The 288,358-nt window shown below is 43.2% G+C and overlaps 1 protein-coding gene and 1 pseudogene across 27 annotated transcripts; one reads left to right on the top strand and one right to left on the bottom strand.

Annotated features, from left to right (window-relative positions):
- The first annotated feature begins 15,485 nt into the window (after positions 1-15,485).
- LOC101418033 (survival of motor neuron-related-splicing factor 30 pseudogene) lies at positions 15,486-16,198 on the top strand (annotated as a pseudogene).
- A 75,168-nt stretch (positions 16,199-91,366) lies between these two features.
- On the bottom strand, positions 91,367-235,743 carry ZNF532 (zinc finger protein 532). 27 transcript variants are annotated; one of them, XR_011646003.1, is made up of 13 exons: positions 223,763-224,027; positions 222,122-222,203; positions 221,923-222,031; positions 174,978-177,340; positions 151,662-151,843; positions 147,382-147,558; positions 130,919-131,081; positions 126,929-127,210; positions 103,872-103,961; positions 99,548-99,615; positions 99,227-99,339; positions 97,050-97,197; positions 91,367-93,908 (listed from the first exon to the last, which is right to left on the bottom strand). XR_011646003.1 is itself a non-coding variant. In XM_058277817.2 (12 exons), the coding sequence occupies exons 5-12, from the start codon at positions 177,321-177,323 to the stop codon at positions 93,414-93,416; spliced, it is 3,906 nt and encodes a 1,301-aa protein (XP_058133800.1). In that variant the 5' UTR covers positions 177,324-177,340; positions 208,198-208,361; positions 221,923-222,031; positions 222,122-222,203; positions 223,763-224,022; the 3' UTR covers positions 91,367-93,413. The 27 variants fall into 27 exon arrangements, 23 of the variants coding, with proteins under 23 accessions (XP_058133800.1, XP_058133789.1, XP_058133804.1 ...); XR_011646004.1 differs by lacking the exon at positions 103,872-103,961; XR_011646005.1 differs by lacking the exons at positions 103,872-103,961; positions 223,763-224,027 and adding an exon at positions 222,976-223,279.
- Positions 235,744-288,358: the final 52,615 nt, after the last annotated feature.

Below are 288,358 nucleotides of genomic sequence, written 5' to 3'. Positions count from 1 at the left end.
GGTGCTGACTGTGCTTTAGGTTCTGTCAGACAGGCACTCGTGTGGGATGGATGGGAAGGCAGACATGAAATAGACGCAATACTTCTGTGGTTTCTGTTTTGCAGAAAACATCTTGGATGTTCCTCGGTGTCCTGTGGCAGCCTCTGAATCACAGCTGTTTCTAATTGTTTTGGCTTCCTGATCAAGGTGGATTCCTGATTATACTGTCTTCCCAACAAGGCAGTGGAAGCCTGTCTCTGAAGTTAGCAGCTGCAGCATTGACTTCCTGATTTGACAGTTGACTTCCTGACCATAGAAGAGGAAGTAGCTCCCATGGTTCTGAGATGTGGCTTTGAAAATTGTTCCTGAAAGTTCTGGATAAGAGAAGGCTGTCAAGCTATTCTAGTTTTGCCAATTGGCCCCATAACCAAGCAGATCCAATGGTGCTCCAAGAGGCTGTGGCAGCTCAGGATACTGTACAGAACCAATGACAAGCCCTGATAGTCCCCTGGGGTTAGGGGTCAAATCCAATCCCTCCTGGGCTATGAAAGTCCTTCTTGAGATAAACAGCTCCTAACCTGCCACTGGGCCTTGGCAAAGACAGAATACCAGGCCACAGGACATCAGTGGCCATGTGATTTAAGCTGCCCACCATGAATTTGCTATTATCTAATCCTGAAAGTCATAAATTTGGACATTGGATGTGTGCAGAGGCACTCCATCACCAAGGGAAATGGAACACACGAGCAGGTCCTCAAAGTACAGTCAAACTGCTGGAGCAGATGCCGTGCAATCTCCAGGCACCATGTCCCGCCATGCTGTCTCCTGCGCTCAACCCTCAGCCATAAATAACCTCATGGATGGTTACTTAAGACCTGTTGACTAAGAAGAAAAATTTGAGCCTGGTTTACAGAAGTTTCCACACAATAATCTGAAAGAAACCAGAAGAAGACTAAGGGTATCCGTACAAGACAGAAATCCCTGCAAATGGGCAAAAGTTTGAGTTGCTAGAAAGAGAGATGGCCAGGGAGACAGATCTTCACTAATTCCTGGGCAGCAACCAGCAATTTGGCTGGATGATTAGAGGCTTGGAAGAAGCAAGACTGGGTTCATTCTGAGAGGATCTTCTACATATCTTCCCCTCAGAACTTGTCAATAATCCCCCAGAGTGGGAAGATAATTGCCTCCCATTTGACTGTCACTGAAAAGCACCACTGTGTGTGAGGCGTGAAATAATCAGGTGAACAAGACGACCCATTCTCACACTGTAAGCCAGCCTCTCTCCTGGTGCAGCTACCGTGCTTCCTTGCTAACAAGGCCCCTGAGCAAGGACTGGAGAAAGAGAAGGAAGTGAGGCCAGCATCAAGCTTTTGCCACTTCTGCTGTTCTGGAAGCCGTGGTGGGGTCTGAATGTGCCAGCTCCCTTCTCCTCATCTCTCTCCACGTCTTGGGTACAGATTTAGTGTCCATCCTCTAGGGGGATATTTTAGGATATCTAGGTCATAATGTCCATATCAGTGTTTCTCAATGTGTGACCATCAGAATCACTGGCTTACACTTGTTAGTATGCAGGAATCTAATTCTTGCCTATACTAAACTTCGTGACAATCTAGTCTTTTAAAAAAAGAAAGTACTTGAAGAGAAAGAAAAAATAAAATCACTCATGCACTCAATCAATAAAATGTAAAGGAGGCACTCGACATCTGGCTCTCTTGCCTCACTCGCTCTCCTTCTCCACTCTCTTTCACCTGCCCACTTGGTCTTCCTTTTCCCTCATGACTACCACCAGGAATGACCTTCCCCTAGACACAGAAACTCCTCCCCCTGCAAGGTAGGGCCTTGGACCTCACAAACCTCTATGGGAAAACCCCACACCTCAATGTTCATATGAGAAACACTCACATACGAGAACAGAGTGGGTGGCACCCTCACAGCAGGTGCCTGCCCTTTTACCACCCCAGAAGGAGTCATCAATGAAGAACAGGAGGATGGCAATCACTGGCTTCTCAGTCCACTTGTCACCAAGGCGGGTGAGATTTAAAGAGATCCTAAAAAGAGACACAACTCCTCGACTGCAAGTTAGGGAGGCACAGTGGGAGAAAGAGAAGCTCCCAATAGCAAATCCACTTTCAAAGTGGAGGAAGCACCATCCAGGTTTTCTGCAACCCCTCAGGCAAACCCTTGCTGCTGGCAGCCCCATCTGTCGCACTCCCCATCACCACTCTCCCACCTAGTCTCCAATAAAAAGTCCTGCTGATGTTTGCTTAAGTACAGATTCATTCAACCTCTAGTATCCTTATTGTAGTCATTACAATCTGCTTATTTGCTTTGTACCAAATGACTGAAAAATCAATTATCTGCATCTGGAAACTTGGGTGAGCTTCACCATCCAAATATCTACATGTCAGGCCATGATGGAGTACAATATTTTGAATTTTTGAATTGTAATTACCAGCTAGATAATGTTTCTCCAACACTCCCAAAGAAAGACCCACCAGTAAGGACTGAAGTTAGAAGAGACCTTTACCTTACCAGATTCCTGCTGTTTCCCAAAGTTTTTTTTTTAAGCAAATCAACTTTCTTGTTACATATTAATAAGCATATGATTCATCCAAAGTGTACAATCAATGGTATTTGGTATAATCACATAGTTGTGTATTCATCTCTCCAATAATTTTTAGAGCATTTTCATTATTTAAATAATATTAATAATAAACAGGGAAGCAGATGTGGCTCAAGCGATTGGGCTCCCATATACCATATGGGAGTTCCAAGGTTCAATTCCCAGGGTTTCCTGGTGAAGGCAAGCTGGCCTGAAAGGTGAGCAGGTCCAAGCAGAAGGCTAGCCCAAGCAGAGAGCTGGTGCAACAAGATGATGCAACAAAAAGAGTCACAGAGGAGAGACATACAATATGTAGTATGTTGTGTCTGGTTTCTTTCACTTAGCATAATATGTGTGTGTGGGTTTTTTTTGGTTTTTTTTTTTGGTCTGATATTAATGTTTTGTAGTCTTAACATACATTTGGGGAAATGGATGTAACTCAAGTGATAGAGTTTCTGCCTACAATATGCGAGGACCTGGGTTCACTCCCTGGGGCCTCCTGGTGAAAAAGAAGAAGAGAAAGTGTGCCCATGCAGCAAGCCAGTTCCCACAGGAGTGCCGATACAGTGAGCTAGTGCCGCAAGTGCCTGCATGGTAAGCCAGTGCCCCATGCAAGTGAGTCACACAGCAAGATGATGACACATCAAAAGAGAAACAAAGGAAGAGTCAAGGTGAAACACAGCAGAAACCAGTAACTGAGGTGGTGCAATTGACAGGGAACCTTTCTTCCCATCAAAGGTCTCCAGAATCAAGTCCTGGTGAATCCTAGAGGAGAGAAAAGGAGAAGAGAAGACAACACAGCCAGCAAAAACAGCAGGGCAGGAGGAGGGGAAGGGGGAAAATAACTAAATAGATCTTTAAAAAAAAACCCATACAATTGTTCAGTTTCTACAAAAAATGGTCTTATATATGCAATTTTACCCATATTCATATTTTACATGTGGTTTAACTATGCTACACAGTTCCATTTTATATTTTTTAGCTCTCCTTTTAGTAATATACATGACCTTAGACTTTCTCTTTTTAAACCACTTTCATACACACATAATAGTACTGCTGGTTAAAAACATGATATTGGGCTTTCACCTTTTCCATTTATTTCCAAAGATTGACACACATCCTTTTTACCAAGTCTGCACAAGTGAGCCCTCAGCTTTCCATTCTCTAACTTCATTCTATTTTTTGGAGACCCATATTCAAGTTATTAACTCCATGGGGTTACACAATATAAGTAGTTCATAGTAGCACAATCACATGGTATTTGTCCTTTTGTGTCTGACTTGCTACATTCAACACAATGTCCTCCAGGTTCATTTATGTTGTCATATGCTTTGTGACTTCATTTCTTCTTACTGCTGTATAATATTCCATCATGTGAATACAACACGTTTGTTTATCCGTTCTGGGTTGTTTCCAACTTTTGGCAATTGTGAATAACACCACAATGAACATGGGTGTGCAGATGTCTGCTCGTGTCGAAGCTCTCAGTTCTTCTGCGTATATACCTAGTAGTGGTATTGCCTGGTCAAGGTAAATCTATATTCAGCTTCTTTAGGAATTGCCAAACAGTCCTCCACAGTGGCTGTACCATTCTACATCCTACCAACAGTGAATAAGTGTTCCTATCCCTCCACATCCTCTCCAGCACTTATAGTTCTCTTTTTCATAATGGTCATTCTAACAGTCATGAAATAATATCTCAGTGTAGCTTTGATTTGTATTTCCCTAACCATTAGTGCATTTTTTGCCATTTGTATTTCTTTTTTGATAAATGTCTATTCAAGTTTTTTACCCATTTTTTAACTGGGTTCTTTGTCTTTTTATTGTTGCGTTAAAGAATTTCTTTATATGCCATGGATATTAAACCCTTATCAGATATGTGATTTCCAAATGTTTTCTCCTATTCAGTTGGCTACCTTTTCATCCTTTTGACAAAGTCCTGCGAGATGCAAAAGTGTTTAATTTTGAGGAGGTCTCATTTATCTATTTTTTCTTTTGTTGTGCATGCTTTGGGTGTAAGATTCAAGCAGCTGTCACCTAACACAAGTTCTTTATGATGTTTCCTTGCATTTTTTTCTAGTAGTTTTATGATCCTGGCTTTTATATTTAGGTCGTTTTTCCATTTTGAGTTGATTCTTGTATAGGGAGTGAGATAGGGGTCCTCTTTCATTCTTTAGATTATGGCTTTCCAGTTCTCCCAATACCATTTGTTGAGAAGACTGTTATGTCCTGTTAACATGGCTTTGGTGGGTTTATCAAAAACCAGATACCTGGAGAGGTGAGGGTTTGTTTCAGGACTCTCAATTCTATTCCACTGATCAATGCATCTATCTTTATGCCAATACCATGCTGTTTTGACCACTATAGCTTTGTAATATGTTTCAAGTTCAGGCAGTGAAATTCCTCCCTCATCACCCTTCTTTTTAGGAATGCTTTGGCTATTTGTGTACCTTTCCCTTTTAAATGAATTTCACAATTGCCTTTTCTATTTCTGGAAAGTAAGCTGTTGGAATTTTGATTGGTATTGCATTGAATCTATAAATAAGTTTGGGTAGGATTGACATCTTTGTGATATTTAGTCTTCCAATCCATGAACACAGCATGTCTTTCCATTTCTTTAGGTCTTCACTGATTTCTTTTAGCATTGTTTTGTAATTTTCTACAAACAGGTCCTGTACTTCTTTGGTTAAATTGATTCCTAGGTATTTGAGTCTTTTTGTTGCTATTGTAAATGGAATTCTTTCCCTGATTTCCCCCTTAAATTGTTCAATACTAGTGTACTGAAAGAGTACTGATTTTTTGCATGTTAATCTTGTATCCTGCCACTTTGCAGAATTCATTTATTAGTTTAAGTAACTTTGTCATAGACATTTCAGAATTATTCTAAATATAGAATCATGTCATCTGCAAAGAGTGAGAGTTTTACTTCCTCTTTCCCTCTTTGGATGCCTTTTTTTCTTTCTTGTCTAATTACCCTAGCTAGAACTTCTAGCACAATGTTGAATAACAGTGGTGACAGTGGGTATCCTTATCTTGTACCTAATCTTAGAAGAAAGCTTTCAACCTTTCCCCATTGAGTATGATGTTTGCTGTGGGTTTTTCATATATGCCTTCCATCATATTGAGGAATTTTCCTTCTATTCCTATCTTTCAAAGTGTTTTTATCAAAAAAGAATGCTGGATTTTGTTGAATGCCTTTTCTGCATTGATTGAGATGATTATGTATTTTTCCCCTTTAATTTGCTAATGTGGTATGTTATGTTAATTGTTTTTCTTATGTTGAACCACCTTTGCACACCAGGAATTAATCCCACTTAATCATGATATATAAGTCTTTTGATATGCTGTTGGATTCTATTTGCAAGTATTCTGTTTAGAATTTTTGCAGCTATGTTCATTAGAGAAACTGGTCTGTAATTTTTTCTTGTAGTTTCTTTATCTGGCTTTGGTATTAGGGTGATGTTGGCATCATAAAAATGTATTGGGTAATTTGCCCAACTCTTCAATTTTTGGGGAGATTTTAAACAGGATTGGTGTTAATTCTTCTCGAAATGCTTGGAAGAATTAACCTGTGAAGCCATCTGGTTCTGGACTTTTCTTTTCTTTTTCTTTTTCTCTTTTTTTTTTTTTAACACACACAAACCAGCCTTTATTGATTACAGTGAGATTAAAGAGAGGAGGGGATACAACCACTCCTGGCCCTGGGGCATGGTCCAGAAACCCCGTAGCCACCCGTGAAAAGCCCTGGACTTTGTTGGGAGATTTTTGATGATGGATTCAATTTCTTTAAATGTGATTGATTTGTTAAATTCTTGTATTTCTTTTAGCATCAGCATAGGTTATTTGTGCATTTCTAGGCATTTGTCCATTTCATCTAAGTTGTCTAGTTTGTTGGCATACAGCTTCCCATACTATCCTCTTATGAACCTTTTTATTTCTGTGGGGTCAGTCGTAACTTCCTCCTTTTCATTTCTGATTGTATTTATTTACGTCTTCATTTTTTCTTTGTTAATCTAGCTAGGGGTTTGTCAATTTTATTGATCTTCTCAAAGAACCAGTTTTTGGTTTTGTTGATTTTCTCTATTTTTTTTTTGTCGTTGTTATTTTCAGTTTCATTTGTGTCTGCTCTAATCTTTTTTATTTCTTTCCTTCTGCTTGTTTTGGGAATGGTTTGCTGTTCTTTTCCTAGTTTCTCTAGTTGTTCAAGTAGATCTTTGATTTTAGCTCTTTCTTCTTTTTTAATATAGGTGTTTATGGCTATAAATTTCCCTCTCAGGACTGCTTTGCTATATCCTACAAGTTTTGATAAGCTGTGTTCTCATTTTCATTCATCTCAATATATTTACTGATTTCACTTGGAATTTCTTCTTTGACCCACTGATTATCTAGGAGTGTGTTGTTCAACTTCCACACATTTGCAAATTTACTCTTTTCCTATTATTGATTTCCAGTTTCATTCCATTATGATCTGCGAAGGTGCTTTGTATAATTTCAGTCTTTTTATATTTATTGAGAGCTGTATTGTGACCTAACATGCCATCTATCCTGGAGAAAGATCCATGAGTACTTGAGAAGAATGTATGGCCTGCTGAGTTTGGATGCAATGTTTTGTATATGTCTGTTAGGTCTAGCTCGTTTATCATATTTTTCAAGTTCTCTGTTTCCTTCTTGATCTTCTGTCTAGTTGTTCTATCTAATGATATGAGTAATGTGTTGAAGTCTCCAGCAATTATTTAGAGATGTCAATTTCTCCCTTCAGTTTTGCCAACATTTGCCTCATGTATTTTGGAGCACCTAGGTTAGGTTCACAGATATTTATGACTGTTATCTCTTCCTGGTGGATTGTCTCTTTTACTAATATATAATATATATTCTTCTGTAGCTTTTATAAGTATTCTGCATTGAAGTCCATTTTGTCTGATATTAGTATAGCTACCCCTACTCTTTTTTGGTTACCTTTCACTTTCAGCCAGTTTGTATCCCTGGGTCTAAGGTGAGTCTCTTGAAGGTAGCATATGGATGACTCATGTTTTTTTATCCATTCTGTCGGCCTATATCTTTTGATTTGGGAGTTTAATCCATTCACACTCAATGATATTTCTGTAAATGCGCTATTTACTTTCATCATTTTATTCCTTGGTGAATATTTTCATGTGTCATATCTTATTTTCATCTGTCTTTTTACTCTTTTGGTTAACCTTTCTACTATTCTTTTTTCTATACTCTCCTCCAAGCCTCTATCTCCTGTCCTTTTCATTCAGGTTGTAAGGCTTTCTTTAATATTTCCTGCAATGTGGATTCTTTTTTACAAACATTCTTAGTTTCTGTTTGTGAATATTTTAAACTCATCTTCATATTTGAAGGACTATTTTGCTGGATAAAGAATTCTTGATTGGCAGTTTTTCTCTTTCAGTATCCTAATTGTATCATACCACCGTCTCTCACTTCCATGTTTTCTGATAAGAAATCCATGCTAAGTCTTACTCGGCAGCCCTTGTATGTGATGGTTTGCTTCTCCCTTGCTGCTCTGAGAATTTTCTCTTTATCTTTGACGTTTGATATTCTGAGTAGCCTGTGTCTTACTTAGAGTACGTCTATTCACATTTATTCTGATTTGGTATGCTGTGCTTCATTTCTTTCATGAGAGTTGGGAAATTTTCAGTCCCTCTTCCCTTCTCTTCTTCTGGAACTCTCATGACACATATGTTGTTGTGTTTCGTGTTATCATCAACTCCCTGAGCTCCTGCTCAATTTTTTCCATTCTTTTCTCTCGGTGTTCTTTTCCCTCTTCAATTTCAGCTTTCCTATCTTCTGTATAACTTATTCTTTCTTCTGTCATTTCAAATCAGCTGTTATATGCCTGTAATGTGTTTTGTATCTCACCTATCATGTGTTTCATTCCCATGAGCTCTGTACTTTTCTATTCTGGTTTTCAAATTTTTCCTTGTATTCACTCAGTGTCTTCTTGATGTCCTTTATCTCTTCAGCCATATTGTCTTTCAACTCATTTAATTTGATTTTGGAATTTGTTTGCATCTCTATTAGTTGTCTCAAATCCTACATCTCTCTTGGGGCTTTGATATATCCCTTTTCTTGGGCCATTTCTTCCATTTTCTTAGTATGGCTTATAATTTTTTGCTAATGACTAGGCATTGGATTAGGATGGTGAGTTTACTCAGATGTTCAATTTCTCTTTCTTTCATAGGGATTTAGTGGTGGAGAGCTGTGTGTTACCACTGTTCTTTGATTCTTGGTTCAGTCTCTTCTGTGTTTTTAGGATTGTCCCTGTTAGTTGCTCAAATCTGGGCCCTGGACCCAATAATCGTTTGCACACCCGCTTCCCAGGGCTTTGGGGAGGGAGGCTGTAAAGGCTGTAAAAAGCTTCTTACTTACTTAAATTTCTTCACATGCACTTCCTTGGTCCACCAGCAGATGGCAATCTTTGGCAGCCTCTCAGTCCAATGCCTGGTAAGAGCGTGTTGGCTGCAACAGGTACCAAACCAATGTGACAGAGGATCCTGCCTGGAGGCTAAGAGCCTCATAATTCAAACTTTCTCAGAGGCAGTTCTCCAACCTTTGCTGGCAATCTGCTTCTTTTTCCCAGGTAGGAAATAATTCTACTCCCCTCTGCATCTCAACAACCAGTCCCGGTCAGTAGGGAGGGTGGCTGAGAGGGTTGGATCTTTAGTCCCTTGCCAGCTCCCAAGCTAAACAATGGCATGGCCCCACCCAGCCTGGAAGGGCTCCCGACAGCAGACCAAATGACTCAAAAAGCTGAGTCAGCCTTAGGCTGCGTCCCTCTCTCTCCCTTTTCCCAGGATCCCTGGAGCCCCCTTTGTCTGTAGTCGCTGGCCCCAAGGCCTGAGAATTCAAAAGCGTCTATAGGGTGTTGGGGTGGTTGCTGGCAGTTGCAGCTGCAGCTTTTAACGCACAGTTTTGCTGTCACGATTATTTTCCTTTGCCCCTTTCTTTTCTGGGAGGTGTCTAGCCTTCCCCCAGTGTCTTAAATCCTAGAAGATTTTTTCGAGGCTCTTTCAGCCTGTCCTCTAGCTATTTTTCTGGGAGAGAAGAGAGTCCTGTGTCTTTCTAGTCTGACATCTTCCCATAAGTTCAGAGAGGTTTTATAAAGTGAGATCATGGGCATGATTCCCCCTCCAGTTCAGAGATAGTAGTAGGAGACCTGTTTAGAAAAACAAAAATCCCTTTTGGGATCTGGGCTCAATTGATTATTGGACGCTGGTGTGCTATGTGACTTTTGTTAGCCACACTGTCTCAGGATCCTTCTCTGTAAAATAAGACCTTACCTAAGAAGAACTTTCTACACATCTGAGAAGGCGGTGAGCCTCATTTGATATTCGAGGAAGATAATAACATCTCACTCTCCACCGGTCCATCCCATTCCCAACATGGATCTGGAACCCACAGGCTTCAGCCTCTCCAAGGTCCTGGTTTCTGACCCAGATCCATGAAGACCCTCGGCAGGTTGGCAGAACCTGAGGAGCAAGGGGAGCCTCTGGAGAGTTATAGGAGACTCGGTGAGGCTGAGGCAGGTGAGTGTAGGAAACAGGGAAGGTCACTGGTCAGAACACAGCCCTGCGACCCAGCCCAGGAACCCCCGGGAAGGCCGGCGCTTGAGAACACAGCCGAAAAGCCCACCTAGACCCCGGCCACGAGGCCCCATTTGAAACTCCTGGGCTCAAAAGAAGCCCCAGAAACTCCAAACAGAAAGGCCTCCCCGTTGGTTCTCCAAAAGTTAACAGGTAAAGACAGAAAGGCAACCAATCAGGATAGCAAATAACTGGGGTCCCTCCTTAATATGGTGAAGGGGAGAAGGAAAGGCCTTCTGCCCCGGGGCCCCACGCATGTGTCTCACCTTGTAGCACACCCGCACCCATGTCTGGGGTATATATTATCTCTTTTCTTATTTCTTAATAAACTCTTTACTCCCTTGCCTACCCTACCGAAGCTGGCTTGTAAGATAGGGAATCAATAGATGGATCTGGAACCTGGCAAGAAGTCCAAGTGGACAGCAACAACCCCAAATGGCTGCTGGAAGACCCTCCCCAAGATTCTGCCATGCAGAAGAAGACTTCCTCCAGAAGCCAGGAGAAGCCCCGGATATTCCCGAAGGACTTTATCATTGGGCTGTCCTGGAAGATTGATGAGGGTAATAAGCAATCAAAACAGCAAACAGCTGCAACTCCTCCCCTGCCATTAGCAAAGGGGTGGGATAATCAAGAGCTCTAAAAGGCAGGCACAGGGCCTAAACTCGTTCTCTCGTGTGCTCTCTCACCTGTGGACCTGTCCTGCCCTCTGCGTGCCACTCTTGCCATTTTTCCTCTGCCATGTGGCCACGCAAGTAAAACTTGGGCATTTATAACCTATAACAGGGAATTGTAGTCTGTAAATTAGCCCTCTTTATCACTTTTCAACCCCTTCCTCTTCACCTGGGACCCATGGTCTGTTCTTTTCTCCCATTTCTCTTCCCTCCCTACCTCAATAAATTACTGGCCTAACTCACCCGATGTGCTCTTGAAATTCATTTCTGCAGCACAGTCAGGAACCTATATAACATCTGGTAACACTATAATGTGTCCTTAAATTCCTCAAGAATCTGGAAACCCAGACCACTCCACTAACAAAGCTGGGGAGAAAGCACATTTTGAGGAGCCCCAGGTTCCCCGGACTGGTTGGCAGGCTCTGTCTTCCGCTTCATTGGTCCTCATTTTCCTTCAAGAGCTGAGGAAATGTAAAACGAGTCTCAGAATCCTCAAGGAATGCAAATGTGTTAAGTCTTTCCCATTTTAAAAGTCCACCTCATATTCTAGCTCCCAGCTATCGCTCTTCTTTTCATTTCTGAAAGAAATTTTTCATAAGCTCCTTTCTTGGTAAACTCTAGTCATTCTCAAAGCCAGCAGGACGTGGTGGCTAAGAGTGTGGGTTTAGAGCCAGAGGGTTTGGTGTGTATCTCACCACTCCTCCCTGCCTGTGTGGCCCTGGACAAGTAACTTATCTCTGTGCCTCCCTTTCTTCATGTGTGAATGAGGATGAAAATAGTACTTACCTCACAGTGTTACTTTAGGATTAAAGGTGTTGGTTCCTGTAAAGTGTTTAGAATGTACTTGGCATGTAATGAGCCCTCAATAAAAAATTAGTTATTATCTTTCAAATCTCAATTTAGGTCAGTTTCTCAGATATTCTGTCTCTGACCTCCCAGTCAGGGCGAGGCTGTCATAATTTTCATCTTCATTTGTAATTAGGTATTTTGGGTATGATTATTAGCCTCGCCTAGGGCACTATAACCTCAAAGAGAGCAGAAATTGCACCCGTTTCTCAACACTGCATCCCCAGCACCTAGCACAGGGCCTGGCACGTAGCAAGAATAAAGAAACACTTTGTTGGGAAGTGGATGTGGCTCAAGGGACAGGGCTTCCGCCTACCCTAAGGGAGGACCTGGGTTCAATCCCTGGGGCCTCCTGGTGAATAGAAGAAGAGAAAGCGTGCCTGCACAGCGAGGCAGTGCCCACGTGGGGAGTCAATGCTGTGCGGTGAGCCAGTGCCCGTGCAAATGAGTCACGCAGCAAGGTGATGATGCAACAAAAGAGAGACGAAGGGGAGAGTCAAGGTGAAGTGCAGCAGAGACCAGGAACTGAGGTGGCACAGCTGACAGGGAACCTCTTTAAACATCAGAGGTCCCCAGGATCGGATCCTGGTGAATCCTAGAGGAAAAAAAATGAGAAGAGAAGACAAAAAGAGTAATCGATACGGAAGATCACACACTGAATAGACACAGACAGCAAAAACAGCAGGATGGAGGGGGGGGTGGGGATGTGTAAAATAAATAAATAAATAAATCTTTTTTTTTTTTTAAAGAAATACTTGTTGAACATTTGAGGGAGGGAGTGGATGAATGAAGGAGTGCCTGCCGGCATCCATAAATGAAGGGAGTCTGTTGTTAAAGAGCCAGTACCCCAAATTACCTAGGTGAAATCTCTATGGAAGAGAACTTTGGTCCCTGGTGGCTCAAAAGACTAAGGGCGAGCCTATCTGGGACCCCTTCAAGCATGAGAAAACTCACTCTGAGCCAGACCCTCACGTCTTTGAGAAGTTGTTATTTGCACATGAGTGTTATAAATGTAGACTCTGTGATGTGGAACAAATCCTATTGCTCATCAAGTCCAGTGCTTCGAAAACACAGTTGCTCAGTAGAAGCCCTTGGGAAGTGTTAGAGAAAACATCTGATTCCTGAGTCCTACCTTAGCGAACAAATCTCCAGGAGTGTATCTCAGGAACCTGTGCTTTTCTAAAGCTCCTCAGGGCAGGCTGCTGCAGCCAGCATGCATACACCAGCACCTGAGAACCTCTCATCTCATCAGATTCTTTCACCTTACAGATAGAGACAGAGGTATGCTGACTCCATAGCAGTTTCGATCACATGGATTTTTAAATAAGCAACTGTGATCATCTGCTTGGGACCAGAAAATATGGTGTGCTTTCAAAACAGCACATAATACAAATATGTTTGGGTTCACTGATGTGGAATTGAGACTTGATTAATAAGCCCTGACAGCACCGACTCCTTCTATTGTGATCAGAGCAAATATTAGATTGCTTGGTAGACTCAGCCAAGCTTCCTCCAGTAGACTCCAATAGACGCTTAGCCAGGTTGCCAAGTTCAACGCACCCCGACCCAGTACGGCTCATCTAAGTGCTGCCAGCCCCAGCGCAGTGCTGAGCCCCTCTCCCCGGGGGCTCTGCCCCGGAGGTTCCAGTTTGTCACCAGCAGTCAACGCCATCATCCTCTAACCCAAGCCTTCTCAACATGGCACTAGCAACATTTTTACCGGATAATTTGTTCTGTGGGGCTGTCCTGTACATTATAGAATATTTAGCAGCATCCCAGGCCCCTGCCCCGCAAAGGACAATCAAACATGTCTCCAGACATCGCCAAATCTTCCCAGGGGAGGCCAAATTGCCTCCAATTGGGAACTACTATAACCTTACTCATCTATCTTACAAAGAACTCAAAGGACCTGCAACACAATTTCAGGAATTTTCACTAGAGTCACACCCTCCTTGTCTTTGGTGATTAAAGGCTGCTACGTGGCTCTGCTAACCCGCGATCTGATCAGCCCCATTGTGTCTAGGACCCCAGTTAAGTGACAGGAGACCTACAGAGAAGAGGAACCAGAGTTCTTCAGGGAAGATGGAGCTGGTCTCACAGTTATTCCTCACAGTCCTGGTAAAGGTGTGGCCTCTGGACTTCCTAGGGTGGGTGAGCAGGTCTTACAGGATGAATCTATCCTAACATCTCAATCTCCCTAAGCCTTTAGATCCCCTGATCTATAGCATACCAGGGCAATTCTGGTATATCAGACTCAGGTAATGTTGGCCATCTTTTGGTCTACGTTTCAGCCAGTCACCTGAACAAACTGTTAAGAGTCCTTTTTGGGGGGGATGCGGACGTGGCTCAACTGATAAAGTCTACCATATGGGAGGGTCCAGGGTTCGATACCCAGGGCCTCCTGACCCTTGTGGTGAGCTGGCCCATGCACAGAGCTCCTGCGCACAAGGAGTGCCGTGCCACACAGGGGCGCCCCCGCGTGGGGGTGCCCCATGTGCAAGGAGAACTGCCCCATGTGAACAAAGCGCAGCCTAGCCAGGAGTGGCGCCACACACAAGGAGAGCTGACGCAGCAAGATGACGTAACAAAAAAGAGATGCAGTTTCCCGGTGCCACTGAGGGTGCTAGTGGACACGGAGAGCAGACGGGGGTGGGGAGGAAGGGGAGAGAAATAAATAAAATAAATTTTTAATTAAAAAAAAAAGTCCTTTTTAACCCCTCAGGCTATAAATTGAATCTAGAATCATCTCTGCTTAGTGGGTCCATATCAATAAAAATTCAGCCCAGTCCAACTTTATATCCCTTCCACTATTATCCCACCGCCTTATATCCATATTCCTCTGATTTCTATATAAATTGGAAAATTCATGCACTTTCTCATGGGTCACACTTTGTACTTCGCCTTTGGGGGCTTGTTGTGACTTTAGTTATAGGAATGGAAGGAAAGCAGGATGGTGAGGGTGGGTGATGAGAAGCTTTAGAAGTGTCTAATTACCTCAAGGCGTTCCATTGCAGTTTCATCTGAGAGACAGATTAATCTCTTCAGGTGGTGGTTGGATGGCAGAGTCCCCAGGCAGACTGGAGGTGGGGAGCTGCTACCTTAGGGCAGACTGAAGGTCAAGGAGTGTTTCCTTAGGGCAGACTGAAGGTCAAGGAGTGTTTCCTTAGGGCAGACTGGAGGTGGGGAAGCTGTTACCTCAGGGCAGACCATTACACGTTTATCTGGCAAAGACTCAGCAGAACCTAGGGTTTCAGTGCCCCCACTGCCATCATTATCAACCCATATGGTATTTGCTGGAGCAGCCTAGGAAACTAAAACATCATATAAAAGAATAAAATATCTAGGAATAAATTTAACCGAGGAGGCCAAATATGCATATAGGGAAAACTACAAAACACTGCTGTGACAAATCAAAGAAGTCCTACTGAATATTTTTAAGATGCCAGTACTACCCAAAACAACTGATAGATTCAACACAATCTTAATAAAATTTCCAGCAGTCTTTTTTTTTTCAGAAATGGAAAAGCCAATCATCCAATCCATACGAAATGGCAAATGGCCCCAAATAGTCAGACCGTCTTTATAAAGAACAAAGTTGGCTCCTTCTAGCACCCGGCCTGCCTTCCCTCCCTGTCCTCACCGCCGATTTCTTCTGTTTCAGACCGAGTCACCTTGTTGTCATTGCTGTGGAGATTCTCCCTGCAGTTGCTGCCGCGCGGCCACCACTGGGCTCAGTCGCCCTGACTCCTTCCCAGAGTCCCGTGTCTGATCCCACACAAGATGCCAGAGGATCTAGCAAAGCAGCTCGCAAGCTACAAAGCCCACCTCCTGCAAATTGAAGCTGCATTATCTGGAAATGGAGAAAATGAAGATTTGTAAAATTAAAAAAAAAAAATTTACAGGAAGTTACAGAACTCCCCAAAGACCTTCTTTCAATTCAATCTTCAGAAACTCTTGCAAGTTCAGACAGTTTTGCTTCTACTCAGCCCACTCATTAATGGCAAGTAGGAGACAAGCACATGGCAATCTGAAATGAAGATGGACAGTGTTACCAAGCCGAGATTGGGGTGATAGATGCAGACAAGGGCACCGCTGCAATCCCCTGGGCTGGCTGTGGGAGTGCTGAAGTGGCTCCACTATTGAACCTCAAGCCTGTAGAAGAAGGAAGCAAGGTCGAGGAGGACAGTGACAACGAACCCATGTCAAAAAAAGAAATGATTGTCCAGCAGTGCGAATATACAAAGAAGAAAGCTTTGAAAAGAGCCCAGAGAATAACAGACCTTGAGCAGGAGAGAGAGGAGCAGAAGGTAAAATGACAACTGTTCAACAACAGAGCCTATTCTAATAACAAAAAAGTCCAGGTGAAAAGGAGTATTTATGCTTCACCTGAAAGCGCAACTGGCAAAGTTGGAGTAGTAACTTGTGGGATTGTGGATAAACCTATACAGGCTCAAGATACCTCTAAATATGTCAGGCATTTGATACTTCAGTAATCAGAAAACCTGTTGGATTTCATCTCTGAAGGGCTTTACATTCACCTTTTTATCCTTATATTTTTCTAAAGGTAAATTGTTAGATGGATAAGGAAGATACCCTTGTCACGATTGTTTGACTTCAATAGACTGAAACTTGAAGAAATTGCTTTGAGAACTGCTATTCATTTACCTTTTTCCACTACAACCACCACAATTACCTCGAATTTTGTTAAATAAAGCAACTTTTCTAGATAGATGCTGCTTAAATACAGCACTTAGATGAATTGTTGATCTCCCTAGTATCAGGCCTCTATTTAACTGATAGTATATACTTTTTGTAAAGTCTTAGTGTGGAATTTTCAGATGCTTTGAACTTGTCACAAATTCTAGCAATTCACTGGAACATCAGGACAAAACATCAACTTGCTAACAAGATCATGTTTTTCTTACCTTCAACGTAAACCTAGCTGTTGTCCAATTAAGCCTAAATATAGGTGAATTTGTAAAAGCAGTTTGTTTTGCAGACTTTCCTTCAATAACTTGTTTCGTAAGCCTATTAGGCCATCTCTAAAATTGATCCAGCTCTTTTATTCTTTTCATTCAGGTTTAGTTTTGTGTAAGAAACCGTGTTTAAAAGTAGCTACCTTCTCCTTTTCCTTTTGGGATATTTATTTTCTTCTTGTGTTGATTTTTAATTTATGGTGGTGGTACCATTTTTTGGATGTGAAATGTTTATATGGGAAAACAAAAAGCTAATGTATAGGGAAGCAGATGTGGCTCAACTGATAGAGCATCCACCTACCATACAGGAGGATCAGGGTTTGAACCCAGGGCCTCCTGGCCTGTGTGGTGAGCTGGCCCACGTGCAGTGCTGCCGTGCTCAAGGAGTGCCAGGCCACACAGGGGTGTCCCCCACGTAGGGGAGTCCCACGCACAAGGAGTGTGCCCCACAAGGAGAGGTGGCTTGCACAAAAAAAGCACAGCCCACCCAGGAGTGGCATCACACACATGGAGAGCTGACACAGCAAGATGATGCAACAAAAAGAGATACAGATTCCCGGTGCCGCTGAGAATGCAAGCAGACACAGAGGAACACACAGTGAATGGACACAAGAGAGCCGACATGAGGGGGGAGGGTTGAAGGGCAGAGAAACAAGTTAAATCAATCTTAAAAAAAAAAAAAAGCTAATGTATAGCCCTGTATACAGTGTAGATACTAAGGAAGGCTAAATTAATGAACAAAATACTGAATGTTTTCGTTAAAAATTTCTTGTGCATTAATCTGACTATAATTTCCCTATATGTTATGTTCCTATAATTAAGTTTATAATTTTTGGTAATAGATCAAGTTGTTAGCATTTGTTGTTGTATGTGAATATCACCATTATCTTGAGTTGAGTTTAAACCAAATACATGCATAAAAAAGGATCTTCTGGGAAACAGATGTGGCTCAACCAATTGGGCTCCTGTCTACCATATCAGAGGTCCAGAGTTTGATGCTCGGGACCTCCTGGTGAGGGCAAGCTGGCCTACATGGAGTGCCGCCTTGTGTGGGAATGCTGCCCCATGTGGGAAAGCCACCCCACACTGGAGTGCCGGCTGACACAGAGAACTGGTGCAGCAAGATGACGCAACAAGAGACACAAAGGAGAAAAAATAAGAAGACATAGCAGAACAGGGAGCTGAGGTGGCGCAAGAGAGTAATTGCTTCTCTCCCACACTGCAAGGTCCCAGAATGGGTTCCCAGAGCTGCCTATGAGAATAGAAGCAGACACAGAGAATGGACACAGAGAGCTGACAACAGGGGAAGGGAAGGGGGAGAAATAAAATAAATCTTAAAAAAAAAAAAAGGATCTTCCTGTTAATAGAAGAAGGTGAGTTTTAGACTGTGTCTTAATTTCAGTTTTGTATGTTTAACTTTTATTAAATAAAGTGTTTTTAAAATCTAAAAAAAAAAGAGAACGGATTTGTAGGACTCACATTTCCTGTTTTCAAAACTTATTACACAGCTACAGTAATCAAAACAATTTGGGGGAGGCAGATTTGGCTCAACTGATAGAGCATCCACCTACCACATAGGAGGTCCATGGTTCAAACCCAGGGCCTCCTGGCCCATGTGGAGCTGGCCCATGTGCAGTGTTGATGCGCACAAGGAATGCCGTGCCACACAGGGGTGACCCCCATGTAGGGGAGCTCCACATGCAAGGAATGCTTCCCTCAAGGAGAGCTGCCTCACGCAAAAAAAGTGCAGCCCTCCCAGGAGTCACACCGCACACACAGAGAACTGATGCAGCAAGATGATGCAACAAAAAGAGTCTCAGATTCCCAGTGCCATTGACAAGAATGAAGGCAGACACAGAAGAACACACAGTGGATGGACACAGAGAGCAGACAATGGGGAGGAAGGGGAGAGAAATAAATAAAAATTTTAAAAAGTAAAAAGATAAAAAAAAAACAACAGTTTGGTACTGGTACAAAGACAAATAGACCTATGGAATAAAATTGAGAGTTCAGAAATAGACCATCACAGGTATGGTCAATTGATTTTTGACAAGGTTGCCACATCCACTTAATGGGGAAAGAACAGTTTCTTCAACAAATGATGCTGAAAAAACTGGATATCCATATGCAAAATAATTAAATTGTACCTCGACCTCACACCATATCCAAAATAAACAGAAATGGATCAACTACCTAAATATAATAGTTAAAACCATAAAACTCTTAAAGGAAAACACAGGGGGAATTCCACCCCAGCACCCACACATTCACACTGCTTCCAAGGGAGAAAGGCCTGTAGTAGAATGTGTAAAACCTTCATGTATATTAGACGATGAATTCTTAGACTCTATATCCAAAGCATGAGCAACAAAGGAAAAAATTGGATAAATTGGACATTATCAAAATTTTAAAAGTTTGTGCATCAAAGGACATTATCAAGAAAGTGCATCAAAAATTATCAAGAAAGATAAGATAGCCTATAAGAAAGGAAGAAAATAGTTGTAAATCATGTATCTGATAATGGTTTAATATCCAGAATATATAGAGAACCCCGACAACCCTACAACAAAAAGACAAATAACCCAATTTAAAAATGGGCAATGACTTGAATAGACATTTCTCAAAAGAAGATCTACAAATGGGACTCCCAGGACATGTGAAGTTCAGTGCTAAAACCAGGAAAGTCCCCGGCAGGCCGGGCTGAGTTGGTCACTTTACTCTAAGCCCATAGTTTGAGCCTGTCAACTTGAATTTCACTAGAAGGGATCTGTGTGGGCCATTTTGGGGAGAGCTTCTACATCAATATTTTTAGGGCTTTCATCTTGGGCCAGTCAGAATTCCCAAAGAAGCAACGTCCAGCCTCCTGCCTGGAAAGTAGAGACCTGTCTGTCAGTGTGTGGGAGCCTGAGCAAGGGGACTAGATATGGTGGTCACAGGGTCCCTTAACCTTTCTATTCTTAGTATAATGTCTGCATCATCAATGGTGCCTCACATCCCTCAGTCCAGAGGTCCTCGGTCTCCTCTGTCATCTCAGTGTGTCAGCCTTGCCCGCCCCCCTCATATTTACAAGGTGCTGCCACATGGCATCCTCTCACAAGGCTGAAGGTGGGGAAACAAGAGGACTTCCTCCTGGATGGCCCCTCCTCCCAGCATACTTCTCCTTACGCCTCCTCACGCCCACATAACTGGCTTATACCACATATGGCCCTTTCCCTAGGTTTGCACACATTGATACTGGAACTTCAGGGTCTATCAAGAGAAGGGACATGAATGTGGCACAGGCCAGCACAAGTGGCTGCCTCTCGGTGTTTAATAGCTCAGCAGTGATCTAAGCACCCCTGGACTTCTCAAGACTAAGGTTCTAAAGGCTTCTTACCCCTTCAAGCACCCAGGGCCTCTCACCTGTGAGCCTCCCTGGAGGGGAGACTCTACAACATGGAGCACAGCTGAGGCCTGGCTGAGAGTGGCCTGCCTATCTGTATGAAACCTCCTGGCAAGAACTTATCCAAAGGGAAAGGGGGGGAAGCGGACGTGCCTCAACTGATAGAGCGTCCGCCTACCACTTGGGAGGTCCAGGGTTCAAACCCAGGCCTCCTGACCCATGTGGTGAGCTTGCCCATGCGCAGTGCTGATGCGCTCAAGGAGTGCTGTGCCATGCAGGGGTGTCCCCCATGTAGGGGAGCTCCACATGTAAGGAGTGTGCCCCCAAAGAGAGCCGCCCCACACAAAAAAAGTGCAGCCTGCCCAGGAGTGGCGCCACACACACGGAGAGCTGACACAAGATGATGCAACAAAAAGACACAGATTCCTGGTGCCACTGACAAGAATGCAAGCAGACACAGAAGAACACACAGCAAATGGACACAGAGAGCAGACAATGGGGGGGGGGAATAAAAATAAATAAATAAATAAATCTTAAAAAAAACAAAACAAAGGGAAAGGGGCTTGATTGCATCACTGAATCAGCTAACATTCATTCAGTGGCTACCTACTGTGAACCAGTCACGGTGCTAAGGGCTGGAGACCCAGTGGTCAACCAGATAGATGTGAGGGGAAGCAATTGTCACTCAAGTCACTGTCCACAGATTCACACTGCTCCCAAGGGAGAAAGGCCTGTAGTAGAATGTGTAAAACCTTCATGGGCAGTCTCAGCTAAAGCATGATGAGCACCCAGCAGCACTGCTGCCAGCCTGAGTGAGAACGCACGGGTGCACGAGCAGGGGCAGAGGGAACTGACGTGCTTGAGGTGTTCGTGGAGGCCATTTGTGATCTGAATGGACACACTGGCCTGGACACATGGCCCAGAGACACTGCTGGACAAAGTGGCATGCTTAGGAGCCTGGAGTGGAGAGGCACTGGCGCCCACCGCGGCTCAGCAGTTCTGGCAATGGGGCCGGGGTGGGGGCAGATCTGAGCAGAGTCAGAGCCGTAGAGAGAAAAACAGCAGAAGCCAGGTATTTACCGGGCAAGTGAGGTGTCCCTGGAATCACCCCAAACAGTCAGGTGGCATTGAAGAGCAGCTCAAGTTCCTTTAGATCAGCGGGGGGTACTGGGACTTCTTTATCCCCACAGGTTAGGGTGTGTGGGAAACATGGATCTCAGAATTTAGAAGGAATTAGAAGAGGCTCCTGTTACTAGGTGCTTCATCTACTCTGAACCTGCTGCCTCTATCAATTAGTTTGATTCTATTATTAGAAGAAAACCAAAAACAAACAAGAAAACACAAAAAAGCAAAAACAAAAATAAAAAGCCCAAACCTATACAAAAGTAGAAAAGCAGTAAAGTGTGCTCCTGTGTACTCATTACCCAGTGCCCAAAATTAACACCACATGGCCTGTCTTAATTTTTGAGAGCAAATAACAGATTGACTATCATTCCATCCAGAAATATTTCATCATGCATCAAAAAGGTAAGTATAATGGTATAACCTCAATACCATTATCATATTAAAAAGTTAACAAGTCTTTGATATCATCAAATAGTCAGTGTTCAAATTTCCAATTGTCTCATAAATGTCATTTGTTTTTTTACACTTTGTTTCAGGATCCAGATAAGATCCACGCATTCTAGAAATTTGAAAGCTCTATGGAATTCTGGGTTGAAACAAAATTCAGAACAAAATTGGATTTCTCTATGATGACCTTGTGTTTTATGAAATTGCAGTAGTGTGAAGAGTATTTTTTTCCTTGCAAAGAAACTTTCCAAGGCTCTGTTAGTAACCGGAAAGCTATTTCCACGGGACCCAGACTTCTAGCCTCATAATAATGAAGCATTTGGCAAGTGAACTTGGAGCAATATCGGCAGGTGAGTAATTTCCCCCTGGGGCCCGTGCACATTGCCCTGTTAAGTCCTGTAAATGCCACCGGCCCTCAATAGCTCCTCTGAGGCCTAATTAGGTGAGAGGTTCAGGTGCCAAGTCAACCACCAGGGGGCGCCCAAGGAACTCGATGGGCCTACCTAGAAAGCCTAGTGGGTGCACTTAGGGCACCAGGGTGAGGCTGTACTCACCGCCAGCAGGGGGGCCAGACGTCAGGAAGCTGGGGCTGCAGCCCCAAGGCTGGCTGGAAAAGGACAAAGCTAGCTGGCAACTGCCCCATTAAGGATCTGAAGTTTGCAGATCTCTTCACCCCTGTGGTCTTCCTTGCGAAGGGCTCACAGAGGGGCTGCAGGCACACAGTGGGGTTGCGAGCACACAGTGGGGCTGCAGGCACACTGCAGCTCTGATCCCCAACGTGCACTTGAGGCCCAGCGGGCATCGCAGATTAGCATTATGCTAATAAGGACCTGGTGGCACCGTGACTGGTAATAAATGCTTCAGTTATTAAGTAAGCAAAGATGGCTTTGCTATCAGTGACATCAGAATGAGGAAGCGTGGGCGGTTAATGTGACATTATATACCACATCATAATACATTGTTATATGAAGACATGGGATTAAGAACAAGGATATCCAGATTCTCCCCTGGGCCTTGCAAGGAGCTCCCAGTCTCTAAGTTCTCTTCCTTCTCTCTTAGTGTTTGGCGGGGACCATGCTATAGAAATACGGTGTTTGAAAGACCTGCGATGACAAGCCTGCTAGCTTTCCCTTTCTCAGAAAGTGACAGCTTTCCTTAGTCATCGTAATAAGACAATTATGATGTGTTTTCTAGCTGCAATCTGTGATTTTATTGAGAAAAGTAAGCATTACAGTCCATCATAACCCGAATCATGTTAAATTCACTACATTTGAGTAGTTTCTATGATCACTGATACATGAAATCAAACACAAGACCAAAAAAATACAGATTTTTAAAATAAAAATGGTATAACAGAGGATGACTATTGTGTTATTAAAAAATAACCACAGAACTCTGTTAGACACTCAGAACTCTTTTATGTATTAAACACATAGAAATTGTATACATTAAACTTTCCTTTCACAAAATCCAATTTATATCCCTTTTCAGGAACACCCGCGTTCATTACACGAACGAGGTCAGCCCTGCGTTTGCTCAGCCGACTCATTCACGGCCCTGCACGCGTGGGCCCAGGAGGCCCTGTTTCAGCTCCTGGCGTGGTTTCTTAATGAACAGTGTCAGAGTCAGCCAGTGAGGAAGGTCAGGAGACGATGGCCAGAGAAAAGACAGAACTGGAAAGAAAGAAAGAGGGGCACAGTGGGCACAATTTTACTCCAAGATTTCTACTGTGTTTGAACCTTAAAGTCTACCATCCTGGCTACATGACATGGATCTGGCGCACAAACAGCCTCAAACATAAAAAATAAATGAAATAAAAGATGAAATGAAATCATAAAAAAATAAAATAATGAAATAAATTAAAATAAAATGAAATAAAATAGATGTTATCTTGTGCTAACGTCTTCCTTCCTTCCTTCCCCTCCCTCAGACGAAACAAAGAACAATAAGACTCTTTGGAGGAAAAAATAAAGGCTTCCGTCTGCTTGGTCTCCTAGGAGGAGAACAGATGACGGCGGCCTCGCGGCGCAGGAGCTGGGGCCAGCTCCCCATGCTGATGTCATGCAGTGACTCAGCGCTTCCTGCAGCCCATTGTAGAGCAGGGTGGACGCGGGTGCACCAAGCAGCACGCATCACTGATGCTGGCCAGGAAACCCCAAATATCACAAGCAAGCAGCTGGCTAACCAGACCTGGAGGAAACAGGCCCAGCTTCAGGCAGTCAGAAAGCCCTCTCTGCTCCCTTTGGATTCTGTGCTCAAGTCGGAGAACTTTTCCCCAGAAGGTCTTGATTGATAATGATTTTTAAAATATACAAAACAAAAATCCCACAAAAAAAGTCAACCTCTTCCCATTGCAGGAGTATGTTGAAATAAGAGAGATGCTAATGTTGAGCAGACAGCCAGGTTTACTTCCTCACCACGGTCTCTAGCCTGCATTCTGGTTGGAGAGGTGGCAATCACTGGCCATTGGCGCCGCAGAAGGGCAGTTAGCATTCCAGGCCTGACTCCCTGCACCCGTCCTGAAGCTGTGCTTGATCACCTTCCAGGTCCCCTGCAGGACCAACAGTCTGTAGCGTGGTTGATCTCCTAGAACTCCCAACACAATAGCCACTAATGGCAAATTCCCTTCCTCCGGGGCTCGAGCTACCTCTCAAGTGCTCAGCAGCACATCATTGTCTGCTCAGTGGCTCAGGACACAATCTTAGGAGGCTTCCTGGACTCCTTTACTACTCTCACAGCCCACAGCGTGGTCAACCAATCCTAAAAATACATCCCAAATTAGACCATTTCTCACCCCCTTAATGCTGACCCTGGCATCGAATCCTCCATTACTTCCTCCTTGGACCTCTCCAGCAGCTTCCAAACTGATCTACTGGCCTCTCTTCTCTTACTCCTAAAATCAGCAATCACATCATGTCACAGTAGCATTCAGAATAAAAATAAAATCCCGGTTCCTTCCCATGGCCTTGAAGGGCCCACAGGACCTGGCCCCTAGCCTCTGACCTCACTTCCCAGCTCTCTTTTTCTCCTTGCTCATTCCATTCCTATCTCCTTTAGTTTGCTAAAAGCTGCTGGGAGCAATATGCCAGAAATGGGCTGGCTTTTATTATGGGAATTTACCAGGTTAAAAGCGTACAGCTCTGAGGCTGTGGCAGTGTCCAGACCATGGCTTCATCAGAGATGCTGGCTCACCAAGTTGCAGCTGAGGGCAATGGGGCACATGGCAGGGCACGATGGCCGCTCTGCTGCATCTGCCTTCTCCTCCAGACCCACTTTCGCCCCGAGCTCAGCTGTGGGAGACCAGGTGAATGGCTCATCTCTCCCCTCTCCCCAGGGCCTCATCCCTTTCGGCCTCTTGGGGTCCTCTTTCCATGCCTCTGTGCTCCACTGATTCCAGCCTCCAGCCTCAGGACCTCTTGGTGTTTCTCCATCTACGCAGCTTTTTAGACCTCAGTTTATAAAGGACTCCAGTGAGAGGATGAAGACCCGCCCCTAATCAAAGGCATTTAACTGCAGAGATGCGAGCAAAACGATCTAATCGAACATTCCTTAACTGAATCTAATCAAACGTTTCTACATACAGTGGGTTTACAGGCACAGGAATGGGTTTAAGAACAGGATTTTCTGGGGTCCACAAAAGACACCAACCAGCACACTCTCCAGCTGGCCTTCTGTTGGTCCTCACCCACTGGACTCGTTCCAGTCTGGGCCTCTGCCTTAGCACTCCCTGCTGGCCGTGCTTTCACACAACCTCTTGGCAAATGTACCCAACTCCAGTTACCTCCAATCCCTGCTTGATATGCTCCCTGCACTTATTGACATCTGAAATCATGTTATAAATTTATTTACTTAATTACTGTGTCTCTGTATTAGTGTCCTATGGCTGCTGCAACAAACAGCCACCAACATGGCGGCTTAAAAAGCAGAAATGCATTCTCTCACAGTTCTGGAGGCCAGAGTCCAAAACCAGTGTCACAGGCCGAAATTAAAGTGTTGACAGGGCCGCAGTCCCTTCTAGGAGAGAATCTGTTTCTTGCCTCGTCCAGCTTCTGCCTGCTGCCAGCTCTCCTTGGTTTGTGGCCACATCACTCTTATCTGAAAGGCCAGCATCTTCACGTCTCTCTCTGCTGTGACTTCACATCACCTCCTCCTGTGTGTGGGTCAAATCTCCTTCTGCCTCACTCTAATGAGGTTTCACGTATTTGCATTTAGGGCCCATCCAGATAAGCCAGGATTAGCTCCTCACTCAAACTCCTTAATTTAAGCACACCTACAAATTCCCACGGATTAGGATTAAGACGTGATATCTTTGGGGACCATTATCCTCTGACTACAGAATTTTTGCTTCTCCCCTTCCCCAGCCCATTGTAATTTCCTTCAAAGCAAGGAATTTTTTTTCTTATCTATTGCTGTATCCCCAGCATCTAGTACAATGCCTGGCAATAGCAAGCATTCAGTAAGAATTTTATGTAGTTGAATGAATAAACAGAGCTGGACTCACAGACAAAAATGCATTTGCCCCAGGCGAATGCAAAATGATAGGGTGAGCAAAATTTCACGGAACAAACAGAATTGTCGTAGGAAAGTTATGCCAGCAAGAAGCCATGCTGGTACATGACACAAAAGAAACTGCGCTAAAGCAAACAATACCATATTCACATTGTAAGCTCCAGTCAACTAGTCATCACATTAAATGAAGGTTGTTAATTCAGATTTTATTGATTTTATGGCTACTTTATGAATTTGTTTTGGCTTATAAATGTTGTAAAGTGCTATAAATGAAAACAAAATTATATCTAGGTTATGTTTGTTCCTATTTAAGTAAAATTATAATAAAAATAATCTAGACCACTACTAAAGATCCAAAAGAATTCTTATTCCTTTAGAAGGGATCCACATAATATTTAAGTTTGAGAACCACTGCTGCAGGTGACAGAGCACCACTGAAAGGTTTTAGCTAAAGGTGTAACATGATGAGAAGATGACTCTGACAACTCAACTGAAGGCGACTCTGAGGGGACAAGGATAGCATGTTCTACACTGGTACCAACTCTAGATGACGGAAAAGGTTACTTGAGTCATCAAGATCCCTTCTAGTTCTGAGAGTCTCAATTAAACACTTCTTCAAATGTCCTTTTAGACACCTCCCATGCACTAGGGTGGCTAGTATTAAATAGGAAACTAATGCAGATCAAGCAGTTGGACCACACGGGAGGTCCTGGGTTCAGTTCCCGGTGTCTCCTAAAGAAGACAAGCAAGACAGCGAGCTGACGCAAGGGGCTGGTGCGACGAGCTGATGCAATGAGCTGTCGCAATGAAGGGACACAACAAGGAAACACAGTGACAGAGATAAGCCTGTAGCAGAGGCGGCTCAAGCCACTGGGCACCTCCCTCCCACATGAGAGGTCCCAGGTTGAGTTCCTGGTACCATCTAAAAAGAAGACAAGCACACAACAAACAAACACAGAGAGCAGACAGCCAGTGCAAACAAGGGGGTGGGGAATAAATAAATAAAAATCTTTTTAAAAAAACAGCAACACCTATACAGAAAATAACAAGTGTTGGTAAGGATATGGCAAAATTAGAAGTCTCATGCAGTGCTGATGGGAATGTAAAATGGTGCAACCACTGTGAAAAACAGTTTGACAGGGTCTCAAAAAATTAAACATAGAATTACTACATGACCCAGCAATTCCACTCCCAAGTATATATCCAAAGGAAATGAAAGCAGGGACTCAAACAGATACTTGTACACCAATGTTCACAGCAGCATTATTCACAATAGCCAAAAGGCAGAACAACCCAAGTGCCCATCGACAGATGAATGGATAAACAAAATGTGTTATATACATAACAGACCCTTCTTGAAATGAAGGGTCTTTTAAATATAATGATGAGGGATATGTTCTTTAATATTTTAACTTTGAAAACTTCCCCTCCTATGGAAAAATATAAGTTAGAGAGGAAACAGTCTCCTTCTCTCTGCCTAATGTCTTTGCTTTTATGAGAAACTCGGGACCATAACCCAATGGAATATTATTCAGCCACAGAAATGAACGAAATTCTGATACGTGCTACAACATGGATGAACCTTGAAAATATTAGGCTAAGTGAAAGAAGCCAGACGCAAAAGGACAAATATTGAATGATTCCACGTATATGAAATTATCTAGAATAAGCAAATTCAGAGTCAAAAAGTCGATTAGCAGTACCAGGTGGGGAAGGGGAATGAGGAGTTGCTGCTTAATGAGTACAGTTTCTGTCTGGGGTGATTTAAAAAAACCTTTGGTAATTGATGTTGCTAATGGTAGCACAACATTGTAAATGTAATTAATGTCAGTGAATTATACACTTAAATATGGTTAAAATAGTAAATTTTATATATATATTATGATTTTAAAAATGGTTTTTTTAATACATAATTTTGTAAAGGTCATGAAGGAGACACACATTTTGTAAAAATTTATCTAAACTATCACCTCTTTCATTCACCTAGTAATCAGTCCTGATGTCTTATAAATAGTGTTGGAGATAAAAACCTAGAGCATCAGTTACCCCTCTAATTGTAATTGGCCAGTGACCACACTTTGACTGATAAACTGCTCAAGAATGAATGAAAAGGGCTTTATCATCACCTGGATTAAGAGAGATACCAGCGGTCCTCGGATTAATGATTGCTATCATTGACTAGCTCCACTGAAATAATCCTGCATACTTGTTTAATCGTCTGACATCATTTACACTGTTCTCACATCACAGGACTTTTCCCATGAGGCGGGGATACTGCCACGTGGGCCCCCCATTATCGGTTGCCTGTGCCGGGCCAGGAAGGGGGGATGTCGCGGGATGTGTGGGGTGTTAGGGCTATGGCCCAGGGTTTCTCGCAAAAATTAGTCCAAGAGAAGGAGACTGTTTCCTCTCTAACTTACATTTTTCCATTAAGGGGAAGTTTTCAAAGTTAAAATATCAAAGAACATATCCCTCATCATGATATTTAAAATACCTTCATTTCAAGAACAACTGTCACACACAACATTGGAGAGGGCTACTCCTGCAGAGACATCAGGCTTCAGCCTCGCTGTGTGCCCTTAGGCAGGCTGCTTCATTTTCGGGCATCATTCTCCTCCTCTGAGAGACAGAGCTAATTATAGTCCCACACAGAGGGGGTCATGGGCACAGCTCCCACGGGCCCTCACACAGAGCGTGTGCTCCATCAGTGGTGGCTGCTGGGATCACTTCATTCTCTTCCTCTTTAAGCCATGATTTCCAGCCGTCTTTGCTGAAGCTAACAGCGTTGGTACAGAGGCCAGCCTTTGAGATCTTCCTGATCATTTTCCTGGAGTGTAAAATTGCCCTGCCTCGGCCAGCTCTGGACCCGGCTCTGCTTCCACCACTTCAGGGCTTCTGCCTCGACCTTTTCTGCATGCTTCCGACCAGCCTTTGTCCTGCCATGTGCTGACTCCTCAAGCATTCAGTTCCTATCTCATGACAGAAGAAAGGGAGGAAAATGACAGGGGGCTCGAAGACTTATTTCGGATCTGAAAAAGATCTTTCCACGCAAGGCCTTCCTCTGCTTGGCAGAAAGGCAGTTTCCCGGGTGATCCGCAGGCCGGACGAGATCCTGGCAACTGTCTCATCTAATACCTCGGGGGCGGCAGCGGAGGCCCAGGACGGGGGAGCAGAACTCTTGTCCCCAGCTGGTATTGTCTTCACCCCCCTACCCTGCCTGAGTGCTCTTCCATGAGTGGCTTCATGCAGACACTGTAACTTTTTCTTTCAGAATCTGCATTCCTACACAGACCAATGTAAACATCTAAAGCAAAACATGCAAGGATGTTGGCAAATTGTTGTTTTTGAGCCAATATGGTCATTCACCAACCACTCCTGCAAAAAAAAGACCTTCTATGTGCACTTTGTGTGTTACATTTGTCACCTTTAAAGAACAATGTTGATGCACAACAGCAACAACCCTCGTACCTCCATAGCCTTCCCGGCAGGAAAAAATGACCCAGGCCACGGCCCTGCCCACAGGGTCCGGAGCAGGGCCTGGTAGGCGGCGGCGGCCGCTGTCAGGGGCGTCATCCACTGCGTACACCAGGGCGGCCACTGTGAGCAGGGTGGAGAGCGAGCAAATCCAACCCCACAGGGCCTGCGCCTACGGTACAGAGACCGGAAAGCACGGGTCACAAGCTCTTTCAGCCGTTGTGCATTTACTGCCTTCCACACACACTGACTTTGATTTGGGTTATTAGAGTCACACCTCATCTTCCTGCCCAAATTTGACAACAACAGAAGGTTCAGATGAGAGGTTTCCAGGGAAGAGTGGGGAGGGTGCCACTGTGACAGGACAGGCCGTGGGAGATGCTTGTGGCGATGGACTAGTGGACTGTGGTGATGGTTACACAAATCTATAGGGGTGATGAAACTGTGCAGCCCAGAACTGCAAACACACACACTCCAAAGAGTGCCTGTGAAACTGGAGGAAGCGGAGTCAGGCCTGCGGATTGCACCCACGTCGCTTTCCTGGTAATTACCCACCATAGTTACGTAAGATGTGGCCAGTGGGGGAAACTGGGTGAAGGGTACATGAGCTCTCTATACTATTTCTGGAACTTCCTTTGAAACTATCATCATTTCCAAATGAAAAGTTAAAACAACCACGAAAAAGCTAATGCTCCACCCACTCCCACCACTCCTAGTCTCCCTGCTGGTTTGGTCTCTGAAGCAAGTAAGGGTCCCTGACTGGTTCCTGCTCCCACCACCAACAGGGGGCCCATAGCACACGGTCCCTGACCTGGGCTACACAGCAGCCTCTGGGGACAGAAAAGGGTGGAAGTAATGGGAGGATGGAGAAGTTTTCATCTCACAGAAGAGTCCTAGGAGCTAAACTCTTTTACTTAGAATTTTTTACTCAATTCTTAGATCTTAGGTCATCTTCTGGACATTTTTAGCCTCAGGCCTATCTTGCAAGGATCTCTTTTAGTCCTGGATCCCTTGTCCCTTTGCAAATTCCTCGGCCCAAACTCAGGATGCATTCTGGGTATTCTCTTTGCCTTCTGGCTTTTGTCTGCCTATCCTTACGCACAGTGCATGCTGTCTTAGCTCAGTCCTAGCACGGCTTCCTCCAGCTTGGACTCCATGTCCTTGTTATCTGGCTTCTAAATGTCTGAGTTTGGTTTCTCCCACCCTTCCATACAGGTCTCTGACTCAGCTTCGCTTGGTTTTGAGCTCTATGCTACCTGGTCCTGACCTGACCCTTGGAGTGGTCTTTGTCTTAGGTTTTCCCCTTTGCTGATGCCCATCTTCTCCCTGGGCACCCACATAACCTTGACTATGCTGGAGCGCCTCTTCAGTGGCACTTCACAACAGAAGTGTGCATTTTCAAAGGGACATCATAACTCACAACTACAGAAAAATCCTATAGCTCCTGGAGAGCCATTCCTTCCAGTAAAGCCCTATTTCTGATTCCTGCCTTGAGTGCCCCAGATTCTCCAAGGACCACGGCCTAATCTCAGGCATGTCTAGATGAGTTGTCCCCAAGACCTAGGACAATAGTAGGGCCTAGGAGAAGACTTTGGGCATGAGTCATATCTTAGTAGTGCAAGAGAATTCATGATCCTTCTTCCAATGAGATGCAGGTTATCTTTCATTCATTCATTTATTGAGTGCCTTCAGTGAGTCAGGAACTGAAAACCCAGTGCTGGGGCTTCAGAGGCCAGAGTGAGACACGTACAGCCCTCAAGGAGCTCAGTCTAATGGGATAGATAAATGTATTATCTTGTGATAAGAACCAGGGTCCAGGAATGCAGTGTGTCTAGAAACACAATGGAGGGACACGACCCCACCCTGGAGAGATAAGGGGAAACTTCCCAGAGGTGAAACTCTGGGGGAGCCCTCCAGGCTAACTAGGAGTTAAGCTAGAAGACTGGGAGGGGTGAGAAGGTGGAAAGGGACATTCCAGCAGAGAAGAAAGCAGGAGCAAAAGTCCTGGCCCCAGGAGGAGCTCGCTGTGTGTGAGTGGCGGTAGGAGAGTACTGTGAACAACTTGGCACTGAGCTGATGACACTGGAGAAACAGGGCCACATCATGGGGACCCTTGAGGGCCTTACTGAGCCCTCAGCTTTATCCTGGAGGTTGAAAGAAGCTCAAAAGGTTGTGCAGGGTTCAAGGACAAACCAAGGTGACATAGATGGCTCTCGGGGTGGATTTGAGATAAACAAGATTGGAGATAAGAAAACTAGTGAAGAAGTCAAGGCAAGGGATGAGAAGAGCTTCAACAAGGTCAGCTGGAGAGGCTAAGAGAGGACAGCAGAAGATACCATCAGCAGGGTTTGGTGGTGTTTGGCTGCAAGAGTGGCAAATGAGAAAGGAGATTCAAAATGCGAGCCCGGGTTTCTGGTTTGGGAAACCAGGTTGGATGGTGCACCAGTATGAGTGTCCACGAAGGATCCAGAGAAGTAAGTGGATGCTCTGAGCCCACCCAAAGGCAAAGCCTTCTTTGAAGACACCATCAGCTTCCAACGGCTTCTCTCCCTCTGGATACCCCACATCCTGATGCCAGATGGAAGGTCAAATCTGGCCAAGAATGCTATCTATAGAAATCAAAGAGCTTGTGCTTTTAAAAATCCAACCCAATAACTATCCCCTTCCAGAAGAGGGTCTTACTATTGTATCTCCCATAAGGGTGATTGCTCTGGGTCTGTACCAACGCTCACATGGGTGCAATCCACCAGGTTCCAGAGGGAGCTCAGTGGGAAAAGCAAGAAGAAAAACCCCTTCGGGTTCTTTCGCACGGAGAGATAGCAACAACATACCACAGCACAATATGGTACCCGGCAGTCGGACTCTTCCTGCCCATGACTTTGGGAAAGCCTGGTCAAATGGGCAACACCTGTCCCAAATAGACCCATGCCCCTACAAGTGCAGCACAGGGAAACCATACCTTGGTTTTGAGAATGTTTGCCTGGTGATTTTGGTGCATGAAAATGCTCAGAAAGAGGCCCACAAGGAAGGGCCCAAATCGGCAGTAGGGCTGGGTGTAGTACTCCAAGAAATACAACACGGTCACATTTTCACTGAAAAATACAAGGAAACAAGGCAAAAGGTTATATTTGGTCTGGACATGGAAACAGGAACCTCCGAGGTATCCATTGGGGCGATTGGGGGAGGGGAAGGTTCTTGAGGGCTAGGTGGGTGGTTCTTCAACCCTGGCTGCTCAAGAGAATACCCCCGGAGCTTTTACAAAACTCAGTTGCCTGCACCGCACCCCCAAGAGATTTGCATTCAATTGGTCTGGGGTGAGGCTGGAAACACTGGTGGGTTCTCAAAGCTCCCCAAGTGACCCTAAGGGGCACCCAGGTTGAGAACCACTGGGGTAGGCAGGCATGAGTGAGCCTCATGTTCACAAAGGCAAGTGATGAAGTGGAAGAGGTGTAGTCATGCATTGGTTCGTTCCACCGACTTGCTCACAAACACATGCTGAGCAACTTATGTGCCAGGCATTCTTTTTGGTGATTTTATATAGGGAGGTCAGAGAAGCCTGCTCTAAGTTGACATTTGAACAGATACCTGAAGGAAGTGAAGAAGCAAGCCCTGCCAAGATATTTGATTCTAAAGGAAGAATATTCCTGGTTGAGGGAACAGCAAGTTCAAGTGCCCTGAGGAGGGCAGGTGCTTGAGGAAGCCATTTTGGATTGACCAGAGTAAGCAGAGGGAGAATAATGGAAGAGGTCAGGCAGGGATTTTACCTTGAGAGCAATGAATAGCCACTGGGGGAATACGAGCAGGTAACTGGCATGATTTGATTTTTTATTTATTTCTCTCCCCTTCCCCACCTTCACACACACACACACACCTGCAGTTGTCTGCTCTCTCTGTCCATGCCTGTGTGTTCTTCTGTATCCGCTTATATTCTTGTCTGTGGCACCAGCAATCTGTGTCTCTTTTTGTTGTGTCATCTTGCTGCGTCAGCTCTCCATGGGTGTTGCGCCACTCCTGGGTAGGCTGTGCTTTTTTCACATGGGGCGGCTCTCCTTATGGGGCACACTCCTTGCGTGTGGGGCTCCCCTACGTGGGGGACACCCCTGTGTGGCATGGCACTCCTTGCATGCATCAGCACTGCATGTGGGCCAGCTCATGACATGGGTCTGAAGGCCCTGGGTTTGAACCCTGGACCTCCCATGTAGTAGGTGGACACTCTTTCCGTTGAGTCAAATCTGCTTCCTATGATTTGATTTTCATTTATATCATTCTGTTGCAGTACTGAGAACAGATAAGCAGGTAATCATACTGGTTTTCCCTCAATGAGTCATGGTGTGGTTGTAAGGAAGAAATGTTATACATGCCTTATCCGGGAGGCAAAACAACATTGCAGGTATGGCCCTGGGCTCAAATCACACCTATGCCACTTACTAGCTGCGTGGCCTAGAAGGGGTGACCCCAACTTCCGGTGAGAAGGAAAGAGTAGAGGGGAAGGTCAGTGAGGACCCAGGGAGGGAGAGAAGCCCATTTACAAGCAGAGGGAGGAGCGCCCAGCTGGAATTACAGAACCCAAGCAGTCATCTGGGGCCCGTGGTTGCTGCCACCGAGGAGAAGCCGGCCTTCGGGCTCACTCCTGAGACTCCCGTCCTAGTCCTCGTGGGCGCCAAGCTGTGTTTAGCCACTGGAAGAGACACACAATTCAGCCACGCGGGGGCGCTCCTTTCCTCTGAGAAGCATTTCCATGGGCAACGTGAGTTCCTTGCACTTTCAGGCAAGGCCCTGGTGCAAGAGGAAAGATTCAGACGTTTGGGAACAGAAATGCAATCAACGTTCCCACCCAGGCTGAAATTTTCCCACCCAGTCTTCCCGCCAGCTGGAGCTCTCAGTGCACAGGGCCTGGCATTCCCAGCCCTCCCGGGGAAGGCCTGGCCGTTCTCAGGGCAGGCCAGGCTCCGAGAGCGGCCTGGGGAGCCCCGGGTTCCCTGGCTTCTGATGGCGCCGCGACAGGAAGCTGAAAAGCCAGCGTGAGCAGAGCAGCGGCTGGTGAAGGACACGGAGCACAGCACGACCCCGAGGAGGATAAGAGCGGGTTTGCTTCTGCAAAGAAGAGAGGCCATTGGCAGGAGCGCCCTTCTGGTTCCTTCACCCCAAAATTGATGAACAGTAAAGGCTTGAAACTATGACAATGGAGGGAGCTTACAGCTAGTCCTGCTTGAGGGGTGGATGGCCGCTGTGGCAGAGGGAGAGAGATGGCTTGGGTTGGAGTGCCCAGTAAGCATTTATCTTGACCATTTACCAGCTGTGGGTGTGCAAGCCTGGATGAGGCCTTTAAGTTGAGTTTCTAGATGGAAACAGTATTGGAGCCCTCACCTCCATCTTGCTGAAGCTTACTGTGCAGCTCAAGTGCAATGCTTGGGAATGCCCTTTGTCACCTATGTAGCACTGCATGGACATAAGTGGTGGCGAATGTAAGAGAGAAATGACCTGCCAGAGGCAGGGGGGATGAAGGGTGGACACAGCCACTCACCACAGGCATAAGAGGGTGGGTGTCTCGCTCCACCCTCCCCCAGTGTATTAGTGGAAAGTCTGTTCCATCAGTCTCAGTCTGGGAACACCCAGAAGCAGAGCCTGAGATAAATGTTTGGGTGCAGGTAGTTCATGTGGGAGCAGGAATGAGGGAGGGGGTAGCAGGGCAGGGAAGGAGGGAAAGCCAGTACAAGGATGTGCTGTCAAAGTAGTCATCGAGCAGTTCTTCCAGATCATTCTGCAGTTCTGCAGGATGACAGAAGGAAACATTTTCCCACCGTCTTCTATATCCCATAGGTCAAAAATGGCCCCACACAAATTAATTCCTCCACACTTTGGGATTATGCATGTGTAAGAGCTAAAGAGGGTCCCTGAAGGAGACCCAGCTGTAGTGTTGAGGAAGTTATGGAGCAGGAAAGGAGAGGTTTGGAGGCACAGGCTCTGAGCAAGGAGCTGTCTGGTTGTACCTGCACAAAGCTGAATGAAGGCTACTTGGAATTGGTCACCACAGCAGTGGCTGGAGTGAGAGCTGGGAGCAAGAGGATCTGAAGCGATGCAGAAGAAACATCAAACACAGGTGCACCACTACCCAGGCACAAACTACCTGTCGGCCTTTGACAATCCTGTTCTAATGCTTAATGTTTTCTTGGTTCTTCATGAGGAAAGGATGAGATGGCATTTGGTTATCACCATAGTGATACAGGGAGCAAATAATCTTCATCCAGAACGCGAATCTTTCTTTAGTATTAATGCTGGGAAGGGAGAATGAGTACTAGGTCAGTGGTACCATGATTGATTAGTAGTGTCTGCCATGAGTGTGGGCAGAGGAGGTACAGTAACACTGTGTATTTACCATATCTTTTGCCAAACCATTCTATCTTTGTTCTCCTTGAATTACTGAGCTTAGAAAAGACCTGATTCCACTGGTATTCTATACCAGTGTTTTCTCTGAAGGAAAGAAGCCCTGCCTTCCACCGGTTCCTTCCTTTTAGAGGTTAAAGGTAGTTGAAAAAGCACAAGCCTTGAGAGTGCTGGCTTTTAGCCAAGAGACTGAACTCTGCCTTCCATGACAGCCTCTAGGAAAAATGCTGACATTAGGGCCAGGGTTCCTCAGTCACAGGGCATCGAGTAGGTTCCCAGACAGGTCTAGAGCCAGGAGGCACAAGGAACTCATTGTCCTGGCTGGGTGGTAAACCATCCAGTCAGGCCATCCAATAAAAAACCACATCCGCCCAAGTCAACATTTGTTTAACTCCCCGCAGAGCTTGAGACCAATGCCGGCACCTACTTGCAGACAAATTTCCACTAGCTAAGCCACCAGTCCAACACAACTACTAAAGCATCCTCCTGATGGAGAGGTACAAAAACCACCAGGGTTTGGAGCTGGTGGATGTGACGTGGACAGCCTCCCTCCCTCCCATCTTTCCCCCCTGTGGGCCCTGTGTCCCCCTGAGCCTCTGCGTCACTGGCAGGATCCGGTGCTAAGGCCAACTCTGGCTCTTTGGGGGAACTGTTCCCAGGACAGTGGGAGCCAGAAAAGCCCAGAGGGTCAAGCGCTGGCCACCACCCGCATTCTCTGAAGAGTGTTGGCCTCTGAGAAAAGCCACCAGGGGCCACAGCCCAAGAGGAGAAGGACTAGCAGAGAGTGCCTCCCCCTGCTCTTCAAAGACCCGGCTGCCTCTCAGGCCCCTCGCAGCCCCCAGGTCCTGGCCATGCTCTCCCAGGAGTTCTCCTGCTCTTTCTGGCCCTGCTGGCCCAGCTGCTCCCCCTTCCTCGTGGGAGCGCTGGGTGTTCCAGGGCTGTGCAACATGCTGCATGTTTATCATCCCTTTTGCCTTTGTTCTCCTTGAATTACTGAGCTGGAAGGGGAGAGCCAACCCCAAGGGGAGCCCCTGTGGGTGGGAGCCTCTCTCAGCTCTTGCTCAGGGAGCCCATCGCCTGGCAACAGCGGGGTCAGTGACCCAGGGGCACTCAGCCTACCCTGTCTACGGGGCTCTTCTGGGGAGAGCTTGCTCAGCCTCCCAAAGGACCTTTATTTACACTCAGCCTTCTTCTCCCTGCTGGGCTGTGAGGAGGAGGACACATTGATTCCAGCCACTCTCAAAGGCATCGTCCTGGCTTAAGGGAAAAAGGGAAAGTGTGGGTACATATAATGTGGACGTACGAGGAGTAGGGCTTTCTACAAGAGGGTGTTCAGAGTTGCGTTTATCTTTTTTAATTAATTATTTTTTTTAAAGATTTATTTTATTTCTCTCCTTCCCCCCGTTGCCTGCTCTCTGTGTCCATTTGCTGTGTGTTCTTCTGCATCCACTTGCATTATCTGGCGACACTGGGAAACCGTGTCTCTTGTTTGTTGTATCATCTTGCTGCGTCAGCTCTCCTTGTATGCAGTGCCACTCCTGGGCGGGCTGCGCTTTTTTCACACAGGACTTGCGTGTGGGGCATCCCTATGTGGGGGCACCCCTGCGTGGCATGGTGCTCCTTGCATGTGACAGCACTGCGCATGGGCCAGCTCACCACACGGGTCAGGAGGCCCTGGGGATCGAACCCTGGACCCTCCATATGGTAGACGGATGCTCTATCAGTTGAGGCATGTCCGCTTCCCCATTTTTTGATCTTGAGTCCTGGAATAAGTAGAACCATGATTATCAGATTTTATCATTTCCATAGACTATCTCACATGCTTTTATTAGCTTTATTATGTTATCACAATTTGCACCTTGCCCCCCCACTCTGAGAAAACAGGTCACTATATTAGGATGCTTTTGTTTTAGGGGAGGGGTAGAGGAATAACTTGGGCCTTGCCCCCTCCATAGGAGGCTGACAGGCCCAGGCGCCCCTCTCCGCAGCAGCCCCCCTCAGAGGAGAAGGAATTCAGAAACGGTGAAGCAGGGAGTCTGAGCAGAGGTGGGGCTGGACAAGGTGAACACAAAACACCTCCATTCCCGGTAACCTTCATAACAATTAGCTCTTCACTACACCTTATGGAAAGTATGTTCAGAGAGGAAATCAAGGAAAAGGGGCTGGTGGCACGCAGGAGGGGGCCCTTTGTGGAGCAGAGACTGTACAGAGAAGATGGTGAGATGCCCAAGCCCGGAACTAACTCAGCTAAGGGCAGACGCTCACGGCCAGTTGCCCATCACCCTTCCCCCAGCCCTGCAGAGACTGGGAGGGGCAGGGGCTTGGGGACTGGGTGCCCAGGGACCAGGCAATTGCATTTGAATCCCCAAGGACAGGATGGCTGAGTTGCCAGGTGGTCACACAAACAAGTCGTGCGCTAGTATCCCATATGTCTGATCTCATTTTATCCTTCAACACTAATGTGAAGTGAAATCTTCTCTACTTAACAGACATGAAAAATGAAGATGAGAATTTAGCAATGTACCCTGGGCCCCACAGCTAGTCATTTACCAGATTGAACTTCACTACATTGATATAAACCACCTCTGTGCTTCATGGAAGGGAAGCTGTGGGACAAATTTGGTCATGGTCATGGTCAGTCAAAAAATCTTTTACATTTGAATTTAGAAAGACCTTTTTTCTTCAGGTACAAGGGGCTGGGAGTTGAACCTGGGACCCCATATGTGGGAAGATGGTGCTCAACCACTGAGCCACATCCGCTCTCCTGAGTTGTTGTTTTTGTTTGTTTGGTTTATAGTTTGTTTTGTGTGTGTTTAGGAGGCACCGGGACAGAACCTGGGACCTCCCAAGTGGGAAGAAGGTGCTCAACTGCTGGAGCCACATCTGCTCCCAAATTTATAAAGTTTTGTGTGCTTAAGATAAGGATAGACTTGGTCCAGTGGTTAGGGCGTCCGTCTACCATATGGGAGGTCCTCGGTTCAAACCCCGGGCCTCCTTGATCCGTGTGGAGCTGGCCCATGCGCAGTGCTGATGTGCGCAAGGGGTGCCCTGCCACGCAGGGGTGTCCCCACGTAGGGGAGCCCCAGACGCAAGGAGTGCACCCGTAAGGAGAGCCGCCCAGCGCAAAAGTAAGTGCAGCCTGCCCAGGAATGACGCTGTACACACGGAGAGTGGACACAGCAAGATGAAACAACAAAAAGAAACACAGATTCCTGTGCCGCTGACATCAACAGAAGTGGTCAAAGAAGACGCAGCAAATAGACACAGAGAACAGAGAACCGGGGTGGGGGGGAAGGGGAGAGAAATAAATAAATAAATAAATCTTTAAAAAAAAAAAGATAAGGATGGAAAAAATCAGATTTAAGGCTTTTAATTTTTTCACTTCATAGATAAAACTTAAGTCAGGAGGCATTCACAGGCTTAAACGCGTGCCTGACCATGACTAGCAACATCACAGGTAAGCCTGAGATTTCAACATCTTCTTAAAAAGGGAACTACAAAGGGAGGTAGAGAGCTGTTAGGCACATATGCGGAACACACTCCACCTCCCAGTGATCAAAACCTTACAAATTAAAAACCACAGCCCTGTTTTTTCACATATCAAAGTAAGAAGGTTTGTTTTCTGTTTTGTTATTGGCATTGCAGATTGGCAGCGTTAGATTTTAGATAGTGCTGTGGGCTGAGCTGTGTGCACCGCCCGTTCCCCCTCCCCCCTCCACAAAAGCTATGTTCAAGTCCTAAGCCCTGTACCTGTGAATTTGGAAATAGGGTCTTTGCAAATGTAATAAAGTTAAAATGAGGTCATACTGGATTAGGGTGGACCCCAATGGCCGGTGTCTCTGTAAGAAGAGGAAAATCTCATACAAAGACACACAGACACACAGGGAGAATGCTGTGTGATGGTGGAACTGGAGAGTGAAGCGATGTGTCTACAAACCAAGAAATGCCAAGGATTGTCAGCAACTATCAGACGTCAGAGAAGCAAGGAAGAATCCTCCCCTAGAGCCTTCAGGGGGAGCACGGCCCTGCTGACACCTGGATTTTGCACTTTTAGACTCCAGAACTGTGAGAGAATAAGTTTCTGTTGTTTTAAGCCAACCCAGTTCGTGGTCATTTGTTATAGTAGCCCTAGGAAGCTAATACAGATGGCTGGAAGGCCTGAATATTGATAGAATCTTTAAGGAAAGCTATTTGTCATTGTGATTCAAGACCCCAGAAGACATTCATGCCCTTTGAATCAGTAATTTCCCTTAAAGATGTATATTCTAAAGAAATATCAGAGTTGGAGACAAAGGGTTGCTATGAAAATATTTATCAGACTATTATTTATAAAAGCATAATCTAAGCATTTAACAATAGGGAATGACATAAGTAAACTATAGTTCATTCATGGACTGGAATGTTATGAGACATTAAAATTATGTTTATTAAACAAATAAAATCACATAGGGAAATACACGTTATAAAACTATTAAAAGAAAGACACTAGAGGATATACACAGAATGCTCTCATGTCTGAAAACCTGTGACGAGAAAAGGTCAAAAGGATACGCTCCAAAACATTAGCAGTGATGACACCTCTCTCATCCCGAGTGTCAGAATGGGACTGGGGTGATTGTTTTACCCTCTCCCCACCTTAATACTTTCCAATGTTTCTTGTACTGGGCATGTATTTTAATACAAAAGAATAATACGTCTTTTTAAATATAGCATGGATAATCCACAAACTACAAGTCTATCCATGAATTATTGAAGCCGTTTAGCTTTTCTAAACCTAACAGAAATTAAAGTGATAAATATCCAACGCGGGAAAGCAGGTACGCTGATATATTGCTGGGGGCACTGTAAATTACTTTGCTCTTTCCAAGGAGCAATCTCACAGTATGTAACAAGCACCACAAAATTGTTACTACCCTTTGACCTGGTAATTCCACTTGGAAATATGCCCCAAGGAAATAACTAAAAGAGCACAGAGACGCTCATTGCAGTGCCATTTATAATCATGAAACATTGGAAACAATCTAGATGCCTGGCCAAAAAAATGCTATATAAATCCTAAAACCACAAGTAAGGAGGTTATGTCAATATGTGGAAATGTTTATAAGAACAGTTAAATGGAAGAACTGAGCACTTGAGAAGATATACACATGGCTTATAACTCTGCAAAAACACACATTTACTTGTGTAGGACAAAAATTGGAAGAAAACGTAGAACAAGGTAAACAGTAGAGGATACAATGTTTACTTTTCCGAAAGCTTAATTTCTTAAGTTTTAAAAGGTGCTCTGTACAGAACTGGAACATTTTCTAAGTGTTTCACAAAAGAGGCCACATGAGAAGAAAAATTTGTGCAAATTAGACTTTCTGTTCATGACAATTATCACCGGAGTCATGAGGTGGAACTGGAAGTCATTGGCAAGGTACCATGTCCAACCACTGCACTGAAAAGAGAGAAGTAAGGTCACTTCCTTCCCTCTAATGAGTCTGCACCACATTGTCTCACCTACCTTGACCAGGATGAAGAATCAAACATGCAGGTAAGGTGAATTTCCGTGGAAAGAAAAAGGAAGTTTGATTCTCTTGGTGTCAAATCCTTCAGGTATTTCCTCTCATTTAATCCTTACCACAAGCCTTATAACAATGGTAGATACTATCATTGTTTTATAAAATGAAGATTCAGACATGTGTTCTCTAATTTAAAAAGAAATGATAGCTAATCTCCTAGGGCAGTTGTGGGAACCAAACTACATCACATGATACCAACATAAAGGACTGATATTATCACCAAAGCTTATAAATCAGAGTGGTCAAAACTGTTCTTTTTCTCTTTCTTTGCTCACCCTCCCCCAACTCTAGGTGGAGAGAATGTGTTCTTTTAAATTTGAGGCCTGACTCCAGAAGAACTTTCGTATGAAATGCCAGGGTTCCTAGCATGAGTGACAGGGGATCTTCTTGCCAAAGCCACATCATTCCAAAGACTGCCCATGACTGTGCTCAACAAGGCAGTTACCTGTTCTACTGGGCTTACTTCATGCCCACCCAAAACCTCAGAATATGACACTATTTGGAAATAAGTCTTTACAAATGTAATTAGTTTATTCAAGAAGTGGCTATAATGGATGGGCCCTAAATCCAATACGACTGTTACCCTTATAAGAAAAGGAAAACTTGGACACAGAGACACAGACACACAGGAGAAGGCCATGTGAATACAGAGGCAGAGACTGGAATTATGCTGCTGTAAGGCAAGGAACACCCGGGCTATCAGATGTTGGGAGAAGCAAGGAAGGACCCTCTCCAAAAGGCTTTGGAGGGAGCATGCACCTGCCAACACCTTGATTTCTGATTTTTGGCCTCCAGAACTATGAGAGAATCGAGTTCTGTTTTAAGCCACCTAGTCTGCGGAAATTTGCTATGGCACCCTTAGGAAACTAATACACCTAGATTTTTTTCCTCCAAGTGCATGAAATTCTGGGGGAAACTCACTCCATGGCTTCAGTGATAAAAGGCACCCTGGTCTCTCTCCCCACCCCCTGTCTAAGGGAGACCAGACTTATCCAACAATAGGCACCGCTTTGTTCACAAAGAGAGACTCTCACAGGGAGGCGAAGTTGTATGAGTCCTGTGTTGGGGATTGAATCATGTCCTCACAGGGACGTGTATGTGTGCACCCATGTGTAAACAGGACTAGTTCAGGTGAGCCCAAACTGAGGGAGGGTGGGCCTTCATCCAGTGTGGCTGAAGTCCTCACAAGCAAAGGAAACTGGACACAGAAAGAGAAGCCACAGGGTGCAGCCAGAAGCTGGAAGGCAACAGAACCCGGAAGAGAAAAAGGAGAAGTTACCGCCACGTGCACTGCCATGTGGCAGAAAAGCCAAAGAACCCCAAAGATTGCCAGGCAGCCCGGAAGATACTGGCCCAGGATGAAGCAAGCATCTGGACTCTAAAACGGGGAGTCAGTAAATTCCTATTGTTAAGCACACCCCTTGGATAGTGCTTGTTTTAGCAGCCGAGAAATGAAAACACTGCTTCACCGCACAGGAGAGACACTGCTTTCAAGGATCTAAGGTAGGTTTTACATCAGAGAATAACTGGTTCATGTCCTCGCCACCCACTCCCACCACAGCCCGAGCTGTGCCCCTGCGGGTCTGCTTCTAGGAAAACAGCAGGCTCCCTGGTAGGGTCCTTGTCGCAAACAGGACCTCTGGGAGGCTGGTGCCCTAGGCCCTGTGGAAGCTGCTGGACACGTGTGAATGGAAGGCAGCCGCCTCGTTGGTTAAGTGGCCCAGTTATGTGCAATAGTCAGGAGTCCACCGCGCTCTGGCGAGTCTCTCCTCAGCAGGGCTTTTGAGGTAGAACCAGCTGATTTCCTTACAGCTATTTCACTTGGGTTCACTCCAAGTTCATCATGAGGGAACTGGGGCTTTTACTGATCGTGTTGTTCTGAACGAACTCTGTCAAGGTCTGGCCTGAAATTAGGTAGAGTTCATTGGGGTGAGGTGCGGTGCCACGTCCGCTCCCCCAGAGGCTTTCTGCGCAGTGATGAAGCCGTGTCCTTCCGCGGGGGCTGCCCTGGGCTGGAACAGGGACCACGAGGGCGCGGCGGTCAGCTGCATGTGGGACCCGCACCGAGCCCGCCGCCCCCGCTGGCCACCGCGTCCCCCCCGTGCCCACTGTGCCCGCTGTGCAGACTGGTGTGGAAAGCCACCCCCCCACAAGGGGCCCACAACCCCCATCCTATAGCATCACTGTTACCCCAAGAATATGCCGGAGGAAACCAGAACTCAGCTCGACCCTTGGAAAGGCCCCTGAGCCACGGGAGGTGAGACGCGGCGTTAGCGCCTGACGACCCCGCACGGCGGACACCCCGAGACTCACCGCGTTCCAGCCGAGAGGAAGCGATTTAGCAACAGCAGATTCAGCCACCCAGCTCGTCCGCGTTATCCAGGTGGAATTCGGCCACTTCCCGGACGGGTCCCCAAGGAACCAGAGAGAACAAGCCAACCAACAAGAGCGCAGAATACAAACGAGGAGGCTGCCGCCTGGCAGGAGAGAGCAGGAGAGGTGACTCTCCACGACGATCGCTCCCAATCCCGGGGCCAGCGCGTAGGAGGTGCGCGGTGAGGCTTCCAACACGGGTCGTGTTGAGCCGACAGCCTGCGGGTCACCTGCCCACCCCCTTCCCAAGCAGCCGTGCTTCATGGCTTCAAAATCGTCCACTGGCCCCTGTCGCACGGTGGCTCCAGTGCAGCTGATGCAAAAATAATGCTATTTACTGGGCAAGTCATACAGTGTCAGACTGCTGGGAGCATTTTTAGATATTTCTAAATCTCAAAACAATCCTCTTGGGTACCTGTTATTTCCATTTTACTGATGCAGAAAATTTAGCTCAGAGAGGTTGGAATGGCTTGCCTCAGTTCACACAGCCATCTGTACTAAGATCTGAAACCACTTCATGCTCTTTCTACTATCTGATGTGACCTAACTTATATTTATTTATATCAGCGTTTTTTTTTAAGATTTATTTTTTATTAATTCCCCCCCCACCCCCTTTGTCTGCTCGCTGTGTCCATTCCCTGTGTGTTCTTCTGTGACCGCTTCTATCCTTATCAGCAGCACCAGGAATCTGTGTTTCTTTTTGTTGCATTATCTTGCTGTGTTAGCTCTCCGTGTGTGGGGCTCCATTTTTGGGCAGGTTGCACTTGATTTCACACTGGGCAGCTCTCTTTACGGGGCGTACTCCTTGCGCGTGGGGCTCCCCTATGTAGGGGACACCCCTGCGTGGCACAGCACTCCTTGTGCACATCAGCACTGCAAGTGGGCCAGCTCCACACGGGTCAAGGAGGCCCGGGGTTTGAACCTTGGGCCTCCCATGTGGTAGGCGGACGCCCTATCCATTGGGCCAAATCTGCTTCCCTATATCAGGTGTTTTTAATAAGGAGTCCAGTGATTTTGAATTGAAATTTGAATGAAATTCGAAAACCATTATTCTTGTGGAGATGCCTTGGTGTGGGTGAGATATATGTATTAAATAATACACAGTAGAGAGTGGATTTAGTAAGGGGTCCATGGAACAAAAAAGGTTAAGAACCCTGACTAATATAGAGATGGAAATAAATTTTATTCAAATCATTTTTTGAATATTATTTTAATGTTAAAAATTTAAATGTCCTTCCTTTCTCCCTCCCTCCCTCACAGCAGGATTTAAAGGAGCTACAAAGATGATAATTAAGGCGTAAGACCAGCGCTGTTCCAATAGAGCTATAATGCAGCCACATATGCCATGTGTTTCCAGTTTTTAGTAGCCACCTTTTAAAAATTAGAAACAGGTAAAATTGATTTTAATAACATTTTATTTAGTCCAATATACCCAAAGTAGTATCATTTCAACATGTAACCAGTATAAAATTTATTGAAATATTTTACTTTTTTTTTTTTTCTTTTTACAAGGTTTTCAAAATCCAGCATGCATTTTACACAGAGGACATCTCAATCTGCTGCAGGCTGTCTGGTGGCCCCTACTGGGCAGCACGGGTCTAGAGTTGGAAGTGAGGTTGTGGCAGGGAGATGCCCACAGATCGGGCATGGATTCTGATGTGGACTGGGATCAAAGTCCTCTTTTAAAATGACGCACTTAAAAATTCAGGGTGAGGAGCTGGGTGTAGCTCAGTGGTCGAGCGCCTGCCTCTTGCGTATGTGAGGTCCCGGGTTTAAAAAGAAAAAAATTCAAGGGAGTGCAAAGAGGGCAGAGACGTTCCCCAGCAACACCTCCAACACCTCAAAATCTCCTGATGAGGAATGGGTCCGTGACAGGCGGGAGATAGCGGGACCAGGTATGTCCAGGTAGTGTTCCATCCCCCAGAACGTGGGTCAGAGGGAGTCTGCTGGGAAGGGCGGGGCGGGGGTGGGATTGCTGATCCCAGTTGGAAAAGGGTGGGTGGACTTCCCAGCTCTCCCAGCTGCTCAGGTGCACATTTGCTCACGCGACAGCCACAGAGCCCTCCCCGGGTGCTGCTTCCTGCCAGACTTACCCCCTAACCAGCGGCCCCCACGGACCTCTGGCTCTGCCTCCCTTCCCAGCTTCTGTGGCCTCCCACGTCCAGCTCCCGCAGAACCGCCAGAAGCCCTTGGGAAGGGCGGGCAGGGGACTGCCTCCCGCCCGCTGTCCCCACCCGCCCGCTGTCCACACTCGCCCGCTGTCCACACTCACCCGTGCTTGTGTCAGGGCCACTCTGGTTCTCCAGGCTTGAGTCGGGGCAGGACAGAGGCTGCCGGCAGGGTCCCTGCTTTGAGTAGCAAGGGTGTAGGAGAGAGAACAAGAAATGTGAATACTAGTCTCGTCTCAATTTTTCACCCTGATAAAATCATATAGCTTCTTTCTTTTCCCTTTTAGAAATGGGGAATAATTCCTGCCTCCTATGATTTTTTTTTTTAGAATAAAATGAGGTAAGTATGAAAACAGGTGGAAACACATCTAAAACATGAGTGTACATGAGCTTCATTTTTGTGGAAGCTTCCAGAAGATTTAAAGTCAAAGTGGGTTGTCATACATTAAAAATTGTGATTAAAAAATAATAATAAAGAGGGAAAAAAAATTTTTGACACTACAAATTTTAAAAAAATTTTTATTAAAAAAAATACAAAAATTGTGATACTAGCCATTATCCTGGTGGTGTGAGAAGTAGACCTTCTCATATCTCCTTCATGGGAAGGTAAATTGGAATATGTCTGTCAACATGTTAAATGCGCAAACTCTGTACGTGAAAGATAACAGTTTTCATGGTATTTTTCCTAATGGAATTTGTATCATATTAAACCAGTTTCTTTTTCTTGGGAAATTCTTTCAAAAGAGGGTTAAAGACAAAAATAATAAAATATTGCATTGCAATAATGAATTGAAAATTACACAAATAAACCTACCTTGTAAGGCGACTGAAAAATTATCTGAGGATGATCTTAGTAGTTGTTCCTTTGTCAGAATTCTGACACATCTTTAAAAATGACCTTGCCCTTAACCAGCCACTGACAGAAAGAAAACAGTTGCAGGAATTACATATCCATAATACAGTACATTGGTTGATTAATTCATTTGTCTCAGTGTAAGTTATGCTGCAGTAACAAAGCAATTCCAAGTCTTAAACCAACAGTCATTTTTTTCCTTGCTCACGCCACAGGTCACAACCAGGTTACACCCTATCAGAAACTTCACCTGTGTCCATAGCAGAGGATAAGAGAGTTCTGGAGGGCCTCAAACCAACAAATAAATGCTCTAGCCTGGAAGTGACACATGTCATTTCCATTTATCACTTGTTCAAACCTAGTGGTGATCTGCCCAACCACAGTGGGGCCAGGAAATGGATGTTGCCAAGTGCCTGGAAGGCAAGAGCGGGAAATATTTGGTGAACCACTCTAATGATTACCACATTGGTCTTCTGAAACAATCATCTCAAGATCTCCCATGTAAGTAACCACGTAGTTTTCAAAGCACTTTCACTAATGGAATTGCTTTTGCTTCCCCAGCCTTACCAAACTACTTTGCAATAAATTCTGTAAGTGAAGGATCAAGTAGAATAAATGGCTCTATTAGCTTTATTATTCCTGCTCACCTAATAGGAAAATTGAGAGTCTGAGAATGTTAAGTAGTTCACTCAAGATCACAATGAGTTCTTTTTTTTTAAATTATCTCTCTCTTTTTTCCCACAATTGATGAAAAAATATTCAGATATTACTATCCACTATAGTCCATAGTTTACTTTAGGTGCATTTGAGTTCAAATATCACCCTATTATTAACATCTTGTAAGATTCACATCCATTTGTTCTGATTTCATGGAAGACCCTTCTTATATTTTTACTATTGACCACACTCCTCATCTGCAACAGCGTTCACTGTGCTGTACAGTCCCATGTTTCATCCTTTACCTTTTCTTCTAGTGACATACACAACCCTAAACTTTCCCTTTCAACCACAATCATACCCCCATACAATCAGAATTCTTAACCAACATATGATATGGTGATGACAAATTCATTACCTAGAATATTCAGCCAAAGAAACCAGGGTTATGCCTTTTGGTTATAACTTCATGCTAAAGCAAGTTCGTGAGTTGGATACCCAATCTTGTGACAGTTATGCTTGTGTCTGCCAATGTTTCCCTAAAAATCAAATGTATTTCCTATTGCAAAAGAAGACCATGTGTGCTAGACCGGACTTGGAGAGGATGGGGGAGGGGTGGAGAATGCCTTTACTCTCTGCCTCCTAGCTTGTCCTTTGAAATGCAGCAAATTGGATTCACTGTCATTGGAACAAAGTTTGTTGAGATATCCAAAGGGCAGGCCTAAGATGCCAAAGTAGGACAACCAGTTCTGATTCCGTCCCCTTCCTAATTGCAGACAAGATCAATCAGGGGCCTGAGCCATCCTTTCTTTTCAGGGTGCCTGCCCCACCCCACTGCCTTCAGCCCCTGCGGTTGCTAAGCAAGGCTTGGGCTCACTGTGTTTGGGTAAGCAGCCATCCAGCCTTGAATTTCATAAAGAGGGTCCAAAGAGAAGGGCTGGAGGACAACAGACTCGGGGCAAGAAAAGTCTAAACAAGAAGGGAGACTAAGACCCAGAGACCTAAAGAGCCTGGGAAGGGAAAATCACAGCATAGAGGTGTATGAACTCAGCCTGAGAGGTGGAAAGAATTCCAAGAGACTTGCCGACTAGTTTTTTTCATAGATAATCAGCAGACTGCAGTTTTACTCTGTAAATGTATCGGGGACAGTGTGGTTAAGACATGGTTTGGGAGTGAAACAAACATTGTACATAGTTTTGATTCTAACCTTACCAGCTGTGTGGATTTGGGCCAGTTACTTCATCTCCTAAATATTAACTTTCTCATCAGTAAAAATGGGGATGATCTTGACACCAGTGTCAGAGGTTTATTGTAAGCATGGCAATGGGATAAAAGATAATAAGGCTCTTAACATTATGGCAATGCTAGGTACCACTATTATTAATATTTCTGCTGTTCAAAAGAAAATTTTAGGGAAGCGGATGTGGCTTAAGTAGTTGGGATCCTGCCTACCACATGGGAGGTCTGTGGTTCAGTTCCCAGTGCCTCCTAAAGAAGACAGCAAGCTGGCACAACAGGCAGGCATGGCAAGCTGACACAACAAGATGACACAACAAGAGACACAAGAAGGAAAACATAATGAGAGACAACAAAGCAGGGAGCAGAGGTTCCTGGTGCCTCTTAAAGAAGACGAGCAGGGCGGTGCAATGGGCAGGTGCGGTGAACTGACATGACAAGATGACACAACAAGAGACATGAGAAAAAACATAATGAGAGACACAAAAGTGCAAGGAATGGAGGTAGTTTAAGTGATTAGGAGCCTCCCTCTTACATTGGGGGACCTGGGTTTGGTTCCCGGTGCCTCCTAAAGAAACAAAGAAGATGAACAGACACAGCAAGTGCAAATGATGAGGGGGTGGGGAGAGATAAATAAATAAACCTTTTAATAAAGCAAATTTTAAATAAAAGAATATGTGTACCTTCTAAAGCAATAAAATAAAAACTGAAGGGGAAATAAAAATATAAAAAAAGAAAAACTAACACTGGAGGGAAACAAAAAAGATAGGCACTGAGACTGGCAATAAGAAATAGAAGCAAACAGGGATAGGGGAAAAGGACTGGTGTCTTTTCCTGTCTCCCCTCCACTCTCTGGAGTCCCCAGCTCTTTACAGCAGGGCTCGCCCTGTGGCTCTCAAGCTTTAGCTGGCCTCAGCCTCCCTGGAGGACCAGTTACAGCACAGATTGCCGGGCCCACCTCTACGGTGTCAGTCGGTCTGGGGTGGTCCCAAGAGTCTGCATTTCAAACAAGCTTGCCAACGACTAATATAAGGTATAGCTCTTCCAGGGCCACAGACCAGTCGGGTGGAAGGTTTGTGAGTCTTTAAAATAAAGGGAGCCTAGAGTTCGCCTGGACGTTTGGTATTTGATAAGCTCAGCCTGTATTCTGGATATGACAGGGCTGACCCCCTGGGCTCTGAGTTGCCGCAGATTCCCACGGCCCGGGGATGACCTGTTATGCCCCTTGCATTCCCCTCCTAGTGGCAGCTTTCCTACCCTCCCAACTGAGTTTCTGCTTTGGACCAGCCACCCTGACCTAGCCTTTCCAGCTCCCTCCCAGGGCTTGGAGCACTGCTCATCAGTGCCATCCTGGCATATGGGGGCCCTTTTGCCGGGCTCTCTTTGGTCCCCTTTGCCACGAACCAGAGCTCTGGTCTTTGCCGCCCCGTAGGCAGACGTCCTGCCGGCCAGGGGCCTGACCCGGGTCCCTGCTGTTGTGCATTGCCCACCTGGGTAAGCCCAGTGATGCCATCTACAAGGTCACTGGACCACTGCTGGGCTGGCTGCAGGCTTTGGACTTGAACCCTTGCCCATCCGAGCCCTGCTGCATTGTCACCTTGGCCACCTCCTAACTTCATCTGCTGCCCTCAGCTCCTCCTGCACCCCACTTCCTCGGCATTACCACAAGAAACCAGCACATGAGATAATGCAGTGAAGAACTCATTCACCTCAACAACTATTTATTGCACCACACTTCGTCCTGGCGCTGCTTTAGGCAGGGGCGATGCAGCATGTGGTAGACTGAATTGGGTGCCCCAACTGAGGCATGTACTTAACCTTAATCCACAGTCCCATGGCTATGAACCCACTGTAAATGGGACCCTTGAGGATGTTGTTTTGAATTAAGGGGTGGGCCTTAATCCATAGCACCGGCTCCTTTATAAGCCAAAGAAATTCAGATGCAGTCAGTCAGAGGAGGCCACACAGGAGAGGCTGGGAGTCAGCAGACCCCAGAAGAGCAGACACGAGGGCAGACCACCATGTGATGGGCGCAGAGACACAAGCCATGGAACCCCAGGATTGCAGCAACCCAGCCCCAGACAGCTACAGGCCGGGCTAATGCCTTGATTTTGGACTCCTAGCCCCCAAAACGGTGAACTAATACATGCCTGTTGTTTATCATGAGAGCTCTAGCAAAGAAAGCCACAGCATACAGCAAACAAAACATATTCTTATTCTTGTCTTACATTTAGCTGATGGAGATAGATAATAAACTAAATAAAACAACATATATGAGACGTTAGATGAGAAGAAAAATTGTCTGACAATTATTAAACACTTACAAGATCTTAAGTCTTAATAATCAATTTAAATAAACCTAGCTTTATGACACCTCACACCGTTTTCTTAATTTTTCATCTTGGAAAATTTATCATGGGCCTGTTCTGGTCCATTAGCCAGCACTGAAATAAACTATTTTCATAAATAAATTCATCGTTTATAAAAGGTCCATTTTATAAAGGCCCACTTTGTAAAGCCACTGCAACTCATTTAATAGACTTAAGCTATGGAGGACAGGAGATTGACACAGTGCTATCTAGAAATGGACAGAAGCAAAGGCCAGGTAAGGGCGTATGGGCCAGTCCCCTTTTCCCACTAGAGTGAGAATGGCAACACATGCATACACATCCCCCCAAAACAAACAGCCACACATCTTATTGCAGAGAAAAACGTAGTTTGACTTTGTTTGACTGATCAGGAAAAACTTATCAACCCAAGATAGAAGGGGCCACCCTGAGAACGAATGTGCGGTAGGTTTCTAAGCACTCGGGTTTTCCACTCACGCATGTTATCTTTAGCAAACAGAAAAAGCAGGGTCCTTTTCTTTAAGAGAAGAAAACCATGTGATTTGGTTTTTTTTTTTTTAATATTTATTTATTATTATTATTATTTTTTAATTACATTAAAAAAATATATATGAGGTCCCATTCAACCCCACCGCCCCTGCCCCCCACTCCCCCCACAGCAACACTCTCTCCCATCATCGTGATACATCCATTGCACCTGGTAAGTTCATCTCTGAGCATCACTGCACCCCATAGTCAATGGTCCACATCATAGCCCAGACTCTCTCACGTTCCATCCAGTGGGCCCTGGGGGGATCTACAGTGTCCCGTAATTGTCCGTGAAGCACTATCCAGGTGATTTGGTTTTTTTGTTTTGTTTTAGCTTTAGTTTTTCAGAAAAAGCCAGGGGAACACCCTGACCTTGCAGCTGTACTGGGAGGGTTTTATGAATTGCTGAGATTCACATAAGAGGAAAACTTAGGTTGGGAATAAATGGTGGTAACGGAGGTACCCGATGGTAACAAAGGCTTTGAGCTCCTTTGGGCTCTCTCGGTGGCCATGGCCCCCTTGGGACGCCTGGCATCTCTGTTTCTGGATGGGCACAGAGCACCTGGGAGGCTTTTTCTAACTACCCTGGGCTGCCCCTTGCCCACAATTCTGATATATGTGCCTGGCCCCCTGATTAAGAAAACTGGCCAGAGAGCACCATTGTTATTGATGGGAGTGTAGCAACTGGGAGAAGGTAGGGACGTGCTGATTTAGTGCTTGTGTGTAATGTTTAGTTATGCTTGACTGCTTTTCAGGGAGAGAGAAGAAAATGTTAGCTTCTGCATCGTTAATCATGAGGGGAGGGGACCAAAGTCTTTGGACTGTGAAACTACAATACCCAGGTATCCCTGGGCACCTGGTAACAAGGAACCTAATTGATGCCTAGGAGGAGTTAAAGCAGCCACTGGACACCAGCCTGGAGAACTCGCTTCTGGGAAGTCATGGTGTGTCTCTGAAAGAGAAGGTGGGCTGCTCGAGGGGAAGCCTGGGAGCCTCCCGCCATAGCGCCCAACACGGGTCCCACCACAGGCAGTTTCTCTCTTCCTTGACTGTTCATTGAGGAAAGGCTCATCCAGCCTCTGCACCCAAAGACAACCGTGCAGTCTTCTGACCGGTGTGTGCTGAGATGACCCAGAGGAGACTCAAGGTGTGGATGCCATTGAGTGCAGAGCAGGTGCTTCCCGGGCTCCTTGGAGTCTAGATGGCAGGCATGTTCTTGTGCCAGGACAAACATTTCAGGGCATGGTCCACGGCTCCTAGAAACCTTGAACAGGAACAGAGGTTACAGTCCATTCTGCCATCCAGACCATCCATGCACTGGCCCATAAACCAGAGCCAACATACCCATGGTGGAATGCCACTAGTCACCCAGAAGCACCTTCGTTCTGACCAGAGGCTGCCCAACTCTGGTCTCCACGTCCCATCTTGGTCTAGCTATGACCTCCCTCCCCTTCAAACCTTGACTTTGCCTAGCAGACTTGACCTGAGGTTGGTGCCCCCCAATGCCTTGCACACCATCTTCTGCCCAGCCTCAGGCCCCGGGGAGGCCACCCCCAGACTCCAGCCCTGTTTTCCAAGAGTTGGGGGAGAGGGGACGACGTGCTCCACAGAGCCAGCCTTTCACTTGGAATGGCATCCCTGGTGCTTTCCCCAGGAGGAACCGCTTTTGAACAGCAAGTCTGCCGTTGGTCAAGGTACAGGAAGGAAAACAGCTGGAGGGGACACCTAGCCCAAGGTGGGGCCTTGCAGTGACACGCTCCTGGACCTGACTCTAACTCTGTGGCCTCTGGCAAATGAATTAACTTCTCTATATCTAAGTTTCCACCTCTGCAACATGGGAATAAAAGTAGATGGTATAATCACAGGATTATTGTGAAGAACAAATGAGATAATGCTTATAAATCGCTTTGAATTGTGACCAAACCATAGCAAGCCCTCATGAAATCACAGCCGCAGCCGTGACTATTGCAAGCCCTAGCACTTTAAGAAAGGTTATTGCCTTCCACTTGATTTATGCTCTCTATTTTTGCAAATTTAATTTGACCTCTCCTGAGAGTCAATTTGTGGCTCAAATTATGAGAAAGGAGCCTCCAAACCTCAAGCCAGCTCCAAGAGACTCACATTTCTCCTGCACCAGCTCAGGGCCTTCCCCACTGCAAGCACGCACACATCCTTGCACAGTTGAAACTTATTCACTAACAAGACCTGGCTTATCAGCAAGCACTGGAAGTCTAAATCGATTTATTACTCTGAGCAATTTAATTGTCTAACGTCTTTAGGTTCCAGCTGTAAATATTAGTTTTCCATTCAGGTCGCTCAGTGTGATCCTGTCTCTGCCTTAAGGCAGATGTTCTTGCTTTCATTTAGAGGAATTTCCACTCACCAGGAATTGGCACTGAATCGAGCACAATCCGCGGTTTCCTTCGCCTGTTCTCACCTGGCTCCTCTTTGGGTTCCTGGGCTCCTCCAGGTTCAGTCCAGTGACTTAACCTCCCTGAGCCTCAGTTTCCTTGCTTTTAAAATGGGCATACTTTTTTGGCAGGATTGTTGTGAGGATTTGGAAACAGTGTTTGCCAGATGTCTGGCTCGATAGCTAACTTGGCAAACAAGCACTTGATAAAGTTTGCTATTAATTTTTTTTCCCATCTAAATTCTACTCATGGGCCAACTTAATGGCGAGTGGTTTATAAAATGTTATGATTATAACGGGCCCACAGGGAAGACATTTAGCCTGTCGGAGTCTCATTTTGCTCAATTGTAAATGGAAACTATTATAAACCACCCATCCCACAGGATCCCGGGAGGAGTGGATGAAACAAGCCACATGACACTGGTTCTCAAAGTAGGGTTCCTGGAACAGCAGCTCAGCACCGCTTTTTCAAAATGCAAATTTTCAGACTCCATTCCAGACCTACTGAATCTGCATCCCTGGGGTGGCCCCACAAACTGTGCTGGAACAAATGCCCCAGGTGATTCTGATACATGCCAAAGTTTGAAAATCACTGTGGGTGACAGGGCTTTAAAAAAAAAACTTGAGGCCCATTCAGAGTTTCAAATATTATTGCTGTGAGCCCAACTTCTAGGGGCTGAAATCCATAGCTATTTACTCCATGAAAACTTCCTCATCCTATTTTTCGCATCCAAATAGGAAAGGACAAGCTCATGTACCAGGAAATCACTCTAAACAAATGCAAGGATTATTTGGAGGCTCAAGAATAAGGAGTCCAAAATACCTAACTGGGCTCCAAACTTCTGGAGGATACGGTGTTCTTATGTTGATGTGACTCTCATCGGTGGATGCAAAAGTGGAGAGAGAAAGAATCCTGAATCTCAGTGTCTCTCCATCTCAGTTTTTTATTTCTAAACCTCAGGAATGTAATATTTCACCTGTGGTGTAGTAAGCACAGTAACCACAGTAAAATCGTGGCAGCCACGGAACCTGGAGCCCCTCCCCCCAGTTTGAGGACACAGTTACATGTGGCTATTGAAAAAGCTACAAGGGGACATGGCTCAACTGACAGAGCGTCCGCCTACCATATGGCGGGTCCAGGGTTCAATCCCCAGGGCCTCCTGACCCGTGTGGTGAGCTGGCCCACACACAGCACTGCCGCACACAAGGAGTGCCATCTCACGCAGGGGCACCCCCGCATTGGGGGTGCCCCACACACAAGGAGTGCGCCCTGCTAGGAGAGCCCCACATGAAAAAAGCACAGCCTGCCCAGGAGTGGCGCCGCACACACGGAGAGCTGACACAGCAAGATGACACAACAAAAAAGAGATGCAGTTTCCCAGTGCCACCGAAGGTACAAGTGAACACAGAGCACACAACGAGTGGACACAGAGAGCGGACAATGGGGGGGGGGGGAGGGGGAAGGGGAGAAAAATAAATAAAATGAATCTTAGAAGGAAAAAGGCACTGTAACCTCCATGTCCAGTTCATACACTGGCTAATTCCTGATACCATATGAGATTTGTGCATCCTAAATCCTGTGATCTGGCCTTAAAATGCAGAGCTTTGTGGGGCAGGTGAACACCCTATAATAGATGGCAGTGAATTCTGATGGCTGGGGGCCACCCTCAATCTGACCTGTAGAAGCCTGGGGCCCACACCTGGCATCCAGCTCTTGGATGTGACTCCCCTGCTGCTCACTTGGTGAGGTCAACGTAGCACAAGCAAGTTCACGGCAAATGAAAAGCCCTGGCCTTTGCCCTCCTGCCGGCTTTGACTGACGAGAGCGAGGCACAGAGGAATGGCTTTAGGAATAGGTGAGCACGTATCATCTCATTTAATCCCCCGAACAAATCTCATGTTACACGTGTGGAAACTGAGGTCCACAGAGGTCAAACCGACTGCCGAGGTCGGGGACGGAGGTGAAGGCAGGTGGGCCCGAGGATGGCGAAGCACGGGCTTTTCCGCCATGCCACGACCTGGAATCCCTCGTGAGGGAAATGCCCGAGGGGGTCCGAGACCTGGGGGCGGCCGTCGTGGCTGTCCTAGTACCTGAGAGGGCTGCACTAGAAACAAGAGAGTAGGTTTATTTTCTGTGGCCCTGGAAGGTGGGAGTCCCATGGGTGGGAATTCAGGGCAGCAGAATATGACTCCTCTACAGAAGCCTGCACAACCCTGAGCACGTCCCCCCACAGCGGGCTCAAGGGCCAGGTGGCCCAGCGCCATCTGATCTGGGAAGGAGGTGGGCTCGGGGAGCCGCAAAGCCTCCTCAGCTCGGAGATGACCTTGATCTTTACCCAAACAGGGTTTTTGTTTTGCTTGTTAGGGTTTTGGGTTGGTGCTGCTGCTGGTTTTTTTTGGGGGGTGGGGGGAGTGTTTTGTTTGTTTGCTTGTTTTAAAGATTTGTTTATTTTTATTTTATTTCTCTCCCCTCCCCATCCCCTACCCTGTTGTCTGCTCTCCGTGTGCATTTGCTGTGTGTCCGCTTACATTCTTGTCAGCGGTACCGGGTAATCTGTTGTCTCTTTTTGTTGTGCCATCTTGTTGCGTCAGCTCTCCGTGTGTGCGATGCCACTCCTGGGCAGGCTGTGCTTTTTTCGCACTAGGTGGCTCTCTGTATGGGGCACACTTTCTGCGCGTGGTGCTCCCCTACGCGGGGGACACCCCTGCGTGGCACGGCACTCCTTGTGCGCATCAGCACTGCACATGGGCCAGGTCACCACATGGGTTAAGAGGCATGGGGTTTTTGAACCCTGGACCTCCCATGTGGTAGGCGGATGCTCTATCTGTTGAGCCAAATCTGCTTCCCGCTGCTGTTTTTGTTTTTGTCTCACGATGGGTCCAGGATCTGAGAAAGTCATTGCCATGCTTTCCCTAATGGCCATATTCCCTGAAGCCACTTTATCACACAGTCTTCTGGAAGATCCACTGAAATTTTGTCTTATTTTTATCCCACTCGTTGGTGTAAGGAAAATGGTGTGGACCTGAGGGAGATCTGCCAAAAATTATTCCACATATTCTGAAGGTATGTGCATGATCAGGCTATTCTTGTTTGATAGAATGTACATAATATAAAAATTGGCGTTTAACCATTTTTAAGTGTTAGATATATAGATATACTATTCACTCTTATCATATCAGCAGGAGAAAATTAAGCTAACGTTCTAGATTTTTAACCAAAGCATGGACTGTGACTCATCGCAACCCCTAGCCTCCCCTGACAGGAGGCCGGGCTATCTATTTCTGGCTTGTTTTAATTAGCTGGGGCTGCACGCTCTCTTCTGGCCTTGGCTTACGTGCAAATCATTGACCTCCGGGATGCCTGGAAACTTCTAGGCACGCTCTGTGTGACTGTCAGGCTGGAAATAGACGTGATGTTCTTGGAATCGTTCCTTCCAGGCTGAGTATAGGGACACCCAAGCTCTGTTCTGACCCAGTCTTTGGTTAGCACAAAAACACATTGGGTAATTGTGTTCCAGAAAGAAAGCAGCTTTAGTGACCTCGCCTTAACCATCACGGTAAACAAGCCCTGACTGGGAAAGAGCAGGGCCGCAGCCTCCACGCTGACCTTTAAGGCTCTTGGGCCTCCCTAGAATCCGGCACGGGAGGGACTGTTCTCCAGCCTCGTCTAAGTCGCCTCTCATGGGGGACCTTAGTTTAACTGAAATGCCTACTTTTTCCTAAGCCCGAGGCTCGAGTCAGGCAGTCAATTGATTTCTTTTTAGCTTTTCCCCTCTCTGCGTCTCTCCCAAAGGCGGACTCCTGTAACTGGCCCAGGGTGCCCCGGGGGCCGCCGGCTCCCTGCGGCCTGACCCCCAGCCCCGGGCTTCCCCATAGACTGTCCCGGCCAGAGGGAAGGCCAGGCCCAGCGAGGAGGTGACCCTGCAGGGAGAAGTCCAGGGCGGACAAGACTCCCGTCCCATCAGACTGCAGAGAGAGGCGAGCCAGCAGCCCACAGGAGAGGAGAGGCGCAGAGCGCCCCCTAGAACCCGGGCAAAGGTGCAACGGTGGACGGGCAGGGCACGCCTTTCTAAGGTGAAAAAGAGTGAAGGAAACCACAAGGGAAAGGATTAATGCATTTGAATAAACTCCTTTTTATGATTGTTTAAAAAAAAAAAGTCATAAAAGAGCAAACAAAAAGGAGCCTGAACATTGAGGGAAAGATTTACAGCTGTTACGAACAAGGCTTAATATCCTCCATATGTATATATAACAGACTTAAATTTTTATATTTATTGTGGTAAAATATATATAACGTAAAATTTGCCTTTTTAACCATTTTTAAGTGCTTTTAGTGGCATTAATTACCTTTATGATGTGCAACCACCACCATCTCCTTCCAAAACCTTTTGATCACCCCAAGAAGAAACTCAGTACCTTTAAGTAATAACCGCATTCCCTCCACAGCCCTGCTGCCTCTAAGCTGCTGTCCGACTCCGTGGATTTGCTTATTCTAGATACTTGATGTATGTGGAGCCAACAATATTTGTCCTTTGGGGTCTGGTTTACTTCACTCAGAAAAATGTTTTCAAGGTTCTTCCATGTTTTTGCAGGATCAGAACTTCATTTCTTTTTATAGTGAGTAATATCCCTTTGTATGGATATACTGAATTTTATTCATTCATTCATTCATCTGTCAATGGACATGTGGGTTGTTAGGAGCAGTGGTGAAGAATACAGTTTCTGCCATTTGGGACCTCTTCAGCCTGGGTCCACACCTAACTTTGTGACCATGGACAAGTTACTTAATCTCTGTGCCTAAGGTTCCCCTTGGTAAAATGGGAAGAGTTATAGTACCTAACTCAGAGGGGTTTTGTGAGAACTAAACACAGCAATAATTATAGAGCACTAAGAACAGTATTGGCATATAGTAAGTTCTCAAAAAATGTTGGTGTATGTGATGGTTAAGGTCATTTGTCAACTTGGTTACATTTTAGTGTCCAGTCATTTGGACAAGCAAACACCGGCCTGGTTGTTACTGTGAGTATATTTTGTAGATGGATTTACATCATTAGTCAGTTAATTGCATCTACATTCAACAAAAGAATGTATGTTTCATCTACATTTTCCAATCAGTTGGAGAAGTCTTAAAGTGAGAACTGAGGATTTGAACAGTCAGAAGGAATTTCTGCCTCTACTTCAACCAGCTGGCTTCTCCTGCTGAATTCAACTTTACCTTCATTGAGTTTCCTTGCAGCCTGCCCCACATTATTCAAACTCACCAATCCCCACAGTCGTGTGAGTCCATTCCTATAATAAATTCCTTAATATCCTGTGAAGATGTATATAAACATATATCCTGTCAGTTCTGTTTCCCTGGGAAGTCCAGACTAATAGAGGCTTTTTTCTTTCTTCTTTTGTAATTGCAGGGAAGTGGTAGACTCAGGACTCACCCCAGGCCTGTACAAACTTGAAGGATGTGCCCTTTTTATTTCCTTATACCACCGCTTAGCACACCATATTGCCTAGACTTGGTTCAGAAGGTGTGGGTTTCAAATCTGACTCTTTGCCAGGATACTGTGCGGCCCTCGGCAAGTCACTTCACCTCTCTGGGTCTTGTTTCCTCGTCTGTGTAGTGGAGAGTGGGGGCCAGCGTGGACATGAGGTAGTCTAACATCCCTTCTACCTCCAACACTCTGTGCAGACGATCCTGTGCCCAGAGGTTTTCCAAAACGCCCAGATAGACTGCTGAAAGATTAATATTATTAGTAATACGATCAATTATGATTCTAAATTGTACTGTGTTGAGGGTGGGCATAGCAAGGAAGCGTCATCTGTGTCCCCAGCACTGGCCAAGAGTGTCAAAAGCAGGTCCCCACAGCTGCTTCCTGTTAGTATATGAATTTCCCAAATAAACGCTCCTACTGCAAATGAAGTGTACTGACCGGCCAACATGCCTGTTCTTCTTGACAATTCAATTTTTAACTTTAAATGAACCCACTGGCATTTCATTTTGTCATTCAACACCCATGAGCCTCTGAGCTGTGTAAATCAGGATCCCAGAACCTGCTGATCCCGGACTGAACCGAGAAAATCAGGCTCCTGAAAGTACAAAGCTGGGGTCCAGCGCATTCCTGTGCCAAACCTGTGCTGTGCAGACTTCCTGCGAAGCCTGGAATTAGCCAAACTGCAGAGCCAGCTGTCAAGTTCAGAAGGGCACTGCCCTCCACAAAACCATCCTCTCTTCTGACCCCAACTGCAAGTTTGGGGGTTCCCAGAACACGCTGAGCTTTGACGCTTTGCTAGAAAGATTCCAGTAATCCAGACAGCCTGTCATTCAGCAGGGCCACATCTTAACTAAAAATAACATCGAGAGATCCTGTTGACAATGGGATCACGCCCACAGGAATGCAGATTAAGACCAATAACATATCTAAATTTGGGGTACATAATTCAAGCCAGCACACCTCCTATCAGGTATGGCGTAGCTTACCTCCCAGAAGCCACTGGCAAAGACCAGACCTCTCTTTGGGCAAAGCTAAATTCTCTACCACTCACAGCCAGCACCTTCCTTTGTTACCTTTCAGTGGCACAGGGAAATCTAAAATCAAGTTTTAAAAGATTTATAATTTATCTTCACTGTTGAAAAATAAATTTTAAAAAAATTTAATTTAGGGACCTAAATGCAACAAAAATACAAGACAACAGAATTTGGAATAAAATGATAAGGTACGGGAAGCATATGTGACTCAACTGATAGAGCATCCGTCTACCGTATGGAGAGTCCAGGACTCAAACCCCAAGGGCTCCTGACCCATGCAACAGCACTGTGCCCACAGAGTGCCATATCATGCAGGGGTGCCCCCATGTAGGGGTACCCCATGAAAGGAGAGCTGCCCCGTATGAAAAAAGCACAGCTGCCCAGGAGTGGTGCCACACACACAGAGAGCTGACGCAAGATGATGCAACAAAAAAAGAGACGCAGTTTCCCAGTGCCACCTGATAATGTAAGCGAACGCAGAAGAACACACAGCGAATGGACACAGAGAGCAGACAAGGGGGGATAAGGGGAGAGAAATAAATAAAATAAATCTTTAAAAAAAAAAAGACAAGATACACCTCTGAGATCCCCTATTAAATTTCTTTTATCTCCCATTGTCTTTAAAAGTGTGCTTTTTCTTAAGTTGGAATCATCCCTTCCCAAGAAGCACAGGCTAACAGCAGCTTGAAAATGTATCCAAGTTGTCTTAAACAATAGTTGTTCTGCCTCTAAACCATGGAAGAGCTGCCCTCACAGGCACTGAAGCCAGGTGGGACAGCGAGTCACAGCAGCTGGAAATGCGATTGCCCTGGGGGAAACCTTCTCTTGAAGTGTGGAGAACCTGAAGGACAGAGGCCACCTGCTGCTCGACTTGGAAGTCGCTACCTCATCCAGACCATGGGGTTGACACCCTCCTTAACCCCAAAGATATTTCAGGCTGAGTACTTTTTAAATGACCCTTCTGGCTCAGCCCAGCTCCATAATTATATTCACTTGATAGTTGGGCAGTAACTTCTAGACCTCTAAGCAGCTCTGGCCCTACCATGAAGCCAGAAGCTGGTAACTTTACAAGAACTGCATGTGTGTGTTGGGGGAGATAATAGAAAGGGTGTAACTCGACTACCCTTAAGGTGTCCTCAGCTTTGGGTGCAGGTCCTGGGCCCATCTTTCCTTACATTTGCAGGGCCCAGGGCAAGAGTCGAACGGAGGCTCCCCAGGCCCACCCTCTTCTCTCCCCACATCCTTTGGGTGCCTTACAAGAGGGAATGTGGGCAACCTAAGCGCCTTTCCCACCCAGCTCCATCCCTGCCAGTCACTCCTTAAAAGTGGGCTGGGGAAGCGGATGTGGCTCAAGCAGCTGGGCTCCCGTCTACCATATAGAAGGTCCAGGGTTCAACGCCCAGGGCCTCCTGGCAAAGGCAAGCTGACCCATGTGGTGAGCTGGTCCACGTGGAGTGTTGGCCTGAGCAGAGTGCTGGTCCATGCAGAGTGCTGGCCCGCACAGGAGTGCTGGCCCACGCAGAGAGCTGGTGCAGCAAGATGACACAACAAAAAGAGACACGGAGGAGAGAGAATAAGAGACACAGCAGACCAAGGAGCTGAGGTGGCACAAGAGAATGATTGCTTCTCTCCCAGAAGGGCCCAGGATCGGTTCCCAGAGCTGCCTAATGAGAATACGAAGCAGACACAGAAGAACACACAGTGAATGGACACAGAGAGCAGACAATGGTGGTGGTGGTGGGAATAAATATCATTGGAAAAAAAAAAAGTGGCTGGGCACCAGCTTGGCAGGAACTCCTCGGGTGCTCGTCTCTTGGAGCATGTCCTGGAAGAGGGGGCAGGCTCTAGGTGGGCATGCCCCCTTGGGCCTACAGACAGCTCGTCCCCTGGGGAAGGGTCCAGGATGCCTTCCTGCCTAGGTCCAAGGGCAGGGCTGCAGTGCCACAGCCCTCTCCACCGAAGCGTCCACCCTAGGCACAGGCTGCTCACAAGAAGCCAGAGAACCCTTGGGGCAGAGAGGAAGAAAACGGGCAGGTCAGAATTGAGACTTAGGCCTCCAGAAGTAATTTCAAAGGAACTTTGAACAGAGAATCACTAAATGCTTGTACTCAACGGAAGGCAGCCCTCGGGCAGGTAACCAGGCCAAGAGGCTTGGAATGAGGCTGCCAGAAGATGGCTGGGTTTCCTGGGCCTGTACCATCTGGCCCAGGGACTTGAGTCAACGTTCTCAGGGTCCCAGAAAGACATGGTGCCAGCAGCACCCAGGAGAAGCACCCATGCCTGTCTCTAAATCCTGCCATCCTAAAGACCAGGGACAGCCCACATACATTCAGTCAATGCTGAGTGTCTACACTGTGCTGGGTCCTAGGGCTGAATTATATGAAATCTGTCTCTGAAACCCTTATTTGATCTGTTTTCCACCAACTCCTCGCCAGCCCCCACCACCACTTCACTATCATGACGTCAACGCCACCCTCTCCGATTGTCCACTTTTCACGCTCTCCGATGTGCTGCTCCCCTCCCATCTCCCATAGCCCCTCCCTGCATAGCCTCTCTGTGGTGCTAATTGTCCTTAGCACTCAGTGTGAGATTGAGCAGTGAGTTTCTGAAGGTGTGTCTTCCTAGCTTCAGGCACACATACTTTCCTTGCTGATTCAAGGATAGGTTTCCCCACAGGAGCGACTTCCAATTCTTTTGATGCTCACCCAGCACGTAACTGTGATGTCTCATCCAAAGGCTTGATGTAAAATTGCTCAATAAATATTTTCTGAATTGAGAACAGAAAATGGTATTCCCTGAAGAGTTTTGGATTTCTTTTGCGTGTCTAGCCACAAAGGCATTTCTGTGGGTAGTTTAAGGAGCACCTATTAAAATCCCTCTGTTTTCTCAGTCACTACTCAGGAACTCCATAACCGAGAGTAGTGGGGGTGGGGGTGGGGATCACCCTTTTCTCTACTTTGTAGGCCTAGTAATTCTAATCATTTAGGCAAGCCAAGATGAAATTAGCCTAGCGGAGCATGGGAAAGAGGAAAGGTTAAAGCTTGCTCTCAGGGCCTGTTAGACAGTGACCCTAAGCAGCTCATAACTCACAGCTTTTGGCCATTGCAAACTGGGATGGGGCGAGCATCATAAAATGTTCTAGAATTTAAGATGGGACAGACTTAGAGTGAGTCCCTGAGAATGGAAATATGAGCACTTCATGTTGAAACTGGAGAAAAACTGCTCTCTTTTCACAACTCCCCTTTCTCCCCAGCTCTTGTGCTGTCCCTGTGACCAAGGAGGTAGGTGGTTGGCTTCACAATCAGCCATCAGTGGATTCATTTGACGTTCCTCAAGTCTGTGCTAAGTGCAGGGCCCTGGACCCTGGTGGTGTTTAAGGGAACTCAGAAACTGACACGGAAATCCACGGATCTGAATTTTTAGGGAAACGGCTTCTAACTGGGTTGCGTGATCATCACATCCAAGTTTCACCTAGGCTCTTCTTACTTGGAGTTACCTGTGTTTATTCTCAGGAACTCTCGCAAAGTCTATTGGATGAAATTGGATACTGTATAACTGCATATAAAAACCATACTCTTTTTTTGCCCTAGCTTTTGGCCAAAAGCATTAAGTTCTGACCTGCTCAGGATCTATTTTCCTTCCCCTGCAATCCTAAACTAATTTCCTCTTGAGCTGACCATTACCATCTCAGTGCCTTTACTGCCTGCTCCCTCCCTTGGGGGAATAAAGGCTGTGCAAACAGTGTCTGCCTGGTATTGCTGAGCTGGTCGCCCCATATGTGTAGAGGAAGTTTTAGCAATTCTATCAACTTCAAACCCTTTCCACATGGGGACATTTACCCCCAGGCAGAGGCGCCACCACAGCTATCTGTTGCCTCAGTGCTGAAGCTGGAGACACGCCTGGACTATGAAGACTAACTTTCACCAACACATCCGTTCATGCCAGCTGTGCTCACACTAGCCAGGCACTTTCCTTTTTTGTTGCGGTGGTAAAATGTATCTAACATGAAAGTTGCCATTTTAACCCTTTTCAATTGTATAGCACAGTGACATTAATTACATTCACAGTGTCGTGTGACCATCCCCGCTGTTAAATTGCAAAAGTTTTCATCATCCCCAACCTTTCCTTTTTTCCAGTTAATCAAAAAGAAGCATCGTCCTGTTTTTTCCCTTGTGCTGCTTTCTCAGAATATCTTTGTGATATCTCGTTGACTTAGCCAACAAGAATTGAAATGTAGGGAAACGGACTTTGGCCCAGTGGTTAGGGCGTCCGTCTACCACATGGGAGGTCCGCGGTTCAAACCCCGGGCCTCCTTGACCCGAGTGGAGCTGGCCATGCGCAGTGCTGATGCGCGCAAGGAGTGCCGTGCCACGCAAGGGTGTCCCCCGCGTGGGGGAGCCCCACGCGCAAGGAGTGCGCCCGTGAGGAAAGCCGCCCAGCGTGAAAAGAAAGAGCAGCCTGCCCAGGAATGGCGCCGCCCACACTTCCCGTGCCGCTGACGACAACAGAAGCGGACAAAGAAACAAAAGCAGACAAAGAAACAAGACGCAGCAAATAGATACCAAGAATAGACAACCAGGGGAGGGGGGGAAATTAAATAAATAAATAAATCTTTAAAAAAAAAAAAAAAGAATTGAAATTTGAATTTAATTTATAACATTTTTTAAAGAGCACATAAAATATTTGACTAGATGGATGGATAATGTCCCTGAAGCTGTAGGGATAATCAAATATACAGAGGATCATTTAAAGTTATTGAAAACTAAGTGCAATAGCAACTCTTTAAAAGAGGGCTCAATAATGTGGCATGTTAATTCTTATTTGGATGACAAGAATAAATACAAAAGACACTAGAGGTACACTTTTAGGCTTTAAAGCTCTTGCTTTGAAAATGTTGCCTTAGAGGGAATTGAAACAGATTCCATGTCAGCTAGAATTTATTCATTCTGCCGTGCTAAAGATCATAAAGTCAGACAGAGGGAAGCGGATGTGGCTCAACTGATAGAGTATCCACCTACCACTTGGGAGGCCCAGGGTTCAAACCCAGGGCTTCCTGAACTGTGTGGTGAGCTGGCCCATGCACAATGCCGATGCGTGCAAGGAGTGCCATTCCATGCAGGGGCGTCCCCCACATAGGGGAGCCCCACGCTCAAGAACTGCACCCCATAAGGAGAGCTGTCCCTGCAAAAAAAGCACAGCCTGCCCAGGAGTGGCACTGCGCACATGGAGAGCTAACGCAGCAAGATGACACAGCTTTTAGAGACACAGATTCCTGGTGCCAATGACAAGGATACAAGCAGACACAGAAGAACACACAGCGAATGGACACAGAGAGCAGACAATTGGGGGGGGTGGGAATAAATAAATAAAATACATCTGTAAGAAATACTATAATAAAGCCATACGGAGTTAGCGCTAGACTGAACTCCCGAGGCCACCTCTCACTATACAGAGACAGACACCGAAGCTGGGGGAGATTAAGTGATTTGCCCAGGATCACAGAGCTGGGAGGTCACCACCAGACCAAAGGCCAGGCCCTAACCACCAATCCATTGCAACACCCTAACTTCACACAATTCCAGCTCAGAATGGCCTTCTGGACCTGGCAGCTGACAGGTTTCCCACCTGGGCCTCCGCAGAGAACGCCACACTACGCAAGCCTGGCCCTTCCTGTGTCCTTCCTTCAGGCCTGACCGTGCAGCGGTGTGGGAGCAGAGACTTTTGAAAATTTACCAAGTTATTACATAAAGATTCGGCTCCTCCTGCCTCTTCATTATCTTTGCCTCCTCTCTACCTGCTCCCTTCCTATCCACCACCTCTCTCCTAAGCCTCTCAAACTCTGTTATTCTCAGCTTTATTTCATGAGCATGAAAAATTAATTCAATCCTGAAGGTATTGCCTTTTTTGGCTCCAGGAGCTGGGGTTTTAAGCTTTATGCCAAAACAGTAGTTTCCCTGGGTTTTCATTTTGACCAACCCAGACGAGACATCATAGTCACATCCTCTTCTGCACACGAATCAGGGACACACACCCCACACTGTGGTCTGCTCCATCCTGTGAAACACAGTGCCACCCCGTTCCTTAATTTTAGTGTTAATCGTCCATATACATCATCATTTCTAAGTTAGGCAGTCCTTGTACTACCCATGAACTAAGCAGATTGGAAGAGTGGGAAAAAAGATGTTGAAAAAAGAAAAGTTTTGACTTCTTCAGAGATGGCTTTTCCATTACTGAGTGGTTCAAGTGAATTTCCAGAACATCCAATAGATCCATATTTAAATAAAACTATACTCCAAGGATTAATGTAGTTAATTATTTATTTATTTTTAAAATTTATTTCTCTCCCCTTCTCCCCCCACCCCCATTGTCTGCTGTGTCCATTCACTCTGTGTTCTTCTGTGTCCGCTTGCATTCTTATCAGCAGCACTGGGAATCTGTGCCTCTTTTTTGTTGCGTCATCTTGCTGCATCAGCTCTCCATGTGTGCAGTGCCATTCCTGGGCAGCCTGCACTTTTTTCACACGGGGTGGCTCTCCTTGAGGGGCGCACTTGTTGAGCGCGGGGCTCTTCTCCGTGGGGGCACCCCTGCATGGCACAGCACTCCTTGCACACATCAGCACTGCGTGAAGGCCAGCTCACCATACGGGCCAGAAGGCCCTGAGTTTGAACCCTGGACCCCCTGTATGGTAGGCAGACACTATCAGTTGAGCCAAATCTGCTTCTCTGTAGTTGATTATTTAAAGGTAGCTGTCATTATCAGAAAATCTGCCAAGTGTATCTCTCTCCCATATTAGAAGTTATTAAAAGTTGACTGCCCTACAATTTTCAGCAGAATTGCCAGGTTGTCATGTCTTGATAGCAGGACACAGGTATAAAGGAAAGTTTTTATTGCAAGTCAAGCCAATAATGAGAATGCCTTTCTCAATAAGCAAGAGATCAAATCATAAATAAAAATTTCTGGGATGCTTATTCTAAACACATAACTTACATCATTGTGTATGCCTGACCTTTTATTCTATCAAAACCATTAATCTCCTCTGAAAATAAGACATGAAATCTTCCACACCGATTAAACCCTTAGGCACTCATTATCATAACCTAGCCGGACAAATGGAGCTGGGGTGATAATCTCCCTGTCTCCAAGGGTTAACAATTGGAAGATCATTTTGTAATATGAATAGCAAAGCCACTGGATTTCTTATTGTTATTTTTATGCAATTGTTGTTAGCCAGCTAGTGATGTAGTTTTCTTTTCGTATTTGATGACATGCATAAAATCTATATTTGTGTTTAATAAGTGACTATGCTATCTCTTGTTTCTTCTAACAGCAAAAGGAGATGAACATGCTTTTAAAGATTTAGTGACGTATTCATAATAGTCAGGGCCTATCTGATAGGATCATCTGTTTCTGGGAAAGGAGTTACTGGAAGCCCATTCTCCCTCTGGTATTCCAAAAATGGAAGGGGAGTCAGGGGGAGTGAGTGCTCGCAGACAGCGGCTGGAGCGCCTTGGATTGATCCTCACAGTCCTAAGCAGTGATGTGTTCTTTGGTGGCATGGGTGCAGAGGAGGGATTGGGTTGTAAGAGCCCTCAACATCCCAAGCAGAAGTACACCGTAGGGGATCCAGTCAGGGGTAGAGCCTGAGAAGGGCAGAAGATAGCTACCGACAAACTCAGAGTGTGTAGAGGAGCCTGCAAATGAAGCTGCCAGCCAGGCTTGACCTTGGCTTGCCCAGGTAGGAGGAGCACCCCAAGGCCTTGGTGGTTGATAAACAATGTCCCACACGCAGGAGGAACTGAGCAGTTTCTGCCAACTGTTTAAAATTTAGTTTTAATTTTTTGCAAAACAGCTTAGTAGATTTTTTTTCTTAATTAAGAAAAGCCAGTAGAGGAGTTGTACTGTGTTCCAAAGCGTAACATTCACTTGACCTTGGAGGGTGTTGGCAGAGGTCCGCATGCTCCCCCGCAGCACGTGGAGCTGCAGTGCTGCCCGTGGAAGTGCCCGCTGGGAGCGTGGGTGGGGAGGCCCTCGCTGTAAGACCCCCGCCTGTCCACGTTGCCATCGAGAACATTGCTCCCACGCTTCCCCACGGAGCCGTACACTAAATTTCAAAGCAAAACACGTTTATAAACTTAGTTTCTTTGTTTACTCAAATGAGTCTATAAGCACTTCACACCACCTTCAAAATCTACCAAACTTAAGATGGACAGAAAAAGAAGAGAGTCACACAGCTGCTGCTCCTGAGCCTGCATTTTCCGTTCAGAGCTCCTCCCTCCAAGGGGAGCCTCTCCCTCCAGACTTAAAACTTAGATAAAGAATGGTATTCAGAACATATAAAGAACCCTTCCAAATCAATCATTTTTAAAAAGTCATAGAAACTGATTTAAAATCAGCAAAGGATATGAACAGGCAATTCTTGCAGAAGGAAATCCAAGTGGCTAATCAATACGTGAGATCTGCTCTGCTTCACCAGTAAACAGCTATTAGACATCATTTCTTTCTACCCATCTGACTGGTAAAAATTTGGAAGTTTGGGAAGCGAATGTGGCTCAAGTGATAGGGCTTCTGCCTACCACATGGGAGGTTCTAGGTTCAGTTTCCCGTGCCTCCTGGAGAAGGCAAGCTGGAGTGGCAGGCAGGTGCAGAGAGCTGAAGCAACAAGACTCAACAAAAGAGACACAAAGAGGAAAGACAATGAGAGATACAACAAACCAAGGAGCTGAGGTGGCTCAGGTGACTGAGTGCCTCTCTTCCACAGGGAATGTCCTGGGTTCACTTCCCAGTGCCTCCTAAAGAGAAGACACAGCACACAGCAAATGGACAGAGAGCAAACAGTGATCCCAAACAATGGGGCGTGGGGGTGGGTGGGATATGTAAATAAAATATATCTTCTTTAAAAATTTGGAAGTTTGTTAAGATTAACTGTTGGTAAGGATATGAGAGGCTGGTTCTCTCAGTTTGGCCACCTGGACTCTATCTTCCCTTCCTAAAATCTGCTAGATTTTCTTTTGGAGAATTACCCTTACCCAATTGTATGCAGCCTTGACAAAAAAATCAAGGTGACCTGTCCTCTTCTTACACAAGCTGCAGGGGTTCCTGGAGGTCCCTTGCACCCAACCCTCAGCCACACTGTGACATGAGGTCGACCCTCTGCCAGGACTTGAGTGGAGAGAGACAAGTCCAGGGGAAGCTTGGATTTCATTCATTCCCCTGGGAGCCCCTGAGAGGCTCCAGAATGGGTGCCACTGTTCACGCTGTTTGGACCTGATGGTCTAGAGTCCATTTCTGAGCCTAGTAGGTCTTCGGTCTGCCTCTCCATCCTATGAGCTGCCCCATTTGCTGACGTTTGACAGAGTTGGTGCCTGGTGTTTAAGTAAGGAATCCTTCCTAACTGATATACTCAGTGAGCTGGCACTTCAATGACTTAGAGTCTGTCCTAAGGAGATACTCAGCCCCAAGCACACATTGTAAGATGCTCACAGCTCTGACGCTCAGAATGGCCAAAAGTTGGCCACAAACTATTAGGTCAAACCAGAAGAAAATGCCATTTTTTAGGACAAAGACAATTGAATGTCATCAATTTCAAATAGTTCAGCTTCTATCAGTCAGAAAGTAATTAAGTGAGCTATTGCACTTTCATATTTTGTAATGCTATGCAGCAATTAAAAATCCAGAGATCACTTTTTGCTGTTGTGGAACATGCTACAAGACACTGTTATGGGGCAAAAAACAAGTTTAAGAAAATGAATGTATTTTTTAAATTTACAAAATAAAATTCTATCTTTCAAGTAGATATATGTGCAAAAATGTATGGAGAAAGTTCTGGAAAGTTCTGTAAGGATACACACCCCATGGTAACAATTGCTATCCAGGAAAGGGATTGGTTTTGAATGCCCCAACAAAAAAGATTTGAACTTGGTATTGTTTAGATGACTTTACAATGAGAATGGATTCATGTTTGTGTAATAAAATATCAACAAAAATTTTGAATCGGTATTTTAAAAAATTCTTCAGTGGCATCCCATCATCTAGAATACGAGTTGGCAAACTAGGGTCCTGCCTGTTTTTGTAAGTAAAGTTTTATTGGAATACAGCGTGCTCATTCGTTTACATATTATCAGAGCTGCTTTCACGCTGTAAGAGCAGAGGTAAATAGTTGAGGCAGAGGCTATGTGATGCACAAAGCCGAAAATACCTGCTATCCCGCCGTTTACTGAAAAGTTGGCACACCTCTTTTGTAGAATAGTATTCTCAGCCCTGGTCAGACATTAGAATCACCTTGGACGGTTTTGAAAAACGTGGATGCCCAGGCTCCACTCTCCCAGAGTATGACTTAATTGGTCAGGGGCAGGCATTGGTCTGGGCATCAAATGCTGTTCAGAATTTCCCCGGTGATTCTAAGGTATAGTCAGCCTTAACTGCTCTGACCTTTTAGGAGTAAATTCAGACTCCTGAGCATGGCCTCTCCTGACCTGCCTTGCCTCTCATCTTATCCCTCCCCCACTCAGACACATTTCCTCTGCTCCATTCACCCATTCATGGAAGGCACAAGCCTGCACTTGTCTTTCCTTCTGCTGGGATGTCCCTCCTTGTCTGCCTGGCAAATGCTGACTTATCCTTTAAGGCTAGGCTGAAGGTTCATCTCCCCCAGGAAACAATCCAGACTTCACTTAGTGCATCACACAAAAAAGGCACATCACTGTTTACCTGTCTGTCTCCCAGGTGAGAGCTGGGACCATGTCATAACTAACATATATCTCAGAGGAAGAGTTCAATAAACACTTGTCAAACTGAATTAAGTTTTGAAAAGGTTAATATTGAATGCCCGAAATACAGCTCCTCAAATGTATTTTGAGGTCCTCCCTGTGTTGAAAACAAACCAAACCAAACCAAATGCATTTACTATAAATAGAATAGATGATTTTCAAATTCCCTTCCCCATTGCTGCCCGGGACATTTAAGGTTAAGGGTCTGAAACTGTAAGAGTTGAAGACAACAAGGGCCTTGATACTGAACTTGTCTTCACCCTGAGGGACACAAGTGGTATGACACTCAATTCTTCATTTGAGAAGAGTCAATTCCAGTTTATTGCCCAGTTGGTGTTTTGCTCTGTAAACTAATTGGATATATGGTTTTCTAGCCGCAGTTATTTTGTGTGCTATGCAAATTTTCAAATTGCATTTGCTTCCCTTCTGATAATGAATGCAAATGGACAAGTTACCCTTTTCCAGCCTCATCATTAATTAGTTTCTGTCAAGAACCTAAGAATCGCTTGGGTCATGGGCGCCATTCAAGTCAAAATACGTCTTGCCTGTCATGAGAGAGAGGACTAGAATAATTAAATGATTAATAGCAGCTGCTACTGCAAGTCACATGGCAGTTGCTCCAAGTTTTTATTTTCAAAAGATTAGGAACAACTCATTTCAATTTGGCTGGTCTAATTGGCAGACAAATTTTCTTTCTCACATGGTGGCAATGACACATGGATATTAAAATGCAGAACATATTAGTTTCTGGGTTCAAATGCGGGGTTGGGGGAAGCATTGGTCAGTGGTATTAAATTTTAAGATATGTGCACTTAGATGCCATCAGCAGAAACTTCTGAAATGCAAGGTCAGAAACAGATCCTCACAAAAACAACCATCTTCAGGGTTAACAGTAAATATTTATTGAGCACCTACCAGATCGCTGTGTTACACTGAAGATTTTTAAAAGCAAGAAATAGATGGTTCTTGCCCTATAGATGTTGATACAGGATATATGTGTAAAATCTCCTCAAGACAGAAGATGACACAAAGTCATGAAATCATTATTCCTGCACATATAAGATGAAACCCAAAGGACTAATTCTTTAGAATTGAAGACAGCAAATATCCACATTTATAAGGGTAAGGATCATATAGTCACTGAATAAATTCACCGTTCTACATTGTGGTCAAATTTTTAAACCATAGCCAAGAAAAAAAGGAGTTGTGGGGAGTAGATCCAAAAACTATAATAGAGCAAACAAGTAGACAAAAGAGCAAGGAATATGGTCACCAAGCTCTGTGGTCAAACTAGTAAAATGAGCTTCCTCTAACTCTATTAGTTTCCAGTTGCTGCTGTGACAAATCTCTGTTGCCAGAGACATACTTGTGGCTATCCCTCCAGACATTCTAGGGGAGAAGCCATTCCTTGCCTCTTCTAGCTGCTGGCATCCCTTGGCTTGTGGCCACATCATTTCCAATCCCTGCCTCTGTAGTAACATCACCTTCTCTTCTGCCTGGGCCAGTTCTCTCTCTGTCTCTCCCTTAGGAGGATACATATGACTGCATTTAGGGTCTACCCAGAAACTCCAGGATAATCTCCCCTTCTCTAGGATCCTTAACTTAATCACATGTGCCAAGACCCAGTTTCCATATACGGTGACAGTCACAGGTTCTGGGGATCAGGAGAGAGTTAACTTTGGGGCAGCAGACATTTGAAATCCAGTTAATCCAGACATTCCATTAGCACCCACTGTATATCACCTTCTCTCTAATGATAAATTCTGTCCTGACCTCCAGTACCACCAGAAGGGCCGGTCCTGAGTAAAATGCCCTCCAGATCATCGGCCAGACAGGAAAAAAGGCAGTGTTCACAGACTAAAAGTCAAGTAAAGCCTCAGGACTCCACTGGCAACTGGAGAGCACAGGCTCAGCCAGGAGCCCGCAGCTGGGCCTAAACCAGTGAGTGCCTCCCGACTGCCAGTGATAACAGGTCTATAAACCAGGGGCCCTGCCCTGCCAGAGACAAGGGGAGATGCACAGACAAAAGACCTGAAATAATCATTCCAGGAGATGAACGGTGAAGCCAGAGGGAGGGCATGATCAGCGTGGGGAGCTCAGCAGCCCTCATCAGGGTGGACTAAGGTACATGGAGCAAGAACAAGAGAGAAGGGACTGGAAAGGTTAAGGGAAAGGTTTACAGCAAAGTAGCTGCTTGGGGGAGCTTTTAAGGATGTTATGAGATTAGGGGAAACAGGAAATTGAGCTCTGTAGGCTACTTGGGAACTGGAGGCCTCCTCTCCTCCCTCTGTCATTTTCTCCCAGAGGACTAAAGTACAGGAAATTATAAGGAATCATGAGGGCCATGATATGCTGTGCCAAGTTTTAATTCCATATAACTAGTTTCTCCTGCAAGGCCCCAGCTGGAGACAAAATGACTTGACTGAACTTTATGAAGTGTCTTGGGTGGGTCTGGTACATCTGGACAATTAGTCCCCAGGGTCTACCTGAGACTAATGGGTTTGTGAGCTTTGTTTTGTTTTGTTTTGTTTTGTTTTAATTCCAGATTAATCAATGCATGTCTTTTAAACCTAAAGGCTGTGCTTGAGAGGTACCATGGCTCACCGAGTGGGTATTCTAATCTGAACCAAGGCTACAGCTATTAGCTTGTTAGACCTGGTGCGGAGGCAGTGGGCCTGTAGAGAAGACCTTGTGTGGTAGGGATGGTATCACGAGTTAACAGAGAGATGGTACCCCAAGTTGGTGGAAGTCAGGGGACATTGTAGGTCCTGGCAAAAGAGCCACAGAAATAATGAACCAGGGGCCCAAGACAAAGAAACTTGACATGGTCTCAATGTCTCCTTTTGACAGAATTTATATTGTGTGTCCTGCTTATCCACTCTTTAAATTATGTCCAGATATACCAAGTACCTACAGAAAAGGGCATAAAGTTGACCCTTAGCTCCCAGGAGCCCTTCCTCAGGAAAGAAGATGAGCCATGGAGACAAGAGTCATGAAATCATTACTCCAGGGCACTTACAGTGAAGCCCGAGGAAGTAAGTCCTCAAAATACAATGACTGAAAATCTCCATAATCATATGGATAAGGATTATACTTAGAATCACTAACTAAATTTGTGATTCTACATCATGATCAAAATTTTAAAACAGTCAAAAAAAAAAAATTGGTGTGAGGAGTAGTGTAATAGAGCAAATGAGTAGAAAACAAGAACCAGGGGTATGATCACCAAGCTCTGTGGCCAAATAAATTTACTATCTCACAATTCTAGAGGTCAAAAGTCCGAAATGGGTCTTGGCTAAAATCCAGATGTCAGCAAGAGTGTATTCTTTTCTGGAGGCTCTAGGGGAGAATCTATTCCTTGCCTTTCCTAGCTTCCTTGGCTCATGAACCCCTTCCTCCATCTTCAAAGGTGACGGTTGCACCACTCCATCTGCTTCCACTGTCATGTCTTCTCTGACTGTCCTGCTTCCCTCTTTCATCTTTAAGACCCTTAGAATGACATTGGCGTATCCAGATAATCCAGGACCATCTCCCATCTCAAGATCCTTAACTTAATCACACCTGCCAAGTCCCTTTTCCCAAAGGTCTTAGTTTCCCGGGCTGCAATGACAATCACTACATAATGGGTTGGCTTAAATAACAAGCGTCAATTGGCTCACAGTTTCAGAGGCCAGAAGTCCACCATCAAGTCAGCGGCAAGGCTGGCCTCCTCCCTGGACAGTAGCACACTGTGCTGGCGAGCCTCGGAGTTCCTTGGCTTTATCTGCCTCCTGTCACGTGGCAGCATCCTCTTCTTTCTTGTGTCTGCTCTACCCGGTTCCCCTGACTTCCACCTCCTGGCTCTTTATAAGGACTCCAGTAATTCAGAGTAAGACCCAGCTTCATTCAATTGGGCCACACCTTCACTAAAAATAATATCTTCAAGAGGTCCTGTTTCCGATGTGTGAAAAAAGTTCACACTGCACCTTATAAATGTGGGGCAAGTGGCTGCTGGCGTTCTCCACCTCATGCCTTCCCTGCTCTTCCTCTGCCCTCTCCTCCCTCCTCTTGGAACTCCTCCTCCAGCTGATGTGAAGAGGGAGGGAAGGGTTGTGACCGTCAAGAGTGACCCTCTCATAATTTCTTGCTGGCAGTGGCTCAGGTCCCCTGGATGGCACACACTGGGCACACCCACCCGGTGGCACCAAGGGGTGATGCTCATAGGCAGGGGCACCTCCCACCTTGTACCAGCAGAGGATGAGGGCCCACTTGGCAGGCAGACTTTGAAGCGCTTGATGAAGGACAGTTTCTCAGGCACAGCATCAGTTCTGGAGTATCAGGAGCTCACAGGTGGAAGAGATCTCAGAGGTCAGCCTACCCAGGGCTGTGGCCAGTACAATCATCAGAATCATGTAAGAAGCTGTCAGGGAAGTTTATGTGGCTCAACTGATAGAGTGTCCGCCTACCATATGGGAGGTCCAGCGTTCAAACTCAGGGCCTCCTGGTCCACGTGGAGAGCTGGCCCACACACAGCACTGCCACACACAAGGAGTGCTGTGCCACGCAGTGATGTCCCCCATTTACGTGAGCCCCTCGTGAAAGGAGTGTGCCCTGTATTGAGCCACCTGGCGCTAGAAAAATGCAGCCCGCCCAGGAGTGGCACCGCACACACAGAGAGCTGACGCAGCAAGATGACACAACCAAAAAGAGACACAGATTCCTGGTGCCGCTGAGAACACAAGTGGACACAGAAAAACACACAACAACTGTGGGGAAGGGGAGAGAAATAAAATAAATCTTTAAAAAAAAAATAAAGAGAAGCTTTCATAAAATTCAAATTCCAAGACCTTGTCTTAGAGGTTCTGCCAGTCAGGTAAATGTTTAACAATGTGCTCTCCCTCCCCAACAAAAAGTATGCATATGTGTTATGAGATTATCAATTATACTGACATAAAGGATTGTAGCACACGATTACAAATAATAATGAAATCTATGACATTCTCTATTATAAATTCCACATAATTGATTCTCACAGGATGGATGCACAGATTTTTGCCAAATGCTTGTATCTGTAGCCAACCTATGGTTTCAGTCAACTAATGAGTGTAGTTCCAACATGAATGTTGGTTGGTATTTTTGTTCATGTTAATGAGTAATACAGATGTGAAACAAGACGGATGTCATAACTCTACTAGTTTGTGAATGACGTGAACAGCCTTTTGTTGAATCCAATGAGAGTTTTCAAATACTGAAGAATATTTCCTCATTTGCTGTGCTATTTGTAATTTATTGACTATAGACATTTTAAATTTAATCTGCATTATTAACATTTTCTCCATCTATTTCCTAAGTCTAGACGGTCAACAAATATCTCAAACCCTCATTTGTAACACATGCTGACTTCCATGGCGAAAGCACTCCCCGCCCTGGGGCTGACTTCAAGCTACCAATGTGAATTCCCTAAACATGAAGCTGGAAAGAGAGGTACAGTAGCCTGGCAATATATTTCTACCACTTAGGTACAATAGGTACAAATCACCTCAAGAGCACAGGCATTAGTAAGATGTAGTAAAATGATTAGGAAGTGACGAGTGTTGATAATTACTATTGTTTAAAGAAAAGATTTAATCGTAAATCTATATGATTTCATCCTTCATAATAGGTGTGTTTAACAACTGGCTTGAACAATCAGCAATTGGCTTTCACGTGCCAGCACAAACTGGCTCTAGCACACAGCTGAGCCTAGGGAATCTTAATTTTTAATTACTACTTCAGATTTGCAAAGTTTGGGAAACACAGTCTCTTCATTTCCCAGGTGAGGAAATCTCTGTGCAGCCAGCTGATGTAACTTGGCCATGGCCCAATGGCTAGTTATTGACATAAGCAGGACCAGACCCCAGGTCTCTGTCCCCCTGTCTAGCACCAATTCTATGGCTCAAAAGCCTGTCTCTGAGACTGGGTGAGTTTACAAGGAAAGTACAATGAGAAAAGGACAGAAGTACCTGGGAGAATGTTCTGGGTAGGTCAGGCAGAGAGAAAGGGGAGGAGAGATCAGGCCTGATCATCACCTTAGACATCCCAGGCAGGGGCTAACTATGAATTAGATATAGGTGAGTTTTAAGAAGGAAGAAGGCAGCAAATATTATGGAGGTCAAGGAGAAAGAAAATTGAGGGGGAAAAAAAAACTTACCAGGGGGAGCGGCTGTGGCTCACTCAGTTGGGCTCCTGTCTACCGTATGGGAGGCCCCGGGTTTATGTCCTGGGGCCTCCTTGTAAAGGCAGGCTCACCTGCACACCGTGGAGAGCCACTGGCCCACAAGCATCGCGGAGAGCCGGCTCAGCAATGGGATGCAAGAAAAAAGGGAGACGAGTAAAAACACAGAAGATTGTGCAGCAAATGGACACAGAGAGCAGACAGCAAGCAAGCCACAGAGGGGGCAGGAATAAATAAAAATAAAATACACACGGAAGAACAAATAGCAAATGGACACAGAGAGCAGACAGCAAGCAAGCCCAAGGCGGGGGAAATAAAAAAATTAAAAACTGATCAGGAGGGAGGCTGCCAGAGAGCTCTTTGAGCATGGGTTGTTTTTTTTTAAAGATTTATTTATTTATTTCTCTCCCCTTCCCCACCGCCCCAGTTGTCTGTTCTCTGTGTCTACTTGCTGAGTGTTCTTTGTCCACTTCTGTTGTTGTCAGCGGCATGGGAATCTGTGTTTCTTTTTGTTGCGTCATCTTGTTGTGTCAGCTCTCTGTGTGTGCGGTGCCATTCCCGGGCAGGCTGCACTTTCTTTCACGCTGGGCGGCTCTCCTTACAGGGCACAGTCCTTGCGCGTGGGGCTCCCCTACACGGGGGACACCCCTGCGTGGCAGGTCACTCCTTGCTCGCATCAGCACTGCGCATGGGCCAGCTCCACATGGGTCAAGGAGGCCCGGGGTTTGAACCGCGGACCTTCCATGTGGTAGGCAGACGCCCTAACCACTGGCCCAAGTCTGCTTCCCTGAGCATGGGTTTTGTTCATGATAAGAGATTGAATGTAGATTTATAAGGATTATGGAGTAAACAATTAACATAGATATGTATTTTTAAAATACCAAAGCAGAGGGGTCAGAGCACTCGTCCAAGGTCTATAGCAGTGAAAAGAGGGATAAAATAGGATGATGACGCAAGAGGGTGGCAAATTCAAAGTACACAGAAGCATCTGATGGATTTTGCTCCCTTTAAGATGGTGGAGCATGTGTCTGTCAGAAAGCCAATGGAAGGGAAAGATGGCATCCCCTTTTAAAGTCATCTACATTATGATGTCTGTACCCTTTATCCTACCCACCACCAGATTGAGTCTCTCTAAATCTCTCCCCTGTTCTAGAACAGTCACGACTCCAGTTCTGTGCTGCAAGACCAAGCTTCTCTGCCTGCATTTCAAGGACCTTCTCTCACCACCTTATTTCCCAGATCTTTACCTGTTACCCAAGGATTGTTATCATCTTGAGATTGTGCTTTGGATTGGGGGTGGTGTTTTTACTACACTATCAGATATTGTTTAATATATATTAAAGGTATGAAGGAAAAAATATCTATGTTCCCATCACCCAGCTTAAAAAATAAAACTTGACCAATAAGGTGAAACCTGGTATGGCCTGTGCCAAATTTCATCCCTGCCCTAACAACCCCTTCCAAGACAACCATGACACCCAGTTGAGAAGTTGTCATTTGCATGCATTTCTTTCTGTTTGTACTATATACATCTCCCTTCCTGTTAGAGGTTGAATTGTCCCCCCCCAGAAAGCTATGTTCAAGTCCTAAACCCCAGGGCCTCTGAACATGCCCTTATTTGGAAATAGGGTTTTGCAGGTGTACTTAGTTGAGATGAGGTCACACAGTCCAGTATGACTGGTGTCCCTACAAGAAGAGGAGAGACACAGAGGCAGAGACACACAAGGAGGAGGATGCCATGTGGAGACAGACACAGAGCTTGAAGCACTGCCAGAAAAATGCCAAGGCTGGAACATCACAGGATGCATAGTTAGAGTAATTTGTAAGGCAAATATAATGTTAAGGTGACCTTGACTAACAAAGACAACATATGCCACTGCCTCATCACCTAGAATCCAAGCCAGCCGTTGCACCTTCTGGATTTTCTTGGCCAGCTTATATGGCCCCGGGTGTGTCAGGATGTTCCCTGTCAATATCACCAAATGTTGTAGCAAAACATAATCAATTCCAAAATGGAACTTGAAGAAGAGGCTGGTGAGTGAAAGGATTGGCATTTTCCCATGTCTTCATTAAATACCAGGACCCCTAATCCAGTGTCGAATGGCAATTGCTTCAAATCATGTGCTGTTTTGAATTACCCAGTTCAAAACTTTTTCTTATCTTTATGATATCTGTTACGTTCCTAAATCTAAGTGCTTTTCAGCACAAAATGTAAGTGTCTCAAATGTAAATGAGAATTGCTCTGTTAATTTTTCTGGCTTCAGGAAGAGGGAGTTTTTACATTTTCCCTTGTTAGTGGTTTCCATAAGAATCAACGATTCATTCTCCCAAAAGAGAGGTTACCCCACTGAAAATGAATCACATTTCCTACCCCTTTTGGGAAAGAAGTTAGGGGTCCCTTTAGTTATGAGAATAACTGGGCAACAACAAAGAACAAATTACGACCTCCTGGAGTCCATCCCTATCATTTGCAAAGATGTTTGGCTACAGTCTTACTTCTTCCCCCTTGAGCCAGTGCATCTATTAACCCACTTGCATATAATGGCCAAGAATTACTCCCTGAATAATGAAGCAATTCAAAATGTCTAGGACAAGGAAAAAGCAAGCTATCTCCTACGACAGGGAAATGCCATCAACTTCAGTAGTGGTAAACAGCATCATACAATCTGGAAACAACACGCATCTTATTAAGAAGTTGTCCTCCTGCTAGATTTATACCACTTCCTACTCTATCCCTCCACGATAAAAATCCCTCCTCCTTCCTTGATTCCCGGCACAATTTATAAAACGAGGCTCATCTTCTCCATGTTTGGTTCTGTGTTTTTAATTCTCAAGAGTTTTTCTGGAATGAGAAACTGCACGAACCCCAGACTGCCCTGTGCCAGCGTCAGCCTCGGTTCCCCCACCCAGCCCGCCAGGAACATCAACTGACTTTTTGGAGCATATTCTTTGGGCACCACTGAACTCAGATCAGAATGGAATTCATCAGTGTCTTATATGCACGTGAGAGAAAGGTTTCTTGCAGGAAAAGCAAAAGGTAATTGAAATTGGAAAGAGAGCAGGCAAAGTAATAGCGTGGGGACCATCATTGTCCCTACACCTATCAGGGAAAGACTCCCCTCTCAGACAAAGCGCCTTATCTTTATGAAGCACAGTCTATAATGTGGTGGGAAAACGGGGACGTCGATCGCCCCTCAACACGTGGAGACAAGCTGTGTTTCCTCAGCACCTGCAAAGCGGCCAAGACTAACAAACCATGGAAACCAATTTATACAAAACTTACTAGTGTTGAATGAAATAGCGCTCTGGGTGAGGGCACCGCAGACCGCCTGGCTTCATTTAGTTCTGCAGATTAATTCTCCCAGCTAACACGGATAAGGCTAGATTTTCTTTAGGCAGATGGTCTTGTGTAGATCTCTGGGTTTAAGAAATACACCAGATATTATGTGGCAGTATTTGTTTTTTGGCCCCAAATGATTAGGAAATCAATCTTTAAAATATTTGGGTGAATGATACGAAAAGAAGGGCTTCTCTGTGCTCTTTTGGATCTTTTACGCACCTGTTAATATGTTTCCTGATTTTGAAAGTGACATATGTGTAGGAGCGATGAACGCAAAGAAGCTATTGCTGTAGGACAAATGTGCACCTGTGTCCTCTCCCGGGGACTTCAGACCCGCCTCCCGGGGAGGAACGGAGGCCGACAAAAGACCAAGCAATGATTTGTGTCTACTTTAAGAAAGCATGAAATGTGTTGATCTGGATTTCTTACGGTATAAATATTCTCCTCCCAGAACAGGGGTTCTTAACCTTTTTTGTTCTACAGGTCACTTTGCCAGTCAGGTGAAAACCACAGACCCCTTACTAAGTCCACGCTCTACTGTGTATTATTAAATAAATAGATCACACCCACTCCAACACGTCCCCACAAGAATAATGGTTCCTTGAATTGCAATTCAAGCTCATGGACCTCTTGTTAAGAACCCCTGTTTCAGAAAGACTTCAAAGAGCCACCTTCCTAACTACTTTTAAAATGGGATGCAATTTCTGCAATTCTTGTTTGCACTGCTTCCCAGGAGTGCCATCCTCCAGCATCCCAGGTGCTGCCCCTTCCCTTGCGTACGCCATGCAGTCTCGCCTCTGCTCCTTGTGCATATTGTGCCTTGTGTCCGGGAGGCCTGCTCCCAACTTCTTGGGCTCTACCCACCTAACTCCTAATTATTCTTTTAAGTAGGTGTCGGCTCTTCCAGGAAGCCCTTCTGGGTTTCTTCCCGGGCCAGATCAGGTCCTGTTCTCTGTGCTCCCTGAAAGTCAAGGGCAATCTCTTCACCTCTTGCACTGAAGACAGCAGTTTCTGCACCTGTCTCTCCTACAGACTAGACACTCCATGAAGGCAGCGACCAGGTCCTTTTCCTATTCCTGTACTTTTCCTAGAGGCAGTACCTGCAGTGGCTTAGAGCCACAGGGTCCCTGTCTAGCTGTGTGACCTGGGGCAAGTTACTCACTTTCATCTGGAAAATGATGGCAATAATAGTCTCCCCCTCTTAGATTTTTTGTGAGATTTAATGAGTAAGTGCCAGGAGAGTACCTGGCCCAGGGGAATTACTTGAGGACTATTTGCTCTTATTTTCTTTATATTCTAAACAGCTACTATGAACCTGGCAGATAATATATATACCAGACACCACAGCCACTTGCAGGGTCTGACCTATGGTAGACTCTTAATGAACAGCAGCTTATGAAAATATACACCAAATGTATGCTATGGGCTATAGTTAATGGTAATAGTCTGATGACATTCTTTCATAATCTATAACAAGTGTTCCACAACAATGTAAGGTGTTGGGGAGGAGTGATATATGGGAATTCTGTACATTATTCTGTACATTATGCATGATTGTTTTGTAAGCTCACAACTTCTTTAATTAAAAAATACATTAAAATAAATAGCAGCTTCGTGGTAGTTTATTATTTGTTATTGTTTTTGGTCTAAAGAAGAGACAGTTCAGGCCCACAAGCTGGTTTTCTCTGAATAATTAAAACACTGCTAGGTGAACAGTTCCTTGAGAAACCAATCAGGGAAGTGGACTTGGCTCCAGTGGTTAGGGCGTCCGTCTACCACATGGGAGGACTGCGGTTCAAACCCCGGGCCTCCTTGACCCGTGTGGAGCTGGCCCGTGCGCAGTGCTGATGCGCGCAAGGAGTGCCGTGCCACGCAGGAGTGTCCCCCACGTAGGGGAGCCCCACGCTCAAGGAGTGCGCCCCATAAGGAGAGCCGCCCAGCGCGAAAGAAAGTGCAGCCTGCCCAGGAATGGAGCCGCACACACGGAGAGCTGACCCAGCAAGATCACGCAACAAAAAGAAACACAGATTCCCAGTGCCGCTGATAAGGATAGAAGCGGTCACAGAAGAACACACAGCGAATGGACACAGAGAGCAGACAACTGGGGGGGGGGCGGCGGGGAAGGGAGATAAATAAATAAATAAATAAATCTTTAAAAAAAAGAGAAAAACCAATCAGTAGATTGAAGTTACAGAGGGACAATTTTTGGAACAATAAGAAATAACTTTCTAATAGCACTACCCAGGAGGAGTGGGCTCTTTGAAGTCGTGTAGAGGCCACTGACTTTGGAGGTACTCAACTATTGGTTAAGCACTGAACGAGAATGTTAAAGAAGAGATTCAAGCACCAGCTGGTCTTTGTGCTAAATTAACTTTAAGGTCTTCTCTAATCTTCAAATCCTCTCAGTCTGTCTTCAAGTTTATTTTAAATTTTTTTTTATCATTAATGCATTGGTTGTTATGATCCCTGTTTAAATGGAAGTAGAAATTGACATTTCAAGACAAAAAATGAACGCTAGCTTCCAGTCTGGAATTATATAGAGAAAGCAACAACTTTTAGCTAAAAGGGTACCTAGTTTTGTATTAGAAACCAGGATTTCAGGCCTATGTCAGAAGCTGGTTAGATTTGCCCATTTGTAAAATCATAAAACCAGCCTACCTCACAAGGTTGCTTGATTGCACTAAATTAGAGCTCATGACACAAAAACATTATATAGTCTCAAGTCATAAACAAATTAGTTAACATTATTAGAACTCTCAATTCCAAATAATCTCCTGTGCTTAACTACCTTTCTACATAAAAGGAGGGGAGAATTTTTTTTTTAATAAGAGGTTTAGATAATTTGAAGATTTAAGAATGATTAAACAGAAAACCCTCTGAACCAGGATTTAGTTCCAAGTCAGTTGCTAACATTATTAAGTCACTGAAAATAAGGATGATATTGTTTTTTTAATTAAGTGCTCATTATAACACTTAATTTTGTCAATTGAGTAAAAACTATAATGATCAGAACACAGACATTTTAATTATTAGTAATAAAAACCACCTAAATAAAATATACGTGTGTGTGTGTATATATATATATTTTTTAAAGATTTATTTATTTCTCTCCCCTTCCCCCCCACCCACCCCAGTTGTCTGTTCTCTGTGTCTATTTGCTGCGTCATCTCCTTTGTTCGCTTGTTGTTGTCAGCGGCGTGGGAATCTGTGTTTCTTTTTTTGTGTCATCTTGTGTCAGCTCTCCGTGTGTGCAGCACCATTCCTGGGCAGGCTGCACTTTCTTTAGCACTGGGCGGCTCTCCTTACAGGGCGCATTCCTTGCGCATGGGGGTCCCCTACATGGGGGACACCCCTGCATGGCATGACACTCCTTGCGCACATCAGCACTGCACATGGGCCAGCTGTACACGGGTCAAGATGGCCCGGGGTGTGAACCGCGGACCTCCCATGTGGTAGATGGACGCCCTAACCACTGGGCCAAGTCCACCGCCTATATATATATATATTTTTTTTTTTTTTAAGAAGGTGCCAGAGATTGAACCCAGGACCTTGTATATGGGAAGCAGGTGCTCAACTACTTGAGCTACATCCACTCCCTAATAATATATATATTTTTTGTTTTCTTTTATTCCCTGACCCCCCACCCCAGCTGTCTGTTCTCTGTGTCCACTTGCTGTGCATTCTTCTTTGTCCGCTTCCGCTGTTGTCAGCGGCACAGGAATCCGTGTTTCTCTTTTTGTTGCGTCATCTGCTGTGTCAATTCTCCGCATGTGCAGCGCCACCCCTGGGCAGGCTGAACTCTCCTTCGCACTGGGCGGCTATCCTTAGGGGGCGCACTCCCTGCACGTGGGGCTCCCCCACACAGGGATACCCCTGCATGGCACAGCACTCCTTGCGCGCATCAGCACTGCACGTAGGCCAACTCCACACGGGTCAAGGAGGCCCGGGGTTCGAACCGCGGACCTCCCATGTGGCAGATGGACACCCCAACCACTGGGCCAAGTCCGCTTCCCCCTAATAATATTTTAATATAATAATGCTTAAATAAAAAGGAAAAAGAGAATATCCCCCTCACACTCCCCCTCACCTCCCCTGCCCTGCTGTTTTGCTGTCTGTGTCCATTCACTTTGTGATCTTTTGTGTCTTTGTCTCTTTCTTTCTTCTCATTTTCTAGGATTCACTGGGATTTGATCCTGGGGACCTCTGATGTAGAGAGAGGTTTCAGTCATTTGAGCCACCTCAGTTCCTGGTTTCTGTTGCATCTTGCCTTGACTCCCTGCTTCATCTCTCTTTTTGTTGCGTCACCATCCTGCTGCGTGGCTCTCTGTGCGGGCACTGGCTCGCCACATGGGCACTGGCTCATCAGCGGGCACACCTTTACCAGGAGACCCCAGGGACCGAACCCGGGTCTTCCCATATGATAAATGGAAGCCCAATCACTTGGGCCACATCTGCTTCCCAGGAAAAAAAGAATTTTATTTTGGGTAATTAATAGCTAAAGACCCTTCGAATATTTGCCCCAACCCCCGAGAAATAAAATTGTGAATATTCAAAGTTCGAAGACACTCAGTCATCTTAATTTGGGGCACCTGTTTCATGCAAGGCAGCGTGTGAGGCATAAAAAATAGGATCTGAAAAATAATAATGCCTTCCTCCCCTGAACGCAGTCCTTTAGCATTACCCACGGCAGTAGAGTCAGTTACCTGATGCTGTTACCAATGCACACCAGTCATTTTATTCAGGGAACTAGCTCTATGGAAATGGAAAGGGCATTAGGCCTCTCATTATTTGGCAGTGGATTTCAGAAAACAAGAATTTATCTTCACTGACAAGGATAAAGAACAGCCTGATGGGAAACATGTAACTAATACCTGCTGCTCTCAGGCTCCAAAATGAAAAATGCCTCTTACAATGAGAGGAAATGGTGACTGCAGATTAGAAAGCTGGCAGAGAGTTCATGGAAAAGCCTTGGCGTTTGTTCAGGTATGGCAGACAGTTAACATATAAACATAGAGTCAGGCAATGAGAAGGGCTAGGAAAAAAACATGCCGTGGGAGGGCCTGGAGAGCGGAGGCAGGCGTGCACCACGGCTGGGGCGGGCTCGCTGGCTAAGGAGCTAGCAAGAGGCGCAGGGCAGTGACCGCTGAGCTGCAGGGGAACGACAAGCAGGCGCGCAAGCCAGGCAGAGGGACCAGCAAGCGCTGAGGCTCCGGGCTGGGAAAGGGAATCGAGGAATAAAGGGAAATAGGGGAAAGCGGATGTGGCCCAACGGATAGGGCGTCTGCTTACCACATGGGAGGTCCGCGGTTCAAACCCCGGGCCTCCTTTACCTGTGTGGAGCTGGCCCATGCGCAGTGCTGATGTGTGCAAGGAGTGCCCTGTCACGCAGGGGTGTCCCCCGCGTAGGGGAGCCCCACACGCAAGGAGTGTGCCCCGTAAGGAGAGCCGCCCAGCGCGAAAGAAAGTGCAGCCTGCCCAGGGATGGCGCCGCACACACGGAGAGCTGACACAACAAGATGATGCAACAAAAAGAAACAGATTCCCGCGCTGCTGACAAGAATACAAGCAGACACAAGAACACAGAGCGAATGGACACAGAGAGCAGACAACTGGGGAGGGTGGAAGGGGAGAGAAATAAATAAAAAATAAATCTGAAAAAAAGGGGGGCAGGGATAGGGAGGCAGTAAGGGCGACTGGCGAGGAGGTGGTCCGGGATGCAGTGGGTGAAGTGGCAGGATCTGGAGGAAGATGGATCTTCAGGGGCTCATGTCTATTGAAGGGCAGACACGTCTGTTTATCTGAGTGAGCCTCTTCTAAAATAACTGAAATTGTCATGTTGTTTGGATGCATCCTATTCAGAGGGAAACGAGAGTCTGAGCTTTGCAATGTCCCACTATGATGTTGGCATGGGCTGGGCTCAAGATGGTTCAGTGGTTCCTCAAAGCAGACTGAGCCCCCACTCCCAGTGGGCAGAGATGCTGAAAACTATTCCTTCTTCCCCCCTCCAGTATCTTGTTTCTTCCCTTTCCCTAATTGAACAGGTGGAAACCACCAAGTAAATCTCATCCGCCCATCACCACGACCATTGCCACCATGCCATCACCACTGCCAGCAGAATGAGTAAACTGTCCCTGCTTCTTTGTGCCTGCTCCAGAGTCAAAGCAGGAGCATCCTTTTGGCCAACCTTGGTCATCCCAGGCCTGAGGCTGGGCCGCTGGGGGGAGGATGAGTGGCTGTTCCTACCGTGGAAGCCAGGTCCATCTCTTGCTGAGAGTTATGGCGGATTCCCCAACACTGGAAAGAGATCAGATGCTGAACTGACAAAATAAAGGTCGACATTCCTTACTCCTGCTTACAGATACATCTTCCTTTTCCAAGATGAGGTCATTTCCTTTGACCGAAGCTGTTGTTTCTCTTGACTCTGGTCATCATCACATCATCCTAACCAACCAGCAGACCTATGCCTTCTTTGTTCTTGATCATTTGGGGAAAAAAAAAGCTTATTCTCCAGAAATAACCAATCCAATTAAGCCTGACTTGACCTAAAGATCAGAAAATTACTCCTGGGCTAAACCCACACTTTTCTAGAACTAAGCTGTAGACGTGAGATGGTCTAATTATGGAGTGCTCCTAGGTAAAAATAAGGTCTGTGTTTTGCAGCAGACCTGCCGTGGTAGTGTAATTTACAATTATAACTATAAGAAAAGCTCGAGGACAAGCAGTTTGCAAGAAAATAGCAAAGCAAATGGAATAGTCAGTTCCTTTAAATACCCTGAAACATTATGAGTCAGAACTAACCTCATAAACTGAATTTAGAAACTGGTAAAGAACTTTTTTTTCTTCTTCTTTTTTAGGAAAATGCTATTTTGTTTCCTTGAGTAAAAATACCCACTAAAGAAAGGTTATAATTCCAGAACCCTGGTGAGGTAATTAGAAAGAAAAGGTTTGTGTAGAATCCAAGGCATCCCCTCCAGCTAAAGCCCACATATAGGGGATAAATAAGCACGTTGACAATAAAACAGGTAGAAAAGATGTACTTCTGAAAGCACCTTTTAAATGTCCACGGCAATTGTTACGTTTGCCCCACCCTAGACCCCAAAGCCATCACCCACCTTTCTCTGTGCCAGGAAGCTGGCATCTACAGGCTGTGTGGTTGGGGTTTCCTTGCCACCTTGCTTCCACTTGTCTTGGCCAGTGGGAGGTGCAGGCAGGAAATCGGGGAGTAGAGGAGACCCCCTTTCTGTGAACCGCACCCCCTGCCAGACCCACACCCACACCTCATTGCTTCTCCACGGCTCTGGGCTCCGCTCTGGCTGTGGCCCTATTCTCCAGTTGCAGCTCCCACCCTTGCCCTTCCAGTGCTTAGGATGGTAATGGCTCCCCGGTCACTAGCCCCTGGGTGCTTCAATATCCTTTGTCCATCCACAGTCCTGAACAGCGTCCCTGCCTTCAATTCTTTAAAATTAAGCCTTTCCCAGTGTGCTGTTTTGGCCTGCTGGGACTCTAATGGTGAGCACCCCAGATTTCCCTCCCCCAGGAAGGCAGCAAAGACAAATGAGCAAACTTTCCAAAAATGTAGGCTAAGATTATTAAAGTTTCATTATTTTACATATTGAGTCTTTACTAAAATGTGCACCAAACTCCACTGGGGGGCAGGGAGGCAAATGAGTGGGAAGAGAGAAATGTTCTTACAAAGAAGATTGACAATGGCCAAACTCTCAGATTAAGTAAGCCTCGCTCCCAAACTAAGTTGGCAGAGGCCGAGCTATTCTCAATAAGTGATTTGGGAATAATGGTGACTACAGAATTCTGACTGTTTAGCCCAGAAGCTTCTATTAGCAGGAAGACAGGCTTTGCAGAAAAAAAATAAGTTTACATTGTCATATTCCGAAGGCTTACAGCTAATTTAGGGATGTGAGGTGCAGAATTGCAAAAAAATTAAAACAAGAATGTCCACAACTCCATATAAGCAGATTATTATGCATGAATAGGAGCCAACTTTTCATGGTAACTAAATCTACATCTCTTACTTAGAAGATATATGCTAAGGTTAAGATCCATAATCAGGGATCCTTACTGTATCTAAAGAGATTTGCAAAATGTCTATGTCAACCAAATGGCATAAATAGAATTCCACATTTGGCACACTCCTCTATATTCAGAAGAACCTTTGGGGTATATTTTATAAAGTCCTTCAAACATATTTTCCTTTCTTCCTCTTCCACGTAGGCATCTTTTTAAAAGTAGTGCTCACAGCATGATGAATATATAAATAGGAAATAATGTTTTATATTGACTGGCCAAAGGTTTTGTATTTTTTTTTACCAGAAACTTCAGTTGGTCAGGGATCCTGGAATGGAAAGACACTGAATCTCTGACCCTCTTTCTTCCCCCGCCACAGTTCAGGGTTGGAAGAGTTTCTTTGGAATCCTTACTGTAGTAGGAGTTTGGAATTTTCAGAAAATATGCTTGGGAGGAAGAAGCGGTCTCTGCAATACAATCGCAGCACACTTTTGCCCTTTTCTCATTTTATACATTTTTATTGCTTTGGTAGCATTCTTCCTGGGGCATTCAATTATAGAAAAACCAAACCAAACCAACCAATCACAATCTAACAAAAACCTGTCTTGAATGTGTATCTAAAACTCAGGCTCATCATCTTCTTTATAACAAGCTCTTAATTTTGACTCTCATATTTCTACTTAATGAAAATGTCCTAAAACTGATTGTGGTGATGAACGCACAATTCTGTGACTATACTCAAAGCCACTGATTGTACACTTTGGATGGATTGTAAAGTATGTGAATGTATCTCAATAAAACCGCAGGGAAAAAGGAACCTAAACCTTTAAAAACAATTGTTCTTTCCCTTTGCCACAGTAAACAGCAACTTTTGTGATAGCTGGGTAATGTAACAGAGACATGGGGCAAAGCCTCCAGTCAACTCACAATGGACATTGTATGTAAGTAAGAAATAAAGCCTTGTTATAAGCCATTAAGATTTAGGATTGTTATTATTGCATAAGCTGACCTATCCTGGTTGAGAGACTCCCCTACCATCCAACCTAGATACTGCCACCAATTTATCGAGTCCAGGTACTATCCAAAAAACTCACCTTTAACTATCAAAGGGTACAAATCCCTGTCATTCACAGTTCTTTAGAACTTGGCCTGAATCAACCCTTCCAGTCTCAGCTTCCACTCAACAGTAAATGGGCTTCCTAAGAATTCACAGGCCCTGAGCCTCAACAGACTTGCAACTCCTACAGTCTGGTTTATTGGATTACCCCACTCATCTAACATGGAAGTGAAGAAGGTCAACCACACCAGGAAGCCAAGAGTGCCTGCAACTGAAAGCAAGAGAATTGCATCCAGCATCCACGTGGAATCTAAGTCCCCTCTTGATATAGATGTGGAGTGGACACAACCATTCCAAGGTCCACAGGATGGAGGAATAGAGTATGAATTAGAGTGGACTTACTGATATTCTATTCATGAACTATTGTGATTAGTAATTGAAGAAAATGTGGCCTTGGTGTGGAGAAAGTGGCCATGGTGGCTGCTGGGGGTAGGGAGTGGGAGGAAGAGATGAGACGTGCGGGCGTTTTCGGGACTTGGAATTGTCCTGGGTGGTGCTGCAGGGACAGTTACCGAACATTGTATGTCCTCCCATGGCCCACTGGGTGGACTGTGGGAGAGTGTGGGCTATGGTGTGGACCATTGACCGTGAGGTGCAGCGGTGCTCAGAGATGTATCCACCAAATGCAATGAATGTCTCATGATGATGGAGGAGGTTGTTATGGGGGGAGGAGTAGGGTGAGGGGGGTGGGGGTATATGCAGACCTATTTTTTGAATGTAATATTAAAAAAATAAAGACAAAAAAAAAAAAAAAGAATTCCCTGTGCACACCCCCTTTCTGTTTGTTCTGACTGTATCTTCTTCCTCAAATGCCCCCGCCCAGTGGGGATTTATGCTCAATGTTCACTATGCTGAACCCAAGGATTTTAGTCTTTGATGGCTAAGAACTTCCACAGTGACCTTTACCAATTCTGTTCCCTCTTTTTAGAAACCTAAGTTGAATCTTTTCTTCTCTTGTGTATATTTCATCTTTGCGTTTTTATGCCACACTCTAGGAATTTCCTTGAGACGCATGTTTCAGTGCACCTGTTCCGTTCAGCCAAACCATTCAGGTTCCTGCCAGGGCTGCAACATCACATGATGTTTTTCTTACCCTGAATTTCAGTTTCTACTTCATTTTGAGCCCCTGGGCATTTTCCTATGCACTCAAGCAAGGTGTTTAATGGATGCTTATTTTATATTATCACGCACTTTTGGGTATTTAAAAGTAGACAGATTTACAGGTTATCTTATAAAGCCATATTGCCAGAAACAAAAAAAATTCTAGTATCGTGTTTTGCACATACTTTTTATTTGTTGAATAAATGAATATTTGTCAATATGTACATAAACACATACAGCAAGCACTAGACTTAGAGCAAGAATATCTGGGTTCTAATCCTCACAGCCACTTGCAGCTCTGAGGGTTTAGACAAAGAACTTCATCTGAGCTCAGCCTCCTCAACCATAAAACCCGGGTATTAAGACCTGTGCAGTCCACCACACAGGTTTATTGCAAGGTTCAAATTCAGAAACATATGAAAAGTGCTATGAATACAACTTAAGAGTAATACAAAGATAAATATAACAAGTAACAGCAATTGAATTTTTCAAGTTGAGGAATACTTAGTCACGCCCTTGGAGTATACCAACACACTGATGGAGTGAACAAGAAAGTAACGAACAGCTGATTGCTAATGAGAATGACTGTCCCACAGCTCTGTGTGGAAGAACTCTGCAATATCCCGTGGCTTGTTCCTGCAGTGAAACACTTCCTAGACTTCACGAAGGTGTCAGAGACCCGCCAGCAATAACTCTCTCACGAAAGCACAAGGGCCAAATGTCCCATGTTTATTTACATCTGAAATGTGTTTAATACAGTTAGGAGGGGTGTAGTGCATAACACCTGACAGCAGCAAGACCTTCTGAGGGACCGAACGTTGACTACAGTATATCATGCAAGTATCTATATATACACAAAAGAGTTTCTTTAAAAAAAAAAAAAGGAAAAAGAAAAAGTACAAAACATGTTTAGGGATAAATACAAGATATACGCTGCAAAAGAAAACACACGCACACACAAAAACGCAAAAAATATAACTCTCCCGGAGAACTATTAACGGAAGGGACATGAGAGTACCTTTGCTGCACTTCAATAAAGCGGAACTGCCTAGAGTGTAGTCACTGAAATGACTGAATAAGCCCGGCTGGCTCAGTGTGTAGCCTAAGGGCCGGCTGCGCCCGTAGGCTGCCGCACTGGTGTGCGGGGGGTTGAGGGTGGGCGTCCCACCTCTAAGTACCAGGACGTTTGGCAGTAGCACCCAGAACTGGAAACGCCAACGCTTTAGACAGCAAAGGGTTAAGTCAACTGATTTTTTTTTTCCTGTAAAGAGCCAGAGAAATACTTGATATTCTTAAAGTTGTGTCTCTGCAATATGTAATAAATTACACGACAAAAAACCTGACTGTATAAATCTAGTGACCTAATGGTGTATCTGTAACTTTTACAGTAGTCCAGCCCTTTCGTGACTTTCACCTCCTTGTGCTCTTTAAAACAGCCTTGCAAATTTGCCCAGAAGAAAACCAGCTCCCTTTCTTTCCCCCCTTTGTAACACCTTCCTTCTCCATTCCTCAAGATGGAAGGAACTTGAAATCCACATTCCTTACCGGACTCCTGGCCTAAGTTTTTAATCCCCCACCAGGAAAGAAGCTGCTTTCAAGGCTGCTTAAAACACCGCTTGGCATGGCCTGAAAAGGACTGCGACGTGCCGGCGTGCAGCTGGGTCTTGAATGTGCACACGCTGGCTTAGGGCAGGCACATTGAGGAGAGAGCTAAGACACTTAAAGTTCCTAGTGTTTGTGAGACCCACAATCACCTACAATTTATGTAGTGAATTCTAAAAATTAAAAACACTAAAAAAGGCATTATTGTAGCCTGTAATTAGTTAACCAATTCAAATCTGTAACATACAAAATGGTTTATTTGAATTCAGGAACTGCCCGTTACTAAGAACTCTGTTTTAAAGAAACAGTACAAAAAGAAAAATCCTAACCCAAAAAAAAACTCAAAACATTTCCACTAAATACTGATACAAACATGTAACAAAGAGTATAAAAAGTTATTCTTTTAAATATATACAAATTCTTTTAAACTCAAATAGCGTTTGAATACTTCTCGAGGATATATAGGACGAGGTGAAGAAGGTACATTGAAAGAGAATATATTGCAACAGCCTAGACAGTACTGGTAACTCGAATATACTGCAAACTTTCTGTAACAAAAATGTCTTTTTTAATTCCAATGTGGACAGGGATTTTCCTTATGGAACATCTGTGGCTACTTCTCAGCTGAACTCATTCTTTTGGATTTAATGAAGGCCATGCCATGTGTCCGCATATGAGTATTTAAGGCAGCTTCAGTTTCAAAAGTTTTTGCACACACTTTGCACTTTCTGTCTGACACGGCGCCGTCGGGTGCTTCGTCCTCGGGGCTGGGCTTGTTCTCCTGCTGGCTATCCTCCCCAGCCCCGTTCTGCTTGGACACTGGCTGCGGTTCCTTCAGCTTGTGCACAATGAAGAGATGCCTCGACAGCGAGACGTGAGACGTGTAGCAGAGGCCGCACTCCCGGCACTGGTAAGAGGAGCCGTCTGATTTGTGCTGCGGGATGTGTTCGTGGAACTGCAGGAGATTTTCGGTGGTGAAGCCACACACAGCACATTTGTGCACTTTAAAGACATTTATCTTTAGCTTTTTCAGTGGTTGAGTAATTGCTCCTCTGGGAGGTCTGAACTCTAACACTGGTTCTTCTAACTTCCGCTTTGGGCTGGGAACCTTTGAGAGAAAGCAAAATGAGAGACAATTCAAAATGGTTCTGCTGTAGTGTGGATAAAAGATCAGTTCTCCTGCCTTGAGAGCAGCTGTGAAAATGTAACCTGTAAGCTTCGGGTTTTGGGGTTTTTTAAAACAGCTATGTGTGTGTCTGCCGCCCCACCTGAGGGATGTGTCTCTTAAACACTCCACAAGTAATTGAGTTCCTGTATATACCAGGCACTGCTGAGCCCAGGGCACACAGCAGTGAACAAACACGTGCCTGCCTCCATGGAACTTATGTTCCAAAGGAGCCCGGAGCGGCAGAAAGAGACAAACTAGTAAATGCAGAGCACGTCAGACACAGAAAACCAAAGCAGGGCCTGTGCCTAGAGCCCCCAACCTTCAGGTCCACCCAGAACCACAGACTGTGCCCTTATTTGGAAATAGGTAATTAGTGAAGATGAGTCACACAGGAATAGGTGGACCCTAAATCCCATGACTGGTGTCCTTTTAAGAAGAGGAGAGGACAAACGGACACGCAGGGGAGAAGGCTGCATGAAGACAGAGGCAGAAATTAGGCGATGCGGCCACAAGCCAAGAAAAGCCAGCAGCCACCAGAAGCTGGAAGCGGCAATGCTGGGTTCTTCTGTACAGCCGACACCTTGATTTTGGACTTCTGGTCTCCAAAACTGAGAGAGAATAAATGTCTCTTGTCTGAAGCCACCCTGTTGGTGGTACTTTGTTACAGCAGCCCCAGCAGACTAATACAGCACGGGAGACGGGCAAGGAAGCAAGAGGGGTGGGTAAGGTCTGAGGTTACAGTGTGTGAGGGGTGACAGCTGACCAGTCCCAACGCAGTGAGGGTGGGAGCCATGCGGGGGCATGAAGGAAAGCTTTCCAGGGAGGAAGCCCTGAGTGCAAAGGCCAAGGTGGGAAGGCCTGCGTGCAGGGAGGCGAGGTGGAGGGAGGGGAAGGTGTGACCCGGGAGAGGGCAGGAGGCGCAGTCAGGGAGTTAGAGGGTGCCCTGGACAGAAACAGGTGGGAGAGAAAATATAAGGACTTCTGCTTTTACTGCAAGATGGGAAGCCCTTGGAAGAGTCACCTGTAGCTCTAGGAGTTGGTTATAAACCCAAATTCCCTCTGAAAAGGCCATAAGATGCAGAGGAAGAGAGCTCATCTAACTCCTTTAGAACCAAGTATTCAATTTCTTTGAACCACCTCACAGTAGTTATTCGGGTGCTAGACTCTGTGATAGGTGGGAGAGAGACTGGCTCCTGGACCTCAGCAGTGGCGGACCAGCAGATGGGGTCACTGTAGGGAGTGTGTGTGTGTGTTACAGAGTAACTGAAAGAGATGGGCTACTTTACAGAGGGTAATGAAAAAAGGCCTATCTGAGAATATGGAATTTAAGCTGAAACCAAAGGGAAAAAGAGGCAGGAGGCAGCCTGAGAAGATATGGGGAAAGGGAAGCCCAAGCAGAAGGAAGAGCAGGTGCAACGGTCCTGAGGGCAGCTACCCAGAACCTTTGTCCTCCTCCTTTCTTCCTATGTGGTTCAAGGAAGCTGACTCCACCTATAGCTTCAGGAGAGGCTCTGACTGGTCTAAGAACAATCTCATCTTCCTTTGCCAACGGCTGGTTCAGGAACAGAGATATAACCTAACTCAGGCCAACATGAAGCAAGAGGTTTGCAGGAGGCCCCTGGGAAAGCTAACCCTCGCTCGAGAGCCGTGATGCCATGTCCTCTCTAATGTTGGACATGAACCAGAAAGGAGGAAGTCTGCCAGTGGAAGCCACCGTTTCCAGGTCTGGCAGAGTAGGAAGCCAGAAAAGGAAAAGGAAAACCAGGAGTGTGTGTGAACACAGCACTTGAGAGGAGTGTTCTGCAGGTGCAATGGCCAATTACGCCAAATACCGCTGAGGAGCCCCACAAGACAAGGACCGGGCAATGGTTACCCCAACAACAGATTACACTGGCCTGCGAAGGGCAGCAGGGGTAAGAGTCAGGCTTTTGAGGCTCTGTTAAAAATTTAAATCAGCACCTTTACCAAGTGTACATTTTTCCACATTTAAACATCTATGAAACAGGAAGTTTCTAACAACTGATGGCCTTACAGTTTAATCAGCATTTTTTCTTTCTAGTGGCGCATAAAATAAGGACACATCTTACAATTAATGGCATCTTAAAATTCAACAAAATACACTTTTATATATATAAATATTCAGGATCTAGGAAGAAAAAAATCCTTATTTGAGAGGGCTTTTAAGTTATGTACTCAACAGACCCAGGAGCTATTACCTCCCACCATTATTCTCCAGACTCCGGAGTGGCTGTGTCGGTTAAGTAACTGCCTCCTATCAGGTAGCAGCTGCCCTTTCCTCACATTCTTTGCACTACTTCCCCTGCCTTGCTTCTTCCTTTCCAGCTTTCTAAATCTGACCCACATCAAATCCTTTCACTTCTACTTCTTCCAAAAATCCAAGCCAAAGTGGCCTCTCTCTCTCCAAACTCCAGGGCTCGTCTTCTCTGCCCTGTGCACGTGGCACCCCACACACCTTTGCATACATGTTCTTTAGCTCCCCACCTCCATCACTTGAGGGTAAGGCTGCATTTTAATGCCCCACCAGTCTGACTTGTGTTCTGGTTAGCTTTAACTCAATGAAAGCAAACACAGCATCTTACCTAGGTATATTCCAGACTTAGTAGAGTGCCAAAGACAGTGGAATCTTTTAAATGCTGGCTGAACTGTGGCTTTCTTTGACTCTAATAGCACCTAGCATATATGATGCCTTGCACACAGGTTAATATATATTTACTGTTGTCTAAAGTTCACTTTCCACTGATACTGTCAAATGAGAAAGAATCTACCTTATATATTCCTTCTGGTAAGAGACAATTTCTATAGGTCAACATAAAATTTAAAGCTTAGTATATATGTAAGTAGATTTCTAAAGCTTTTCCTAGAAAGATACAGATGAAAGTTAATAATGGTTAACACCCTTTAGAAGCAAGACGAGAGATCAGGACGGGTGCTGAGGGAGATTATTATTTTATACCTTTATGCACAGTCGGAATTTTAAAAACTGTGTAACTGTACAGGAATTTAAATGGAAAAGCAAGTCAACACAATTTCACTATAAAGAGAATGCCTGCAATGTTTGACCTTGGCATCTTCTTTTATTTCCGTTTCCTCCTCATTGGTGGCTTCCGTCATTTCTTTTAAGTCAGGGTCCTTAATGCCATGCATCAGCTGGATGTGTTTCTCCAGCATCAACCGCTTTGTAAACGTGCGTCTGGAGTCTGGGCAGTGTCTGTGGAGCAAAAGACAAACAGATAATCAACTGGCAAAACAACCACACACTGAAGAATACAGTTATTGCCTAAGATCTCCACCCATTGATAATCCACTTAGAGAGGTCTGTATGAGGACCAAAAGTTCAGAAGTAAGTGGCAATTGTGCTAAGACATAGCTTCTAATTTGTTTGGGGGGGGGGGGGGATATATAGCTTTTGTAAAAAAATTTCCTGTCCATTTTTGTGTTCTTATAGGACCAACCAAATTTGGTTCAGATTTGGTTCAGGAAAACTGAGGTTTGGTTAAAGTATTATTTAATTTGTAATTCTAGATAGCTTTAGTACTCTTGACAATGACTTAAAGGTTACTTCTCAGAATTTATATACTAAAGTCACTTTAGTAGGAAGGGAAAAAGCCCCCCCCAACTCCTGCATGCTGATGTGAATGATTCCTTTTGCTGTGCTGTAACAAGGAGAAAGCAGTGTCTACTACAGTCAAATTCTTCACCCAAGCATGCCTTCAATGTGCATATTTATAATCATAGTACTCTAACACATTTATTCCTCCAGCAGATTAAAATACAGAAAGCTGTGAGGAGATAACTGGAATGGGTCATTTTTTTTTCAGTTTTTATTTTATCTTGTGCAAAACAAACAAAACTTTAGACTACTGTAGATTAGCAAAATAGTTTTTCTTTGAAGATTTCTTAATAAAACAGGCCAGAAACAGGGATAAATGTTAGTGACCATGGTGAATGCATCAAGACAGCAAGAACACAACTGCAGTGAGGGCAGAAGAAAAATGTGGTTATTCAAAATCAAATCTCCCACCCCCAGAAAGGCTTCTGAGGATTTTCTAATGATTATTCCCTAAACACTGATGTTTCGGTTATGAGAGACACTCTGCAGGGAGGAGTTGGAATCAGCATGTACACCAGAGAACGGCTCCTCCCAAGTGGAGCACTTTTGCCTGCCGTAAGTTAGCTGGGCAATGCTCGCCTTCTACAGAGGCTTTGCAGGGAAATACCTACCACCTACGGGTGAAGCATTATGCCATGTCGGACTTTCTTCCTGCCTTCCAGGGCATCCTTCTCATTCTCTGATTCTTTTGATTCAGACTCAACATAGACTTTATTTATGGAATGTTCTTATTTCACCAAAATCACTCCCAGCTTCAATTTTAGTAAAGGAAAGTCAAGAAACCTTCCCTAACTAAGGGAAAGTTAGCCAAGACATATAAAATCTCACTCATCTGACAGCTTCCTTTCCTGACTCTCCTGTTCCACAACATACACTGGACCTTGGTTTTATCATGCTCAAATGCCTCTCTTCAGTGTCTCTTATAAAAGTACCTTAAAGTAATTGCATTATAACAACCCTCTTTAGGCAGTGACTAATATAGTTCTCAAGCTTGGGTTAAGGGGGTGATAAATATTTTTCATTACTAGTACAGCATGCTCTGATCTTTGTATACAAAGAAGTAGCTCATGACAGGGCACTGAGTGGTATAGGCTTGTGTCCATTCAGTCTCTGAGCCAAGAGTGCTACTGAAAAAGGCTGCTCTGCCTTGGATGGTAGACTGCAGCCAGGGGACAAATGGCCCACCCTAGGGCTGAATCCATGACCCAGCCCTGCCACGGTCTCCCCTGAACCACTAAGTAAATCAACCAGCCAAGGAGAACACGGACAAATCACTTTGGGTGTTAGGGCCGGAAGTCACCTCATTCAACCATGCAACAATCACTTGCCTTAAACTCTCAGTAATAAAATATATACCTCTAGATAACAAATAAGAATATACACTGTAATAAATAAATCTAAAAATACAGAGAGGGTATTCAAGGAAATGCTTCTTTTTATATTCGTATGTTCAAATGTTACAATCTGAGCAAAAATTTAATGCCCAGCAATAGACTATAACTAAGAAATTCAATATATAAACTACAGAGCAGAGGATATTTCTAGGATTCATGACAAAATATGAAAGCCCTTTAAGAAGTCTGGAAACCATTTCATTGCATTTCCCATGTGAGGAGTGGTAACTTACGAGCAGGTGTAAACTTTCCTGATGCCTTTGTGCTTGATTCGGTTATGACGACACAAGCTGTGTGACGAACTGAAGGATTTGTCACACTGGCGGCAAGGGTGTTTCTTCATTTGCTTTATTAGGAGAAAAGAGAGAAAATGAGAATGAAAACAGAAAACACTTAAAAAATTAAGAACTCTCTCTTAATGATTAAATTAAATAACAAACATCATAGCAATACAGTAACAAAACTAGATTATTTCAAAATGTGTAATAAAAATGAGGGGCGGGGGCTAAGGTTAGAATGAGGCGGCTCATTTCAGGAGGATGGGGTAACTTTACCATAAAAGTAAAAAATCAAATTTTTCTCTCAAAAGTATGTTTTTCATTCAATACAAACATCCAGGTATCTGAAATGAGAAAACATTACATAAGCCTCTTTTGCAAGAGACAAATGTCAGTTTCTTAAAAAGCAGATACTATTTGAAAACATACCACTTCAGTAAAATACTAAATAAAGCCATTATCTAATTTGTATTATCTAGAAAGAATATGCTACCTTATCCAATGTCCCATTTAAAAGTTAAAGGTCTGGCTAATTTTACAGTGTAAAAAATGTTTTCCCTTTAACAATTAAGTAATTATTCATTACACAAGGGAAAAGTTTTTCAGATGGCCCTTTGTTTTAAATAATACCATTTGTTATCTTAAGAAAACAAAGTATGAAATTCCTGTAAAGAGGCTGCATGTGGGTATGTGTAGGGTATGAGGGAGAAGAAAAACGAGACAGAGAGATGGGGGTGGGGGGTGGGGGGAGACAGTTATCAAGCAATACCTCAAAACTGAAGTAGGTAAGCCGAACTTTTTTTCTCATACTTTAAATGTTTCCCACATTAGCTAAGCCATAATTATGTCAACTTAAAAGTATTTCCACATGGAATCTTTGAACTTAAGTTAATGGCTTAACTTTAAAACAAATTCTTAGAGTATTACATGCAAAGCAATCTGAAACTAAACAAGGTCCTATGACAAGGAGATGAATTAAAGAAAGAACCGCTAACCTCACGAATGGAACAAAAGTTGGCTCCACCCTCATTAAAAATAAAGCTGAAAATAAGTTCTCATTTGAGATAACATTACTATTTTTGACAGAAAGAGAAGCAATACTAGGGCAATTCTTAGCTAAGTGATAAATGACAAACAAAATAAATTATTTTTACATTAATCCCTCACAAATTATGTCCTTATTCAAACTGGCAAATCAATCTGTGGAAGAGGGTGAAAGTCTGACTCCTAAGTCCCAGAGAGGTGGTTCCACCTCGTCTCCACCTGACCAACCTGTGACCTAGCGGTTTCTCTGCCTCTATGAGCATCCACGCCCTCAGCTGTACAGCAGGAACCACCACGGTCCTTCAACAGAGTGCTGGCTGGGTCAGCTGAGAGGACGATTAAAGGGTCCCACAGTGTTTGGGACACAGAAGAAGCACTCAATAAATGTTCCTTATAACCATAATAGTAAAGTTCCACATCAAAGTTTCTTTGTGAAAGAGTGAAAAACATCGTCTTTTACATAAAGCATGTCAATCTGGCAGGTGTTGAAGAGGGTCTTGAACTCAGAGCAAAGGAGAAATTTTCTTCCCAATATTAAAAAAAAATAAAAGTTGAGCCATTCCTTTTATTGTTTTACTACCATATTTCTCTGAAAAAGACACTGAACAAATTGAACCACCAGCTAGTACCTCTGTGAGATATAATGTCCCCTCTCCCAAAAGTATTTCTTTGTAAAATTTTGATCACACAAAATAGACCAGTGAGTGATCTATAGTCTCTTGAATTAGCACTTATGTAACCAGAGAATGAATAAGAGGCATACAGTCTGTGGCGGGCTCAATTGTGTACCCCAGTTTGGACATGTTCTTTTTAAAAAGATTTATTGTTTTATTTATTCCCCTCCCCTTGTATGCTCTCTGGTTTCCATTCACTGTGTGTTCTTCTGTGTCTGCTTACATTTTTGTCATGCAGCACTGGGAAACTGTGTCGCTTTTTTTGTTGCATCACCTTGCTGTGTGAGCTCTCTGTATGTGTGGTGCCACTCCTGGGTGGGCTGCACTTTTTTTGCGCAGAGCAGCTCTCCTTGCTCATGGGGTACCCCTACGCGGGACACACCCCTGCATGGCGTGGCACAGCACTCCTTGTGCGCGGCAGCACTGCACGTGGGCCAACTTACCACACGGGTCAGGAGGCCGTGGGTATCAAACCCTGAACCCTCCATATGGTAGGTGGACACCCTATCAGTTGAGCCACAACCGCTTCCCTGGACATGTTCTTGATCTCTGCATTCTGGTGGAGGTTTGCCCATTTGTAAATGGGATCTCTTGAAGATGTTACTTCAGTTAAGGTGTGGCCCAAGTGAATCAGGTGGGGCTTTAAGCAGGATTACTGGAGTCCTTAATAGGCAGAATGAAACAGAGACAGAAAAAAGCCACACGAAGGAGCCAGAAGTCCACCGGACCAAAAGGAGAAAGAAGACATCACTATGTGCATTCCATGTGACAGAAAAGCCACCAGCAAGCAGTCAGCTCAGAATGCCCTCATTTTGGGGAAGAAGTGCTGGCTTGCTGATGCCTCAATTTTGGGCTCCTCCTTGCCTCAAAACCATAAACCAGTAAGTCCCTGTTGTTTACGACAGCCACCGCAAGGTATCTGCTTTAGCGACAGCCAGGAAACTAAGACACAGTCTTTATTTTAGAATAAAGAACAGAGTACAATGTACCGACACGACAACAGTTTAACGTTATTCAGTACAGGCATTTGAATTAATATCTAATCCTTTTAGAGTTTTGTACATATAAGTTTGACAAAATGTTAAGATCAACTAGAAGAGTCACAGGAATCTTCTTAAAAGGGAGACTGTTGCAGCAAATAATAAAGGAAGTAGAGAACCCCAATACAAGTTTCTAACAATACAACAGGGCAAGAGGACTTAGAGAAATGCAAAGTGGTTTTTCTATTAAGGCGAACAGTTTAATATTCTACCTCTTATTAAATATAAGTATAAATATCAAATAAAAATTTTAATAGGGAAAAGCCAAGGAAGATATCTTGACTACATAATAAATTAAATGATGAACAGCTTTGGCTTGAATCCAGTTACTATTTTCAAAAGACTCAAAAATGTGTGACCTCTTTCTTAGCATTTTTATGGAAAAAAGTGTAGAAATGAACTGTGCGATCTCAAAACAATAAGGCAGGGTCTCAAAAGTCATTGGTGCCAAGAAAAATTAAGAGAGATTTAAACACAGTTGCCAGATTAAACCTGCAATGTCTACATTACCGAATGACTTTTCTTCTCTGTTAAATTTTAAATAATACTAAATTATTTAAAGGTACTCTACCTAATTTTAATAACATTATCTTCAATATTTTATTTGTTCATACTGCTACTTTATGACACAGAAAACACTCTATAAATCAAACAAAAAGGGAAAAACAATGTTAATAAAGTGTAAAGCCCATTATCATCATGTTCTCACAATTTTCAAGGCCATTTGTTCCCTCCTGGCGCCACTGTACATTAAGATGGTACTGAGGGAAGCTGGGTCTTGAGTGGACCTTTTAAAGCTAACTGAAATCAGAAAAGGAACCTAAGTCCCACTCAATTATTAGTTATCTTGTTTGTTATAGAAGAGAACTCTTTCTAAAGAAACAGTGAATTAATAAATTGGCAGGGTTCAAAAAATTTAAGTGTAAAACTTCACAAAGTAAAATATTAAATAAAACAAACACTTGGGTACACTTCATACACTTTTGCCCCTAATTTCTAATTTCTGAATTCTATCTTCAAAGCATTTTGAAAAGGAAGCATCAACTCCTTTTACCAAATCACACCGCTTGGAATGCTTCCCCTTATGGGCTACCTCTGGGCCCTGGGCTTTGACCTGCGCCTCCAGGCCTTTTCTGAGACTGCCACAGGCTCTCACACAGACACTGCCCATTCTGAGAGCCAGACCCTGCTTGTCTCTATGCTTGAACGCCTTTCTGTTTCAGGTGACTGCAGAAGTCAGAGGCAGAAAAGTCCAACCACACACCACACCTGGCTACAGACGTCTACTTCTCCACCCTGTTCTGAGAGTCTTACCATGCGGTATTCTGCCATTCACCTACGTGCAGAGAGATTTCTTAACAACTATCATATGTCCAGGAACACACCCAAATTTAAGATCAAAAGATGCAGAATTATTCCTAAAGCACAGTTAACACATATCCTGCTTTAGTGCTATCATAACATTTTTTAATAAAAAAGAACCAATTTTATAATTTAAACCCAACAGCATTAAGAATTCAAAATCGAAAAATCTGAACCCATCCACTTCTGAGAATTTATTCTACAGAATATTATACCCACACTTACAAAATAAAATAGTCAGTTTTGCAACAACGCAACATAGGTGTCCCTAAAAATTACTGTGCTATGCAAAATTGGGCAATAAAAAACACACTGCTTATGGGGAAAATGGAGTTATGGAGGAGTACGGCACTCAAAAACTTTGTCAGTGATACATAAAAAAGAAAGAGTTTGGAATCCCATTAAAAAAAACAGCACAGTTTTACAAATGTTAAACTGTAAAGATAATACATAAAGACTGCAAAAAATATAGCACTTTACCTTGAAAAAGACCTGCAGTTTGCTTGTGGAAGTGGGCGTCAGAAGGGTTGCAGCTTGTGAGTTATTATGAAGTGGTGGAAGGAGGGTTATCTGAAATTGGAGGGAAAGTTTTAACGCCAGGTGTGAATGGGTGTGACTCAACACATGGTGAAATGAGGTAGCTGGTAGAAATCCGAGGTGAGTATGAATGTGTTTTGTTTATTCCTTTAAAGCTCCATTCAGTAGTTTTCTGTGTACTGAGGGACAAAAATCACTCAAGCAAATGGGATATTCACCTTTGATGAAATTACTCCCTAATGAATCAATTGCAGAGGAAGAAATTTGCATTTTCAAAATAAGCATTACAGCAGAACTGACTGTATGTACAAAACTATTCACAGCGGCATAGTGTATAATGGGGAAAGACTGGAAAAAAAACTATGTTCATTCAAGGACAACTGGTTAAATAAACTTTAGGCACACATAAAACAGAATGCCATGTAGATGTAAAAACAATAAGGAAGATCTCAATATGCTAATACAAAAAGAATTATGAGTGGAGAAAGAACTGGTGCAGAAAATTATATTAGAAAGTTGTGCTCTATGTTAGAAAGGGCTAAAAAGGAGAATATATGTGTATATAAGCAGATTATTTGCATAAAGAAACTTGAAGATGCCTAAGAAGTGTAGTGATTATTGGTGGCAAGAGTAGGAATGAGACTTTTCACTGGATTCCCTTATATGGCTTGGATTTCTGAACATGTGAATATACAGCACATATCCCAAAAATATTTTTGCCTGCTGCCTCAAAGAATATTTTAAATCAGGTTTATTGAGGTATAATTTACAAAATGTAAAATTCACTTTTTTAGTGTATAGTTCCATGAGTTCTGACAAGTGTATGGTTGAGTAACTGTCACTGCAATCAAGATACGGATCAGTTGCAATCTCCCTAAAAAAAATTCCCACATGCTCCTGTTTAAAGTCAACCTTTCCCTCCACACCGAGCTCTCAGCAAACCACTAAATTGTCTTCTACTCCTCTAGTTTTGTTATTTCTATTTATAATATAAATGGAATCATACAGAATAGTATGTAGCTTTTTAAATCTGACTTCCTCTACTCGGTATAATATATTTGCAATCCATCTTTTCAGGGGATCAGCAGTCTATTAATTTTAATTGCTAAGCAGTATTCCATTATATGGATGTAACCCAGTTTGTTAATCCATTTACCAATTGAAGGACATCTAGGTTGTTTCCAAAGCCATCATAAACATTCACATACATTAAGTTTTTTATTTCTCTTGGGTAAAAAACCAGAAGTGGGATTACTGAGTCTTACAGTAAGTGTACATTTAACTGAACAAACTGTCAAGCTGTTTTCCATTGAAACTATGCTTTGTACTACTGCCAGGAATGCGCCTTTGTCAAGCCCCTGATATCGTCATTTTATCTCTGCCATTCTTAAGAGTGTGTAGTAGTATTTCATTTTGGTTTCAAGTTACATTTATCTAATGACTAATGATATAAGGAAATTTTTTCCATTAAAAGATAAGCTTAATGTATGAGAAGCTTTAATTAACTTGACTGTAAAAGTGAGGGAATGGATAGAGTTGAGGATAACACATTACAGTGAGTTGAACTAACACAGCTGGTTTATAAATAGGCTTGTGGCTGAAAAGGGAAGCCTAGGGATGTAAATGTCATTTGAAATAAAGCTAGAAAATAATCTAGGGACTGAATAACACCATGAACCCAGAGGGATGAGAATTGCAGTTAATAGTATAAATACAAGAATGTCCTTTATGAACTATAAAAAACGTACATCATTATTGCAAGATGGTAAGAATGTGGAGAGGCAAGGGAAAAGTACAATTAATGTAACCTATGGGCTACAGTCAACAGCAATACTGTAATAACCCTGCAAAAATGCCAAAGATGTACTGTTTTAATAATAGGAGGTCTGGAAAAAATATACCAAGTGTATGCTATAGACCATAGTTAGTGGTAATAGCCTAATATTATCTCATAATCTGTAACAAATGTTCCAAAACAATGTAGTATGCTGGTGGAGGGGTGCTGTATGGGAATTCCAGATATGTACATGACTGTTTTGGAAGTTCACACAACTTCTCTAATAAAAATATCTATTTTCTAAAAAAGATAATCAAACATGGATTTCCTAATTAAACTGTATATCTCTCCCTCTAAAGAAAAATCTTGAACGCCACAAGTTTTGAGGTTTTTACTTTTATTGAAGGGGGAATGTTTGGGGGTATTTACATCCTTATAAGCTCCTTGAGGAGCTGGGAAGTATTCATCTCTGTATCTCTGGAACCCAGAACCCAGAAAACACTCAGTAAATATTTGCTGTATGAATGAATGAATAAATAAAATAAAGGATAACAATATATAATTATCTACTGGGGGAAAATCAGTAGGTTCTACATGGCGTAATCAACTACTAGACACTATTTCTTGAAGATGGGTGAGACATGAGCATTTTGAAGGCACTGAGCACGCAGGAGAGAAATGAATGAAGAGGAGAGAGAGGGGGAAAGATCCAGACAGAAGAGACAACTCCTCCTGTGTGGCCAGAGGGAAGGCACAACTGGACAGATAGGTGCAATACATATTAAGGTCAGTGGTGTGGTGAGTGAGGAAGGGCCCAGGAAATTGAGGGAATTCCTGCCAGCAGCTTGGTGCAACTAGATATTGTGGCCTTCATTTTCTCTTTTTTTAGTATAAAATTAACTGCAAAATAAAAGAAGAGAGAAAATAAAGATTGCTTCTAATATCACCAATCACTGCCAATTTCTGGCTATATATAAATTTATTTTTTGAATATGCAGTCACGTGTATTTATATTTAGAAAAATGAGTATGTTACACATGTTGATTTGTAACATTTTTATTTGTGAAAAATACTCATCTACACACATAATAATGACATGTCTATAATTTTTAAAAAATGCACACATAGTATTTTTTTGTGTAAATACATCAAAATTTATTATAATATCATCTATTAATGATTTAGGCAATTTCTATTTTAGTAAATTATCAGATATAAATTTCTGTACTTGACCAATTATTTCCTTTGTATACATTTCTGAGAGTAGTCTTTCTAGCTTAAAAGTGGTGAAACATTTTAAGGCTCTTTGAAGCCAACTCCTTGCCAAAAGGCTCCCAAAAAGGCTCACCAGCTTACATGATATAAGCTGGTGCTCATTTATCAAGATAGCCTTCAATAACGGATCATCGCTCTTCAACTGTGATAGGCAAAATGGTGCATTTCATTTTATTTTGAATTTCTTCAGTTTTGAATAGATGTTGAACATCTATTCATACATCCCTCGGCCCATCTGTATGTCTATAGTGAGCTGCCCAATCATACACTTTATGGTATATGGACCGGGAGGGTGGGGGGAGGTCTGAAAGCAGGCCGTGGGGCTTTGGGGGCCACGGGGAGGGACCTGGAAGGCCCAGGAGGAGACGGGAAGACATCTGGGGCTTTGAGCAGAGGAGTAACACGACTGACACATTTTAGGCTGCCGGTGTGGATGAAGGGAAACCAACGAGAAGGCCAGGTGCCACCATCCCGGCAAGAGGTCAGCCTGGACTAGGAACGCAGACGTGGTCATAATAGAGGATGGATTTGGTATCTGTTAATATTTCAAAGATACAGCTAAAAGGATTTGTGGATGGACTAAATGGGGATGAAAAAGAAGAGTCAAAAAAAAAAAAAAAAAAAAAGAAAAAGAAGAGTCAAGATCTCTCCAAATTTTCTGGTCGGGGTAACTGGGAGAATAGAGTTGTCAGCTACAAAAATGAGAAAAGAGGGGAGAAGCAGGTTTAGGGGCGGGGAGGAACCAAGAGTTATATTTTAGATGTGTTGAGTTTGAGAGGCCCACAGGAGATCTAAGTGGGCAAGTTAAATAAAGAGGTAATTAAGACTCAAGCCGGGAACTCCGGGGAGAGGTCTGCAGCGCAGGCCAGCGAAGCAACTCTGGGTCATTAGGGAACCCGCAGCATTTAACATCGGGGCCTGGCTGAGAACCTTCCAAGAGTAAATGGAACATCAGCATTTATAGACTAGGGGGATGAGGAAGACTGAGAAGAGGCTATCAATGAGGACAAGAATCAAGAGAAATAGGATCCTGGAAGCCTAGTGAAGAAAGCATTTCAGGAAGGACCCAGAAGACAAGTGTGTCAGGCCAAGTGAGATTAGGATTGAGAAATGACCATGGGGTTTGGCAACATAGAAGCCACTGGGACCTTGACAAGAGTGGTTTTGATGGGGTGATAAGACAAAAACCTGAATGGGAGAAGAGTGGGAACTACATGAACAGAGAAGTATTTCTGCTATAAAGGGAGTCAGAAAAAGGGGCTGTAGGGAAATGTGAGGTCCAGAAAAGTTTCTTTGTTTGGCTTTGTTCTGTTGAGACAGCAGGCAAAAACTTGCTTTTATATTTAGAGAATAATCCTGAAAAGCTGAAGATGAAGGAGACCAGTATAGTTGTGATATCCTTTAGCACACAAGGATGGAGTGCACAGATGGAGGGGCTGTCCATACAGGAGGACAGAGAGAGTCCTCCTTTGAAAGGGGAGGGGAGAGAGTGGGTGCAGATGCAAAGGGGTTTTCACTGTATCCTGTCTCTCATTACACGTAAAGCAAAATTGAAATTCCTTGGCTTTTGAGACAGCCTCCCAATCTAGCCTCAACCTCTCATTCTGATCCCATCTCCTAGGACTTGATAAACTTTCCTTTCAAACCCAAATTCATGTCTTCTGCAGAAAATGAAAACTTCTGGCCCTTCTGAAACAGCCTTCTCTCTCCCCTGGGCTGACTCAAACCCCTCCTACTCCCCCAGGGCCCAGCCCACATCTCAGTCCCTTAATGGACCTTCTGGTCCCTCCCTCCTCCAGTCTCCTCCTCCCATCCTTATTCTACAAGCTACCAGAGCAATTCATTTCAAACACATGTCTTCCCGGCTTCCTTCTCTGTCGACACCGACCACTTGGTGTTCTCAGCAGCCTTAGAAAACGAAGACGCTGGACCTGCCCGCCTCCTCAACCCTACCCTCTCTTCGTTCCCCTTCTCCCCCATCATGCTCCACAATGACTCACTGGCAGTCATTTCACATGCACTGGTGTGCACCACGATCCACACTCTTCTCGCTGCTGTGTACACTGGGAAATTCCTATGATTCATCCTTCAGATACCTCTTTGGGTCTTATTTCCTCTAGGAAGCCTTCCCTGGCATTTTCCAACCCCTCTTACAACCTCTTTAAAGGCTGGGCTGTATTTTATTGCTTACTCTATTCATGGGGCAGCAAGAAGTCCTATGGTAAAACCTGAATTCAAAGCACCTTTTGTTTAGCACTTAATTATATATCACTTTGTGCTTCCTTGTAGACCCTTGTTTTACACACACCCTTAAACTGCCACTGGCTTCTAAAATATTTGCCTTCTTTTTAACCCAAACTGTAAGCAGGAATGTATGGCAGCAATTATATTTTATACTTCATTTGTATTTCCCCACAGCAAATGCTATACCATTTGATAAATGCTTATAGGCAAAGGAGTTATGTTAAAAGTCATTAAAGAGAAGTGGATGTGGCTTGAGCGGTTGAGTGCCTGCCTTCCTCATGAGAGGCCCAGGGTTTAGTTCCCAGTGCCTCCTGAAAAACTAAAACAAACAACAAGCAAACAAGTGAAAAAAAAACAACTCAGGGAAGCCCATGTGGCTCAGCGGTTGAGTGCTGGCTTCCCACACATGAGGTCCCAGGTTCAATCTCTGGCCCCGGGTACCCGCCTCCCCCCCAAAGTCATTAAACATTCCCCAAAGTATGAATAAATGGCCTTTTCTAATAGTTTCAGAATGGCACTATGTCTATGCAAGCACCTAGACAAACCAAAGAGACAGGAAAGGAAGGAAGGAGGGATGGAGGGAGAAAGGGAGAGTATAAATTAGTAACTTCAACAAGTTAAAAGAAAATTGGCCATCTAATATATCCTCTATAAGATAAATATCTTTCTGCAAAATAGAAATGCATTAAGATTACATATAAATTGTGCTCCAATGAAGCTGATTTTAAAAATAAATTTGCTTAAAAATATAAGGCAAACTATTCACTGAGAATTCTTCAAGCTTTTTACCAGGATAAACACTTTAGAGGACTTTAAGCTTCTTCATTTATTCTTATTAGACCTGGTTTTAATCAGTATATGTTCAAGAACTTGAAACCCACTCAGTGATATAAATACAAACGCCAGTTACATATGGTAAATTACAAGAAATAAACCTGCTCACCCAAATGACTGGGACACTCTTAGGAAACGGTCTTTACATAGACAAGAGCCTTTCCCTCAAGTCTGGAATACTGTGGTTCACAGATTCCAAAGTCCCTAATGAGAAAATTTAATATCTAGGGCACTAGCGAGATTCTTCAGTCAGTTTCACTGTGTCTAAGAACAGTCAAATAAATGGGATATTTTGAAGAGCACAGCACAGCAAACTCAAGCTGCACACATGTGGAAGTGCTGAGAAAAATAATACACAAATACTGAAATTAACCACACTATTCAGGCTTCTACCACTCAGAATGAATGGTTTGGGAAAAATATTTAAGCACAGAGTATAAATTTAGGCCAAGACAGACTTTTTCTATAAAGGGCCAGATAGTAAATACTTTAGATTTTGCAGGCAATATGGTCTTTGTAGTGAGAAAGCAACCACAGATAATATTACACAAATGAATGTGAATGTGTTCCAACAAAACTTTATTTTAAAAAACAGGCGGTCAGCCTGCGATTGTAGTTTGCTGAATCTTGATTCAGACCATGTTTCACATTCAAAAGAAAAAACAGTCTCAGTCACTCAAAACCAAATCTTTAACAAAGTGGACAATCAGTCCAGGTAAAAGGCTAATATAAAGTTGAGGAGGAGGCTGGTTTCTCATGTGACATGCTCTAAACCTGTGTGAGTGCCAGCAACATCATGGTAATGCATCGCGATTATTGAGGTGACAACTCTGAAATGAAGGGCTCATGAGGGCAAGTATGTGCTGGCTACTAGGCTTGTTCAAAACAACCACCAAACAAAACCAGCACCCTAACTTCATGGTTACGAGACCACCTGGTTTGCTGATGACATTATTCAACGGAAAAGGCAATAGCACGGAACAGTAATAAAAGCAGGGAAAGGCAAGGCCAAACCCAGAGCTCACAGGAAAGAAACGTGTCCTGCCACAGTCCAGGCGCAGAGCAACGTCAGACACTTGGGCAGGGGAAGAGGACAAGCAGGGGAAAGAAGGCCGACTGTCTAACCGAAACGCCAGAATCACGGCAATGACCCTCCAAACACCTGCCGAGCTGAGGCGTGTGTGCAGCAGAGGTCGGGGTTCCAGCTTCGGGGCCTCAGGACCCCTCGCCCCTGCCCTGCCAGCGACAGGAGGGCCTGAACCCTCCTGCCATCCACTTCAGTTTGCCTTCATCATCTAGTAACAGTTCATCTCTCCCCTTCACAAGCCACAATTAAGAGAACTGACGGGCACCCCGAGGCTGGTGTGGCCAGACTGCACTTAACAGGGAGACCACATGAACACGCACGGAATCTTTGCTGCCCAAATCCTCTGGGACAGGTTCAGGTTTTGTTTTTTTAAGATTTATTTATGCCCCCCTTGCAGCTTGTTCCATTCGCTGCGCTTTTTTTTTTTTAATCTGCTTATCTCCCTTTGCTGCATCATCTTGCTGCATCAGCTCTCCGTGGCTAACGGGCCATCAGCTCTCAGCGCACAGGCGAGCCTGCCTTCACAAGGAGGCCCTGGGACGCGAACCCAGGTTCTCCCATATGGTAGGCGGGAGCCCAACTGATTGAGCCACAGCCGCTTCCCCAAGTTCAGTTTTGTTCCTTCTCCTACTAATAGGGGTCTATCCCATCTTTTAAGTCTTCTTGGTTCCTAAAATGTTTGCCTACCAATTCCATTATTTCTGTTCTCAGAGAACCCACTCTTCAATGAAGAACCAAAAAAACAAGTAACAGGAATATTTTTCCTTCGAATGCAATGTTTAATACAATCTTCTCGCTCTTTTTAATTAAAAAGCAACCTAAATCGGAAAGATTTAAAGATCTTTTTTCCTGTAACCACTACTATTTCATTAAGAAAAAAAGCTGCAACAGAATAAAAAAGTATGTTGTCTGAAGACCTAAGTAGACTCTTTCTAATGTTATTCATTTCCACAAATCAAAATAGAAAGGAAACTAGTCATTCTTTTTAAAGATTATCATTGTTTCTATGAGATGTTTCATAATAAATCTGCTAATAACTTTAAAAAGTAAAATGGTAAGCACAATTAAATGTTAAAAAAGCTAACATTACAACAAACGGATGAAGTCTTACATTCTCATGTATTAATTTCCCAGCTCCCTAAACACACCGTACTAATGAAGCTTTGCTTGTAAGGTATAATCAACCATCAAATTTGGAGGCATAAGAATCTAGTGCTGGTACGCAGTGATCCATTCGTGTTCCCGGGAAGGCCTCACGAGCCTTGTTGGGGGAACAAGCTGTCAGCCAGCCATTAAAAGGCTCGTTGGCTTTTCCTGTCTTGGTGGTGTTGATGCAGCTTCGTGATCACTTGGCTGTTAATGTCTCTAAGAAGAGCTGTATCTTATGTCCTTGAAGGACCCCTCCCCCTCAGTCTGTGTGCAGCCCAGAGCCAAGCACAGGAGTGGGGACTCCGACTCACTGAACTTAATGACTCGGACAGAGCCTCCTCCCCGCTCAAGTCTCACCTTTGGCTCTGGCTCTTCTGCCCAACAAGAGTTTATTCTCAGCCGTAACTTGAGGGCACTGCTCAGAAACCTGCACAGCAACCCTGAGGAGGAGGTGGCATGTGGACTTTGCATGGGGATACCTGGGCTCTAAGGCAGACTTTGCCACAAAGGACTAATAGAAAAAGGCATGCCATCCTTCTGAGTCTGAGGTTTTCTCATCTATAAACTGAAGTGAGTGGCCATCGGTGTGACCGCTTGGTTATCTTACAGTTCTGCCTATGTTATGGTGGCTTATGAAGCAAACCTGGCCCCATATGGCCTTCTACTTCCTCTGAAATCTCCATCTGTGGTATTTTCTGGTTGTTGCCAGTTTCAAGGTAGTATCAACTTAGAGGCAGAACTGTGTGCTAAATTCTTAACCTGGACTCTAAAAACCTGGCCTGCCAGCTTGATTGTAGCACACACACAAATGATGGCTGCATTCCCGGGCAAGCACAGAGAAGCCACTCGCCGAATAGAGCAAACCCTCTATGCTGTACCAACACGACAATGTCTAACTGTGTTCTCAGCAGTTTCAGGGAAGAAAACTAACCTGGGGGCACATCTGAGTTCTCCAAGCTATAAAAGAAACCGCTCCCTGCCACCCTTCTCACAGTCCCAGCCCCATGGTATCTGCACCTACCCAGAACCCACTGGGGACTCCCGGGGTGGGAGGGGATCCTGGTCCCCGGGGGAGGAGGTGCTTTCTGCTGGGGGAGGAGGGAAGGGGCTGCGGGAGGCAGCAGTCGAGAGGCCAAGTGCCAAGTGCCCACGTGTGGTAAGCCCCTGGGAAGGGAGCGGAGCCAGACCTCAGGCGAGCTTAGAGGAGGCCTAAGAGCTGGATGCGCTGCAGGCACAAGGCAGGGCGGGAGGTGAACGGCTTGTCTGTGCAAGATATTTTTCCTAAGGAATGTTCTCAAGCCAGCAAGTCCTGGCACATTCATCCCCAAGCAGACGTACCACGTCTCCTGCTTTCCCCGCCACAGCAATAGCACCAGCCCGGCGTTCCAACCTTCTGAACCTCCTGAACCTCCGAGAGATAAACAGGAAAGCCAGTGGGAGAAAGTAACTTCCTCAGTCTCCAAAATAATAGCCAGCCTGGTAGGCAAGGCGCTTCGGCGTCTGGATGTCTATAAACAGCTTAGTCACTGCCCGGCTTTGAAGCACCGAGTTCTAACCATTTGTTCCTTGCGTGCCTCGCAGGGAACTGAATTTCCAGAAAAGGCTACCCCATGGGCTGTACCTCAGGGGCAAGGGCACAACTTGGTGCCTGCACCAGGAGTGTTTAAGTGGCCTGTTCCCCTTCTGGTTGCCAATACTGGCCAAAGGCATGCATCAGCAGGCGGCAAGGATGAGCTGAAGGGGCGATCTCTGGTTACGGAGTGGAGGGGGGCGGCTGTCCGTGGCCAGGGGGCCGCCCCACAGAAGCTCCCAGCCTGCCTCAGCGGCCAGCGGGGCCTTTGCGGACCACATGGCCCCGCGCCCCTACCACGTGCCCCTACCACATTCCGCAAGTCACCCGGCCCCTGTAATTACTGACCAAGATCTCCTGCCCCTGAGGAGATTACAGTCAGTTGAGTGAGACAGAAAAACAAGCAAAGGATAGCAGAAAACAGGCGTAATGAGAGAGGCAGGCACAGGTACGTGAAAAAGAAGGGGGTGGGGTGAGACGCCCTTGGGCCTTGACCAGCTGAATCCCTGCAGAAGTTACCCTGCACGTCCCAGTTCTCCAAGCTAAAAGGTGTTAACCAAGCAGGAGGCAGGGAAAGGGCGTTCCAGGCAGAGGGCACTGAAGCAGCAAAGGCGAGGAGGAGTGTGTGTGTAGAGCCACCACAAGCAGGTCTACACTGCTGCACCAAAAAAGGACAAGCACTGCAGAGGGGACAGTGGGGGCAGCAGGGTCAGACCACGGGGCCTTCAGTACTCGGTGCTAACACGCATGGAGACACCCCACGTTAAAACATGCATGGGAAGTGTCCATCCAATTCCTACAGACCTGTGCTTCTAAGAGCACCTCCAGCATCTGTGTGTCCATCATTGGCTAAAGCCAGTGGGTCAAAGCTACTGGCCTCTGAAACCCAGGGGGTTTGTTTCTAGCTGGGACCGTTCACCTGGACCACAGGTTGCTGGCTCTACCTCCAGGTCTAGTAGACAAGTCCACCAACACTGGAACTTTAATGAATTTATCTTACTACTTTGTGTTATTAATTGTATTGTACATCCTTGGATTTTGTGTTTTCCAAGGGAATGTACATTAACATACTCTCTCCTAAGTGTCACCAGAACATGTGCAAACCATGACAGTAAAAGGAGTAATAAAATGAGTAATGAAAGAAAGCCACGTCTTTTTCTCTAGACCACCACAACTGGTCAAACAGAAATATATATTTATAACCCTTCAATCTGGTGGCTATAGCAATTCTGGGTTAGTACACAGAAAAACACCTTCAAAAATGGTTTCAACAGACACCTGACCACATACAAACATTTTTCACACCCAAGAGTGAAACTCATAAAAATTTTTAAAAAAAATCTTCTTAGTCATAAACATAATCTGGAGTACTATTTTGCAGCCTTATTTAAGTCATGCTTTCAAAGTAACTTATTAATCCTTCGTGAAAAGTTTTCTTTTCTGCCCCTCATGGAAGAACAGTCATAAATTTTGGAAGTGGAAAATTGGTCACTGGCTTGTTGTTTCATTCCCTTTAGAGTGTTGGGTCTTATAATTTTCTCCTCAATCTTCTAATTTCATTTAGGTTCAGTGTAACAAGGAAGAACTGCCTCATACAGAGAAGCATGGGGGTTTCCAGATTCTTGTTCATGATTCAAAAACAAAAAGGTTTTAAAAAATCTTAACTGAATTGAGTTATAAACTAGTATCTGGGCAAGTGATTTTTAAGGTAAACTTTTAAATGCAAGGTAATGTTCAAGATAAAAACTTGCATTTTTCTAGCTATTTTTAAAAATACATCCACTCCTAAATTGAAGCTATTCTCCAATCTCAACTCTCTGGTAGGTAGTTTTTTATAAACCCTTCCATGTTAAGAGCTGAATACCTTAGATAGTTGATCTCTCGGCTGTCAAACTAATCCTTTAGAGTAGAACTTCTCAAAGGGGAAAGAGAAGGCGGGAGAGTAGGAGGGAAGGTGAGCAAAAGTGTGAAGGTATTGTAATTACCCGGAGAAATTTAAAAATACACCTTACTCACCCAAAATGGCTAGAGACACCAAACTGAAGAGCTGTAAATATATATTTCTATATGCCCAGCTGCTGCAGTCTAAAGAAAAACACAGCTTTCTTTCATTGCTCATTTTATGACCCCTTGTAGTGTCATGGAGCACATGGCAGGTCCCACACATTTCTCCACGCCCAACACTCCATAAGCCCGGCTCAGAAAACACCAATTCTGACTGTACTCTCTCCCTGGGAACCCCTGCTTCAAGACAACTCCTAGAGGCCCTAGGGGCCTTGGTGGTGCATTCCTCAGCTTTCTGAAACCCTCTTCCTCCAGGAAGGGGTTCTGTCTCCCGGGAGATATCCAAATATCCCACTCCCTGCCCCAGTCCACTCAGCCTCCAAGTACTTCCCACGCAATCGATAAGAAATGTAAGTCACTCCAAAACCTTCCACAACCCTCAAGGAAGATTTGTGCGATCAGTTACCACCAGCACAGCGTTCATGACCACACAACAAACGCCAGTAAAGCTGAGGAGGTATTACTATTACACGCAATCATCTTTCCAAAACTATGAACGCGTGCTCATTTAATGATGGCATAGTCAACCTGAATCAACGTCGAATCTCTAAATGAAAGTGACTATCATCACAAGCTAAAGCAAAAACTGGATGGAAAGCCATCTCTTTGTCACTGTTCCATTTCTACTAGAATTAAGCAGTTTTTGAAATGTCCACCCTAGACACTCTGCAAATAGCACCTTTTCAGCATTGTGCTTAAACTCTAGGATTCTGGACTGGAATCCTGGCTCAGCTACAAACTGCAGAACGCTGGGTAAATTATCTTTCCAAAGCCTGGTAACAGCGTCTACCTCACAAGCCTGTTCAAGAGATAAATGAGATAATATATAGTACACAGCACATGGCAAGCCCTCAGTGAGAGTTAGGAAGCCACTGTAATCGTCTCACCACCCCCAACTTCCATTTAGCCACAAGTTACTAGAGTCATCAGTAAACATGTATTTCAACATGTTTTGAACTAAAAACTTTGTACTTCATTTATACAAGGCAGGTATATCCTTACATTAAAATACAGCATTTCATTTAATGACAAAGGACTTCCATAAAACTAGATTTAGTAAACAAATCACTAATACAATATAAATTTCAGTGACCAAAATTAATTTCAAGTAAATCTCATGAATCAGCAGTGATGTATATTTCCACCACTAACATTAACAGAAAAAGTTTAATGTGCCTTTTAGCCCTTGGGTTTACACAGATGCAAGCAGAGAATCAAGTGAGAAGCCAAATGTCTCTCACAACTGAACAGCGGTAGAGCAAAAGATTCAAATGATTTAAATATACATCTCCCAAAACCTTGGGCAATCACAAATAAGTTCTAATCCAAAAAGACAGAAGAAACTGATTTAAACTTGTTGCTAGGGTAATATAATTTTGGCAGAAAATCATCACTGTGCCTAGAAGATGAATTTTAGAATATATATAAAGTTTAACTCAAAACGGACAAGCAACCTCAAAATAAGCACTGAAACCATAGAACTCTTCGAAGAAAGTCATTTCAGATTTAAGTAGCTATTGTAAACTATACTGGGTTTGGTAAATAGTATGCATCATTCCCTTCCTATAGCAGTTTGATATGGTTATGAATTCCAGAAATAGATATTGGATTATGTTTGTGATCTGGTCTATACCTGGGCGTGATTAAGTTATGATTAGGGTGTTGAGTCTCCACCCCTTGGTGGGTAGGGACTGACAGATAAAAGGCATGGCAAAGGACAGAGTTGAGGGTTTTTCATGTTGGAGTTTTTATGTTGGAGTTTGATGCTGAAGTCTTAAGCTGGAGCTCTAGGAAGTAAATACACGTAAGCCCCAGGAAGAGAGGAACCATGAACCCACAGAGAAGCAAGACCCTGGAAGGGAAGAACACAGGAAGCCTGAACCCTCACAGACATCAGCAGCCATCTTGCTCCAACAAGTGAAAGTAGACTTGGTAAGGGAAATAACTTATGCTTTATGGCCTGGTATTTGTAAGCTCCTACACCAAATAAACACCCTTTATAAAAACCAACTAATTTCTGGTATTTTGTATCAGTACCCTTTGGCTGACTAATACATTCCCCTTCAGGCATACACCAGAATGCATTTCTCAGCCCCTTCAACTGGGTCTGGTCATGAGATTAGTGCTGGCCAATGAAATGTACTGCGTAGTACTTCCAGGATCTTCTGTGAAGCACAGATGTGATTCTCCAACCTTTATAACCCCCACCACACACATACCCCCACTGCAGTTTATACCTATGCCTTGATTACTGAGCCACCAGTCAAAAGGACAGCTGCCCTGGAGAACTCCTGAAACCCACTACAAACTGTATGAGCAAGAAATAAACTTTCATTGTACCAATCAATGGGCTCTGGGCTCTGGGGGACTTTACTGCCTTGCCTATAGCAGTGGTTCTCAAAATGTGGTCCAAAGACCAGCAGCATCAGCATCACCTGGGTACTTATAAAAAATGCCAATTACCAGGTTCCACACCAGATGTACTGAACTAGAAAGTGCAGGGGTGGAGTCCAGCAATTAGTGTCTTAACAAGTCCTTCTATAATTCTGATACACCCTCATGTTTTGAAATCCATGAACTTGATTACTGTGCCAAGTGAAAGGGTACTGGCTTCCTTGATATGAATGCTATCTCATCAGCTGCTAAGATGGGATATACACATACACACACACACACACACATATATATATATATGAGAATCAAAACCAGAACATCTTCATATAAATTAGCTATACCATATCTGCCCCACATAGTATTTGTGTACTTGATTTTTTGAACCTAAATTAAAGACTCTGCATCTATTTGTGAAGATTAACCTTATAAAATCCCTGCTGCTCAATCAAGGCATTGAGAAAAATGTCAGATAAAAGCTGATTAAAACCAGAAGATTTCTCCTAGAGATGTTTCCAACATGGCAACAAGCCACAGGTTAGTTACCTTTGGAACAGAGATGCCCTACCCATAATAAATTCATCTTCAGGTCCTTTTCCACTATCCAACTCAAAATGGTATCAAGACAGGCTATTCCAAATGTTTTGCTGAAACCCAGTTACTCTCTGAGTTATTCTGCCTAACACTCAGTAACTCCATGTTACTTAAATGTAAGAAACTAAGATTTATCTGAAATCACCTGATGTTCAAGTTCTTTTTCCCAGTGCTCAGGACCCAGCTGTTCTCTGAAATGACCTATGCTTATCTGTCTGAAATCTTTAGAACCTAATTAATCATCTTCATTTAGAAATATTTGGCCACATCCCAAACTCTATGATTATGTGTATACATACATATATTAACATGGAGTGCCTTAAGCTCCATGCAAAAATGAGACCGTAAACTGGCTAGATTAGACCCTTTCTCTCAGGGCCTTGCTCTCTATCTTGGGCATCAATGATCTCTTAATGACATGGGTTCCATTTTCCTTGGAAAAACAAACCAGAAGTGGAGTCATTTTGCCTTTTCTTGGTCAACTGTAACAACACAGGATTTTCCAGAACAACAAGAGTCTGGGTGTACCCTAATCTTTCATGCTTTACTAAACATATCAATTAAATAGTCCATTCAATAATAGGATATATTTTACAAGCTCTGGGTCATTCTAATTTTAACTGAAAAGAGCCGATAAAAACCTATTAATTGCCAAATACATCATATTACCTCACACTAAATAACTGAGAAGCCACTTGGAGGTTGTTACTTTTTTCCACCCAAACTCTATTTTCCTAATTATGTTTTATATGCAAAGTGATAAACTACATTTAAAGACTGAAAAAAAATATATGTCATTCTCAATAAAAGGAACCAGGCTCCTTGGAGAAATGGATGATTGAAGAACTGGGGAAAGAAAAATTCAGGATGAACCTGGAATATATTGTAGCACAGAAAATAAGGAAGTGCTCCAAAATGATGGGGCATTTTGAGAGGACTCAGGAGTCAACTTAAAGGTACTCTTAATGGTCAAATCTAGGACAAACAGAGCAAATAACAAACGATAGTAATGGATTCTAACCCATCAAATAGAACACATATCCATGAGTCCATATAGATCTAAAAAAAAAAAACCAAAAAGCAAAACGAGCTCATCCTTGCAAAAGAGTTCCAATTAATAAATGTAAAGGAGATGATGGAAGCAGAAAATCACCATTAAACAAACATGGCAGTAATAATTGCTGCAGGCAAGAATAATGGATGGAGGCCCAAATTAGTAGGTAAAAATAGGATCAGAAACAGGATCTTTGCACAGTCTCAAAAACTCTCCCCACAAGACACTTTCAGTGACAAAGGAAAAACAGCAGTCTACAGCGGAAAAATGTGGAAGACAGTACCTTAGTAAGATGCTCAGTTATCCTCATGGGAAAGGACAGACACATGGCAACCTCATGACCCTCAGGAAATGAAGCACTGAATAGGGCATCACATTGCTTCTGTGATATCGTTAACCAAAACTGAATCATGTGAATCTAACCGTGAGGAAACACTAGACAAATCCAAGTTGTGGGACATCCTATCAAATAACCAGTTGTCTTCAAAAGCATCAAGGTCGTGAAAGACAAAGAAACTATCACAGACTGGAGGAGACTGAGGAGATGTGACAAGTGAGTGTCAAGTGGGACCCTAGACTGGATCATGGACTGTAAAAAGACATTAGTGGGACAACTAGTGAAATGAGAATGAAGTCTAAGGTTTAGTTAAGGGTATTTATCAAGGTTTACATCCTATTTTATTACTGTTTTATGGTCATATAAGATGGTAATGCTGGGGAGGCTGGGTGAAGGGTAGACAGGAACTCTGCACTGTTTCTGCAATTTTTCTGTAAGTCTACAATTACTTAAAAATTTTAAATAGGCATTTACATGTTGTCAACCTATAATGACAATGCTTACATAACAAGAACCTTCTATTTGGGTGAACTTCTTTCAAGCAATACTTAGGTTTTAGAAATCTAGTACAAAGAGGGGAAATATAAAAAAAGGTCTACCATGGATCGCGCTACATGCATGGTTCCATTTTATAACTTCATCTTCAAGGGACCCTCATGTGTTGAATACCACATTTCCATTTTATGCACAAGTAAAGCAAAGCTGGAAGGTTGTTTTTAATAAAGTCCCACTGCTATGAGGTGGTAGAGCAGAATTCAAACTCAAGTTTGTCAGACTCCAAAATTCCAGGCTTCTCATGACACTAAAACCCAAGTTCTACACACAGAACTGGACTGCAGCTACATGCCATCTCCAAAAGTCTGGTAAGGTTCATCTAAAGTAGAGGAAATGCTACTCTACTTTAGGCTCATTCTAGTAAAAGGTTTGCTAAGTTCTTGATGTATAAGGTGTATGAGTATCACAAAGTAATTGAGAAAATGACTACAAACAATTACTATAGACTGCCTTCTAATTTTCAGTATTTGAACAAGTACAGACAACTTTTGCTTTTATAATAAAATTTCCTGTTATATCAAAATGTAACTGCAGAATATTTGGTCTGTAAAAATGACCTGAAATATATCTCAGCCAGGGGTTTCTTAACTTGAGGTCCTTTAGAAGATCCCTAAGACCAAAAAAGAAAAAACTTCCAAAGTATGTTAATACCCTAAAATGGCAAACAAAATTTTTTTGTGCACTAATCTGAGAAAGGGCCCATGGCTTGAACAAACTCAGCGGGCTGACGATACTGACAAGCTCCTCCTCCACATTTTTATGGTTACGAATATGGAGACCAGGAAGGCGAAAGGGTTTCTGTGACCAAAAGACTATTTAATGTCAGAGGCTGGACTTCAATTCATGTGTGTAAGTGACTAAAAAGAGTGCTTCGTGTGTGAATGACAGACTTCAATAAAAAATTTTAAAAATGAAAAACAAAAACAAACAAAACACCACAGTGCTCCTTTTCATATGTGCATGTGATGATCCCAGGAGAAGGGCTTCAATTAGTGTCTCCAAAAACACAATTCACCGCACAATGCCACAAGCCTTGGGAGGTGTAACAATCAGCCCAATACAGCACTTGTCCTCAAAGAGCTTACAACTGAAAAGGATGACCTGGAACCTGACCATAACAAAACAACACTAACTTTAGAAAGCGATTCATTTTTTTGCTGGCTTCTCTCTATATAACTTCTTTACCAATCACCTTTAAAAGCTACTATTTTGTTTTGTGTTTTTCTAAGTGCTACAGTTTTAACTATTTTTCTTTTTAAATTGCTAAAATAATTATTTGAGCTGTGTTTTTAAGATGATTACATCTAGTATTTATCAGTCAAAATTAAAAAAAATATATTTCCCTTAAAATCAGAATTATGACCTATTACTAAAAAAAAAAAATATGTGCTTAAAATCACTGAAAGTAGATACTGAGTGAAAAAAAATCAATTATAAAAAGTAGCTAGCAACACTAGTATAGTTGAAGCTATGTTTTTCAATTTGAAAATAAGGCTACTGAATATCTTTGCAAAAAACTAGAAATCTATGCAAAATTTTTTTCTTTAGTAAAAGCTATTTTGGATAGGCACTAAAGAGAGGAAGAAAGGTCAACACAATTACTGAAACCAAAGGAAGTCATCTAAAAGGAGTAGCAGTAAATTCTCTTGAAAAAGTTTAAGTCCTGTGCTTAGGTTTACTCCTAACTTTGTTTCTCCAACCCTATAAAAATAATCATACTATTAACAACAACACTAAAATAATGTCTGTATTGTGACTGGCAGAATGTATTTAAATTATTCCCTAAATTATCTAACACATGCATTTACTTTTTTAGGACACTCAGCACTGTCACAGTCCACTGGTCTAGAGTGTCAGTGTATTTGTCATTAAGGCACAGCTGTCTTTCACTTGATCCAGTTAACACAGATTTTTCAAATAATTCCTAACCTGGTGGAAGTAAACAATTATGCTCACCTGAGAAACTTACCCAAATACAATTTTCAAACCCCTTATACAGAGATGGCATTTCACATTTTTATTTCACCTTAAACCTGGAAGGATTTGAGGTTGCTTACACCTTACATGCAGCTCTCTTTAGGGACCTGCAACACAGAACCCTGTGAGGGCACCAAAACATGTTATTGTACCCATTTTAAAGAAGAGACATTTACAACTAGAAGGGATTAGATGTCTGCTAAGTCTGCATTAATTCTTGATCCATTAATTCAAGAAAAACTTGTTGACTTGCTACAAGCTGATATGGAATCCCCCAAAGACTTTGTGGATGGAAACTGAAGAGAAGAAGAAAGCCTAGTGGCAGAAAACACCTGAGAGGGACCTGGGATATCGTGGTAGGTGTTATGATGAGGAGAGTAAATACTGCCTTGGAAACAGGCAGGGAAAGGACCCGATTCATTTCCAGGGGGCCAAGAAAGGCTTTCCAGATGAGGTGCCATCTGAGCTGAGACCCAAAGGATGAAGAGAAGTCACCAGAAAGCGCAGACTTTGAAGCTGCTGGCAAAGCCTCTGAGGAGAACGAGCATCAAGCATTTGAAGCACTCTGAGGGGGGAAGACTGCTAGAGATGTGGCCACAGGAAGATCACAGGAGACCCAGCCAGCCACATTACTGAGGCTAGAAAATTCTGAAGGCAACAAAACATAACATGTTGTGCAAAAGAGGAAAGCAATTGGATCTGTGCTGTAAAAAAATCTCTCTCGCTACAGGGAGAACAATAATCCAGGGAAGAACAGTGTTGTCCAAACAAAGGCAGTGGCCGTGACACAGGGATGGACTAAAGGGCATTAAAGGGATAGATGGAGCAAGGGGGTTGGATAGAAGGAAGAAATCATTGAGTCAAGTCTAACACCATGCTTCTGGCTGTAGAAGCATGGGGAGTAGTAGTTTGAGTGTTGGGCAGGCACAGGTTAAGTCTTCCATGAGCCAGCCAAGAAGGTGAAACATTTAATTAAGTGTTTGGATTTTCAAAACTGGAATTCAAGCAAGAAACCACAGCTGGAGACACAGATTTGGAAGTTATCTGCACAAACATATGATAAGTGAAGCTATGAGAGTGGCTGAAATTTCCCAGAGACAGTTTCCTGGCAATCATGAGAAAACCCAGGAGAGAGAGTATTCAACACTCAAGTAGAAAATGCTTTTAGAAATAACTGCCAATAGTGTGGGATACTGCAGTGAGGCCAGGCGAAAGAAGGGTTGGAAAACGAGAGGAGGACTGGAATACAAGCCAGAGGTCGTCAAATGAGGAGTAAATAGGATGTGAAGTGGAGGCAGCAAGATACTGGCTTGGTTGTCTGAAGGGAGGAGAGAGAAAAGAGAGTGTAGAAGATGTGAAGGTTAGGTTTTTAAACAGAAGCGGAGTTTTCTGAGGGGGAAGAAGCAAAGAATGGGAATAAGTGTATGTAAATCTGTAGTGGGCTGATGGAAGTAGAAGGGGTTGCAGGTGGAATAAGCAAGTGGTAGAACTCAAGCACTGGTGTTCTGATTGAAGCTCAACACTCTCCATTTCCCTAACTTATAAAGACATTTCCTTCCTGCCTGCCCCCTCCTTGGCCCCACCCCCATCCCACAGTTCTTTTAGGAAGCAGAGTGAGCAGACTGAAACTGTAATCTAATCTGATGTGCCTCATTCCAAAGGGCAGGGTCTCAACTGCTTCAAAGTTAATCCTAAAATTCTCCTTAGCCGAACATTTCCTCTACGATGAATGGTTCCAGCTAACCTTAGGGTACACGCCATGCACACACGTGCAGTGCAGGGGGGTCTCTGAGCCAGAATGTCAAAGCAAAGAGGTTTCTCCTCAGTGTCACACTTCACCCCACCAACCCCCTTTCACAGTCTCATCTTACAGTCTAGATCCAGTAATTGTCAGGTGTGCAAAATAAAGACAGTTTAAAAGAAAAAAGGGAAAAGAAAATATCTTCAAACATTCGGGATAGTTACAAAAATCTCACATGTTTAAGAAATGAAAAGGACTGAACTCCTAGATAATTAATAAGGCTTGCTCCTGTTTTAATATTTATGAAATCCACTTTGGGGATCAAGTAAAGAATTTTCCTAGAATCATCACATCAAATTATAGAGGAATTACCAGTATGTATTTATATAGTAAGTTTACAGTATTCACTTAAGAACTACCTAGTATTAACAACAAATACTCTAAGGTGCAAGGGAAGCCCAGAGTTGAGACGATTTAATAAGCAATGTGCTACCAACACCAAATATATTCTATAAGGAATGAATTTTTATATGAACACTGAATTAACTGTAATTAGGCCAAACACAATAAAAATGCTGAATAGAACAAACTTTTCAAGGATCCAGTATATACTAATTACAAACCAATGCTGATGCACTCCTCATACAGGTTTCCTCAGGATAACTATTTTGTTCTATTGGCTTAAGTTAAAGTAATAAATGTTTCTTTAAAAATACAATGTACCTGAACACACTAATTCATCTTAGTATAACAAAAAAGTGGAACAATCTGGTATTATGTGCTTCAAGATGTGAGAGAGGGAAGTGGACATGGCTCAACTGATAGAGCATCCGTCTTACCATATGGAGGGTCCAGGGTTTATTCCCAGGGCCTCCTGACCTACGTGGTGAGTTGGCCAGTACACAAGGAGTGCCATGCCATGCAGGGGTGCCCCCATGTAGGAGTGCCCCACGCACAAGGAGTGCGCCCCGCAAGGAGAGCCACCACATGTGAAAAAAAGTGCATCCTGCCCAGGAATGGCACCACACACATGAAGAGCTGATGCAGCAAGATGACAAAACGAAAAAAAGAGACACAATTTCCCAGTGCCACTGGATAATGCAAGTGGATGCAGAAGAACACATAGCAAATGGACACAGAAAGCAGACAATGAGGGGAGGGGGGGGAGAGAAATAAAAAATGAAACTTAAAAAAAAAAAAAGTGAGAGAAAAAGAACACAGCACCCACTTATGACACAGTCTTAACTAAAAAACAAACAAACTGAATCTACTTAAAATTCTAGGAATTCTCAGATAAAGAGGAACAAGCTTTTGACAATAGGAAGCATATACCAAATAGAGAAATGTGGGGACAATTTCTTTTAGCAAATCAAGAGCACATTGAAAAATATAATAAAAGGAAGGGGACTGCTATAGACTAAAAGAGATTTAAGTTACAAAGTGACTAAATTTAATACAAGGACTGTGGATACTAAGCAGAAAAAAATAACTTTGAGGCAATTGGAAAATCTGAAAACAATAATCTTAAAAATAATTTTGCTCATTTTATTAAGTCTAATAATTGGTATTGGGGGGAAAATCCTCATCAGTTGGAGATGTGTACTTAGTAATCAAGAGTGAAATATCATATTTCTGGGACTTGCTTTAAAAATACTACAGCCAGCATGACCTAGGGTGGGGGAACTAGATGAGGCAAGACTGGCATCATATTGATAACTATTGAAGCCAGATGATGGATATGTGGGGATTCATCACTATTTTGTTTTTATGTGTGTGTATTTGAAATTTTCCATAAAAAATAGTTTTAAAAAAGAGCAAGAATATATTTAATCCAACTCAAGATTTTTCAGTCATTTCAGACTGAGGGCTTTTTTTCCTATTTATCTCCCAAATAGGTTAAGGATAAAGTCCGCCCCTTTCTCACTACAACTCAAGAAAGAATCACAGAATTCACGCGCATATATCATTAGCACTCTTTAAAACATCCACCTCCTTTCTTTCCTCCCTTCTTTCTTAACGTCATAGGGCTAAGAGATAAACTCAATCATCTTTAACTTTCGTTTATTGTAGTTCTCATTTTCTTCAGCTATTCACATGAAATTGGTGCATAACTTACTGCCATAGCCTTGGGGCACACAAGTGAGGCAAACATTAGCAAAATCAAAGAACAAGACCCAAAGGATTTAGAAATAACACAACGCAATCTCTCATTTTATAGAAAAAGAAACTACAGCTCAGAGACTGAATGACTTTAGAGGTCACACAGCTAATGACCGACAGAGCCTCGTCTATGAGCCCGTAGGTCAAGGGCATTGCTCACGCCAACACAGTGGCTTGCACAGTTTTCTTACCTTCCCGTGCTCCTTCCTCACGTGGGATATGTAAACATCTCTCTGTGTGAACAGGCGGTCACACTCCCAACACGTCCACCCAGGACTTGCCACTTTCTTGGGTTCCACTGATTTTTTCACAGGAGATGGAGATTTCTTTTCCAATTTCTCTTTCCCATTCATGGATTTGGTGTCCTCTTTGTTTTGATTTGCTGAATTCTGCGTTGCAGGCTTAATGCTCAAAGGCAAGTTTATACCCAAGTTTGGAGGCCCTTCAATACTTTTCAATGTTCCATGCATAGACTATATTACAAAAAGAAAACAAATACCCGTCACGAGTCACACCACCAAAAGAAAGTACATGTAGACTATTTTAAAACCTTCAAGACTTTTTAGCAGGTTTTACATTCATTTAGAAATATTTCTTAATGCAAAAAAAAAAAAAACCTAAAAAAAAATACATTAAAAAAAGAGATAAAAGAGCAGTAACATTAACAACCACTTTAAGTTATATATTAAGTTATAAATAAGCTTTAAAGCTTATTTATTAAAAGTCTTTTTAAAATTCTTTAGACTCCACATTGAATCTAAATTAATCCTGGCACCCTATCCTCTCCCAATATCCCAGGAGGGAGTGCTCCCGACAACAGATCATTTCCACAGCAGAATAGTTTTACTCTCAAGTTTACCCAGAAATGTTTAAGTGAACAGGCTAACACACTGTGGTATTCGAAATCGTTAGCTAGCCAGCCTACTTTAACCAACACCTAACATCAATGTGTTAGTAGCAGATCCTCCTTCCTCCCTCTCATACCATTCTCATTCCTGAAATACTTTTAGCATTTTGGGGTTTTGTTTGTTTTTTGTTCCTTTTTTAATCTCCCAAACCCTAACCCAACCCATCCCTTCCTACAGATATGTGAACTACACATAGCCAACATTCCAAAAGACTTTGTAAAATGCTTCACTATTTATTCCTGTAAACATAATGCCATAATAGCCATTTTCACATTAAATTCACAGGATCTCAAATTCGACTGGGGTAAATGGTGCAGTTTGATTCTAAAGATGAGCTCACTTTTTGTTTACTTGTTTGAGAAGTACTGAGTCAAAAAAAAAATTTTTGTGCCTCAATTTAAAATGTATTTTTGAATTGGGCCAGCTTTTCTCATCAACATTCCCACTTGAATGTAGTACCCGTCAATTCCTGAACCTAAAGAAAAGCACAAAAGCTTTCCCCAACGTGCCTTTTAAGCACACCTAGGTTTAACCTAGGTTTCCCAGGGCAGAGGCTCCCGCACATAGATCTAGCTCCGCGTTCCTTCTGGAGCTTTCAAGGAAGAAGCTCGTCCTTTAGCAGATGCTTCATCACATCATCTCCAAGAATGGTCTTCTCTAAATGGTACCAAGAGCAGCCAACTTCCTTCTATACCATCTTTCCCCAGGAGGGAAAAGGGGTGCTATAACCTTCTCATTGCAAGACGGGTCGAGTGTACCCAAACAGATGGTCAGACTGGTTCCTAGCAGGGGCTTGAGGCTAAACATCTAACCACGCTCATTTGCAAAGAGAAAATATGAGGCAAGACGTGATCTCTTTATACCCAAACCTGTGCATGTGCTTCTTTTCCAAACGTGGGGCAGATTTTATGTTTGAATGGCCTTCTTGAAACAGAAGCCAAGGTTTTATTTATATTTTTAACCATAGAAAACCCAAAGAAAACAAAACTCAAAATCTTGTAATCGGGGTGGGGACGGTGGGGTTGAATGGGACCTCATATTTTTTTAATGTAATTTTTAAAAATAAATAAATAATTTTTTAAAAAATCTTGTAATCAACTTTTCGTAAGTGTCTAGGCAAATTCACGTTTACTAACTTTAAAACTTGATGAGAAAGTATTAAGAAGAAGTTTTAAAGGACTATAGAAATTACAGAAAAGAAGTAAAAAATTCTGCTATGGCAAAGGAGAGAAATAGTCTGTACGCTAAAATGAGAATTTCTAATTTATTCATTTTATTTACATATTGTAAATAAAAATAAGATTACTTATTAAAAAACGTTTTTACCAAAAAAACACAACTTAATTCTTATAAGTAATTTTTCCTTAGCTCCTGTAACAATAAAAGCTTGAACTATTGCTTGTAACTTGAAAGTTTATTTTAAATGTAAATGCCAACATGAAGTACAGGAGTCCTATCCAGGAAATAAACCTGTATTTTGGTAGAACAAGGAAATGAGACAAATTTGATTAAATTTGACAAAGATCTAAATGAACATGTATGTTGGAGAAACACTGTTCCTGTTCTCTTTCCTCGTAATTCCTTCCTAAGGAAAAACTGCACAAACATAGGTATTGGGCAACATAATTTACTAAGAGCTAGACACACATATTAAAATAAGTTAAAAAAAAAAAAAAGTGCCTCTAAAACTTTCTTACCCATTCCCAAACACATAAATGCAGGGTAATATTTAAAAATGTATAGAACATACTTGAAACGAGAATATAAGTGAATATTCCCACTCTCTTGTATCATGTAGTCTTGTAATGGTTCGGATGAATAAAAACAATTCTTCCCTTCTTGCGGCCACAGGATTTCTACCACTCCTCTTCAGTCTCTATTCTTGGAACCTTGTATTCCTCCAAATTCACTATTAACACAAGGAAGACCCTAACCACAAAGTAGATGACCCCAGTTGCAGATGTAAAGATGAGTTCCGGAAAGCAAATACCTTAAAAGCCTCTTAAGAAGCAATGTTTTTTTTTTTTGCCCATGTATAGTATGTTAAAGTATTTTGGTCTAATTCCAATATCCTGACATTTTTATTAGCAGTGTTTACTTGTTCCTAATCATTTATCAAATATTAACTTTTAAGATAATTTCATAATTTTAGCTAAAACTTTTAAAATATCTTAAGAGGATTTTACTGTACTTAAAAGTGATAAACTGATCTCCCATGCATGTTATCCACCCTAATAGGCTACACCATCACTATCTTCACCTTGGTTGTATGAGTAGAATCTCTGACTTTAGTTCACTGGAATGTGGCAATTATACCGTAAGAACTCAGGTAAGTTCAAGAAAGGAAACTTCAAGAATGAAAAATCTGTTCGTTTGACCAACATGAGACTAGAATAACTAGAGATTTTACCTGTTTTTTAAACTGACCTTTAAAGTTTAAACTGACCTGTAAAATGTAATAAAAAGAGAAAAAAAGGGAAATATTGGGTCTGTTGTTTCTCTTTTTAAAATGCAAACCATTTTCATGTCTGGGGGCCAATGGGTATTATCTCTTAATTACACAAGAAATAAAACCACTTAATCCATGACACTGATCAGCTAAAAGAATAGGACTAAGCACTGGCCTTAGTAAGCTTAAAAGGTTATAAACAGACTTAGATGGCCTTTTGAGGGTGAGTACATTTATTTTATTCATTTAAGTACATTAAAGTAACATTTACCAGGTGCCAGGCACTGTACTATATCCTGAACATTTAATAGTTAATTTACATACAACATTTATAGGGAAAAAGACAAAGAATTTCTAGGGACATCAATTTCAATGAAAATTTAAGTAATTCCAATGGAAACCCCTCCATTTTTATAAATACACTAATATTTATACTAATTAGCATAATTAATCAGGGCCTGTCTATTTCTAAATCCTATCATCGAGTTCTCGAAAAAATAAAATTCACAGTCATCCTTTTCACGTGTAGAAAAAAAAAGAACTCTAATATTTATTTTTCTTTTAAAATAGGGCATGCATTTGTTATTTTCCATTAATCCTTCATGCTGTGTGGATCAGGACTCCTGAATAATTAAAAAGCATCCCTCGTGTCAAGTGAACACATGCGGGTAGCATTTAAGTTGCTCCTTGACAACGAATGGCCTCCATCCATCCCTTCCCTCAAAAGCACAGCATGCTTTAGAGTATCTGTCAGCTCAGCCTCGATTCATGACCAATGAATGTATCTGCAATTCATTTAAAGGAGATGAGAGATGCACACACACCTTGATATGGTCCATCATAAGTTGCTTCTGTGCATATAAAAGAGAACAGTCTGGACACTTGAAAACAGACACCTTCTGGTTTTCAATGTGTTGGTCAAAGTGGCGATACAGCAAGGTTTGCAGGGTAAACACAGTGTCACACATGGAACATTTATATATTATTCTAAAATAGAAGAAGTTCAATAAAATAACGTCAGTCAGCCTGATCTCTTAAGTCAAAGGAACTGCTACTTTACATCTTAAGAATTCAGGAGGCAGAAGCACATTAAGAACACACAAACACAATAAAAAGAACAAAACAGTCTGGCTCTGAAACAGTCATCGTTTGGGGTAAGAAGGCATTCAGCTATATATGCTGAGGAGTCTAAATTAACACAACCACTTTACTATTCACAGTTACAACACATTTATTTCTACAAGGTCTTGACAAGTTAGTTACTTTAACACAAAGCAAAAGCACCTTGGTTTGGTTGTTTTTTGTTTTTTTAGGTTTGTTTTAAGATCACAAGAGGCTTTACAGGACTTCACAATACAGCTCAATAGTAACCTGAGAAACTTGAGAAAGATTGTGATTTCTTCCAAATATTGATACTGAACTAATTTGACCTACTTGACTCTAATGTCTGAATAAGGCAAATTTTCTTTGCGTTAACAGCAATTTTATATTTGCAATGTCAACATTTCTGTATCTTTTCTTAATACAAAGAGGTCTCCACCAGTGAGTAATTATACTGAAGAGACAGAAGAGAAAATCCACACTACTGTTACTTCAACACTTGAAGACTTACTGGGCTCCAAACAGTTTATAAAACTTGCTGCCCACTATAAAGCATGAGCCCTTGTAGCAGTGACTACCAGGTAGCCTCCTTAAAGTAACATAGGAGATCTGAACCTTGTGAATCTCACTCCTCCTCCCCATCAACACCCACCATCAAAGCGTTGGCAAGAAGTGTGTGGAGGAGTTAAAATCCCAAGGCTCCCCTGCCACCAGCCTCCGCCTCAAATGGATTGGATGAGTCACTTGTGAACAAATCTGCCCACTGTAGGTCCCTTTTCTTCAAAACTGTTCCAGAGGGGCCTGGTTCCAGAGGGGCCTGGTCCCCGAGGCAGGGCCTGTGGTAAGCTGTATCCCCTTTGAAGAACTCTGACAATAGGTACCAAGAATTCAAGAAAGCAGCTAGCTTAGGGAAATGTCAGAGAAAACTAACTGAATGTGAAGGTGAGAGATAAAAAAAGAAAAGTTGAGGTTTCACAGGATATTTCTAGAGCAGAGCTAAAGAGAGGGACACAACTCAAAAAACACTCTTACTCCTCTCTGGGTTTTCTTAAGACGGTTCTCAAATAACCTTTAACCCTCTCTATGTATTCTGTGTCAAATAGTTAAATTTGATTTTTCTTTCTTTTCCCACTTAAGATTCATAAATTGAATGGGAGTGAAAACCTCAACATTAACCGTTACAGGTGTGACCAAGATACTCATTTCATCAGGGTCTGCAATAGCTTAAAAAGTTGTAAACAACCCAAATGTCCAATATAAGTGATTACATAATGGCAATTATATAAAGTTCTTTTAAAAAGACACTGCAGGGGAGTGGGTACAGCTCAGTGGTTGAGCACCTGCTTCCCATGTACGAGATCCCAGGTACAATCTCCAGTACCTCCAAAAATAAAAACAAAAATAAAATAAAAAGATATTGTAAATATACACCAATGGCAAGAAAAGATTTCCAAGAAAATTAAAACAAAAGATAACAAGACAAATATATGATATGACTATATTTTAAGAACCTAGAAAAGAAACACAAGGTATTTAACAGTCATCATCTTGGCTAGATAATTTATGTGTTCTTTCTATTATGACTTATCTGTTATTTCCTGACATTTCTGTAATTAGCATATAATAATAAAAAGCCTCAAAAAAATGAACTGAAGTTTACCAGCTAAACTAAGAGTTTTCTCAGGGTTCTACTCTTAGAATAAAAAATAACTATTTCATTAAAAATGGCACAATTCATTTTATTCATGCTACATTCCCCTTTGGGAAAGTGCTATTTGATTTCTCTTATACTTAACAAAAATAAATTAAAATAAGAGATCATCTATTTACTTTAGCATTTTGGTAAAGTACTTTCTGCCCTGAAAAAACATCATGGTAACAAGAATTGAAGGAAAGCTTTCTGCAACGTCAAACATTTGACCTCTAGGACAAGAGGAGAAAGTATCTTTAAAAAGCTCAATTTCCTTTAACCATCTCTATACCTTAAAACACACACATACAAATGTAAATTATGTAATCTTTTGCTCTTTTTATCATAATGCATTCAATTGTGATAATATTTCTTCATCACACATTTCTCCATTAAAAAAGTAATCTCACAATTTAATAATGTGTCAATAGTTTAATTTTTAGAAAAATGTACTTCTATCAAATGCTATTTCCCCAACGCTTTATTAAAATAATCAGGTTACAAAATAACATGGTATTATCAACTACTGTTCTAGACACAAAAGAATCAATCTCAGGGAGTGAATGTAGCTCAAGTGATTGAGCACCTGCTTCCCATAAACAAGGTCCTGGGTTCGAAACAAACATGAAAAACCAACTCTCATTGGGGAGCAGATATAGCTCAGTGATTGAGCGCCTGCTTCCCACGTATGAGGGTCCTGGGTGCAATCCCCAGTACCTCCTAAAAAAAAAAGAGTATCTCAGGATGGGAAAGAAAGCAGCCATTTATCTTATCCCTTTAAGACAGGTATGCAAGTCATTCTTTGTATGAATGTTCAATATATACGTAAAAGAGGAAGGATATATTTTTAAAGCATTAAAAGAGATTCTTTATTTGGCTATTATAAGTTTAAAATTTTTATTTTAAAGAAATGCTAAGTGAAATAAACATGTCCTAAATAGTCTATTTTGGGTTTAATGTTTCTGAACATAATCAAATATTTTCCCATTAACCCAATTTACCAAAGCTGAGCAAAATTCCTTTCCTGAGAATAAGAGTAATAGTCCAATTGACTTGATTTTAGTTTCTAACATTTATGACAGAAAACAGGATTTAAGATAACACACTCAAATTCTAAACTTTTTTTGCAATAAAAGGCTGGCACGTGCTTTTCCTCAAAATGCGTTGTAGCTAATTTCATTGCTCTTTCTTCTTTCATAAGACAATAAAAACTGACCAAGGGGTCATCTGATGGGAAAACTTTCAAACTGACATAACAAGTCCCACAGAACCACAAGTCTTGCGGGAGAAGATAATTTAATCCTAAAGCGTCACTTTCTGACAGAATATCAAACGACAGTCCTTCATTCTTCACCAGGCTCTGGGTTCTTCCTGGGCTCCTGTGGTGACCTGAGGATTTCAGACCATCATTTCTTTATGTAAAAACTTAATGTAGGAATGGCTGAATCAGATGCTAGCAAAGAATCCGTACTTGAATTTCACTTGAGATTCAAGAAAAACCACAACATGTAGGACAACCCAGCATGTTGGTTTTATGCTATTTCACAACTGGCCTGTAAACCTTACCTGTGAAACAGAAGGGTTATCTGACAGAGACATGAAGATCAGCCACCATGAACCTCACTCTAAATGTGAGGATCTCACACAGATTTGCTTAACTCATGATCAGTAAGCAGCAGGTGGGGATTTGAACCTAAACCCTCAAGCTCCAAGCTCCTTATCTTGATGATGCCCAACCACTACTTACATACGCAAAATTATCTAAGAACCCAGCTTTTCCCCTTTGCTTTTGAACGTTACATTTCTAAGTACAAAAGTTAATGTGATCATTATTAGAAAACACAGAAATTAAGAAAAAGACTACCTATAATCTCAACACTCAGAAACAACCTCACTGTAATACATTTATGCTTCCTTACAATGTATTCTATGCTTATTAATAGCATAAGAATTGAGAATAGCACAATGCAATTTAGATTTGACAATCACCTTATATACACATATTTGTATACTATAAACTCTTATCTTAACATTTAAATATTTACTCTATCTTCAAGAAAGGAATACATACTTTATTTTTAAATGATAATCACATAGATATTTATATATAACTTACAGATATCTACTCATATATGTACGGAACCGTGAAATAGCCAAGAAACAACCAGGAGAAAACCTAGGGATACTGGTAAAATGAAGACTCATCTGTTCTATTTTTTGGTACCTTTTGATTTACCTCCAATAAATACTATTCAAAGGAATTGTATTTTTAAAAAGGGAAAGGTAATAAATAGTCATGAAGAAAATCATATGTGAAATGTATGGCCAAACCATTTTTCTTTGTAAGGTTTTATGTATTATACTACAAACCAAGTCAACAGTTAAAAAAAATAATTTGTACAATGTAGAGTAACGAAACTTTAATTACAATGAATACTATTTCCTTAAAGGTTTTTCTTAAGTAGTTATTAAGACTAAAAATCTCTTAAGAAGTTTGACTTTTTTGATATTTTCACTATCAACCAGATGAAGGAAATTCTTACCATCATTTAGCTATAATCTACACTCACGAGGATGGAAATCCTCCCACTCCTCTCTCCCTGAGCCTCTAGCTGACCTTTAAGGATGCACTGTGCCTGGAATCGAAGCACAGGACACTGCCACTCTGCTCAGAAGCCAAACTATGACGTCAGGGATGTTTTCAGTCAGCACTGAGAAAAAATATGTTTAGAAACCATAGACTTTGTTTTCTCTTAAACTCAATTCTTCATTTAATAACACCAACATTCTGTTCCACAAGCCTTGGTAGAGCTTAAAACTAATATATTAGAAGCAAAATCTAACTGTCTGTATGTTCACACTGTCACTCTGATGGCCTAGCCCGAACTCTTCCAAGCCCCAGGGCAGAAGGCAGACAACTGGTGTGTCACTCTTCATTAGGATGGGAAGGACAGCTAAGGACAGTGAGGCTGTTGAGGGGCAGCACAACACAAATGGGTGCCACTACTTCTGCCTCCAAGTTCTGTATTTCTTTCTCTTACAGGATTCTTTCTGTGGTTGGAAGAGGGGACAAATCCAGTGTTGAACAGTCACCTTCTTTCTTCCAAGCTGCCCAAGGAAAGGTAGGCTAGCAGAATGAAATATTAGCCCAATTAGGTGGCGCTGTTGGCTTTGACTACTGAGAATTTCAAATCGGAAATGCAATTCTGAGATAAAATTATGGAAGTCAATTGATTTCCATTTACTATTAAGTGCTTTTTCACTCAAACAGAAAATGTATTTATTTGAAAGCTTCTTTTAAAAACTGATCATAGTTGATTGACAATTCATTGACAAATTATTAGTATCTGAGGGAAGGGAACATGTCCCAACCTTTCTTTTATATTCACCCATATCACAACACTTAACACAAAACCCACTAAATTTAATTTTTCACTCAAAGTTCTTAATATTCTCCGTGGAAGAAAACATCTCACCCAATTTAATGAAAACTGAAATTGCCACAACTCTAAATTTCGGTAGCAAAAAATGAAACATAAGGGACAAACAGCAAGATGGCGACAGAGTAAGGAACTCCTGGAGTCAGCTCATGCTACAGGGCAGTTAGCAAACAGAGCTATCTAAAGAACCTGTTTGAGGGCTCCAGGACACTAGAAGAGCATCCTGCAATATCCTTGAAGGAATGGAAGGAAGAGACTGCCCATCTGCAGAGAAGACTCATAAGTAGAGCACTTCAGACAGGCCTTGGAGGCTGATGCCTATCCTCTACTGGAAGCACAAGCCAAATCAGGAGCTATTCCGTAGCTAGAACTGGAAGCTCCACTTCCTAAAAATGGGGCAGGAAAAGACGGTTGGCCATGGACTTTAGCTACTGATTAGTCAATTCAGCTGGCTAAAGTAAACCCTAAGAACAGCTGAAGTTTGAATGTGCTCAAGTAGGAAAGAGGCAGACACCATTTTTACTCTGACCCCAGCATGAGGGGAAGCCAGGCTGACAGAAAATCACAGTGACTGCAGACCAGCTAGGCCTGCAGCCCTAGCTTAGGCTTCAGCCCCACCTCCAGCAGGAACCTGGTGGGCCCTGAACCATCCTCTCTGGGTAACTGCAGATACATTCAGCTGACACAGACTGAACAACTGGAAGTCAACTGGGACAACTGTGGGCATTTTGGACCTGCATGGCATCGATTGCTGCCCACCCCAGACAGAGGAGAAGGGGACATGAAGCTTCATCAGTCTCTCTGGGCAACTACAGTCTAGGTCTGCACGACTTTAATTATTACACTCCGCTGTGGCTCTGTCCCTACCTTGGGCAAAGAAGAAAGCTGGGAGAAGCTTCATCAGTCCCTGGAGCAATGCAGGCACCTTGAACCTCTACAGCTTACAGCAAAACTACATCCTTGGCTCCCACTACATAACCAGCAAGGGAGAAAAGGGCAACAAAGCCCTAAATTAAAGAAACTGCACCCAGAATAAATATATCTGTTAAGCCAGATGCCAAGACACCAACAAAAAATTATAATCCACACCAAGAAAAAGGAAGATATGGCCCAGTTAAAGAAACAAAATAAGACTCCAGATGACAAAGGAATTGAGACAACTAATCATAAATGTTAAACAAATCTCCTTTATATATTCAATGAGATGGCTGAAGAGATTAAAGATATTAAGAAAACACTGGATGCGCACAAAGAAGAATTTGAAAGCATACAAAGAAAAAAAGCAGATCTTAGTGGAATGAAAGGTCCAATAAATGAACTTAAAAATACACTGGAATCATATAATACAGATTTGAGGAGGCAAAGGAAGGGATTGGTGAGCTTGAAGAAATGGCCTCTAAAAATAAATATATAAAAGAACAGAAGAAGAAATGAATAGGAAAAAAATTAACAAGTTCTCAGGGAATTAAACAACAAGAGGTCTGCAAACATATATGTCATGGTGTCCCAGAAGGAAGAAAGGGAAAGGGAGCAGATGGGAATATTTGAAGAAAATTTTCCCAACTCTATTGAAGGACATAGATATCCATGTCCAAGAAGCACAACATACTCCCATCCGAAAAAATCTGAACAGACCAACACTGAGACGCATATTAATCAGAATGTCAAATGCCAAGGACAAAGAAAGAATTCTGAAAGCAGCAAGAGAAAAGCAATGCATAACATATAAAGGATATCCAGTAAGATTAAGTACCGATTTCTCATCAGAAACCATGGAGGCAAGAAGACAGTGGTATGATATATTTAAGATACTGCAAGAGAAAAACTTCCAACTAAGAATGTTATATCTGGTAAGATGGTCTTTCAAAAATGAGGATGAGTTTACAATATTTTTAGATAAACAGAAACTGAGAGAGTTTGTAACCAAGAGACCACCTTTGCAGGCAATACTAAAGGGTATGCTACAGTCTGAAAAGAAAACACAGGAGAGAGAGGCTTGGAATAGAGTCTAGAAATGAAGATTTTATCAGTAAAAGTAACTAAAAGTATCAAAAGAGTGAAAATAAAATATGACAGATAAAAACCAAATAATTTGGAAGAAATTTAACCAATGATGTAAAGCACTTATATTCAGAGAACTACAACTCATTGTTAAAAAAAATTTAAAAAGACCTAAACAATTGGAAGAAACATTCCATGCTTACAGATTGGAAGATGAGATATCATTAAGATGTCAATTCTACTTAAACTGATATGTAGATTCAATGCAATCCCAATAAATTTCCATCAGCATTTTAAAAATAAATGGAAAACATGATTATCAAATTTATTTGGCTCAACTGACAGAGTGTCCACCTACCACATGGGAGGTCCAGGGTTCAAACCCAGGGCCTCCTGACCCATGTACTAAGCTCACCCACGTGCAGTTCCGATGCGTGCAAGGAGTGCCATGCCATGCAGGGATGTCCCCCACATAGGGGAGCCCCATATACAAGGAATGCACCCCGTAAGGAGAGCCACCCTGTGCAAAAAATCGCAGCCCTCCCAGGAGTGGCACTGCACACATGGAGAGCTGACGCAGCAAGATGACGCAACAAAGAGACACAGATTTCCAGTGCTACTGACAAAAATGCACACAGACACAGAAGAACACACAGCGAATGGACACAGACAGCAGACAACTTGGGGGGGAGAGATAAATAAATAAACCCATAAAATGGGAGGAAATTTTTTTTTTTTTTAATTTGGAAGGGTAAGGGCTCCTGAATAGTCAGAAATATCTTCAAAAGGAAAAGTTAGGTTGGAGGACTTCTACATCTGGATTTTAAATCATATTACTTAGTTATAGTGGTAAAAACAGCATGGTACTGGCATAAAGACAGACACATAGACCAATGGAACTGAACTGATGGTTCAAAAACAGACCCTCACATCTATTGTCAAGTGATTTTTTTTTTAAGATTTATTTATTTAGTTATTTCTCTCCCCCCTCCCCGCCCCGGTTGTCTGTTCTCTGTGTCTATTCTCTGCGTCGTCTTCTTTGTCCGCTTCTGCTGTTGTCAGTGGCACAGGAATCTGTGTTTCTTTTTGTTGTGTCATCTTGTGTCAGCTCTCCGTGTGTGCGGCACCATTCCTGAGCAGGCTGCACTTTCTTTCATGCTGGGTGGCTCTCCTTATGGGGCGCACTCCTTGCACGTGGGGCTCCCCTACGCAGGGGACACCCCTGCATGACACGGCACTCCTTGTATGCATCAGCACTGCACATGGGCCAGCTCCACACGGGTCAAGGAGGCCCAGGGTTTGAACCATGGACCTCCCATGTGGTAGACGAACGCCCTAACCACTGGGCCAAGTCCACTTCCCATCAAGTGATTTTTGATAAGCCTGTCAAACCAAGCCAGTCTGGACAGAACAGGCCATTCAACAAATGGTGCTAGAGAACTGGATATCCATTGCCAAAAGAAGGAAAGAGAATCACTATCTTAAATCTTATATAAAAATTAACTCAAAATGGATCAAATACCTAAATATAAAAGCAAGAATCATAAAGCTTCTAGGAGAAAATGTAGGAAAGTATCTTCAAGACCTTGTGGTAGGTGGTGGATTCTTAAAGGAGAAAAGACGTGGACTGAGATAGACTACTGATGTTTAAAGTATGCAGAAGTTTTAATTAACTTTACTGTAAAAGTGTGGAAATGTATAGAATTGATGGTACTACATTACAGTTGAGTTATAGCTTGTTTATAAATGAGAATGTGGCAGAAAAGTGTAGTCTAGGGATATAAATGTCAACTGAAAGAAAGCTAGAGATAATCTAGGGACTAACACAGTAAACCCAGAGGTGGATAAGAACTGTGCTTGATGTCACAGATGCAAGAGTGTCCTTTGTGAGCTAGAGCAGACATACATCACTATTGTAGGGTAGTGTGAATGTGGGGAAGCATGGGAAAAATATAACTGGAGTGACCTATGGACTATGGCTAACAGTAATAATATAATATTCACGCATCTATGCTCAAGATGTACTGTGTTGATAATGGGGGAGTATGGAAAAGCTGTGCCAAACATACACTATAGACCTGTTAATAGTCTAATGATATTATCTCTTAATCTATAGCAAATGTTCTACCATGGTGTGGTGTGTTGATAGAGGGGTGTTGTTTGGAAATTCTTCAAATGTGCATGATTGTTTTGTAAGTTTACAACTTCTATCATAAATATATTTTTAAAAAATAATAATAATATGGGTTGGGGGAAAATACACCAAATGTAAGATAAGGACTATAGTTAGTAGCAAGATTTTGACAATAGTCTTTCATAATTTTAACAAATGTCTCAAAACAACACAAGGTATTGGTGGTAGGTTGATGTATGTGAACCCTGTATGATGTTACTCATGTTTGCTTTTTAAGTTCACAACTTTTACTATACAGCTATTGTTTATGTATGTTCATGTATAAATGATACTATAATAACAACAACAACAATAATAATAGGCTGGATTGGGGAAAAATACACCAAATATTAAGATACTTTGGTTAGTATTATAGCAATATTTTGAGGATGCTCTTTAATCCTTAGTTTAAAATGTTTCACAACAATGCAAGGTATTGGTGGTAGGGTGAGTTATGAGAGTCCTATATGATGCTATATATGTTTGTTTTGTAAGTTCATAACTATTACTTATCACTTATTGTTTATGTATATTTATGTATGAGTGATATACTTCAATAAATTAAAAATACATTTAAAAAAAACCCTAAGGAATTTTCAAAATTATCTAGCTATTAAAAATCTTAATGCTTCCCAATATATAAGTAAGGCATTCAGGAAACTCAGAACTGTAAAACTAAAACCTACTAAGTAGTAAAAATCCATAAACGAAAACAGAAATGATAATTATTTATTCTTTCTGTTGGTGCTTATTTCTTTTGCTTCAAATGCCACTTGCAAATTTCTATGCAGTTAGGACAGATGCCAGTAACATGTACCTCCTCTGATGAAAAGAGCTGCTGATGGAGGATACATGTCTAGAAAGGAAGAGCCCACAGACAGTCCAAAGGAGAAGAGCTTTTGTAAAGGCAATGGAATCAAAAGAGAAGTTAGACTGGAACCAAGGTTGCCTGCTCTGGCAACTACCATAACATCAGACTACGTAAGTACCATTCACTGTTGTTTTTAAGATTTGGTGAGTGGCAGGGTCAATTTTGATAAGGAACTGAGACCCTGAGACATTTACAACTTAAAATATCTGAGAACAGGCTGAGAATCAGAGCAGTTATTACCGTCAAGTTAAGAAACACTACTTAACACTGGAGAATTTTCACTTTTATTCTACTTGTATTGTTTGACTCACTCAGTACTTTGACATCAAACATGCTTTGTTGGTATAAATATTTGTCCTTTTCCGCTCATTCTCAGTACAGTATTTCTTTAGAGATTTAAGTTTTCTAGGCTTCCAACAGCCCATGCCGCTTTCCGTCCCTCCTAGGAAAGAGTCATGTCAGTGCCAGTATCTGAGGAAGCTGGTGGGGAGCTGAGTACAGTGATGGTGGCGAGAAGGCCTAAGTGATTCAGACTGGAAGCAGTGATATGAACACATGAAGATTTTTAACACATGCAAGCAGACAAGTATAGAAATAGCAATAGAAAACTGTGTGTGTGTGTGTGTGTGTGTTATATGGCTACACGTAATATATTTCCTAAGTCTGTCTGCTAAGAGAATCTGGAAGCAATGAAACCCCAGGAACAATAAGCTTACCAAGCACCCAAATCTTGGCTTCTACTTATCTTCCACTAAAAGGAACTAGGACTCCCTAGAAAAACAACCAATTCTAGGGCCACAACAAGAAAAGCACAAGATGAGCCTGGAATATCTTGTGCTAGAATAAACAAAGTGCTCAAAGAACCATGTGGCCTCATCAAAAGAATACAGGAGCCAACCAAAAGAGGCTCTCAATGGCCAAATATAGAAAAATCAAATTGAACATCAAAATAAAAGAGGGGGGAGCGGATGTGGCTTAAGCAGTGAAGCCACTATCTCCCACATAGGTGGTCCTAGGTTCAGTTCCCAGTGCCTCCTGAAAAAAAAAAAAGCAAAATAGTAAGCAAAACAAACGGAAAAAAAAAAACAATTCAGGGAAGTCAATGTGCTTCAGTGAGTGAGGGCCACTTCCCACATATAAGGTCCCAGGTTCAATCCCTGGTACCTCAAAAAATGAAAAATAAAAAATATATGAGGAAATGCATGTGGCTCAAGCAACTGGGTTCCCGTTTACCATATACGAGGTCCAGGGTTCGCTGCCCAGGGCCTCCTGGTGAGGGCAAGCTGGTCTGTGTACCGAGCTGGACCACACAGAGTGCTGACCCACGCAAGAATGCCACCCCACACAGGAGTGCTGCCCTGTACATGAGTACCGGTTGATGCAAGTGAGCTGGAGCAGCAAGATGACGCAACAAGAGGCACAGAGGAGAGACAATAAGAAGACGTAGCAGAACAGGGAGCTGAGGTGGCACAAGAGAATGATCACCTCTCTCCCACTCCAGAAGGTTCCAGGATCGGTTCCTGGAGCCACCTAAATGAGAATACAAGTAGATACAGAAAGCACACACACAGCAAATGGACACAGAGCAGACAATGGGGGGTAAGGAGGTGGGGGTGGGGAGAGAAATAAATAAATAAATCTTTTAAAAGAATAAATAAATAAGAGGGGAGCAGGTGCAGCTCAGGGGTTGAGCTCCTTCTTCCTATGTACAAGGTGCTGGGTTCAATCCCCGGTACCTTCTAAAAATAAATAAGTAAAAAAAATGAGAATACCACATTACAAATCATTGAATACATAATTAAATGAAGGAAATCTGTTTCTTACAGTAGAACCCAACTAATAAGCATAAAAGAAGTGCTGGAAGCAGAAAATCCAATGCAACTATTGTCAAAACTGGAGTGGATTTGGTGGAGCCATCTTTGGAAACAAGGCTGGGGTGGAGGTTTTAGAAGAAATAAAGGTTGGTATAATACTGGAATATCTGAAGTGCCTCCCCACAAAATACTAACACATACTAAGAGGGAAATGATGATCTCACAGAGGTGAAACGTGGCACATGCCAACTGGACTAGATGATCAAGCTGTCCACGACCTCCAGCAGGACAGGTAAGCACTGTGTGCCTCCTGATGTCAGGCATGGCAAGAACATAGAATCATTTCTGCATCATTTCTTCCATGAGTTTAAGTCCTGAGTCTACTTATGGGAAAAAAATGATGGACCAGGCAGATGGTGTCAACCTGAAGAATGAAAGGCCTGAATCTTCTTTAAAGCTTCCAAACACGAGAAAGAGAGAAAGACTGGTCCATTGGAAGGAAACTGAAGGCACAGTATAATTAAATGTAAAAACTGCTCCTGGATAAAATCTTGGAATAGAAGGGAAAATAAAGATATTGTTGAGACAACTGGAGAAATTTCAATGGCATCTGTGAACTGGATGGTCACATAACATCCCACATTCATTTCCTAGGTAGAAGGCTGCATGGTGGTAATACAGACAAGTGTCCTTTGGGGGTGGGGGAGATGAAAAAGGAAATTTCGTATCATGATGACTCCACTGCTCCTAAATAATAAAAATAATACTCTCGATCTCTCTACACACGCAAACACACACACACACACAGACACTGACAACTGGGGAATCCAAGTGAATGGGATGCAAGAGCTCTCTGTAAAGTTCTTTAAACTGTTCTGCAGAACCAAACTAATAAAACACACAAGAAATTGGTGCTAATGTTCAAGAAAAGAAAAAAAATCCTAAATAGGTACCACAAACTTCAGAGGCACCTGGATAGAGTAAGAAGTTGGAAGAAACCCTCCAAGACCTATGCAGGAAAAATCCAGGGAGACAGACCATCAGGCAGAGAGGGAAAGCATTCGAGTCAGCAAGCAGCCAGTGTGCACACTGCCAAGAGTTCTAAACTGGCATGCTGAGGGAGCAGTGAGAAATTCAGTATGGCTTGATTCCCAGGGTGGTGGAAGCGGGAGGGGGAGGGCAGGGGGAGGAGTGGTACCGAGAGTGAAGGACTTTGAATGCCAAAACCCCAAGTTTGCACTGAATCCTACAGGCAAGATGAAAAAAATGTCAGGATAACTACAAGGAAAAAAAAAAAGGTGGGAGAGAGGTGGTGGGCGGGGGAGGGAAAAGAGAGAGGGAAGGAGAGAAAGTAAAAGAGCCAGAGGAGCAAGAGTGAAAGTAAGAGCAAAGGACCTAAAGAGAGAAAAGAAGAAACAGAAAGCTAAAATCAGGGAAACGGACTTGGCCCAGTGGTTAGGGCGTCCTTCTACCACATGGGAGGTCCGCGGTTCAAACCCCGGGCCTCCTTGACCCGTGTGGAGCTGGCCCATGCGCAGTGTTGATGCGCGCAAGGAGTGCCCCCCCGCAGGGGTGTCCCCTGCGTAGGGGAGCCCCACGCGCAAGGAGTGTGCCCGGAAGGAGAGCCAGCGTGAAAGAAAGTGCAGCCTGGCGTAGAGGAGCCCCACGCGCAAGGAGTGTGCCCTGTAAGGAGAGCCAGCGCGAAAGAAAGTGCAGCCTGCCCAGGAATGGCGCCGCCCACACTTCCCGTGCCGCTGATGACAACAGAAGTGGACAAAGAAACAAGATTCAGCAAATAGACACAGAAAACAGACAACCGGGGAAGGGGAGGAATTAAATAAATAAATAAATCTTAAAAAAAAAAAAAGAAAGCAAGCTAAAATCAAATAGCCATACCCATCCAGGTCAAACTCACAGCAACTGAAGCTCCCCAAAACACAGTGCTCTACTTAAGGCAGATTTAAAAATTATAAAGATTTCTAAACTCTGAAATTGTTGCAACAAATCTACATTTCCGTAATGGGAAACATCATCGCCTTTTATTGAATTCCAGCTAGGCCAGGCACTGCCTGGAGCCTCCCGCACTCCTGCTGGTTAGGTGCGCGTGCACTGCTGCCATTTCAGACAGGACACTGAAATTAGAGCTGAGATCATTTGCTTGATGTTAAGTAAATCGCAGGGCTATGGTTCAAACTCAGCTTTGTCTGGTTCCGAAGTTCAGGCTCTTAGTACTATGCACACATTTTGGGCTTGTTTGTTTTTTTCTTAAGAACTTCTTCGAAAGCTCTCCCTTATGCAATTCTCAACAACTCTGGAATTCTCATTTCGCAGCTTATGCACATTTAGAAGTGGCAAATAAAAGAAAAGTAAAAGCAGCAAAAAATTTGCTGTTAATCATGTCAAGGAAAAATTAAAAAGAGATACAACTGTATCACTATAAAATATATAATTGGAGATTCATAATGATCTCTAATGATCCAGAAAAGGTGAGAGGTGTTCAGTCTCCTTTTAGATGGCAGAGAATTATATCTGACCATAAACTGGAAAACGAGAAGCAAAGTGCTAAGAACGTAGTGTGTTCTAGTACATAGTAAACACTATATAAATGTTTGTTAAATTCTTGTGTCATGCTTTTCAAACTGAGGACCTGAGATTGTCGGATTTTGTGGGCATATTTTCAGATATGTTATGCTTCCTGAAGAAACTGGAGGGGGAGATTATTTTAATCTTTAAAATTAACACAATTCATTTGCATAGCTTTGAATCATACATATAAACTACCTTTTAACCAAATACTCCAAGGAGATTTCAGTGCCTGAGGGTCCATCGGAATGAGCTACCCATTTGTTTTGGGCTAACATAAAGGGGAGAGAGAGAGATATAATGCAAAAAATCAAGCTTTTAGTTCCAATGTAGACTTTTTAGGTTTGTAAACACGTTGTAGTAAAATAAAAATTTTAAGAAAACAATGGAATAGTTTTTCCCTATATCTTATTCAAGTTTGAGGAATATGGTTTTACCACTTGCTGCCCTATATGCTAAAGATGTAACAATTATTGATAGATTTCATACATTTTATAATAAAGCTTTATTTCTTTCAACAAAGAATCAAATTAAATTTAAAAACTACATTCCCTGGGGGGAAAAGCCTGCATTAGTGCCCAAAAGCCCAATTACATGAGCACTGAAGACAATTCCACTAAACTTTACTACTGGCCATCTTCAGAGTCAAAGAGACCAAGTCATAGACAGATTCCTAGCGTGTAACTTATTTCACATTCTGAGATCAATCTACAGAGACAAGGGAAGATCCTATTACAAAAAAATTCTATTTAATATAAAATTTAATAGTAACCACAAACTGCTAACATCTCATCCAGTGCTGGGTGCTCCGTGAGGGAATGAGGAAACGTGGGAAGGAACCGCTAATGCCAACAGAGTCTCTCATGTTCCAAACACAGGGACTGTGTGTTACACATTTTAAATGAGTCATCTCACTTAATCCTCATATAAACCTTGTGATGTGGCATTACCCTCACTTTTGGGGGAGAAAACAGAGGTTGAGGCAGGCTGAGTAACTTTCCAGTCTAACAGCTGCTGGGTGGTAGTCCTGTGCCTCATTCCCATATCAACAGTCCTTCCCCTTTGCTACCTACTTCTTCGGCAGGCAGGCAGGCAGGCAGGCCACAGCTGCCTGCTGCAATACCACCTCGTCATTATAGACACAACGAAGCAAAACTACAGATGACCCTAAGACCAGGATGCAGGTAAAAAAAATAAAACTTATACTTATCATGGACTTACACTAGCCATGAGGTGAAATTTAGTAACCAGTGTCTTAAAATGATTTCTTATAAATATCTCAGTGAAAAGTGTATCCTTTAAGACAGGAAAAATATAAAGGTAAGAGTTTTTACCATTTGCTAGAGTTTACTTATTCAAACCATCTTAAGAAAAGGAATAAAGCAGGTAAATATTCACTGGTTTAACAAGCTTCTGACAAAACATAAATAGTTAAGTGACTGTTCTGGACAAAAATTTCGCCTAGAAGGAAGTAAAAGGTATTTTACAGAGCATCAGTATCTGACAGGTGATGTAGTCACATACTTTTTCACATCCTTAATTTTACTCCACAAAACAACCACCTCCTCTAAATTACTAATACAGTGGTGGTGTATGCCAGTCAGTAAGACTTACTTTGGTTCTCCTATCTTGATGCCAGGATGCTGCGTGTATGCATGGGAATGTGTACTGGGGGCAGACTTAAATGCCATGGGACAAATAGGACACTTGTAGAAGACTTCACAGTGAGAACCTTGAATGTGAGACTTCAGGGCAGCCACATCAGAGTATACGACATTGCAATGTACACATCTGTGAGAAAAAGAAACACATCGCCGTTAGTGCAAGAGAGTTAACCATGTGCTACGTCACTGTGCAAAAACAGGAAAAAATTAACATTTTAACAGCCCTTCTTGGTTTCTAACAGCTTTTTGAAATGTGTTTTTTCTATTTATAACAGTTCAGGTTATTTTTATATGTTTAAGAGGAAGATTATAAAGAAGAAAAATAAAATCCGTATGATCTATTTTCTGAGGACCTTTGAAGTTTCTGGGAATCAATGTCCAGATGCCAGACTATGGTGAGACTGAGGACAGTGGGTGGCATATCAAGACCCAAGTGCATAGCAAGGCCCGGGGACACCTGGCTTTGGAGAAGACTTCCAGAGGCAGAAATCTGACAGCAGGAACCTGGGGTTACTATCCATACCCAATTCTCCAAAGGCATTTCCAAACTGAAGAAATATGTACTGTCTAAACCTACACACCATTAAAAACAGAGCAACCGATAAGTACTGGCACCGAAGCCATGGCTAAAGAGATTGCCACTGTTCCCTGGTACTCACTAATGTGCCAGTATATCCAGAGTTTGGGGTGGCCCTTAGGGTAAAGAAGGTCAACCTCCTAGGTGTCTGTCTCTGGAAAATAAAGTTCAGTAAACTTTTATTTTTTTAAGAAATTACATCAATTATAAACTACACAAAATTGGCAGCTCTTTAAAAACTGCCTCCCTAATTAACCTTCTTACTTTATGTATTCTGATAATTAGATGATTAGCTTATTCCTTGCTCAAATCTAGTTTTACAGACACAAACTTTAAAACTAAGATATGGTTCTCTCCTACCTCGTCTCTCCCACTCAAGCATCCTCAGTAACATTTATAAATCATCTATTTGATGACTTTGTCTTCCTTCTTTGTTCACACTCATAAACTATTTGAGAGTGGTCTATCTACTCTGAAGAGTCTACAGAGACATAACTCTAATCCAACCGAATATGTCTATTCCTGGAGGTATTCGTGAGTTGACCTGAGAAGGAAGAACACAGAGTCTGCCTTGTAGCCAAAAAAACTCAGTGACTTCTATGCTAACCTAAGTACTTCTAGTCTGAGGATGTCCCTTCCAAATTAGTGGAGGTGCTGCCAAAGTTACAAAGAAGAGGCATGTTCTGAATTACATGTTCTATAATGCATGCCATAGTAAGCTTTAAATCATTTTAAAAAATTCATCCTTACTGTTTAGGATTTTAAATACCTTTTTAAGGCATAATGTTCATCAGTATATACATTAAAAACACAAAATAACCATAGGAAAATAGTTAAGGAAAGCTCTCTATCTTGTCTACTTATACTTATTTTAGGCAATAAAGCCACCCAGGCAGAATGAAATGGGCTAACCATTATACCGATGTTCTGGACAGCCTACTGATCCTTTATGGATCCTGGTTACTCATTTGTAAAATGAGAAAACCTGGACTAGATCAACCCTGGAAGCCTATGATTGCTTTGACAGGGAAAGACTATGTAAAACAAAAATAGATGGGTTACTAATGAAACCGAAAGACTCTTCACACCATGAATCATAAAAGATTTTCCCACCAAGAGAAGGTTCTATTCAAATGGAGAAGGACCAAGGAAGGGCAAAAAGGAATAAAGAGAAAAAGGCTAATCCTCCAATATCACTTGGAGGGAGAGGAAGGTTTAAGCCAAAGAAAGTAAACTCAAAGTTAAAAATATCTAGCCTAAAGTAGATGAGAATTCTTTGAGGTGAGAGAAGGTGGCTATGGTATGCCAAAAAGTATCACGGAGGCCAAGGGAAGACCCTCCCTAATGTAAGAAAAGAGTACAGAGAATTTTAAAAGAACATAAGAAAAGAGAAAGTTGCAAAACATCGTAATACAGTGAAAGAAAAGGTTCAGAGGCAAAGAGGCCAGTAGAGAATCTAAGTAAGACAGGGAAAGAGAAGAGAAAGGCTAATGAAGTATATTAGTGCTACTAAAAATCCAATGTATTCAGAAATATTTAATATACCTGAAGCCCTTTGATCGGTGGGCACCAAATCAAGTTTCTTTTTTTATTTTTAAAAAATATTTACTGCATACAACTACAATTAATTTCCCTTTCTAGATACAATCTCAAACTATCAAAAAGCAGGAAAATTGAGTAAAGTATTTACCTTTTCCAAGTCACCAGAAGAAAAAAGGAAACACGGACTATACCTTCAGAATAGGTGAGTATAGAATTTTTGTATTTCTTAGAGCCTCAAGTTCAGGAAAAATATCTATACTTAACATACAACTTTTACTAAAACTTGAAGTCTACAACTTTAAGCACTAAACTTACGCAAATCTGTGCATGAGGTCTAAGAAAAGAAAAGCAAGAATCTACTTTTCCAAGCAAATCGTTGTCAGCCTGCCTGAAGAGGTTTTGTTTTAATTTAGCAAAGATACCAGGAACAGCTAACATTAGATGACTTACTTCCTTTATTCATTCCAACCTAAGCTTACCTTCATTATTATATTAGAAAGCTTAACATTTGAGCAAATTGGTTATTGGTTAAAAGACTAGAACTCTGGAAATGGAAATATAGGAGAAGCACTTTCCGCTATTAAATGCAGAATCCAGTATTAAAAGTTTCAAACCATATGCTGTTCAAAACCAAGGTTCTATTCTGTATGGACTCTGTGGAATCAAAGCCAGCTTTGATATATAACTTGCCTCGCAGGAACTTGGAGCACACACTTGGATTACCCTATTTGATGTAATAATGTTCCAGTGGAGATGATGGCAGGCATCACACCAATCTTACATATGGGACACAAGGGTGCAGAGATAGGACATGAGCTACCACACAATTAGTTAGCAGCAGAACAGGTATAAAAATATTGGGTAACTTCATTTCTAAACTAAAAGTTTTCTACTAGGCTAATTCCAATTCATAAAACATTGTGCATTAGAGGCTTGGAAGTATGAGATTAAAATTAAAATAAGTCTAACATTTTTGTGAATGAAAAGTATCTTAGATAAAGACTTTGAGGAATCAGTGATGTCATAAACCTAACTACTATTAACTGAAATAAACCCATCAAATCAATCTCCTGGAGTTCATTCTTCCAAAGCATCACACCTACAACACAATTTGAAAAATCACTGAATATTAGCAGTCTAAAATTAAAGTTACCAGTCCACAAAACAATTTTAAAATAAACATACAATACAGTAATACCTCTATTAACAAAGACAATGTGTATTAATGGCATATTTTCTTGGGGGATCAAAAATGGAGATAAAAAGCAGATCAAATATATATAATATAAATTTAAGAGCTGAAAGTATAAAAGGCAGGGGAATGCATTTCAGAATGTATCAATACTAGCTAAAATAGTATTAGATTTGTCAGATATTATAAAATATCCATCTGGGAACTTTAGGGGGCAGTAAATGGGGTCATGGTTCAGATATGCAGAAGAGAGGAAGGCAAAATCTGAACTCAAGTAAAGGAAGAGGAGGAATAAGGGAAGGTTATCTGGGGTGGAGAGCTCTTCCACAAAGGGCTACATTAGACAGGGATGTACAAGCAGTCCTTCAATGTGGACAAAACGAGAGTAAATGAACATCACGCTCTTTTCTGTTGTGATTAGGGGAAGTGTTAAGAGGCACAGAAATGCAAGGTATTGCAGGGGAGTATGATAGCAATAGCGTACTTAAAAGGGTTCAGAAAGAAAAAGCTAATAAAAGTTGGTCAAAGCCACGAAAGTGAGTGGTCTGATGTTCTCGCATAATCTGTAACAAATGTTCCCCAACAATGTAAGGTGTTGGTGGACGGGTGTTGTATGGGAATTCCACATTCCCATGCTAATTGTTTTATAAGTTCACAACTTCTGTAATATATACACACACACACATAAAGTTGGACAAAGCCAAACCTCACCACGTGCACAATATTGCCCAAAACGATGACCTTATTTACCCTCCCTCACCTATGCGTGGAAAGGAGAGCAACCCTAAGTGAAGGATTCAAGCAGACCAACCCTACCACAAAGCACTAGGACCTGTTAATCGAGGTATCACTGTACGATCTTAAAATCACCCCAGCACCAGAGGAGGGCCACTTGCACATGAGTTAACAGGATACTGACCGAAAGCCAACTCGCCGCGTGTAGTGCAGACAGTTCTTGGTGACGTGGGTCTGGAAGTGTACCGATCTGCAGATGGCCCCACACTCAGGGCAGGTGTAGGGAGATTTGTGCTGATGAATTCTCTGGTGTGATGCAAAACTGCACTGGTTAGGAAGCAGCATCTGGCAGATAGTGCATGTCTTCTAAATAAACCAAAGGGGGAAAAATGAACCAAGGGGGGAAAAAGGGTTGTTCCTACTAGGTATTTTCTAATATGCAAAGAATCTTGGTTAAACCTCAAAATAATTATACATCCCTCATTTCAAAGATTACTCTGACTCTAAGCCCAAGGAAGAAACAAACTTGAGAGTTAAAATAGGCCATGTATAATTCCTTATAATGCAAAATCAAAACTGCTATACACTTTGTGGTCAGGCTCATCTTAAGTGTGAGCTAAAGAGTATCAGCTTGAGGCAGAGCTTCAATTTTGCTACCTTTGCATTTTGTTTATGCAATGAGACGTATACTTGCAAATTATGCTAGCAGCAAAGCAAATTTAATGTATATGAGCAAGTTTATGGGTATATGTATCCTGACAGGAGCCACAGTTCCCATATAACTCATAAAATACTTTCTTTAAAATAATAAAAAATAATTAGAAGCCAGTCCAGTTTCTTTTCTTTTTCCGATCACACCTCAGTTATAAGAAATTTGAAATTCAGGAATGGAAAAGAATGGTCGCAGCAATTAGTTGATCTTTTTGCACTTGAATTGACCTTTAAGTGGATAAACTGACCATATTATGATTTATAATTAAAACCAATGAACTCAAGTTCAGGTACATAAACTCAGAAATTAAATTAAAATTCTACAGGGCTTAAAGTCTGATCACATAAAATATAAGACAGAAATTCTCTTTGGGAAAGGCTCAACACCATTAACTGCACAGGAAAAACTGAACACACTATTTTTCATCCTCTTAGTTGTAAACACTAAATAAGGGAAATTTTTTAAAAAGCAATTCAAAGTTAAATATAAATCGAGGACTTACTTCCATCCCCAAAATTAACCTAAATACATAGCATATGTGATCATAAAAAAAAAAAATTCACTAGCTTCTAAACTATGTGACTTACATTAAAGTCAGTTAAAGAAGCCTCAAAGTATAGATTCTTGCTAAGATGAAACATGCTCTTTTATATGACCAAGGGAGTTAAGAAATTTTTTAAGGATGCCTTGTTCCTTTAGCTTTCAAATCAAGTCCCAAAATTAAGTCTTAAACTTCTGAGCAACTTAGACTAAGAAAAACTGGAAACTCACTCAAAAATTCTTTCTTGGTTTTCTCCTGAAAGAACATATAAATTTTATCCCATAAGACATCCATTATAATCACAAAACGAGAACATGACATGTAATTTCGATGAGATTAGCCTCTTTTAAAAATGGCATTCCTTTTTTGATAACACATATTTAAAAGGTAAAAATAAACCACAACAAGGAAAACCAATCAGAAGATCCATTAATTTTAAGACCATGTTGACATCTACATTAACCCAGGTAAATCATTTGTTACTTTGAACCTTCTATCTATTAATATTTCTGCTATACAGCCATTAATCTTGGGCAGTAAATTACAGTCTCTAAGAGTGTCCACAGTAATTTTAGAATTTCATGCACTCACTTGGGAATAAAATTAACATATTCATATACTGAAATGTCAAAAATATTTTATTTATATATTAACATGTATTGACTCCGTTCCACCATATGCCAAACAGTGAACTATCACTTTAAATACACTGTCTTATTTAATTCTCATAGTAATCTATGAAATAATAGTATCACCATTTTACAGAGGAGAAAAAGAGACTTAGCGAAGTTAAGAAACTTGCCCAAGCCCACAGTTATTAATGAGGATTCGAACTAGGCTTTGAATAATTCCAAAGCCTACGAGGATGAGTCAGGGAAAAAGGAGGGGTGGGGTTTCTAAAGAATTAACAAATAAAAGTGCAAAGGGAAAAACTGCACAAATGACCATGTATCTTAGGATTATGGGTGATTTCCCGCCCCCCCCCCCCCAGTTTTCTTTTATCCAAAGTAAGGTGGTTATATTACATTTATAATGGGAAAAACAGCAACAAAAATAAAAGAAAATCTACAAAGGAGATAAAGTATAAGGTATTTCCCGAAAATGGAATTTTTTTTATATTGTTCTCTCTCATCAAGCTATATTAACAAGTGGTAATCCTTCATAATATGTATAAAATTCTCAATGAATTACTTAAATGCTCCTCCCTATTGGACATTATACGTTTATAATATATCTAAAGCTATATAAATAGTTATAGATATGTTTTTTTTTTTGTTTTTTTTTAAAAAAGATTTATTTATTTATTTATTTAATTCCCCTCCCCTCCCCCGGTTGTCTGTTTTCTGTGTCTTTTTGCTGCGTCTTGTTTCTTTGTCCGCTTCTGTTGTCGTCAGCGGCACGGGAAGTGTGGGCGGCGCCATTCCTCGGCAGGCTGCTCCCTCCTTCGCGCTGGGCGGCTCTCCTTATGGGTGCACTCCTTGCACGTGGGGCTCCCCCACGCGGGGGACACCCCTGTGTGGCAGGGCACTCCTTGCGCGCATCAGCACTGCGCATGGGCCAGCTCCACACGGGTCAAGGAGGCTCGGGGCTTGAACCGCGGACCTCCCATGTGGTAGACGGACGCCCTAACCACTGGGCCAAAGTCCGTTTCCCTATAGATATGTTGATGGGTAGAGATTCTGTCAATAGCAGATTAAAATAAGTATCAAAATTATTCACAAGAAACTTTATGACTTAAATTTCTTTATACACAGAAATCTGACTATGAAAATTATGAAAAATGTGTGAGAGTAACAGGGTCACCCAAATTCAGTACCAGTCTCCCTCAGAGCTGCTCTCGGGAAGTACTGTCTTTGGAATTAACCCAGTGGAAGGCAGCCCTACGGCAAGGAGGGGTGGGCGTGGCCGTGTTAGAGCTGGAGGACGCCATCTTCCCGTTCAATGGATGAGTTTACACTCATTGATCTCCACTGGCTCCTCACCCACTTTAGATACAGAACTAGAAAACAAAAGTGGGAGCCAGTATGGACTCAAGCCCAAAATACACTTATATCTGCAACTATAGAAATGGGATAATTGGGTCATTGAGGAATTATGTTGTATAATTAAAGATCTATCCTTTAGATTATACACTTAGGTGCATATATATTCATTTATGTATATACACATACACACATAAGTACTATATTTATTTCTACCTTTCTTTGTTCTAGCTACTTCCACCTACATATGTTATTTTGAGAAAAAGTATGGTTATTTTTTTAAGATTTATTTATTGATTGATTGATTTCTCTCCCCTTCCCGTCCCAGTTGTCTGTTCTCTGTGTCTGCTGCGTGTTTTTCTTTGTCCGCTTCTGTTGTTGTCAGCGGCCCGGGAATCTTACGTTTCTTTTTTTTCTTGTGTCATCTTGCTGTGTCAGCTCTCCTTGTGTGCGGCGCCACTCCTAGGCAGACTGCACTTTCTTTCATGCTGGGCGGCTCTCCTTACGGGGCACAGTCCTTGCACATGGGGCTCCCCTACGCGGGGGACACCCCTGCGTGACACAGCACTCCTTGCGCGCATCAGCACTGCGCATGGGTCAGCTCCACACGGGTCAAGGAGGCCCGGGGTTTGAACCGTGGACCTCCCATGTGGTAGACGGACGCCCTAACCACTGGGCCTAGTCCGCTTCCCAAAGCATGTTATTTTTGACCACAGACATTCTCTTCCTGAAAGCTACTTTGCCTGATAGCAATCGTGTTAAACTCATATGACACTGTTTACTTAACTAAATGTCATCTCTGTCTGGCACTGCTTATCCAGTGCATCCAGTGATGCACTTTCACGGCAAAAAGCTTATATTCCATTAGCTTTTCACAGCAATGAAGCACATTCTCTGGGTTTGGGGGGGAGGGTGGCAGATGAAGATTTCTTTGTGACCTAAAGAAATCTGACTTTTTCTTATTTAATCAAAGAAATTAAAATATATATTAAAATCCTAACTCTCTACTACACAAATTGAGGCTACTAACTAAAGGATCAAGCAGTTTAATGTGATAGTACCTGACTTATGAATAGAAGTACAGCAATGCACTTAAATGGTTTTATGTGTCCTTTGACTTTTTAAATATGTATTCTAGTAACAGACGCATGTCTTCAGTACTTTACTAGTAAACAGCTAATCTCTACTCTGGGCCAGCCTCATTTGTCTAAGAGAACTGTCATTTTTTTCAATAAGTTATTAACTTTCCAATACAGTCAAGTGATGCAAGGAAGTCATAGGAAAATAAAACTGAAAAGTAATCAGGTTTATACTTTACAGCTACCCTTTTTGTGCTTTTTCTGCCAACTCCTGGCACTGTAATCAGTCACCACACTCAGAGGGAAGAGGGAAAACTGGCATATTACAGCCCGAAGAAGAAGTCAGAATGCTAGGGTTCATTCAGCATCTTTTCCTTATAAAGAAGGAATTATCTGAGTGACAAGGAAACCAATCTCACATGCTTCAATTCATATTTTAGGGAGAAAATTAGCCCAGGAAAGGTATGAGAGGAAGACGGGGAAAAGCTAGAGAAATGTGAGTAAATATGGCATATATCTATACTTAACTCTCAAATAGACCAAGTCTGCAACAATATGAAACAACATTTTCACTATGATTTAAAGGTCAAAGGCACTGCCAGCTGAACAGTCAGTCCAGATGCTAAGTAAACTTCTTCTGCCTCAGAGGAAAACTTGTGCAAGTTTCTGTCTACAGTTTAATTACCAAAACAAACAAACAAAAACAATAAAGTATACCAGTTTGTTCTTCTGGCTTCTATTTTCATTCAATTTTACAATGTGAAAAAGAAAACACATTTCATGTCAGATATTACTTAAATGGAAATAACATAAAACAAGCATTATAGCAGAACTTAATTTATAGACCTTTTCTGCCCAAAGCTAGCTGGTCGTGGTTCTGTCCTCTAATGATTATGCTAGGCTCAAAGTTCCTAACGATAAGGGGTGGCAGTTGGGCAAATTTACAGAGAAAAGTACAGTCAATAAAGATATAGATAAAATATAGGTAAATTAAGGGTTGACAGCCCTAACATATAATATGGGACAATGGGGACTGGAGTAATCTGACCAAAATTAAAATTAGGTACTTAGAAAAACAGGATCAAAAACTAAAAAGTCATGAGTCTTCGGCTATTTGGGGGAGGATCATTTAATGGGCTCCATGGTTAAAAAGAAGCTATTTGAGCAAAGTATGCCAAGAAATATGAACTGGCTATGACTTCTCAAGAGATGAATTCAAATTACTTGGTATGCTATATTAAAAGATGCTAGAAAGTTCCTGAAACTAAAAGGAATCAGCAATCCCTAAAAATGAGGATCAGGTGGCGGACTTGGCCCAGTGGTTAGGGCGTCCGTCTACCACATGGGAGGTCTGCAGTTCATACCCTGGGCCTCCTTGACCCGTGTGGAGCTGGCCCATGTGCAGTGCTGATGCCTGCAAGGAGTGCCCTGCCACGCAGGGGTGTCCCCCGCGTAGGGGAGCCCCATGCACAAGGAGTGTGTCCCGTAAGGAGAGCCGCCCAGCGCGAAACAAAGTGCAGCCTTCCCAGGAGAGATAACAACAAGATGACACAGTGAAAAGAAACACAGATTCCTGTGCCACTGATGACAACAGAAGCAGACAAAGAAGACGCAGCAAATAGACACAGAGAAGAGACAACCCGGGTGGGGGGAGAAGGGGAGAGAAATAAATAAATAAATAAATCTTAAAACAAACAAAAAAAGAACTTAAAAAAAAAAAGAGGATCAATTCAATAAAAACAAAAAGTAAAACAACATTTATCTGCATTCTTTTTTTTTTTTTTAAAGATTTCTTTCTCTCCCCTTTTCCCCCCACCCCGTTGTCTGTTCTCTGTGTCTATTTGCTGCGTCTTCTTTGTCTGCTTCTGTTGTCATCAGCGGCACAGGAATCTGTGTTTCTTTTCATTGCGTCATCTCGTTGTGTGTGGCACCATTCCTGGGCAGGCTGCACTTTCTTTCGCGCTGGGCGGCTCTCCTTACAGGGCGCACTCCTTGTGCGTGGGGCTCCCCTACGCGGGGGACACCCCTGCGTGGCAGGGCACTCCTTGCGCACATCAGCACTGCGCATGGGCCAGCTCCACACGCGTCAAGGAGGCCCGGGGTTTGAACTGCGGACCTCCCATGTGGGGGACAGACACCCTAACCACTGGGCCAAGTTCGCCGCCTATCTGCATTCTTAAAGCTGATTTGGCTGTAACTCTAAGAGCTCATTCTCATGATTCTCAAGGTTCCTCAAGCTTTAAAACTATGCTGTTATATGTTAGGCAATCTGCATTATAAAGTAGACAATATAATGAACTGGCTTAATAAAGAAACCTTGCCTTGAGTCCCGGTTCTGCCATTAATTGTAAAATAAAAACAGTTGACCAGAAGACCTGTAACATTCTCTGACTCTATGACTGATGTAGAATCTACAGGAAGAACTGTGATTTTAACAACTAAAGAGGATGCAGTATGCATTTCTGACCTGTACTTGGCTGCTAAGGTGTCAGGGTTTCACTAAAAAGTGAAGCAATGCCACCCAACACACATAATTATCAACTATTAAAACTACAGCTCCTAAATACTTCATGGAGAGGAGAAAGAAAGCTTCTCCTCTAACTCCAATCCCCAAGCAGGGATTATTAATCAGATAGGTCAGCTAAAAACCCTCAACTGGGAGTGATTTACTGGTGGTAAAAGTCAATTGCCTGTGTGCTCGATTTAAAAAAAAAAAAAAGATTTATTGTATTTATTCCTCCCCCCACCACCACCATCCCCCTCATTGTTTACACTCACTCTTGCTTATCTTCGTTAGGAAACACTGGGAACCAAACCTGGGACCTCCCATGTGGTAGAAGGCACTCAAGTGCTTGAGCCACATCCGTTTTCCATGTGCTCTATTTTTACTGGATTGCTTGGTTGCATGTGGCAGGGAGGTAAATGAGCTACCCAAGATTATATGCCATCTCATCTTCTCCCTTAGCTACACCCCCCTCTGTGTGATAAACAGACTCAGGCAGGGTGGTCTAACATCTGTCTCATCATGCTTTAAGTTCCTATACTATATCATGAGCCAGAGAGTGAGAAATTCCAAACCTCTGGATTTATCATTCTCTGGTTTGAGGAATGTAGGGCAAAGTGGGCCTTGAGCTAAATCATGCAGTCCAATCCTCTTATCAGAGATCTGCACAGGGGAATTTACTGAGCATGGGCACAGAGCCAGTAATAATAGAATGGCACTCCGATTCTCTATGGAAAGCATAACTTTTATGTAGACTGCCCACAGGACAGTCCCACAGGAGGAGGAAAAACTGGCAAGGCAGAACTGAGCAAATATTACCAAAACCCTTTCTTATCCCATTGCATATTGGCAAAGTCTCAAAAGGCTAAATATACATATATGGGGAGATGGTGAAGGGAAGAACTGGCATTAAACAAGCACAGTCACAGCTGGTATTAACAGAAAAAGAGACTCCTAGGCTCTGAGAAGCACCCCTGGAAAATTTAGTAAAAGATCAGGTCAAAATATGCAGAAGGACAGAGATATAAAAGGGGAGGAAAATGAAAGATAAAAAAAGAAGAGAGTCACTGACTGAGCTACACACAAGAAAGCAACAGTTCTCAAGAGAAAGGCTGGGGAGCAGATGTAGCTCAAGTAGTTGAGCACCTGCTTCCCACATGGGAGGTCCTGGGTTCGGTCTCTGGTGCCTCCTAAAAACAAAATGAAACAAAAAACAAAAAGCAAGCAAACAAACGAAAAAAACAACTCAGGAGAGCTGATGTGGCTCAGTGGTTGAGAGTCTGCTCCCACATACAAGGTCCTGGGCTCATTTCCAGCACTATAAAAAAAAAAAGAGAGAGGCTGGGCTCAACAGATGTGAAAGGGAAAAGGAGAGATTCTCATTCCTAATTGAGTTTAAAGACAAGCTAGGAAAAAAGATACTTTGCACTGAGTGGGGAATCTCTCTGAGAATCAGAGAAGACAGAGAAATCTCAGAAAGTGAAATGGAATGCCATCTCCATAGGAAGCCGAATTCCAAAACACAGATGAGCGAATATTCTCATCTTTGCAATCTTCAGGCAGAGCATAATTATGCAATTAGGAAATCTTTCCTTGCAGACAAGACATTAGGACATCTGAAAAAAAAAATGGGGTGAAACTTCAACTTTAAGGAAGATGGATGTATATTCCCCTATTCCTCCCACTAAGAACTAATAACCCTGAGCACTATAAACAAACAAACATAAAAAGATGGAAAAGTGGAGTGAAGACGGCAGACCAGCTAGGGAGCTCCGGACTGACGAATGATACAGTGGTAAGTTCCCCAGATTTTCTTTGGCACTTCATATGTCCCAATTTGGAGCTGAAGAAGCCAGCAACGCAGAAATGTCAATGGGCACATGTAAAAAAAAAAAACACACACACACACACACAAAACAACCCCAACAAAAGCCTGCACTTTCTAGATGTAAGACCAGGAAAGCAAAAGCCTAGAAAACAGAAAACCAACAGACACAATTACTGCTGTTCTCTAGGCAAACAGCATAGAAAAACCTAAAAACCTAAGTCCCCACTCCAATTATTGCCAGGTTCAGATGAAACCAGGATTTTCAACCTCCTAAAGGTGTAAATGAGGTAACCCATCACCCCAATGGTATCAGAGAAGGCCAATAGGGAAGAGGGACTTTCATCTTTATCTGGCAAAAAAGAGCACCCCCACCAAGTATTTTAAAAATCCCAAAAAAGATATCTCCAGACTCAGAAAGTTTCCCCAGAAGTTACTATACAACATTTAAAGAATAATTAACACACAAGTTATATACAATCTCTTCTCCCAAAATAGAAGGAATATGTATTAACTCATTATATAAAGCTAGCATTAATATACCTAAAACCAAAGATAGTGACAAAAGAAAATTACACATCAAGACCCCTTATATGTATAGATACAAAAGTACTTAAAATATGAATGAAATTCAGTAATATATAAATAGAATTATGTACCATGACCAAGTGGGATTTATTTCAGGAATGCAAGGCTGGTTCAATATCTGAAAATCAATAATGTAATGAACCATATCAACAGGTTAAACAAAAAAAACAAAACACGATCATATCAATTGATAAAGAAAAAGCATTTGAAAAAATTAATACCCATATGTGATAAAAATGGTCAGAAAAACAGGAATAGGGAAACGGACTTGGCCCAGTGGTAGGGCGTCCGTCTACCACATGGGAGGTCCATGGTTCAAACCCCGGGCCTCCTTGACCCGTGTGGAGCTGGCCCGTGCTCAGTGCTGATGCGCACAAGGAGTGCCGCACCACACAGGGGTGTCCCCCGTGTGGGGGAGCCCCACGCGCAAGGAGTGCACCCGTAAGGAGAGCCGCCCAGCGCGAAAGAAAGTGCAGCCTGCCCAGGAATGGCACCGCCCACACTTCCTGTGCCGCTGACAACAGAAGCGGACAAAGAAACAAGACGCAGCAAATAGACACAGAGAACAGACAACGGGGGGGGGGGGGGGGGGGGGCGGGATTAAATAAATAAATCTTTTTTTAAAAAAAAAAAAAACAGGAATATAGGGGGACTCCCTCAACTTGATTAAAAAAAATGCAGAAAACATATAGGCAACATACTTTATGGTCAAAGAATGAATGTGTTCCCCCTAAGATGAGAAATCCAAAGATATACATTTTCACTATTCTTACTAAACACAATGCCAGAAATTCTAGCCATTGTAATAAGGTAAGAAGAGAAAAGTAATACAGAACCAAAAGAAGAAATATCTCAAGAAATGTACCTGAAACCACCCCCCAAAACCAATATATGAGTTCAACAAGTTTACAGGATACAAATTAAATATACACGAATCGACTGTATTTCTATATACCAGCAATGAACACATGAAGAACAAAATAAAATACCATTTATAATTGCTAAAAAAAATGTAGGTATAAATCTAACATGTACAGATAATATATGCTGCAAACTACAAAACGCTAATCAAAACAAATCAATGAAGAACTAAATAAATGAAGAGATACTGTGTGCATGGATCAAAACACTCAACATAGTAAAGATCTAATTTCCCGTAAATTAATAAATAGATTTAATGTAATTCTTATCAAAGTCCTAGAAAGAATTTGTACATATAGAAGACTATTCTAAAATTTATATGGGAGAGCAAAAAAACTAGAATTGTTAAAACAATTTTGAGAAAGAAGAATAAAGTTGGAGGAATCAGCTTATCAGATTTTAAAGCTACCGAATTCAGAGAAGGATTAAGAGTGGAACAGAATACAGAACCCATAAATAGACCAACACAAGTATGCTCAACTGATTTTTGACAAAGGTGCAAAAGCAACTGAATGGAGGAAAGATAAGGTCTTTCTTCAACAAATAGTGCTGGAAGACGTAGACATGAACTGCAAAAATCAACCTCAAGAGAACCAGCAAGATGGTGGTGGGGTAAGGAGCTCCTAGAGTCAGCTCCTGTTACAGGGCAGTTAGCAAACACCCAGAGCTCTCTGGAGCTAGCTGAAGCACCTGTTTGGGGGCTCCAGGAGACCAGGAGACCAGAAGAGCATCCTGCAATGTCCTTGAAGGAATGGAAGGAGGAGACTGCCCATCTGTAGAGAAGACTCATAAGCAGAGCGCTCCACTCCCCGGTGAAGGGTGTCCATCCTCCACTGGAGGCACAAGCAGTCTCGGGAGCTGTTCCGCAGCTGGAATTAAAAGCTCCATTTCCCCAAACTGGGGGAGGAAGAGATGGTTGGGCACCAACTTCACCTATGATGAGGAAATTCAGCGGGCTACAGTATGATCCTGAGAACAGCTAAAGTTTGAGCCTGTCCAAGTCAGAAAGAGGCTGGGAGCCGCCATCTCAACTCCATGTCTGGCACGAGAGGAATTGGGGCGGACTGAGAATCCCAGTGCTGGTGGGGAACCACCTGCTTCCCATCCAGATCATATTACAGCTCTAGTCAAGGCTCCAGTGGGGAGGAAGCTGCCAGGACAGTGCACCAGCCTCTCCGGGAAATTACCGGCCAGACGGCAGAGGCCAGAGATTATCCTACTCTGGTAGCACAAGCTGCCCCAGGGGGTGTTCTGTGATAGGAATTGGAAGCTCCATTTCCCAGAAACAGGGGAGGAAGAGACGGTTTCAGCTACTGACTTGGCTGGCTAAGAGAACCCTGGGAACAGCTGGGGTGTGAACCAGCCCAAGTCAGAAAGAGGCCAGTAGCCACCCTTCTGACTCCGCCCCAGCCTGAAGGGAAGCCAGGCTGACTGAAACTCTGTGTCGGAAGGAACCCAATTCTTTCAAACAGATCAGCCTGCAGCCCGCTTAGGCTTCAGCTCTGCCTCTGGTGGGAAGGAAGCTGAAGAGCCCTGCACCAGCCTATACAGGTAAGTGCAGGAAACTCTGGCTGGCACAGACTGAAAATCAGAAGTCTACTGGGGCAACTGTTCATCTTAGACCTGCACTGCATAGAATGCTGCCCACACCTGCTGCTCCATCCCAGCCCCAGGCAGGGGAGAAAGGGATGTGAAGCTTCATCAGTCTCTCTGGACAACTACAGTCTAGGCCTACATGTGGATTATTCCACATGGCTGTGACTCTGTCCCTACCCTGGCAAAGGAGAAAGTTGGATGAAGCTTCACTGGTCCCTGGTGCAATGTGGACAGTTTGAGCCTCCACAGCTTACAGCACCAACTACATGCTTGGCTCCTACTGCACAACCATCAAGGCAGAAACGATAGGAAGCCCTAAATTAAATAGAAAAACTGCATCCAAAAAAAAAAATACTCTAGGTAAACCAGATGCGAAGACACCAACAGAAAATTACAATCCACACCAAGAAACGGGAAGCTATGGCCCAGCTAAAGGAACAAAATAAGCCTCCAGATGACATAAAGGAATGGAGACAACTAATTACAGATGTTCAAACAAATCTCCTTAATAAAGTCAATGAGATGGCTAAAGAGATTAAAGATATTAAGAAGACACTGGATGAGCACAAAGAATAATTTAAAAGCAGACACAGAAAAATAGCAGATCTTATGGGAATGAAAGGTGCAATCAATGAAATTAAAAAGACATTGGAATCATATAATTGTAGATTTAAGGAGGCAGAAGAAAGGATTGGTGAGCTTGAAGAAAGGGCCTCTGAAAGTGAAAGTGAACATACAAAAGAACAGATGAAAAAAGAATGGAAAAAGTTGCAAGGTCTCAGGGAACTAAATGACAGCAAAAGGCATGCAAACATACATGTCATGGGTGTCCCAGAAGAAGAAGAGAAGGGAAAGGGGTGGAAGGAATATTTAAAGAAATAATGGTAAATTTCCCAACTCTATAGATATCCCTGTCCAAGAAGCACAACATAGTTCCATCTGAAAAAATCCAAATAGACCAACTCCAAGACACATACTCATCAGAATGTCAAAGGCCAAAGACAAAGAGAAAATTCTGAGAGCAGTCAGAGAAAAGCAATGCACAACATAAGGGATATCCAATAGATTAAGTGCTGATTTCTCACCAGAAACCATGAAGGCAAGAAGACAGTGGTCTGATATATTTAAGATACTACAAGAGGAAAACTTCCAGCTAAGAATCTATATCTAGCAAGACTGTCTTTCAAAAATGAGGGCGAAATTAGAATATTCACAAATAAACAGAAACTGAGAGAATTTCGAACCAAGAGCCAGAATTTCAGGAAATGCTAAAGGGTATGCTAGAACCTGAAAAGACAAGACAGGAGAGAGGGGCCTGGAAGAGAGTCTAGAAATGAAGATTTTATCAATAAAAGTGACAGACAGATAAAACTCAAATAGGAATAAAATTAACTAATGATGTAAAAGCGCTTATATTCAGAAAAGTGCAACTCAATGTTAAAACAAACTTTAAAAGCCCTAAATAACTGGAAGAACATTCCATGCTCATGGATTGGAAGACTAAATATCACTAAAATGTCAATTCTGCTCAAATTGATATACAGATTTACTACAATCCCAATAAAAATTCCACTAGCATTAAAGAAAAAACTGAAAACATGATCATTAAATTTATTTGGAAGGGTAAGGAGTCCTGAATAGCCAGAAACATCATAAAAAGAAAAAAGTGAACCCATATCTCCAGACTTTAAATCATAATACCTACCTATAGTGGTAAAAACAGCATGGTACTGGCCTAAAGACAGATACAATAGACCAAAGGAACCAAATTTATGGTCAGAAACAGACCCTCACAGGTATGGTCAAGTGATTTTTGACTAGCCTGTCAAACCCACACAGCTTGGGCAGAACAATCCATTCAACAAATTGTGTTGAAAGAATTGGACATCCATAGCTGAAAGAAGGAAAGAGGACCCGTATCTCACACCTTATCCAAAAATTAACTCAAAATGGATCAAAAAACTAAAAGTAAAAGAACCATAAAACTTCTAGAAGGAATTACTGGAAAACATCTTCAAGACCTGGTGGTAGGTGGTGGATTCTTAAAGGAGATAAGAGAGAGACTGAGTGGACTACTGATGTTTAATGTACGTTAAAGTTTTAATTAGCTTTACTGTAAAATTGTGGAAATGTATAGAGTGGACGGTAACACAGTAACAGCTAGTTTAAAATGGGGATGTGACTGAAAATGGTAGTCTAGTTATGTAATTGTCAATTGACAGAATGCTTGAAAATAATCTAGGAAGTGGATAGTACAGTAAACCAAGAGGTGGGTGAGAACTGTGGTTGATGGTACAGATGCAAGAGTGTCCTTTGTTGGTTAAAACAAATGTGTATCACTACTGCAGGGTGTTGGGAATGTGGAGAAGCATCAAAAAAATACAGTTGGAGTGACCTATGGACTGTGGTTAGTAGTAGTAATAAAATATTCTCACATCTATGCAAAAGATGTACTGTGTTGATACTGAGGTAATATGGAAAATATGAGCCAAATGTACACTATGGACATAGTAATAATCAGATGATATTGTATCTATAGCAAATGACATACCACATTGTGGTGTGTCGATAGAGGAGTGTTATTTGGGAATTCTGCACACGTGCATGATTGTTTTATAAGTTTACAACTTCTGTCATAAAAAAAATATTTAAAAAATAATAAAAGGGTGGGAGGAAAAACACACTAAATGTAAGATAAGGACTATGATTAGTAGTAAGGTTTTGACAGTGTTCTTTTACAGTTTGTAACAAATGTCTCCTGACAATGCAAGGTGTTGGTGGAGGGTTGATGTATGGGACCCCTGTATTATCTTATGCACGTTTGCTTTGTAAGTTCACAACTAGTACTGTATACTTAATTGTTTATGTATGTTCATACACAAATGATATATAAAGAAATAATAATCAGATTGGTAGGGGAAAAATGCTTTGTTTAGTAGTAATAGTTTGACAATGCTCTTTAACCATTACTTAAAAAGGTTTAAAAGCAATGCAAGTTATTGGTGGTAGGGTGAGATGTTATATATGTTTGTTTGATGTTAGAGATGTTTGTTTTATAAGTTCACAACTATCATACACTTACCGTTTATGTGTGTTTGTGTATGAGTGATATATTTCAATAAATTTTTAAAAATTAAAAAAAAAAAGAACCTCAAGTTAAGTCTCACACCTCATGCAAAAATTAACTCAAAATTGATTACAGGGCAGCGGACTTGGCCCAGTGGTTAGGGCGTCCATCTCCCACATGGGAGGTCCGCGGTTCAAACCCCGGGCCTCCTTGACCCGTGTAGAGCTGGCCCATGCGCAGTGCTAATGCATGCAAGGAGTGCCGTGCCACTCAGGGGTGTCCCCCGCGTAGGGGAGCCCCCCGCGCAAGGAGTGCGCCCCATAAGGAGAGCCACCCAGAGTGAAAGAAAGTGCAGCCTGCCCAGGAATGGTGCCGCACACACGGAGAGCTGACACAAGATGACACAACAAAAAGAAACACAGGTTCCCATGCCGCTGACAACAACAGAAGCGGACAAAGAAGACGCAGCAAATAGACACAGAGAACAGACAACCAGGGTGGCGGTGGGGGTGAAGGGGAAAAAAAATAAATAAATCTTTTTAAAAAAATTGATTACAAACTTAAATGTAAAAGTAAAAGCATAAAAACATTTAGAGAAAACCATAGGAGAAAATCTTCAGGATCTAGGATTAGGCAAAAAAGTTTTAGACTTGTAATCAAAAGCAAAATCCATAAAAGGGAAAACTGGACTTCATCAAAATTAAAAACTTTTTGATTAAGACGGTAGAATGAGACATTTCAGGGTTCCATCTCCCATAGCAGCTTTGAACAACAAGAACTAGTAGAAACATCTTTCTACAACCTTCAGAAACAGTTAAGGAATTGTAGTAACAGGGCAAGCACTAAAGCAAGAAAAAGACTACTTACAGCAGTAAGATCTCACTGGCTTGGCACAGATGCAGCCCATGTTTCCGGTGTGGATTCCTTATCCTGATTCTAGAGGAAGCAGAATAACTCTTGTGTACATACTAGGACCACGTCTACCCCAGTCTGTCTGGTGCTGGCCTGATGGGACTTGCTGTCCCAGAACTTGCCCAGTATGTAAAAGGTAGCTCACCAAGTTCTCCTAAAGAACATTGAGAACCGTCAAGTTGTGCGGCCTGGGTCAAAGGGACAGTGAATAAACTGTTTCCTATGGAAGAGGGAGAGGGGTGATTCCTGTCAGCTTAAACAGGGAATTCCTGGGGCCACATACATATGCCCAAAACTAGAGGCTGGAGTAGAAAGAACCAGGGAGCCCCCACACTTTGGCCTGGAGCTGTTCTCCAAACTCACTGTATGGACAAGCCCTGAAGAAGAGCAGCACTTGGTACAAGTCAATCTGCAAATGTTTCCTTCATCATCATCATCTTTTTTTCCTTTATATTATCTCCTGGCACTCAAGGAAAGCTCTGTCAAAACAGTAACTGGATATAAGTTTAAGGAACAGATGCCTCAGAGTCTAAATTCCAGAGATAACACACGAAAATATCAACAAAAAAATTACAAAATGTACAAGAAACAGGAAATGATGATCCAAGCAAAGGAGACAAAGCATGAGAAACCATCAATGAGGAAGATCAGTCCTGGGACATTCCAGACAAAGAACTTAAAAAAGGGGGGAGGAAGGGTCCTAAATATGCTGAAAGACCTAAAGGAAAACATGGGCAAAGAACTAAGGGAAGTCAGAAAAACAAAAGATGAACACAAACAGAATATCGATATAAAGATGGAAATTATAAAAAGGAACCAAACAGGGAAACGGACTTGGCCCAGTGGTTAGGGCGTCCGTCTACCACATGGGAGGTCCGCGGTTCAAACCCCGGGCCTCCTTGACCCGTGTGGAGCTGGCCCATGCGCAGTGCTGATGCGCGCAAGGAGTGCCCTGCCACACAGGGGTGTCCCCCGTGTAGGGGAGCCCCACGTGCAAGGAGTGCCCCCTGTAAGGTGAGCTGCCCAGCGTGAAAGAAAGTGCAGCCTGCCCAGGAATGGCGCCACCCACACTTCCTGTGCCACTGACGACAACAGAGGCGGACAAAGAAACAAGACGCAGCAAATAGACACAGAGAACAGACAACCAACGGGGGGGGGGGGGGGAGGGGCGGGATTAAATAAATAAATAAATCTTTTTAAAAAAAAAAGGAACCAAACAGCTGAAGACAACAGTAACAGAAATTAAAAATTCCCTGAGTGTTCAACAGCAGACTGGGGCTGAAAGAAAGAAGAATTAGCAAACATGAAGGTAAGATGATTTAAATCATCCTGTCTGAGAAGCACAAAGAGGAAAGAATGAAGAAAAGTGAGCAGAGCCTGAGGAACCTATGGGACACCATCAAGGGAAGCGGATGTGATCAAGCAACTGGGCTCCCGTCTACCATATAGGAGGTCCAGGGTTCAATACCCAGGACTTCCTGGTGAAGGCAAGCTGGCCCACACTGTGTGCTGCCCTGTGCAGGAGTGCTGACTCACGCAGAGAGCTGACACAGCAAGATGATGCAACAAAAAGAGACATAGGGAAGCGGCTGTGGCTTAATCGGTTGGTCTCCCATCTACCATATGGGAGGCCCTGGATTCGCATCCCAGGATATCCTGGTGAAGGCAGCCTCGCCCATACACTGCAGAGTGCTGCCTGGCCCACAAGCGCCACAGAGAGCTGACTCAGCAAGGTGACCAACATAAAGGGAAACAAGCAAAAAAGTGCAGAAAAACACGCAGTAAATGGACACTGAGAGCAGACAGCAAGCAAAAGAAAAGGCACAAGGCACAAGGGTTAAAAAAAAAACCACACACACACACAGAGGAGAGGCAGTAAGAGATGCAGCAGACCAGGGAACTATGGTGGTGCAAGAGAATGATCACTTCTTTCCCACTCCAGAAGGTCCCAGGATCAGTTCCCAGAGCCACTTAATGAGAACACAAGCAGACACAGAAGAACACACAGCGAATGGCCACAGAGAGCACACAATGGAGGGAAGCAGGAGAAATAATAAATCTTTTGAAAAAAAGAAAAACCACAGAAACAAGAAGGCAGTGGAAAAACATTAAAATGCTGATGGCCAAACACTGCTAACCAAGAATTTATCTGGCAAAACTGTCTTACAAAAATTAGAGAGGAATTAGGACAATCCCAGGTAAACAAAAGCTGTGAACTCTGTCACCACTAGACTGGCCTTACAAGAAATGCTAAAGGAAGTTTTACAGGTTGAAAAGAAGGGACCTAGATAACTAAGGCCACATGAAGAAATAAGTATCTTCAGAAAAGATAACAACATGGGTAAATATAAATACTAGTAACCAACCCATTTCTAATCTGTAACTCCATTTTTTACTTCCTCCAAGACCTAAAAAGGCAAATGCATAAAACACAATGATAAATCAATGTTGTTGGACCCATAATGTATAAATATATAATTTCTGGCAAGGGTATGAAAACACAGATTACATATGCCAATGGAGATGTTAAACTGGATAGAGTTAGGACGTTAAATTTAAGTCCCACAGTAACCACAAAGAAAATATCACACAACACGTAAACTTATAAGAGATGGAAAGTAAAGTACACAGTTTCTAGGAGTGGGGAGTAGAGGCAATCGGGAGTTAAAGCAAAATGAGCACAGGGCTTCTGTTCAGGTAAAGGGATAGTTATAGTAATAGATGATGGTGAGAGTACTGCAACATAGTGAATGTAATAAACCCCACTGAATGGTTTACCTGGGAGGGGCTGAGATGGAGGATTTATGTTGTATCTATGTTTCCACAAAAGACAAAGAGAAACTTAAATGATAATGACAATTAAATGCAATACATGTTACTGGATGAAAACTAAGAATGGAAGAGAAAAGGCATAAAAGGACATTACTGAGACATAAGATTAGAATACAGAATGCAACCTTTATATCAACATTAAAGTTCTTGAATTTTACAACTGCACAAAAGGTGATTACATTAGTGAATATCCTTTTCCTTAAGAAATGAAGGAATAAATGGAGAGAGGGAGGAAGGAAGGATAGAAGAAAGGGCAATGGTAGCAAACTGTTTTAAAAAATTGTTGAATCAAGATATCTGGGATAGGGTTGGGGGTTATGTTGGAACTCTTTGTATAAGGTTTGTATTATTTTTACAATTGTTCTGCATTTTGAAATTATTTCAAAATAAAAAGTTTAAAAAGGATAAAAGATAAACTACAAACTGGGAGAAATGGTTTACAACCACATACCAAAAAAGGAGTAGTATCTAGAATATATAAAGAGCTCTCAAGATTCAAAAGTAAAAAACAAACAAATTAGAAAATTGACAAAAGACATGAAGAGATATTTCACCAAAGACTATATATGGAAAGAGAGTAAGCACATGAAAAGCCGTTCAACATCATTAGCCAGTAGGGAAATGCAAATTAAAACTACAACAATACAACACCACACACCTATCAGAATGTCTAAAATAACATACAGTGACCATCACTAAATACTGGTGAGGATGTGGAGAAATTGGAGCTCCTCTATAAAATGGTTTGGCAGTCTCTTAAAAATCTAAACATGTTAGCTACCATACAAACTAACAATTGCACTTCTGTGCAAATATTTATATCAGATACGTTCAAGCAAAAACCTGTACGGGAATGTTTATAGCAGTTTTATTTGTAATAGCCCCAAACTGCAAATAGTACAGGTGTCCTTCAATAAGTGAAGGGTTAAACAAATGGTGTCACATCAATCCCATGGAGTCCTTTCTCAGCAATGTACAGAAAAAGTAATACACACAACAACCTGGATGGATCTCCGGAGAATCATGCTAGTAAAAAAGGCCAGTCCCAAAAAGTTACATAATGTATGGATGTTTATGTAACATTCCCAAAATGACATAATTTCGGAAATTATAGAGCAGACTAGCGGTTGCCAGAAGCTACGTAGGGGGAGAAAAGGGAGGGTGGCTGGTGGGCTGTAAAGGAGTCACTGGGGGAAACTCTGAAGGGTGCACAGGCTCTCTGTGTTATTCCTCACAACTGCATATGAATCTACAAGTATTTCAAAATTTGAAGTTTGATTTTTAAAAATTGAATGATTTGAGAAGGCAGAAACAGGACATCAGTACAGAACATTTTCAGCATTATCAGGTACATCTTAAAAGTATCACAGCAATTATAAAGCTGTAGACAAGAAGAAACGTGAGCTCCAACAGTGAAGGACTTAGAGATCTATAGAAAGGAAAAGGGGAAATTAGGCCAACCAGAGGGAAGCCTGGTTTACAATAAAACCACATCCAGACTTGGGTTAAATGTTGAACTGGTGACAAGAGATTTTCTGGGAAGAATGAACGTTTTCCAGGAGGTTGAGCAGGAAACATCCAGAATCCGCTGACTTCTTATATCTCACAGTGTTGGCCCCCCAAAGCAGAATCTGTGGGGCTATATTAAGAAAACAAATGTGAGGTTGAAAAGGTAATTAGAAAGAAAAAGAAGGAAAGGCATTTGATGATATTAATCAATGTGCCCTAGAGTCTGAGAGGAAGAACCAAACCCACTGATAGAGTAAGTCAAACTTGTATTTCTCTCACGGCCCTTCTTGGAGGAGGAATTACTCCATGGAGAGAAAGGAGACACCCCGGCCCCAGCTTCAGGAGAAACTGTGGCAGAAAGGAATGTCCCTTCTTTCTCCAGGCCAGATCAACTCAAAAACTGAGGAGAACCAAGGACCAAGGCATGGTAGACCAGTTAGTTCTGTTAGTTTTGCCAGGGTCCTTAAGGATACAGAGTTTAACTTTCAAAATCATCAGCAATAGCAGTAGGGTCAATTCAGGAATCCACTGTGGATATTTCTTTAACTAAGACTAACATGCAGAGGGGAATTCTCCCCTACCTGCGCCTCCAGCAGATCTAAGGAAAGCCAGAAGGGAAAACAGGCACAAGGCCTAAATGGCTCCGGTTTCCTTCTCCAAACCCAACAGGCCAGGGTGCAAGGACTTTGCTTGGAGAGGAGCTGCCTGTTAGAAATATCCGACAGCCTGTTCTTTTCAATTCACTCTAAGTTTCCAAGAATGAGGCAGCTAGGGGATAAATGGAAATTAAAAGTTTTAAATATATGGGATAGGGCAGACAATAAAGGAAAGAAGGTGCCTGAGGAAAGATATGAGATATATGAGGAGCCACTTCTTGAACTTCTGAATTTTGTAAGACAAAAAAATGGCAGTTTTCTTTTGCCATTCTCCAAAAGAATAGTTCATAGAGGTAGATTTTTTTCCCAACTGAATTCAAATTCACAAACTATAAAAGCTAGCCAATTGTCACATGACTGGTAAACTGAAAAAGATAAAAGGAAAGTTACTTACTCTTCTGTCTTACTCCCACCAACCTCCCACTACCACAAACCATCAGGGGACACAGCAGGTACCAGGGCAGGCAAGGACCACCTCTGCTTTGGCTGCATTTTGCAGGCATGTGGCTAATTCAGTAATATTCTCATGAATCATCCTGACCTCCTAGAACTGTGGAGGATATTCAGTTTGGCTGACTGAACTTTGAGTGCTGAGGACAGCTGTGGCTACTGAGACCAGTCCAGACCTTCACCTGGGTCTGACTGGGGACACACTAGCTAAATCACAGAAGAGTAGGAAACTGTGGAGGAATATCCCTACTATGACATCAATGAGAGAAGAGGAAATGAGTAACAGGAAGAAAGTGTAATGTGGGCCTTTTTAAGTTGCTAACCCTGTGTGTGGTACCTGCCTAAGCGGTCAGCTGAAGCTCACTAAATAAAATTACCTGGCTAGTCAAGTGAATGACACTGCTAGGCAAAAACGATGAAAGGAAATAGAAAGGGGGTAAATTTTTGGCTTAGTGTACACTTCGTCTTAGAAGTAATAAATATTCTGCCTTGAATCATTCCTAAAGATTTTAGGTGCAACAGTCAACCGGCACATTTCACTTGTCCTAGGAAGATACAAAAAGTCATGACACAAGAAAATACATCAATCTTCCTCCTTCCCTTGAGGGAGACAGCTTCATGCCTGCACCATCCTAGTTTGGCTGCTAAGCTTAAAAGGTCAACGGAGAACAAAACTTGGGGGAATACTGGGAAGAAGGAAAGTTCCTAATTTCTTGCCCATGTCCCTTCCCTTCTCATTCCTCAAGCTGAAGGGATTCCAAAAGGACAGATGCATCTGAAGGGAGCTCGAAATGTCAGGTACTACCCATAGCACACAGGCGCAGAACAGAGGGAAAGATGGGGGTCAGAGAAGGGGGTGGTACACGACCCCCTAAGGCAGGACATATTCCACCAACACCACCCAATCCACATGGCAGAAACAGAAACAAGGCAATAGGACAAACTAAATAAATGGCTTCTTTTTTTAACTGCTTCCTTTTAAATGAAGAGAAATACTGCCCTTTGATGAAGTGTGACAAGAGAGGACCCAGATAGATAAAACGCAGGCATTATCACGACAATATGCTAAAAGAGCTACATCAATCCCTGCTGTCTTGAACTATTTAGCTGTTTTACTCTTCTGAGTGCTTTACTCTCTGAGCCAATGAAACATTTAACACCCAAAAGCTTCAAGAATGTTGTCAAAACTCTATCAATTCCATTTCCACTAAACTGAAAATCGAAAGGAAAAAATTATTTATGTATTCTTTATCTTTTGCTCCCTAAACACAAAATCCCACCAAGATGTTAACTGAGGAGCTGCCAGTGAGTAATTAATTTCCAAGACAATTCTATTCTTCTGCAGCAGAGCATAAACCTCCTAATAAACAAAATCCATGGTCATTATAAACTAGGTTTGAGAACCAGAGCCATGTCCTCCAACTAGTGCCCCTTTTCTTGTATGTGTGTGTGTGTGTGTGTGTTCCTTTCAATTCCAAAGTTTCCTGGTTTGGATAAATCATGTGGTTCCCCTTGAATGTGTTACCCTCAACACGTCCAGTTACTTCCAGATAAGCATCACACGTTTGTAAAACACATTTACCAAAAGCTGCCTCGTGGAAAGAACCAAGTGTTAAAGGGCTGCTGCCCACTGTAAAATGTACGTCACCAAAATCAATCTGCCAATTCGTTAGCAAAGAAAACAAAGCAAAGCAAAATCTGCAAACATAAAAGCATGTTATTTAAATGGAGAAAGATTTGCCTAAATTCATTACAGTAAAGAATAATAGACTTCTTGGCCATCATCTTAAGCAGATGCATCATGAAAGGGGTACCAAATAGGTGTATTTAACTATAAAAGACATTTCAATAATTATACTTTTTTTTTAAATCCCAAGATTGTCACTAATAACTCGGGAACTCTGATGATACAGCCTGACTTGAACATTTCATACAATGGGATGACATTATAATTAACTAAATCTCAGACTACCTACACATATTCCAATGACAGAATAGCTGAGAACTCCTTTACTTTCCCTGAATCTAAGTTTCCAGCAAGTATTCAACTAATACATACGGTTCCTATCTAAAAGAATTCTCTTCCAGAAAATTGTTTTATTAAATAAGACTCATGTTTCAACACTGCTTCTGTTCTATGAAAACCATCCTCTTTCACATGTTGTGCATAGACACACACACCCATGCACACACACACATGCACACGTGCACACTCACACATACCTCCATTGAACTGGGTGCCCACCCCTAAAATCAAAGACATCTTAATAGAGCACTCATATCGTCAGACTCATCACTGAAATACCAAAATTTAAATGATACTCTACTTGTCCACTCGTATCTGCAGCCTGCTGGAAGTGTGTAGCAAGTGAGGTCTCATCCTGGAAAACTTCGTTGCACTCCAAGCACTTTAGACTATGTCTACAGAGTTTGGACGGGTCTTCATCTAGAGGCATGGCTGGAATGATGGGTGTGCTTGAAGGAGCAGAAATGACTGTCCCGGTTATGCCAGACTGAATTTTTGTTACAGTGTGTGTGCCAGCTCCTGCAGAGCTCTGAAGAGTGGAAGATGAAGCAGAAGTATTGCCAGATGAAGAAACGATCATCTGATCTGCTGGGACTGGCTTTAGAATTAAGTGGGAGCACTGCATGACAACTCCTTTCTCCTTATGCCCACGAGCATGGGAAAGGAGACTGCACTTGTTGTAAAAAACTAAGTTCTTCGTACAATGGTTACACGTTACTTCGATGCGCACGCTACGCCTGTCGTAGTGTTGGGTGAGACTCTTTTCGAGAGCAAAGGAGTCGCCACATTCCAAGCACTTATAACCACGAGTCGGTAGCGTGATGCCTGCGTTAGCAGGAGGACTGAGGTTTGGGATGTAAACTGGGACTGGATTGACACTACTCAGCACCTTGTTGAAAGCTTCCACCACAGAACTCTGCAGGGAGGACACCACCTGGACTCGGGACACCTTTTTGGGTGGCTGCGAGGCTGCTGCGTTGATTATTGCCTGCTTTATTTGCTGCTGAGGTTTGGTTAGCACTTGGCGGAGTTCCGAGGTGGCCTGGGCACCCTGAGGCAGAAGGTTAAGGTTGGCAAGGTGCACAGTCTTTGGCACGAGTTTGGCGTTGGCCAGGCTGGATGCCGGCACCACAACCGTTTGCTGCTGGATGGCGTTGGCAGCTTTAATGATGGCACTGCTGGCGCTCTGGACAGAGGCAGCAGATATGACCGTGGCCTTCACCGTCGTGTTGTTAGCGAGCTTCAAATTAATGACTTGGGATCCTGCCGTCTTCACGGCAGAAACTGGGAGGAAGGCAGTAGCCACAGGCTTGATAGTGACCTGCTTGGGTGTCAGCTCGGCGGGGGAAACGGCATTCGTGACAACCGCCGACTGGAGAGGTGCTCTGGGGGGCGAAGAAAGGACAGCGGCTGAAGTTGGAGAGGACAGAAGGGATGTCACGGAAGCCATCACGGACGCAGCCTGCTCCGAAGGCTTTTTTCCGGAATCGAGCTCGACTTCAGGCAATACTCTGGTCACTGTTCTCTTGATCTCCCCAGAGGAAGTCTTAATGGTTTTGATGCGGACTTTGGGAATTGCTGGTGTGGACCCCGCAGGAGACGATGGCGAGCCCTTGCTGCTGTTTTCACTTGAAACACTCCTGGGACTATCCGGTTGCTTTACGGATGCTTTCTTCGCCCCATCGATGAGACTCTGGGATTCAGGAGATTTTTCAACAGCTCTTGGACTATCGTTTACTTCTTTCGGTAAGGGAGAAGACTCCCTTGAATTGGTCACTGGTTCTCTGCAAGAGTCTGAAGCAGCCTTTTTAGCACTAAGTGCCGCGATTGCAGCGATACATGAAGAAAGCTTGGAGGACGACTTCGTCTTTGCCTGTGCAACGCTGACAAGGTTAGTGTCGTTCTTCTCAGAGCTCAGCTTTCCATCAAGTACCCTGTTTTCAAGCACCTTTTCAGAGTTCTCCTTCAATTTGTCTTCCACTTTTCTAACTTTGAAAGGTTCATAAACACTCAGATTTATAGAATTTGTTTCTGTTTCTCTTTTAACAACTTTGTTTTTATCTAGATTGCCTAAAGCAGATATTCCAGTTTTGCTTAAATTTTCTCCTCCCAGTGCCTTCAGTTTGTCATAGTCTTGTTGGGAAACAGATCCTGTCAACACATTTGACCTAAAATTTGAACGCATTTCCTCCTTGTCGGGGGGGTCATCCACTTCTATTTTCTCGTCGTCATCAAACTCCTCAGCACTTGAGATAGGGCTAAACTGGCTGAAAGTTGAGTCTTTTAAAGTCACCTCTGAGGTAGGCACATCTCCTTTCAAGGACTTTGCTCCATCTTTACTGTAACTGTCCAGAGAGGAGGCTGTAAGGAATCCATTGTGCAAGCCATTGCCTGTGGGATTATGGCCATCTTTCTCCACGCCCTCGGAGGAATCAAGGTTCCGAACGTTCTTAACAATAACACTGACGCCAACGTCGGAAGACGATGGGGTATGGGAGTCGTCTTCTACATGTGCGTTCTGCTTGATGTGGCTTTCGTGGTCATCGTGCCCAGACTCAATAGCTGCTTTAGGATCGACCATATCTGGGATGTCAAATGCGGCCAGGAGGTCATCAAAGTCTGGGGTCTTCATATCCCCCATGGTCATGAACGTGATCAGATGTTCTGTTAAATGAAAAGAAAAGAAGTCCATCAGCAATTAACAGTGCATGGTGTGGGAAACGGACTTTGGCCCAGTGGTTAGGGCGTCCGTCTACCATATGGGAGGTCCGCGGTTCAAACCGCGGGCCTCCTTGACCCGTGTGGAGCTGGCCATGCGCAGTGCTGATGCGCGCAAGGAGTGCCGTGCCACGCAAGGGTGTCCCCCGCGTGGGGGAGCCCCACGCGCAAGGAGTGCGCCCGTGAGGAGAGCCGCCCAGCGTGAAAAGAAAGAGCAGCCTGCCCAGGAATGGCGCCGCCCACACTTCCCGTGCCGCTGACAACAGAAGCGGGTGCCGCTGACGACAACAGAAGCGGACAAAGAAACAAGACGCAGCAAACAGACACCAAGAACAGACAACCAGGGGAGGGGGGGAAATTAAATAAAAGAAATAAATCTTTAAAAAAAAAAAAAAAAAAAAAAAAAACAGTGCATGGTGATGCAATAAATAGCCCTGTAGGGTTTACACTAGCAAAGTGATGATTACCAAGAACAAGCAAGGTGGTAACAGTACCTATTACATAACTACAGAGTGTGACTCAAATTCTGTAGAATTCATATATATATATTCATTATGATTACTGCTTCAAAAGGAATTCCCACAAAATATTGTGTCGTATTGCTGTCCTGGCTCCTACCTAACCAGAATGCAGCTGACTGAAACTATGGTGGCAGAGAAAAGCAGGTTTTGGGTGTAGCAATGAGAATTTTGTCACTTATCTTTGGATTTCTATCATACTTGTTCCATATAAAGATACATTCAAAATTATTTTGATCTTGACAACATTTAAATTCACTACCAAAATCAATATTAAAGTCACCATTAGATTTGCTTCTAGAATGTGTTCTGGGACACCACATTACAAGAAATATTTTATAATCAAACAACCAATTACAGATTTTAATATTCAAGCACAGAAGAGGGAAAAAAAAAACAACAACAAGTATCAAAACCCATCACAGAATATCTACTGTTTATAAAATTCTACCTGGAATTTTAAAAAACATCCTCTCAAGGAGCTGATTTCATCAATTTTTATTTAATCCTCATCTTCCTCATTATGATGGAAAGAAATACCTGGCAGAAAAGATAAGTGTCCCTTCCTTCTCCCTCCCTAATTCCTTCTGCTGGTTAAATTAACAGCCAGTATTCCCAGTGCTGCTGCAGTAGAGAAAGGCCAAAATGACTCTCAGCGTGTAACAGGAACTGGAGGACATGGCAGAGCCAGGGAGGAGAGTGCTCTTTCTGGCATCTGGGTTAGCTCAGGGTGAACATTCTATTAAGAAGTGCCAAGACTGATATCCAGAGTCCTGGAAAGGGGGGGAGAGGACAGGGACAGAGAATTTAGGAAAATGGACCGTTACAGCCATTAATGCAGGTGAAGGAGATACACATATGAGGGGCTTGGGGCCCTTCACCACACCTGAGCAGAACAAGCAATATGTAGTGATGCGATAAAACTTCCACTGCAGGGGAGATCTCTTTCCTCCCAAAACCTCAAGGGCACTCCATCTTATGCCTGGCTTATTTTCTGGCATGTAAACAAAGCGTGTGCGTACTTCTCTTTTCATATACTAGCCAGTAAGGTGCTGGAGAACAGACAACATCTTACTCACCATTATACCATAAATGCCAAACAACTAACACACCACAAGTCAGAGCTCAGAGTGTTGGAGTGTAACAGAAGAACAAGTCTAGACCCAGCTCTGTCAAACACTAGCTCTTAACTGGGCAAGTTGTGGAATCTCTTTAGGTCTGTTCTTTCCTTCTGCAGTTGAGGCAAGCAGTCAGGCAGAGGAGAGGTGAAGGAAAGATAAAAGGGGAAAAGAGAGGGAAGAAGAAAAAAGGAGGGAGAGGAGAATAGGAAAAGAAAGAAGCAGCAAGCAAGCAATAACCAATGAGGGAAAGAAATATAGGGTTACAGCTGCTTTTAGGGAACCCTCTTCAAGGGAAGAATTAGCCTGACTTGTAGATACATACTCCTAGGCACTTTCTTTTTCAAAATTTACTATGTATTCCTCCTTAAATCTGCTCCAGTGGTCACTGAGAAGTCATGTGCCACATTTAACCAAGTATTTAATTATTTTTTTCCTTGTACAATCTGTAAATGATCATGCATTTCTAATACAGAATACTTACACTTGGGTCAAGGCAGAATTTCTACTGGGGAGAGAACACACATACCTATGCAAACAAATATAAACCACAAATCCATTATCAGCTACTACCACGGCACTCTCAACACAGTAACTCACACTGTGGACACATCCAAGCACTTTTAGGAATTTGGTTGGGAAAAATTAACTGCTGAACATGAAATAAACTTAAGGTTCAAAGGGAGCCTTAGAATACACTCACTGCCTTTTACTTAAATTTGTCTCCGTCAATACAGAGCTAAAGAAGTCCCATGTCGTCTTCTCTGGATGGCTTATTTGGCCTAGAGAAAATTCTTGTTGCCATGAGTCCTTCAAATGGGTTCCTGTCATTCAAGACAGGGAATGCTGTACACCCAGGATCAAACTACAGCCAAGATTAAAGGAACAGGAAACAAAGATGAACATGTCTAACCAGACAGTGATGTGATATGTCTGTGAAAATGAAAGTTTGTGATTGTGATTTTTTTTAATGAAACCAAATATTTAAACTGCAAACGTTGGGGAATAAAAAGTCCATCTGTCAGATAGTATTTCCACTTAAGAACCCCTGCTTAGGAATAATCCCTGAAATGTCACCACTTTCATTTTTAATCATCATATTGCAGTTGTACACTGAATATTCATAGTAAAGCTTCCATCAGCAAAGCAGTCCTATGATCTATCTTTGTCAACCAAATTTTGATGCAAGTTTGTCCATCACTGTTTTTAAGAAATACAAGACACAGAATCATGAACTACTTATCCCTCACCCCTACCACTGGGACTGAAAGGGGCCTGAAAGGTTGTTTTTATAATACCACTACTTCTCCACAGCTTGGACCCAGGTCCAGAAGTGGCCATGTGGCAGCTAAGCTCTGCCCAGTCCCCCCTGTTCGAGGCACACCTCTCATCCTTTAAAAGGCCACACACAACTCATGTCATGTGCCTTCTCCTTACAATTTTGGTGAGCAAAAGACCAAAAGACATTCTGAGCAAAAAGACCTTGGGCCACACCGTTCATACCAGAGGGCAGTCAGGTAAGGGACAAAAAGAGCTCAGAGACAGTTCAAATGTTCAGCGGACGACAGGCCCAGGACATACAACCACAGGAAATGATAAAAGGCCAGCCCCTGAAACAAAACTCAGTGAGCAACTGGCAGTTCAGATCAGCACTGGGAACTGTCATATTTTCATGAGTACTTGGAAGACCATACATGATTTTTATTGCCCTCCTCCCGTCTGCCCAGTTTAAGCAAGCACATGCACACAGCGGCAGGAGCACCATTAAATAGCTTAGTAAACAACAGCTTGTCATCCATCACACTATTCATACCTCTTCCTATCTGCTCAACTAAGGCAGCATTAAGGCCTGCAAGCCCCAGAGACGAAGCTCCGAGCCAGCCAAGTTTTCAGGGCCTGAGAAAACGGTCCACTGGCACGAGCAGCTCTTTCTCTGGAGGACTCTCCCGACAATCCACTCCCCATTCTTTTTTTTTTTTTTTTGGATTTCTGTTGTATGTATTTTTTTTTCTTTTTTTTTTTTTTTTAATTTTTTTATTTTTTATTGACTTTGTAATAATATTACATTAAAAATATATATGTGAGGTCCCATTCAACCCCACCCCCCCACCCCCCCTCTCCCCCCCCCCAACAACACTAGTTCCCATCATCATGACACATCCATTGGATTTGGTAAGTACACTCCCCATTCTATTGTTCTACCCAAGATTTACATTCTTCTCTTGGACAAGAAGGTGACCCTAGAGCTAAAATCATGGGACATTCTGAGTGAATTGCCAGCGGTTTAGAGAAGTGAGAGTCAGCCATCTGAGCGCACCTGCAGGAATCCTGACTGTAAGTGGACGGCCATGCCAGGCACGAAAGCGACTCGCACTGCCTGAAACAGAAGATTCCTGCAGCAGGAAGACACACTTGTCTGGGGCTGGAGAGTTAATGTAACAAACACCACTCTCTGTAACTTCACACTTCCTTTTTGGTTTATAGAAATGTTTTTCATACCCACAATTATACTGTCCTATTATCCTTTTCCTTCCCACATTATGAAAGGCAAGTTCAAACTTCCCACTTGGGGAGAAAAATGTTTAACTCCCACTTCATTTCTTGGTTATAGCTAATACAAAGAGATACTGTCATGTCTGAAAGTTTTCATTATTCACCCCAATTTTTAAGAACTGCTGTCTTAAAAATAGATTGATTTGCTTAAAAACATTACGAAAATAAATCTCAGGCTTCTCTTTTAAAGGATGCTATAAAATGATCTCATTTTTTAACTTTTCCTTCAACAGTTTAATTTTCAAACAGAAGTAGTTTTAGCTTATAAAAACTTGGCTTTCATTTACTGTATATCTTCCTTCAAAGGTACTAGTAGTCTTTTAGTTTAAACTTAACCATACATAAATAACCTATAATTCATTAAAAACATGCATAATATCCTTTTACCCCAAAACACTGAAAATGGGGGGGAAATCGCTAGGCCTGTTTACAGAGAAAAAGGATATTGGGGGAGCTAGGTCTGTTCCATGATTGCTTTATTCTCACATAAGACCCAGAATTGAAATGTTTTTCCTTTCCCTCCAAAGCTTTAGAAAATTATAGAAAGCTATTTCATTTTTGTTGGCAGAAGGTAAATATCAAATCATAAGAAAAACCTATTCGCCCTTTAATTATTTCTTATACTTTGCAATAAAAAACTATTCTTCATAGTTGGGAGCTGATTCCCAATTTCCAAGAAGCGAATGTCAGTGTGAAAGGCTCAGGCATAACCTAACCTTGAATTTCACCTTCAAATGATCCCCCTAACAGAAAAATACACCTAGATCTAGCCACAGTTCTGGCTCCAAGATGCTGACAAAGCAGGAGGATGCAAAGTTAAGCTGACCAGTGAAAAACCCACCAGCCTCTGGCACTTAAGTTGGGAAATCCACATTTTCCTTAATGAAAACCAACAAACTCTAAATCATAATGATCCTACTTAATGAAAAACAAAGCAAAGTCTATTAACTATCTTGACAGTACAATAAAAACTTCATAAAAGTAATAAAACAAGGTCTGTTATTCTATTTGGGGACTTCTTGTCCCTATTTTCTAGAAATATCTGAACATTCAAGTCCTTTATCTTTTTTGGTTCCAATGAATTTTTAAAGAAATAACAACAGTATACTGGATCTAATGCTTTTAATGCCTTTTTTTTTTTTTTTTTTTTTTTTTTGAGGTACTGAGGGCCAGGAACTGAACCTAGGACCTTGTATATGTGAAGTGGGTGCTACAATAGCTTTCCTTGGGAAACGGACTTGGCCCAGTGGTTAGGGCGTCCGTCTACCACATGGGAGGTCCGCGGTTCAAACCCCGGGCCTCCTTGACCCGTGTGGAGCTGGCCCACGTGCAGTGCTGATACACAAGGAGTGCCGTGCCGTGCCACGCAAGGGTGTCCCCCGCGTAGGGGAGCCCCACGCGCAAGGAGTGCGCCCCGTAAGGAGAGCCGCCCAGCGCAAAAGTAAGTGCAGCCTGCCCAGGAATGGCGCCACCCACACTTCCCATGCCGCTGACGACAACAGACGTGGACAAAGAAACAAGATGCAGCAAATAGACACAGAGAACAGACAACCAGTGGAGGGGGGGATTAAATAAATAAATAAATCTTAAAAAAAAAAATAGCTTTCCTGAGTTGGTTTTCTCATTTGTTTTGCTTGCTGTTTGCTTCTGTATTTTTCAAGAGGCACTAGGAACTAAAAATGGGTCCTCCCATGTGGGAGGTGGGTACTCAACTGCTCGAGCTGCATGCTCTTCCTCTAATGCATTTTTAATTATCATTCCTTCACATATATAAATATTCTTGTAACATGTTATCATGCAATTTTTCAAATTTAATTTGTTCCTCAGAGAAAATAATCTAGCAGCCCCAGTTTTTAGGTCTTTGAGAAAACAAACAGGAATTTGTTTCTCTTGGCCTCTGGCATTCAAATTCCTTTTCCCGTTATCATTATGCAAACGTTTAGACACCACCAATGCCTTCTCATCATTACATCTCTTCAACCAAAAACAGGGAGGTCACATCTCCCCTCTTTCCCCAAATGACCACCTGCTTTCACCCCACTTCAATCTGAATCATTTATCAGGGGAAAATATCTTCTCACTGCAATTCCATTCCAAATAGCAAGATGGTTCAGTTACTCAGGTCTCTCCCTCTTGCGTCTTCACTTTCCCTAAACCAGATGGGAATGGATATCAGAGTTTTGTGGCCAAGTCTAAAACAGTCATCTTATCAGCTGCATGCCTGGAACAACTGTTAAGAAATCTCCCCTCCCCGGTCCTCTCCAGGAAGGGCTGGGGTAGGTCAGAGCTGGCCCCAAAGTTAGCAGACAGTAGTAACAAACACACAGAGATACATACATTTTATACATATGAATGTCTAAGTGTGTACAGCTTTGAGGAAAAATAAACAATAATAAAAGGAGCTATGGAATCGCTTATGAATTTCATGCCAGCTGAAGGCTCTATGCAAGTGACAATAAGCCAAGGAAGAGTTTTCCTTTTCATCTTCATCCTCCATTTTCATCTTCATCCTCCAAACTAACTAGATCCTGAGTGAACCTAGAATAGACCAAAATGTCTTATAGATCTAAAGCTTACTTTCTAGCCACAGGGAATAGATGTGACAAACCAACCTGGGAAAGAAATAAATCAAACCATCTCACCTTCGTCCCCCGCATGGGGCCATCCAGCTGCCCCTCCGTGACCTCTCTGCCCTCTCACCCTACGTTGCACACTTAGGGTAGAACAACTTCATTTTCTCAACAACCTACACCAGGGTAACACACAATGTGCAAAAGACAGTTCATACATAGGGTGAAAGCACAGAATATAGGTTTTGTTATTTCAGTATCAGTTCACTAGAAATTGGCAAATATAGTTGCCACTATGCAGAATCATATTGAGTACTGACTTGTTTCTCTAACTCCTGATGGAATCAATTATCAATATACAAATGCTCTGGCCAGGGTAATGTGTTCTTCTCTTCAATTGATACCTAATATTCCTGATTTGAAATATAAACAACGTGACTGTTCAAACTGCTTCTGCAAACATAAACAAAGAGTCACTACCGCCATTAATCAGGACACAACCTTAGGAAACACTAGAATAAAACCAGCACCAGCCCTTCCGGGCAGGGCAGTTACTTCCTGCTTTACCCTCAAGGTTACACAGAGGTCTCCTCTCCCTCCCCTTCACTCTCCCACCCACCCATTCTCTCCCAGCCTTTCAGAAGACAAAACAAGGTCCCCTCCCCCTAGGCAAACAGTCCCTACAAATCTCTGCCTTTTCTGAAACCTCAGCTGCTAGTTCTTGGCCTATTTCTCAGGCCACACTCTCCGAGGAAGGTCACCTCCCTAGCTCTGAGTACTTGGAGGGTCAAAATGAAACCTCAGCAATAAAGAACTCCTTTGCTTATTCCACTCAGGTTCCAAGAGCACTGCCAAGAGAACCGCTAGAGAAAGTCATGCCACGGTCATGCTCATGCCGACTGCAGGAAGCCTGCTCTTTCCCTCCAGTGGTTCCTCAGTGTCACTTAGCTTGGCAATCCTTTGTTTTCCCTTAACTCTCAACCTGCTGGAGAGGCTGTTTATGAAATTTCTCGCCTTACCTGCCCCACCCAGTTTTCTTTCTGCAGTTAACGTAAAAATTAAAAGCCATCCCGCAGGCACTCTCCTCGCCAGGGTCCTTCCTTCACGTCTCTGTCCCTGCACACTTGGTTTTTCCAGGCGGAAGCCCCTGAGTTTGCGCCTCTCTCCCATCACCACTACCTGCTCAAGGAACGAGGTCTTGCCCAAGTTGCCCTCGGGTGCCTCTTCCTTTCAGGCTGCCCTCCCAGCGTGAGTTCTCCAAGGCTGGGGCAAATCCTGTTCCTGTCTCACAAAACCTTGCCAGGCCCTTGCAAACCACCCCACGGAAACCCGGGGAGGCTGCTGCAGGGAAGGGTGAAATGGCTCTGGACCACGGTGTGAGGGTGGATACAAGCTGCTGTGCATCTGTCAAAACCCAGAGAACTGTGCACCAAAATGAGTGAATTCTGCTGTATGTAAATTTAAAAAATAAAATACAGGGAGTATGGGGGGGGGGGAGGTCCCAAACTTAAAAAAAGAAACTAACAAAGAACCTACCTGTACTACAAATAAATGGCATGACCACACTGAAGGGGGTGGTGCAGACAAGAACTAACCTAAGTAACTGTCGGAAACGAAATGGAAACTGTATACTGCAAGGCTAGAGACAAAAGGAACTGTGTTCAAATCCTTTCCTCCAGTTAGAAAAACTGCTAAATCTGAATCAAGTCTGAAGTCTCGTTCATAGTATTGTACCAATGGTAATTTTTCAGTTCTCATAATTGTGTTATAATTATTCAAGATGTTAACCTTAGGGAAATCAGGATACAGGATATATGGAAATGCTCTATACTGTTTTGAAACTTTTCTATAACCTAAAATTAACTCAAAATAAAAAGTAAAAAACAGGTTATGTGATACAGTAAAAGAGGGCAAGTTCCCTCTGCACTATTAACTCCCAGCTGGTGACTGACATGGTCACTCACCCTCGCTGGGGAGCCCTTTCCTCCCTTTTTTTTTCTCTGAAGATTTATTTATTCCCCCCCCCACCCCCCAAGTCCCCCTGTTGTCTGCTCTCTGCATACCTTCACTGTGTGTTCTTCTGTGTCTGCCTGTATTCTCATTAGGTGATTCCAGGAACTAACCTGGGGCCTTCTGGAGTGGGGGAGAGGTAATGACTCTCTTGCGCCACCTCAGCTCCCCTGTTCTGCTACGCCTTCTTATTTTCTCTCCTCTGTGTCTCTTGTTGTGTCATCTTGCTGCACCAGCTGTCCACATGGGCCAGCAGTACTGCGTGAGGCCACGTTCCCGCATGGGCCAGCCTGCTGCACAGGCCAGCTTGCCCTCACCAGGAGGCCCTGGGCATTGAACCCTGGACCTCCGATATGGTAGACGGGACCCCAGTTGGTTGAGCCACATCCGCTTCCTCCTTTCCTCCCTTAATAAAGGCTGTCATTCAGTGGTGTATAGCTACTAAATAAAATAAAGTGACTCGCAGATAGACAACACCCCCAAAGCAGTTCATTCCCGTGCTCTGTCCTTGTGCACCTCTTCTTGTCCCTGACCTTTCTCTAGCATCTCACTTTCAGTCGTCCTTTCTTCCCATGACTCCTGCAGTCCTTGAGAGCCCGCCTAGCTTCTCCTGGCACACCAGCTCTTCCTTCTCTCCTTGCCAACACCCCTTGGTCTCTCAGTCTTCATCGACCTTTGTTCAAAGGCAACCTCAGCATCCTCCACAGCCACAGCAGTCACTCACAGAGAACTCACAGCCTTCGACATCCAGTCCAAATCCTACCGTAAGAGCAAGTCCAACTGTCAATTTTATATTTCACTTGGCTTCCAATACACATAAACCTGTTCCTCCTAATAAGTCCTGCCTACTTTTTGTCAATGACAGTCATCTTCTCTGGAAAAACATTAACAACCAGCAAGTATGCTACAACTCAACAATAAAAAGGCAAATGACCTGACTGAAAAACAGGCAAAAGATCTGAATAGATATTTGTCCAAAAAATAAATACAAAGGGCAAAAAAAACACATGAAACAATGTTCAACGTCACCAGCAATTAGGTAAACACAAATCAAAACTACAATGAGGGAAGCAGATATGGCTCGAGTGACAAGGCCTCTGCCTACCATATGAGAGGACCCAGGTTCAATCGCTAGGGCCTCCTGCTGAAAAAGAAAAAGCAAGCATGCCAGTGCAATGAGCCAGTGCCCGTGCAGTGAGCCAAGTGCCTGTGTGGCGAGCTGAGTCCCCGCATGGGTAGCCATGCAGTGAGCCATGTGGCTGCGCACCAAGCCAAGAGCCCACATGAGTGCCCGCGTGCTGAGTGAGTGCCTGTGCAAGTGAGTCAAACAGCAAGATGATGACACAACAAAGAGAGACAAAGGGAGAGTCAAGTGAAGTGCAGCAGAGACCAGGAACTGAAGTGGCGCAACTGACAGGGAACCTCTCTCCACATCAGAGGTCCCCAGGATCGAATCCCTGTGAATTCTAGAGGAGACAGACGGGAAGAGAAGACAAAAAGAGAAAAAATACAGAACATCACATAGAGAATTGACACAGATAGCAAGACCAGCGGGGCAGGAGGGAAAAAAAAACTACAATAAGTTATCAATTTCACACCTACCAAAATGGCCACTATTAAAAAGACAGACCTACAAGTGTTGGAGAGGATGTGGAGAGATAGGAAAACTTATTCACTGTCGGTGGGAATGTAGAATGGTACAGCCACTGTGGAGGACTGTTTGGCAACTCTTAAAGAAGTTGAATATATATTTTCCATGTGACCTGGCAATATCATTACTGGGTATATATATACCCAGAAGAACTGAGAGTAGTGACACTGTATTAGTCAGCCAAAGGGGTACTGATGCAAAATACCAGAAGCCTGTTGGCTTTTATAAAGGATATTTATTCGGGGTAGGAACTTACAGATACCAGGCCAGAAAGCATAAGTTACTTCTCTCACCAAAGTCTATTTTCACTTGATGGAGCAAGATGGCTGCTGACGTCTGCGAGGGTTCAGATGTCAACATCTCATGGGTTCCTCCCTTCCCGGGGCTTGCTTCTCCTTTGTCTGTATGCTTACTTTCCGGGGCTCCAGCTTAATACATCACCATCAAACTCCAACATCAAAAAGCCCCCAACTCTGTCCTTTGCCATGCCTTTTATCTGTGAGTTCCCACCCACCAAGGGACGGGGACTCAACACCCTACTGGCATGGCCCAATCAAAGCCCTAATCATAATTTAATCATGCCCAGGTACAGACCAGTTTACAAACATAATCCAATATCTATTTTTGGAATTCATAACTATATCAAATTGCTACAGACACAAACAGATATCTGTACACCGATGTTCATAGTGGCATTATTCACAATTGCCAAAAGTTGCAAACAACTCAGGGGACCGTCAGCTAATGAATGAATGAACAAACTGTGGTGTATTCACACAATGGAATATCATGCAGCTGAAGAAGAAATGAAGTTATAAAGCTTATGACAACATGGATGAACAGTGTGTTGAGTGAAGCAAGCCAGACACAAAAGGACAAATACTGTATAACTGCATTACTATGAACTAAATATATTGTGTAAGCTCATGGAGTTAATATGGGTCACCAGAAAATAGAATCAGGTCAGAGAATGGAAAGCTGAGGGTTAACTTGTGCAAAACTAATAAAAAAAGATGTGTGTTAATCTCTGGAAATGAACAGAAAAGGTGAAAGCCCAACATAATGTCTGTAAACAACAGTACTATTATGTGGATATGATTAAAGGAAAAGTCTAAGGCCATGTATATTACTACAAAGAAAGCTAAAAAATGATGGAACTATATACTCATAGTCAAATCGTGTATGAAATATGAATACAGGTAAAACTGCAGAGGAGTTAAGACCATTTTTCTTTGAAACTGAACACTGTTAATACTTCAAGATGCTAATATCAGACAAAACATGCTAAGTGAAAGAAAGCAGACACAAAGTACAACATATTGTATGATTCCATTTATATAAAATGTAAGCACAAATCAATTTATAAAGATGAAATCAGATCAGTGGTTATGTAGGGCTGTGGAAGGACTGCTAAGGGGTGTGGAGTTTTTCTTTTTAGAATAACGAGACTGTTCTAAAATTTTAGGTGGTGATAAATGCACAACATTGTGACTGTACTAGAAACCAGGGATTATACACTTTGGATGGATCATATGGCATGTGCATGTATCTCAATAAAACTGCTTAATAAATAAAGAAATAATTGTGCAAAAATAGCCAGAAACAGCAGCTATACACTGCAGGTAGACTGAGAGGTAAAGCATTTTCTTGATTATCTGTTTTTTATTATTATTATTACAATAATGAAAATGCTCTAATGATTGAAGTGATGAATACAAAACTATTTCATTATACCAAATATCTCTGACTGTATACTCTGGATGAACTACATGCTTTATTAATATGTATGAAAAAAATTGATTTGTTTTTTAAAAAAATATCACCCAGTAGCATTTCACAAACTATGAAATACAGATATTAATTCTGCAGGGTATTAGCTCTTTCACAAAGGAAAACCTGAAAATACATAGCTAAATTTTTGAGCTAAACAGATTTCTTTCAGGCAGGACAGGCTTTATTATGCTAATCAGTATTAAAAATCTCCCAAAAGGATGCAGTAATTCCCAGATTTTGATCTGACAACATCGTCTTTTCTGATCCATGAATACCCAATGCAAAAATGATTTCCCACCAATTTTTACTGCTGCTAGCAATGCATGAGTTCCTTTTAGTGCATCTTGACCTAACGTCATATTCATATTACTGATTGTAAGAAAGTTTAAAATTTTTCCCATATGGTTTGCTTACTAGCTGTAAAAGAAACTCTTGTTCAATGATGAATGAATGCACAGAGGAAGAAAATGAATCTTATTTATTTTTTTCTGCTTCTCCATAAATAAAGTATTCATCTACGTTCTTATCACTTAACTAAAAGCAAAGGCGTAAAAATCCCATCTATAGAGTTATGTAAAATAAGTTAGTTTCCATGGACAATCCACCATGATGGGAGTGAGCACCTAACCTCCAGCTCCACCACACAGATGCAAGGGGAGAGCATTACATCCCTAACTGCCCATGCATTCTGTGTTCTCTGGCTTTTTTGTGCCAGAAAATTTTCTACCTGAAAAAGATGGTAACAGCATACATCCAGCCCTGAGAATACTGAGAGGGACTACTGATGCTTAGATATTTAGAGGGAGCCTTGTCATAATCAAACACTGGAAAACAGTAAGTGTAAAATTCAAACAAGTGACCAATGGTGACAGAATTTCAAGGACTGCTTCTACTCTTTTCATCCCCCTACCACAGGCAGGAGATCTATCTGTCCCAGCAATCAGGACCACATTCTGGAGAGTAGTTGGAGATGATCTGATCATTAGCCTTCCTAATCCCAGAGACTCTAGAATTGAGCAAGAGAAGAAAAGAAGTGAGGTGGCAGCTATCTGGTCAGGAGTCCACCCTGTCACACACAGAACCCATCAGCTGAGATGTTATCCTCCGTAAGAATCAGAGGCTGACGGGCGAATCACTCACAAGACGCCAAATCCACTCAATTGGGAAAGAACAATCTCTTGAAGAAATGATGCTGGGAAAACTGAATACCCATATGCAAAAGAATGAAGGGGAACCCCTATCTCACACCGTATACAAGATCTAAACATAAGAACCAAGACAATAAAACTCTTAGAAGAAAACACGGAAAACAGCTTCAGGACCTTGTATTAGGCAATGGTTTCTTAGATTTTATAGCAAAATCATAAGTGATAAAAGAAGAATAGATAAATAGGATTACATTGGAATTAAAAATTTTGTGGGAAACGGACTTGGCCCAGTGGTTGGGGCGTCTGTCTGCCACATGGGAGGTCCGCAGTTCAGACCCCGGGCCTCCTTGACCCGTGTGGAGCTGGCCCATGCGCAGTGCTGATGCGCGCAAGGAGTGCCGTGCCACGCAGGGGTGTCCCCCGCGCAAGGAGTGCGTCCGTCAGGAGAGCTGCCCAGCGCGAAAGAAAGTTCAGCCTACCCAGGAATGGCGCTGCCCACACTTCCCGTGCCGCTGACGACAACAGAAGTGGACAAAGAAACAAGACGCAGCAAAGAGACAAAGAGAACAGACAACCGGGGGAGGGGGAGGAATTAAATAAATAAATAAAATCTTAAAAAAAAAAATTTTTTTGTGCAAAGGACTTTATTAAGAAAGTAAAAAGACAACCTATAGAATGGAAGAAAACAGTTAAAAACCATGTATCTGATAAGGGTTTAATACGCAAAATTTATAAAGACTCAACAACAAAAAGACACACAACCCAATTAAAAAATGGTAAAAAGACCTGAAGAGGGAAGCGGACTTGGCCCAGTGGTTAGGGCATCCGTCTATCATATGGGAGGACCACAGTTCAAACCCCAGGCCTCCTTAACCCATGTGGAGCTGGCCCATGCGCAGTGCTGATACGCGCAAGGAGTGCTATGCCATGCAGGGTGTCCCCCGCACAAGGAGTGCGCCCTGTAAGGAGAGCCGCCCAGTGTGAAAGAAAGTTCAGCCTGCCCAGGAATGGCGCCGCACACAAGGAGAGCTGACACAACAAGATGACGCAACAAAAAGAAACACAGATTCCCGTGCTGCTGACAACAACAGAAGTGGACAAAAAACACACAGCAAACAGACACAGAGAACAGACAACTGGGGCCAGGGGGAAGGGAAGAGAAATAAAATAAAAAAATAAATCTTTAAAAAAAAAAAACAAGACCTGAAGAGACATTTCTCCTAAGAAGATACACAAATGGCCAAAAAGCACATGAAAAGATACTCGAAGTCATTAGCCACCAGGGAAATGAAGATTAAAACTCCAATATATGGGGAAGCAGATGTGGCTCAAGCAATTGAGCTTCCTTCTACCACATGGGAGGTCCCGTGTTCAGTTCCTGGTGCCTCCTGGAGAAAGTGAGCTGGCCCCACAGGCAGACGCGGCGAGCTGATGCAACAAGATGATGCAAAACAAAGAGACACAAGAGAAAAGACAATGAGAGACACAACAAACCAGGGAGCTGAGATGGCTCAAGTGATTGAGTGCCTCTCTCCCACAGATTTGGTTCCAGGTGCCTCATAAAGAGAAGATGAGCAGACACATAGGGCACACAGGAACGGACACAGAGAACAAAGGGCAACCTCAAACAAGGGGGGGAGAATAAATAAATAAAAATAAATCTTAAAAAAAAAAATTTAGTGCAGAATTGACATATGACCAGGCAACCCCATCTCTAGGTATATACCTTAAAGAAATGAAAGCAGGGACTTGAAGGGATAATTGCACACTGATGTTCACAGGGGCTAAGAGGAGGAGGGGAATGGGGTGTTAACATTTAATTGGTAAGGAGTTTCTGTTTGGGGTGATAGAAAGTTTTGACAATGGATGATGGTGATAAAGACAGAACTCTGTGAATGTAATTAATACTAGTCAGAAAGTAAAAAGGGGGGATATTTTAGGTTGTATATAAGTTATCCACCCCCATGTGAATAATACAAAATACATATATTTTGTGTACAAAATACACACATTTATACATATATTTTGTGTGTACAAAATACACACAAAATACATATAACTCAACCCAATGTGTTGAGTTGTGTTGAAGTAAATAGCGTCATTGTAAAAGCACTGTTTCATGAATTGTAACAAAAGTACCACACTAATGCAAAATGTTAATAGGGAAAACTCTGCCTATGAGAAGTGAGGTATAGAGGAGCTATGTACTTCCTGCATAATGTTTTTGTAAACCTACAACTGTTTTAATTTTTCAAAAATGTTTTTAATTGATTTTGGTGATGGCTGCATAAACTGTATGAATATACTAAAAACAAAAAAACAAAATAAAAAACACTGAATGGCCACTTTAAATGGGTGAGCTATATGGTATGGACTTATTTCTCAAAGTTGTTACCAAAACTGAGCCAGTATACACTCACAATGATAAGGACGGAGGGGATGGAGGAGAAAGCTGAGGAGATATCAATGAAGTTGTGAGGAGGAAGAGGATGTAGCTTTGCTACTGAGTCAGCAGTCAAGGAGGTAACATCCTAGGGTCTTACCTGAGGCTGCCACTGGGATGAAGGAGGTCCCAGCGAACTTGAGAACAGCTCAGGCCTCAGAGTCAGCAAAGGAGATGCCAAGTATGGAAGGAAGAAATAGGGGTGGGCCTGAAAATGGGGAATGGAGAGAAGTCTACACAGAACCTGTAAAATCCCGAGCCTCTGCGACCTGGGACAGCCAGGGAAGGAAAATACTGGATTCAGAGGCTCCACGCCAGGTGTGTAAGGAAGAACAAGAGGAGCAGGAGCTTCCTGGACTAGTCTTCCATTATCCCAGCCCCTAATGCCAATAGCCAAGTATATTCCCCAGGCAGGAGCAGAGAAGAGTTTTGTATGCAACAAAAATTCCAGGTACTGACTTGGGTAAAACCAATGAAAAGACGAGCTACACAAATCATCACAGAGAAGTCCTAAAGGATAGGTCCCACATACACAGGCAGAGTCTCCAATCACTTTTTTTCCCCCAAGATTTATTTTTATTTCTTTCCCCTTCTCTATTGTCCCCCCAACCCCAGTTGTCTGTTCTCTGTGTCCATTCACTGTGTGTTCTTCTGTGTCTGCTTCTATTCTTGTCAGCAGCACCAGGAATTTGTGTCTCTTTTTGTTGCGTCATCTTGCTGTGTAAGCTCTCCATGTGCGCGGTGCCACTCCTGGGAAGGCTGCACTTTCTTTTGCGCTGGGCGGCTCTCCTTATGGGGTGCACTCCTTGCGCGTGGGGCTCCCCTAAGCAGGGGACATCCCTGCGTGGCAGGGCACTCCTTGCGCCCATCAGCACTGCGCATGGGTCAGCTATCACTTGGGTCAGGAGGCCCTGGGTCTGAACCTTGGACCTCCCACATGGTAGGTGGAAGCCCTATCCATTGGGCCAAATCCACTTCCACCAATCAACTTCTTTAAGCCTCATCCCTATGTAAGATCACCAGAAGTTTGGAAAAGCCACCAGCAGAAAGAGAAAAATAAACAAACAAACCAAAAACGGGGGTGGGGGGGGTGGGGTGGGGAGGGAAGATGACAGAGATGCCTCAAGGAGTGAGAGAAGAAAAAATATGCAAACAATTAGTATCCTCGGAGGAAAAAGAACAGGAAGTTATCAAGAAGGAACACTCAAAGAACAAGAAAGAACTTTTAGAAACTACAAATATTTATAGCTGAAATAAAAGTCAAACAGAACAAGAAAAGAGGTCCAGATAACTGAATAAAAAAGGCAAGAAAATTAACAGTTCAATCCAGTTGGTCCAACATCTGACTAATAAGAATGTTCCAGAAAGAGAGAACACAGAAAACAGAGAGGATATTACCAAAGGAATAATAAATAGCCCAAAAGGTCCTCGTAGGTTTGCCAGATAAAATACAGGACATCAGCTGAGCTTTAATTTTAGATAAACAACCAATAATTTTTTAGTATGTCACATTGCTTATCTGAAATTCTAATTTCACTGGGCATCCTGTATTTTTTATTTGCTTTATAAACCTGGCAACCCTACCACCGATGGCCCAGTACACAGTGAAAAAAGTCCATGCTGCAACAAAATTATAGAGCACCAACAGTTTAAGAAGAACAACTGTGCAGAGCTTATTGGGGCCCAGGCACTGTTTTAAAAGTTTTGCCCATGTTAAATCATGAATCCCCACAACTACCAACAGGGTACTCAGTATGGCCCATGCCCCCAGACAAGAGGACCCTCAGCCCTAGATGTGTTTATCTAAAAAACTAAAGTACAAAGTTTTGGTTTTTCTATTCTGTCTCATCAGATAGGTTCGCTTTGCTTTTTTCAATTCTGGGGAACTGGCTAAGCAAATGGGAATGGGGAGAGGGTGGGGATGGGGTGTGTCTGTAAATCAGAGTCTTGGCCCTGGGGCAGCAGAGCAAACTAAGGCCATCTAGGTAGAGCAGGTCCCCCAGTTAACTGAGTTCCCTTCCCTCCCCTCTGCTTGGAAGGTGTTGTTTGGGGGAACCGCTTAGAACTGCGAGGAAAGCCTGCGTCAGAAAAGTGAGGTGCTGGGGAGGGTTCCCCTGGGAACCCTGGCCTGCTGGGCTTCCACTGGGGCTGGACTCGCTGGGTCCCTGCCCGGCTCCCAGCCTGTACACCGAGCAGATCTGCACTGTGCGTGAGGAGGTATCCTTCAGACTTTGGGGAGAAGGCTACGAAGCCCTGGGTGGGAACAGGGGCCAGGGTACGGATATAGCTTGATTTAAACCTTTTAAATATTTAGGCATATGGTACACGCCTTTTAAAATATTTAAATATTCCTTTTAAATATTTAATTACACCTTTTAAATATTTAACAATATGGTCTTCATTTGTACTCTTGCCCCCGGCCCCACAAACATTAAGGACAGGCTCAGGAGGCCACTGTTGTTATTATTATTATTATGCCTACTTTATATATTAGGCACAGATTGGGCTCAAGGACATTTGGCTGGTAAGGGTAGAAGGTGGGTGAGAAGCAGACATTCTACTTCAAAGCCCAGGCTCTTAGCCAATGTGCTATTCAGCACCAAAATTAAATCCTTCTCTATCTCAACAGATAGGAGGTACTACCAAAAATAAAGAGGTCAAAATTTAACAGCGTAAGCATATCATTTAGAAATAAAGTGACAGATGAACAGCTAGAAAAGTTGAAATTAATTGCCAAGGATTGGGATTGACCCTAAGTACCACTTTTTCATCCATGTACATGATCACTCTGGCAAAAAATTTTAAAAGAGTTAAGTAACAACCTCAATTCACATCTCTTTCCTCAGTGTAAACAACTGAAATCACTTTGCTCCTCAAGCCCCGATTCTCCAAAACCGCATAAAACTTACTCATGGTTTCTCCTAGCACAAATGCATCATCTGTCACAGTAAGAAAGCGTTTCACTAATGGTAAGCCTGAGGGTGCGACTGCTTTTAGTGTGTTCTCAAAATTGTTTACGTGAAATACAGCATATTCTATTTTTCTGTCTGAAAACATTACGTAACTGCAAGCATCAGAGTGCCAGAAATAGTCATTTTAGATTGCAAAATTAGATTTCAAGAATATTCAGACAGGATTTTTACATTTGTTTTTTTTTAGGGCTCCCCAACCCCTACAAACCGCAATGCATTGGAAGACCCTTACTCACGGAGAGTTAAAAATAAAGGGAAGAAAAAGAAACTTTGTTCTGTCAAACTCACTAATCTGAAAACATTCATAAGGAAAAGATAATAAAAATTCCCCTCAGACTAGGACCAATATCAAAGGGAAATTCCAACCTGGAGAATTTTTGGTCTATCTGTTTAAGCCCTAGAGAGGAAACAGAAAGAAAGGAAGAAAAAAAGGCTTACAACGTAGCCTCCCAAAACTCCCAGAATAAAGCCATGGCTCTCAGGAGACTGCAGACTGTGCAGCCCTTCAAAGCTTGACCTACCCAGGCTGCCCGCGGTCATGGAGGGCCACCAGGGGCTGGGACCTGGTCCTCAGTTGAGTTTCCTGCCACCCTATCTTCTCATGCTCTGCTACTCAGCCTGGAACATCTTCCTCCTGTTCAAAGCATGCTGAAAACACCTCCCAAGCTACACCAATCCTTCCACTTACTGGTCTTTTCAGTACTTATGTACATTATGTACTTTGAGGTTTTTATTGTTGTTGTTGTTTGATAAAATGCCCCTAAAGAAGAGTCTGAGGAGGTTTGTACTAGGAGCTACCTGTGAAGAGACCAAAACACTGAAAGGAGAAAGGTGTGGGAAACGGACTTTGGCCCAGTGGTTAGGGCGTCCGTCTACCATATGGGAGGTCCGCGGTTCAAACCCCGGGCCTCCTTGACCCGTGTGGAGCTGGCCCATGCGCAGCGCTGATGCGCACAAGGAGTGCCGTGCCACGCAAGGGTGTCCCCCTCGTGGGGGAGCCCCACGCGCAAGGAGTGCGCCCGTGAGGAGAGCCGCCCAGCGTGAAAAGAAAGTGCAGCCTGCCCAGGAATGGCGCCGCCCACACTTCCCGTGCCGCTGACGACAACAGAAGCGGACAAAGAAACAAGACGCAGCAAATAGACACAGAGAACAGACAACCGGGGGAGGGGGGGGGAATTAAATAAGTAAATAAATCTTTTAAAAAAAATAAAAAAATGAAAGGAGAAAGGAGTATAAATGAAAATGTTCTAGTGCATGCTGAAACCTGCTTTCCGCACCTTCCCAAAACAGACACCCTTGCGGGATGGCTTGGATGGATCACAGCACAACATCTGGTAAAAAAAAAAAAAAACTACTGCACTGAATAGGGAACACTGAAATTTTTTTAAAAATGAAGATTTTATAAATACATTCTAACGTCTGGCACCCTTTGTGACCTCTTTAGGAAATGGATTGATAAATATCGGTGGTGTGCTGTAGCTTTAATAATCATATTGTTCAAAGGTAGAGAGCCTTGGATTTTTTAGCATTTGCTCATTTCTGTAACATAAACACTTCCACCATTATAAGCCTCAAACTACTCATATGACATCACTGGTGGAATTGAGAAGAGATACATATGACAGCTCCATTGCTGTTTCCCAAAATGTGGTCTGTTTATAGATATTCTAAGGGAAGGTTCTAGGGTCAAATGGTTAAACAAGTTCAACTGCTTTCTTCACAAACAACATGTCCCCAAATCATTATCCCCACCCATTCTTGAGACCTTTAATGTGTTAAACAAAGCGTTGAGAAGGAGATACTGACTTCCCTGTGGAGTGCCACCAACACTGACTGTGACTGTCACCCTTTTAGACAATCCAATTCAGACAAGCTGATCTGGGCCAAACTTTAGTGACAAGTCACATAGCCAAGGCCAATTACAGCCTCTGCCCAATGACTCGTGCCACAAGGATGTGGGGGAAGAAGGCTGAAAGGCATTAACTGTTCTCCTCTAAATCACACAAAGCTTAAAAGGCCACAATCTCTCATGATTCCAAGAGCTCCAAAAATCTTAATGTATATTAATCTCTGAAAATATTTCAGGTAAGATACAATACTAACCTAGATTAAATTATCATAAAATCCCAAAGAGTATCTGAAAATGGAGGAAGAGTTCAAGTCTAACAGAAATGAAGGAGGTAAAAGGAGGCTCAAAACCACTGAAAAGGTGAATGATCAATTACTTCCTTAGGGAAGAATAAGGAGGTCAATACTCATAAAGCCTGGCAAATTAACACCCAGAATGAGCCATGGTTTGTTGGATTTGATTAACAAAAATATTATTTTCACTTATTTTGTCATTTAAACTCTTCCAAGAAAGGGGAAAGTCTTTCTATTTTCAATGGCAGAATGAAAATCACGTATTTAAGCTTGTCTGCAAAAGTGTTCTAAGAATTTTAAGACAAATGATTTACTATAAGAACAAGACAATAAAAATCTACTCCAAAGGTCCTGGTGAGACAGAGAATGCTTACGGAGCTCTCTTCTTCCCACAGTGACTTGAGTATGGAACCCAGCTCTTGTACGTCACTACCAAGGGCAATGTAACACAGGACAATGAAAAAGCCACAATAATCCTGATGAACATCTTCAGGACTTGCCTGAAAAATGAAGATAGCATGAAGCCATCTGCTGAAGCACAGGTTAAATCATAGCATGTGGCCATCCTATCCCAGTCAGCCATGGCAGTCTCTGGCCCACACATGGGAGTATAAGTCAAACTCTTTAAAGAAAAACAAAATATCAAAGTCAACTACTTCACGGGTAATAAATTAGGTCTCCAAGCACTTCTTGTGTCTGAAGCAATAAGCACTTGGGTCCAAAATTTTATGCAGCTTCCCCATTATTACACTTCTAAAAGCAAACCATTAACTGACTCCGTAAGAGGAAAATGTTCAGTGATGTCGAAAACAGTTCTCAGAAACTTGTAGTTATTCTTTTTCCCTTTGAAGAACAAATCAAAAATTTCTGTTTACCAAAAAAAAAAAAAAAAAAAACTGATGTGATCATCTGGAAAAACCAACTTGCTCTCAGTTAATTAATAAGCATTCCTTTAGGACTTCCTGTGTTCAGTGTACTAGAAAAATGATAGGTCAGTAAGGTGGAGAACCCCATCATCTGGACCAGCAGTAGTACAAGCTTAATATCTTCAGCAAGAGTTCTGCTGCAGAAATGGTATGCCCGCTCCCTGGTCCATTCCACATTCCCACTTAGACTCAAAATCTCTGCAAACATTGCTAGTTGACTGGAACCACTCTAACTTGAATGCCCAAGCAGAAATTTAGAGAACATTTTCATTTAGACAATAGGCTGTCATTTATTCAAGCATTTATTGAAGTATTCAAAACATTTTTTGTTGGGAATAGTTTACGCTTTTAGCCGATACTTAAAAACCTAGAAGTGTGAGCAACAGAAAGTGAAAGCCTCCGTGAGGTCCATTCCTTGGAGATAAACTCTGATAGCATCTAGGATATAGATGTTTAATGCATACATAAGTGTAAATACATAAACCCACATATAGTTTTAACATAACAGACTTTTTCATATTCAACAATATATCAGGGACATTTTTCCTTGTCAACACAATGCAATGCTTCAAGAGCACCTTTTAAATTTAGATTGTGGTATTTTCCAAAGAGAGTTTCAAGCCAAAGCAGGGAATCACAAGAGAGATCTCTCTTCATGAATTCTCACAAAAACCTGAGCACTTCAAAAAAGAAGCTTTAAGACAAAAATATACAGTGTTGAGTTTCAGCCATTTGCTTTAAAAGTCTATTATCTCTTTAGCTCACGTGATGAAATAACAGGAGGGAGAGACATTAAAAGCATTTCCTCCCGCTCTTAAATCATGACCTTTATGCTTAGTGTGTCTCAAAGAAAACTTCTGTCATCCCATCCATCAAGAGGCTATATTCTTGACTTCACAGTCAAAAAGGTTTGCATGCGCATAAACAATGCCTGAAATTGTACTACTTTCACTTTCATTTTTCTAAGGAATCTTAGCCTAAAGGAAATCTTACCCAAACAGTAAATTACTTGCCTCAACTCAAGGAAAATGTGAACCCAGAAGTTAATCAAGCTTAAGGAGAGAGATCTAACCTGGTTAGGCTGGCACTTAGTATCTTACTGAGATGAAAAAGAAAATGGTATGGTCAAAAAAACAAAAGGCAGGGGGAAGCAGATGTGGCTCAATCAACTGGGCTCCTGTCTACCATATGGGAAGCCCTGGGTTCGCATCCCCAGGCCTCCTTGTGAAGGCAAGCTGGCCTGCGCACGCGGAGAGCTGATGGCCTGTGCCCACAGAGAGCTGGTGCAGCAAGATGACACAATAAAGGGAGACAACAGACACGGAAGAACGCGCAGCAAAGAGACACAGAGCAGACAGCAAGCATGTGGCAATGGCAGGGGAGAATAAATAATTTTTTTTAAAAAAAAGGCTATGATTTTTTTAAAAAGGGAGGGAGGGCTGGTCAGAAAGACAGAATAAGGTAGCTAGCCAAATTTCTAAGGTACCTTTAAGTACGACTTGCTATAAATTCCTATATATTCCTATATATTCTTAAAACAAATCTAGCAACACAGACCAAAGCCAAGTATAAGAAACCTTTTAACCTCATTCATAAATAAAGTATGGTCCATTTTATCTAGTGACTTTTACATGTTCATAAGTCCAGGGGTCCCTGTGCCTTTAAAAAGGAAGGAGATTTTGTGTAATTTAGATATCTTTTTAAAAAAAGATTATCACTTTAAAAAGTAAAAGGAAAAAAACACTAAAATTTCAATGTAGAGAGAGAATGTTGGTGGCAGTTGGGGAAGGGAGTTATTTATATTCTATGTATTAACATTTAACACATGAAGATCTTAGGGTGCTGGTCCCGGACATCTGAAATGCAAAATAAATAAATAAAAGTTGGCAATTTCCTCTCCCACTCAATAAAAAAAAAAAAAAAAAAGGAAGAAGAGGAGCTATTTACCTACTAGGAGGGAGAGGTCCAAGGAAGAGGAAAAGGGAAGGAGGGAAAAGAGGAGGGAAGATGGAGGGGCACAGACGAGAGGGAGGAAAGAGCACATCCTGAGAGACACCAGCAGTTAAAACAACAGACAAGCACATCTGTGATCTGATAGGTAAATCATACTTTTTAATTTCTAAAAAAGGAGAGGAATAAAATGCCTTTAAACAGGGCTATTCAGAATCATGCCAACCTCAGAGATTTTAGAAAGCAGATATAAGGTATAGTTAGAGGTCAAAAAAATAACTGGAAGCCCTTAAGGGGGTAATAACCTCCCTTCCAATGAAAAACGAGCAAGGAACAAACTGGAGCCAAAGACACAATAAATGCCCTCTGGGTAGAAGAAAAGCAAATGTTTAAATAAGTCCAGAATGTAACAGTTAATAACAAGTGTACTTAATTCTACTAAGAGTTTCTATTTCTTAAGCACCTGCTCACATCTGGAAAAATGTTCTCTTAAGTAGAATGCAGAAGTTAATTTGAGGGGAAGCAGATTTGGCCCAATGGATAGGGTGTCTGCCTACCACATGGAAGGTCCAAGGTTCAAACCCAGGGCCTCCTGACCCGTGTGATGAGGTGGCTGGCCCACGTGCAGAGCACTCCTTGCGCACATCAGCACACAGGGGTGTCCCCCACATAGGGGAGCCCCACACGCAATGAGCATGCCCCCTAAGGAGAGCTGCCCAGCACGAAAAAAGCGCAGCCTGCCCAGGAATGGTGCCACACACACGGAGAGGTGACGCAGCAAGATGACGCAACAAAAAGAGACACAGATTCCGGGTGCCACTGACAAGAATGCAGGCAGACACAGAAGAACACAGAGCAAATGGACACGGAGAGCAGACAACTGGGGGGGCAGGGAAGGGGAGAGAAATAATAAATCTTTTTTTTTTTAAGTTGATTTGAGTGCTTTTTTCTTAATAAAATGTATTTTATGGAAAAAGTTAAAGTACATAGAAATCTGTTATACTCAGCTCTTCACTGCTCACCTGATGAATTTACGATCTACCCTGAGCAGGCAACCCTCTTTATTTGCAGCAGCTGACCAATAACAGGGAGCCTATAGTTTACTCACCTATGCAGTGCTACCTTCAGAGCTTATGTGTTAACTATAAGACTACATATCTAAAACACTGGGAAAATAATGACTGGTAAAACTAAAAACAAAATTAAAAAATAATGAACAAAAACAAAAAAGTTAATAAAATGCTGTGAAGAAGGAAAAGAAAGGAAATCAAGGAAAAGAGAAAATATGACCCATTGTATAAAGATGGAGGGAACGGAAAAAGGAGAAAGTTTGAATCATACATATTTTTGTTTTTAAAAAGAAAACTCAAAATGAAAACATTTTGATTTTATATTTACAAAATTAGAAGATACATGATGTTGATCCATGCTTTCAAAGGGAGTTAAAATGACTTAATATTTCATTTAGATTTGTGTGTGCTAAAATCACATAAGTTCCAAAATGCTCAATTTTCCACATTTTCCGCTATTAATTATCTAAGAATTTTATCCTGAGTCTGCTTATATATAATTAAATGTCTCATAAAAACTGTTTCATCATTCAAATGAGTAAATTCCTTTAAAATATATTACATTTTCATAACTTAGGTCGATGCAAAATCCCAGGAAATCTTCATAGAAGGCCATAACATTCTGTCCTTTAAAGTTTCCTGACTTACCAAAGTATAAGGCATCCAGAGAAGGAGAACTAGAAGAGGAGACAGTGAGAATTGATGAAAGAAACGCACTAACCTAACAGAGATACAGAGTTCCTCTAATGTCAAAGTCCCTGCGAAAAGGAAAGTCAATTCACATATTATTTCTACTCCTCTCTGTCAGTGTGTAACGAGATGGACAAATCGGCTCTCAAAAAGCAAGACAGCCCCAATTTCCATCAGGAAGTGAGAGTGACCACAGCAACCCTGAGACAAGCGTGGTTTCCAACCTTCAGAGGCCCCAGGATTTGGAAGAGGACACTTCAACCACAACTAGCAATACCTGTTGGTCCTGCATCAGACAGACAATCCCTTGACTGTCAAGCTTAGGGGTTGTTTTGTTTTGTGGGGTTTTCTTCTTGTTGAAGCCTAGGCAGAAAATGACACAGTCTCTCATTCACGCATCAGCCTGGAGAGTTTTCTTTATCTTAACTACCAGAACCTCACTCACCCAAAGCACTAGAGATGCAGGGTGCCCAAACACCCTGTGGCTAAATCTGCATCAAATAATACCCAAATTAAGCAATTCAAGTCACACCAAATGATGAATGTTTCTTGCTCAAGAGTCAAGAGTCAAAAATAGAACTGTGCTGACTTGCCTTTAGCACTAAGGTTCTTGAATGCTGGAATATCTACTTACTGAATATACAAAGCTTCCAAAAATACCTTTCCCTTGCTTTCCTTTAAAAAACAGAAGGTAAATTTAAAGGGCAAGACTGCTCTCAGTTCCGCATTTCAAATCGATAGTTCTGCTAGAAAAACTCAAACACTGGAGTTAAAAGTTTACTAAATACCAAAACCAAAAAATACACGGGGACCTGGATGGCTGGGAGCTGCCCACGCCTGCACTGGCCACTGCACAGCTACGTGATGGAGGCAGCCCCGAACCCAGCTATCCAAGCATTAATCCTGCAGTCCTCCCCAAGGCTGGCCTTAATTTCATCCCCATGAATGCTTTTGAGAGCCAGGATATTTACCTGGACCAACCAGCTGACCATCTCTGCAGATGCATGGCTTATGACAAGACGTGTTCAGGGCAGGGCTTGCCCCAGGTACCTGCCGAGGTTTCAAGCTAATGAAGAAAATCTACAACTGAGGACAGCAATACAAGATCCTCTCTCTCCAAAAGTACAACCTCAACCAATAAATTCTTAAAATCCAAGAACAAAACACCCTTCTCTTTCCTTAGTTACTTCCAAAGAAAACTGAGGCAAGAGCCTCCCTGCTATATTCTGGACATCGTAGGGCACAGGGGTAATGTTTTAAACCAAAAACGTGAAATCTTCCAAAGGGAGGAACCTATGTACAGAAATGTCTGGTGCAGTATTATTTGTAACACAACAAAACACTGGAAGCCATCTAACTATCCATCAATAGGAAATGACTAAATCTGTCAAGTACATCCTTTCTGGGAGAGTACTTTGCAGTCATTAAAAGTAAGAGCTGGGAAACGGACTTTGGCCCGGTGGTGAGGGCGTCCGTCTACCATATGGGAGGTCCGCGGTTCAAACCCCGGGCCGCCTTGACCCGTGTGGAGCTGGCCATGTGCAGCGCTGATGCGCGCAAGGAGTGCCGTGCCACGCAGGGGTGTCCCCCGCGTGGGGCAGCCCCACGCGCAAGGAGTGCGCCCCGTAGGGAGAGCCGCCCAGCGTGAAAAGAAAGAGCAGCCTGCCCAGGAATGGCGCCGCCCACACTTCCCGTGCTGCTGACGACAACAGAGGGGGACAAGGAAACAGGACTCAGCAAATAGACACCAAGAACAGACAACCAGGGGAGGGGGGGAAAATAAATAAATAAATAAATCTTTAAAAAAAAAAAAAAAAAAAAAAAAAGTAAGAGCTATACACAGGTGCTGACATGGAGTAATGAAGGTGTAACCATAAAATGTGGACAACACCAAGTCATAAAATAATATAAATGTTACATTAAATTAAAGAAAAAAAAAACAAGAACATATTTTTTATGTTTACAGATACTTAAAATTCCTAGAAAGGCTTAGAAAGATGCACACCAAGGTGACACATGGCCTTGGAAAAAAGGGCGGTGGGATGGAGGGCAGGGGAAAAGTAGTACTTTGAACTTTTGTTCTGTATATGTCAATTTGTACTCTTGTAAAACAAAAAATAATATATTTTTCAAAGTCCATCCACGTAACTGTGGGTTTTCGCTTTCAAATGTTCTTATCTACACAAAGGGTAGCATATGGAAATTTAAATTTCCTATAAATTTAGGGACAAACACATCAATCTGGCTAATTCTGGCAAAGGTACTTAAAGCTCCATTTCTCATTGGATATACCTTCCTTTAACTATAAGACCCTTGTGCTAGCTGTTTATTAATTCATGAGTGAGTTTTTAGAAATACTGAAAGGGTCTAGGCTAAACCCGTCTCCATTAATAAACTTCAGGGAAACTCATTACAGCCTACACTCTAAGTGTGTTATTCAAATAGTTTCATGATGAGAAAGCAAGAAAGAAATTCCTATATTTCTTCATTGTTAGTTGGATTTTAACTGCTTTCTTTTTTTTTAATGAAGCACTTTTGGTGCATTCCAGTATTTCAAAACTAAGAAATCACTTAACCTTGTAAATACTAATCACAAAGCATTCCTGGTTTAGGAGGCAAAACTTGTAAAAGCTTCAGAAGCATTCCTTTCATGTTTCATAAATACCATGCCTTTTAGTAGCACGTCCATAATTCTAGCTTGAAGCAAAGTATAGATTTTCTAAATTAGACATGATGTTTAAGGCATACAAAGGAGAGTTTCAAAGTAATTTTCCTTTGCCACCTGAATAAGCCTTCTAAATTTCTGCACCTAAATCTTGCACAGCCTGTACTCTTGAAATGCTCTAATCAAACCAGTAATTCTATTTTTACTGTTTCTTCTCATTCATTTTGCCAGCAATCTTTTTTTAATTTTAAATACTAAAAAAATATCTGCAAACATTTTTGAGATTCCCAGCATTAGAAAGCATAGAGAAAACTAATAGCTGAGGATATTACATCTATGCAGTTTGACAAGATATGCCCCCTTGCTTCCATCCTTCTTGCCTTCAAGGGGTCCTTCTTTTGGAATTTTCACTACCCAAGTTCTGAAGCACAGTTCTTGCCACAAAGTTTAAAGTCGGTGGTTCTCCACTCAAGGTGAATCTGTAATTTCCCCTATCCCGGGAGATATCTGGCAATGCCTAGAGACATTTTTGGTTATCACAACTGAAGGACAGGGAGTGTGTCACTGGCAATTAGTGCAGAGAGGTCAGGGACGCTGCCAGACATCCCACAATGCACAGGACACTCCTCACAGCAAAGAGCCAGCCAGCCCCACAAGTCATCAGTGCTGAGGCTGAGAAGCCCTGGTCTGAGTGAACACATTTTTCTACTTATCGCCCTTGTCTTCTTCCCACCAATGAATCCCACTGAAATTATCCTAAACCTACATCCCTCAGTCATGCACACAAGACCTTTCTCCTAGCACGGAATGCTGGCAAATCCCTGATCCAGTTCACCAGTGCCCCTTTCTTCTCCCACCAAATGAAGACGGGTGTGAACAGGCTACCAGCGCAGTTATCACATCTGTTCTTATATTCCAAAATGATGCCACGGACTAATCATTAAACACGTCTCACTAGATTCACTTAACCCAGTTTAGAAATCATGAAATAGACTACTTTCAATCAATAAACTATGACTGAGAGGATCCTTCGAAGTTATTATTCCCAGCATGCTTACTGGCTAATGACTAAAAATACACTCATTTACATGTTCTCTTCCTGAAGGTGATAGAAAACAGAGCAAGAGAATTAACGATAGCATTTGGTCAGTCACTATGTTAGATTAAAAGGGAACAGATGAGGCGCTCTTCTTTTAGGATTCCTCACAAGGCCCTCTCATTTTTCATTAATTTTATCAAAGATACCTACAGTTTGGAATATTATTTACCCAGGAATGTTCCTCCTACCTTGTTTAAACTTCCAATAAAAACAGAGAATTTGAGAAATGCTAGGTTAAACCCACATACAGGCTTCTCTGAACTTCAAATGCTGATGTGAACTACGCCCCCAAACCCCCACTGTTTGAGTCGTCAAAATAGGGATCCAAGTATTTCTCAAACTTATCTTTCACCAGAAGTGTTTGGGGGTAAAACACCTTTGGGACTAGTACCGCTCAGGGTACCCTTTGGAAGATATTACAAACAAGGTATAAGGAATTATTCTCTTTGGGAACTGGTATTAGGAAGTAGCCATGCATTCTGAGTATGAGATTTGTCTTAGCAATTATGATTGCAAACTTTCTTTTTTTTAAAAAAAAAAAAAAGATTTATTTTTTATTTATTTCTCTCCCCTCCTCCCCAGTCTGCTCTCTGTGTCCATTAGCTGTGTGTTTATCTGTGACTGCTTCTATCCTTATCAGTGGCACCAGGAATCTTTGTTTCTTTTTGTTACATCGTCTTGCTGTGTCAGCTCTCCATGTGTGTGGGGCCGTTCTTGGGCAGGCTACACTTTATTTCGCACCGGGCGGCTCTCCTTATGGGGCGCACTCCTTGCGCATGGGGCTCCCCTACGCAGGGTACACCCCTGCGTGGCACAGCACTCCTTGCACATATTAGCACTGTACATGGGCCAGCTCTACATGGGTCAAGGAGGCCCAGGGTTTGAACCGTGGACCTCCCATGTGGTAGGCGGATGCCCTAACCACTGGGCCAAGTCCACTTCCCATGATTGCAAGGTTTCTTATTAGCTTCTGGTAGCTCATCTCCAGGGGTACATACGTATCAAGCCAAGCTAACTTAGGGAAAAAAACAAGTGAACACTAATCTACAAATATGAAGGAAGAACAATATTAAACATGATTTCTAAAGGGACTCTACCTTTAGGTTGAATGGCATAGAAATATTCTCATAAAAACCTTGTTTGGCTGGTTCTACATGTATTGCTAAAGAAGGCTACTTGTGTTGTAAAATGCAGACACATGTAGCATATACATATACGATAAAGAAAGAAAAATTAGGAAAGGGAGCAAGATGCACCTCATGTTTATGTACTTCTGAAGCCACAGTAGCATCAGTGACATGAATTAAGCGAGGGATACCTCCCAGATCTGGATGATGAGAGAGATACTGGATGACCGAGAAGCAGTGGCTTTAAACCTCAAAGATATTTGAGCTCGCCAACTACCAGCTGTAGAAATTACACCTATAAACCACAGCACACTGTTGTGGTTAGGAACATGAGCTTTGAAGTAAGACAAAACAGGGTGATGGAGCAGATGTACTCACATGGTTGACAGCCTGCTTCCCATGTACGAGGTCCTAGGTTCAAAACCTGGTACCTCCAAAAGACAAACAAACAAAAGAACCAGCTCATTGGGGTACAGATGTAGCTGAGTGGATGAGCATCTGTTTCCCATGTATGAAGTCCTGGGTTCAAGCCCTGCTACCTCCTAAAGAAAAAACAGAGTGAATCTTAGCTCTTAATTTTAATAGCAGGAAGATTCTAAGCAAGTTACTTCTTTACCATTTCGTTTCTTCCCGTACAAAACGGAGATGATAAAATCTAGTTCACAGGAGAGAGGGTGTAGCTCAGTGGCTGAGAGCCTGCTTCTCATGTACAAAGTCCCAGGTTCAATCCCCCAGTATCTCTGGGGGGGTGGGGGGGACGGCAGAAGGCTGGGGGGAGGGAAATCTAGCTCATAAAGGCACTGTGAGAATTAAACAAAAGGACACAGTTAGGTACTTACCATAGTATCTGGACAGAGTATGTGCTTACTAAATGAGTCGTTATTAACATCAAAGCAAGAACAATGATAGGATTTTAGCATAAAGAAATCCCTAGAAGAAACTGAGCCACAACTCCAATGCCCCCAGATGTCATCAGAATTCCCAACGACTACAATAGCTGATGGGATGTAATAGTGAGCATCCTTAAGTGCTCTGTCAGAAAGACAGCCTATGTTTTCTACAAGGTCTGCTAAGAAGCAGAACAGACACAGAATCTCAATGACCTGAGATTAAATAAAGCACTGCGAAACCAAAGTTGTTATAGCCACGTCTGCACTCTAACTGAAGTTAATATTATCCTAATGTTTAAGATTACAGCCAAAAGAAATTTTTTAAAATTCCATGAATCAACTAAAATAAAACATTAAAGCCATATTATTATGTTAAGATTTAAGCTATTATTTACTCTTTTCCAAAATTAACATCAGCCAGATAAACCAGACTTGTATTTTGCCAAATAGATAAATACCTACGAAAGCCATCACACACACATACAAATGCCTGAGCGGCCTCAAGGATACATATATGTACCCTTGAAAGATCCTCATCAGAAGGCTTGAATAACGAATTATTCCAGCCACTCAACCAAATCTGTTACTTCCAGGTCCCAGTTCCATGCATTATTCAGACAACCAGCATTCAATATGCATTTATGGAGCAAATGCTGAAATGTAAGCAAATTGTTTGTGATTTTTGAGGTAGAGAAAAAAAAAATTTTTTTTTAATGTCTACATTCAAGAGTACATGTACTTTAAAAAAAAAAAACTCGGAAACATAGGCCTGTACAGCAACAGTGAACCCTAATGCATTCCACAGACTACAGGTAATGTATTCTTTCTCTTCTTTCATGAATTACGACAAATGGACCACATAATGCAAGGTGTTAATAATGGGGGAGGGAAGTGGTTGTGGCTAACTGATAGAGCATCCACCTACCACATGGAGGGTCCAGGGTTCAATACCCAGGCATCCTGACATGTGTAGTGAGCTGGCCTATGCGTGGTGCTGCCACGTGCAAGGAGTGCCGTGCCACGCAGGAGTGTCCCCCACGTAGGGGTGCCCCGCGTGCAAGGAGTGTGCCCTGCAAGGAGAGCCACCCCACATGAGAAAAGCACAGCCCACCCAGGAGTGGAGCTGCACACACAGAGATGCAACAAAAAAAGCGACTATTTCCCAGTGCCACATGACAAGAATGCAAGCGGACACAGAAGAACACACAGTGAATGGACACAGAGAGCAGACAACTGGGAAGGGGGAAAGGGAGAGAAACAAAATAAATCTTAAAAAAAAAATAAAATAAAAATAATGGGGGGAGGGTATTTTCTGTAAACCTACAACTTTGCTGATAAAAAATAAAAAGAGCGCATGTGCCTTGACTACTGTAAAGATCTGGGTATGAACCCAGCTTCAACTCTCACTGGCAACTTAGCCTCTGCCTGTTTTTTAACCACTCTGAGCATTAAGTTTCTCAGGTACAAAACGGGATGCTAAGATCACCAACTTGCCAGGGCTGCAGTGAGGCCTAACTACTCAGAAATTGAATGTTGCTCCAAACAGACCCAGTTCCCTTCAGCTGCACTTTCCCTAGGTGGCCAGTTACCTTCGAGCTCATCTTGCTACTCTTCTTTTTCATTTTCTGGCTAAATATCTCTGTCCTCGCCACACAACTATGCTCCGTGTCCTCTCCATGTTTCTCTTTTTCCACCAAAGGTTATAAGCTTTCCCTTCCTGGATCCTCTTGACCTTTTTGTCAAACACCATCCCTCTCCCTTATTTTACAATTCCACTCAAAACCTATCTTTTTCAGAACTCTTATTAGATCCAACCCTTTCTTGTATCTTTTCTTCTACCTCTGCTTTTAGAAATCAAAGTGAGCGTGTCAGCAAACAGTGTTAAAAATTAAGGACACCAATTTAATTGGCTCACAGGTAAAGTGGCCTTCTGACAGTAACGAATTTAAAGCAAAGCTATATAGACTGCACCCTCAAAACAGTACAGTCATTTAACAACTCTGTGCTCCAGGCTATATGGAGAACAGATGAAAGATGGATTGAACAAAGGAAAATCCATCCCCACCACGAAAAAACCTGCATTGGTCAACAATGACATTTATATATCTGAACAAGAGCACACTCTATAAAAGCAGCCCCCCCTTTCTTTGCCTGCCTCTTGCCTCCAGCTTGTTAAACAGTACCTAATGAATACGTGCAGTTCATTTCTCATTACCTTTATTCATTCATTTAAATGTTTCTGCCAATGTCCACACAAAGGCAGCCCCCAGACTTTGTGCTTACAATGACATTCTCTAGATGGCATAACATTTTAAAATCAAGAATGCCCTGACTAGATACTAGAGACTGCTGTTTCCCACAGGGCTTTATGATTCCCACCATAGGGCCCCTGAGGTGCCTCAGAGCCCAGCAGCCATCTCCACTGAGAAGCTCTGCGGTAACCCTGCCTCTCCAAGCCACAGCTGATTAGACCACCAATTTGAATCTTGGTCTTGAGAACAGGAGGTGGAACTGAGGAATACAGGCGATGTCTTCCAGTTATTTAAACTGAGGGCACGAGAGCAAAGGGGCTGTGGGAGTGCACAGGAAAGCAGAAACCCAGTTCTACCAAAAGAAGTTTAGAGCCAGCTAGGACTAGTGGCCCTGAAAAGAACACAGCAAGCTCAGTATAAGACAACCTGAAATCGTCTAGCCCCATGGCCTTATAACCAGCCCCCTTTGTGACCCACGTTAGCCAGGAGAGCTATGTCTTGGTCATGTGCCCTACAAGCCATACAAACACCAATCCAGCCTCCCCATCTGAACCTTGCCCACGAGGACTTACTGCTTCTCCAAGCTCACCTTGACCCCCAGTCACCCCCAGTCACCATTCCAAACGAAGGCTGCCAGGTATGACCGGGTCCCAATTCAGACTGGGTCTGGTGATTCACTCCCTCAACCCACAACACTAGTGGGTCTCTTCTGAGCACCAGGGGCCACCCAGATCACCCATTTTCTACTCCCTTGCACATTTACATGCCCATCTGTTCTGCCTTCTCCTCGTAATCTTCTGGTTCTTGCCTACTTTACCAGAGTTTTGACCACCCATTGTTGCTTTGCTTTCTTACATCCTCCTCACATCTGCTAGTCTTGGCCTCCGTCCTACCTTACCCTGACTCCTGGCGTGCTGACTTCAGCTTGTGTCTCCAGCTCCCTTCTGGTACCACCTCCAACTCAGATTTACTTCCAGGGTTCCAGCCCCATGGCCTTGGCAGTCAAGACACAGAGCCTTGTCCCTATTCCCCAAACCCCATCCCATTCTACTTGCAGCAATCCCTGACATGAGAGCCATGTTCACAGACCCAGAGCAGACATTCCCACCTCCCAACCACAGGATTCTGCACAGAAGAGAGAGCTGAAGAACGCAGCTGGTGATTAGTTAAGTTCTATTCAAATCCCGATTCAAAGATCACAGAACTCAGTGTCCAAATGTCCAGTAAAATCTAAAACTCAACTAGGATTTCTGTGAAATGGAGGGCTTTCTTGCAGAGAGATTGTATGATAAACTACTTCATGTAACAGATGGCATTTAATCGCTATAGATAATTTAATAGAAGTGACTTCCCAAAGTAACGAATACACTAATTAAATTTTCCAGTCTCTTACAGTTCCAATCATAATACACCAAACTCCTTCCAATGCTCAAATTCTTGACTGTCCCAGGCCCCAGGGTAACCTTCCCCAAGACATGTGGATCTAAGGACTCAAAAGAGGTTGTCATCGTTAATGCACTTAAAAAGCAGGTGTTGGTGATTAACAATTTTTTTTTTTTTTTTTAACACTGCGCTGTAAGGTGGCTCATTGTAACTCCCATCCTAAGGAAAAGTCACACAGCAGGCATGGACGCAGAATTAGCAGCAGACTAACAGCTGAGGTCTCATCTCACTGGATCCTGAATCTCTGAACCAAACATGGCACAGTCACTTTTATGTGCTAAGCTAAGGCATGACAGTCTTCAAAGCAATGACTTATAACAGGCACTTCCGCCACACATCTCCTGGATCTAATCTGTATTAAAATTATCTTCCATCTTATCAGACTGCAGGTATCAAGAGGCAGAAGGGATCAAGATATCAGACCTTGAGTAATTCAAGAATGTAAGAGCAGGGATAAACTGAGGTTCCGGTCAGATCCCAAGTGCCTGGAAATCAGCACCTGTGACAGAACTGGGCACCTATGAACAAGAAAACAGTTTTGGCCCCATTTGCACCCACTGGTATCACATGCAAAGCGAGGGGTAAGTCACAGAGGAAGTGTGGCCACTTAAAGACGGGCTACTGTGGAAGCAAAGGAGGCAGCAGGTGTGGAAACCAAGGAAAACGGCTGAGACCCTTGCTATTCAAAGTGTGCTCCATAGACGAGCAGCGTCCAGTTTCAGCATCACCTGGGAACTTATCAGAAGTGCAGTATCGTGGGTCCATGCCAGCCCCACTGAATCATTATCTGCATCCTAACAATATCCCCATGTGATCTGTATGCACAATAAAGTATGAAAAGTACTGTCTAAACAACAAGTGCACCTAGAATCCTCCCTACCCCACACAGACTCTGGGCAACAGGTATAGAACACAAGCAGCAAGTAAGAGCTTTTGTATGGGAAAGCCAAGGCAATGGAATCAGCAAAGAACTTCAGAGCCATTCATACCCTGGTTTGAATCTAGCGATAACCACTTACTAGTGGGGCAATCTTAGGCAAGTACCTTAATATTTCAATGGGGTGTTAATTAGACTTACAGAAGACAGTAAGTACAGAATATCTAGCAACTAGTACAATCTCAATAAATACTGGTTCCCTTTCCATTCTGCAGCAGACACGGACCCATCATGGCTGCCTAGAACCCGTAATTGGGGGCGATGAATTAGCAACACCTGGCAGAGAAAAAGTCTAAACTAAGAGAGGACTAGGTTCTCTAACAAGACTGACAGTTATTACACTATTTTTTTCAACCAACTCAATATCTCAATAAATATGAATACTGCAAGGCAAAAGAAAACTTTTATTGCTAAGTTCATTTAGATGCCCAATCAAAATTCCGGAACAGCACTATCCAACAGAAACACAACAAAATCCACATATTTAGGTTTAAGTTTTCCAGTAGTCACATTTTTTAAAGTCCAAAAAAAAAGATAAAGTAAATTTTAATAAATATCTAAAATATTTTCATTTAAACATGCAATCAATATAATAAAATTAGCGATTCATTTTTTTTTTCTTTTGGTACTAAGTCTTCAAAACCCTTATGTAATTGATACTTGGAGCACATCTCGATCAGAACTAGACACATTTCAAGTGCTCAAAATAGCCACATGTGGCTACTGGCTTTCATATTGGACAAGAGTTCTAGACATAAAAGATATTCATGAATCCCCTCTCCACACAATATTTTATCCACCCTCCCCCCAAAATCCCAGTGAACAGGATATGCATAGCGTGGCCACTGCCAAGCAAATATGGGGACAGAAGTGAAAGGGGAATGGAAAAGAGCAGACGATTTTTGCTAGCTTGGCAATTAATCCAATAGATTTGCTGCTGATGTTTCCTATTTCTACAATCAAGTTATTTGTTTTTTAAGACTTGTGGTCTTAAATTACCCCAACAGACAGACAACATGGACTACAGGTACTCACTGACAGGACTGAAGTTTTCTTGGAGTAAAGATAGTTGAAGTACAAGATTCTCCAACCACAGATGAAAACACAGTGAAGAAGGAGGTACACAGCCCTCTTGCCCACGTTTTCCTTTTTTTTTTTTTTTTGAGGCACCAGGGCCAGGGACCAAATCCGGGGCCTAAATCTGTGGGAAGCAGGTGCTCAACCACTTGAGCCATATCTGTTTCCTTCTCTTACTTTTAACCAGATATAGGGGAGCTGTAACTGAAGACCTACAGAGAAGGCCATAGACATTCATTCCAAATTGGTCAAAAACATCTACTTGCTAATTAGAGGTTGCCCAGAACTAGGGACTGAGGATTGGAGCTGGTGGCTAAAAGGTACAGCATTTCTTTTTGGAGAAAAATGTTCTAAAACTGACTGTGGTAACTGACTCTGATGATAGATGTACAATCTGTGAATAGTCTAAAAGCCATTTAACTGTACACTTAATGTGTGAAATTATTTATATATATTATATATCTCGATAAAGGCGTTTGAAAAACAAAACTACAACAAAATCTACTTGCAAATGGGGCTCAAGGTACTACAGAGAAACAATACTTTGGAAGACAGCAAAAAGAATAAAATGGGAAGGGCCAAGATAAACAGAACCACAGCTGCCACTGTAGGGAGACCTTAACCTACAGAACGCTGTTAGGCACTTTACATGCATGTAATCCTCATAAAAACCCTCAAGAAAAGTATGGCTTAGAATCTGAATTAACTTGCTCAAGGTCCCACACAGAACTCAGACTCAAACTCACCAAATTCCATCCCCCAAGCTTTTAACCACTCAAAATTCTCCCCTCCATGGGGCACATAATTACCAGAGACCTTGTCTGTCCTCACCAAGAATCATACACTCCTGACCACAAATATCAAGACGCATCGACATAAGAGAAATAATTACACTGTACCTACTGCTTAAATATTATTAAAGTACATATTTATATTTCAACAAATACAACACAATAATAACTCATGTTGTTTCTGTTCCCAAATCCCCGTTTTATTGGAAAACAGGTTTTATATCATTTAGGGGTAGGCAAAGGCAAGCGAAAATCTCCCTGGCTTGACCATCTAGATTTAACCAGGCATAGTCAGTTCTCAAGCCAATGTTAGATTTAAGTATATCAAATCAGCAAAACTGTTAGAGACAAACCTATCAAAGAGGACCCATATGAGGGCTTCATCTAAATAATTCATAAGCTAAATTCATCATATACCATCAAGATACATGACAATAAATTTTGGAAGGCACAGAGAAAGCGAAATTATGGTAGTAAGAGTCTTGAACTAGGAATGCAGAGTGCTGGGTTCCAGTTCCAAACCTGCTATTAACCACCCGATGCTCCCCACCCACCACCCACCTCCTCCCCAGCGCGACACCTGTCATTTGGGCTTTCTGAAGAAAATTAGGAGATAACTATTAAATATCTGAAGTACACCAGGCTGTATGATCCTAGAAAACACGCGGCTTTGAATTTTCTAACACAATAAGTGTTCCAATAGTCCAGAGATTCAAATTCTTACTATTTACCTCCCTAGAAAGAATTTGTTTCCAACATTAGAAAATTATCAAAATCAGTATCCATTAGCAGCCCCATGCATCAGCCTTCGGAAAGTAGGAGTCTATATATCCCAAAAAGAAAGGGCTAATGTTGAGAAACACTTAAGAACTACAATCACTTGGCTTTATCTTTACATCTCTACTGGATCTTACAAGCTATCTGGAATCTGTAAGTATGCAAAGCTGCAATAGTATCAGACCGAAAATAAAATACAAAACCTGTATTTTCGGGCTCTAAACACCATCAACTCAAGCTACTTACCAGGGACTACTTTGGACAGCTAAAGAGGTCATTCTGAGTTTGTCTAAAATTTGCTTATTGCAGACTCCAGATTTAGATTAAACAGAATTTTCTTTCCCCCATATCCTAAGAGTCAGAATCCAGAACTTCCTGTCCGTAGAAGATGAATCAAAGAGCTCTTTAGCTGTGTTTATTTACTGTTAGAACAAAAGATTTTTCTGAACACCACTCACAATTTACTTTGATTTCCTCATTTTTTTCAAAGAATAAATAAAACAGAAACCTCTTCTTATTCTTTCTTCCAATCTGTACACTCACCTAATGCCCAGAAAAACTGTCTTAAGTCTTTTCAGCATGCTCTGGTATTGTCTCTGGGGTTTTTAGATACAGATCCTCCTCTCTCCATTGTTTCCTAAAGTTAGAAAAACCTCAATAAACACAGGTTACATACTGTATCTCTAAACAGTCACCTTCACTTTCCTCACCTCCTCGCTAGCCTCCAGCCCCTTACACCTTCTCTGGTTTTCACTTGTCCACGGCCTGTGCTCCCAAGGCAGTCGAGCACAGTGGCAGACAGCATGATTCAAATCCTTCCTTCCCCACCACGTACGAGCTGGGAGACGGCGGACAGGGTCTTTGTTTCCTCACCTGGGACACACGGATTAACAGCATATGCCTCATCAGACTGCTCAGTAGTAAATGAGCTGACACAGGTAAGGCACTACAGCATACTCCAACGTCTGCCGCAGTTAGCTACTAACATCATGCCCTACCATTCTGAAGACATTTCTAACTTTCTGAAACGTGCATTTTTTAAGTTCTTCACTCTCCTTTATTTATGGTTTTTACTACATAAGCCATTATACGCGGGACCCCTTCCTTCTGTCACCTCTAGGCCCAATGCTGGTGACTCCCAGGCTAGACCTCCAGCCCGTACAGCCCTCCTAACTGCAGACTGACAGCGCCAAGCCCCACGGGGCACCTCCCCAGGAAACTCACTGAGGCCTGAGCTCGCAGCAGCAAGCCCTTCCCCCTCCATCCTCCAAATCTATCCTGTCCTCTGAACTCCCAACCTCAAAGAAAGAAACCACCATCTACACAGTAACCTCAGCAAATCTTGGAGGTATTTCCTACTCCCCTCTCTCCATCATTTCCCATATCTAATCATGCACCACCACAGACACCCGCAGCCCCCAAAGCAGCCACCACCTCCCTCCTTCTCCATCCCCACTGATGGAACAATCGCCATTGCTCCTGGGGGTTGCTGCAGCGGTCCCTAATTTAAGCCCCCGCTGCCAACCTTCACAACCTCCATTCGAGCCTCCACCATGCTGCCCACAGGACCGTGGATCCTACAGGCACGTCTTTCTCGGACGCCTGGCCCTTAACTGCTTCTCCCATCCAGCTAGCAAGCAATTCCCAGCTTTCCGTACCTTTCCAGCCTCTGCCCCATGGCAATCTAACTCTCCTCCCCAAGTCTCTGCTGGACACACGTGTTCTTACTGGTCCTTCCTGGTTCATCCAGAAGGCACCTCTTTCAGGGCTCCTCCTCCCCTGAGACCTGTGTGGGGGCCCCTTCACATTCCTATCGTAGCAGCTGCATGCCATTTCTCACTGGATTATTCTCTCTGGTCTCCTCCCGCTGAACTCCAGTGCCTAGCACAGTGCCTGGTGCTTGGGTAACACTCAGTCAGTGTTGGCTGAATGTATAAAATCATCCCCAAATTAAAATGGCTTGCCACTTTGGCCTTTCCTCCGTCGACACCACCGTCACCTCTATTTGTTCTTCCCAAACCTGAACACTATCATATCCTTTTAGAAAAATTTCTGCTTCCAAAATTCCCCCACTTGATTGCTTTGAGTCTGCTTAAATTTCACTTCCTTAGAAGGTATAGAAGATGAAAAACAATTTCAAATATTAAAACAGTATCAATATTTTAGCAGTTAAATCAGGGAAACTATAATTAACAAAAAGCTGTTTATACACAACTAATATTTCAACAAAGATCTTTGGTACAACTTTCCAAAATTTCAATTCTATTATTGTTCACTGTTTTAATGAACCTGAAGACAAATATGAAAATTAAACTGCCAAATGTTTCTGAAAAGATTTTAAAATAATAGCTGTTGAAAATAAAGGGTATTTTACCACTTGCAGTTTTTTGTTTCCAGTTTTGGTTAATTCATATTAGTTCTGGGTTATAAAGCATGTCATCCCATTCGAGAGTGTTGTATTATCATCATCTTCCATGTGTCTTCAGACAACGTTCACTACGTCTCTTACTTGGGAAATCTCACCGGCAGCTGAGAGGCTAGATCTTGTTGGTGAGCAATGGGCCGAATCTATTTCTGTTCAAAATTTATCTTATGTACTTACCATATGACCAAACTATCCCATTCCTAAGTAGTTACTAAAAAGAAATAAGAACTTACGGTCACACAAACACCTTTATGCAAACATTTACGGTAGATTTATACACAAGGGCCAAAAACTGGAAGCAAGGCTACTGAGCGTCAACTAGAAAATGGATAACAGATAACAAACTGTGGTACATCCATAACGTGGGATGCTACTCGGCAATAAAAAAGAATCAACTGTGGAAAAGCACAACAATATGGATGACTCTCAAATGCATTTTGAAGTGAAAGAAACAATTTAAAACATTCTGCAAAAGGGACAGAGAACAAACCAGCAGTTGCTAGGGGCTGGGGTGAAGAGAAGAGTTTGACTACAAAGGGGCAGGAAGATGAAATTTTTTGGTGCTATGAAACTGTTCTGTATCTTGACTGTAGTGCTGGATACAGAGCTCTATACGTTTGTCAAAACCCATAGAACTGTACACCACAAAGAGTAAATTTTACAGTACGTAAACTTAAAAAATTAAAAAGTGAATTATTTAACCATGACTTAATGATGATCCTAACACAAAGGTATGGATTTCTTTAATGCTCACTGGGGGTGCTGCGATGACTATTTTGGAAGTATGGGGTTAGGAAGAAATGTTAGGGAAAGGAGGAAGGCGCAATCCCAAATTGTTTTCAGGTACTTTCAGTTTCCCTTTTATTATCAAGCTTTTTGAGGTCCCCCATCAGGGAAACCTCCCCTTTGGCTGTGAACAGGTAGATGGAGTTCTACCAAGGATATGAGAAGACTATTCAAAAGCAACTGAAGACACACTGCACTCCCCAGCAAAGCCTAAGAAAGCATTTCAAGGGAAAAAAATAAAAAGGAATGGGTGAGTACAAATAGTAAAACTCTAACTCTTCCTAGTCAAAGGAACAAGCGGAAAATTTCACTTCCATGTTGGCCTCCTCCTTCCTAAACCCTCCCTTAAGAAGAGTCATGGAGGGTGGGGGTGAGGAATTTCTAAGAGGAAAGAGAAGAGGGGTTAATTTTTAAATTAAAATTAAAAAGCCCTTCTGAACCAGTTAGGCCACAGGAGCTCTAAGAGCCCTGGATCCAACCTTAAAGAACACGGAAAAATTGACACTTTAAATAGGCAAATGATAAAAACAAGCAAGGGTTCAAGATTCAGTTAAACTTTCTTTCCCGTGTTCTCTCCTTAGTCAAACTAGCACATTCCTCCGGCAGGGAGGGTGGCCCTGCCAGCGCTCCCACCGCAGCAGGCAGCCCCCCCCAGGCGCGGCTCGAGGTGGGCCTGCCAGCGCCAGCCCAGGAATAGCCATGCCTGCACCCCCAGTGCAGGTGCCACTGTGCTCCCCCTGGCTCTCCCAGGAAGGGACACATCGGTGCCTGTTCTCCACACTCACATTCTCAAGCCCAGAGACCTTTCTCCTCCTCCCCCCAGACCTGGGCCAGGCCTGCTACATTGTTACACCACAGTCTGAGACCAATGCCAGAGACAAGCCTCAATCCAAGATCAGCTCCCCACTGCTGCCCTGGAGAACCAGCTCTCCCACCTTAAACAGCATTTGCAGCTGGAAAGACTGGCCTAAATGCAAAACAAATGCTTTTTGTTCCAGGAGACTTCTGGAGGGAAGGAATGTAACAAAGGTAAAAATCACCAAGAGTTTGTAAACCAGAACATTCTACCATATGCAATGTCTTACAAAAAGGTATTTTAAACATGCTATCAAGAAATATTCCTTGCAAGGGGTTAGTTGTCAAAGTTTAAAAAAATTACTGACTTTTTTAAAAGACGGGAATAAGTGACTAAATTATACAGCAGCTTATTGTATTAAAAGTCAATTAAGGTTTATCACATTAGCCATCTGAGTTTTCGTTGGCACTAGAAAAGCAGAAGCAGCATATGATGCAACACGGATTCAGGTCTGCTTTGCAAGCATATTTCTGCCACAGTCATACATAGAACCTCTGGCAGTCAAAAATGATCTTGAATTCAAAACCAATTTTAGTACAGTGATTTATAAAGAATTTTGTTCCATCATGCAAACTATTTGCTGGAATATCAGGCCAAGAGTACATTTATCTCTATTAAATACTACATATTTTGAGCTAACCATGCCCTCTTGTTTCCCTTTTTGCCAGTTTTATCACACAGTTTATGTTCTGCAGTCAAGTGAAAAGATTTTTAACAGTAAAAAAAAACCCATGCATACTTGATACTCTTCACTGCAGATAATTCTACCCACCAACTACCAGCACACAACTTAACCAATTCTAAAACACTTCGTGTTTCTGAAAGACTATTCTGCTGAACATGAAGTGCAACAAAATATCTACTTCGAAGGAGGAGAGAATTTTTTTTCCCAAACATTGTTTCCATGGGCTCCTCCTGACTGTACTTTTACCAAACCAGCAAAAAGACAGAACTAGGAATATCTGTTGTTGAGATCATATTGGAAATTACTCTGGCACTGCTGGTTTCCTGTTTTGGGAAGTTACAGTTCTTTCACAAGGAACCCCAAGGCAAAATGTTTAGTGTTCCCCTGAAAGCTCTAACAGCCTTTGTTCTTCACTTTCCAATACTCATTACTGCTTTCTTCTCTCCTCTCCTCTAAAACCACTAGTTTTGGAGAGGGCGTGAAAATGCCATCTCGAATCTAACTGCAATTCTTTTGAGGCAATGAGATATTTTCTGCCATCCATTACTGTAAAGCTTTGAGCTTCAAACAAGCATCCTTTCACTGATGAAGCCAGGCTACCTGCTTTTCGCCTGGTATTGTGTTAGTATTCCACATTAAAATGTATGCCACAAATAATCCAATGGCGAACTCACCATCAACAGCACACAAAATCAATAATAAGACATTCCACCACTTGACGAGGAGTGAAAAACCTTTCAGGTTAACGCAGAGAACAAGGTAAAAGAAAGGTGATACATGAACAAAAGGCAAATCTACCTTCAGATTCCTTAAATCCCAAAAAGGTGGCTAGGCTGCTTCAATTTGGTGAAGCCTCTTCCTTTTCTTGTAATCATCAGGAAAATGTTACACGTGTCCTGCAAAACTGCATTCTCCACAAGGCCCTGATGCCTAAACCTGCTTCTTTCCAGGCCTGTATCTTCTAAATGCCTAAACACATGCAATTTAACGAAGTTGCTCTGATTTCACCTTGACACCAATACCATCATAAAGTCATTCCAACCTGGTTAAACTTGGATAACATTGAGAGTATTTCTTCTCCACTTTCCACCCGATTTTATCTCCAGGGTACCAATCAACCATCCGTTAGTGTCTGACTATCTTCAAAAAAACATATTTAAATTCATGCTCAAAATATATCTCACCTTTGAACCTTGACCTTTTGGAAAGACTTTTGACCAATGTTCAGTTACTGTCACACAGTTGCATTCTCTGCAAATATGAAAGAGTTAAAAGCAGTTCCAGTCAACAGGCCTACAAGGAAAAAAAAAAAAAAGACAGCATGTATGCCTTACAGCATCACTGGAATGCATTTCTGCTCATTTCCTAGAACAATATTGTTACCTTTTGGCCTTCATAATAGTCAGACGTATCCCCAACACCCTTTAGTAGCTTCTAAAAGGAAAAGCACAAAACAGAACATACCCTGCAAAAGAGAAAAAGCATGCAAAGTAGCATTCTTCAGCAGCAAACAAAACTACCATTTACAAATCCTTCAGTTCATTTTGGTTTTGCTTTGTTAAAAACACAGAGAAAAGAGAGACTGCATCAACCAAGTGTCCCCACCCTAGTAAGGCACATTTTTTTCTTAATAAGGGTCATAAATCTCAGCTCCTTATCCATCCCTTAAGCAAAGGCAAAAGGCAGGAAAAGCCCAAGTAATCTCAGAGCCTGCAAACCTGCACATTTTCTTCCCTCTTCTCTACAGAGAGACTCTTTCAGGGCTCCAATATTCACGTACCAGTGCTGTGTGGGTTCTAAGTGTACATTCACATACTGTATTGGGATGGTACCTTCCTGCAAGCTCCTCTGCATTTGGCTGCCATGAAGGGAGGAAGCTGCTATCCTACTGTAGTAGCTCAGTGACTGCATTGTGTTCAGGAGCTGATCTGCCTCAAACCAGTTTCAGCCGGTTCTGGTCACCCTACATAAAAAAGCTATGGCAACCCTGGCTGAGTTGCCAACAAGTCCCTGAAAATCATCAGCACAGGAGGAAACTCGCTGGGGGTTGCTTTTCCCTTTCAGGTCACTGGGAAGAGGGGGAGGTCCTCGTGTGTCCCCCCCCACCACAAAGGCACACAGACTTGGAAAAGCCCGCCTCACAAGCACCCCAGAGCCCCTCAGGGCCCATCCCCCTCCCTCCACCCCAAAGCCCACCGCAGACACTGTTTCCCCCTCCTTCTCATTCCCCCACTTACCTCCCACAACCTGGCTCAGATCTTTGTGTACGTGTGTCAGTGTGTGTTCCCTGGGTTGGTGGCTGACAAAGAGCCCCCAAGAAAGAAATCTATGTGTGTCTCCTCACACAGGATGCGTCGGCTGCAGGAGCCGGCCTCGGCCTTCTAGCAGAGTGGTGAGGGCTTGTTGACCAGGCTCCTCTCTGCCTGTCACCCCCACCCCACCCAGCCCCCTCCTCCCTTCCGTCCCTCTCCTCTCTCTCCCAGCCCTGTCACCACCAGCAGCAGCCCCCCCAGTCTCCTCCTCCTCCCACGTCTCTTCTTTCAAGCACCTGGGGGAGCAGTCCAAATCCCTTCACCTCAGGGAAGAACACTGAGGATGTCTGGGGAGGGGGCGGAGGGGGCAAATTAAGGGGCAAGGGGAAGCGCAGCAGAGGCCTTTTTAAAATCATCTGGGCACAGCCAGCACTTGGGGGGGGGGGGAGAAGCGGGGCAAGAGCTCCCGCGCTCACGTGGCCCCCCTCTCGGAACCTGTAGGGCCTAGCAGAACCGGCTCTGCCAGAGCCCCCCAAGGAAACCAGCGGGGCGCGAAGGCGAGCCGTCCCCGGGGCAAGGGTGGGACAGGCCGCTGCAGTCAGGCCCCGGGGCCTGAGCTTCATGCGGTCGCCCGTACCGCAGGGGTGGGCACGAGGGGCCGGCGCCCCTTCCTCTCCCGGAGCCCACCCGCGCCCCTTCGCCGGCTGCCCTGCGCCTCTCTCTCGGCCGGCCGCCCCGTCGCCCCCACCCAACCCCGGAGGCGCACACCCACCCCCGTCCCGGGGTTGGCCTGCGCAGCGGTCAAGCCCGGGCTCCTGGGCCGCGGCTCGGATGACCTTTGTTCAGCGCGGCGCCGCCGGCGGCTGCTGCTGCTGCTGCTGCTGCTGTCGTCGGTGCGGCGGCGGCGGTGGCTGCTTCCATGTTACGGGCGTGTCATCTGCATTCCCGCTGCCGGGGTCTGTGTGTGTGCGTGTGCGGTGGAGCGGCCTCGCCGCCGCCGCCGCCGCCGCCGCGGCTGCCGCCGCCTCCCGCGCCGCGGCCCGGGCTCCGGGCAGCCGCCGCCCCGCCGCCGCGGCCTCGCCGTGCGCCCGGCCCGGGCCCCGCGCCTCCCCGGGCGCCGCGCTCTAGGCCGCGGCGGCGGCGGCCCCGCCACGCCGGGGCCTAGGCTGGGGGTGCGGGCCCGGCTCGCGGAGGCACGGCCGGAGCGGCGAGCGAACAAAAGGGAGCGAGGGAGAGGGGGAGGGGGCGGCCGGTGGGGGAAGGGAGGATTCGGGGAGAAGGAGGCGAGAGCGCGAAGCCCCGCAGGAGGCGCGGGCTCCCGGCCGGCTCCGAGCCCTGCGGAGTGAAAACGGAGCCCCGCGGACCTGCCAAGTCTCGCCCATATGGGGCTGCTGGATTGCAACTTCGCCCCGGAGAGCGGGGTGGTGGTGGTGAGGGGATGGAGGGAGGGCTTCTTTTTTTTTCAAACGACATTTCAGGCTCTCACCCAGTCCTTTCCATGGCCCCAAGCCGCAACTTACTCGAGTGGAAGGAAGCAAGGCCTCGCCAAAGATGGTTGAAAAAGACCGTGAGCCTCCACCCAGGATCTTGAAGCAAAGGTGGTGTTTTGTTATCCTCGTAATGGTGGCCAAATAAGTACGAAGAGAGAAAGCTATCTTCGGATAAATTAAATCTGAAATGCTCCCTGGAGGTGCAAGAAGGGGCTCTTCTCTGTTTAGTTAGTGGCTTGGAGCCCTTTTCGCCTTAAACTGAGCCACAAAAGAATGGAAGACACCCGCTGGGGTGGGGAGAAAGCCCTGGTGTAAAAGACACACGTTTTGCTTTCAGAGAAAAAGCCACTGGGGCCAGATTGAAACATGGCATGTTCAGTTCATGTAGTGCGTGTGTGTGTGTGTTTTTAAATGGGGAATGATATTGAGTAAACAAGATGTAATAGCTAGGTCTTTAAATTCAAAAAGGGAGACGGTGTACAAATGTAACAAGCACAGAGTGTGCATACAGCAGGTGGTCATAGCCTACAGAACACAAAAGATACAGACATAAGCCCGCTGGAGGCCACAAGGTGGAGGATGGTAACACATCCAAGAGGGAGACATAAAGATTGCCATTCCAGATCTGGTATTTACCAGCCCTGTGCCCTGGTTCCTGTATTGTTCACAGATGTGCACTCGATTGAAACCCTTTTTTTAATGAGACCCCACATCAAGCTACTTGTGCTTACACTGGAAATAGGACAAAATGGAAGGATAGGGGAAAATGCCATCCTAACCTCTTTTAAAAAGCTACTCCAGTTTGATCCCACTCCGCAGATAACATTACTCGGGCAACAAGGAAGGCTCCCAGCGTAGGAAGCTTTTCCCTGTGTTTTATTTCAAAATAAATTAACTAGTTAGCATTTGCAAAGTGTGCTAAAAAGTTTTTTTTAAATCTCAGCCTGCCTCTCCATCGCACTGACTTCCTTAGAGGAAGCCATTGTTCTCTGAGGCCATACATGGACGCTGTACGATGTAAAATGGAAGGAGCATTTTTGCTCTGTAAGACTTCTTGCATAAATGTACTGAATTACTGTCTCACAGAAGAGTTATCTTTAATTTGGAAGGACATTTTGTTTGGCATAGTCATAAATTGGAATACATTTTTACACCCATTTAGAAAGACCTATGAAATTCTAAAATTTTGTCAGCCACTGCATCCCATTTATCAGTTACAAGATGATGAAACTGAAATGCACATCTTCTTTTAGCCTGAAAAGGATGCCAGTACTCTGTGGGTTGCTTTTGCAGCTTCACCTGGGATTCGTTTGATTTGAAAGGAAGCCTTTTTTCTTCCCTCAAAGGTGGGCCTTTATTAATGTGCATATAAAAAGATAATGTGCATTGTAGAGTACAAGGCCTGATCATTTGAAATCCTGGTAAGCTGCACATAATACAACATATGGAATTTCATAATGCACATACCATAGTAAATCCTAGGTTTCATAGATTTGGAATCTTTGTTTAGATACTCTCTCCTGCCCCTCCTCCATTCCCTTCTCTTAAAGTTGAAAGCATGCAAAACAGCAATTGAATGGTTGCAAGGAGTTGTACTACCAAAACTTCCTCGTGATTTCATTAACGCCTAAGACTATTCGAGCAGTCTCTACACAGCCCAGTGTTTCTGGGCAAGACCTGCCTGGAGGAAAGTGGTTTAAAAGTACAATACCTCATTTGTACAAACAGCAACAAAAACCATTGTATCTGCTTTTAAAAACCATAATCCAAAGTAAAAGATATTAATTTCTTGCAAATTATCTCAGTTCTATTTTTGCAAAGAGGATTTCAGAAACATCCTTTTGCCAGATAGACCAATAGTTAAAAAGCAGACCACCCAGATGAGTTCATTTCACAAAATAATTGCTCAGCTGAAAAAGACTATACTAAATAAAAACAAAACAAAAAAACTGACCCTACCCCTCTTCTAAAAAAATCAAGACAGAGGTTCATTCTATTATTCTACATATATAAAGCTACATAATGTAACCACAGTGCTTTGGACAATAGAATCAGTAACTGACTAGAGAAGAATGAAATAAACTTATTAAAGACAGAACAAAGAAATATGACACTTATCAAAATAGAAGCGGAAAGAATTCCAAATCCTTTCGGATTTTGTTGTTGCTGTTATTATTGTTAACACTCTTAGTTTTTTCCCACTGATCAATGTATCGAAAATCCCAGCTTTTTTTTTTAAATAATTCTTTTGTAGTTTGAAGCCAACGTAGTTTATCAGTCTACCCTCCCTACTCTCCCTCCAAATTCCACCATGAAATTCCTTTGTTAGGCAGAGCACACAAAAGGTGTGTTCCTGGAAGGAAAGGAAGGAGTAAAAAAAACCTTTTCCTTATCTCACCATCAAAAGGCCTTGCAAACTATTCGGCAGTCCAGTGACTTGAGCTACACATTTTTTAGCTCAAAACTAAGCTATATAGTTTCATGTATTAAAAGTCTTAGCTTATTCCTAAAGGAATTATTATACTGTCGCACCATAGCATTCAACCTGGCGTGACAAGTTAACAATTTGTATGAGAGGCCTACAAAAAAAGGAAAAAGGATTTCTTTTGTTTTATTTTTAAAAACATCAAAATACCGATATGAGCAAGATTTTTTTTTTTTACTTTCCAAAAATATACCTTGAAAGAAATCAAAACCAGATTTAAATTACTATTTGCCTGGCAGAAACAGACTGAGAAAGGGCTGAGAAAAGACCCCCTTATCCTTTGTTAGTGATTTCCTAAGTAGATTTTCTGTAGGAAAACCACCTCCTTATCCCTGAACCTCAGTTCGGAAATGCCTGCAAAGGCCTTTCTCCGGAGGCCTGACAGGGGAGGAGGTACAGGGCAGGACATATTTAGGAGACCCCTGGAATATCTGAATGACCCCCCTCCTCATTCCTACCCACAGGGAAGGCCCACTAATCCTCACCCCCTGCTGTCTCCTTCAGGCCTGCCCAGGAAAGAAAAAAGAAGGGTGAGGTTCCAAGGAAATGCTCGGGTCTCTGAGCTCTGAAGTACAAGGAGAGCCAGAGGCTCAGGGTTTGGATACCCACAAAGAACCATCATCTGGAACTATGGACCAAGGGAAGAAACTGTTAGAACTTTATAAGAGCTCCCTACCTTTTGCAATTTTTACATTGTCTGGGCTTCCTTAAAAACATCTTGTGTTTGAGCTTGTTTCCTGCTCAGTAAGTCCAAGAGAGGGGAAGAGAAAGAAGCACCCAGAGAAGTATCTGAGAAAAGGACACGCAATTGGGCTTAATCTTTTGAGGGCCTACCAGAAGAGAGAAGGGAATGTGCAGGAAATGAGGATTCGGTTCCATATGGGGAGGGCTCTCACTTTCCTGCCTCCACCACTCCAACCATCCACCAATTAGCATAATGCCTTGCACCTACCATAGTTGACATTAACTAATTATTTGTGAACTAAAGAATGGATAATAAACCTCGGGCACCTGAAAGTAAATATGCCCCAAATTAAACATAAGATCATTTGACAGTATAGCGGATACTGTAGTGTTCTGTGCAGATGTCCTCTACAGGGTGAATGTGAACACGTCCCTCCCCTAGCTGCTGAGAACACTGGCTGCTGACCACTCACAGCTGAGGCCTCACTGAGACCTACCTTTGCCAATGTTTTGTGACTTTTCTTGAGAACTGCCTCATCCAAAGACATATCCCCTCCTCCCAGGGAGTACCCAATAAGTGAAGACCAACACTTGACCTTGGTCTTGCCTTAGCTTGCGCCAACTCTGAAGGACCATCCCCATAAATTGGCCAAGGCCTCCGCTGCCATAGCACTGTGGATTAGCTTCTCTTTCTGCCTAACCCTGCCCTCCTCATTCCCTTATAGGGATATCTCCAGAGATTACTCAGTGTCTGTTTCCAGCAGACTCAGCCCAAGACACCCACCAAACCAGATGCTTCCCTGGTGTCTCCACTCTCTGGAAGTAGCACTTACCCCTTCTCACCCTGCACTATTACCATGCACTGTGGACTCTACCTTCCAATTATCTGTTGATTCTAACCCCCTTCTCTCTATATCTATCACCTCAGCTTGGAACTGGTCACTAACTTAGGTCTCCACACCTCCCACCTGGCCAATTTCCAAGGCGTTCTCAAATACATTCTTCCATACCATCTTCACAAGGAATCTTCCTAAAGAGCTCATCCGTTCAAGCCTCTCCCAGGCTCCCTATTGACCTTCCAGTAAGGTCTAGATGAGTTAACATGCCTTACATGTTTCTTTATGATTCAGCACCTACTGGCCTGTCCACTTCCCTTGCTCCTCCCACCCACATTTTAAGATCCAGTCTTGTTGAGCTTTTCGTTCTTTGAATAAGACTTGGTTCCTCTCACTGTGAGGCTTTAACACAGGCTGTCCTCTTTCTGGAACAGTCCCCACCGTTCTTCACTCCCCTTCATCCAACTAAATGCTGCATATCTTTAGGTCTAACTGGATGGCACGCTGAGAGCTCTTCCCTGGCCACTCCCCCCACACACAAGCTGAGGTCGGGTGTCCCACCATGTGTTCCTAAATGGTCTATTTTTTTTTGGCTCTCTCCCTACTGGACAAGATGCCTTGTGAGATCAAGGACAATGGGCCTCACTGAGGCCTCCCCAGGGCCATTACAATTAGTAAGACATTTAAATACTAAGTGTTGAGATCATCAAGCTTAACATCTACAGTTTTTTTTTCAATGACATTTAAAGTTAAGGGAGGATCAAATACTTTATATTTTTCCACTATCACTCCACAATAAATATTTTGAAGTCTCTTTTGAGCTTCCTTATTCAATACTGAAAGATTAAACACCACATATTATTGGGAAAATACTTGTTATTTCTGGAAGAGTGAAAAACAAAACAAATAAATGTTTAAATGTAAAAAAAAAAAAAACCAGAAAACAATATGGCTGCAAAATAAAATCATTTGTCAGAAAACAGAAGATGCTTAGAAAATACTGCTGTAGCTATGAAGAAACACATATTAGAATAAATTTCACAGTGTGGCAGGCCTGTTCTCCCATTGAAAGAAGTACAGCTATTTCTAACATGCCGCTGTATTTGCTTGATTCTATTCCAGTGATAACGTGCCTGAAAAAATTATTTTTTTATGGACCAAAAATTAAAAAATTGGCAGAGAAGGTATATTCTCAACAACAAATAACTTCTTTAATTAAAACAATCTATTATTTTTTATAACTGAGTAATAGTAACCATTGATGAAGCAACCTCTATACAGGAACCTGAAATTCTGGGGTTAAGCTACAGAAATTCCAGCACACACAGAAGTCATCACTGAATCATTCACAGGTAAGTTACTGCAGCAAAAAAAGCTGAAGCCAGAAGTTCACAGATTGCTACAGGCTATCACCAGCGAGGTTAACTTCATTTTTTAAAAAAGAGGGTGGGGGGGGAGTTCCTTATAACAGTTTCCATAAAAGATAGTCATACTGTACTTTGAAAGATGAGGCATGCCATTAAAATCAGTGATTTGCTAGCTATTTCAGAGAAAGGCCTGAAAAATAAATAATTCACTGTCCTTTTAAAAAGTGAAGAGTTTCAAATTTGCTGACCTTTTCATTGATATGACCTGTCCATATGTTATCTAGCAGGTGTTTCTTTGTTGGGGCAAAAAATATTTCATCTGTCCCTTTGAGGTAAAGATAATATTTTAACCGAAGGAAATAAAGTAGTACTTTTAGAAAGAAATGCAGAAATGGATGTGGCTCAAGCAGTTGGGCATCTGACTCCCACATGGGAGGTCCCAGTGCCTCCTAAATATGAGCAGACGCAGCGGGCTGATGCGGTGAAGCGACACGACTAACAGACACAAGCAGGGAGCAGATGTGGCACCTGCCTCCCACATGGGAAGTCCCGGGTTTGTTTCCCGATGTCTCCTAAAGAAGACGGATGGACAGACAACAAGCAGAGATAGGAGTGAGCCATCTCAAGGAGTGAAAAAATGCTTAAGAAAAATTTTTTAAGTAAAAAAAAGAAATGCGTGCTATGGAGAGCATTTTAGAAAGAGGTTTGGAAATCATATTTTATGTGACTTTGTTGCTAAAATTTGTACAAGAATATTGCCTTTAATAACTACCAGTTATGTATGCTTTAAAAAAAAATCATAAACAGAATTTTCTGAGCTACAAAAAAAAAACAAAACTCCTAAATGAAGAGCTTCAGCGGGTCTGAGCCTTTTTTTAAAAAAAATACAACGCTCCCCAATTGACATCACAGAAACAATTGACTGGCATCTGAAACAGGAATTTCATTAAACTGTTGGATAATTGATAGAGGAGACTGAAAAATAACCACCAAGAATAAAGAAGTGATAAAAATATTCCACCTCTTCCAGTTGGATCTAACTTTGTGAGATATCTTTTCCCTCTATGAATCTTTAAGAAAATGTTGAAATAAACTGAATTAAGAAGATCTTCAAAAAAAGAAGCATTTTTAATCACACTGAGCTAAGAGATATTAATGATGTTAGTGACAGCAAAAAAACTGTACTGCTGATAAAATTAATTTTTTTAAAGATTTTTTATTTTATTTATCACACACACACACCAATGTTTGTGCTGGCTGCCTCTGTTTACTGTGTGCTCATCTTCTTTTTAGGAGGGACCAGAAACCAAACCCAGGACCTCCCATGTGGGAGGGAGGCACCCAATGACTTGAGCCACCTCTGTGCCACCACCATCTCAACTTTCTTTAATTTCTATTTTTATGTATATTTTATAATATATGTAACACAGTATACACTGCTGTATTTAATTTATAAGTGAATCTACATATTGGTGAAGAACTCTCACATTTTTTTACTAAAGATGCAATCAATCAAAAGAGTATAAATGCTACTGAGTTAGGAGGATTGCCAGAGTGGAGCAACTCAACTCTGCTCTGCTCAGTGGAAAAAACCTCAGTTTCACTACACCAATATAGTAGATTTGAGGAATGCTGCATGTGGCACTGAATAAACCTTTTCCAAATATGAGATAAATAACTCAAGAAAAAATATTCACACCATGTTTGAAAAGTCCATCTGAGTATAGTCCAGGTAGTATACTGTCATCTTTTTGAGGTTTTCATCTCAACGTCTGCGCCACTGACAGAAAAACCTACAGATATAATCTTGAGAAAATTCATATCTAAAAAACAAATACAGAAAAAAGCCAAGAAAGAAGACTGAGAAGGAATGATGGTGGCATGGAAGCTACCAGAAGAGAGAATTTCAAGGAAAGAGTTTTAGTCCAATTTCAATGCTCCCTTTCTGGCAGTGCCTCTTTGCTGACTTTTCTCCCATCTTCTCTATCTCATTCTATTCCAGATAATGTTAAGTCAATCTGATGACAGATTATGGAAAACTCAAAGCCTAAACCACAATCACTTAAGCTATCATAGGCACGAGGCCCCCATGCACCATGAAAGGCTCAAAAACATCTGTCCATCTATCTGTCCAGATTATTTTAACTAGTCTATCCTACCCCTACCCTCTAAATACAAATTAAACTGAAAGGAATAAAGGTTATTTCTCTTGGGGCCTAAAATAAACCCCCTCTGGCTACTTCGTGGCTTCTTTTCTCATTGATACTAGACAGTAACTCTTCTTGAAATTCTCCTTTCCCGTAGCTTCCATGGCACCATCATCATTCCTTCTCAGCCCCCAGCACGTGCCAGCCCACCTTCACCAGGAGGCCCCAGAAACCGAACCCGGGACCACCTATATGCAAGACAGGAGCCCAATCACTTGAGCCACATCCTCTTCCCTCAGTCTTTCTTGACTGATTTTTCTGTATTCCTTTCTCATATATGATTTTCTCAAGATTCTATTTTTTTCTCTGTTCTGATCCTTTGAACTATATTTCTATCTTCTCTGCAATAACCCACTATTATGATTATTGTAGCTTTAACGTGAGTCTTGAAATCTGTTCTATTAGCCATTTATGTTAAATGCCAATTATACAATAATGCTTACTAAGGTCTGAGTGGCTGGGGTAGGAGGTTTGGAATGGATAAGGACGAAGAATATGGGATGGAGGCAGGGTAGCATGGCAAATTGTTGGGCATGGTATGAAAATGGAATTTGGCTCCGAAGCTCCACTCCGTGGGCTGAGGAGGGCTGCTTTGAGACTTTGTTCCAGTGCATTGCTCCATGTTAGAGTAATGCAGGGTCTAAAGGTAGGCAAGTATGTCGAACGGAAGGGGCTGTTTTTAAAATCCCATCCCAGAGCATAACCATTTGGTATGAGTGCGAGCACCCCTACTACACAGAACTATAGAATAACCTAGAGTTAGACCAGCCCTTTTCAGTTTTCACATGCTTAACTGGGTGCAGAATGCAATTCTTGAACCGAAATTAGACCTTCGGGCTGCTGCAATGCTATCCCAGCTCTCTTGAATGCTCTTTCTACAGATTATCTGCCCTGCCTGGCTCCCTCCGTAGCTTCATTCCAGTCTCTGTCAGACAGGGTTTCTTTGACCACTCCAACTAAAACTGCTCCCCTTCCTCCCCAGCCAGCCCTTTACCCTGCTTTATCAAGTCCCATAGCACTTAATTCTCTTTAGGGGTGTCAGATAAAATACACACAATCTTTTACGTTAAAAATTATTCATTGTTTATTTGAAATTATAATTTAACTGGGTATCCTGTGTTTTGGTTTGCTAAATGTGGCAACCTTCCTTATATTAAATGTTCAATTCCTTTCTCTTCCATTCAAACGCAACATCCACGAGGGCAAGTATTGGTCAGTGGCATTAACTGCTGTAAATCCCCACATCTGATGGGCCTTGACAGGTGTGACATAAGTAGGCACTTGGCACACAGTGCCTCATTCCTTCATTCCTCATAAATATTGAGGAATGAAGGAGGGAACCACAAAGCAACTCTGCACCAACCGGATGTCAGTGCTAAAGGGCCGGATGTCAGTGCTAAAGGGCCGTTCATGCCCAGGTCCCGTCTGGGCCTCCACTGCCTCCTCAGAAAATGTTCAATTGTAGTGGAGATTCCAAGGGTTCAGACATTTGTTTTCTGGTCCAGATACAGGATTATGGTCAGTAACATACCCAACCAGTCACAGAACAGCTTACAAATTCCACTAACAGAAATCAGAACGGAGCCATAAATACAGCCGTCAAAAGAGAAATCCTTTGGTTTAAATGAACCCCCATTCACTTCTTATTTTGCCAATACCCCCCCCCACCTTATAATCACATTTCCTTCCCCAAACTCCACTCAGTTACTCCTCTGTTGCGACCTCTTCCCTATAAGCTAGAAAACAAATGACATCAAATACGGCCCTGCACAGCCAGTCTTTAAAACACTTGGATGCCTCCAGGGTGATAGTTTAGGCAGCTTCATTTGCTGTGCTGACAAGTGAGTATTGTGAGTTTTGACTTCCAGGAGACTCTGTAATTCTGCCCCATCGCTCATTTGTATTTACTCAGCAAAGTAACTGTCATGACCCGTAGCTTTCCTCTCACGGGCCTTTTCCAGAGGCAGGAAGCCAGAAAGGAAGCTGAAGCCTGAAAAACACACCTTTTTACTCAGAAGCAGCAAATAAATGCTTCTTGCCATGGTTGTACTTCAAGCGTTTTGACCCAGAGGGAGGCCAAGTTTTCCGTCCATACCCTATCCTCCGGGGGCAGAGGAGGGAGAACACTAGAAGACAGCCAGCGTTACAAAAATAAATTGTCGTGTAAGCTTTCTAAATATTTCCTGTAAGCGTTCCCGGACTAAACCCTACAGAGTAATTCCCAGCAATATGTATCTCGGCATATTTCGGACTTGACAACCAAACATCAACAGGGCGGTGGGAGAGAGGAAGGAGGAGAAGCGAACTGGGGCAGGTCGCTGATGAAAACCTGCCAAGGAACAACCCCGAAAAGAAAGTCAAAAAAGTGCAAGACCCAGAAGGCCCGGCAGGTTGGAGCTGAGGTTTGGAATTGAGGGACCACACACTGGGCTGTCTTGCAGTGGGCCTCCTATGACTCCACCGTGTTCTGTGTAGTATCACATTACGTCTAACGTTCGTGAAACCCAGCCTTCATGCTTCCAACAACTGAACTAGACCACAACGGAGCTTCAGGGTGCTCTGGCAGCTCAGGAAGAGCAGGACTCTTCCTCTCTGCTCTGAATGACCACAGGGTGCCGGTCTGCTCTACTTCCAGGGTTCTGGCATCTGTGTCTCACAGCGCTTCTTTGGTTTTCCAGGAGGTAAAGCGGTCAGGAGTTACTTCCTGCCTCTCCCAAAGAAGCTGCTTCCGGCAGCCCCTCCTTAACCAAGTACCCAAGTTTGTTAGAATCTGGAGGAAACCAAAAGGAGGAGGGGGAGGTGCTTTAAATTCCTGGAGTTTACATTTTTTGGCAGCTTGTACACTTCCTCCCTCCCGCCACATTCCTAAAATGTGTTCTAGATTAGCCGGCTTTGCAGGATCTGTGACTATTTGGTGTATGACTTGTAGCAACAAGGCTAATACCCAACATTCACTGAGCACCGGCTCCACGCCAGTTATTGCTCTAAACACTGTGCTCTGTACATCTTATCTTATTTAATCCGCATTCTCTCACACAAACCTCTGAGGAACTTTTTGAAGCGCACAGCCTTACCGGGCAGTGAGCTCGCCCTCTCCAAGGAGCACAAAGCACGGAGGGAGGCCCGCACTCGTTCTCAGCCCTCCTCTGGCCTTCCTTCCTTCCACCCTCCTAGGGTGTGTCGCTGATTAGAGACCCCACAGCAGGTAGGATAAAATCCAGCTCCTTTCTGTGATGTACTAAGCCCTGCAAAAGGCAGCCCTGGCTTACCTCTCAGCCTCTTCGACCCAAATCCCCAGGCAAGGAACACTCCAGGAGTTCTTCAGTATCTCATTGCTGGAAGTCTTTCTTGCCTGGAGGCCTCAGCACCAGGGCGGGCCCTCACCCAGGCACCTCGGTTCGGCTCTTACTCACGGTTCCTGTCCTAGCTTGGCGCTCACTTCCTCTGGGAAGCCTTCTGGGAGACCTCTTCATTGTGTCACGTTCTCCTCTCAGGAGCTCCAGTAATGCTCGGTATTTCTCCTATCATTGCATTTATCACATAGCACAGGGGGCGCCTGCTGGTTTCTATCCCTCCGTGGAGAGGGAACTACAGTCGTTTTCCTAAGGCTGCCGTAACAAAGTGCCCCAAACTGGGTGTCCTAAAACAACAGAAACTCTTCTTTCACGGTTCTTCCTTACCTCTGCCTCGCTTCCGGTGGTGGGCAATCCTTGGCGTCCCGGACTCGCAGCTGCAGCATTCCATTTCCGCCTCCACCGTCACATGGTCTCCCCTCAGGGCAGGCCCCTGTGTTGTGTGTCTGGTTCACCATTATATCCCCCAAAGGGGAGCACAGGGCCTGGCACATGGCAACAAGGACAGTGATCAGAGCTGTTTATTCATTCACTCACTCAACCGATGGTACAGCGGGCGCCATGGTAACAGGGTTCCTTCACTGAATCCTTCTTCATGGATTACCTCGTTTACTCTTCATGACAACGCAATGAACAATCCCGTTTCTAGATCAGGAGAGTGTGCTGTCGTTTCTTTTGTTAAAACAAAATCAAGCACTTTCCCAAGGTCACACAGTAATTAAGTGACACACAACAGACACTCAAAGCCATCTTTGTTGGCGGGACGGATGGATGGACGGATGGGCCGTGGTCGGGGTGAAAGCCCACGAAGGAACTGGGAACTAGGTTAAAAGTGTGCCTCCTCGGAGGGGAACTATTTAAAAATCTAATGCAAGAGGGCCTGAGACCCGCAACGTCCCCTCCAGAGGCAGAAAGCCCGCAGGCCAAGGCAAGAGGACGCGGTAATCTAATTGAATACATTAGCATATCTAAAGAAAGAATGTGTCCATCACGAGCGGGGGGTGGGTTTAGCTTTAGAACCTTGGGGAAAGAAACTTAAATCAGAAGCAGGCGTGGACCGTGCCCGACCTGAGCACCGTGTCGGGCGGGGGGGTGCCCGCGAAGGTGAATCCTCGGGCTCTCGAGGCAGGTGCCCCCGCTGCGGAGATGGCTGCGGCAGACAGCTGCGTCGCCCCCGCGCCTCCCCCGCCGCCAGCCGCCGCCTGATTGCCTCGCGGCTTCCGCCTCCGGGGAGAGCTAAGAATAGCGCGCGGCTCTGCGCGCACCTCGTGCGGAGCACTTTACACGCTCTCACTGTGGCTTTTAGGCCTCACACCCGCCCCAGCCTCCTAGCGAGGAAACCTGGGCTGGAAGTTTGGAGGGCTTGGCCAAGGTCAAAGCGCGGGGACTCGGCGGGGCGCTCGCCCCGGGCCGGGCTCACGCTTCCCCTCGCCCCCGGTCGGCCGCCCACGCGAGCGTGCCCGGACCAAGGACAGTTTTCTTTCTCGCTGTACAAAATAATTAAGCTGGCGTCCTGGTTTATGCGCTAGCTTTTGGCGGGGTGGTTTCACGGATGTTTTCCTTGAGAAGTCCCTTTCGGCAGGTGGGGGTTCAGGCGTCCCCACTTCTGGATCCCCCTCCGGCGCCCCCGGCCCCGGCGCGGCCCCAGCTCGGCACGCTCTCGCCCGGCCCGCTGTGCCGCCCGCCTTCCTGCCGTCCTGCCCTCCGCCGTCACAACCACCTCCATCGTCTATTGAGAGGGCGCTCCCGCAACCGTTTCACAAACCGTTCAGCACCCCAAGGCTTCGCCAATGAAAGCGGGGCCCAGGCGTAGCCCTGCTGGGACAATAGGCGTAACCCAGAGCTGACCCCGGCCCGCGCGTGTGCGCCCGGGACCCCTGGAGCAGCCGCTCGACACGCGTGTGAAGTCCTGGTTCTGCCACAAAGAGCTTTGTGACCGTGGAAGAGCCACAGGAGGTCCCTTAAACCCATGTCATAATCTGTGAAACTGCAAGAATTGCGGAGGTGATGCTCAAGAGGCGAAGGGCCGAGGCCCCCCACCCCCGCGCGCAAGGGCAAAGTAGTTTTAGGAGAGCCTGTAAACCGTTTCAGCCAACACACTGCTACGCATCCAGTGCATGGTTTTGGACCTTTTTTTAACCCCCAGACCTGCAAGGACAAGAGAACCGGGCAGGAAGGAAAACGTGTGCGCAAACGTCGCAACGCGAACCCATTGTTCATTCCCTTCTCTCGGCTTCCACGCTCCTCTCCCCAGCTCTTCAAATGCCTCATTAAAGGCTGAAAAACGTCCCATTAGGTCCAAATGCGTGGAAACATATTCATGATTATTCAAATGATCCCCAGTAACATAATCAGCCTTGTCTTCATAAATATTCATCTTCACTGTGCTAATCACCCCGCAGTCTCGCCAGCGGGTGTGCCTCCGCCGTGCTCTTCCCTTCTGCCCTCGGCCGCCCTTTGTCTGATACTCCTTTCTCCAGCTGGGAAGCCTCCCTCGTCTTCCTAGGTGTTCATGATCTCATTCAGAGTAAAGGTGGTTCTGGTTCAGATCTAAAGCTTTTTTTATTGATCTCTACCTGAAGATTATTCTACCAGAAGGTTATTCTTTTTTCTGTAAAGAATGTCTAGCCAGGATCCGACAGCTTTAGATTCTCAGTCAGCAATCCTTCCTTGACACTCCCTGCTTTGGAGAATGGGAGCCGTTTTCTTCCCTAAATGGGCACGAGGGCAGAGCAGTGTGTAGGGGAAACAACCCTCTGTGATAACATGCGGCATGAAACGTGTGCTCCCACGGAAGAGCAAGGCAAGCACTGAGAGCACCCAGAGGTAGCAAGCCTCCGGGGGAGTGGCTGTAGAGATGTGGAGAGGGCGCAGCTCAGGGTCGAATGGCCCTCCAGAGGCTCTTTTCCAGGGATGTACCTGGATACTTAGGATGTGATCATTATTCTCATCCCGGTTGTCTGCCTCTTCCCCAACTTGACCATCTGTCATTGATTGCAGCAACCAGGTGCAAATGCTAGAAAAAAGCATGAATTCTAGCAAGGCCAAGTATGAGAAAGACCGCTACAGACTGAGGAGTCAGGGCAAGTTGAAGGAAGCCCTCAAGGAGCATGTTTCTGGTCATTAGACCTGGCATGGTGGCAAGTAAGAGTTCCAGATCTGGAGCGCGCGCACACGCGGGCGCACACACACACACACACACACAGCATATACATTCCTCAGCCCAGAGAGTAGAAGACAGGTTGGAACCGTTTTCCTTTTCCCACAGTATCCAGAATTGTAGTCTGTTCTTGTGGTCCACAGTAAGGAAGTATTTAAACTATTTACATCCTTTGATGGAAAGAGAGGCAAGGGAAGAGGAAAAGGGGAGCCTTTTTATGGTTAGGGACTTTGGAAATCCTAGAATGGGAATAGAAATAATGGAATTAAAGGAAGAAAGAAAAAAAGGATAGTAACAATTAACTTCTAGACCCAAATAAAAATATGCGAGGATTCTATATTGTGCACTTCTCTATAAGACAAATGAAAATCTCACTGTTGTCTTTAATTTGATATGAGAACAATTTTGCTTCTCAAGTTTTTCAGGGTGTAAGGTAAACCCACTGTTGCTTATGGTTTAAATAAGAATCTTTTTTTTTTTTTCCTTTTCAAATGAGAATCAAATTGTTCTAAGAAGCAAAAAATGTATAGGATGAAAAAGAATTGAAAAGAGTTTTTAAAATAATGTGCTCGGTAGTTTCATTTGTCTTCCTGGAGGCATGAAAATAAAATAGCTCATCAAAGAGCCTCCTGGTTCCCTTTCCTATAAACACGGAGAACACGCCACAGCGGGGAAAGAATGCTGGGGTGAGAGAAACCGTTATCAAATGTTTACAGTTGATGGTTATTGGTTTCAGAGAAATAAATAATATTGCTTTCTAACCCACAGAGGTCTCATACCTAAGATTGGCAACATTGTTTCTTAAATCAACATCACTTTCTCTTCCCAGGAATTGTCACAAAAGCTGGGAGTCCTTGGTTTGATTTAATGAGGTTTGCACAAAGACAGTTGTCAGTAACCACAGAAACAGGTCAGGGTGTCCATAATGATTGTGCTAGAAGAATTGTACTCCAGTCTGAAAAGAGCCTTTTTAATTATAGCGTTTTTTATTTTTAATTTTTGAGTGGAAGCAGCGTGTGAGACTCTGTATGGGGAGGCAGGAATATAGGGATAAGAGATGAACAGTCTTTTGTCTATATAAAAGGATAGCAGGTGGGCTCCACTAACCAATCTTAACTCCAGGACTTGGCTTAACCCTGGAGAAAATGTTTTTCATTTTCAACTCTATGCATTTGCTGTTTCTTCACTTCTTTACATTGCAAGCTCTTCCAACAGTGCACAGACCAGGGGAATAGACCAAGTTCTATTCAAGGACAGGTGGGAGGGTTTAGAATACCTCAGCATAGCACAGTTCCTGGAGACCTCAACTTCATTGCACTGGCTGCCCTGAATCAGCAACTCCCAGGCAAGGCTGACCTGACCTATTCTGAAGCTGGAGGCATGGAAGCAGAAGCCTGTAAGCTGGGATTTTTGAGTGTTAGGTAGTTCCAGCCCATCTAAATTTTCTGGTTTAATTTCTCACCTCAACCTGAAAACATCAATGCAACTCGTTCCAGAAAGGAGCACAACTTAGTAATATTACAAATACGCGCACAGGACTGAATCCCAGCACCAAAGGGAAGACCTCAGAAGCCGTCTCTACACATGAGCGTTGCCTGGAAGTCCAGGGCCAGCTCATCATCCATTAGAGTTCCTTTCCTCTTGGGATCCACCCCTTCTCCATCATTTTTTTTTTTCAAATCAAATGTTTTAGTTATAATTTGCTATCTTTTTAAGTGTATAGTTTTACAGGTTTTGACAAAAAATGCAGTCATGTAACCACCGCCACACTCAAGATATAAAACAATTTCGGCGAGCGGATGTGGCTCAAACAGTTGAGCTCCCGCCTTCCACACGGGAGGTTCCAGGTTCAGTTCCTGATGCTTCCTGAAAAAACAAGAAACACAAACGAAAAACCCAACTCAGGAAAGTCAACATGGGTCAGTGGTTGAGCGCTGACTTCCCACACACAAGGTCCCAAGTTCAATCCCCAGGCCCCCGTACCTAAAAAAAAAAATTTTCATCAACCTAATAGGTTCCCTCCTGTCCCTTTGTAGTCCAGCCCCTTCCCCTCAAATTGCCTGCCCTTGGCACCCTTGATCTTATTTCTGTCCCTGTAGTTTTGCTTTCTCCAGGATGTCTCACACCAATGAAATCATCCAGCGTGAAGTCTTTTATGTCTGACTTCTTTCACTTAGTGTGATGCTTCTCAGGCTCATTCATACCGAAATTCCATTGTATGGCTATACTATAGCTTGTTTATCCATCTACAAGTTGATAGTCCTTCTGGTTGTTTTTTTTCCAGTTTGCTTTTTTTTTAATGATGAATAAAGCTGCTCTAAACATTTGTGTATAGGTCTTTATATGGATGTATGTCTTTATGCTTGGGTAAATCCCTGAAAGAGAGATTACTGGGTATCACTACAATAAGTGTATGTATAACTTTAAAGAAACTGCCTCTTCCCCCATTCCTCCTTCTCTCAGTCCCACCAATCTTCTTTGGGATTTACATGTTGAAAAACAACACAGGACTCTACAAATGTCAAAAGATTAACTTTAACTCAGATTCTAGCATCCATTATGGACTTTGAAAGATGGAAAGTGAGTTTTCTTTCTCTCCATGAAGCTAGAAGGTGGGCGTTCACTGTACAATTCTTTCAACTTCTCTGTATGTTTGAGATTTTTCCATAATAAAATATGAGGGGACAAGATAGACAGAAGCTAGCTTTGGTACAGCAGCTCATCAGTGCCAACAGAGACTCAGACACTTTCTATTTTTTGCCCCACTACTCAAGCAAATTGGCTCTCACTTTCAAACTTGTCTCCTCATGACTGTAAGAGAGTTGTTGAATCTCCAGACATTACATCACCATTTGAAAAGGGGAAGAGGAGAAGAGGGGAAGGGTTAGGTCTGCTGCCTCTAATCCCTTTCATCAAGAAAGGGAAAGCTTTTCCAGAAAACTCTCAGCAGATATCAGCTCACACGTCATTGTCCTAAAGTGTGTAACATGGCCGACCATAGCTGCATATGAGGATGGGAAAGTGATTAATCAACTGGGCACATTCTCAAATTCCTTCCCAAATTTGGATTGTTTTCACAGAGGGTGGGATGAATTCTGGCAAGCATGTTATGGATATCTGTTATACCTAGTATTGTATACAGGCACCTGATGTCAAACATTGCTGGCATTGTCAAGTTTATACCCACTTCAATGATTCTGGCATTAGCTGCTTCCTCGGAACTTCCATTTTATCTGGGCAGCATAATGATAACACAAAACACACGTGACCCTAGAAGTATATGACTGAAGACCTTACAAGGCATTCCATACTACATGTCATAAAATTTGGAGCTCCTAGTGGTGCCATGAATTGTATAGCTGAAAATTGAATTTAACCAGGAAAGAGTTTCAGTAATATCCCAGAAATGAGATGCCTTGAGTTTCTTCTATTATGAGACGACATTTATACAGCACATCAAAAAACCATCAGATCTAAATATGCATTTTTTGTGTATATAAATAATCAATCTGAAAACTCCACAGGTACCACTCAGTAAACCCAACACATATGTGTATATCAACTTCAAAAGTGAACGACTTTGGGCTCAAGATAGAGCAGACACTTACAGGTCTATTAACTTAGTTTAGCAGGTGTTTTATTAACTCAGGGTGATATTTACCTTCAGGCTTTACACTATTCATTCCTCCACCAGAACTAATTTGTTATTCAACAAAACCCTTTGATTTTTTAGATCCAAATTAAAACCCAAATCTTATAACCAAATAAAATATTTATTCAACTTTTGATTATCATCAGCAGGCGCTAACAACCTTTTTTTTCCCTTAATATCCTATGGAAAGGAAATTACTGTCTGGCCATCCTGCCTTGACAATCTCCCTTCTTGGCCTCTGTGACACCACCGAGTTGTAATCTACTCTGTGTTAGGAATGTTTGTTTCTCCTCCTGCCCTAATTTCTGCTGTCTCCGAATTCAAAACCCTGGTCTTAGGTATGACAGACTTAAGTTCAGTTTCCATCCAAGCCTGTGACCTTGGGTAAGTATTTAACCTCTCTGGGCCTTAGCTTTCTTATCTGTAAGAATGAGATGCTAATATCTACAGAGGATTGATGTGAGAAGTCGATGAAATCTATCAAGGTAGAGATCACTCCAAGTGTTCCAAAGCCACAGGACCTGCTGCAGAGTTGTGCTCAAGAGATGTAAGCCTCTTTCCTCTTTACTAGTAGATGTCACTCTTCTTGCCTTTCAAAAATTTAAAAACAAATCAGTGTTGGAGTTCACTGTAATAGTTTTGTATTATTTTTGCAACTGTCCTGGAAGTTTGAAGTTATTTCAAAATGAAAATTTTAAGAATAAATAAATAAATAAAAATCTGTGTTGCCCATGTTTAGAAATGGAGAGATTTAACCTAAGATTTTGTACTTCTGACTTCTCAGTATGAAGATGGGATCTTGTAAAGCTGGGCCTGCATCTGTGCATGGACAGAGTGGTTCAGAGCTGAGCTGCTGCCCCTCGGGTAGGGCCTGAGCCCTCCTTGTTGCCACAGTCCTTACTCCTCCCTATTGCCTCAGCTTGCTTCATTCCTTTGCCTGCCTGGCTCCTAGAAGCTTTTTTTTTTTAATTAAAGCAGTTTTATTCACATACCAGACAATCCATCCAAAGTGTACAATCAATCACTTTCAGTATAATCACAAGCTGTGCATTTATCACCACAATCAATTCTAGAACATTTTCATTGCTTCAAACTAAAATCACAAATATTACTATTAACTGTAGTTGATAATTTCCAATAGTTGAATTTTTCCCCGTATACCACCCTATTATTAGCACTTTGCAATAGTAATGTACGTTTGTTCTAGTTCATGAAAGAACATTCTTATATTTGTACTATTAACCACAGTCATTACCCGCAACAGTGTTCACTGTATTATACAGGCCCATGTTTCATCCTCTAGCTTTCCTTGCTTCTAAAAGCTTTTGATTCTAGTCCCTACTCTATATTCCCTTTCATTACTCAAGCTACTCTGAAGATTTAACAGTCACATCTATGTAATCCTTTGTCAGTGATATCTCCCCTGAAATCCGGCAAAGTGAACACATTCCACCCAGGAGAGGACTCCCTTCCTGATTTCTCCATCTCTGAATGCCTTTTAATGAGCACAGTTAAACTAGAAAATATTCTAATTTATCCTAACATCACGCTCTTGGAGGTAACGTCAGATTGCTTCTCTTATTTCACTTTATTTGAGCTGTGGATTCTGGCCTCATCACTGACAAAATTTGAAGGATATAGGATAATAGATTAGCAAAGAGCATGTAGCAAGGAGATGGGCTCCAGTTATATGGGAAAAGTTCCAGTTCTAGATCCACCACTATTGTATGACCTTAGCCAGGTAAATTAACCTCTCTGAGCCTCCGTTTCTTGATCTAAGAAATAAATAGCAACACTTGTGCCTTCCATTGAAATGTCACATGAGAATGTATGTGCAAGAACTCAAAAGAACTATAATCTATCTAAAAAATGTTGGTTAAGATCACTATTTTACATAAGCACATGAAAAGATGTTCAACACATTAATCATTAAGGAAATGCAAATTAAAACTACTATATAATATCACTTCACATACCCACTAGAATGACTATCATCAAAAAGACAGACAATACTATTAGCAAGAATGTGGAGAAACTGGAAACATAGATTGCTGGTAGAAATGTAATATGATACAACCACTTTGGAAAGCAATTTGGCAGTTTCTTAAAAAGGTAGATATATAATTACCCAGTAGCTCTACTCCTAGGTATCAAACCAAGAGATATAAAAGCAGATGCCCACTGGGAAGCGGATTTGGCTCAGCAGATAAAGCATCTGCCTACCACATGGGAGGTCCAGGGTTCAAACCCAGGGCCCCCTGACCCATATGGTGAACTGGCCCACGCGCGGTGCTGACGCGTGCAAGGAGTGCCGTGCCACGCAGGGGTATCCCCCACATAGGGGAGCCCCACACGCAAGGAGTGCACCCTGTAAGGAGAAACGCCCTGTGTGAAATTAAGTACAGGCGCCCAGGAGTGGCGCCGAACACACAGACAGCTGAGGCAGCAAGATGACACAACAAAAAGAGACACAGATTCCCGGTGCCGCTGACAAGAATAAAAGCAGACACAGAAGAACACACGGTGAATGGACACAGAGAACAGACAACTAGGGGAAGGGGGGATGCGGTAGAGGGGTGGAGGGGAGAGATAAATTAAAAATAAATAAATAATCTTTTTTTTTAAAGTTTTATTTATTTTATTTATTTCTCCCCGCCCCCCCCCAGCTATCTACTTTCTGTGTCCATTTGTTGTGCGCTCTTCTGTGACCACTTCTATCCTTATCAGCAGTACCGGGAATCTGTGTTTCTTTTTGCTGCATCATCTTGCTGCCTCAGCTCTCTCTCTGTGCGGCACCTCTCCTGGGCAGGCTGCACTTTCTTTCACGCTGGGCGGCTCTCCGAACGGGGCGCATTCCTTGCGCGTGGGGCTCCCCTACATGGGGTCACCCCTGCGTGGCAGGGCACTCCTTGCACGCATCAGCACTGCACATGGGCCAGCTCCACACGGGTCAAGGAGGACCGAGGTTTGAACTGCAGACCTCCCATGTGGTAGACGGATGCCCTATCTATTGGGCCAAGTGTGCTTCCCGTAAATAATCTTTAAAAAAAAAACAACACGCAAATGTCCACAGAGACCTGTGCTCATAGCAGCATTATTCATTAAAGCCAAAAACAGAAAGCAACCAAAATATCCATCAACTAGTGAATAGATAAACTATATGTGGTATGTACATACAATGGCACACTATTTAGTAATAAAAAGGAATGAGCAGATGATACGTATTACCACAAGGATCAAGCTCAAAAACATTACACTAAGTGAAAGAAGCCAGACACCCAAAACTTACATTTATATGAAATTTATATGAAAAACTATGGAAGAGAAAGCGGCTCAGCAGCAGGCTGGGGGTGGGAGTGGGGACTGACTGAGAACAGGCACAAGGGAATTTGGGGGAGTAATAGAAGTGTTCTATATCTGGATTGCAGTAATGGTTGCACAACTGCACAAATTTACTAAAACTCATTGAATTGTGCACTTAAAATGGGTAAATTTTATGGTAAATAAATTATACTCAATACAGCTGTTAAAAACACAGATTACTATTCCATAGTTGACTATTTCCCACTCTAGCATTGCTACCAATTATGATAAACATTTCAAATGTGCTAAATTAAAAAGTGCTGACAAGGAAAACAATCATGCTCTTCCTCAAAAGATAAATGTAGCAGCCCACAGACAGCTTCAACAGGGAGCCTCTCTCCAGAGCTCAGACTCAAAGTCATCCTGCATTTCTCCAAAGAATATATTTAAATATAAAGGCCAAAGGCACATGAAAAGATGCTTAACATCATTGGCCGTTAGGAAAATGCAAACCAAAACCTTAAGGAGGACTGATGTGGCTCAAGCTGTTGAGTGTCTGCCTCCCACAGGGGGGGTCCCGGGTTCAGTTCCAGATACCTCCGAAAGAAAAAACAGACAATGTGCAAACAACGAGGAAAAACAATGAGATAACAGACGAGGGAGCCATCTTGGGTGGGTGGGGGAAACCTCAAGGAGATACGACTTCACACCTACTAACTTTTTTTTTAATGGAAAATAACAAGTGTTGGCTAGTATGTGAGGGTACTGGAACCCTTCTGCAATGCTGGTGGGAGTGTAAAATGGTGGAGATGCTGTAGAAGACAGTTTGGTGTTTCCTCAAAATGTTAAACATGGAATTACCAGGTAACTTGACAATTCTACTCCTAGATATATATCCAAAAGAAATTTGAAAATGGGGAGATACTTGAACATCAATGTTCATCACAGCATTACTCACAATAGCCAAGTGGAAACAACTTGTGCCCATAAAAAGATGAATGGATAAAGAAAATGTGGTATACTTGTGTGTGTGTGTGTACACCTATACACATATACACAGTGGGATATTATCTCCATAAAAAGGAATGATATTCTGATATATGCTACAACATGGATGAAACTTGAAAACATTTGCTAAGTGAAATAAGGCAAACACAAGAGAATAAATATTGTATGATTTCTCTTGTTTGAAATATGTAGAATAAGCAGATTCACAGAGAAAAGGTAGATTGGGGGGTGTAGCAGTTGGATATAATAGATGAATTCCAAAAAGAAATACTGGATTATGCTTGTAATCTGATCTGTACCTGGGCATGATTGAGTTATGATTAGGGCGTTGAGTCCCCTCCCTGTCCCCACCCCTTGGTGGGTGAGGACTCACAGATAAAAGGCATGGCGAAGAACAGAGTTGAGAGCTTTAAATGTTGGAGTTTTGTGAGTTTGATGCTGCAAACTTAAATTGGAGCCCTGGGAAGTCAGCACGCAGAGGAAAGAGAAGCCAGCCTCAGAAAGGAAGGAACCTTGAAGCCAGAGTAAAAGCAAGCCCCAGGAACGTAGGAACCCAGGAAGCCTGAACCCTTGCAGACGTCGGCAGCCATCTTGCTCCAGATAGACTTTGGTGAGGGAAGTAACTTATGCTTTATGGCCTGGTATCTGTAAGCTCCTACCCCAAATAAATACCCTTTATAAAAACCAACCAATTTCTGGTATTTTGCATCAGCACCCCTTTGGCTGACAAATAGAGGGGGAAAGGAGGTGAAGAGTTATTGTTTAATGGGTATCCAGTTTTCTTGTTGTGATGAAAAGGTTTTGGTAATGGATGGTAGTAATGGTAGCACAACACTGTAAATGCCACTGAATTGTGCACTTAAAAAAGGGTAAAAACGACAAATTTAATCTTATATATATGTATATATTACCACAATTAAAATAATTTTTTAAAAAGTTGACCCTGTGGAGTGAAACTCCCTGGAGGAAGTGAGGTGAGCTTCGCAGAAGTAAACGGTGCTCATGGAGTTTGGTAGAAGGTTCACGTGTGGTGTCCAGGTGTCGGTTCTCAGGCCCAGAGTCCCTCAGGGGACAGCACGCAACACAGACGCCAGTGCCGGGAGCTGTCGCAAGGAAGGACGGTTAGCAGGATGGGACCCACGTGGTTTATCTGAAGGGGCAGCAAGAAAGAAGGCATGTTTGTGTGTCCAGCCTGTGCCAGGCTAATGACTGGCCTCGCCAAGCGTTGACAGGATTCTGCTGGCGCGCGCGCTTTCACTGGACATGACTTCTTTGGCATCGGGTTTGAAATGGTCTTAGGAGATTTGGATGGGGTGAACCTGGTCACCTCCAGAAGCTTGAAAATTCCTCAATCTGCAAAACTGAGGGCTGTACAGCCTCCTTTGAGGAGATCCCCCAGCCCCATCAGCCAACTAGCTTCCAGGCTTGCCTGACAGTAGCCTGGCAACTGTCTTTATGTGTAAATCCTCCTGCGACAGAGGAAAAACCAATCAATGTTTCCTGCTCCTTCCCTTCTACAGCATCTGTTCTGCAGAAATGCAGCAGCATTGGGAGCAGGGGCAGGCAAAGGAAGGTTTTGCCTGGGTATTTTGTGTTCTACTAAAGGCCAGCTACCGGTGGTGATAAAGGGTTAAATTATCTTTGCCAGTGGAGTGTGTGTAGCTCAGTGGTTGAGTGCCTGCTTCCAGTGGTTGAGCACTTGCTTCACATGTCTGAGGTTCTGGGTTCAATCCCCGGTACCTCCTAAATAATAATAATAATAATATTTGCCTTTTCCTTAGTGCCTTGCCATTGTTCTCTTCCCTTTAGATACCACATGGGGAGGTGACTTGATTCTGGTCAAAGGTGTTAGCCAATGAAAGAAGATTGGACAGAGCAAATTACATACATTGAGTGTCCTCTAGGGACTACAGTAGGTGCTAGAAATATGTATTTAATTTTTTTTTCAATTCTCTCCCCTCCTCCCCCCCCACCCCATTGTCTGCTCTCTGTGTTCATTCACTGTGTGTTCTTCTTTGTCTGCTTGCATTCTCGGTGGCACCAGGAATCTGTGTCTCTTTTTGGTTGCAACATCTTGCTGCGTCAGCTCTCTGTGTGTGTGGCACCACTCCTGGGCGGGCTGCGCTTTTTTTTCCATACAGGGCAGCTCAATGCGGGGCACACTCCTTGCACATAGGGCTCCCCTATGCAGCGGACACCCCTGCGTGGCAGGGCACTCCTTGCGCATGGCAGTGCTGCGCGTGGGCCAGCTCACTATAAGGGACCAGGAGGCCCTGGGTTTGAACCCTGGACCTCCCATATGGTAGGTGGATGCTCTATCAGTTGAGCCACATCCGCTTCCCTGTATTTAATTCTTAAAACAATTCCATGAGGTAGATGGTATTCCTGTTTTGCAGATAAAGTATCTAGTTTACAAGGCTCACGCTGCTCTTAAGTGGGTATGTCTGATTTAATTCAAGGTATGTTGGTCTAATTCCAACTTTGATTCCCCATGTGTTTTATAAAGTAATAGGTGCTTTGACATTCAATAAACATGGATTAAATTAAATATCAAGTGGAGCTATGTGGATGGGGTTCAGAGAAACAATTTCTTGACAATTTATTAGAAACAGTTTCTAACCCAAGAAGGTTCATCATGTCATTCTTGCCATCTGCTAAATGCAGAGTATTCCAGCCCAAGGCAGTGTGTTTCTTGCTTTTACAGTGAACAGATCCAGGAAATCGTGGTGCCAATTTTCTTTTTAATGAAAGGAAATAGAAGTGCAAATGCCCCAGAAACCTTCAACCAGACAAAGGATTTTGAAACATTGGTGTTTCCTGCAAAATTATGATGAAAGTAAAACATGCAAATATTACAGAAGGATACAAAATTCCTTCCTACCACCCCAATCCCATTCCCCGGAGGTAATCACTGTTTCTGGGGTAGCCTTCAGATAGCATCTATGAAAATCATGTGTGTGCTTGTACACACACACACACGCACGACCACGCTGTACATACTATTATGCAATGTTTTCATTTTTGAATTCCATCAGTGACATCTTCCTATGTCAGTAAACTGAGAGCAGTTTTGTTCTTTTCAATGGCTGCAGAGTAGCCACAGCATGAACCGTTTATATAATCACTCACATTTTTATAGAATTTTAGGTTATTTTTAGCTTTTTCAATTACAAGCCATGTGCAATACATATCCTTAAATACATGTCTGCTCACTTGTGCTAATATCTTTCTATGCTTATCATAAACGTTTTGTTAAGCTTTGCTACCCAGTACATTCCTTCTAAACATCCTTTATACCACATATATGTTCAAATTCATCCCACAAGTATTTATTGAGTACCTACAGTGTGCCAGGTAGGTGCTGAGTTCAGAGTTAGGGAGTAACAATGAGAAAACAAAATTAAATGAACACTATGGTAGAGCGGGTGTAGTTCAGTGGTTGAGCACTTGCTTTGCATGTACGAGGTCTCAGGTTCAATACCCAGTACCACTTAAAAAAAAAAGAAGAACACTATTGAAAAATAAATGCAATTAATAATTAATTTCAAAATGTCATGATTGTGATGCATGCTAAGAAGCAGAGCCATCTGGTGCTATGATATGGAAACTATCATATGGAACATATGATAGGGAAACTGACCAAACCAGAGAGTTGAAGAAAAATTTTCTTCATGAAAAATTTTCTTCAAGAAATAACAACTGAGCTCAGATCTGGAGACATTCTCTGAATTAAATAGGTAAAGAAGCTGAAGGTTCTGGAATAGCTTTCCAGGATGAGGGAACAGCATGTACAAAGGCCCTGTGGCAGGTGCGAACATAGCTCATTAAAGGAACAGAAAACGACACGGCTGATTACAGGTCGCTGTGTTGCTTGTGCTTGATAAAGCTAGTGGGTAGGCCAGGGTAGGGCCTGACAGGTGAAATTAAGGAATTTGGTCTTTATCCTAGGAGGAACGAGAAGATGCTGAAGTATTTTAAGCAGAAGGGTGACATTATTAGATCTGAATTTGAAAATGATCTCTTTGGTTACAGGGTGAAGAGCAAATTGGAAAGAAGGAAGCATGGATGAGGGGTGCTAACCAATGGAGCAGAGATACAGCAGTCTGGTCCAGTGTGGTGGCAGTGGGGGATAGGAAGAAATGGACTGATTCAGGGACAAATTCATAGGGGGCTTAGGCAAGAGAGGGATTTCGCGGCCCCATGATCTCCATTAGTCCTCCAATAGGAGATTGACTTTTTTTTTTTTTAAGATTTATGTTATTTATTTCTCGCCCATTTCCCCCTGTTGTCTGCTCTCTGTGTCCATTCGCTGTATGTTTTTCTTCGTCTGCTTGCGTTGTCAGGCGGCACCAGGAAACTGCATCTCTTTTTTGTTGCGTCATTTTGCTGCATCAGCTCTCCGTGCGTGTGGCACCGCTCCTGGGCAAGCTGCACATTTTTTCATGTGGGGCGGCTCTCCTTGCAGGGTGCACTCCTTGCGGGGCACACTCCTTGCACGTGGGGTTCCCCTATGCAGCATGGCATTCCTTGCCCATGGCACCACTGTGCGTGGGCCGACTCACCAGACAGGTCAGGAGGCCCTGGGTATCGTACCCTGGACCTTCCTTATAGTAGGCGGATGCTCTATCAGTTGAGTCATGTCTGCTTCCCAGGAGACTGATGTCTTGCACATAATCCTTCGGCCCACCTCAAAGGTCCTCTGCAGTTTTGAGAGGCAGTTTCCCTCCTCGGGATGGTTTCATGCCTCAAGCCCCTCTCCCTGCCCGAGGGCCTTCTCTGGGAGCAGGTGTGCACTTGGCTCACATGCAGGCAGCTGGAAATGCTGTGGAGGAAAGGCCCGCAGGAGCAACCGGGAATCAACAAGGGACAGCAGTTGGTGGGTAAATCCCCCAGCTTCCTCTCCTTTCAGTGGGCAATTCTAAGGTGCATTCTATATGGACTCTCAGCGGGTAATTGTCTCACTTACCTGGGGCTGCCGTACAAAATACCACTAACTGGACGGCTGGTCTCATGGTCCAACTGGAAGTCTGAAATCAAGGTGGCAGGAGCTAGACTATCTCAGAGGCCCCTCAGCTGGAGCGGCCGGAATGCCTGGTGGGCAGGGCCTCTCTCTCCATGGTCTTCCACCTTGGGTTTCTGTGGTAAACTGAGTTAAGTACCTCAGAAGAAAACACATTCTTAATCTTAATTCATTCCCATGTGTGTGAACTACTGCAAATTGGAAGATGTTATTTTTAGTTAAGGTGTGACCAAATGAATAGGAGGGGTCATAATCCTATTACTGGAGGCTATTTAGAGAAAGCTACAGAGAAAAAGCCATGGGAAGAAGCTGGAGGTCACTGGAACCCAGAGGAGAAAGAAGACACCACCATTTACACTGCCATGTGATAGAAAAACGGAGGAGCAAGGATCGCTGGCAGCCAGCCCCGTGGTCTTTGGGGAGAAATCATCGCCCTGCTGACACCTTGGTTTTGGATTTCTCCTAGCCTCAAAACTGTGAGCCAATAAATTTCCATCATTTAAGCCAACCCATTGTATGGGATTTGTTTTAACAGCTGGGAAACTAAGAGAGCAAGGGTGGCCAGGCTCTTGAGCCTGAGGCCTCCAAGTCCCACAGAATCCCTTTGGCTGCAGTGTATTGGTTAACCCAAGGTGTAAGGTTTCCCCTTCTGATGGGAAGGATTGCGGGGATTTGTCGTCATATTTAATCGACATCTTTAGATCCTGACATCTCCACTCTAAAGCACTCACTGCCTGCTTAAGACTAAAATTGCAGAGAAGCATCCAGCAGTCCATGCCTGGTCAATGAGGTTGCGGGGAAATCCCTGTGGCTCAGGGCAGGTGCTCTGCCGCTGCTGACCTCTCATTCACGGCTCTGAAGGCCACACCATCAAGACTCACCAGGCAACGCAGGGGTGTCCCTGCGTAGGGGTGCCCCACATGCAAGGAGTGCGCCCCATAAGGAAAGCCACCCAGTGCAAAAGAAACTGCAGCCTGCCCAGGAATGGCGCTGTACACATGGAGAGATGACACAACAAGATGATACAACAAAAAGAAACACAGATTCCCGTGCCGCTGACAACAACAGAAGCGGACAAAGAAGCAGCAGCAAATAGACACAGAGAACAGACAACTGGGGTGGGGGGGGAAGGGAAGAAGAGGAGAGAAATAAATAAATAAATCTTAAAAAAATAATAAGACCCACCAGGCTTGGTAGCAGGTCACCCGGATAGCATGACTTTGGAGGAACCTTGAAAGTAAGTTGAGTGAAATAAACCAGACACAAAAAGACAAATATTTATGATTCCACTTATATGAAATATCTTGAATATGCAAATTCGTAGAGACAAAATAGATTAGAGGCTGCCAAGAGCTGGGGAGAGTGGGAATTATTGCTTAATCAGTGTAGTTTCTTCCTGGTATGATGAAAGTATTTTGGTGATGGACAGTGGTGTTGGTAGCACAACACTGTGAATGTGTTTAATGCCACAGAATTGTACACCTGAAAATGATTAGAACGGTAAATATATACATCACCATAATAAATTTTTTAAAAGGCCACTTTAAATTATTATTATTTTTTAAAAAGATATTTATTTTTAGTTATGAGGTACCCAGGCCAGGGATTGAACCCTGGACCTCATATGTGGGAAGCCAGCACTCAACCACTGAGCTACATTAGCTCCCCTGAGTTGGTTTTTTTGTTTGTTTTTTTAGGAGGCCCCAGAGACCGAACCCAGGACCTCCCACATAGGAAGCAGGTGCTCAACCACTTGAGCCACATCTGCTCCCATTTCTAATTATTTTAAAGAAACAATCCATTGTCTGGCTGCTTCCGTGTTTGTCTTGAATTGTGGTTAAGTTGGGTGGAGATTGGGGGCTCTATGGGGAAGCGGGTAGGGCTGGGGTGGGAATGGGCCTGGAAGAAGATTGTAGGTCCACAACAGCACCTCCTTTTATTGGGAAACTCTCCCCTCTTCACCCATGTGCTTCTGTCGGGGACTGCTAATCAGAAGATCCTGCTGCTTCTCCAAACGTGTAGAATTTCAACTCTGAACCAGGTAGTAGTCCAAAATATATCACCATTTAAGCACTCAGAACGAAGTTCTTCTAAACGGAAGAGACTGGAGTCCAACCCACTGGCTTCGTGAGCACATTATTTAAGCACAGAGGTAATATCTTTATTTAATATATTGCTCCTGAACTCCCTTCTCTCCTGTCTTCTGCTGGCAAGATTTGCTATTGAGGACATCTGTCCTGTGGAGCCATCCAAAGCTGTCGGCTCATTTGTGCCAGCAAGAGCGATTTTTGTAGGGTCCTCGCCCATCCTGGCAGGAGAGACAAGTGCTGTAAAGGGGGCGAAGCCAGCCCCCGAGCACTGTGCCAGCAGGGGCGGCAGCCTGTGAGAGCAGCTAGAGGCCAGCTATGCCTTGAGGTTGCTGCCAAATTTGGAGGACTCCCTAAAGCCGTGAGCCGTACAGAAATAGTGAAGTCTCTGACCTCAAAGAAAGAAAATCTCTGGCATCAAAGACCATCAGAACAGGCAGCTGGTCAACAAACCCCGTCAGGGAAGTCCCAGGCAGGTTCTGGAATGTTTGGGGGTGTGTGGAGAATTAGGGAAATCAGGCATCAGCCGTGGAGACATGGCGACCTGGCTTTCCATGCCAGCCTCGGTTTCTTTCTTCATCCGGGATATCTTAAGGATTGCCCTGAGCATCAAACGTAATCATGCATATGACAGGATCTGATACATAGCACTAAGAGAGGGCAAGATCCTGGTCTCATTCTCTGAGGGACCAGTGCTTAGTCGAGGACCTACTTAAAAGACCTTCAACAAGTCTCCACTGGTGGAAATGCATGGTGGTTACAATCTTCTATACTCTTAAGGGGTTCTGATTTATAAATAAATACACATATTTATTTACCTGGATTGGGATGACTTAATTTGTCTTGGTTTGCTTGGAATTTTAGCACTGAAAATTCCACATTGAATTGAATTAGCATTGAAAATTACACACTGACTGAATTTAACACTGAAAATTTCACCGTGGGAAACCCCTCAGACCTGGCAAACTGGGACAGTTGATCGCTTTACCTTAGGTAGAGCGGCTTAATCCAGAGAGGAACTGGATTTAGGAGGCTTCCTGCCAAGCCGAATTGAAGCTTCCCAAGGAAATCCTCTTTCTGGGGAACTTGGGTTTCTTTTCCTGGCCCTCCACTTCTGGCGGCCAGAAAGGAGAGTTACTCTTCCTGCTCAGAACTGCAGGCCCTGCCCCAAGGTCCCTCCACCCTCTGCGCTCCAGAGAGCTGAGCTGGCAGTCGGTGAAACTGACCTGTTACCCCCGGCTGTTTCCAGTGCTCAGATCAATAGCTCCTCCCCCAGGGGGCAGAGCCAGGTTTGGGGGGCTTGACGCTTAGATAATTTGGGGGGACCTCTGTAAGAAAACAGTAGATATGGCCATGGGAGCATGTTGCTAGATGCCCTCTGGGGACCTTGGAAGCGTCCACGCTATGAGGGGCTTCAGGCCTTGAAACTTAAGTTCATCAGCTCCATAGTAATTCCTCTCTTTTTCCCTAAAACATTATTTTTCAATATTTTTTCAAATTGAGGTGAAATTGACATAACTATCTTTTTTTAAAGATTTATTTTTAATTTATTTCTCTCCCCTTCTCCCGCCCCCCCCCCCCCATTGTCTACTCTCTGTGTCCATTCTCTGTGTGTTCTTCTTTGTCTGCCTGCATTCTTGTTAGGCAGCACTGGGAATCTGTGTTTCTTTCTGTTGGGTCATCTTGCTGCATCAGCTCTCCATGTGTGTGGTGCTACTCCTGGGTGGGCTGCACTTTTTTTGCAGGGCACAGCTCTCCTTGCAGGGTGCACTCCTTGTGCGTGAGGCACCCTTTCCCTGGGCGGGGGACCCCTGTGGGGCATGGCACTCCTTACGCACGGCAGCACTGCGCGTGGGCCAGCTCACCACATGGGTCAGGAGGCCCTGGCTACTGAACCCTGGACCCTCCATATGGTAGGTGGACACTCTATCAGTTGAGCCACATCCACTTCCCAACTTAATTATTTTATTTATTTTTGTTTTTTGTTTTTCCAGGTTAACTATTTTAAAGTCTACAATTCAGTGGCAATTAGTACATTCAAAATATTCTCCAATCACCACCTTTATCGTGTTCCAAATATTTTCATCACCCCAAAACAAAACCCCATACCTGTTAAGCAGTCACTCCCCATTCCCTCCTTCCCGCAGTCCCTGGCAAGCACATCTTCTTTCTGTCCCTATTACCTATTTTAGATATTTTATATAAATGGAATCATTTAATATTTGTCCTTTTGCATCTGGCGTCTTCAAGCCTCATCCATGTTGTGGCATCTAACATGTGTTAGAACTTCATACCTTTTAATGGCTGGGTAATATCCCATTGCATGGATATACCATACTTTGTCCAGCCATTCCTCCATTGGTGGATGTTTGGGTTATTTGTACCTTTTGACTACTGTGAAGAGTGCTGCTATGAACGAGCATGTACAAGTGCCTGAATCCTATTTTAAATTATCTTTGGTATATACCTAACAATGGAATTGCTGGGTGAGATGGTGTAGCAGTTTGATATTATTGATGAATTCCAAAAGAAATATTGGATTATGTTTGTAAACTGATCTTTTCCTCTGGGCATTTTAGATTATACTGGATTCATAGGTTAACTTGATTAAGTAATTATGTAAACCTCTTGTGCCAGTAGGACATTGAGTCACCACCCTTTGGTGGGTGGGGACTCACAGATAAAAGGCATGGCAAAGGACAGAGTTAAGGGTTTTTGATGTTGGAGTTTTGATGTTGGAGTTTGATGTTGAAGCCTTAATCTGGATCTCCAGGAAGTAAACTCACAGAGGAAAGAGAAGCAAGCCCGAGGAAGGGAGGAACCCAGGAAGCCTGAACCCTCACAGATGTCAGCAGCCATCTTGCTCCAACACGTGAAAATAGACTTTGGTGAAGGAAGTAGCTTATGCTTTATAGCCTAATATCTGTAAGATCCTGCCCCAAATAAATCCCCTTTATAAAAACCAGCCAATTTCTTGTATTTTGCATTAACACCCCTTTGGCTGACTAAGACAGATGGTAATCCTGTTTAACTTTTTAAGAAATCACAAAACTGTTTTCCACAGTGGCTGCACCAGTTTACATTTACCAGCAAAGAAAGAGGGCTCCTATTTTTCCACATTCTAGTCAATACTTATTTTCCATTTTGTTGTTAATCATTATCCCAGTGAGTATGAAGTGATACCTTATCATTCCCCCATGCGATTTTTTTTCTTTTCAATTCAGTTTGACTTTCAAAAACATCTTACTTAAAACTGTTTAGTCATTTGTGTAGAACAAATCTTTCTGAATAATAGTCCACAGTAAAGCATTTACTTGTGTCTATGCACCTCACAGTGGTGCTATCAGCGCCCAAATATCAAATGACAGGAGGTGGATTTGGGCTGGTAGGAGCTCTGTCTTCCACATTTACACTCAGATACTCTGAGGAAGAAGACATGCTTCTGGAAAGATCCTGGGTTGGGAGTGGACAGGCCTTGCCCCATCTTCTCTCTGACACTGGGAGAATTATTTAGTCCCTCTGTCTTTATTCATTACTGTAAAGCGATTTGAAACACCTTTATTGAAACCTAACAAGTAAAATCTCAGATTTCTCCCATACCACTGATGGGTTCGGGCAGATTGATCCGCTGGTGAGATCTTGTCAGAAAAGGCGGTGCCCTCAAGACCAGGAGGGGAGGCCTCTCAGCCCAGAGGCCACGACCCACGAGATCTATGGCCTCACGAGAGGCCGTTCATATCTCTCACCCAGGAGGTTATTGTGAGGACCAAAAGCAAAAGTACTGGAAAATGCTTTTATATTATAAAGCACTATAAAAAGCAAGCCAATATTAGCTAGAATATGTGAATTCATAGAGGTGGAAGGAGAGGATAGGTTGGTGGGATAGAGAAGGGGGAGTTAATATATAAAGGGTGCGGGGTTTCTGGTTGGGTGATGGGAAAGTTCTGGTAATGGATGGTGGTGACCGTAGCACAGTGTTGCTGTGAATGTGACTTAGCTCACTGAATTGTAGCTTGGGAGTGGTTGAAATGGGAAAGTTTATGTTGTATATATGGTTCCACAATTTAAAAAAAGAGAGAGACTAAAGCAACAATGACAACTGAGGAGAACAGACAATTGAGGAGGAGAGACAATGGAGGAGAAAATGCCCAATAGGACTGTGATGGTGTGAAGCTGTATGTACCTCAAAAAAATATTTTCTTAAATCTAACCCATCCCTGTAGGGGTGGACCCAACTGTAAGTAGGATCTTTTTTTTTTTCCTCTCCTCTCCCCGCCCCCCCCCCCCGCCTTTGTCTGCTCTCTGTGTCGACTCTCTGTGTGTTCTTCTGTGTCTGCTTGCACCCTCAGTGACACTGGGAAACTGCATCTCTTTTTTGTTGCGTCATCTTGCTGCGTCAGCTCTCTGTGTGTGCGGTGCCGCTCCTGGGCAGGTTGTACTTTTTTCATGTGGGGTGGCTCTCCTTGCAGGGAACACTTGTTGTGCGTGGGGCACACCCACACGGGGGCACCCCTGCATGGCACGGCACTCCTTGTGTGCAGCGGCTCTGCATGTGGTGTGGGCCAGCTCCACATGGGTCAGGAAACCTTGGGAATCGAACCCTGAACCCTTCCATATGGTAGGCAGATGCTCTATCAGCTGAGCCACGTCTGCTTCCCAGTAGGATCTTTTGATGAGGCTATTTCAGGTAAGGTGAGACCATCTTATTCAGGATGGGACATAATCCTCTTACTGGAGTCCTTTATAAACAGAGAGCAAAAGCCAGGGGAGCAAGAACCTGAAATCAACAGAACCTGGAGGAGAAGGGAGAGACCAGCAGATGCCACCATGTCCCAAGATTACTGGTAGCTGATCTTTTCCAAAAAATCATCGCCTTGATGGTGTCTTGACTGGACATTTTCATGGCCTAATATTGTAAGCTAATAATTTCCCATGTTTAAAGCCAAGCCATCTCATGTTGTCTGCTTTGAGCAGCCTAAGACACTAAAATAGGGACATTACAGAGGGACTTATGAAAAAATTGGAATATAGGCTGTAAGTTTTATATCCATGTTGAATTCCTTGAACTTGATAATTGTACTTACAGTGGTTACACAGTGAATATACTAGTTCTTAGGAAATATTCATTAAAAAATTAAGTGTTGGGGAGTGGATATGGCTCAAGCAGTTGAGCTCCTGCCTCCCACATGGGAGGTCCCAGGTTTGGTTCCTGGTACCTCCTGAATAAAACAGAAAAAGACAACAAGCAAAACAAAGGAAAAAGCCAATTTGGGGAAGTTGATGTGGCTCAGTGGTTGAGTACCACCTTCCCACGTATGAGATCCCGGGTTCAATCCCTGGCCCCAGTACCTCAAAAAGAAATATTTATAATATATTAAGTGTTTAAGAAATATGATATATACAACTGTGGCAGTTTGAGATTATTTATTAATTGTAAAAAGAGAGATTATGTATGTAAACTGGTGTGTTCCTCTGGGAGTGATCCTGTTTGATTATATTAGATTCATCTGAGATGTCTTTGATTAAATTATGTTAAGATTAGGGCTTTGAGGGAAGCAGATGTGGCTCAACTGATAGAGCGCCCACCTACCATATGGAGGGTCCAGAGTTCGATCCCCAGGGCCTCATGACCCATGTGGTAAGCTGGCCCACGCGCAGTGCTGCCGCGTGCAAGGAGTGCCGTGCCACGCAGGGGCGCCCCTGCATAGGGGTGCCCCAAGTGCAAGGAGGGCACCCTGCAAGGACTGCCACCCAGCGTGAAAAATGCGTAGACCACCCAGGAGTGACACAGCACACGCAGCAATTGACACAACAAAAGAGATGCAATTTCCTGGTGCCACTCAACAACGCAAGCGGATGCAGAAGAACACACAGTGAATGGACACAGGGAGCAGACAACGGGGGGGGGGGGGTTCGGAGAGAAATAAAATAAAACTTAAAAAAAAAAAATTAGGGCTTTAATTCAACCACATCAATAGGGTGTAACTCAGTTTAAGTTCCCGTCCCCTTGGTGGGCTATACAAACAGACACTCACTCATGAAGAAACAGAGAAGATACAGAAGAAGAGAGAACTTTGTCAGTTTTGATCCTGGAGCTCTGGGGAGAGATGAACCATTTGCCTGATAGTTTACAGCTGACCTTTGAAGAGACCAGAGCAGCTAAGAAGCCCTGAGAGATGACCCCTATGCCAGCCTACAGCTGGGATCAGAAGAAGCTGGGCCCATGAATCCTTAAGAAGAAGGAAGGAGAGACCAGGAGAAGTTGCCCGCCATCTTGCTTCAACATGTGGCAACAGACTTTGGTGAGAAACCAACCTTGAGTTGGACTCTTTTAGGGCCTTGTAATTGTAAGCTTTTACCCCAAATAAATACTCTTTATAAAAGCCAACAGATTTCTGGTACTTTGCATCAGAATCCCTTTTGGCTGACTAATACAATAACCTAACTCTCAAATGTTTAGAAAATAAATAGATGATAGACAATAGATAATAGATGGAAACAGACAGACATGGCAACTGTGGGAAGATGTTCAAAGTTGGCAGATCTTGGTGTCTAGATGGGGCAGGATACTGGAGTTTTCTGTATTTGTATTAGTTTTTTCAACTGTCCTGTAAGTTTGAAAGTATTTTAAAAGAACTTTTTTTTTTTAAAGCAAGCCCTTGTTACTATTGCTTTGGTTTCCCATACGATGCAACCTCAGCTAAGTCATGTAGTTATCAATTTTGTCACTAAAGCAGGGATTCTTAACAAGGGGTCCATGAGGTTGAATTTAAATTCAGAAAACATTATTCTTATGGGGACATGTTGGTGCGGGTGTGATATATTTATTAAATAATTCACAGCATAGTGTGGACTTAGGAAGTGAACTTAGGTGGTTTTCTTCTGACTGGCAAAGGGGTCTGTGGAAAAAAAGGTTAAGAAACCCTGCACTAAAGAAATCATCTCCTTGAGTGCATCACTTAGAGCATTTACCACTGAATTAGTCATGATCAGGCTGTGAGTGACAGAAAACTCCAAGTAACAGTTGCTTAACAAGACAGACAAATTGACGAAGTGAGCAATCTGCTCCCCAGAGCCTTTAGGGACGGATCCTTGTGGTCCAGCCCGGCAGCATCCGCACCCCAGGCCTCAGGAGGAGAGGAAAAGGGTGTGACCCACACAAGCCTCTGCACCCAGGACTCAGTCCCGTGGCCACGCCTGCCTGCGGGGGAGGTGGGCAAGTGTCAGCATCCTTCTGGGTGGCCAAGCGCTCAGCTACGGTTTGTGTTACCAGTGAAGATGAGAAAAACATGTTGCTTGACAGTGCAGCATCGCCGCTTTATAATGTGCTCCTCAAATCCTCTGGACCTCAGCAGTGACATGAGTCAGTAAAGAAGCTGATGAGGGAGTTGAGAAATATGGTTGGAAATACTTTGATAAGTGCCTTTCCATTTAAAAAAAACCTGATTTTATCAGACATAAAAGGACACATATTGCATGATTCCATTCATATGAAATATCAAGAATCAGTAAATTCATAGGTATGGAACGTAGATTAGAGGTTACCGGGGGCCAGAGGCAGGTGAAATGGGGGAGTGACTTACTAATGAGGATGGGGTTCCCTTTGGGGATGAAATGTTCTGGAACTAGATAGAGGTGATGGTTGCACATCATTGGAAATGGACTAAATGCCACTGAATTGTTCACTTTAAAAAATGGTTAAAATGGCAAATTTTGAGTTACTGTATTTTACCACAATATAACTTAAAAATTATTATTGTTTTTAAAGAGTTTTAAAAAATTTCTCTCCTCTTCCCTGCCCACCCCCTCACAGTTGTCTGCTCTCTGTGTCCACTTGCTGTGTGTGTTCTTCTGTGTCCACTTGTATTCTTCTCAGTGGCACTGGGAATCTGTATCTCTTTTTGTTTCATCATCTTGCTGCATCAGCTCTCCAGGTGTGCAGCGCCGCTCCGGGGCAAGCTGCACTTTTTTCACACTGGGTGGCTCTCCTTTCAGGGCACAATCCTTGCACATGGGGCTCCCCTACGTGGGGGACACCCCTGCGTGGCACGGCACTCCTTGAGCGCATCAGCACTGTGTATGGGCCAGCTCATCACACGGGTCAGGAGGCCCTGGGTTTGAACCCTTGACCTCCCATGTGGTAGGCAGACGCTCTGTCCATTGAGCCAAATCCACTTCCCTATAACTTTTTAAAAAAATCAATTTTCAAAACTCACCTCAGATTCCAGGTGAGCTGAAATAGATAAACCTGCACACGTAACTATGAACATATTTATGTGGCCCAATAAAAATGACATTTTGGAAACTATCACTTCAGTTCCACAGGCCACCTCCTAAATCCAGTTCTTCCCAGATATAGACTAGAACAAGTGAAATTTCCATCATCAAGAATTCTGCTTTGCCATGAGGCAACGAAGATTAGTGAGATGCCCCATCGAGTAAAGTGATTTCCAAAACTTGGTTTTTTTTTAAAGATTTATTTATTTCTCTCCCCTCCCCAGCAGTTGTCTATTCTCTGTGTCCATTCATCGCACGTTCTTCTTTGTCCACTTCTGTTGTTGTCAACGGCACGGGAATCTGTGTTTCTTTTTGTTGCATCATCTTGTTGAGTTAGCTCTCCATGTGTGCAACGCCATTCCTGGGCAGACTGCACTTTCTTTCACTCTGGGTGGCTCTCCTTACGGGGCGCATTCCTTGCACATGGGGCTCCCCTACGCGGGGGACACCCCTACGTGGCAGGGCACTCCTTGCGCACATCAGCACTGCAAATGGGCCAGCTCCACACGGGTCAAGGAGGCCCGGGGTTTGAACCGCGGACCTCCTATGTGGTAGGCGGACACCTTAACCACTGGGCCAAGTCTGCTTTCCTCCCAAAACTTTCTTTTAGGCAGGAAGATAAATAACATTGTTCGATTTTAGGAAAGCAGGCTTTGGAGTTGGCCTGAGCTTAGTTCCACTTGCAGCCACAAGCCTTGGGGAAAATTAAACAGTATCTCTAAAATTTGGCAGAATGGGCATGATACTAATATCTACCCAGGAGTTTTATGGTTATGAAGGGAGGTATGATATATAAAGTTCTTAGCTTAGTATCTGGTTCAGAACAAGTGATCAATGTTTATTAGTTATTATTGCTGATATTATTAGCAGCAGCAACCCATTTACACAGTGATCTAGAAGTACATGAAAAAGAAACCATTTATTTATTCAGCAGATATTTACTGAGCAGGCACTGTGCTGGGCCCCAGATACGAAGTGAACAAAAACAGACTGAGGTTCTTGATGCCCCGGAGTCCTAGCTGGAGAGACAGACCATCATGGTTGTGAAAATGGCTCTTATTTTCTCACTGTGTGGCAGGCACTGTGCTAAGGGCTTTTCATGTATTAGCCCATTTAATCCTCTACACTACCTTACTAGGCAGGTGCTACCATTATTCCCATTTCACAGACAAGGAAACTGAGGCGGAGAAACTACAAGGCTAGTAAGTGGCAGGAGCAGGACGCTCACCTTAGCCTGTGAGACTCTCAAGGGGACGTTCCCAGCGGCCATGTTGCGCTGCCTGCCTTTGTTTTCCCGCCTGCCATTTCCTGTACGGCCCCCCTCCACTGATAGCAATAAAGCTGTAAAAACCGAGGAGTCTAAATAATGCAGTTCTTTCTAGTAATTTATTGTGCTCTGGCTCTTAAACCTGGAGTATTCCTTAAAGTACGCTTATCTGATTAGGTCTATTCCTGGGAAAAGCTACTTAATCAGCTTCTGTGTCTCCGATGCCAAAAGCTCTGAGTCAGGCCGCCGTAATGATTACTTTAGTCAGAGGTCTGTTTAGTTTATTGGGGTTCTTTGGCAGAGGACTTGGGAAATCTCATACCTCACAGGTTTTCAGCTCCTGAGCTAGGAGCCTTGGAAAATATAAAGTAGCTCAGTTGACCCTTGAGGGTTTATGGCTCCATCCAGGACCTTCGTAATGCTACAAACGTGCGCATTGACACTCCAGCAAAACACAGCTCTGTAAGCTGCAATTGTGCATTGGCTGGAACACTTGATGAAATGTCATCAACTACATCACGTAGTGGGTGAGTTTATGTCAGATCTGATCAGATCCGCTGCTGAATTTGAGGTTCCATGCTGCAGTTTAGCCTGAGCATCCTAGTTTTCTCACTAAGAAACATTACTTTCTTAAACACGCCCAATTTCCCTTTGCTTCTGGGGCAAGATCTTGGCTTTCTTTTCAGGACTATAATTCTCAAAGAGTGGAAGTGCCTTTTTGTTTTGCTTTATTATTATTATTATTAAGAGCAGTTATAGGTTTATAGAAAAATTATGCAGAAATTACAGACTTCCCATAACTGCTCCCTGGCCCCCATACACAGCTTTCCTTATTATTAACATTCTGCGTTAGTAGGATACATTCGTTACAATTGATGAACCAAAATTATTATAATTATCTCATTAGCTAAAGTCCAGAGTTTACATTTGGGCTCACTCTGTGTTGTACAGTTGGATAGTTTTTTTTTTAATTTTTTAAGTTTTGTTATAATATATACATGACATAAAATTTCCCATTTGACCCACTTTGGAGTATACCATTCAGTGGTAAGGAGCTGAAGTTTAATCTCTTTGTGAGAGCAAATGCATTACCAACTGTAAGAACAAATGATACTCCTCAGTGAGCAAGATTCCAATTTGTGGCTCAGCGAAATTAGAAGTAACTTTATAACATTTACCTTTGAGCTGTTGATGAAAAAGTTGAAACTATTAATGCCACAGTGTCTGGAACAACATGGTGCATTAATTATCTATTGCTGCATGCACAATTAACTCCAGAACACAGTAAGGGAAAACAACATTTTAAAAATGTAGTATCTCTCTCAGTTTCTGGGGCTTAGGAATTCAGACAGGCACAGCAGGGATAATTGATCTCTGTTCCACAGTGTCTGGTATCTCAGCTGCAACAGGGATAATTTATCTCTGTTCCACAATGTCTGGTATCTCAGCTGCAAGACTTGAAGGCTGGGAGCTGAAATTATCTGAAAGCTTGTTCACTCACGGGTCTGGGGAGTCACGCGTGTGACGCTGGCTGTTGGCTGGGGGCGTGGGATGTTGATCAGGTTGTCCACACATGGGCTTGACATGAAGCTTGGGCTTCCTCACGATATGGTGGTTGGGTTCAAAGGGCAAGCATCCTGAGGGAGGAACCAGGTGGAAGCTGTAAACGCTCACCACCTGGTCTCAGAAGTCATATAGCCCCCGTCTGTCATGCTCCAGCGAACAGGGCTGTCACATGCTCCACCAGGAAAACTGGGTGGGGGAACCTGTTTCTCCTGTTGGTGGAAGAAGAATCAGTCCCATCCTAGAAAGAGCATGTGGGAGGGGATAGATATATAGACATGGCTGTCTTTGTAAAATATACTCTCCCACAGATGGGACTCACCAATTACTTGTTGAGTAAATGTCATAATGTTAAATCTGAGAAGGCTGCTGTCTGAGAAGCTACAGTCTAGCTGCTGAAATAAAACACAGACCCATAGAACTCTTTTGTAGAATGGCACCCAAGACCAACTAATTATATACTTCTTAGCGATTACCACCAATGATATCCAGATGTAGTCTAGATGGGTCACAGGATTTTCATGATGGTTATTAAGTGCGTATGCATCCTACGTGCACACACAAGTGAGATGTGTCCTCTGCTGCCTCTGCCTGCTGTGGGCCACCACCTGTCACCCTTTCTTATGCATTCGGGGCAGTACTGTGCCAGAGCCAAGCACACATTGTTTCAAGTCCCATCTCAGCATCTTACCAGTTGTGTGAGCTTGAGCAAGTTAACCAATCTCTCCAAACTTCTCTTTTGTCCCCTGAAATGGGGTTATTGACCTTGTTAAGAAAACTTACCAGAACCTTGGATATCAGGTAACCGGATGACTGCGTGTCATTTCAATACCGTACTGTGCACGGGTTAGCCCAAGGCCCGCCAGGATTATTTAATTCTCTAGGAGATGCACTTTCATTTATCTTGCTATTTGCTAATGATTAGAGTTCAGATTCTGCTAGATTTCCAAGAAAAGAGAACTCCAAAAGTTCATTTTATTGCCCTAAACTGGACATTAACCAATTTTATCTGTAACTTAGAAAACTTATTTTCACGTGCCTTTCCTGACTGGCTACCTAAACCTCTGTTCCTTGAATTTCTCTTTTGAATCAGTTTTACCTTCCTCCGGGCATCCTTGTGAATTTGTTAAGTAAACAATTAACATGTGTTCTTCCTGTATTTGTATGAGAGTCAAGTTTTATACTTTTAAAAACATACCTCAATCCCAAAGTCCTGTGTACCCCCACCCCCAAAAAACAAAGTAATTAGTGTCATAGCAACCCAGGAAAATTTTTATAGAAAAGTTCTTAATGGGTGTGCATAGTTTCAGAAGGCGGTGAGCCTGTGAGACTGTAAGGCTTTCGTGCAGAAGAGGAGCCAAGTAAGTGCAGAGGCCAGTTGAACAAACCAGAAAGACCAGGTTCTGGAGAGGGTTATAAATGGTATTTGAAACGAACCCCATGAAGCCTACTGAAAACCTCACAACTTCATCAGGTGTGAATTACCAAGGTAAAAAATCAACAGTTGGTATCATTTACATTTATTTGCTTTTGTTTTGTGTTTTGTTGCTTTGCCTTTTCAATATAGAGGCAGTAGAAATGTGACTGCGTCTGTTGACAGTTAAGTCATGCTCATGTCTGTGTGGGTGGCCTTTCATGGGTTAATTTAGAAAGGAAATGAAATAGGGCTCTTAGTCATAAAGTTTTATTTTTTTCTGGGCTCTCCAGAGCAACTCAGTGAGGAAAGCCTGTGACTGGATTACCCTCCTTCCTTGTGCTGCTGGCTCTCTACTAGGGGCACTCTGTTTCTTTGTTTATTTTTTCAAGATTTATTTTTTATTTATTTCTTTCCCCTCCCCCCCTCCCCAGTTGTCTGCTCTCAGTGCCCATTTACTGTGTGTTCTTCTGTGTCTGTTTCTATTCTTGTCAGTGGCACCGGGAATCTGTGTTTCTTTTTGTTGCGTCATCTTGCTATGTCAGCTCTCCGTGTGTGCAGCGCCTTTCCTGGGCAGGCTGCACTTTTGTTGCACAGCGCGGCTCTCCTTACGGGGCCCACTCCTTGCACATGGAGCTCCCCTATGTGGGGGACACCCCTGCATGGCAGGGCACTCCTTGCCCAAATCAGCACTGCACGTGGGCCAGGTAACCACCTGGGTCAGGAGGCCCTGGGTCTGAACCTTGGACCTCCCATGTGGTAGGCGGATGCTCTATCCATTGATCCAAATCTGCTTCCCTGCACTCTGTTTTTTAAATGCCCTCTTCTTAAAAAATGATAGGCATCATCCAGGAGAGTGAAACAAGTTCAAGACCACTCAGTCTCACAAAGGACCTGAGAAGCACTTTTTTTCCCTGATTTTAATCCTAATCAGTCTTCTACTCATTTTCATGAAGAACAAAAATCATAAATTAGCATTTCAATATGGCATTTTTATTCACACCAATTCAGACCTGCACGGTTATGGAATATTGGGTGTTTTGGGGGTAGCTATAGTATTTCCTTGCTGCCCACACCATTGTCTAGTTTCTGGTGCAGCGCTTGACAGCAGGAGCTGGGCAAGTGATGAAGCCAAGCCAGTCAGATGATTTTTCCTGGGAATTTGAAAAAAAATCATCTGATGGCAAGACCCTTGTTAGACGTTCCATCCAGCCCTGTGCCACTGGAGGGCTGGCCTGGATCCTGCTTTTAATCCTGTGTCCTGTCCAGTGTCATTCAAATAAACTTCTCTCCCCACCACCATATTTTTGCGTTTATCAATTTCTATTGCTTTCTGTCAAAGAACCTCAACTGATAAACTATTCATAGACTAATGCTCGAATTTCTTCAAGAAATATAGGAATACCATAAAGTTCATTTGATGTGAAAATAATCTATTTTATTGTGGTCCATTTGTCTCAGCACATCCCAACAGCTCTTTAAAAACATGCCAAAGGAAAATCTGTTCTCTGTTTTCTGTCTGTAGCTTGGTCTTTGCCTCTCTCTATGTCTGTCTGTCTTTGTTTCAGAGGAGAAAAAAGGATTAAAGAAGGAAGCAGAGAAGATAAATGTTACAGAGCAGAATCCTCAATCATATATGACTGTGGAAACTTCCAAACGGGTTTCTGGTTTTTGTTCCTAGAAATACACTTCTTTGTCCAAATGTGTGTTTCTAATCCAGGGCTTGATTTGCTGCCTTCAACTATTAGCTTATCCTCAAAACAAAGGTTTGCTTGTATTGGAAAGTTATTCACATCACAATGAGAATAATTTATACCTGCATTTTCCATTATTTACTTTTTTGTGTTTTCTTAAGTGAGAAAATTCCTCTAGAGTCAGAAATTCTCCAAGTTCTCTGAAAATTTCTCTTTTTTGAACCATAGCTGTGTGAGCTCTTTTTTCTAAAGAGCCGCTTCTGGATGCTCTCCCACAAAGCATTTTCAAATGTGGTGTGGGTCTCTTTTTTTCTGAACCACATCAAAGAGCACATATTGTTTCTTTTCTGAGAAGAAAACTCTTTAATGACAAGGAAGAACAAGAAACCAAGTAGGCAGCCATCACAGTCAGGAAGGACAGGGGTAACCCTAACTGTGACAAATGAGCTGCTTTTCCAATCTCTAGTCACTTTTTGAAATTTAATCCCAAATACTGTAATCATGTGCTAGCACATACATCTCTGAAATGCAGTCACACTTTTCACTTTAAATCCTTTTCATGAAACTGGTTTGGTAAGTAATCCTCCCAGGGCAGTTTAGTAACACCTTTCAAATATTTAGCAAAATTAAAAATATTTGGCATAATTGTAAATGTTCTTGTTCTCTGACTCAGCATTGGCACTTGAAAGACTAGCCCACAGATATAAATGCAAATGACATACTTTAAAGATTATGTGTTGCAACATTGTTCGTAAACGCAAAATATTGGGTGTTCCTAAATGCCCCACTGTATGCCATCTATCCACTAGAGTCCTACACAGTTCTTAAAAGAGGACACCCTTATATATGGATATGGAGGGATCTCTCAGGTATATATATATATATATATACACACATACATATATATATATAATTTTTTTAAACAAAACTGCAGAACCATGTATGCCCTCGTTTTCCATCCTGGATGCAAAATAGAATCACCTGGGGAGCTTTAAAAAAAACTACTCCTGGCTGGGTCCTTCCCTCAAAGACTCTGATTTAATTTTTCTTTTAAAGCTTCCTTAAATGATTCTAATGTACAGTCAAGGTTGAAAGCTGGTAAGATATACTCCCATTTGCTTAAAAAGAGAGAAAAACCCTGCATTTATATATTTTTAAAGATTTATTTATTTATCTGCCATCCCCCCCCCAGTTGGCTGCTCTCTGTGTCCATTCGCTGTGTGTTCTTCTGTGACCGCTTCTATCCTTATCAGCAGCACCGGGAATCTGTGTTTCTTTTTGTTGCTTCATCTTGCTGCGTCAGCTCTCTGTGTGTGCAGTGCCATTCCTGGGCAGGCTGCGCTTTCTTTCGCACTGAGCGGCTCTCCTTACGGGGTGCACTCCTTACGCGTGGGGCTCCCCTACGCGGGGGACACCCCTGTGTGACAGGGCACTCCTTGCGCGCATCAGCACTGCGTATGGGACAGCTCCACACGGGTCAAGGAGGCCCGAGGTCTGAACTGCAGACCTTCCATGTGGTAGGTAGACGCCCTATCTATTGGGCCAAGTCTGCTTCCCTGCATTTATTCTTATTAGCTTCAACTATCTAGAGAAGGATATCCAAGAAAGTAGTGTCAGTGGCTACACCTAAAAATGGAAACTGGTATAACTTTGCATTGATATACTTTTGAACCATTTGGATTTTATATCTTATGAACATATTCCCTAGTCAAACACTATAAAAATGAAGATAAATTAAAAAAAATAATCTTCACAAATGCTATTTTGAAAAGAATAGGTGGGGAGTGGATGTAGCTCAAGTGGCTGAGCACCTGTATTCCATGTATAAAGTCCAGGGTTCAATCCTGATCCCTGGTACCTCCAAGAAATAACAAACAAACAAAAATCCCAACTCTCATTGGGGAGTGCATATAGCTCAGTGGTTGAGCACCTGCTTCCTGTGCACAAGATCCTGGGTTCAATCCCCAGTACCTCCTAAAATCAAAAACAAACAAACAAAAACAAGGGAAAACTATTGAGCAAAATGATCTTTACTGCCTTTTCTTCCATTCTCAAAAACTGGTACTGTAGTTCAAGAGAAAGAAGCATGGTGGAGGCAATTGTGAGCAAGGGTCCAAATACCAGTTCTCAGGCAGGCCCATCCTTTCTGCGTGCCACTGACTGTGGGGGAGGTAAGAAAGGCAATAGTTCCTATCACTTGTTGAAAGTGAAATACTTGGATCCATGCAGCCATGCAGCCATGCATGCAATACTTCAATAAAACTTATGTTGGGCACGTAGAATCTGAGGCAGGCACAGTGCCCCTGCTTTTCAAGCTGGGGAGAAAGAAACTTTACTATTACTGCCACTACTAGTGACTCAAAGTGATGCGGGCTACAGTAGAGATGTGAACACATTAACTGATGCCATGGGTTTTCCTCCTGAGGCTGGAAGTGGGGGTGGGTACACGTGGGAAGCAAGATGCCAAAAATAGGCAAGGGTCACAGGATGTTACTGCTGCCTAAAAATATCTCCACAATTCATCAGACATTCACATGCTGGCAGGACCTGTATGTACATAATATGGCTTATTAGATTAAAGTGATTATATCATTGGCTCCACTACAATTTCTTCTTTTATCTTTTTTGGGCAATCCCAAATCCAGTTGCTAAACCTGCAATTCATTCTTAACAATTCAATTTATCAAACATTTACCAAATGCCTTCTGTTCAAGGCACTGTGTAGGTACTAGGGACACAAAAATCAGTGAGACATGGACTTGAAGCCAGACAGAAAGCCAGACCATTAACCCGAATTCAGTGTGGGGTAGGGGATACTTGGGCGGTTCCTTATGCAAAGATCCTTCAAGGTATGAACAAACATAATGGATCTCCTGAGGGGACAGTGATGAATTTGAGATGGGAAGAGAGATTGGGGTAGAGGTTGGTGTGGGATTGACTAAAGTGATGTTTGAATTTGGATTTGAGGAGTGTACAGGTGGAGAAATGCATTCTAGAAAAAATGATAAATATTGGTGAGAATTTGGAAGTATGCCATTATGTGGACTGCTGCAGTCATTGAGCATGATCTATTGTGACTATCAAGTAACAGTTTAGTGGGATGGGGAATGGGAGAAGACCAGGTCATCTGGAAGAGTAGGTTGGTATCAGATTGTGACATGAATTTGGACTTTATTCCATCGTAACGAAGAGTCGTGGATGTTTTGTGATCATGGGCCTGATGTAAATAGATATGGTTTTGAAAGAAAAGTCTAGGATCAGTAACAATGAAGGACTGAGTTTGTAGCGTGAGGTGTGAGGAGGTAAGAGTAAAGGCAGGTTTACCGTTCAACAAAATCTCCAGGAAGACTTTTGGAAGGAAAACACAAGCGAAGCAAATGTGAAAACCTGACCGTGTTCCAGAACCTTGCAAATGAAGAAGGAAGAAAATGAACACAGCGCTTAGAATTAGAAGAAATGGCACAGAGAATGGAAACTCTGGAAAATCGCCCTAGATACAGACCAATGTTAGAAATGCTCTCCAGCTGTGTGCATGCCATTGCATCAGGAATTACAATGAAGGCAGGCCCGAGGCCCAGACTGTGGTCTCTTTCTAAGTCTGTGATGTTATAACATAAAACATACTGAAGAATCTGGTTCCATATAGAACAAAGACAAAAAGTAGACACTAAATTGTGTAAACAGGGAAACGGACTTTGGCCCAGTGGTTAGGGCGTCCGTCTACCATATGGGAGGTCCGCGGTTCAAACCCCGGGCCTCCTTGACCCGTGTGGAGCTGGCCATGTGCAGTGCTGATGCGCGCAAGGAGTGCCGTGCCACGCAAGGGTGTCCCCCGCGTGGGGGAGCCCCACGCGCAAGGAGTGCGCCCGTGAGGAAAGCCGCCCAGCGTGAAAAGAAAGAGCAGCCTGCCCAGGAATGGCGCCGCCCACACTTCCCGTGCCGCTGACGACAACAGAAGCGGACAAAGAAACAAGACGCAGCAAACAGACACCAAGAACAGACAACCAGGGGAGGGGGCGGAATTAAATAAATAAATAAATCTTTAAAAAAAATAAATAAATAAATAAATAAATAAATAAATAAATTGTGTAAACATATTTAGGGGGAAAAATCCATACAGTGAGAGGAAATCAGTTACATGGGGTATTTTGTAACCTACTCTGGACATGATATGCTTCTGCCTCTTCCTGCCTTAGTGTTGTCATCTGCTTCAACAACAAAATTAAGTTTGCACAGCCTTCCTTCTGTTGAACACTGGCCACAGAAGATATTTTTTTGTGTTGGACTTTATCCTGATATATGTATATGGATATATATACTTGTATAAAAGTTGGAATTTTTATACAATATTAAAATTCACTATTTCAGAGGATTGAAAAAAAAAAAAAAAGCTTATAGGGTGGATACCACTTAAGAAGCTGTTGCAATAGGCTGGAAAAGCAATGATGAGGGCCTAAAGCAGAGTCATAGAAATGGAAAGGGATGGAGAGAAAATCAATTGGACATAATTGAAGTGTGAGGGAGAGGTATCCACTCCAGGGTGTGGAGTTTTGGTGACCATGAAGATGGCGACATCCATGACAGACCTGGGCAACACTAGAGCAGAAGGACGCTTGAGAGGGAAAATAATTATTTTGGTGTTGACCATGTCCAGTTTGAAATGTTTGTGAAACACAGGAGAGAGCATCAAGAAATTCTGACAGGGAAGCGGACGTGGCTCAACTGATAGAGCATCCATCTGCCATGTGGAGGGTCCAGGGTTTGAGCTCCAGGGCCTCCTGACCCGTGTGGAGCTGGCCCACATGCAGTGCTGCTGCGCACAACGAGCGCGTGCCAGGCAGGGGCGCCCCTACATAGGGGTGCCCCAATGCAAGGAGTGCACCCCTCAAGGATAGCCGCCCCATGTGAAAACAGAGCAGCTTGCCCAGGAGGGGTGCCACACACATGGAGGGCTGATGCGGCAAGATGACACAACTAAAAGAGATGCAGTTTCCCAGTGCTGCTGGATAATGTAAGCAGACACAGAGGAATACACAGAGAATGGACGCAGACAGCAGACAATGGGGGGGGGGGGGGGAGGGGGAGGAGGAAGGAGGGGAGAGAAATAAATAAAAAATAATTTTTAAAAAAATTTTTATAGGATGGGAAATGGATGTGGCCCAAGCTTTTGGGTGCCTGCCTACCACGTGGGAGATCTCAGGTTCAGTTCCTAGTACCTCCCAAAGAAGATGAGCAAGATAGCGAGCTGGTGTGGTAAGATGATGCAATGAAGAGACATAATGAGGAAACAATGAGAGACACAACAAGCAGGGAGTGGATGTGGCTCAAGTGATTGGGTGCCTCCCTCCCACATCGGAGGTCCCAGGTTCAGTTCCCTGTGCCTCCTAAAAAGAAGACACACAAACAATGAGGGTGGGGGAGAAATAAAGAAATAAGATAAATCTTAAAAAAAAAAAAAAAGAAATTATTATAAGAATGGGTCTCAGGATAGAGAGGTAGAAACATCGATTTATATATTATTGTTGCAGTGGTGTTATTGGTCTGCACAGGGAGGATGGAAATCCCTCAGAACATTAAAAATAGGAGCTTAAAACTTTTTTTCTCAGCTTCAATGTAGATGAGGGAAATCACCCATTTCCATCCATAGCAGTGACTCACCATTAGTCATTGTGAGGGACAAATTATAATCACTGATGGGGCAGCATCATTTGAAAACGCCTTCCCAAAAATGAAGACATAGACCTGTCCCTTCTGGGTATATTTTCAAGAACCAGTAGTGCAGGCTGGTAAGAAAAGAACAAAACCAAAGAAGGGACCTGGGACACAACCATATTTATGGATGGAAAAAAAAAAATTTTAACCTAATGAAGACGGTGCACAAGAGAGTCCTGGAAAGGATATTATAGCAAAACCAGGAGAGGAGACAGCGGAGTAGAATGCTGCCGAAACACTAAAAGAGGCCAGGAGAGTGGGAGGAGTCATGGGGACCTTTGGAGGTTTAGTAGACTCGTGAGACCAAAGCCAGACCAGGTGGGAAGACTCGCTGAGTGGAAGGTAGGGAAAATGCAGGCAGCAGATGCATGTATGTTAAAGAAAACTTTGTTGAGGAAACAAAAGGAGGCGATGAGAGTGAGCTTGGTCGAAGTTAGGTCTGAGAGAAACATGAGTACATGTTTGTAGATAAGGGACGAGGAGCCAATGGTGAACATGTGATTGGAAGTGAGCTAATAAATGAAACATCTCAGAAAAGATGAGTGACTGTAATCAGGATCGTAGAAAGGATGGTGTTTCCCAAACTTTCCACGTCACAGGAATTACCTTGACACTTGCTGAAAATACAGATTCCCATGTACCTTTCCAAGAATGTCTGATTATGAGGTCTGGGTTTGGGGTCCCAGAAGTTGTAAATTTAAGTTCTCCAGGTGATTCTAATCATCAGAACATCTGGAAAATATTGACTAGGAACTGTATCAGTAAGGGCCCAGTCAGACAGCAGAACCCACTCAAGGGATTTCACACAGAGGGAATTTAATATAGGGAAGTGGATAGAAACCAGGAAGTAGCCCAAAGAACCAGAGCCCAGGAACCACAGAAGTATTATTCATAATAGGCAAAACCTAGAAGCAGCCTAAACATCATCAATAGCAGAATGGATGAAAATATTGTCATATATTCATACAATGGAGTAAGTACAGAGCAATGAAATGGACTACTGCTATACACAGCAACGTGGATGAACCTTAGAAACATAATGTTGAGCAAAAGAAACTTGACGTAATGAGATTTCATCTACATAAAGACCCCAAACAGGCAAAACTAAACTAGGTCATATAGGATGCATATTTAGGAGGGGAAAGGAAGTGATTACTATAAAATCAAGATATTAGTAACAGGGAAACGGACTTTGGCCCAGTGGTTAGGGCGTCCGTCTACCATATGGGAGGTCCGCGGTTCAAACCCCGGGCCTCCTTGACCCGTGTGGAGCTGGCCCGTGCGCAGTGCTGATGCGCGCAAGGAGTGCCGTGCCACGCAGGGGTGTCCCCCGCATAGGGGAGCCCCACGCGCAAGGAGTGCACCCGTAAGGTGAGCCGCCCAGCGCGAAGGAGGGAGCAGCCTGCCAGGAATGGCGCCGCCCACACTTCCCGTGCCGCTGACGACAACAGAAGTGGACAAAGAAACAAGACGCAGCAAAAAGACACAGAAAACAGACAACCGGGGGAGGGGAGGTGAATTAAATTTAAAAAAAAGAAAAAAAAAGATATTAGTGACAGGCTTTGGCAGAGAAAGTGGAACGTGGTCCTCAGGGTATCTGGAAGTCCAGGTGTGCTAGCAGCAATCTATCTATGTCTGACCTGGGTGACGGTTAAATGAGTGTATGTTTTATAGTTAATCATTAAACAGGGCATTTGTTTTATGCTCTTTTCTCTGTGTGTAATACTTCATGATAGAATATTTTAAAAAATAATTTCAAGGGGGGTGGGTGTCGCTCAAGTGATTGAGCACCTGCTTCCCATGTACGAGGTCTTGCGTTCCATCCTTTATATATATGTAAAGGAATATCACTCAAGGATGCTCCCTAGCTGGTGGCTAATTTGGGATAGGAAGGGAAGGCAGGGAGGGTGCAGAGGGGCCTCTGTGCTTGTTGACGCCGCATGCGTAAGCCAAGAGGACTCTGAGCAGCCCCTGTGGCTGGTCCAGAGCCTGCATGCTGAGCTGGCACAGAAAAGGCCTCCAGCTCTCATTAGGGCCTGGTAATTCTCATTGCACCCCATTTGAACACACCTGCTTCTCTGCATTCTTGGCTTACAGTAGTTTTAAAAAATAAATTGGCAAATGCGAAAAGAAACGCAGAACTGCTAGATGCAGGAAATGAGGGAGGAGACAGTGGAAAACCGGAAAGCAGGCAAAGCAGCAGAAAAGCCAAGTAGTGGAGGACCATTTGGGAGCACAGCAGCCTGACTGCGCCCGTGACCTTGAGGCCTGGCTGCATTTCTGCCCAGCTGATGAACCCGAGGCCCCTGGAGCTGTTTGGGTATGCTGGTATGCTCTGCTTAGGAAACATGCATCTTTGAGATGTTTGAGAGAATTTCCATTCACTAACTTTTTTTTTTTTTCAAGGCTTGGAACTTAAAGAGTTAGGCTGACGTTTTTCTTACATGAAAATGCTCATTCTCAATGGAAACCCAAGCAAATAAACGGGCCTCTAGGCACTTGGCTGGAGTGAGCATTTTCTCATCTCCACAAGAGTAAACTAGACGTTCTCCTTTGGCGGGGTGGACTGGGTGCCCTCTCCACCCTCTTTCCTTCACGGAAGAACTGCGAATCTCTTGGGTTACCCCAGGAGTGTGCTGGGTAAATGGCAAGTGGAGGGGGAAAAAGAAAACCTTGGGAACAAACTCAGAAGAGATGCTCAATATATTTTGGAGATTTCACTTTTTCTACCTTTTACAGCTTGACGACCCCGAGCCAATATTGCCACTAAAGATCTGTTAACATTTCTACCATTCTCTTCTCTCTCTTTTTTTAAAATTATGACTTTTTTTAAAAAGGATTTATTTATTTTATTTCTTTCTCTCCCCTTCCCCCGCAACCCCAGTTGTCTGTTCTCTGTGTCTATTTGCTGCGTCTTCTTTGTCTGCTTCTGTTGTTGTCAGCGGCACAGGAATCTGTGTTTCTTTTTGTTGCATCATCTTGTTGTGTCAGTTCTCTGTGTGTGTGGCACCATTCCTGGGCAGCTGCACTTTCTCTCGCGCTGGGTGGCTCTTCTTATGGGACGCACTCCTTGCGCGTGGGGCTCCCCTACACAGGGGACACCTCTGCATGGCACAGCACTCCTTGCGCGCATCAGCACTGTGCATGGGCCAGCTCCATACGGGTCAAGGTTTGAACCGTGGACCTCCCATGCGGTAGACGGACGCCCTAACCACTGGGCCAAGTACACCGCCCTCTCTTCTCTCTTTTCTGTTCTTTTTTTGTTTTTCCTAATCTTCAAGAATCAAACTTCACTTTACTTTCACCCTCCTAAAATTTGGGATGCACGCTGTCCTTGTGCATAAATTAGAAATGGCTTTCGGTTCTTTACTCTAAATTAGTTGCCTTTAACTGTTGCAAATGACACAGCTCATAATTTTTAGTCCACTGCTTTTCTCCAAATACTTTTTTTTTTTTTTTTTTTTTTTGAGATACCAGGGACCAGGGATTGAGCCTGGGACCTCATTTGTGGGAATTTGGTGCTCAACCACTGAGCCACATCAGCTCCCCTGAGTTGGTTTTTTCATTTGTTTTGCTTGTTGTTTTTTTTTAAGGAGGCATCAGGAACTGAACCCGGGGCCTCCCCTGTGGGAAGCAGGCACTAAACTGCTTGAGCCACATCTGCTCCTTCTTCAAACACTTTTGCTTTTATTATGACCAGCTCACACATAGAGAGTCAACTGTCCTAGTTCCCAATATTCAAAAAGAAAAGAACCTGCAATTAAGGAGGACACCTCCACCAAATATGCATCTTACACCGAGAAACTGGCTTTGGAATGCTGCAATGTACTTACTCTTCAGCACCTAGGATTGGCGAGGGAGGAAGCTGTAATCAGAGGATCCTCAGCTTTCAATAGCTCAGTAGTGCCAGATCAATTAAGAATGCAAGACAAGACGTGAACACTGGTGTCACTGGATAGGACTTGAGCTGTGCAGTGTTCAGCCAGACGGTCCATCACACACACACACACACATATATTCTTGATGTTCACCAAAATGAAAACATAAAAATTTTAAATTTTCCTTAGGCACTCAGAGTCCTTAGTGGAGAAATGGCTGCATCGAATGGCCAGTTGGGAATTCTGCTCTTCTCTGTGGTGACAAGACACTTTTCTGCTCAGGTTTGGATTAAGTCAGTGCTTTAAGAAGATGAAATCTGTGATATTCTTGCATTACCAAAAGACACAACTGGGTGCTGCTGGCTCTAGACAAAGAGGTCACCCTCGGAAAGGTGTGCAAGTATTTAAATTGGGAGAGAACAAATTTGAAGTGGGAGGTGTGAATGTAAATTTTTGAAAACTTAGATGATATTTCATGGCAGCCTGAAGTGAGAAGTAGCATTTGTTCAAAAGGAAGCATGTATCAGCTGGGAAGGGGAGACTATGAATGTGAGGAATAGACAGATGTGTGGACTATCTCAGGATTCATTGGCAGGGGCAACTTACAGAGAAAATGAGTAAGAAGGAGACTCATGTCTTGGTACAATTAGCTGTCTTCAAAATAAGTCCATTAAAAGGAAACAAAAGGGAAGCGGATGTGGTTCAAGTGATAGAGCTTCCGCCTACCACATGAGAGGACCTGGGCTCGATCCCTGGGGACTCCTGGTGAAAACGAAGAAGAGAAATCGTGCCTGTGTGGCAAGCCAGTGCCTGCGTGAGTGCCTGCGTGGTGAGACAGTGCCCTGCGCAAGTGAGTCACGCAGCAAGATGACGACGCATCAAAAGAGAGACAAGGGGAGAGTCAAGGTGAAGCGCAGCAGAGACCAAGAACTGAGGTGGTGCAACTGACAGAGAACCTCTCTCCCTATCAGGGGTCTCCAGGATTGAATCCTGGTGAATCCTAGAGGAGAGAAAATGAGAAGAGAAGACAACACAGACAGCAAAAACAGTAGGGTGGGAGGAGGGGGAGGGGAAAAATAAATAAATAAATCTTTAAAAAGAAAAAGGAAACAAAAAACTTTGGGCTAACCACATGCTTATCATCTTTCCCTTGCAAGATAACAGGAAAACCACTGAATGACGACTGGTATATGAAATTTTCAGTTAATTTAAAAAATGGTTACATATGTGTGGGTTACTGTGGCAGTTGATATTATTTATTAATTCCAAAAAGGAGATATTGACTATGTTTGTGAACTCTGGGCATGATACCCTTTGATTGTATTAGATTCAGCTGAGATGCCTTTGATTAAATTATGTTAAGATTAGGGCTCTGGGAAGCAGACTTGGCCCAATGGATAGGGTGTCCGCCTACCACATGGGAGGTCCACAGTTCAAACCCAGGGCCTCCTGACCCATGTGGAGCTGGCCCAAGCAGAGTGCTGATGCGCGCAAGGAGTGCCCTGCCACACAGGGGTGTCCCCCGCATAGGGGAGCCCCACACGCAAGGAGTGCGCCCCGTAAGGAGAGCTGCCCAGCGCGAAAGCCCAGGAGTGCGCCTTACACACGGAGAGCTGACACAGCAAGATGACTCAACCAAAAGAGACACAGATTCCTGATGCCGCTGACAATACAACAATAGAAGCAGACACAGAAGAACACAGCGAGTGGACATGGAGAGCAGACAACTGGGGGATTCAAATTTATTTGAAAAATAAATTTGAAAATTTATTTTTCAAATATTTCTTAAAAAAAAAAAAGACTAGGGCTCTGATTCAACCACTTCATTAGAGTACAACTAAGCATCAAGTCCCAGCCCCCTTGGGGATAAAATAGATGCTCACCTGGATAAACACACAGAGAAGAACACAGAGGAAGAGAGAGACAGCTCATTAGACACGGCAGAGGCCCCAGGAAGAGAGATGAACTGATAGCCTAGAGCAGACCTTGTGAAGAGAACTGAGCAGCTGAACCTGGAAAGAAATGAGCGCCATGGAGAGAGATGATCCTTACACCAGCCTACAACTGAGATTGGAAGAAGCTGGGTCCACGGAGCCTTAAGAGGAAAGAGGAAGTCTGAACCCTTGCAGACATCGCCCATCTTCTTGCTCCAACACGTGGCCAATGCCTTTGGGTAAGAAAGTACCTCTTATATGGTACCTTGAGTTGGCCTGTGCAGGGCCTTGTGACTATAAGCTTCTACTCCAAACAAATACCTGCTATAAAAGCCCATAGAGTTCTGGTGCTTTGCATCAGCACCCCTTTGGCCAACTAATAGTTACCCAACTAGACAGTTACAGATCATCCTTCCTGCTTCCTGACTTTTAAAAATTTCTACATATCCTGCATCTATCTTTAGAGAATGGTAGGGAAAGAAAGGAGACAAGTCTATTTTGGCTTCTTGCTCATGGTTTTGGAAAGGGATTGGTGGAGGGATTTTGTAAGTATTTTTGGGTGGTCTGTGGGTTTCAATGATCAGGTGATAGGCGTTGCAACAAGGCTATAATGATAACAAGTCAAAATTAAGCAGTCTAGGCCAATGAACAGTATATCCAAGTAATCACACTGGAATTTTTTTAAAATTCCAATTTCAATATCCTTCCTTGCCTGGAGGTATTTGCTCCATTGCCATTAGAGAACTATTTCTCTGGGCAGGCCTTGAACATTTCTTGACCTTCAAGAGGCCTCTACTTTCTCTCTCTCTCTCTCATTAGTAAATCTTCAAAATCCACAAAGAATGAGTTCATGTTCATTTTTCTCCTTCCTCCTTTTTTAAGAATAAACCTGCTCTGTGGATAATCACCAAGAATACCTTATGAACAAGCTGAAATCTTTTTTGTGCGGGCATTGAAGTTGGGGAAAGTTTTGTGATAAAGAGACGCATGACCTGGAAGACCATAGAAAACAGAAATAACTCTGTGTCTATTTATAGTCAGTGACAAGACTTGTCAATTTCTCCTTCAAGGTGTCTGTCACTGCGAACACCCATGCCCACTGCCACCACTTGGCTCAGATGCCTATCAGGCCTGGGAGAGATCCTGCAAGGCATCCTAGCCTACTGCCTCCCATCAGCAGCAGCCTAGCCTGCTGTCTCTTCTCATCAGCTTCCCAGCCTGCTCTCTATCCTCAAGAGCATCCTAGCCTGCTGCCTTTGGTCCAAGTCCCTTTACTTCCTGTGCCTCCTGATGGCATATAGGACCCATATTAACAACTCTCACAAGCCATGGTGGAGGAGCCATGAGATGGAGGAGCTGGCAGCAAGCCACCTCTCTCACACAGCCCTCTTTCTAACACTTCACACCCAAAACCCTTGGTAACTTGGTCCCATCCTACACACCCAACTTAATTTTCTTCCTTCCCTGACCTGCACCCTGTATGCTAATCAAAACCATTTGGTCTCTGTGCCGTGGCACATGCTATTCTCCTTTCCTGAAAATAACCCATTAATCTTTGTCTTTACCCAACTGCTCCCATCCTTCCAGATCCTGATCAAGTTCCACCGCTTCCAGGAAGTCCTCACTCACCTCCTCTACTCTTTCTCCTTGTATATTTTGTGCCACACAATTTGGCAGCTGACTCAAGACCACCCCGTATTAGCCAGTCTTGCTCCCCTCTGTTAGCTGGAGTGTGTGCAGAGCACAGGTCCTCTTCAGGACATGTTCTTGTTCCCCATGGCATGTAGCCCCCAGAAAGGTACACAGCAGACACCAAGGGAGAACTGCTGATTGTTTGCAATGTCTTTGGAAGGAGCCATGTGCCTCGAATCTTCATCTCTTGAATTTTAGGGGATTTGGTGGACACCAAAGCTATTTCGGAATAGAACCCAGGGGATGCTCCCTCATCATGTGGAAGGTGCAAATGATAGGGGTTGAGAAAAAAGATTGGGAGTGAGGTTAGCACCGGCTTTGACTATTAATGAGAAAAGCTGAGTTGTTTTTTTTAGGAGGTACCAGGAATTGAACCCAGGACCTCGCACATGGGAAGCAGGTGCTTAACCACTGAGCTACATCTGCTCTCCAACGAGAGTTGTTTTTTTTTTTTGTTTGTTTTGTTTTTAGGAGGTATTGGGGATCTGGATTGAACCCAGGATCTCACACATGGGAAGCAGTTGCTCAATCACTTGAGCTACATCCACTCCCCAGAGTTGAGTTTTAATCTTGGTTCTACTGCCTTCTAACATGGTTGTGCAACCTTGGACAAATTATTTAAGTTCTGAGTTTTAGTTGCCTCATCAGCATGAAGAGGATGACGATGATATCACTTTACAAGCTCTTTTTTTTTTTTAAGGTTTATTTATTTATTTCTCCCTACCCCCTTGTTGTTTGCACTTATTGTGTCTGTTCGTCTTCCTTGTTCTTTCTAGAAGGCACCAGAAACTGAACCCAAGACCACCCATGTGGTAGACAGGAGCTCAATCACTTGAGCCACATCTGCTTGCCTAAAAGGTCTTTTTTTTTTTAAAGATTTATTTTTATTTATTTCTCTCCCCTCCCCCCTGTTGTCTGTTCTCTGTGTCCATTCGCTGTGTTCTTCTGTGTCCACTTGCATTCTTATCATGCAGCACCAGGAAACTGTGTTACTTTTTTTGTTGTTGCGTCATCTTGCTACATCAGCTCTCTGTGTGTCCGGTGCCACTCCTGGGCAGGCTGCACTTTTTTCATGTGGGGCAGCTCTCCTTACACGGCGCACTCCTTGCACGTGGGGCTCTCCTAGGCGGGGGACACCCCTGCGTGGCATGGTACTCCTTGAGCGCAGCAGCACAGCGTGTGGGCCAGCTCACCACACGGGTCAGGAGGCCCTGGGTATCGAACCCTGGACCCTCCATATGGTAGGTGGATGCCCTATCAGTTGAGCCACAATTGCTTCCCGCTAAAAGCTCTTGATGAAGCTTACTTGATCATGTTCACACAGTCAGAAAATATTTAACTACCTTTCTCTTTTGAGGTTTTCAGCTATCTCCCAGTCTTCTGGAGGGACTGGGTATTCATAGGTTTTATCCTTCCTTCTCTTTTTTTGTTACATCCTGAGCTAAGTCTGAGAGCAGAGTTGGTAAATGCTGGCTGCAGACCAGCTTGCAAACACAAAGGAGGTGACTCCCAAGTTCCTGGGATCCTCGGCCCAGACCTGCCCTGAAGGCTAAGCAACCCGTTTCATCTACCAGCCAGAGAATAATAGTCATTAGGAAAAGGGCCTCTCTTTCCCCCAGTTCCCTAAGGATTCTGACTTTACCTAGGCCCTATCAGTTGTCTCCTCCCTGCCCTCTCCAGAAAGAAAAGATTTTAAACTCGTAATGATAAATATCTCAGAGAGGTTAAGAAAATGACCTCGAGGGAAAGAGAGTGAAATCCTCCCTGGCAAATTTCAACGAAAGATGGCTCTCTTTCAAAGAAGAAACATCTTTTAAAAAACAAAACAAAACAAAAAACTAACAATAATAAACAATAGACTTCTTATTAAAACTATCTTCAAATGAGGGTTGAGACTCAGCTGAAATCTAATCATAAAAAAAAGATGTTGAAATAATAAACCTAGCTCTAAAGTAGGAACGCCTGCAAATGTAGTAATTTCTACCTAAGAGGCTTTGTATCCAAACATGTCATTTGAGATACAGGGCGGACAAAGGAGAGTGCCTTGGAAACAAGGCCCCATTCAGCCCTGCAGCCCTGGGGCATTGGATTTCCTTACTGGGCTCAATAACATTTTCAGCCACATTAGGCACCAGCTTCAGACCTGGTGGGAAGCAAATTTAAGTGTCTGTTTTAGTGAAAAACAATGAGGACGCTGTCTTTCACAAAAGAAAGAAATCCTATCACTTTTGGATTGGCAGACCTGGGGCATTAATGATTAAATGTGACAGCAGCATGTTCTCCTAGATGTGGAATTTTAAAGATGCTTTTGGGTTGTCAAAGCTTATCCCAAATGGGAAATGTCCCAAATCCTCTATGGAGCACAAGTTCTTCATCAGCTTCGGAGAAAATATTTATTCTATTCATGTTTGTCTTTGTATTCCCAGGGCAAAGCGAATGAATGAATGAATGAATGATCCTATAAACCAGAGAAGCAGCCCCATGGTACGGATACTATAAGAATAACAGAAGATTTTTAAAGCAGGGAGATTTATTAATAAATTCACCACTTCATTCACTCACTCATTCACTCATTCATTCAATGAACTGGCACATACTGATTGCTACTATGTCCCAGGTACCTGGTATATAGAATTAACAAGAGAGACCTGTGGTGAGAAATAGTCATGTCTGGCATAGAGATTGGGAGATTCTAATACCTGCAAGTAGAAGGAAAGAGAGACTTTTAGGACCTGGAGAAGAGAGGTGAAGGGATGGGACTCTTGGCACAGGATAGGAAATATAATGATGAATAGAAAGATATCAGATGTGGGGGGTAGGGAGTGGGAGGCCTCTTGTCAAAAAAAAAAAAAAGGCTAAGAAACCAAGGATTTAGAGATGACTGGAAAAGTTTTAATGCCATCAAGGATCCTAGCCCAGCCTAGTGTATAGGATGTCAATGATGTGGTTGGGTGGTGTAAATCAGCCAAAGGGGTGCTGATGCAAAAATACCAGAAATTGGCTGGTTTTTTATAAAGGGTATTTATTTGGGGTAGGACCTTACAGTTACCAGGCTATGGAGCATAAGTTACTTCCCTCACAGAAGTCGATTTGGAGCATGTTGGAGCAAGATGGCTGCCAACGTCTGCGAGGGTTCAGGCTTCCTGGGTTCCTACGTTCCTGGGGCTTGCTTTACTCTGGCTTCAAGATCCCTTCCTTCCTGGGGCTGGCTTCTCTTTCCTCTGTGTGCTGACTTCCCAGGGCTCCAGCTTAAGTCTTTAGCATCAAACTCCAAAATCGAAACTCCAACATTAAAAGCCCTCAACTCTGTTCTTTGCCATGCCTTTTACCTGTGAGTCCCCACCCACCAACGGGTGGGAACTCAACACCCTAATCATAACTCAGTCATGCCCAGGTACAGATCAGATTACAAGCATAATCCAGTATTTCTTTTTGGAATTCATCAATTATATCAAACTGCTACAGGTGGGGAAGGAGAAATGACAATCATTTAAAGCAAAAGACCTCGGACCCTCTCTGCCCACTTCATGAGGGCAAAATCTCGACTGGGGCTGATGCGCCTCCCCAAGGTGACCAGCTGCCGTGTTGGAGGTGTCAGCCACCCCTGCTGCGAACATGGGGCACTATGGCACCCAGCTGCCAGCAGGCCCCGGGCCAGGTCGGGGTTTGTCATGCTAAGTAGGACAGAGAGAGAGAAACCGCACAGGTGGAGGTCTTGCTACCCCACAGTGCCTTCTCTTGCATAAATTCTGAGCACTTGTGGTAGGTAGAATCCTAAAATCATTCCCCCCACCCCCCAAAGATATCCTGCCCCCATCCCAGGGCCTAGGAACATGGTGAGGTGCCACGCCCTAACTGTTACCTTATGTGGCAAAAGGGGGCTTGCAGACATAATTAAGGCTACTAATCAGTTGTCTTAGAGTCCATCGAAAGGGAAATGACCTGGGGAAGTGGATTTGGCTCAACTGATAGAGCGTCCGCCTATCACATGGGAGGTCCAGGGTTGAAACCCAGGACCTCCTGACCCATGTGATGAGCTGGTCCATGCGCAGTGCCGATGCGCGCAAGCAGTGCCGTGCCACGCAGGGGTGTCCCCCGCGTAGGGGAGCCCCACGCACAAGGAGTGCGCCCCGTAAGGAGAGCCGCCCAGCGCGAAAGAAGCGCAGCCTGCCCAGGAGTGATGCTGCACACACACAGAGCTGACGCAGCAAGATGGCGTAACAAAAAAGAGACAGTTTCCCAGTTCTGCTGACAAGAATCCAAGCAGACACAGAAGAACACACAGCGAGTGGACACAGAGAGCAGACAACTGGGGGTGGGGGAGAAATAAATAAAAAATAATTTAAAAAAAGGGAAATGTCCTGGATGGGCCTAATCTAATCACAAAAGTCCTTTAAAGGGAGATAGTTTTCTGTGGCTGATGGCAAAAGGAGCAGTCAGAGAGATACCAAGCTGGAGAAGGGTTTGATGCACTCTTATTGGCTTGAAAATGAGGGTGTCACATGTAAGGACCATGAAGTACCCTCTTGGAGCTAAGAGGGACCCCCAGCTGACAGTCAGCCAGGAAACGGGGTCCTGGGTCTTACCACATGGAACTGAACTTTGCCAACAACCTGAATCAGCGCCACCTTCCTCAGCCTTGAGAGACCTTGAGCAGAGAGGTCTGACCGTGAGTTAAGAAATGGGTGTTCGTGTGGAGCTGGCCCATGCGCAGTGCTGATGCGCGCAAGGAGTGCCCTGCCACACAGGGGTGTCCCCCGCGTAGGGGAGCCCCATACGCAAGGAGTGCACCCCGTAAGGAGAGCCGCCCAGCGCGAAGGAGGGAGCAGCCTGCCCAGGAATGGCGCCGCCCACACTTCCCGTGCCGCTGACGACAACAGAAGCGGACAAAGAAACAAGACGCAGCAAACAGACACCGAGAACAGACAATGGGGGAGGGGGGGAATTAAATAAATAAATAAATCTTAAAAAAAAAAAAAAAGAAATGGGTGTTGTTTTAGGCTGCTAATTTGTGGTAATTTGTTAGGCAACCGCCGAAAACGATTACAACCTTCTCAGTGTCAGGCAACGGGCTGGCCCATGTAGAGCTGCGCTTGCTGCTGTCGAGAATCTTTAATCACATGGGACAACAAATGCAGGCTGGAGCAGAGACACGCAGGATTAAAGGCCAAGCGAGTGGGGCATGAAAAATCACCACTGAGATGCTCTGAGAGGAGGGAGGGGGCTGTGGGCTGCGGTGGTGGCTCCGATTAGAGACTGAACCCCGACATTTAGGTGGTCTGGGGTCCATAAGGCGGTCTATGGAGGAATGAACATGCATGTGGGAACAATTCCCCCTTCCCTTTTAACATTAAAACCAATCGGGAAGAAACAAAGAAATGAAAATTTAGTCTCGGAGAGGATGTGGGGCTAAACTGCCCCTTATTGCTAGAAATTAATGAGTTGTCCCCCATGTTGCTGCACACAGATGTCATTAACAGATTGTATCCGTTTTGCTGTAAAAGATGCAGATATTGCTCAGTTATCCAACATTTTGCTTCTTTTCAATTCTGTTTCTTTCTTTCTTTCTGATAAAAAGCCAGCACATTAAAATAAAAGGAATGTTTAGGAACCCAGGGGAAGATTAAGCTGTCAGCTAGCTGAGGCAGGCCCTCTCTTGGGAACAGATTAATTTCTTCTCTTTTTATCTTTGCAGACTCTTCTCCAAGATCCCCGATGAATGAGACGTCAGTGAAAAAATTACACCTACTGCAGACTTCTCCCTTCTCTGAAGGGAGAGAGGTGGGGATGGAGGGGATGGGATAGGGGTAGGGCAATGGCATAGGGGGAGAGAGAAGGGAACCAATATTTATTTGTCTAAGATCTAGACGTCTCCAGAATATCATTCTGAGTAGGGAGCATTGGATCCTGCCAATCAGCGTCCCCAAAGATCTAGATAAATGGGCAGCAAAAGCATCCATTGCCTTTGCCATGTGATTTTGCCACATTAACAGTTTGCTTTGCAAAGACAGTGTGTATCTCCTTCAGGTTTATAGCACACCCACCCTTCCCCCACCCAGTCCAAAATATCATAAGGGATTATCGGATGGGAAAGATCATCCATCCACTGAGCATGTTACAATTGCACAAATCAATTCCTTAGCTTCCGTTCACTTGAGTATCTAGAAACCTATTTTGGGGTTTGGATATGGGCTGGAAATTGAGGAGGGGCCTGGTGTTGATTCCATCGTCAGGATTTGACTGTTCCCTGGAAGGGGCCCCTTGCCTCCCCTTGAAGGTGTCCTGTGAATACTTTTGTGCCAGTTGTATCGTCAGCCCCCGCTTCGTTGGCTCTCCATCCTCATCATGGCCTGTCAGGATTTGTTCCTGACCGCCTGTCTGGTTTCATATTTGGAATTCTTCCCTAAACACTGGTCCTCGTACCAATCTGGGCTGTTTTCAGTTTCCTAGGTATACAGCTGTGCTCTCTCTTCCCCTTTGTTAGAGCAATTGTCTCTGTCTAGAAGGACACATCTTCCTTTCTCTACCAGGCAAACTCCTACTTAGTCTTCAAGTCTCAATGTGCAAGTCCGAGCTCTATTACGCTTTCCATGATGTCCATGTTTTACTGATTGAATGACTATAGAGATTATGGGACTCTTGTGTAGGTAAAATTTGTAAAGTGCACAATGTCTAGACCATCCTCCATAGGTTCTCATTACATGATGGGGTCCTCGTGGAAAAGGAGTGACAACACTGAGAAATATGCAGTATACCAACAGAAACGAACAGAAACGCCAATGTACCTGAGGGCAGGGTCTATCTGTAGTGGAAGAAAATCAGTAAGAGTTTGGAAAGTACTTTTGAGAATTGTGGTTTAATGATCTATTAGAGAGGAAGGCGGGGAAATAAAAACCAGTTCCTGTAGGCCCTCATGCTTACTGCAGTCTTATGATTTCAAATGCTGTCTACTTTTGGTAGACCCCATAGTTAGATCCCTGCAGCTCCTTCCCCATGTCCCGGCACCCACATGCAAGCCATCACGTTCCCAGGAAACTTTAGGTCCGTTGCTCGCTCAGTCACAGTTCGCAGGCTCATCAGTGGGAGTCAGAAGACTCCCAAAGCTCCAGCCTTAACTCTGCCACGTTCTGGTTCCTCATCCTCATTACGGGGGTATGGCAATGACAGCAGTAATGGCCATACAGGGCTGTGGATTTGACTGTGTGCCTTGCTCGGCAATGGGATATAAGCTGTCAAATAAGAAATAAATCCCAGACTTGGTAAGGAGAGACTATTTGGAATGAGT

The sequence above is a fragment of the Dasypus novemcinctus genome, chromosome 16, assembly GCF_030445035.2.
Source record: "Dasypus novemcinctus isolate mDasNov1 chromosome 16, mDasNov1.1.hap2, whole genome shotgun sequence".
NCBI lineage: Eukaryota > Metazoa > Chordata > Mammalia > Cingulata > Dasypodidae > Dasypus > Dasypus novemcinctus.
Note: the sequence above shows the minus strand (reverse complement) of the source record. Positions and strands in the feature narration are given on the sequence as shown.

Coding starts and splice junctions, on each gene's coding strand:
- ZNF532 (XM_058277811.2), bottom strand. CDS start 177,323: ATGACCATGGGGGATATGAAGACCCCAGACTTTGATGACCTCCTGGCC. Junction 131,082..147,381: donor ATCAAGATAGGAGAACCAAA/GTAAGTCTTACT, acceptor CTTCTATTTTAG/AATAATATATAAATGTTCCA. Junction 99,340..103,871: donor AACTGCAGGTCTTTTTCAAG/GTAAAGTGCTAT, acceptor CTCCTAATAAAG/CAAATGAAGAAACACCCTTG.